Here is a 241440-nt window from a genome sequence, read left to right as displayed (position 1 = left end):
ATGAATCACTTTTCAGAAATGTGGTTTTCAGAAATGTTTTTGGTCCATCTGACATGTCAAAAGTCTAAAAAATCAGTACATTTTTATTTTGATTTTTTGGAGGGACTGAAAATGGAGAAGTTGCACTCTCTAATTTTCAGCAGAAAATGACACCTACTTACTTACGTTGGATGAGTAGATATGAAATTTCAGAAGAATCAGCAAGAAAGAAAAAGGCTTGTTCTCAGAAGTCAGCAAATACAAAATAGAAACCTGATATTTCCGGAGTAGCAGTATTTTCCCAGAGCAGTCCCTTGTGGGCAGAAGTCTTTTAAAAATCTTTACAAATGATGGTAAGAAACAGGAGAATAGAAAACAGCTCTTCTAGAAAAAAATATTGGATAGGGCTATCTATTGTGATCAACTTCCCCTCACCAATTAGATTTCACCTCCTTAATACTTTGCTGCTAATGTCCTTCAAATGTCATCACCTAAAGGATGCTGGAGTTAGTGTAAAAGATGAGCACCAGCTGTGACAATGAAAGCTGAATGAACATTCACAGCATGATATTACAGTTCCCAACTTGCTGCTGCTGCTCCATTGGGTTCTGCCAGCACAGCAGATGGCAGACACTGAACAGTTGTTTCGCCAGTGGAAAATTACTGAGTTTTGAAAGGAGGGTGGTGAGGCTTTTTTTTTTTTTTTAAATGAAAAGAAAAAGCTAATGGTCCAATGCATCACATGTCCATTTGGCTACAAAAACAAATAAAATCTAAGCCCTCTCATTTTAGAAAAAGCACAATTTGTTAAGTATATAATGAAAAAGCTTAGATGAATTTTAAATTCTTGTTTAAAATACCTTTAACAATAAACTTCTGATTTCAACATCAGCTTGACTCAGATAAAGAAATTACTATTTCAGTTCTCCTATTTTTGCCTCCCTTTGAAAACATTTACAATTTTCCATTGAAACTCGGGCATGCTTTGTTTTGATTTTGGAATTTTACATTTGCAAAGAGCACCTAGGACCTGCTCCCGCAGTGGGACTGACTCTACTCCAGTTAATTTAAATGAGACTACTAATTGGAGTGAAGTTAAGCATATGGGCATTTGCAGGATCCAAACCATACAGGAAGCAAGAAAAAATATTTAAGATCACAAATGCACCACAATGAACCATACAGGAGACTGACGAAGTGGGGTTTGCTCATGAAAGCTCATGATTCTCTATATTTTGGTTAGTCTCTAAATTGCCACAGGATCACTCATTGTTTTTAAAGTTACAGAACAACATGGCTACTCCACTGAGATTTCATATAGGAGACGGTCTCTCAAAATCTAAATCATGAAGGTAGATCCTGTTCATATAAATAGGTAGTGTGTGCACATTTACAAAAGAGCACATGTGGTTATGTCTCACACCCAATGTCTCATATTTGAATGAACTAGTTAAAACATATCTTGGGCCTACTCTTGCAGACACTTAAGTGAGTAATTTGACTAATCCCAATAATTTCTATATTATTACTCACGTGCATAAATTACACAATTGTTTGCAGGATCTTGCTTCATATTTAGGCAAACAAACCACAAGCTTTTAGAAAGATGGACTTTTTATCCTGTCTCCTAATCTGAGCCCTGAATTTATTTATTGTATATCTTTAGACTGATGACAAAATACAAAATGCCAGTCTTATTTCTCTAGAAATCTTTAACAGACACTTGAAAGACAATCCAATTAACAGCAAGTAAACCACACCAAAAATGGCATTAGAAATGCACAGTTCTTACCTCTTCCCACAGTTTGTACTTTCCTGAGAGCAGAGATTGTTATATTAATGAAATCTAGATACACGAAAACCTTGCTCATATGTTCATAGCCTCTACAGAACAAAAGTAAATCATTCAACTTAACAAAATATCAAGGAAATTACTTTAGTCACCTTAGAAAGTATAAGCTCATATCCTCAATGTCTTAGCAATTCGCAAGAAACCTTCCAAAAAAAATCAATGTTTTGCCAGTTTTAAAAGCAATCCAAATGACATTTTTCCTTTGTAAGTAGGGGGAAATGCTTCATAAGCAAGTGTAATTGCTGGCTTGGCTTCCACCTCTGCAATGGGATTCAAAGAAACATAACTTTGTTGTTCCTGGCACAGGAATATCAAATTCTTCATGCAGGAGTTTAAGATGTGACAAATTTGATTATTTTTCTAAGTGATTATAACTTTCATACACTAAAGTTCACTTAAACATCATCATCTCTGATAATATTCCTCTTCCTGAGTTCTCTTTGAAGAAAATCCTTTGGGACCTGCTGAAGACTTATTTAGTGCATGGTCTTTTCCTTAAGCTAGTATACATATAGGTTGTTGTACAGAAATGTTACCAAAATAACTAAATTACTGTAATGTAGTCTTAAGAAGCTCTGTTACTCAGGAAATATAGTCAGCACATGTCTTTTAAAATACTGGAAAAAGAAAGAGAGAGACTTTTGCTTTGGACTCCCAGGTAGAAAATGATGGTGGAATGAAGAAAATCTGTATTAAAGAACTGCTTTAATAAAAAATACCAACATATTTTAGATAACTGTATTCATTATGAAGAATAATCTTTCTTATTCTCTTTCAGGACTATCCAACACTGCCCCTATCCACATGTCAGCCCTTGTCTCCTTCCTTAGCACACCACATCTCATTAGCGCCATGTTCTTGCCACACTACTCTGTGAATGTAACAGCATCCATAAACCACAAGGAACCTCTCCCTTTCCCTTACTAAAAATCACTGTTTTCAACCTGTCTTCCGCCTGCATCCATCTACGTGACTTCATGCTCCTAAGATTTTTTAAAAAAATTAAAAACAGAACAAGATTTATGCAAAAAGTAAACAAACCAAATGACACAACTTTGTTAGATCCTGTTCCCTGCTCCTCTGACTAATGTGTCTATTTGGGTTGATCCCATGAAAGTTCATGATACCATCTACATGTTTTGTTATTCTTTAAGGTGCTACTAGTCTATTTGTCATTTAAGCTTTTCCTGTTACAGACTAACTCGGCCACCCCTTTGAAGCGTGTGTCTATTTTAGTTCCTGATCAACTGTTACTCACATGTTGGGGGTTTCTCACAACTCCACAACCCCCAATCCAAAACATACAGAAGCCTCTTCTACAGGTCCATGAGCCACTTGAAGGAGGCTGGCCAGCAGGGAAGAATATTCCAGGCCAGAGAGAGAATATACATTATTACATTCCTGGGGCCATTGAAAATTAGTTAAAAAAATACATCCTCAGGCTGTGACAGCTTTCCTAATGAAACAAAAGACAGAACTATGCAACACTTTAAAGACTAGCAAGATGGTTTATTAGATGATGAACTTTCGTAGGCCAGACCCACTTCCTCAGATCAAATTGTGGAAGAAAATTGGCATGACCATATATACCAAAGGGATACAATAAAAAAAGGGAACACATATAAAATTGACAAATCAGATTTTAGAACAGAAGGAGGGGGAGGGAGGATGAGACTTGCCCCTTTCTCCTCACATGCCAATGTCCCAGGGACAGGCACGATGACTCCAATGGAGCTGCGCTGCAAGGGAGCTTAAGTGAGGAGGCTAGAATTAGCACCAATGGACAGGCTGTCTCTGCAGAGAGCCCTAGCCTGTCAAGAAACCCAAGGAGACAACAATTATAGTGGCAGGTCCATGCCCATTTCCATAATGAAACCACATGACTATGTATGTGTGTGTTGAGAGAGGGAGATCAAAACCCAATGCAGAAGTGCCATCCCTAAGGCTACGTCTACACTGGCCCCTTTTCCGGAAGGGGCATGTAAATTTCACCAGTCGTCGTAGGGAAATCCGCGGGGGATTTAAATATCCCCCGCGGCATTTAAATAAAAATGTCCGCCGCTTTTTTCCGGCTTTTAAAAAAGCCGGAAAAGAGCGTCTAGACTGGCCCCGATCCTCCGGAAAAAGTGCCCTTTTCCGGAGGGTCTTATTCCTACTTTGAAGTGCCCTTCTTTGAAGTAGGAATAAGACCCTCCGGAAAAGGGCACTTTTTCCGGAGGATCGGGGCCAGTCTAGATGCTCTTTTCCGGCTTTTTTAAAAGCCGGAAAAAAGCGGCGGACATTTTTATTTAAATGCCGCGGGGGATATTTAAATCCCCCGCGGATTTCCCTACGACGACTGGTGAAATTTACATGCCCCTTCCGGAAAAGGGGCCAGTGTAGACGTAGCCTAAGAGTTCAAACAAACACCATGAGTCAGAAACCCCTTTAAAAATAGATGAAAAAGAAGAAATCATGGTTTCTGGTCAGGGTTCTAAATTTTGACCTTCCCCTGCTCATCCACAAAGTAGGGGTGGGAATTACAGCTTGAAAATTCAACTGTAGATGAAGGCAAAATGTACATACAGATAAATAGGTCTTGGCTTTCCTATATGCTTGCTCCATAATCTTTCCCATCCTGCCACACACATTTTCTTCCACCCAGCCCTCCAGAACCCTCTTCATTACCTAGCTCCTACCAGCTCTATATATCCTGACAGCTTCAGCACGATATCTACTCCCTTATGTCCAGCTTGCATGGATGGTGCTTCTCCTGGGCTCCTTCATTCATTAACTCTTCAGTGCATTGTGATGGGAATGGGGAGGGAAGCAGTCAGTGCTGTGTCATGCTGCTCCGTGACTGTTCCATACAGAGCACATAGGAACCCCAGAACTGCAGGAGGTTTTCACAGCATAGATTGCACTACTCCCAATACTGCAGGCAGTCTGTGCAGTGTAGATTGCACTGCGTCTTCTAGGTGTGTGTCAAAGAGGCAAACTGCAGGTAGGAAATTTTTGAACTGCTAGTGTTTTCTTGCGAGAACCCACCCAAAATCATTCTGAAATTATATCATTTGAGACAATGCAGAGAGTGTTGATGTGAATGCCAGGGAGATTGCTCCTATAAATATCATAGAATCATAGAATCATAGAATAATAGGACTGGAAGGGACCTCGAGAGGTCATCGAGTCCAGCCCCCCGCCCTCAAGGCAGGATCAAGCTCCGTCTACACCATCCCTGACAGATGTCTATCTAACCTGTTCTTAAATATCTCCAGAGAGGGAGATTCCACCACCTCCCTTGGCAATTTATTCCAATATTTGACCACCCTGACAGTTAGGAATTTTTTCCTAATGTCCAATCTAAACCTCCCCTGCTGCACTTTAAGCCCATTACTCCTTGTCCTGTCCTCAGAAACCAAGAGGAACAAATTTTCTCCTTCCTCCTTGTGACACCCTTTTAGATATTTGAAAACCGCTATCATGTCCCCCCTTAATCTTCTTTTTTCCAAACTAAACAAGCCCAGTTCATGAAGCCTGGCTTCATAGGTCATGTTCTCTAAACCTTTAATCATTCTTGTCGCTCTTCTCTGTACCCTTTCCAATTTCTCCACATCTTTCTTGAAATGTGGCGCCCAGAACTGGACACAGTACTCCAGCTGAGGCCTAACTAGTGCAGAATAGAGCGGCAGAATGACTTCACGAGTTTTGCTTACAACACACCTGTTGATACAACCTAGAATCATAAACTTTAAGGTCCTAACTCCGCAAAGTTGTCTCTCCATATGGTCCCTTAAACCAGCACATAGTCCTTTTAACTTCAGTGCATGACAGATCCCTGAACAGGAACAGTATCTTAGGATATGTCTACACTGCAAAGTTGTGTCACCAAAACTAATATCAATAGGCAAAACTCAACAAATGCAAAGTTGCCACAGTGTTCTGTCATCCCCCCACATACTTTATGAAAATAGGCTTATGAATAAAGATGTTTGATGTGACGTATGTCATGTGACATGTCATTTTAAAAGTTGTAACCTGCTTATCCTATTTGTGTACATGTATCTTTCTTGTATATGGAGTTAGAAATATTAAGTGGGAACCTGGTTTATTAATTCAAGTATTTTAGTAAAAGTCATTAATGATACTTTAGGAACTTAATGGCTTGGTGATCAATTCAATAACCCGTGAATGGTTTGGTTTTTCCTGTAAGAACAAACTGTGGTTGGTTTTACAAAAACAGGTGACTATGCCATCTGATCCTGAACCCATTTTGGATTTGGTACTTTTCCACTCAAGGGCTAGGTCTACATTACAGCTTTTTTTTTTTTTTTTCGGAAAAAGCTACACAGAATGTGCTCCGTGTTGTGTACCTTTTTCTGATTTTGTTTCTATAAGAGGCTTTTCCAAAATTTGGACTGTCTACACTGGGCCAAATTTCAGAAAATCCCCTTCTTTGAGAAGATCCCTTCTTCCTCATGGAATGAGGAAGACAGGGCTTCCGAAGGAGCGCATTTTCACTTCTGCAAAAGAAGCAGAAGAGCAAATGTGTTCCCTGGACATGGTGGTGTTCTTCTGGGATACTGGAGGTATCCTGGAAAACCCTTGCAGTGTAGACGTACCCAAGGTGAGGAAAAAATGTGAACGGAGCACAAAGAATTCCCCCTTGGGCACAAGGGACATGGGGGGGGGGGGGAGGCAAACAATAGGAGGAGTGGCCAGATGCCAGGAGACCAAGATGCCTATTGAAAACATCCAAGACTGATCTTATTCTTGGAGTCATGGTTAGTGCACATGCCTGATTACAATCTTGTGGCCCACTGAGATGAAGAAAAGCCACTCATGCAGCACACTCACTAGCCTTGGTATTAGACTGTAAGCTTCACTGTATTAGACTGTAAGCTTCCAGTGGCCAGATCCTTGTCAAAAGTGTCAATAAAACTCCATGCATTCCTATGGAGCTATAGAAATAATAAATTTGTATTTAACAAAGCTTAAGGCTTAGAGGAACTGCATTATTAGCAAGTTGGTTAGACCCCATAACAACCCCATGAACAGTTGTAGGACTTTTGAAATAAAATGTTCCAAAAATAAAGCATAAATGAAATTTAAAAAAAAGTGAAGATGGGAGCTTCTCAGAATTTGCTAAACAACCTATATATTGCCTTTTAAATTAGGGAAGACATACACTTCTACTTTTGGATTTTGACTATGCTGTTACTAAACATCTCTCAGTTCTTTGGATAGGCTCTCAATAGCACCCTTTTAGTTCACAAAGCTTTTATAGTTGATGGGTACAGCTAGACTCGGGGGGGGGGGGGGGGAGGGGCTCAGGATACCAGAGGGAACACGTTTGCTCTTCTCCTTTTTTTTGCAGAAGAGCAAATGTGTTCTTTCAGAAGCTCCTGTATTCCTTGTCTACAAGGCAGAAGGGCGCTTCCGAAAGAGGGGGTTTCCTCGACATTTGTCCCAGTCTAGACGGGCCAAACATTGGAAAAGCCTCTTCTGACAAAAGAATTAGAAAAAGGTACACAAGATGCAGAGCGCGTTTTGGGTATCTTTTTCCAACAAAAACTTGTAGTCTAGCCGTACCCTCAGTCATGCATGCGCACAGCTCACCTGAAGTTTCTGTAGGTCAAGCCTGGAAAAAGAGTCTAGAAAGATTCATAATAAGATCTGCATAATCTATTATAAGGAGCAGCTTGTTTGGAGTTGAGAAGAGCCAGGGAGGATGCCATTCTCTTCCTTTCACCCAGCTTTGCCCAGATTTCAGAGACACAGTTAGAAACTCATGCAAGCATTCTTCTCAACACTAAGCTTGCAAACATCCTGTTGTTCTTTTTCCTCTTGGCTGGTGTTTTGTGAGATTTACCTTTGTTCTATTTTCCCTCACACCAAGACAATTGACAACATAAATAATATAACTAGACCTTTCATTTTTTAATACACCACAACCACACACTAGAATATATTGATTTTGGCACAATCACTGTCTCCCAAGGAGAAGAAAAAGTGATTACCAGCTAACAGAATAGTTAACAACTTTATGCAGCATCAGACTCACTAATGAAATAGAACTGAGAGGGAAACAATTCTGTTCCATTTCAGATAAATTTTGGACTTAAATCTTCAAATGAAAATCAACTGATTAACTAGCACAGCGTTAAAAAAAGTAATAAGGTCTAAAAAGACAAGCTGAAGATCTTTAAAAAATACGGTTTTGAGTATTATGATCTTCCAAAAAGGTCTTCTGGTTTCCATTTACTGCTACAGATCCTTCCCTACGGGGTTCATTGTCACTGTACCTTTCATGAGACACTGGACTTTGTCCATTAACATTTAATAGTACCATTTATATGGGTCAAAATCTCCTAATTGCTTTCTGAAATTTCATATAGGGCATGCAGTCCTGTAATAATTAATGCCTTAACATGGGAATAGCAGTTCTAAAAAATTAGACACCACAAAGATGTTTACATTAGGATTTTAAAGGGAGGATTGTCCAACCTAGCACTCTGGCTTAGTCTGTAGAAGTCTTGGGTTCATGACCCTGCTCTACTATGGACTTCCTGTTTGACCTTGGGCATCAGTTTCCCATCTGTAAAATGGAATTTAGGATTATTAGTTAGTTGGAGCGTTTCCATCTGCCCTATTAAATACAAATTCCCAATTCTGCAGATACTGTTGCAGGATTTGGACCCTCATTTCCACACTCTACGTATTATAGTGGATCCACATCCAATTGCGCATGCAGACAGGTCATATTAGAAAGTGTAAGAATATGGGGACTATTTAGAAAGCAATTTTTTAATCACATTAATTCTTTGATGTAGTAGAGGCAGATGGAAAACTGGAGCATAAAGATACTTTGAGAGACTCATTTCCTTTACATCCATTCACATGAAAATGAGAGAACTTGTCTTGTGATGGCAACAGCCCAAAACATGGTTTCTTTAGTTGTGAATAAAAGTACTGGGAGTTTATTTCCTGGATTTAGGGAATATGATCCCAGGTTAGAATTTTTGTTAGCAGTCTTCCCAAGTTGACACTTTGATCCTCACCAATTCAGAGGTTGTGTAGCAAAGGGATATAACCATTAAATTTATCATGGATGCTGTCTTACTAGGGTACATTTGAGAGTTAGTTTTTTAGTATGATTGAGAAGGGGAGCTAATGAAGACAGCAAAGATGGCAACTCTTATTTTTTAATGTGTTTGTGGTCCTTCCCACTCCCTTTGTGAAGGGTCTTTAAGGAGCAAGATAAGATATTTTCCTATTTGTTGTAGCACAAATCATTTGAATGAATGAGCTGCTATATACTTATCTTGGCTGATCAGTCCTTCTAATTTTTTCCCCTTGTCTTTTCCTTTTCTTATCCTGTAGATCACCTTCCCTCTCCCCATGATTCTGCTAACCAAAGGCACATGTAAGTCTTGTGAAATTTTTTCCTCTAAAAATCTCCTTATACATAGGGAACATTAAAACATGAAGCTTACTGAGGCTACTTTTTTTTGTTTGGCTCTGTTGCCCAGGAAGCGTAAGAGAGGAATGACAAAACTCATTGCAATTAGACCTACAATAGGCTTTTGTTTTGTTTGTCCAGTGACTTCAACCTCCAGACTCCAATCCTCCAATTAAAGACTCCTGAATCAAAACTGCATTTGGTACCAGGTACAAATAAATATACCGAAATCCAGAGAGACGCTAGTTCAAGGCTGCTTATTTAATTGCTAGTTTTTCTTCAGATTCCTCACCAGCTTCATTCCCTCTCACTGCACCTGACCCAAAGCTCACTGACTTATGCTCAAAGCTGCAAGCTTCTGAAGGACCAGGCTGAGTTCAGTAAGAGCAGAGTTTGGATTTTTCTTCTTTCATGATCCAATTCTTCTATTTCCCCACTCTTGGTCCTATCTGCCCTGTCCCCTCCATTCTACCAGTTCTGTCTCTCCTGCAACCCTTAGATTCCTTCTGCCAGTCTCATTTTCCACGCCTTATCCAGTCCCAATCTCCATCTCTCTGGCTTTTCAGCCCTGTCAGCAAGTGTCCTTGCTCAGCCAGCCCTAGCTTTTCACTCCGGTTCACTGAGAGTTCCAGTCTCTCCCTTTTTCCTGCCGCTCATGCCACTCTGCTTTCCCAGTCACTCTCAGTTTCCCCCAATCACCCTAACACCTTTCCCTCAGACAGCTCCAGTTCCCCTAGCTTCTTGTCCTTTCTATTCATCCTCCCACAACTACTAGTCTCAGTCTCCCTTGCATGGCTTATCAGCCATCTCAGTTTTCCCCATCCCTAATGCTTTGTCTCAGTTTATTGGCCCAGCTGATTCCAGTTCTTCTAGCCAGACCCCAGCTCCTTGTTGGATTGTCTCGTCTTACTCCTGCCCCAGTGCTCCCTACTAGCTGCACCTTTCTTATGCAGATAGTCCCAATCTATCCTGGCAGCTCCTCATATGTATCCTCTATCCCTGCTCCCAGTCCCAGTCACTCTGCTCAGTCAGTATCAGCCTTCCTCCCCTGACAACTAGTCCCAGTCTCCCCTCCCCACCACTCCAGCCCATAAGATTCCTTTTCTCAATATCCTCTGGTTCCCAATTTGCTCCCTCTGGATGGCTTGTGTCCTCACTACATTGCTTGGTAATATTGACAGATCTTCAGCCTGTCTCCTTTAGCCTTGCCAAAGTTAGAAAGGGTGAAGCCATGAACTTGAGATTGAAGTGTTTTATTATCTATATTATATACTTCATGGAGCAGGGCCCAGGTCTTCTGTTTCTTATACAGGGAGATTCAGGACTCATGGTGCTTAACGTATTTACATTTTAGTACATAAATATAGTGTAGTAGATCCCAACTGAAAGTAACAAGTAGAGGATTAACAATAGTGGGAGCTATATGCTTAATTCGTTCTTCTTGGCTTGAGAAAGTTATTTTTTATTTTCTAAGTAAACAGAATTTCCTAGTCATTTCACTACTCCAAACAAAAATTGTACTCTGATTGGCTGACACAGTAAGAATAAAAACCACGAGTAATCCTGTAGCACCTTAAGTTATGTCTATATTGCATGCTTATTTTGAAATAAGCTATTCCGGAATAGTTATTCCAAAATATTTCATTTCAAATAGCACATCTACACTGCAGGGAAGCCTCAAAATTAGTCCGAGGCTTAGTCCTTAATGTAGACATGCTATCTTGATTTAGAGCCCCAGGAGGCACTGAGGAGGAATAACTTAGAATGGCCATGGTGAGGGGCTATTTCAAAATAGCAGCAATAGAGCATCTACACACACCTTATTTCAAAATAGCTATTTCAGAATAGGTGTTATTCCTCACAGAATGAGGTTCACAGATTTCAGAATAAGCCGTCCATTATTTCTAAATAATGGCTATATAGACACTCACATTGTTATTTTGAAATAATGCTAGTTATGTCGAAATAACAGTGCAGTGTAAACACATCCTCAGAGTCTTTACACACACACACACACACACACAGACAGTTTCTCCACTGATATAAAAACACAGTAAATACCTTTCATGAAGCTAGGTCCCAAATAAAGTTTTAGAGAGTGTTTTCCACCTCCTGATAACCCATTAACAGGAACTCTGCCAGTCTGAATTTCAGATAACACTATGCAAAGGTCAGGTGGTATGGAAGGTAACAAAACACCACAGTGGTGAACCGCAAACACATCCAATGGCCTTAGAGAACCTATGCTTTTTTATTGAGCACTAACTGAACATCAGACTTTCAATCTGAGGGTTCAGGCAGGGTTCCAGTCCCTATTCAGAGAACAGCTGGAGCGCAAGGACAGTCCCAGTGGTTAGAGCACAAGTTTGGGCCAGTGCAGACTTGGATTGAATTCCTGTTCCACCACTCACCATGTGTCATTTTGGACAACTTGCTTAGGCCAAGATCTTCAAAGCTATTTGATACCTAACTCAGTGATTTCAATGGCAGCTGTGTGTCTAAATAACTTTGATCATATGGGCCTCCATTCCTTCAGCAGGGGTCAATTTATCACAATAGATGGATTTCTGATCACTCTCCTATCAACTTCACCTCAGCAAGAAGCACAAAGAGAGTTGAGGGTAGAGCATCTCCAGTCAACACACCACAGTGAAGACACTGTGGTAAAAATGTCGACTTTAGCTACATTATTCACGTGTAACTTAGATCACTCTTCTGTGGCATCGTAGACTAGCCCTAAAGGCGAGCTTTAACTATATTGGTTAAAATTGATGCAATAGGCTAACTGGAAACTTATTTCAGTTTTATCAAGGTTTGTTTCAGTTTATTTTAAAAGAGATTATGAATAAGTTTAAACTAAACTGAATTAGGTCCCTCAAACTGAATGAAAAGTGCCTACAGAGGCATCTGTAGCAACTTAAAGTCAGTTAGAAAACTGACAAGCTAAATAGGTGCAACTTGCTCCCAAGGACAAGGCCATAGGAAGAAGATGATTGGAATGTCTCCTTGGTGGAGGGAATTATCAGCTGGAGAAGGCTAAGGGAAGGCATATGACACACCAGAAGTTTGTGTTCAAATTATCACATCACATCACAGATTTATCAAAGAAAAGGAAAGCACATCTTTCTGCACCTTCTGGGCTGTTTGGAATTTCATCTTTGTTTTTCAGTAACAGGACTAAACAAGCCAAAGTCAGTTTTGGCTTGCAAAATATGTTGGAGCAAACATGTACTTTAACCACTCCTATTTTATATATTTATACAAAAACCAGGCAAATAAAGGTGGGTCAGGGATTGATTCTGCAAACCATTACCTAAGTGAGTTGCCCTTGCCCATGTGTATAGCATTGATGGTGCTTTGGTCTAGCTGAATAATTGAAAGCTGCTTGAGATTGCAGATCAAGGTACATTTATAGGTCAAAACATTTGATAAGAAATGTTTCATACACAGACACTAGTACCTGTTCTGGTTCTAGCCCGTCAGCAGATGCCAGGAAGACCCCGATGGTTTCACAAAGAGGCTCAGTTACAGGAAAACCAATTTTTTTTGTTTGAACCCTACACTTTTCCAACTTGAAAGCCTGTGAACAGAATTTGTTAGCCATAAGAGGAAGAGTAACTGATAGTAAGAAAAGGATCAGCTACACCATTGGAATGCTGGTTCTCAAATGTTTCCTCACTAAGGGAAAAACAGGAGATCAGACTAGATGATCTAATGGATCCTTTTGACCTTAAAAAGCTATGAATGCCCATGGCCTCTGGGGAATTAATTTTTTCTGGCCTGGTTTTAGGACAGCAATGCTGGGTGGGAGGGAACAGCCAGGTTCACTATGCTGCAACAGCCTTTGTGAGCCAACGTTCTTGCAACTGAAACGTGGCTGCTAGCTTAAAGCCACCATTTATTCTGCTTAACAGTTTGTAGACTGTTGTGGATTACTAATGGTCCTAGAGCCCTTATCCATTCTCCACTTTTTGTCCTCTGTGGTTCAGACATCTATGTGCACAAAGGGCAAGAAAAAAAAGTCAGCCTTCACTATGGTGCAAAATGTTTTGAAGGCTCGTTGGCCCACTTGAAGCCCTACGTGGGAAGTTGGACAGCTCAGGACTCAGGACTCTTTGGACTTCTACGCTGCTGAAGAGTAGCAAGGGAGGCAGGAGGGAGGGAAGAGCCTGGGCATCCAGTCTGAGCAGTCAGGCAGGTTTCCAGTGGAACCAGAGTGTCGAGTAGGGTTCTGTCACATTTCCTGTCCTGCCCGATTTCCATGGGTATTTCACTAAAATCAGCACATTATGTCAATTTCAACTGCTTGACATTTTCTAATGGAGAAATGATGTATCAGCTTGGATGTAATGTTCATACAGTAGTGAGAGGTTCTTTAGAGTCGTAGTAGCATGCCTACTCAACTGTTTAACATCAGGGAGCAAGCAGCTGCATGGACAATAAAAGGTGGAAGTTTGTTAGTGTGAAAAGTTCAGCAGTTCAGATCTGACAATGCTAGAAGCTGATCTCTTGTTTATTCTCTTGACAATTCATGGCCAACGCCCAGACTACTTGTTGGTTTTGCCTGTTACAGACAAAACCACCTGTTGCTACAGTAAATCAGAATCTGATACTGCAAATGTATCAAATGAATGTGGATAATAAAGATACAAGTTCTGTCCAGGCACAAGAGACTGCATTACATTTCCATGAAGAGCAATCTGAATGGGTGATAAACCACATAACTGTGAGAAATGAAGGCAACACATCAGCTCCAGACACAACAGATAGTGAGTAAGAAAAATGAAGGCAATTTCAGACTTCGCTAGAACAGCTGGTCAGTGTTGCTGAAAGAATCAGTGCTGCCAAATCCCAGTGAGGCACATGGAAGGGTATGGTTAGTGGCTGTAAAAGTAATTGACAGATAAATGCCACATAGGGCTTCTAAGTAAGGGTATGTCTACGCTAGTCCCCTAGATTGATTTCCTCCTGCAATGAGGTTTACCAGCTAATTCGAGTTAGGGCTTTATTTCGGAATCCTGTTTCACTGCTGCGTGTAGATGCGGGCAGTTACTTCGGGCTAGTTAATTTCTAAAATGGCGACTGGCCGGGAACATGCAAATCAAGTGCGGGATATTTAAATCCCACGCTTCATTTTCAATTTCGGTCGCCCTCATTAGCCTCCCTAGATCGATCCAAGGGGTTAGTGTAGACATACCCTAACAGGTAACACCTAATGGATAGGGCAGACCAATATATTTGTCATGCTACGAAAGTGACATTAGGTAAATCTGGCTTGGAAGCAGAAGTAAATAGAATATAACAAGTGGCACAGTTAGGATGCTACAGTGAGACTCAGTAGTTATTTAATAATGGCACATTGTCCCTGCTAGCAGTTTGTTCCCGAGGAGCCCTCCATAAGTCTGTACGCCAAATTCTTTAAATCAACCCAATGCTGTAAATCAACACAGCACGATCAAAATTAATCTAATCCACTGAGAATTTGGCCCATAGACTTTGATTGGACACTGGAAATACAGCTACTGAGCACCATCCCAGCTTAGGCCCCCTAGAAGCAAAGTGGCCTCTCTCAGGAGCTGAATATTAATCATCTCTCTTGTGCACATGCAGTCCTTGCCAGTCTGAGACAATAGCGAGGCCACAATACAGTGGCTGCATTCTACTGATGCATGCCAAAGGAGCCCTCAGTTTCAGTCACATGCATGTTTAGAGAGGACACAGAGTTCAAGTGGCCAGAGGTTGCACAGTGATGCATGATTATGGTCCATGCATCTGAACCAGGTACCTGCTGTGCATTACACCATGTCTAGGGGACATAGCTAGGTTCAGATGACAAGGATGATTAGGTAATAATCCTCTGATGTGCAACATCCCTAATAAGCCAAAAGAAGTCTGTGGTTGTTAACACTGGTGAGTTGCTCACACACATTTCTCAGTTAATCAGTGAGAAGTCTGAAACTTAAGATGTGTCAACACATCCACATGAATGTGATATAGGTGATTAAGCAAAATCTTCCAAGGGGATGACTCATTGTTTATTTTATCACATTATGCTTAATGAGCTTGGATGTGTGCTTCTATCATGAACGAGGGGCCTGTTCTGAGAACACACTTTGAGGCTTTGAGTATCACGGGGCTTTGAGTATCAGGCAGGTATTGTGCTAATCAAGGGAAATGGCAACCAGCAGAGAAGCACAGTACAAAGTTTACCACCACCCAGTAACTACATCACTATGCACTGCTCCCTCATCCCCTTCTCCAATATAGAATTGGAGTCTTCCTGGGGAAGGACCTATGGAATTTGTCCCCTCTAGAAGTCTGCCAGACCCTGGCTGGTCTTAGTTTCAAAGGCTGAAGAAAGGCAAATATTCGTCAGGGATGTCTTTACCAGATGTGTTTAAGATCAGGCGTTGTTACATCTTCCTGCTGTTAGAGTGGATAATAGGATACCTGGGAAAAGGAAGGTCCATATTGTTAGCCATAGCATAGTGCACTAGTAAATTATTACCAATAATAATAATAAATGTAGTAAATGAGAATTAAAAGCCAGGACCTGAATCTAAACTTCAAAATTTAGCAGGAGCTGTTTTGAATTTGAATTTAGCTGCCAAACACCTTCATTGTTTTGATTTAGGGTCAGACCCAAAACAAGGCGGAGCAATTTCTATCATCTGGATCTAGCCCAAGACTACAGAAATGTATGACCAACTGATCTCATACGTTTTCCACCACAATGGGGCTGACATCTCATCAGAATACTCCAGAAGATTCTGGTGTTGTATTCAGACTCAGCTCTGAACCTGAGCTTTGCTTTAGCTTTAAAATGAGTCCATCCCCAGCCTAAACCTAAACAGGAGGCAAACACTCTGTCCTCAGCCCACCTCTGAAAGACAGCTGTCATGAAATAGCCAGCTCTGGTAGAGGTGTCCAGGACAAATATGAACAGAAACAGTCAGTTCAAGATGTATTGCTGCTGATGTCTCAAATGAGGCATCTTCCCTATGGATGAATCACACCTGTCTAGTCAGTGGCAAGTCCATGGCACTGATACACTATTTCCCCATATACTCTAACCTTGCTAACACCTTCAAGATACCATAAATACAGATGCAGTTGGGCCTATGCCATTTATGAAAGCAAGGGAAGCAAAACGTCAGACAAAGATATACCTTATTAGCCTCATCTAAAGCAGATCATTGTGGGACCTAGGTTAATGGTTCTCTACACTCTCTGCCATATGGTCAGCAGCCAGGCAATACCCCTCACCTCCAGCTGTTGTGTAGAAAAGCACAGCAGACAACAGCTTGTGACTTGCTGTTCTATTTCCCCGATTCAGCTGTTTTGAGGCTGACTGAAGCTGTGTCACTGCATGCCATGAAAATATTGCTTGGTTTGACTAAGAGGCAGTCAAAGCTGATCTGCCTATAGTTGACATTGTATACCTACCGATGTGATGGAATCTCTGTGGATGCTCTACTGAGTTCTGTGTCCGCTTACAGGCTGATGCACAGAAATCAATCACACATATGATTACTCTTGTAAGGCAGGGGTGGGCAATAATTTTTGGTGGGGGGACACTCCAAGATTTTGGGAAGTGGTCATGGGCTGCACCTTTCTGTGGAGGAGGCATGGGTTTAGGATGGAGGCTGGGTGCAGAAGACAGTGTGAGCTCTAAGGGGAAATTTGGGTGAAGGAGGGGTTTGTGACCTGGGAGAAGGGAAAAAGGGGGTGTAGACTACAGAGGGTTTGAGTTGTGACCTGGGTCAGGAGATTGGGGTGCAGGGTCTGGAAGCAGAAGATTCTGGCCTGGAGGAGGAGTGTGGGAGAGGTTACAGAGCTTGGGAGGGAGTTGTGACCTGGGGCGGAGGAGTGCAAGGGATTTGGATGGTGACCTGGGGAAGGGATGCAGGAGGGGCAAGGGTCCCAGAGGCAGGCTCTGGCTGGGAGGCATTTACTTAAGTGTCTCCTGCCCAGCATCCCCATGGCAGGATGGGCTCCCTGCCTGCTGCAGTCTCAGATCACTTAGAGCTGCAGGCTATTCCTTCCATGTGGCTCTCAGATCTTGCACTGCCCCATTCCCCAGGCGAATCTTTCAGCACCTATTGGCTGGTTGTTTCCAGCCAATAGGAGCTGAGAGATTGGCTGGGGTCAATTCCTATTTGCTGGTTATTTCTAGCCAATAGGAGCTGAGGATTGGGCAGGGGGTGGGGTGATTACATGAAACCTTTTCCTCCCTCCAGAGCAGAGAGCTGCCAGACTGTCCTTTAAACCCATGGAAGCTGTGTGCCTGAGGGTCCTGGCAGGATGGTCCTCAAGCCAGATCAAGTGGCTTCGCAGGCCGGATCTAGTCCCCAGCCTGTATTTTGCCCAGCCCTGCTATAAGGCCATTCACAGGCCATGACACTTACACCACGTGGACCTCCAGCCACCGGCTATCCAGAACATATAGTCACATAAAACCAATTATGCCACACTGCAACACCAACAAGGTGGAGCCATGATTGTTGCACTATTTTAGCAGCATCACTACTTACCCCTACTGCTCTCTCCACTGAGCTGCCATTGCTGACATTTCTCCTTTCCCGGATGTATTATGATGCACATCCCTTGAAGATATGTCTCAGTGCCGTCTCCATGGTGCACTTGTATTTTAATGTTTGAGCAGGGTAGCCCTGAATGCCTCAATTTTGGCATCATTTTTAACAGCTTCCCTTTTTGAAAGCTGGGAACAGAAGTTAAGCTGCTGGGTCCTTCCTGTCATTGGTGAAAACTACATTTAGGGTATGTCTAGACTACGTGCCTCTGTCGCCAGAGGCATGTAAATTAGACTACCCGACATAGTCAGTGAAGCCGGGATTTAAATATCCCTGGCTTCATTAAAATAAGAATGGCCGCTGCGCTGTGTCGGCTCAGCTGATCGTCGGCACAGCATGTGAGTCAAGAGGCGGATCAGTCAACAAGGGAAGCCTTTGTCAACCACTCCCTTATGCCTCGTGCCCCAAAAGGCATGAACTGAACAAGTAATCATCAAGTGATCCCCCTCCAGTCACCCATTCCAAGTCTCTGATAAACAGGTTATGGGGACACTATTGATACCCATCCTGGCTCATAGCCATTGATGGACCTATCCTCCATGAATTTATCTGGTTCTTTTTTGAACTCTGTTAAAAAGTCTTGGTCTTCATAACATCCTCTGGCAAGGAGTTCCACAGGTTGACTGTTCATTACATGAAGAAACAGCTCCTTTTTTTTGTTTTAACCTGCTAACTATTAATTTCATTTGGTGAGCCCTAGTTTGTGTGTTATGGGAACAAGTAAATAATTTCCTTATTTACTCTTGACACCAGTGATGATTTTATAGACTTCTATCATCTCTCTCCTTAGTCTCCTCTTTTCTAAGCTGAAATGTCCTAGTGTTTTTAATCCCTCCTCATAGAGCAGCCATTCCAAACCTCTAATCATTTTTGTCATCCTTTTCTGCTGACTTGCTGTCTGTAGTCCTGAAAGGTAAAGGACACATTGAAGATTCTAAATAATCTACTCTTCTAAATACATATCACTCTGCTTGGGCACCATTATCCCCTTCCATGAGCCTCCAGGTACTCTATCAGGGCACACACAATGTCAGTTGACACACTGTTATATAATAGGTATGCATAGCAAGTGTTTGCATGGGTTAGGCTTTGGAGATGTGATGTACACTGACTGCCCTAATCTGTCCCGAATGACTCAACGAGACCTTGCCTCATACAGGGTGTGATTATATTGACAATATAACTGCATGTATGGCTTAAGGACAAAGGGCGCAATTGTAACTGTCACAGTGTATATGTTGCAGTTTGAGGCCATAGCATGTGTCCACATGAAAGGACAGTAGTGGCAGTGTAACAGATGTGACACTGCAGCAAGGTGCAGTAGGATAGCAGCACAGACCCTTACCTATGCCTCTGGTGAATGTTTTACATAAGGCCTACTACAAGTAGGATCACAAAAGGCAGGATGGGTGGCTCCAGACTTTCTTATCAGAGCATACCTGCAGATCTCTACTTATAGTAGGTCAGCTTTGTCAGCTAAGCAACGTGCAATATTGTGGATACAGCTATGTACATTTACTGAAAGGAGAGGTCATCTGCTGTCCCTTCATTCCACTTTAAACTGTGACGTTGGCTCCCTGCAACTTATATGGTACATTTCAATTTGGGTACAGGTAGTTAGAGAATGGGTCAGGTATCTTCAAAAGAGCCTTAGACAGGTCAATCAAATCCCACTGAACACCTTAGGTGGAAACTACCTGCACAGTCAATAGGATTGGGGCACCCTCTGCTCGTAAGTTCCTCTGAAGCTCCCAACTTGTGTTGCTATGTTCCTCATCTAGCCTTCAAATGCTTGTTTTGTTGTCTGTGTATGGTATTTTTGTCTATGTACATTAGAAGATTTTTTTAGACTTACAGACATGCCACTCAGAACCTCCAGTAGGTTTGCATCATCAGCCAGGCTGCTTGAAGGAGGTCAGCATTTGCTGCAGGGTAGTGCTTCTTTCTCTCTCCCAAACACTCTTAAAATAGAGTTCCATGAATAGACTCATAGACTTTAAGGTCAAAAGGGACCATTATGATCATCTAGTCTGACCCCCTGCACAGTGCAGGCCACAGAATCTCACCCACCCCTCCCAGAATAATCCTCTCACCTATATCTCAGATATTGAAGCCCTCAAATACTTTGAAGAACCCAAGATGCAGAGAATCCTCTAGCTGTGATCTGTACCCCATGCTGAATAGAAGTCAACCTCAATCACAAAGAGGCTTTGTCTACACTGCAGGCTTCTTGCGCAAGAAGCTTTTTGTGGAAGAGATCTTCTGCAAAAACTTCTTGTGCAAGAGTGTATCCACACAGCAAAAGCGCAGAGGAAAAGTGATGTGCTTTTGTGCAAGAGAGCATCCAGACTGCATGGACGTGCTCTCGCAAGAAAACTCTGATTGCCATTAACAGAATGGCCACCAAGGCTCCTGTGCTTGTTTCAGTAGGCTGTTTTTGCTCAAGAAACCACTGTTGAGTGTCCACACACACCTTTTTGCTCAAAAACTCTAGCGCAAAAAATGAGTTATTCCTTGTAGAAAGAGGAATCAAAAACCCCTCTGTTCTGTCAATTCACTGTAAATTTTCTTGCGCAAAAACATGCTTGATGTGTGGACATTCTGCAAGTTTTTGCACAACAGCTGTTTTTGTGCAAAAACTCTGCAGTGTAGATGTAATCTGTGTTACCACCACAATGTTATATGTATGTACACGCACATCCCAACCCCAAACCCTGTTAGACTGTCCCCCATCGCCTTGCTCTGTAAGCCCACTATATAGGCCTTTTTGCCTTTCCTGGTTCATACACAAGGTTCTAAACTACATCAACCTGCACTCCCACTGCTCTTGCATTGTTGAACTTTAGGCCCACCTGTAACATTCCTAGGAAATGGATTTCCTGTGGCTGACTGCTTTGCTTATTTGTTGCCGCTGTTGGGAATGACTATAGTGCCAAAGAATTCATTCCCTCAGCCTGTTTTCCAGGTGAAATTATCTAAGAGTTTGCAAGTTTGTGCAGCCAGAGACTATGTCCAGAGAACAATGAGCTTTCCTTCTTCCCCTTCTTCCCCTTCTTCCCCCTTTCTTCAAGGACACTTTGAGTCTAGTTCCAACTAATCCAGATGCTGCAGTGACACTGACTTTTCTGCCTTGGTAAAATTATCTAATTTATCTCACTTGGACAAGTTTGATTCCTTGAACTGAAGTGCCTTTGTTCTATTCAAAGAGGAAGACTGTTAGGGTATGTCTAGACTGGCGGGTTTTTCCAGAGGTATTCCAGAAAAACTCTGCCACATCCAGGGAATGCGTTTGCTCTTCCGCTTTTTTGCGGAAGAGCAAACGTGCTCTTTTGGGGAGCCCTGTATACTTTGTTCTACGAGGAATAAGGGCTCCTCCGAAAGAGGAGGCTTTTCCACCATTTAGCCTCGTCTAGAAAAGCCTCCCCTGGAAAAGCAATTGGAAAAAGCTACACAAATTGCAGAGTGCAAATTGCGTAGCTTTTTCTGAAAAACGGCAATAGTGTAGACCTAGCCTTAATGTCCTTTCTTCCACCTCCTATGGGAAGCCTCCTGCCTGCACTGGAACATGGGAACTAGCTAGCTAATGCTCTGTTTCCCCCTTCAACCTTTTGTTTCCAAAAATGAAAACTCGTGGGTCAGATATTCTTCTGAGAGTTACTTTGCCCTAAATCATTAAGCATCTTATGACACATTAACTTTCAGGTGCCCTTTGATGTAAAAATAATAATATCTATGATTTTAAAAGTCATGACTCTTGTGAGTAGGGTTGCTGTACTTGCTTTGTTTCCCACAACTTTGATTTGGCTGACCTTTTATTGATTCCATTGTGCAATGAAGAATCATACTCTCAGATTTCCTTAAAAAAATGGGCAGTGTTTACTTAACACAGAGACAGTAACTATCACAGGGAGTGGTAGAGATCATGACAGCCATTTAGAAGCCAGCATTTTTCCTCCTAGGCAGTTATCACAGAATACTAGAACTGAAAAGGACATTGAGAAATCAAAGCTAGTCCCCTGCACTCACAGCAAGACCAATCATAATCTAGATTATGCCTCAGATATTTATCTAGCATACTCTTAAATATCTCCAATGAGGAAGATTCTACAACCTCCCTAGGCAATTTATTCCTGTGTTTAACCACCCTGACAGTTAGGAAGTTTTTCCTAATGTCCAACCTAAACCTCTCTTGCTGCAATTTAAGCCCACTGCTTCTTGTGCTATCATGAGAAGTTAATACTTTTTCTCCCGCCTCCTTGTTACAACCTTTAGGTCCTTGAAAGTTATTACCACGTCTCCTCTCAGGGCGTGTCTACACTGGGGAGTTATTTTGAAATAAGGTGCTACATTAGCCCTTTTCCAGTATTCTGGAATCTCTCCTGACTTCCATGACTTTTCAAAGATGATAGTTAATGGCTCCAATACCTCCTTAATCAGATCCTTCAGTATTCTAGGATGCATTTCATCGGGCCCTGGTGACTTGAAGATGTCTAACTTTTCTAAGTATGTCTAGACTGAGTTGCTCTTTTGGGATATTGGCAGTATCCTGAAATAGCAACGCCGTGTCTTTAAAAGCGCCCTCTATTTCCCAAAATAGTGGGTACACTATTCTGACATCCCTGTAACCCTCATTCCACAAGGGTTATGGGATTTGTTGGAATAGTGCCTTATTTTGAAATTTGGCGCTGTGTAGATTTGGTGCAGCATCAAATTTCAAAATAAACTCTTTCGATTTAGACTCAGTAATTTATTTCAACAGAATGGTGCTGTCTAGACACACCTTAAGTCATTTTAAACTTGTTCTTTTCCTATTTTAACTTCTGAATCTATCTCCTTTTCTGAAGCATTCACTACTATAGGCCTCCAATCTCCCGCAACCTTCTTGGTGAAAAGAGACATAAAAAAGTCATTAAGCACCTCTGTCATTTCCACATTTTCTGTTATTGTTTTCTCTTTTTTATTAAGAAATGGGCCTACCCCATCCTTGGTCATCTTCTCGCTTCTAATATATTTGTAAAATGTTTTCTTGTTACCCTTTATGTCTCTAGCTAGATTGAGTTTATTTTGTGCCTTCGCCTTTTTAATTTTGCCTCATGCATACTTGTATTTATATTAATCCTTTGTACTAGTTTCCACTTTTTATAGGATTCTTTTGATTTTTTTTATCATTCAGGGTGATCTCTTGAAATCCACTTTATTTTGCTATTCTCCTTTTTACCATTCCTTAGAATCATTTAATGATCACTTTCACCCAAGCTGCCTTCCACTTTCAAATTCTCAATCAGTCCCTCCCAATTTGTTAAAATCAAATCTAGAACAGCCTCTCCCCTAGTAGCTTTCTCCACCCTTGTTTTTACCCCCTTTTAACCTTAGCCAGAGTCTCTCAACAAGTCTGTTTTCTATGCCCATCGGAAGATCAGTCCAAGTATATACATTTTTAATACATAAGGCAACACCTCCTCCCATTTTTCCCTAGCCTATCCTTCTGGAGCAAGCTGTACCCTTCTATATCAATATTCCAGTCATGTGCATTATCCCAAGCCGCTGTGATACCAACTATGTCATAGTTGTGTTTATTTACTGGCATTTCAAGTTCTTCCGGCTTATTCCCCATATTTCTTGCATTTATATACAGACAACTCAGGGACAGATTTGATTTTGTCCCCCAGATCTGCCTTCTCTCCTTTATCTCTGCTATTACAGCCCATGTTCCCCCCAGTTTCTGACCCATCTCCCAGGTTTCCATTTTTTTTAGCTTAGCTGTGGGTTTTGGTCATCTGCAAAACTGTCTCCAGACTTAGCAAGAGGTGTAGACTAGAACATTATTGGCAACAGTGTGGGCAAATGACTTCATCCCTGTACTCTTTCTTCCCCTCCTGTGCTTTGCCTCTGGATAGGCTCTTTGGTATAGAGGCTACCATTTGTTTGCACATTGTCTAGTACAATGGAGCCCTGCTCTCAGCTGGGGCCTCTTGGTATTGCCATAATGTTACTAATGTTAGACAGGTGTAACCTATATCCAGGCACAGCTAGACAAGGAAATGACACCTGATGCTCTAGTGAACCCCTCAGAGAAAAATACTTTTAATACCCCGCAAGCTCCATTGCAAGCAGCTGAGTGTACAGATCTAGGGAACGATGGATGAGATCAACAAGCAAGATGAGCTGGACAGCTCATTCTATGGATCTGATTGATCATGTATTGTGGATTTTAAAAAAAATGTCCCTACCTAACATTTGTCGGAAGAATACTACTCCTGTGGGGCTGAGCTTTGTAGGAAGGGGATCTTTATGGTGTTGCCTGCTCTGCACTGTGCTGCTAGATCCAAAACACACTTAAAGCTGACTACTGAGGAAAAGCCCTGGGCGAGACCCTGCTGCAGGATATAAAACAGGCTGCAGCTGAAGTGCTGCTTCACTCTGGGGCTTTCTTGGCTGCTGTATGTGAAGGTGGCTCAGCTTAGGGTCTGACCTATAACAAGTGTCAATAAGTCTACGTCTACACTGGCCCCTTTTCCGAAAGGGGCATGCTAATTTTAAACTTCGTAATAGGGAAATCCGCGGGGGATTTAAATATCCCCCGCGGGATTTAAATAAAGATGTCCGCCTTTGAAGTAGGAATAAGAGATCCTCCGGAATAGGGCTTTATTCCAGAGGATCGGGCCAGTCTAGACGCTCTTTTTCGGCTTTTCTACAAGCCGGAAAAAAGCGGCGGACATCTTTATTTAAATCCCGCGGGGGATATTTAAATCCCCCGCGGATTTCCCTATTACGAAGTTTAAAATTAGCATGCCCCTTTCGGAAAAGGGGCCAGTGTAGACGTAGCCTTAAGTGTATGAGCAAAAGGATTTAATCCTAACTCGCATAGCTGTAGATAAAATTCTAGGGCTATCAATCAGCATAGGACTCAACTTCCATTACCTCCTCCATTTCAGGAGCTTGAAGCTCTTTTAATGATTAAGCTTCATCACACCCTTGTGCAGTATCTGGGGAATCTACAGATTTTCATCAGTGGCCATTGAAACGTAATACAGGCAGTCCCCGGGTTATGTACAAGATAGGGACTGTAGGTTTGTTCTTAAGTTGAATTTGTACGTAAGTCGGAACTGGCGTCCAGATTCAGCCGCTGCTGAAACTGACCAGCGGCTGACTACAGGAAGCCCGAGGCAGAATTTCTCTGCCCCGGGCTTCCTGGAATCAGCTGCTGATCAGTTTCAACAGCGGCTGAATCTGGACGCCTGGAACAGAGCAGCTGGGGTGCTGCCGGGTAGGTCCCCACAGCGCCGCACGAGGGCGCTGCGGGGACCAACCCAGCAGCACCCCAGCTGCTCTACCCCAAGTGTCTCCAAGTCAGCTGCTGCTGAAACTGATCAGCGGCTGATTCCAGGAAGCGCCCCAGCTTCTCTACCACAGGCATCCACGAGAAAAGCCTGGTCTGCTGGGGGGGGGGGGAGCGCACTAGCTACGACCCCCCCCCCCGAGCAGACCAGGGAGACGCAGGTGGCGGGACCGCCCAGACGCACCGCGGTCCCACTGCCCTGCATCCTCTGCGGCTTTGCAAGGAAGACCAGGGAGACACGGAGACGCTTTTCTCGCCCCGGACGCGGGCGGCAGGACCACAGCGCGTCTGGGTGGTCCTGCCGCCAGTGTCCTCCGGGGCGAGAAAAGCCCCATTCGTAAGTATGGATCCAACATAAGTCGGATCCGCGTAACTCGGGGACTGCCTGTAATAGCCGGCATAGAATACGGTAAAAGTTTTGCATTGCACAGAAATGCTTTATAAGCATTTAGGAAAGGAAGTGAAGCGCACTGTATTATTTGAGGATTTACCTAGACAAAGAAAAAGATTACCTGGTCTGGAATTTAGCCAAGATATCATGAACATCACCCTATTGCTTATGAAAATTACTATGGGGTTTTTAATGGCTGCAAGCAGTCAGTGGCCCCTTTCTGATCTCATTCAATATATGGGCCCTGCAGCAGCAAAGAACTCCATAATGGCATACTGGAGTATGAATCCAACTCAGAATGAGATTTTAAGAATGCCAGCTGCTGAGTCATCCACACCACTTTTTGTAGCACTGACATAGGTAATTCTTGGCAGTCTCCCATTCAATCTCCGCCTCCTTCCAAAACCACCAAACAAACAAGCTCTTTCACCCCCACCACTGTGACTGCCAGCCAGCCCTGCTTCTCTTGTGAAAACCATTGGGATCTTGTCATATCTCAGAATAAAACAAAGTTTTTTCCCCCAAGCATCTGGTAGTACACAAGCACATTTAAGGCATTTTACATTCTCATTTTATGCATCCCACATTGGCCACACTCCAAAACAGTGTAGCAAGTAGATGGACCATTGGAACTGCCATTCTGAAACAGATCAATATAAATGAATCTGCTGCTGGACTTGTTTCCTTAGAAAGCTATCGTCTAAGTAATGATTTCTCGTTGCAACTTACTCATGCAGCAGTATTGCTTTAATAAATCATGCGTCCATCAGGACACTAATAATGGCACCAGTTTCATGCATTGTCAAGGGAGACGCTGTGCTAAACAGGCAGCCAGCTGAGAAAGAACAGAGTTAGTATTGAATCAGTTTCATTATATTCCGAGCAACATGCTAGTGCCAAGATGCTCTTCACCACTTTTAAAATCCATGCAAAATAAGTGCATACTTGCATTATGATCTCTTTACAAATCTCATGATCTGATTAACTTGGCTTAATCAAGAAGTCACTGAGTGACAGTGGCTGCTTCAATTAAGTTTGTTGGGCTGAAAAAGACTTAGTCTGGCTGTAGATTTACTTTCTATTGCACAAACTACAAGCTTCATGAAACAAAATGGAGTAAACTTCCGATAATCCGGCACCTTTAGGACCCAGGGGGTGCCGGATTATCAGATATGCCGGACTATCGGAAGGGGGGGCTATGAGGGGTTTGGGGTGGAGTGGGGGGGATGCGCCCCTCGGCACTGCAGGACCAACCCGGCAGCACCCTAGCTGCTCTGCCCCAGACTTCCCCAAGTCAGCCACTGCTGAAACTGACCAGCAGCTGACTCGGGGAAGCCTGGGGCAAAGCAGCTCCAATTATCCGGTTGCCTGGAGCACTTCCGGGTTCCAGATGGTGCCGGACCATCAGATGCTGGACCACTGGAGTTTTACTGTGTTTATTTCCTGTGTGCCTGATCTACAGCCCATTGAACTAAATTGAGAGCCTTTGCATTGACTTCAATAGGTTTTGGATCAGGCCCTGTGGGCATATTCATTCCCTTCTGCTAGAACATGATGCATCAACCTTCACCTCCTACAGTAGAGATAAAAAACTATAGTAAGGAAGGCAGACAGCTTTGAAGGGAGTTGAGGAGGAAATTCTTCTGCAGCCCATTCTCAGATTATTCTTCCTCATTGCATGATTCCATTTAGAGCACAGTAGTTGAGAGACTGTCAACAAAAGGTTCAGCCATCAATAAGCGATGATATTCTTGCACATTGTGTAACAGATGGTTCTGCTGTTGTAGAGTTCTGACTCTGAAATGAACAATGCTTGGAAAAAAATAGTTTGAAGATCCCAGAATAACATGGGACATTCCATGAAAGCTGAGACTCTGAATGAGATCATATCAGGTTGCCAAAAAGTGGAGAATTTCATAGAACAAGGAAGATGTATCCTTCCTTCTCTCCCTCTTCTTTCTCCTTATTTCTTTTGTTCCTTAAACAATATCAACATCTATTGGTATTAATATGGTTAAATGACTGGAATACACCAGATATTTGTACCACTCCCTTTTGGGAAACTGTCTCCATAACAGTATACATTGATCTATTCGGCTTCAAAACAGGAGGAAAGTTAGTGAGATTACTAACATGGAGAGAATATTTCAGATTCAACAGTGATGGAAATAATATAAAAAGACAATTATTTGAATTCTTTTTTTTCCTTTGTATTAACAGATCAAAGTATGTATTGCTAGTTACATAGTCACTCTGATATCTGGCTAGTTTGCTTGTTCTTCCTGGTCATACCAGGAAACAATTGAAATAGAGGAGTGGGGTTGTAATTGATTAAAGGAGTGATATCTTAGGATAGTGTATTAATTGCACATTGCAATAGCTTCTGGAAATCCTAGTCATGCTCCAGGAACCCACTGCACTAGGCACTGTACAAACAGACAAATCAGACAAGCATGAGCTAGACTTTGTGCTTAAAAACTTATGAACAACTCCCACTGATTTTAATGAAAACTGTAGGCGCCTATCTGGGGGAAGATCTCGTCCTAGGTTAATGTTGTGCAAGCAGTTTGTGGTTTTACACTGCACCTGACCATGAAGAAAGACTTTCTGTATGTCAGAAAAATGGCAGCAATTCAGAAAGGATCACTCAGTTGAGCTGCACAGTGTATTAATCAATGTTTTCATAGTAACTTGATATTCTAGATAAAAGCCATTGCAGACATGCAGAGTGTTCGGGTAACTGTTAGGAACATTTGTAATTTTTAGCAGAACATTTTCTTCCTTTTTTGTTCTTACCTGTTGTACAGTACTCCTAGCTCTCTGCAGCCTCTGTGTCAGTGCTGGATTTATGCACAAGCTAAATAAGCTACAGTTTAAGGCAGGGGTGCAGCACATAAGGCCCCTGGCTTGCCTGGGTCCTGCCATCCTGCCCCTGAGGTTTGGGTCTCCCCCTCAGCATTGGGGAGCCCGTGCTGGCGCTCCAGCCTCCCTGCTGTCCCCACGGGGCTGGAGCACACAAAATCTAGTAGCCTAGGCCCCCAGGATCTGGTGTGTGAGGAGACTGTGGGGAGTGTCTTTCTCCTTCTTAGTTGGGGGCCACATCAATGAGGTTTTTTTTCTTTGCTTCTCACTTGTGCGTAGCTAGGGTTGCCAGGTGTCCGGTATCAGGTACCCAGTCCAGTATTTGCGCCCACTGCCCGGTAACAAAATTCAGACAATACCGGACATGTGCAGTGTCTGGTATTCTCTGATTTTTCTGGCTGGGCACCAGACGGAAGCCGGACATGGGCGGGAGAAGTGGCTGGGACTCCCAGCCACTCCCCCCGCCCCTGCCAGGTTTCTGACGCGACCAGAGGCTCCCAGCGGCGATCGCAGCCCTGCCTCTCAGCTGTGACTCCCAGGCTGGGAGGTGGGGGAGCAATCGCCGCTAGGAGCCTTTGGTAGCGTCAGAAGCCTGGCAGGGACGGGGAGAGTAGCTGGGAGGCGGGGCGTGATCGGGGGCTGGGAGTCTTCAGCTGGTTGCTTCTGGCCTAGGAGTGATGCCTTGGGGAGGAGAAAGAGAAGCCCTGTCCCTGAGCGCTGTTCAAGCAGGGTGTGGAGCCATAGTCCAGGACAGAAGCCCACAAGTGCTTTGTGGTTGTTTAGGCACTTTCCATGGGCTCTCAGCCAAAACTGAATAGGGTGGAATTCCCGCTTCTTTCCACTGGGACACCCAAAGACTTGGCTATGGGGAAGTCACCTTCCTACCCATGGTCGCCCACCCGCCCTGCCATTGTGTTGCCCTGGGGTCTGCCTCTCTGCTTTGCAGAGCAGGCGGCTGCTTTGTAGAGCAGGCTCTGCTGCTAGGGTTGCCAGGTGAACGGTATTCACCTGGACAGTCCGGTATATTCTGCTCCTGTCCGGCAAAAAAATCCTACGATGTCCAGTATTTTCTGAATCTTTCCCCAGCCAGGAGGCGAAAATGCCGGGCACTTGGCAACCCTACAACCACTCTGTGCCCGGCCTCCCCCCTGGATCCCAACACCCCCAGCCCTCTGACCCCAGCTCCCATACTTACCTGATTCCCCAAGGCTGCCGGCACAAAATTGCTGCCAGCTAAAAGACCGAGGGGAAGCAATGCTTTCCCCTGGGTCTTAGTGCTCAACCTCCCTCCTGTTCCCTGCACTCACTCTTAAAAGGGACATGCTGTTTTAATGCTGTGTTATTTTAAATTTTTTTTTGTCTTAATAAGTCCTTGGAGTCCTTTTTTTTTGTTGTTGTTTAACCACTTTGGTCTCCCCTTTTTTTCCCCTTCAACAGAATTTTTTCCTGGGTTTTTTTTTTTTTGGTGGGGGGAGGGGTGTTTGGTATTTTTGTTTCAACCATCTGGCAACCCTATGTGTGGCCCCTGACTGATCTTTTCCCCACCTCTGGTATAAGGCGTCAGAATCTGAGGGGCCTCTAAATACAAATTACTAGTTTTTAGTTGCATCCTCACCTGTGTACCAGTATATATGCAAATACAAAACTTTATTTCTATTTTCATTGTCCTTTCAGTTAGAATAATACACAGTTTTGGAGTATTGCTATATGGCCTCTTAAACTTGACATAGCTTAGGGCCTCAGCATGTTTTAATCTGGCCCTATTTGTGGTTCTTGTGGAGAACAGGGTTGCTCTATTGTTTGCTGACATACTACTGGAATGCCTGTTTTTCAAAAGCAAGTCTCCATGGGTCAGTCTATTCAACTTACCGGAAACTGTAGAAAAACAGCAGAAAAACACTTGGACTTGTATAAGTTACATCTTTAGTAGGGTCACATCAGACTATCAGTCAGAAGCATATTCTCTTATTTTAACTCATGAGAGTCTTCTAGCAGAGTTACCACAGTATCAGAGACCTATGCACCTTTAACATTGTACAAAAGCCCTTCTTTGGTCATCAGACTCGAGTAGGCAGTTCTAATTCTTTGGGGAATGCTCAACGGAGCAAAACAATGTCATCAGACTTCTGTGCCACTTCCCTTCTTGAGGGCTGATTGTTATTGTAAACTACTCTCTTCAGCCTTGCTTTCAATGCAATGGAAAACTGCAGTCTATCACTTTTATAGCACTTTCCTTCTCAAAGTGTTTTACAGCCAAGGCTGAGGTCAGCCACACAGCCACTTTGCAAGGTGAGTCAATGACGTGGTCTATTTCAGAGATAGGAAAACTAATACATAGCACTCACATCATTTGTCCAAGATCACACCTGAAGACCATAGCAGAAACAGGGCTGAGACCCAGTTTTTCCCTACAGTTAGGCCATATACACACTGACGCAGAGTTTAGACTATGGGTGTATGAACAGCACCAAAGTGCTGCCCTGTTACTCCCCCATGTGGGTGCTGCTGGTGCAAACTAAAAGGTTCCTAGTTTGCACTAATGTCGTCCTCTTCAAACAGGATTGCACGTCTGCAAAGTACAGGCTGAACCTCTCTGGTCTGGGACTCTCTTGTTCATCAACATCTGTGATCCGGTAGCTGGACCAGAGAACCCCCGGATCAGAGAGACCTGGCAGCTGGGAGCAGGGACTGGGTGGGAGTCTGGTGTCAGAAGGGCCAAAAGCAAAGAACAGAGCCAGCCCAGTGGCAAGGAGCCCAACCAGAGCTGGGAGCAGAGTCGGTCTGGCAGCCACGGGGGTCAGCAGCTGGGAGTCCAACCAGGCCCGGGAGCAGAGCCTGGGGCTGGTGTTGGGGTTGGTGGCTGTGAAGGGAGCCTTGGAGACAGGGCTGACAGCCAGGATGGGAGTCCAGCTGGGACACTGTCAGCCCCCGGGAAAGCCCAATGGTGACAGTAAAGGGGCTGAAATTGACCTCCCCAGGTCTGGCAAACTCCCTCATTCAGGAGCAGACAGGTCCTGAAGGTGCCAGACCAGAGAGGTCCAACCTGTAGCAACTTACTAGTTTGCACTTGCAGCATCCAGGCAGGGGAGTTTCAGTGCAGCACTTTAGTACACCCAGTCCAAGCTGTGCGGGAGAGTGGACATGCCCTCAGCCATGTAATGTAGCCACAAGACTAACTACCCCCTTATGCCTGTGTCACACCACTAGAGTGGTAGCTGCCCACAGATGACATCACAAAGGACATTTCTCTAGATGGGCCTGTCAGAGCCATTGGAATTCCTTTGCCTGAGTTGGGATGAGGCACATTCCAGAGGAAAAAAACTCTAGTCCAAAGTCCAAATCAAGACCTGTCCTTTCATCAGGGAAACAGGAAATTTTCTTTAACTGGGACACCCAACTGTTTTCCATTTCCCCAATGGGGATACCTATCTCCCTAGGTCTCTGAGGCCTATAGCTTCCCGCTGTGTCCTGTATTTTCCAGATTAACTGCAGCTGCTTCCCTCAAGGGCTGGTATTTCTAGAAGGTGTTGCATGTTGGAGCCTGTTTCTGGGTATTTTGTATATTTATATGACATTACCATATGGTTCCTAAAAATCTGTAATACATATAGTCTCACAATACCTCTGTGAGGTGGGGAAGTACTATTTATCCCTATTTTACAGAAGGGAAGAAGCAAAACTTGCAGTTATAAGAATTAGAAAATTGAGCCTAATCTCCCAAGTCCTAAGCTAGGGTGCATCTACACAACACCCAAAACTTGAAATAGACTTGAAATAAGCTACATATCTTATTTCGAGTTTATTTCAAAATAGCGTATTTCGTCATTTGGTGCTGTCTACACAGCCCCAAATTTCAAAATAAAGCACTATTTCAAGCCATTCCTTACTCCTTGTAAAATGTGGTTTACAGGGATGGCGAAATAGTGCATCTGCTGTATTTCAAAATAGCGGATGGGTTCAAAAGACATGGGGTAGCTATTTCGGGATACTTCTGGTATCCCAAAATAACTCTGCTGTGTAGACATACCCCTAGTGATCTAATCACTGGATTATCTTTCCTCTCATGCTCTGTCATCAGGACAAACTATTAGGCCCGTCCTGTCCTGGCCCAATATGGAATTTGTACATCTCATTTGATTCCTGTTAAGATGTTCTCTGCCAAGTTTTTTAACTTAGATTTTGCACCAGGGCTGCGTAGCACTTCGGACTTCTGGAAGTTTCTGGCAAACCACATGAATAAACTAACTGTCATGTAAGGAGGTCTCTGAAGAGACTATTCCTCTCACTTCCATTTCAGGAGAGTCAGTTTGAGCCCTCAGATCCCCACCATGCACAATAATTCTGCCTGAACTGTCGTGTTAATTTTCAAACCTGCAGCATGCATGACTGACACAAAACAGTATCCTGTTCAAAGAACTGGCTTTCCTGGTTTTACTATTCTTAAATACAACAGTGACCTTTAGACTAAGGCACTCTTGCAACGTACAATTATGGAAGTGAAAAAAAAAAATCTTACAGCCTCTCAGATTGTCCCTTTTTGGTTTTGTATTCTCCAGTCTTGTACAGCTCATAAATTCTCTGACTTGTTCTGATACTGAACAGTCATGTTCTACTCCTTCCTTGAGCCCCACCTGTCAAAGGAGCATTTTGTTTGTGCCTTACATCTGGATTCTTAGTCATCTGCTTTGACAATTACAGTGTATGCAAACATCTGATAGGAGCAGGAATGTAACCAGAGTTTATTTCAGAGGTGCACAAAAATGATTTGTCTTATTCTCTTTTATAACGACTATGTCATTACTTTCACCTGCCTCTTCAGTGGCCTATGGGATAAATAAACAGAGTACCAATGCATCTTTCAGTGGACACCATGAAAATCCCACCATAAATGGCATCTATGAAGACCGAATCATAGAGACCAACATTAGAAGGTGCATAGAGACTGAGTCATCACTAGAAATGGTCTCATCGAGTCATGACAAAGGCACAGTGATAGTCCCCATGGGATAGCTATAACTGTTCATAGAGGACACCAGTCACTTGTTCTGTCAATCAATACTTGTCACCAGTATTAAAAATCTTTTAGCCCCCATAATATAGAATTGCAGTGCTGGGTGTCCCCACTAGACGTTGCTCCAGTATATGTTGGTTCCGCACTGCTTTAAGTCCTCCCATTTCCCGCTCTTCCATCGTGGGAAAAAAAAAAAAAAAGCCCAATCTGTGCAAACAGAAGTCAGCCTCGGGAAAAATTCCCTGCTTTACGTTCTTTCGCTATACGTCCATGGTTTTTTTTATGTATCTTGAACGTATGGCAGGGACGCCCTGGACAGTATGGTGTATTGTGTGTGGCCAGAGAGGGTGGGTGGTTGCTGTGTGGTGCTTCACTTTCCTTTGAAGTATCTAGTCTTAGCCAGTTTCCAAGCCAGGACACTTAAGAGTTCCAGCAGCCCATTTCTGCACAACTTCCTCAGGCAAATCTCTTATTCCATGTTGTGTAGCTCTGGCTGATGTAGGAATGAAGGAGTCAGTCCTTTGCTTTCTGGACACAAACCTCTGTCACCTGTCAGCCATCGCAGTGAGGAGTGCATTATAAGAACCTGACCAAAATAGAATGCTCCCTCCACACGAGTCAGTCACCAAAACTCTGATTTTCCTCTTGTTTACTGAAAATGACTTTACTTTAAAACAGTTTTATCAAGAATTTTTATAGTTTAAATATCAGTACTTCAGCTTCCAGGAGTTGGGAACACATTCTTTATGCATACACTGGGCCAAAGAATCATAGGACTAGAAGGGACCGTGAGAGATCAGATAGTCAAGTTCCCTGCATTCAAGGACTCAAGGCAGGACTAAGTTTTATTGAAACCATCCCTGATAGATGATTATCTAACCTGCTGTCATGGCTCAGTTCCCCAACCTGACACTCAGGCTGTGTCTAGACTGGCAAGTTTTTCCGGAAAATCAGCTGCTTTTCCGGAAAAACTTGCCAGCTGTCTACACTGGCCGCTTGAATTTCCGGAAAAGCACTGACGATCTACTGTAAAATCATCAGTGCTTTTCCGGAAATATTATGCTGCTCCCGTTTGGGCAAAAGTCTTTTTCCGAAAGACTTTTGTGCAAAAGGGCCAGTGTAGACAGCATAGTAGTGTTTTCCGCAAAAAAGCCCCAATCACGAAAATGGCGATTGGGGCTTTTTTGCAGAAAACCGCGTCTAGATTGGCCACGGACGCTTTTCCGCAAAAAGTGCTTTTGCGGAAAAGCATTGTGCCAATCTAGACACGCTTTTCCGAAAATGCTTTTAACGGAAAACTTTTCTGTTAAAAGCATTTCCGGAAAATCATGCCAGTGTAGACGTAGCTTCCGAGTGCAGAGATGGGGAGCCAGTTAATAGAATAAACTCTGTAAAACCTGTCTGTGACTCCGAGACAAACTTGTCCCATCTCACTCTCCCTCAGATCCAAAAAGACAAACACACTGCTCGCTGTTACCACCCGAGTAAAAGAAAATATAAAATAAACCTTTTTCCAGGGAAGAGATCACTTGGGAATCCCCTCCCTTAGGCAAAGCTCTGCCCCAATCTCCATTTTGCTTGGAGTTGGAAAAACAAACAGAAGGAATCCACAGAGAACAATGGGCTCTGCTCCTCCTGGACAATTTAGGCATGTAGGCTTAAGGACACAACAATCAACCAATACTGGTTAATTAAAACAAAAATGAAAACACTTATTATCAAAACAAAACTACTGTTTCAAACATAGTAAATGAGTGGGTGTTAATAAGACATGGAGTGAAATAGACTCAGAGGCAATTCCTGGATTGTAATCCTTCGTTACAAAGAAAAAAAACAATTAACCAGCTCAAACATGATTTCTAACCCCCAAACAAGGAAAACAATAAAACCTGGTGGACTATCTAAACTTTTCCCTAGTTACACATTTCAAGAAGTCCATTTCTGGGAAAGCCTGTCTCCTTCCATCCCTGGAGAAGCTGCTCTAATCTCAAAGGGTATGTCTATACTGCAAAGTTAATTCGAAATAACAGCCGTTATTTCAAATTAACTTTAATAGCGTCTATACATGCAAACCGCTATTTCGAAATTAATTCAAAATAGCGGAGCACTTAATTCAAATTTGGTAAACCTCATTCCACAAGGAGTAACACCAAATTCGAAATAGCTATTTTGAATTAAGTGCTGTGTAGACACTTAATTCGAAATAGGGGGCCTCCAGCCCTTCCCAGGGAGCCCTGGTGGCCACTCTGGGCACAACCAGGAAAACTTACTCTCCTCTCCCCAGCCCCGGAGCCATTAAAGGGGTAGACTCTGGCCACAGTGCCTGTGCCAGCTCCAAGCCTGCCAGCCCAGAGCCAGCAGTGGCCACCGGGATCCCTGACCCAGTGGCCCCAAAACATGAGCCAGCAAGCCACTGGCAGCCAGCCCTCCACTGCTCCCCAGGAACAATCTGCCAGCTCCCAGGAGCCTGACAGGGGCTGGAGAAGGTGGGCACTTTCCTGGTCCAGGGTGGAGATCATGGACCTTATTCAGGTTTGGGGGGGATGCCCCCAACTTCCATGATCTCTGCACTAGATGGAGGAATGTGGCCATCTATGGCAGGATAGCTCCAGCCAGGCCACCAAAGGCCACATGCGAACCCAGGAGCAGGTTTGCATGAAAATCAAGTTGGTCCGGTGAGACCCCCAACCCTGGGCCGTGAGCTTGCCCTCCCCCTTCTTCCCCTTGCTTCCCCCTTCCAGCTCCCTCCTCCCAGGTATTCCCCTCCCCTCTCCCACGCTCTCTCTTCCCCTCTCCCTCCTCCTTTTCCCAGTCTCCCCAGAGGTTCATCCCCCCCCCAGTTTTGTTCAATAAACCCAGTTTCTATTTTTGAACATACGTGTCTTTTATTTGACATCAGGAAGGGGGGCTAGAGAGAGGTAAGTGGAAGGATGTGAGGGAGGAATGAGGCACGAGCCCCTGATGGGGAGTACCGGGGAGGCTCTGAGGGTTTCTCGGGGTGGATGCTCTCCCGCAGGGCCTCCTGGATCCTGACAGCCCCCCGATGGATCCCCCGGATAGCAGCCTGCAGCAAGTGCAGCCAGGCTGATGGCAATGACCCCACAATATGCACCAGCTTGCCCAGGGGCAGCTCTGTCTCCATGTGGCTGAGTTCTGTGGTGTCCCGAGTGCAGGCACTCAGGGCACTCCAAGACAGGAATGCTTTGCTGTCCCTCATCGAGGTAGGCAAGCAAGCGGGGAACCTGAGAACTGTCTGTCTGGGGAGGGAGTAGGGTCCCTTTAAGCACAGAGCTCAGTTAGCCTCAGGCAGCAGCCTCACACACTAAGTCCTAACCTGATACCCTGCTGGTACTGGTTCCGGCCAGCCTCAACTTTGGTTCAGGGTCCACTCAGTGTGGACACGCTATTTCAAAATAGCAAAACACTATTTCGAAATAGGTTTTGTGTGTAGATGCGTTAATGAACTTAATTCGAATTAACTATTAATTAAGTTAATGCAAAATAGCGCTGTAGTGTAGACATACCCAAACAGAGAGTAAGAAAAACCCCTCTCTCGGTTTAAAATTCCTATCTGCATTTTTATTGGCTGAATGCCCTCTTTCTCTCCCTCTGGTGCATCGCCAATTGCTTAACCCTTTCCTTACTCTTCAGTTAAGTCAGACTCCTTAGCAGCTCCTATTTATGACACCTGCTCTTAAAAATTCCACAACCCCCATAAGCAATTTATTCCAGTGCTGAACCACCCTGACAAGAAGTTTTTCTTAACATCCAACCTAAAACACCTTTGCTGCAATTTAATGTCATTGATTCTTATCCAATCACCAAAGATTAAGGAGAACAATTCACTTCCCTCCTCTTTGTACCAACCTTTTCTGTACTTGAAAACTGTTATGTCCCCTCTTAGTCTCTTCTTTAGACTAAACAAACCCAATTTTTTCAGTCTTCCCTCATAAGTCATTTTTTCAAGACCTTTAATAATTTTTATTGCTCGTCTCTGGACTTTCTCCAATTTGTCCACATCTTGCCTTAAATAAAAGAACTAGAACTGGACACAATACTCAAGATGAGGCTTAAACAGAGTGGAAGTATTACTTCTTGTTACTTGCTTATGACACTCCTATTAATACATCCCAGAATTGTTTGCTTTTTTTGTAACAGTGTTACATTGTTGACTCATTTAGCTTGTGGTCCACTATAACCCCAGACTTTTCTGCAGTACTCCTTTCTAGACAGTCATTTCCCGTTTTGTATGTGCAACTGATTGTTCCTCCTAAACCAAGTACTTTGCATTTGTCCTTATTGAATTTCATTTTGTTTACTTCAGACCATGTCTCCCGTTTGTTCTGATCATTTTGAATTTTTATCCCATCCTCCAAAGCACTTGCAACCCCTCTCATCTTGGGATTGTCCACAAACTTAATAAGCGTACTTGCTATGCCATTATCTAATTAATTAATGAAGATATTTAACAGAACTAGAACCAATCCCTGTGGAACCCCACTCATGTCTTTCCAGCTTGACTGTGAACCACTGTTAACGACTCTCTGGGAATGGTTATCCAACAATTATGCACTCCCCTTATATTAGCTTGTCACGGGGCAGACTTACCACCAAGGCGCCTCCGGCTGGATGCTCTGGGAATTAGCTTGTTGACTCATTGGATGCCTCCCTCTAGCTGGTGTCTCCCCGTGTTCTCTCTGCTCTCTAGTCCAGATGCATGTCAGGCATGGCCCTTGGCATCCTCTTCAAAACAGTGTCCACTCCAGTGTCTGAGCCTCCCTTCCGGGGGTGGTTGGTGTTTTTCCTGCTTGCACTCTAGGGTCCTCCCTTCCCCAAGGCACCCTATTCTCCTCCCAGGGAATATCCAGTTCCCCTGTACTCAGTGACCCACTGCCAGTCTTCATCTAGCCCCTACCTCAGGGGCTAACTACAGGCTGAAACGACTACTCATCATGGGCAAAGGGGTATGGACCTGCTGCCTTTGCCTAACCAGGCTGCTTCAGGCCCTCCAACCTGGGAGCTCGCTTAGCCAGAACTTCCCCAGCCTTGACTGCCTGCCTGCCCGCCCTAGCACTGCTCTACCTCCAGGAAGCCTCTTACTTCCCTGGTAGTCAAGTGCCTCCTGCTCTCTGTCCAGAGCAGCAGTCAGTTCTCCCTGTCTGTCCAGGGCTCTGAATACACTGGTGGGTTCCTGCACAAGAATGGCTGTTCTTGCGCAAGAACCCGCAGAGCGTCCACACTGCCCGCCCACTTTTGTGCAAGAAGATGTACAGTAAAGCGTGGGAAGAGAGGGCGTCTTGCGCAAGAGCTACGCTCTTTTCTAACAAGAGCTCTTGCACAAGAGGGCAGTGTGGACATGCGGCAGGGGTTTCTTGCACAAGAAAGCCCTATGGCTAAAATGGCCACCAGAGCTTTCTTGTGCAAGAGAGCGTCCACACAGCCATGGATGCTCTTGCGCAAAAGCACATGGCCGTGTGGCTGTGTTCTTGGACAGGAACACTTGCACAAGATATTCTTGCACAAGAACCCACCAATGTAGACATAGCCCAGGAGTCCTCCTTTATATAGCCCCCAGCTGGGCCCTCATATTGGCAAATACCCTGTCACATAGCTCCATCTAGGTCATATTTCTCTAAGAAGGCTCAGATACTCATTAATCACAAAATATGCTCTGCCAATACTGTAGGAAATGGCTTGTATGCTAAATCAACAGAGAAGCTGGGGTAAGACATGGAAGACTCGGACTCGTTGGACAAGGACACCAGAGCTGACGGGAGACTGGGACAGGATGGTGTGGAGGCTATTTGGGTAGGAAGGCTGGGATATGAGGCTGGGCCTGTTGGAGTGGGGAAAAGGAACCTGAGGGCAATGGGAATGACAAAGGAAACTTGTGGGGGAGATGACTGGAATCTAGTTGTCTGGGGGAGGGGGCAGACTGGGACTGACTGCACAAAAAGATTAGGACCTGAAACTAGTGAGGGACACTGGGAAACAAAGAGCTGGAATGCACTATGGCTGTGTCTACATTGCACGCTTCTTGCGCAAGAACTTGCTGCCTGTCTACACTGCACGCGCCTTCCTGCGCAAGTAAATTTACAGCACAGCGTCAGAAAACAGGGCTTCTTCCGGAAGAGTTATTCCTTTCCCCACAAGGAATAAGCCCTCTTGCACAAGAGCTCTTCCATAAGAGGGCAGTGTAGACAGGCAACATGAATTTCTTCCGCAAGAAGCCCCTATGGTTAAAATGGCCATCAGAGCTTTCTTGCGGAAGAGAGCGTCCACACTGCCATAGACACTCTTGCGCAGAAGCACATGGCAGTGTGGACGTGCTCTTGTGGAAGATTTTTTGCATAAGAACTCTTCCGCAAAACAGTTTGGCTACATCTAGACTGGCATGATTTTCCACAAATGCTTTCCCCTAGGGTGCACGTCACAAGCGCAGCCTCGTCCAGCCTGGTTGTTGCTGCTGGCGCGCGCACCGGGCCGTATAGGGCCCCGCGGCCATGGGGGGAAGGGTGTTGCTGGCCAGCACCCCGGGGATGCGAGTGGGCTGGTGCTGTGAGAGCTGGGTGTGCGGTGCGATGCTGCTTCCTGCCCCTGTAATGGATGCCCCTTACAGCTGCCATCAGGCACCCCCCATCAGTTGGCGCCCTGGGCAGCTGCCCTGCTCGCCCATGCCTCTGTCCAGCTCTGCATAGAGCCTCCAACCAGCAGTCCTGGGAATTAGTTTGTTTGGCTGGCTAGACGCCTCCCTCTAGCTGGTGTCTCCCCATGTTTCTCTTTGGCCATGGTGTCCTCTTCAGAACACCGCCCTCTGGCAGTACCCACTCCAGTTTCCTAGCCCCTTTCCAGGGGTTGGCATTTATCCTGCTTGCACTCCAGGGTCCTCCTTTTCCCAAGTCACCCTGTTCTCCTCCCAAGGAACACCCAGGCTCTCCCCACACTCACGGCTTCTTTTGCGAGAAATAGGCAAATGAGGCAAAGCATGGAATATTGCCGAGCCTCATTTGTATACCTAAGGAGCCACCATTTTTGCAGAACAGGCTCTTGCACCAGAAGGAGCTGTCTACACTGCCCCTTCTTGCGCAAGAAAAACCCTCTTGCACAATGCCGTTAGGGTACGTCTAGACTATATGTCTCTGGCGACAGAGGCATGTAGTTTAGACTACCCGGCATAGGAAAATGAAGCGGTGACTTAAGTAATTGCCGCTTCATTTAAATTTAAATGGCTGCCGCGCTGAGCCGATCAGCTGTTTGTCAGCTCAGCGCGGTAGTCTGGATGCTCTGCGGTCGACATCAAAGGCATTTGTCAACCTCCCAGGTATGCCTCCTGGGACAAATGCCTTTGATGTCAATCGCGGAGTCAAACAGCTGATCAGCTCAGCGCGGCAGCCATTTAAATTTAAATGAAGCGGCAATTATTTAAGTCGCTGCTTCATTTTCCTATGCTGGGTAGCCTAATCTACATGCCTCTGTCACCGGAAACATGTCTAGACGTACCCTTATTCCTGAAAATAATCAGCATAGAGGCATTACTCAAGAGGGGTTTGGTTGCACAAGAAGGAGGAGTGTAGACAGCTCCTTCTGGCACAAGAGCCTCTTCTGCAAAAATGGTGGTTCATTAAGAATGCAAATGAGGCCCAACAATATTCCATGTTTAGCCTCATTTGCATATTTCTCACCCAAGAAGCCACAAGTGTAGACATAGCCCCAATTCCCTTGTACCCACCTTGCCTCAGTGACCTACTGCCAGTCTTCATCTGGCACCTGCCTCAGGGGCAAACTGTAATGGCCACTCATCACTGGCAAAGGGGTATGGACCTGCTGCCCCTACCTACAATGGCTGCCCCTTGCAGCCCCAATAGCATCAGACCTTGCTTCAGGCCCTGCAGCCTAAAAGCTTAGTTAGTCAGAGCTTCCCCTGCCCTGCCCTGCCACCAAGAAGCCTCCTACTTCCCTGGCAGTCAGGTCCCTACTTCTCTCTAGCCAGAGCAGTAGTTGCACCTCCCCTCCTTATATAGCCCCCAGCTGGGCCGTCATTAGTGAGAACTGCCTCAGCTGGGACTTCACTCTCAGCCCTCTCTCAGGGCTGGGGTTTTGCCCTTAAAGGGCCAGTGCAGGGCAAATGCCCTGTTATGTTGTGATAGTGTCAAACTTTTATCCATAAACTTTTCATTTTTACTTCCTCACTAAGGTATAAAATTAGATTGTCTAGTTCCTTTTCCTAGGGTTATTTTTTTCCAATTAACATTTGGAAGCAATATGCAGTCTACCCTTAAGCCCTACATTGTCAAGAATACTGCACATTTTACAAAGCTATATTAGGTTTCCTGAAAATACCTCAAAGCAATCAGGCAAAACTAATACTGTGCCATACGCAAAAACTGCAAAAGATTTTTCAAGTAGTGTAATTATGTCACTTGTTTTAAGAAGTGTGCAGATGATGGATGACTAGAAAACTTCTAATTTCTAGCCTGAATTTGTTCCTTGCCAGTTTATATCCATTTGTCCAGCCTGTCCCAGTTCTGTTAGGCTACGTCTACACTGCACAAGAAGGCTGTGTCTAGACTGGCAAGTTTTTCCGCAAAAGCAGGTGCTTTTGCGGAAAAACTTCCAGCTGTCTACACTGGCTGCTTGAATTTCCGCAATAACACTGACTTCCTACTGTTTGAAATCAGGGCTTCTTGCGGAAATACTATGCTGCTCCCGTTCGGGCAAAAGTCCTTTTGAGCAAAGCTTTTGCGCAAAAGGGCCAGTGTAGACAGCTCAGATTTGTTTTGCGCAAAAAAGCCCCGATCGCGAAAATGATGATCGGGGCTTTTTTGCGCAAAAGCGCGTCTACATTGGCATGGACGCTTTTCTGCAAAAAGTGCAAATACTTTCCCGTAGCTGAGCCGCGCATGCGCCATGCGTCCCGGGGGCGGGCCCGGGCTGCACGCTAGTGGCTGTAGCCGGGCCACGCATGCGCCGTGCGCCCCGGATGTGCTGTGCGCCCCGGGCGCAGGCCTGAGCACCCTAGGGGGGCGGGCCTGCTCCCCACGGGCAGGCCCGCACATGCGCCGTGTTCCCGGGGGCGATGGCACGTGCCCGTGCCCGGGGCGCCAGAATACCTCGGGCCGGCCCTGGCTCTATGGTGGTGAGTCTATCCTGTGACACACAGGTACATCAATAGTACGTTCACATTTGAAATCAGCTTTGAGATTGAGTGGTCGGGAAAGATCCTTTCCAGATTCTTCATCGGGAATTTAGAACAACCTAAGTAGAGACTTAACATGCTGTGGCAGAAAGCTCTGGGAGTTTCAGTAAAGATGATGTACCTCAAAATACGGGAATCCTGGCTGGAGCCAATATTTCAGCAAATAGACGTAGCAGACATGTGAGAAATCTTCACATACCTTACCGACAGCATACCCTTGACTAAGTGTGGGGAAAACAACCTTTCCCCACACCCCAAAAGTGTGTATAGACACTGAATAACCCACATCAACCTGTGTCTGTATTCTATCTGTGAGCAACTCCCTGCATGATAGAGATGTAAAATCCTGTTTAATTGGTTAACTGGCTAAATGTAATAGTTAGCTGGTTAGCCAATGAAAGAGGGGAGTGGCCCCACCCCCACTGCAGGCAGGGGCTGCTCCAGTCCAGCTACTTCTGCCCCTGCATGGGATTGCTGGCTCCCAAGCTGCATGGGGCTGCTGCATGTGGCGGGCTGCTTAACTGGTTATCCATTCCCATCCCCATCCCTGCTCTATAATCTATTACTATTCAGAAAAAGAACAATCTGCATATATGCCAATATCAACCATGACTGAATCAGAGAGCTTACGGCTGTGTCTAGACTGCATTCCTTTTTCGTAAAAGGGATGCAAATTAAACATATCGCAATTGCAAATGAAGCGGGATTTAAATCTCCCCCGCTTCATTAGCATAAAAATGACTGCCACTTTTTTCCGGCTCGGAGCTTTGCAGGAAAAAAAAGTGCCAGTCTAGACGTGGATCTTTCGGAAAATAAAGCTTTTTATTTTAAAATGAGGGATAAGGGATCTTTCAGAAAAGGCTTTATTTTCTGAAAGATCCACGTCTAGACCGGTGCTTTTTTCCGGCAAAGCTCCGAGCCGGAAAAAAAGCGGCAGCCATTTTTATGCTAATGAAGCGGGGCAGATTTAAATCCCCGCTTCATTTGCAATTGTGATACGTCTAATTTGCATCCCTTTTACGAAAAAGGGATGCAGTCTAGACACAGCCTACATGTATTACATGAGGATCATGACCTCTGACCATTCCCTATGGCCTCTTAAGATCCTCTTCTTGTGGAGGTCCTATAAAAAACTGCCCATTTGTAATATTTGGGGGGAGGGGCAGAATCTAACATGACTAATTTGTGCCCTGTGCTTCCAATGTTGGCAGTGAGTTTGTTGGTATACACTTATGTACAACAGAAGCAAGGACTGATACTAGTGATAAATTCATAGAGCATAACAGCAAGTGATACTTCCCCTACATTATCACAATGCTCATCAAAGCCATTTAAATAAAAGTGTTTTCTTTTGTAAACTGCAGTTGTAGTTCTGATTGGGTTTTGGCATGTGCTTTGACTGGGAAAGTGACTTTACAGAAGATAACTTTGCACTAACTAACGTAATCAAAGAACAGTTCTCAGAACAATAAAGCATATAGTTAGACTTAAAACTCACAGCACACATGCCATGTGACTTACTGTGAGGAGAAATCAATTAGACATTATGAGGCACTCAGATACTAGGGTGATGGGGCCACATAAGTACAAGGTAGATGGAAACTTCTCTGTACCATTGCTATCCCTTTCCCTGGTTTTGGCCCCTGGGCAGCAGGTGAAGGCAAGCTGAAGCCAGTCCCCTTCCCCCCAAAATTCCGCCCCTTCCCCCCAGACCATGCCCCTTCAACAAACTCCTCTCCTCCACAAGGCATAGTCCCAGCCTTCTGCAGCCACCGGACTGCTGTGCAGCACAGCCCCAGCCATCCCTGGCACCAGGCTGCCACATGGTGCGGCCCCATCCCCTCCAAGGGGCCTGGACAGTGTAAAGGGAGTTTTTTGAAGGCAATGCCTATCCTTGCCTACATGCCCACCACCCATGTTTTGGCCCCTTCTTTTTATCTATCCCCCTCACATCTCCCTCTTCTCTGAATGTAACTTTGGCTCAGAGGGCTTAGCTGCATTTCTTCAGAGATCCCTACCTTTTGTTTTCAACCTCCTTGCCCCTGCAGAGGGATTTCTGTCTTACATGCTCATCTAACAACTTTTAGATCATGAATTTAATTTCCAACTCTTTTCTCAATCACCCTGCAGGGGAGTGGACAGCCACCTTGGACCCCTAGGCAAGGTGTGGAGGGGAAGAGCAGAAGTGGGAAGAGGCTGTGTGGGGCAGGATGAGGAGAGAACTTGTCCTCCCTCTCCTCCCCCATGGTGCTGTCTGTTTGTAAACAAAATACTGACTGCTTTCCCTGGGGCAGAAGCTGGGACCAGCACCTCTCCTCTGATGCTCTGTCTGGGGCTAAGATAAGTGCCACCAGCAGAGCTCCTGTACAAACTTCGGGGGGGGGGGGGGGGGGAGCCCTCTTCTGCCCCTGAAATGGCACCCCTGCTGTATTTCATAACTTTTGCACATGAAACAACCTTTCTTTAAATGTTGTAGACGTGTCTATTTATACCACCCCAGAAACCCTATACTATATGGCTACGTCTACACTGGCATGATTTTCCAGAAATGCTTTTAATGGAAAAGTTTTCCGTTAAAAGCATTTTCGGAACAGAGCGTCTAGATTGGCACGGACGCTTTTCCGCAAAAGCACTTTTTGCGGAAAAGCGTCCGTGCCAATCTAGATGCGCTTTTCCGCAAAAAAGACCAGATCGCCATTTTCGCGATCGGGGCTTTTTTGCGGAAACCAAAGCTGAGCTGTCTACACTGGCCCTTTTGCGCAAAAGTTTTGCGCAAAAGTACTTTTGCCCGAACGGGAGCAGCATAGTATTTCCGCAAGAACACTGACAATCTTACATGAGATCGTCAGTGCTTTTGCGGAAATTCAAGCGGCCAGTGTAGACAGCTGGCAAGTTTTTCCGGAAAAGCGGCTGATTTTCCGGAAAAACTGGCCAGTCTAGACACAGCCTTTAAGTCTGCTATGATTATTATTGGAGCAAAACTCCCAGGGAATCCAATGGACGTTTTGTCTAAGCAGGGCCTGATGAATCAGGCCTAAAATTACAAATTCAGGTGGGGCAAAACCTTAAAGTCTAATACAGCATCTACTGGATTAGACAGACAGCAAGATGAAATGTACGTGAACAAATTGCTAAAGAACCCCCTGATTAAATGGCACACAGAAATGTCAATCAAGAGATCGGATCACTTGTTAAAATAGGATTTATCTGCAAAGTAGCCTAATTTTTTCTGTTCTGAAATCCTCATGGAAGAATGTCAGCGCCAGCATTCTGCTGTCCTTAACCCATAGAGCTCTAGCATTGCTGACAATAGGAAAGGCTCGTGCTCCTTCTCAGAAGTGATGGATATGCATAGGTGCTTTTGTTTGCTAAGGCTTCTCTCAGTTAAGGCGCCATCCAAAGGACATTTAAATCATAAGAAAAACATTGATGTCAGTGGGCTTTGAATAAATCCCCTAATCACATTTAAGGGTTCTTTAGAAACCTATGTTTTCACTCAAAAAACTATGAAGTGTCCCCCCTGGAATCGCAACCATTTGTTAGCCAAGGAAAAACAAAGAAGATTGCAGCAGAGCAGTATTTATCAGGACAGGCTTAGGACACAGACAGACAGTACCTGGCTGAGGAAGTTCCTTCCCCTTATTTAATCAAAGCTAAATTATCTTGCCCTTCTATCCTTTCAAGTAGATAGAAGAGGAGAGGAAGTAGATGCACACATCTGAACACTGAAATAAAATGGAGATGTTGCCAGGCATAAGGATACAGGAAGATTGTCCTGTGTGGCAAGATCAGAGAAGAAGATTCTTGCAATGAATAGAGGGGTGAGAGTGTATTCAGAAAAGGTGAACAAAAATGATTAGGGGTTTGGAACAGGTCCCATATGGAGAGAAATTAAAAAACTTGGACTTTTCATCTTAGAAAAGAGGAGATTAAGGGGGGGGGATATGATAGAGGTCTATAAAATCATGGCTGGTGTGGAAAAAGTGAATAAGGAAAAGTGATTTACTTATTTCCACAATATAAGAACTAGAGTCACCAAACAAAATTAATGGGCAGCAGGTTTAAAACAAACAAAAGTAAGTTTTTCTTCACTCAGTGCACAGTCAACCTGTGGAACTCCTTGCCAGAGGATGTTGTGAAGTCTAAAACTTTAACAGGGTTCAAAAAAGAGCTAGATAGATTCATGGAGGTTAGGTCCATCAACAGCTATTAGTTAGGATGGGTAGGAATGGTATCCCTAGCTTCTGTTTGTCTGGAAATGGGTGGTAGGAGGGGGATCATGTGATGATTATCTGTTGCGTTCCCTCCCTCTGAGGCATCTGGCATTGGCCACTGTTAGAAGGCAAGATACTGGGCTAGATGGACCTTTGGTCTGACCCAGTATGGCCATTCTCATGGATGAAGAGGATTCCCAGTACAAAGCTTCTTATGGATTTTGGCAATCTAAACATTACTTAAAAAAATCTAACCTAAGGGAATAATTTTGGGCAATTTCCAAGGTGCTTTATTATTACAGGTTGAAACTCCATAATCCAGTCTTCCCTAGGCCAGCAACACCCTGGTCCAACATCATCAGGGTGACCCTGTGGGACCATTCATGGGGAGAAGCTCGTGGGCTGGCACCAGGAGTGTTGCCAGACTAGGAGACTTCTGGGGGGAAAGCGGAGACCTGAGTGGCTGTGGAGTGCCTGGGACAGCAGACCCGCTGGGAGGAATGTGGAGCTCCCCATGCAGCAATGGATCCTCTCAAGTGGCCAACAGGAGTGCAAAGCCCCAGGCAGCAGTGGGCAGACAGGCGGAGAGTGGAGCCCCCAGGTAGTAGCAGGACCACCGCGGGGAGCCCCATGTAGCAGTGGAGCCATGGGGAGGAAAAGCAGAGCCCCCAGGTGGTCAGTGGGAAAGTGAAGCCCCTGCCACAATGACCTCCCTTAGTCTGGCAAATTCCCTGGTTAAGGAAGTTAGCTCCCAAAGGTGCTGGACTATGGAGGTTCATCTTGTACCGCAGGCTACTCCATATGTCGCCCATTGGCCGCATGCGGCCCACAGCCCGTTTGTTTGCAGCCCGCAGAGCAGTTTGGGTTTACGTGGGGCTCAACATGTGGCACACGGGTGGGATCCTTTGGACATGGCCTCCACAACGGTGAGCTGTCTCCCAGGTGGGGTGAGTGTTCAAAGACACAATTGAATGGGCTGGCTGGAACAGACGGGTACAGGGTGTAGGCATTCCTAGCCCCCAGGGAGGAGGTGCCGGGAGCGCTGGGGCATTGTGGGCAGTGCTTAGCCTTGTGGGCAGAGCCTGCCAGTTGCTGACTGGCTCACACTGGCCATGTTTGGGTCTGGTGCCATGGCTTAATTTTTGTATTCGTGCCCATCAATGTGAAAGAAGCTATTATATATATGTTTGCATGTATATACCACCACACTTAAGTTGTGGACCTTGGCATGTGCTATGAGTATCATTGTGGCCCCCGGGGCTTTCCAAGTTGAGCAGCCTTGTTGTACTGCGTATTTATTTATTCATGCTTCCTAGTCCCAGAATATCCAAACCAATAGATGAATAAGCATTGGTAGTACATGAAGCTTGGGGATGATTATTTTAGAAATTCTCCTTTAAAGCATGCCAGAAACTCTTGGGATTGTATTTTCTGACTTTACAAGAGAAAATGGAAATGAACTGTAAAGCTCATAGGAAGTCGAGAAGATGTTAGAGGCATGAAGAAGGTTTTATCTACATCACTGAGGCTAGGTCTACACTACAGAGTTTTGGCGCAAACCCATCCACACCTCAAATAAAACAAAAGAACAGAGGGGCTTTTCCGGTGTAGGTATTCCTCCTTCTATGAGGAATAACTCCTTTTTGCACAAGAGCTTTTGTGCAAAAAGGTGTATGTATGGGGATCAGGGGTATTTTGCACAAAAAGAGGCAATCGAAAAATGCACAGGTGCCTTAGTGGCCATTCTGTAAATAGCAATCAGAGTTTCCTTTGAAGAGAGAGCGTCCATGCAGTGTGGACACGTTCTTGCGCAAGAAGGTTTTGGTGCAAGAAGCCTGCAGTGTAGACAAGATTCCTAACAGGAGAAGGATCAGGGCAAATAATAGCTCAACCGTTTTATCTCCTAGACAGTGACAAATTGTGGACTAGGACCAAAGTCATTTCAGAGTCCTGTAGACATTTTCATAGTTACTTTCACATAATACATTTTACCAGTTAAAAAGCAATTGAGATTCAGACTCAACACAGAATAATACTGTATGTCCTAGTGACTTTCCCACACTCCAGAAATAACAACTCTGCCATAAAAGTGTCACAAGTGTTGACAAAATACAGACTATCCTGTTCTTTTGTTGTTGTTGTTTTTGTCCTTAAATATAACACAATACCATGACCACACTTTGTACTTTAAGGTGACCTGAAAAACCAAGGACAGATTGAATTTGTGCCCTATTTTTTAACATCTTTCTGATTTTTATAGAAGGCCTGGTGGGGTAAATATTTAAAATCTATTGTTTTCTGTCTGCTTTTACTTCAAAAATAACAGCAGCATCTAATCTGGTATTTTGGTTGCTGGTGCAAAGGTGAGCATGATTTTTCTTACCTCCTAAATAATGAAGTTAGGGAACTGATTTTTTAACAAAGACATTTTTCTCCCACATGTTTATGAAGAGTTTAATACTCTTTGCTTTATCTTTACCTTAAACAGCCAGAATAAAACTTTACTTCCTCTCTTAAATAACCAGGTTAATTAATCTGTGGCAGACAGGATGCTAGATTGCAGGAATATTTGAAACCTGATACTCTATCATGTCTCCTGACCAAGGCACTGTTGATTATCTTACCTGGCATTTGCTTTTTTCCCCACATTTTATTTTCACTTCAAGCCTTTTTCAAACTAAATATCATTGAACAAAGGCTGAAAAGTGGTAATATAGGTGAGCCTGGACACCATCATCAACAGTAAGAAGTATCATATTTATTCCTTTAAAGGAACACAACCTTAATTAGGATTTTGTCAGTGCTGTATATTTCTCTGTTATATGTTGTAACTTCCATGTATTTTCACTCTCTCTGTGCCAATGAAGACCTTGATCAGTTTTCTTATGGCCCTATTTAGGGCAAGAGTTTGTCCTTCTTTGTAACTTGACATGTTACTAAAGGTAATAAGTGCTCCTGATATTGCCTGCTGTGAGGTCAGAGTTCAAGTTGTATCTTGGGAGGGGACCAAGTTCTGAGAATACAAATTCTCCTGTATAATAATGGCTGAATATTTCCTGGGCAATTGCACAGAAATGTCGGAAGAAAATAAAAAAGAGACAAGTATAAAAATAAATATACTGAAACTAATACTGCAGAAAGCATCTCTGGATTGGCAATAAATTTAGTTACGCTATAGATTACATTCTGTAATACTGAAAAATCCTTGTAGTCCTATGCAGCTGACAGCTGTCCATGTCTGCCTTTCTGCTCAGTGTATGAACAACCAATACCAAGGGTGTGTGCTTTTGTAATCAGCGAGATTTCTCTTTATAGTCTGTATTGGCTTTGGGAAATTTAAATCTCAAGCCTCGGTTATCACCTACTAAGCCAAAACAAGGTGAGAATTCTGTTTGAGAGTTCACTTATTAATAGGAGAAAAGACATGTTTCTTTGAACAATAGTCTTGTTTGCTTCAGTTAAATTCCTCTCACAAGCAAGCATTGATATTAGACAACATTATCTTGAACTGTCTCCCTTTACTATTACATTATCATCAATTAATCAGGAAATTATAGATTTTCAATTTGCATGTTTGAGGTCAACTTTTGTTAATATGTAATTGAGTGAGAGATACACAGCAGAAGTTCCAAGACTATAGGATGCAGTAATTATTACTGCCCGTTATACTCATGGTATAGTTTATTTAGATATAAGTATTATAGAAAAGTTAATACAGGAGTGTGAATAATGCATAACAAAACAATTAACTGCCCGGAAAGTTCAAGACTCTTCAGATCTAGAGTTTTAGTCCCTCTCAATACAGACACAGGGATTAGACATGAAACGTAGATCATCGTCCATATTTATGTTTGTCGTGGCTCAAATATGGCTCCAAACATCACCAAACTTTGGGATTATTTGGACATGGTGTTTTGGTTTGGGCCCATCTCTAAATCAAGTAGCCAAAATCTTGTAAACAGATTTTCATTTGACATAACTTAAAAATTCACCAAATTATTTTTAATTAAGCACAAAATGTTCAACATTAGAAATGGGCAAATTGATTCAAGTAAAATAAAAACTGACAAAACCCTTCTCTTGGATCAAACCCACACTACTTATTAACAATCTCTGTCTCTCTCTCTGTCTCTCTCTTTCAGAATCAGAAACAAAAACACTGCAAGACAGGACACTTCTGTGCTGTTTCCAACTTGACTGAAACCAAGAGACTTTGGTTCCAAGATTTCCATCCTGACCTCAGATATGCATCCAAAAATTTGTAAACATTTGGATCATTTGTATTATTCCTAAAAGTTTATACTTCAAAGGCCTGGTTCTCCTCACACAGGATATGAGTAACTCTCCTTGACTACAGTGGGAGTTACTCATATATCCTGTGAGGCGAGAAATGGGAGGGAGGAAAAGACTGAAGACAGAGAAAGAGAGGGAAAAGGAGAGAGAGAATTAATACACTATGGATCAGAATCCACGGGTTAATGACACCAGTGGTAATTGGGATTCAATTATTATATCAGCCATGTGCGCAGAACTCAGTTTGAAGTTAGTGACAATTGTGTACTCACCATTGATACAACAGTCAGACCACTCATCGTTTTAAATTATTTGTTATCCTTTAACATGTCACTTTCAATATGAATATAATAAATATATATATTTATATTTATGTTTATATATATATAATATGTATGTGACTTTATATTTATTTACATAGGTGTAAATATAAAAGAGAATTAGGCTATTTCAGGGTAAAACAGAAAAGCAGTGATTGACACCACCCTATACAACACTTTACAAAAAGAGCCTAAGGCTCATTTCTCAAAGTTTAAATAATGAATTGCCCATTGCTTACTGGATTAGGATATTTCCCACGGCATTCAGAAAAAAAAAGAACCTTTAGGCTGCGTCTAGATTGGCATGATTTTCCGGAAATGCTTTTAACGGAAAAGTTTTCCGTTAAAAGCATTTTCGGAACAGAGCGTCTAGATTGGCACAGACGCTTTTCCGCAAGTAGGAAAAGTCAGACAGTAGGAAGTCAGTGCTTTTGCGGATATTAAAGCAGCCAGTGTAGACAGCTGGCAAGTTTTTCCGGAAAAGCGGCTGATTTTCTGGAAAAACTGGCCAGTCTAGAGACAGCCTTAAAGTATGGGATGTATAGCTCCCTGTATTGTAGGAAGGATTTCACTAACTGTCACTGACGTCTGGGGAGTCATCAGGCCTTGCACCGCCATCCACAGTTAGATGTGACACTCAGCCAGCAGATGGAACAGAAGGTTTTAGTCCACAGGATACAGCATAGAACAGACTTATTAGCACGGGAACCAGAAGCAGTCAGTTCAATCCATCTTGGGGAGAGGTGGCTCAGAGCCAAGGCCCCTGTCCCCCATCTCTGCACTCCAAGGCAGAGAGATTAACTCCCATCAGCAGCCCAGTCAGTCCTGCAGCCAACCCTGCCTCTGGCCTTTGGGGCAGAAGGTGTCACGTGGTCATGTGGACACATGGTGCTTCCCAGGCTCAGGTTACAGAAAGCATTTGCCATTATGAATGGCGAGGGAGGGGGGGAAGGCTGTCACACTGAAATGCCCATCACCACCTAACGATTGATGCAGTGCCCATGGAAACTGAGGCACACACATGGGGTTACTACTAGACAGTAGAAATCACATGCAACATAAAGCAAACAGAGCAAAAACAATCCCCACTTCGTCACACTAACCACGCTTGCAGACTCCAGAGTCTGGCACAGGAATTCCCATTTTCTGATTATGTAAATAAACAAACAACCTGTCATAAATATCTTGTGGACACTGACAACAAAGTGGCAGCTGTTGTCAACTCGGTGAGGCACTGGATGTAACAGGTTTCAGCGCACCAGGAAAGAGATGCTGCCAAAAATAAACGCCTGTGCTCCTGATGTGGCTGCCACTTCTTGTGCCCTCAAATGCTGCTGTCTCTGTCTTCTGCTAGGGTAGTCACCCTCACATTTCTCTTCAACAATGTGGCAAAGGGCACCTACCAAGATAAGGAAAAACAATACCAGAGGCAAGTCTGAAGTCAAAGTTCAGGAGTGCTTGGGTCTGGCATTTTGTTTCAGCCTCAGATCTTTGTGCCCACAGCAAAAGCCACTTGCTACATAACACAGGCCAGCTGACACAGAGCTGAAAATAAAGGCCCAGATCCAAAAAAGCCAGATCTAAGAATGTGCATAACTTTAAGCAAATGTAACTACTCATATGCTCAAAATAATGGGCATGCTTTAGTCCTTTGCCATATCAGGGCCTTGAAAAGAATCAGTACCATGTTCAGTGCATAGGATACAATTAGAACTTCTGCATTGGGTTGAGGATGTGTTCTAAAGATATGTGCTCCATAGAGGACAAAGAAAAATTATGTTTTATGTTGAGGAAAAGCTGGACAAAGTGTTCAGCAAGCTGCTTGCGTATGGCTGATTAGAGGGGCTTGGCACCGAGTGTTTGCAGCTGCTTCAGGCCGGCCCTGGAGGGATAGGGAGAATAGGACTATCACACACAAAAAACTGTCCCAAGGCCGAGGGCAGGGCTCTGTTTGACGTGGTCAGTTTTTTGACTTACTATAATTTCATAGCATGTTTCACTTGGCATTCATCCTAGCTGGGACCAAGTGAACATATCCCCGATTGGTATGCCCAGGCCCCTTTCAGCAAAAGGGAGTTAATGAAAAGCAGAAGAAGGGAAAGTGAGAAATTTAAGCAATTTTGCTCTTTGTTCTCCTTCCCCTTTTTCTCAGCCTCCTGACAAAAAAGTCCCCTGACCAAAGTGTGTCCTAATGCATGATTACAAACTCCTGGCTAACATGTTTCTGGTTTTCCACGGAAGACTCCTGCTTTGGGGTACCCTTTGCTCAGCCCTCCCCCCCCACTCGAACAGCTGTTTCCATAATTTCAGGAGATTCAGAGACAGCTGCTTAGCCAGCATCAAGGAAGCTTTGTGCAATGGAAAATGGCCTTAGGGTATGTCTACACTGCAATGAGAGGTTTGACAGCCTGCACGGTGACAAAAAGAGTCCTGGGTTGGCTGGTACAGTCTGCATTGTTGTAGCTTGTTTGCTGTTTTCATTCAAGAAGTTAGCTAGAGGAAAGGAAATTGGAGTATTTCTACACATGCTGCAGTCACATCTCTCATTGCCATGTAGACATTTCCTTAGGAAACTATGGAGCAAAAAGGTGTAGAGGGAACAGCCAAAGCCAGACCCTGCATCAGGAAAGAGCCATAGACTGGAGGAGAACAGGGAAAGCAGATTATAAGGGTAGGAGAAGGTCACTATAGCTCAGCAAAGACAAGTAACAGAAGCTGCTAGTGTGCAGAAGCTTGCGTTGAATGTAGGGATTTTTCAGTTGGAGTCTGTGCAAAACAGAATTAAGCTGGGTGAAAATTGTATATGTGTTTAAAATAAACATCAGTGGGATGTAAAACCAAGGTGTTATGTTGTGTGTGTTAAAAATCTTACAAGGCCTTTCATCCCTCTGACTAAGGATCAGGTGTGAATCCAGGTGTCATGGCCAAAATGCCAGCCTACATGCTCTCCTTCTACCTTCACACTTAAAATTTTTGCTGCAGTTTCAAGGAAATGTCTTTCCCCTTCACGTCTCCTTGTGATTTTCCATGTCCTCCTAGTCTGGACACTTAGCAACACAGATTTCTATGTTTTTATAACAGCGGTAGGGAAGTTTTTTTGGGGTCAGGAGCCTTCTCGTGACTGGGTCTATAAATGAGTTTTCACCCTCTATGGTACCCACTTCCATCCATTATTCATGATGTTACCCAACCCTTTTATGACTCAGTTCTCTAACAAGATCAGCATATAGTCTCCTCACACACCTTCCCCGAGTAACAAAGTCCCATCGGTCACAAGGTCCATTTATATCTGAGACAGTCTTCTATTCCAATTCCAGGTCTTAGGGCCAGCTTGCCTCTCTGGTTTCCAGACCAGTAGGTCTGTTCAGTCCCAGAACTTGTTGCTGTGTTACTGGGCTCTTTCCTACCTCACCTACAACATGACACCCCTACAACATCCATTGATTGACATGGAGGTATGGATACTCAGCATTTCTCAGAATGGCATCTTGGTGTTTAGGGTTAGTTTTTTGACAAGTGTTTTATGCTGTTTTTCTTTAATTGTATCTTACTTATAAGACTATACACTCAACATTGGAAGTGGAAAGAAATAAAAATCTTGGCTCAGAAGCACAGAGGAACATAAGACACCTAAGATGCATTGAAATCCATGAAAATTAGGCACCTAAATACTATGAGGATCTAGGCCTTTGTGGTTAAAAGGAGAATGATGCATACACTTTCTTCCTTAATAACTTGGGGTATGTCTACACTACAGCGCTAATTCGAACTAGCACATCCAGACTTAAAAACTAGTTCGAATTAGTGTTTTGCTAATTCAAACTAGCATGTCCACACTGAGTGGACCCTGAACCAAGGTTAAGGCTGGCCGGAAGCAGTGCCGGCAGGGCATCAGGTTAGGACTTAGAGCGGGGAGCTGCTGTCTCAGGCTAGCCGAGGGCTATGCTTAAAGGGACCCGACCCCCACCCTGGATAGACAGTTCTGGAGAAGGGGGAGAGGAGGCGGGAAAGGGCAGGAGAGAGTGTGGGAGAGGGGAGGGGGAAAACTGGGAGGAGGGAACTGGAAGGGGGAGGCAAGGGAAAGGAGGGGGAGGGGGAACTCAGGAATTGGGGTGGGGGTCTCGCCGGGCCAACCGCCTCCCAGCACGGCGAGGGAGGGGGCCTCGGCGTCCCCGGGGGGATCGGGTGAAGGGTGCGGAGGTTGAAGTGGGGGGTGTGGACATTGAGGAAGAGGGTGTGGGGGTTGAGGAGGAAGAGGTGGGAGGGGGGGCAGGAGTGGAAGGAGGGACAGAAGTTGGGGGGGCAGCAGGCGCAGGACCAGCACGGGGCACCATGCTCTGCAGCAGGGCCTGCAGGTTTGAGTTCAGCCCTCGGACCTCAGCCAGCTGCTCCTGGTGGACCTTGAGGTCTGCCCTAATCCAGGCCTCCACTGTGCGGTACAGGGCTCGCAAGGACCCCAGGTGCTGGTCCCAGTACTCCTGCTCCATGGTGGTGGTCTGGAGTAGGCCGTGGGTGCGGGAGCATGTCCCGGGCAGGGTGGTGTGCCCTGCACAAGCAGCTGGTGCAGCTCTAGAGAAAGAAGTGGTCAGTTCTCCCTGGGGACGCAGCGGATGATGCCCAGCCCTCTCTCCCCCCCCCCCGCGACGTGAGGGCGACCATGCCTTGCACCGTCAGAGCCACTGTGCTTGTACAGAGGCCATGGTCAGGATGTCTGGCTCTCCCCGGGACTGGGAGCTGCCCCAAGACCGCACCCATGTCCCTGTGCCGTGTATAGTGTGGCCGGGGTGGCGGGGGAGATGTCCCCTGCCTCCATGTAGAGGGGACATGTGAAGGGAAAGCATCCTGCTGGGTCCCGCCCCGGGGTCGGGAGCATGTCAGGTCTCTTCACATATGCATGTGCCTATTGGGCCATGGCCCCTGGGTGTCACACAGCTGGAGCCACCTGCCCAAGGGTGGCATGGCACGTGCTCGCACGTGCACAGGTGTCTGCGTGATCCGTGGAAGGCATGGCCCACGCGCGCGGTCTCTGGTCTCCCTCCCGCCTCCCCCCACCCCCGAACTACTTAATTCAAACTACTTACCCGGTACGGTCTCCCTGGATGACCCTGCCGACTCTGGTGCTGGAACTGCTTGCGATGGCTCCTCCGGTGTGCCCGGGTCAGGGCCCTCCGGTCCCGGCTCACTGTCCCCCGGGCTGGCATGGACCGCCCCGCCCCCCCCCCAAGAGTCAGTCAAGGGTGGGGAAGTAGGGACAGGTGGCAGCCCCTGCTGCGGCGCCGCCCCTGGTGGCCCTGGCATACGCCTGCTGCAGCTGCTTTACTTTCAGGTGCACCTGCTCCTGGGTGCGCCTGTGTCCCTTTCGGGCCATGGCAGCCGCTATGCGGCCGTACACAGACGCGTTCCTCCTCCTAGTGCGGAGATCATGGACGTTGGGGGCCTGCCCCAAAACCTCAATGAGGTCCATGACCTCCGCACTAGTCCAGGAGGGTGTGTGTCGTCTATGGCCCCTGGATGGCCCCTGGGTGCTGGGGGACTGGGCAGGGGACGGCTCGCTGGCACTGGCTCCCTGGCTCATCCTGGGGCCACTGGTTCGGGGCACAGACTGCTGGCAGGGCTGTGTCAAGTGCCATCTGGCCACAGTCTACCCCTTTAAGGGCCCGGGGCTGGGGGAGAGGAGTGGAGTTTTCCTGGTTGTGCCCAGAGTGGCCACCAGGGGAACCTGGGAAGGGCTAGCCTCCCACTAGTTCAAATTAAGTGGCTACACAGCCCTTAATTCGAACTAGTTAGTTCGAACTAGGAGTTAGTCCTCGTAGAATGAGGTTTACCTAGTTCGAATTAAGCGCTCCGCTAGTTCGAATTAAGTTCGAACTAGCGGATTGCGTGTGTAGCGCTTATCAAAGTTAATTCGAACTAACGGCTGTTAGTTCAAATTAACTTTGTAGTGTAGACATACCCAAAGTGATGTAAACAAATGTTTTGTTTTATTTTTATTAGCTTTCTTTTAATTGATTTATATTATCTACCATCTGTAAGTAGGTATTTCTGATGGCTTTACACACTGGTTAAACTCTATTAAACAGGTTTTTACATCAAACCCTATGGCTGTGTCTAGACTGGCAAGTTTTTCCGCAAAATCTTCTGCTTTTGCGGAAAAACTTGCCAGCTGTCTACACTGGCTGCTTGAATTTCCACAAAAGCACTGATGATCTCATGTAAGATTGTCAGTGCTTTTGCGGAAATACTATGCTGCTCCTGTTCGGGCAAAAGTCTTTTTCCAAAAAATTTGTGCGCAAGAGGGCCAGTGTAGACAGCAGAGATTTGTTTTCCGCAAAAAGCCCCAATCACGAAAATGGCGATCGGGGCTTTTTTGCAGAAAAGCGCGTCTAGATTGGCCACGGACGCATTTCCGCAAAAAGTGTGACTATAAGGAAGCCTAAGTTGCTGACTCATGTACATTGAGAGAAATAAGAAGATATAGGAGGGAACAACTTACACAGTCCTTAGCATGCTTAGACTTCACAGGGCTTTATTTTTTTACTTATACTGATGTAAATTGTGCTTATACTGATGTTAAATGTGTAAGGAAAATCAAGACCATGGACTTGATTACCCACTTCCAAATTTAGCTGTTGATGTTATATTTAACACCAAAATAATCACTGTAGGTAATATGCAAGAACAAGTGTGGGAAATAAAATGGGGTGAGAATAAACCTCAGACAAAAAAAAGGGATGTTAACAGAATGAGGTTATCTTTTGTAACTCTCTTTGTGACATAAATGTCTGGTCAGCTCAAACATTAACACAAGCTGACCTTTTCAACCCACTAAGCAGAGGGAGGCATGACAGCAATTCCTGTAGCATGACATTTTCACTGGGTGACATAATTCTCTACTAATTTAATGAAAAAACTTATGATGAAACATACATTAAGACAAGTGTTCTAGCCTTTCCAGACACCTCTGAGTCACTCAAGACTAATTTTTCCAATTAAAAACAAATGTAGCGCCCCCTCTCCACCTAGTTACCTTTTTTTAAAGCCAGTCTCCTTTCAGGTTTGGATGGATAGGTCTGGGTTCTTCTGGATCCCGCCACCCACTCAATTTTAATCTTTCTGATTGATGTACTTGGCAGTGCCTCCACCCCCCTTACTCCTTCCTAGCAGGGTCACCAAGGCAGCTTGGGAGGAAAATTCTAGCCCAGGGTAATCCCCAAGTATTTGCCAGATAGTTGGAGACTCCCAGAAAATAGCACAAACATATACACTATAATAAACACAATTACAGGCAGTCCCCGGGTTACGTACAAGATAGGGACTGTAGGTTTGTTCTTAAGTTGAATTTGTATGTAAGTCGGAACTGGTACATATTTTAGGGGAAACTCTAGCCAAACATTTCTCCAGAGCTCAGTTTTATTCTCCCACACCTCACTTCCCTCAGTCCTTTATTCTCAAGCTGAGGTGTCTGCTGAGAAAAGCCGCTCCGCGTCTCCCTGGTCTGCTGTGGGTGGGGTGCTAGCTTCGCGTCTCCCTGGTCTGCTGGGGGGAAACAGCTAGTGCGGGGTTACCTTACCCCGTTTGTAAGTAGGGATCCGATGTAAGTCAGATCCATGTAACCCGGGGACTGCCTGTATATTAAACAAGAGACAATTATAACAGAACAGGGTAAAACACTATTGTTAGGGTCACCAGTGCCCAGCAACTGTGAGGTTAGTGTCCCATGGGTACGCATACTTTGATGGGGCCCTTGATGACTGTTGACCACAAAATCCTTCTCTGCAGTGGTTTAGCAATGGGGCTGACTAGGTCCAGTACAGCCCAAAGGACTCACACATGGGAGAAGGCAGCAAATCCCGCCACAGGTTTAATGTGCAGCAGGTAATAAAATCCCCAAACAAATTCCCTGCCTGACTAACTAAAAATTGGTGCACTCACACACTCCATGAATGACCTCAGGTTGAGAGATGACTCAGTCTCTGCAAAGGGCTGCTCTCTTCTCACAGGGATCCTCTTCAAGCAGGAACCAGGTTGCTCGGTCCCAGGATTTCCCCTCACCGTGAAGGGGTGCAGGGCTCAAGATGCAGACCACACAACTGCACCAAAATTCAAACTATAGCCTCCCAGCCCAGCATTCAGACACACACAGCAGGCAGCAGCCCCGAACTTGCTGCTAGAGCTGAGCTGACCATCTCTCACCCAGGGAGCTGGAGAGCCTATTCAGCCTGGCTGGGGAAGCCTCCCAGCAAACTCCACAACTGGAAATCAACAGGGGAGACATAAACCCAGCGGAGGGATCCTGCCTTCAGGTCCCTAGAGGCTAGTTCTCAGGGGGAACCCTGCCTGCAGGCCTGGGGCTTACTAGCTCCCACACAGCCAGTCCTCCCCTTGCCCTGGCTGGCTCCAGACTCCCCTCAACAATGGTCTCTCCTTCCCCCTGGGAGGGGCATCTCACTCCCCATGGGTTGCCGGGCAGACTCTGGCCCTGGTAGGGAGGGGGAGCCAAGGCAAACTCAGAGTGCCTCTCCCTGAGCTGCCAGCAGACAAGCCCCCAGGAATCCAAATAATCTCCTTGGGGGTTACACAAACAAATCATCATGCTCAGCTTTCTTAAAGCAGTGACAATTAGAAAGGGATTGATTTTTTTTAAAGTATGGTCTTAGACTGTACTTTTTCCCTAGTGGGACCTACCTAAATCATTTTTTTAACCTCCCTTTATTTTCACCGTGTCTGTGATTAGTCAGAGACTGAGATATTTGTAGTGCTAATGTGTTCTTGAAGACTATTTTCCCCTATGTTAAGAATATTATGATTGCTATACGAGGGGACCAGATGACTCTTGGGTTTTGTAATAGAATAGAGAGTCTCCCTTCTAGATAACCAATTGACCAAGGTTAGAACTAACCAAAGGTCATTCTCATCTAATGGATATTTGGAGGTCAGTGTGATATGAATTGATAGTCTCAAGACAGCAGACATATAACAAGTGTCACTGTAAATGTCACCAACTGATTCCCTGCCAGCATGCTCAGCAGAAAAGCCAAGGGATAAATAGACATGTAAAGCTATGAACTGTCCTTGCTCCGCCTAAAGATGACCCCCGTGAATTGAAAGGTCTACTCTAAAGCAATAGCAGCAAAGGAGGGAAGCTTGCACGAGGCCTGGTTGAGCTGTATCTATTTTGTGGATGAAGAAAGGACTTTAGTTTTTGGAGCTGTGTCTACTTAGACAATGCAGAGTAAAGCTCCCTAACTATACCTCTCACCTCACACACATATACCCGACATTCACTCAAGAAACCAAAATCTTTCCTACCACCAGGAAACCAACAGGACCCCATAACAGTCATTCAGATGATGTGTTAGCTAAAAGAGCTATAACTTTGACTTTTAAGACAACCTTTTATGTATATCTACCTAGTTGGAGGCAGGATGGAAAAGAAGTAGGTACTTTATAAAATTATGGTTGGATCTGAGTGCCATCGGTCCAGTGGTGACACTGGTGAGGAGAATTTTGGGTATGATAAACCAGAACAATTGGGCATATCCTTTTGTTTGAGGTACCTATGCTGACAAATCAAACATATTGGAGGACTCCACTAGATACATCTGGCAGAGGACGTGGGAGAAAAGTAAGAGCTCTGAGTCACCTGCTTTTATCATCTAAGGCCCCTTCTTTGTATTTGAAGGAGAGGCTGAGCTTTTAGATGACTGTGCAGCAACAGCTGGAGATGGTGGGTTTATATCCTTGAACTGAAAGGTGAGAACCTCTTACAGAAAGGGAGACAATTCAAATAGATCCTGAAGAGAAAGCTGTAGTTTAGGAAATGAATAACTGACTGAAAGTTGCTTCTGCTGGAGTGTGTGCAGGTTTTTTAAAATTATATTTTAATTTTTGTTTGCTTTGAAAGGGATGGGCATTCTGGATTAGCCAGAAAACAAAACTACCTACGAAGAAGAGAAACTGAGGCAGCAGATGCCTCTCTGCATGTGAGAGGTAAGGTTCCCCATTATACATGCATTGGATCATTAAGACAACAAACAATGGAAGTAAATAAGAATGCAAAAATTACAAAACGTTGCACAATTTATATCAAAAGTTGTAGAATGAAAATTAGAATACCAAGCCATTTGAGGAAAAAAATATTCCAATGTAACTAAGGATTAAGTCATAATATTACAGATAGACAACTGGGAAATATTAAGATTGAATTCTTATGTTATATGACCCACTTTCCCTGTATTTGCAATCTGGACAAGGTTGTGCTTATCCTTATACATTTTTCTAGATTAGGAAAAGACGATGAAGTTAATTGGGAGTTAACTCTTCTAATTTGCATTTTTCTCCTAATCTAGACAATTTATACGACTCTCTCTGTAGGTACTTTTTCCAATTGTTGCTTAACTTGATTAAAAAATTCCTCTTGGCACACATTGGCACAATTTAAGATAGTTTTAGCTGGTTATGTTGTATCTGAGGTGGGAACGTAGTTAACTCTATTGAGGTAACATTAGAAATAGCACCTTTCTGAGTATGGATAAAGGGCTTTTGTAGTTATACATTGGTCTTCTGTTGTTGAGAACATAAAGATGTGATGTTGTATTATGTTAGCCAATTGGAGCTAACACATCCTGGAACACTAGTCAAGACTAAACATATTTTTACTCTGGTAAATGCTAAACTGATTGAATTAAAGCTCAGGGGGAGAAGGAGTGAGAGCAAACCAGCTAACACTATTTAACATCATACTGAGTTAAATCCTAATTCGGACGAGGCAGAGAGAGAATGAGCAAGGTACAAGAAGCCTTCTCCCCACTCTTAAGTGGCCAATGCATAGATGAGATGTACTTGTGGTTTGTGAGTACAGATGAATTTAAGGATTGCACCATAAGGGGATGCCTGTCAAGTGAAACTGGAATATACTAGAGCTCGAAAAGAAAGCTGCACACCCCAGAAGACGTAGCAGCAGGTACGTTGATTTTGAACTCCTGGGAGGCATTCTGACACGCAGGCATGCTTTAAAGTAAAATGCCTTAAAGGTCAATTCAGGATGACAATGAACTTGGACTCAACTCAGGGTTTGGATGAAACCACCTGAAAGTCTATGAAACAACAAAGACTGGGAAAAAAACAATACTAATTCCTGGACTTCAGCGTTTGAGCAATAAACAAAACCTGCCGTAGTGCCCCCCGCAGCCCTCACTTCAGCTGTCGTCAGCTGAAAGGAGAGGTATAACTGTGTTCTGTGTAATGACATTGCATTCTTGCTATCAGAAAAGAGCATAAAGCCTTGTCCCACACGGAAGAGGTCAGAATAATCCAGAAGGAGAGTGAGAACATGGATTGGGTAAGTAACTTTTTCCCTGTGTATAGCAGTTAACTCACCTCTCACATTTTGTCAGCACATCAACGATGTGACATTAAGGCTGAGTTTCAACAGTAAGTGTTGACCATCCTTACCCACACCCTTCTGTCTATGACTGCACCTCTGTGTTTGCAAATCTGGGCCCTCTGCAAACTATTTGCAGAGCCACTGGCTGCATGCAACCCCACTTCACCTACCCAAATCTGTCCCACCTCCTCTGCCATCTCAGCTGGAGGTTTCAGTCCCATGAAGGTATGTGTATATGAGGTAGGAAGAAAATGGATATAGGCCTTATGTTAAACAGGTTAAGGGGCCATCCATGTGATGTGCTCCTGCCACGGATGTGGAAACAAGAGACAGGTCCTGATCCCCAAAGGCTTTGGCTAACATCACAGAGCTTACTCCGCATGAAGCAGCTTTTCTAACATGCCGCGTGACACTCAAGCAAGAGCAGCAAACCTGACACTAGCATGTCAACCCGTCCCTGGCCAGCTGCTGTTCTGGGAGCATTGAGTGACTGAGTTATGGAGCATCTTACCATGTTTTTTGTACAGCAGGACATTGCTTCTGGGGAAGGACAAAGCTGTGTCAGCATGTAGAATAATGTCTGATTATATTATATCTGACAGGGTTGGGAGATATCAAGCAGGAATACACAGACTTACGAAAAGTTGGATAGGGGAGCAGGCTAATATTGCTACTGCCTCATAATAACAAATGACCCCCCCCCCCCCCCGCTGTATGGTAACTGCCCTGTAACTGACAAGAGATGCTCTCTGCCTGAGTCTATAAGAAGCAGCCAAATCTACCCTCCCCACCTGTACCAAGCCTGAGTAGCTGAGCTCTGGAGAGATCTACAGAGGGGAGTAGGAACCTCCCAACAAAGCATTCATGGGATTCTGCTCTGAGGAGCCTATTTGTATGTTAAACTTATAGGCTGTCCCTGCAAGTTTCAGGGTTATTTTCTCCTGGGCAGAGCCAGAAGAAATTGTCCTGAGTAGTCTGATAGGATTCACTTTTCCCTGGATAAGATAGTTGGAACTGAGTTCAGCTTGTCTTGGATGGGAGATTGAGGCTCCCTTGATCAAGCCAGGAGAAATCACATGCACATCTTATTAATATGGTATTTGCTGTTGATTTTCCTGGGTTCTCAGCTGTTGCAGTTTATTATTCTTAAGGTACAAAGAAAAAAATATTATGTTTAGTGATGATTTAACAACCAATCTTTCTTTTGCTTTCAGCTACGGGATATATGGGATTTCCTTACTTCAGCAATAAAGCTAGAGCCTGGGGATCTGATTGAATTTAAGAGACTGGGATACCAACACTGGGGCATCTATGTGGGAAAGGGACAAGTGGTCCACTTCACATTTCCAGGTAAATATGAATAAAAAGATTAATCCTTCCTTAGATTCATCACTTAATCAAAAAATATTTTCATCTGATGACTATTTGTCCCTTGTGTAAAAATGATTTCACCCTGGTTCCCAGTGGGATAGATGTGCTCAGCACATGACCCATCATTTAAAATGTATACCAGTGGTCTCCAACCTTTTTCAGCCCAAGATCACTTTTTGAATTTAAGTCAATCCAGGATCTACCTCAAACTTAAACACCTTTGCCCCACCTGCTTCCCTGAGGCCCTGTCCCTGCCCCAATGCTTCTCTGAGGCCCCTCTCAGCTCATTCTGTGGTAGTAGGGTACAGGGGTAGGGGAAAGGGGGCACTCTAAGGCTATATCTACACTGCAGAGTTTTGCGCAAAAACTGGCAGAGCGTCCACACCTCAAGCGCATTTTTGCACAAGAAAATGTACAGTGAATTGACAGAACAGAGCGTTTTTTAGTATAGGTATGCCTCTTTCTACGAGGAATAAGCCTTTTAGCACAAGAGCTCTAAAATGCCTAACCTGTCATGTCCGGAGTAGTTGTCCTGATGGTAGTTGTGGTCCTGGAGGTGGCTGGCATGTCCCTGCAGCCCCTGGGAGGCAATCAGAGCTTTATGTGAGAGGGCGTCCATGCAGCCTGGATGCTTTCTTGCGCAAAAGCACTTTTGCGGTGTGACTGTGCTCTTGCACAAGACGTTTTTGAGAAAGATCTCTTCCACAAAAATTTTCTTGTGCAAGAAGCCTGCAGTGTAGACGTAGCCTAAAATCTCAGCATCCCCCTCCTCAATCTCCCCCACCCTGCACAGTAAGTAGGAGGCCCCCAGGAGGCAGAGGGCAGAAGAAGCACAGCAGTGAAGACAGGGGCAGCTGAAGTACCAGCACTTGATAGCTTCCTGGCCAAACCAGTCAGGATCCCCCGTCAGTGGCTCCAAGATCTACCAGAAGATCCTGATCTACCGGTTGGTGACTATTGATTTACACTAATTGGACCCTGGGAATTCTCATGAGTGAGATGAAGGCCTGAATGGGTCCCGGAGACTGAATTCTTATTTCACCCAAGTGATGCCGGCTCTAGGCATGTGGCTAAAGGACATTGAGGTTGGTGGGTGGCAAAATAGGGGACGTGTAGGTGTGAAATGGCAATAATTAAAACTGTTATCTCCACTCTTCCTCCTGCCTACAATCCTCTGTTCTTAAATTGTACATACTCTCAGAGCCTTTCTTGGCACATCTCAGAGTCAGAAGAGCCCTAAGCAATTTCTGACACTTAAATCACAAACCAAAAATCACTGATCCCACTGAGCTCTGCTAGCCCTTCTGTGGCTCAGCCAAGACAGCTAAAGATTTGGTGCCCAAAATTAGTACCAAGCAGTTTGGGCCCAGAATTTTGCTCAGTTCAGATTTGGAGCCCAAATCCAGCCTTTTCACCTCTCCTCAAAATTATAGTTCATCATATACTTCATATCTCAATTTTATCTAGATAGAGTACTCATGTGGCCTCCTTTACTGTAGCATCTGAGTACCTTACAATCGCTAATGTATTTGCCCTTCCTGTAAAGTACTAATGCCCCCATTTTACAGCCAGGGAAATGACGCAGAGGCACATATCATGTCTCAAGTAAGCCGAAGGTGTTACATGAAGTCTGGAACAGCAGAGTCTTGCATTCAGGTGTCCCAAATTCCAGGTTAACACCTAATCACTCAACAACCTTTCTTCTCACTTCTAACAGGAGACACTGTAAACTTAGCGTATCTCACTCATGAGTTGCTGTAGTAGGGCCAACCGAGAGAAGAAACACTAAGTATGTCTTTTCTAGATATCACTGTGAGAAGGCTGACATTTTTTTTTGACAAATAGTTTATTTTCTGAAAACAGTTTTGCATCAAACAAAATTATTTACTAATTTGGGTCAAACAGGAAAATAGTTTCACCTTAAAAATATTTTTTTTTAATTTGAAACATTTTGTTTTGTCATTTTCTGAACAAAACATTTTGAGTTGGTTTGTATGTCTAGTTTTTCTAAAATAATGAAAGTAGGGTGAAAATCTACCCAAAGACCCAACAAAATTTAACAAAGGAATCTTAATTTGTGTTTAATAAAACACCCCATTCAAACAAAACATTTTTTCTTTTCTTTTTTCCCTTCAATTTAGCCACTGAATCAGAAACATCACTATTTGCGTGCATCTAGGCAGATATGACACATGCCCTTGTGCAAACTCTCAATCCTTTTTCACCTCTCATGTCTCTTTTTTACTTCTAAGAGTTGGAAGAAGGATTGAATAATGTGCTCCATGGAGAATTCTTCAAAGCCAAAGTGCAAAAGGAACGTCTGAGGGCCATAGCTGGGGCTTCAAGCTATGCTGTAAACAACCAATTAGATAAAAAGCACCCTCCATTACCTCTTCGTCATGTGGTAAAGAGAGCTGAGCACCTGGTGGGGAAAAACATAGACTACAATCTAGTTATGGCTAACTGTGAACATTTTGCCACAATGATGAGATATGGCATTGCTGAATCACAACAGGTAAGTCTGATTCCTTCACTTGATCTCCATTTAGAAGAGATGCCCTAGGAATGATTTGGTTATTGGGCCTATTTTGTATTAGTGAAAGAAACAAGCTTTTCAGCTCCATAGAACTTTTCAGGTGCAACAAAAACAGCAATGCTCTCCAGTTGAGTGTAGGGCTTCACTTTGCTAGGCCAGGGAAACAAAAGATGACTTTGAAACTGAGTGCCATTTATTTCCAAACACTTTCTCTGATCTCATGGGAAATCCCTCCTGTGCTGAGCCTGGAATTAAAAAAATCCTAAACTGGATAAGTTACTGGGCCACTCCAACCTACCTCTGCACCCCCTAAATGGGAAAGAGTACAACCCAAAAAGTGGTCAATTAGATTTGAGTTCACTCTTCACTGTCATCATGAACTTGGCTTCTTGTTTTAGGCAATTTACTTTGAAGTGGATGAAGGTTTTGTGAAGCAGATAAAGAAGTGGCTAGCTGAGATCAATGAGTAGCTTGTGGATTGGTGAGTATGCACAAAGGCATTTAAAGTGGGCACTGACTTCTCAGAGATCAATTGCACTTACATTGATGCAACATCCATCCCATCATAGACAAGTACCAAATATAAATTAGTCACCTATATATCCCTGAATAACTTTCACATGAGTGGAGAAAATGAGCTGCCAACCACATACAAAAGGATAAAACACACACATGAGAAGATCTGAGCCCCTTCCACATTAGTGGTGGATTTGTGAAGGGGGGTATGACGTAATGGGGGTAACTTGCTAGGGCTGTGGGCGACCTCTGCTGTCTGTAGCACGACCCAGCAGGACAGGGGATGAGTCAATATACAAAGGGGGCTCCAAACCTGTCTGACCAGCTACCCCCCAGGGAGAGAAACAAAGGAAGGTGGAAGGCCTGGGGGGCAGGGCTGGAAGAGAGTTAGTTAGTTTCTGTCTGGGAGCAGGGAGGAGACAGCCTAGGGAAGGAGCAGGGGAGGGGGACTGGGATTGTAGGGCCCAGCCACCCCCCATCTCAAAGGGGGGCACTGAGGCCTCTTAGCCGCAGTTCCTGTAACCAGATGACAGATGCTGTGCTGTATCCTGGAGAAGCAATAAACTCCCTCTATTCTACTGGCTGGTGGAGTCTGTTCGTGCCATTTTGGGGGTGCAGGACATGGGAAAACCCCAACACACCATCACAGGGGGAGACAGTCCTTTCTCTCAACACAGATCCCACATAACTAAGGAGTCTATTGACATTAGCCATAGCCTCTTCTCCCATAAAATCTGAGCCCTCCTTCACACTAATGTCAATCAGTCTCCCAATGATGATCACATGTAGGGCCAGATTATCCATTAGGCACTATAGGCACAGTGCCTATGGCCTGCAAAATATGTAGGGTCTAAAAAAAATTAATAATTGACTTGAAAAGAAAATTGCTAAGTCAAACTTAATAATTTGCTATCTTTAGTCAACAAAAAATGTACGGCTGTGTCTAGACTGGCAAGTTTTTCCGCAAAATCACATGATTTTGCGGAAAAACTTGCCAGCTGCCTACACTGGCCGCTTGAATTTCCAGAAAAGCACTGACGATCTCATGTAAGATCATCAGTGCTTTTCCGGAAATACTATGCTGCTCCCGTTTGGGCAAAAGTCTTTTTCCGAAAGACTTTTGCGCAAAAGGGCCAGTGTAAACAGCACAGTAGTGTTTTCCACAAAAAAGCCCAGATCGCAAAAATGGCAATAGGGCTTTTTTGCGGAAAACCGCGTCTAGATTGGCCACAGATGCTTTTTCGCAAAAAGCGCTTTTGCGGAAAGCATCGTGCCAATCTAGACGTGCTTTTCCGAAAATGCTTTTAACAGAAAACTTTTCAGTTAAAAGCATTTTCGGAAAATCATGCCAGTGTAGACATAGCCTACAGGAATAAACATACAATTAACTATTAGGCATATAGGTGATAGGGCATTTCTCCCTTATATATAATCTAATTTAAAGGCATATGATTATGAGAGTGCCTAGTGCCTATGAAGAACTTAGTCCAGCCCTGACCACATGTCCATGAGTGGGTCCAAGATCCCTTTGTACATTACTAAAAAGAGGGAAAGTTTCATCCCACTATCTCCCTCAACATGAGTATTAAGAATAATAATCATCAAATTTGAGGGACTGAAAAAACCTCTTGGATGTATGTTAGATGGTCTTGGGTATTCACTCCACATGCAATGGAAAACTGGATTGCTAGGGGAAAAACTTCTTCTACATGAAGCAGCATTCAGTGACTAGCAATAACTGACTTGAAAAAGCAAGTAAAATTCTAACTAGCAGACTTACCCAGATTTTCCAGGATGCTTCAGAGCAGAGGGTAGGCAGTGTGGGGGGAGGTGCAGGACTCAGGGCAGGGCCTTGAGGGCGTGGAGGAGTGTTACATGTTGTTTGTCTGATAGCGAACCCTATTCTCTGGCCTGTCGACATCCATGTAGTAAATGTATGGAAAAATAATTACTGGGTAATAGCACAATACTTGTTATTCCTTGGAGTAACTGGAGGAGTACAGAAGGCTGGAGGTGGGGGTGGGGGGTGAGGAGAAGTTCAGGGAGGAAGGTCCCTATCCAGCAGGGACCTTTTTTCTCCCCTCAGTCCCCCACTTGGCCGCCAGGGACCTTTTTTAACCCCCTAGGCCTCCCGACTGCAAGGAGCCTTTTTTCTCCTGCCCTCCGGTGCTGCAGCCTAGGGTTGGGAGGTGAGGGGGAGGCAAAAGGGTTTGGAGCAGAGGGGTCACTTGGTGCGCTGTCAGGCAAGATGATAGAGCCCCAGTCCAGCTGTCCACTCCCTTGGTAGTACGACTGTCCCTGGTGGACACTCTGCAAGATAACTCCCTTCTGCAGGCTCGTTGCCCCCAGTGGCCCTTCTCATATCACATCCCTCCAAATAGCAGCCCTTCCCTTTGCATTTAAGGAAAACAGTCCTTTTCCCAGGCCTTCCAGTTGTCCTGGCACAACCAAACCCTGACTAGGAATGTAAAATCCCATTTAATTGGTATTGCTTAACTGGTGTAAACAATTAACGGAGAGGGTAGGCAGAGGTGGAAGGTGGAATGGAAACCCGCTTTCCTACCTATTCTAGTCACAGCACAGCACCTACCTTACCATTGTCATGCTTTTTGTAAGTATTGGATCAAAAAAGAGTTTTAAGAGATGGTGTAGATTTTTATAGGGACCTCCTCCCTGATCATGTGGGACAGCATGGGAGAAAGCACAAAGGTGGCTGCCTGAAAATTTAAAAAGCGAATGATAAAGACTGGTCCTTAGTGGTGCTTTTGATTTAGACTGGTGTACAAGAAAACAAAACCTGTACAGATATAAGCATAAACTCCTATTGAATAGTGAAAGTTATGCATACTCAGTCCTCTGTATAGCCTAAGAAGAGGTACAGACGTCAGCAGTGATAGCTGCCTCACTTTACTAATGTGTCTCACACTTTGGCTTTTCTATTGAGATCAGAGAAGAAGAGTACCACATATTGCATAGTGGTATTATTAAATACACAGAATCGCAGGGCAGGAAGGGACCTTGAGAGGTCATCTAGTCTTCCTGTACCCTACACTCATGGCATAGATATAGCATTATCTGTACCAGTGGTTCTCTATTTTTATGGCCCCGAGCTCAAAGCAAACCTTTCTGTGGACCACCAGTTGCTAATGGAAACTCACCATTAATTACATAATTATGCCCAAGTCATTTTGCTAGTGCTGCAGCTAGAGAGAATGGTTTAATTTAACCGGTAAGAAAATATATTAATTTAAATTATTGAACAGATTAAGTACTTTAACTGTCTCATGTTAGTTTATCATTTTAAATAAAGTAAAATATTAATTTATGTCCAACACAAAGTTCCTATGTTTTCTTTATTTATTGTAAGGGTAGGGTACCTTTTTTGGGTCGCGGCTACTACTGACCCACAGAAAAATCAGTTGGGGACCACACAACACCTCATTGATGTGGCCCCCAACTAAGACAGTTCACTCATCTGGGACAGCGAGGACTGAAATTCAGGGCTTCTCATAGGCCAGATTAAATCTTGTGGAGTTACAGGGTTACTGGATTTTGTGGAGCCCACCCAAGCTCTGGGGTTGGGACAAAATGAGGGGTTCAGTGTGTGGGACAGGGCTGCTAGCAAGAGGGATAAGGGTGCAGGATCTGGGCAGGAGGTAGGGTGTAGAGGGGGTGAAGGTGAAAGGTCTGGATAGGAGGTAGGGTGCAGGAGGTAGGCTGGGAGTAGGGTGTATGGCCAGGGGGAGGGGGCAAGAGCAACGGAAGATGCAGTGTGTGGCCAGGAGGGAGGGTGCAGGATCAAGGGTGAGTGCAGGAGCAAGTTGGGGGTAGGGTGTCTGGCCAGAGGGAAGGGTGCAGGAGCAAGGGAGGGTGCAGGAGTGGGCTGGGTGTAAGTGTCTGGCCAGAGGAGAGAGTGCAGGAGCAGGCTGGGGGTGTGGGATCTCAGTGGGGGAGATAGCGAGGGGGCTAGGGTGTAGGGATCTGGGCATTTACTTGCTTTCATGCCCTGTGCTGGTCCCAGGCAGTGTCTCCTGCTGCTCCCATTGGCCAGATTCTGACCAATGGGAGCAGCAGGGAAAGCCTCCAAGCAGTGCATCTGTGTGTTGCTGTACCCTCCAGCCCAGAGAGGGGGAGCGCTTCTTCCCCATGAGATGGATTGCACAGCAACACTCGGGGCTTTCTCTCCTTTCTTCACCATCCCTCCTCCCCAAGCAGGAAGCTGGCACCGGCGCTCAACCACATGGGGAAGGGATGGTGAGGCTGGAGTGCCAGTGCGGGGGAGCTGAGCTCAATCTGTGGACCACCTGGCAGGCAGCTGCAGACCACTATTGGTCCGTAAATCACAGTTTGAGAACCACTGATCTAGACCATCCTTGACAGGTGTTTGTCTAACCTGCTCTGAAAGATCTCCAATGACAGAGATTTCACAACCTCCTGAGGCAATTTATTCAAGTGGTTAACTACCCCAAAAGTTAGGAAGTTTTTCCTAATGCCCAACCTAAACCACCCTTGCTGCAATTTAATCCCATTGCTTCTTGTCCTATCATCAGAAGTTAAGGAGAACAATTTTTCTCCCTCCTCCTTGTATCAACATTTCTGTATTTGAAAACTGTTATCGTATCCCCTCTCAGTCTTTTCTTTAGACAAAACACACATTTTTTTTTAATCTTCTCTCACAGGTTATTTTTTCTAGACCTTGAATCATTTTTGTTGCTCTTTTTGGACTTTCTCCAATTTTTCCACAACTTTGCTGAAATGTGATACCCTCAACTGGAAACAATACTCCAGCTGAGACCTAATCAGCATAGAGTGGAAGAATTACTTTTTGCATATTGCTCACGACACTCCTGCTAATATAGCCCATGACATTTACTTTTTTACCAATAGTGTGACACTGACTCAGCTTCTGGTCCACCATGATCCCTTATCCATTTCCGCAGTACTCCTTCCTAGGTAGTCATTGCCCATTTTGAATGTGAAACTGATTTTCCTTTCTAAGTGGAGTACTTTACATTTATCCTTATTGAATTTCATCCTGTTTACTGAAACCTACTCATGTCTTAGAGCTCACAAAACAATTCTCATACTAGAAAATTTGACTGCTCACATGGGCTAGGTGGGAAACCAGCAATCCACACTGGATTGTGAAAGCCATGATTTTCCACTACCTATCTCCTGCACTTGTCTTTAGATTGTAAGGGCTGTTGGACCGAGTTGTGTTATATGCTGTCAGTAAGGTCACAAAGTAAAAGCAATCCCAAAGTTCTAACTAGCTGTATTTAGCAGGGATACTTTCACTTGCTTCATTAATGTGTTCTTCTCTTCAAACAGCACACCACTCAGTCCTATGACTACTGAAGGAAATGCATACACGATGCCTTCAGTGCAGAAGCTTCTGAGAATGAAAAAGATGTCTTGAAACGTTGCAAACCTAAACCTCTTTTCTATCCAATGATGTAGAATAAAAGGATTTTCACTGCTAGCGGAGGACATAATCAAAATAAAAACCTCAATAGTTAACTCTAGTCATGAAAACCTCTAACTTCCTGGATAAATCATAAATTCCAATCTGCCTAGATCTAAATGTGTAGTTCTGATGTATCTGTGAGACTCTGTCAGTCATCTGGAGGAGAACTGGTGGCAAACTGAGAGGCTGATCAACCAGAAAGAGACATCAAAGACTATATTCTGTAGCAAAACATATGGGCTGTGTCTAGACCGGCCAGTTTTTCCGGAAAATCTGCCACTTTTCCGGAAAAACTTGCCAGCTGTCTACACTGGCCGCTTGAATTTCTGCAAAAGCACTGACGATCTCATGTAAGATTGTCAGTGTTCTTGCAGAAATACTATGCTGCTCCCATTCGGGCAAAAGTCCTTTTGCGCAAAACTTTTGTGCAAAAGGGCCAGTGTAGACAGCCCAGATTTGTTTTCCGCAAAAAAGCCCCGATTGCAAAAATGGAGATCAGGGCTTTTTTTGCAGAAAAGCGGTCTAGATTGGCACGGACAGTTTTCTGCAAAAAGTGCTTTTGCGGAAAAGCGTCCATGCCAATCTAGACGCTCTGTTTCGAAAATACTTTTAACGGAAAACGTTTCAGTTAAAATCATTTCCTGAAAATAATGCCAGTCTAGACGTAGCCATTAAGAATCATATCTGCTTAGTTCAAACTTTCTATGGAGTGGGCTAATTGTGTTGATTTTGATTTGTTGGACATATTTTAAAGAGATTCATGTAATTAGTTTTGTTCAGTCTTCTTATTGGTCTCACAAGAATGACTCAAAATTGAGAAACATACATAAAAGAACAAAACAATGAAACTGGTTAAAATTACCAGTATAAGGCAAATCTGCCCGAACACTGTTTCCAAAAAAACCCAACCTTAAATTATTTAGAAGTTTGGCATAATGCAAGCCTATGAAAGTGAAAAATCATGTTCTCACTTTCCTTCAAACTTGTGTCCTATCTTCAATTAGATAGTCAATTGTTCACAGCAGGGCTTGTGTCTTCCTACTCCATTTGTGTGTACAACCCCTAGCACTGAGGGGCTTTGGTGCCCATTATGACCTTTGGTCACTACAATCAACATATCCACTCTCCTACAAGCACCTAAAAATACATGCAAATAAACTAGAGCTGGTCAGAAAAACAAAAGCTTTCCTGTGGTAAACTCAGTGGGAAAAATCATTGCTCCCATTCATTTTGAATTTTCATTTTTAATTTAAACAATGTTTCATTTCAAAATATTGATTCAAAATGTCTTTTACTTTGGTTTAAAGTGTCATTTTGGTTTTTAGAAACTGAAAAAAAAATCAGTTTTCCATTTTCAGATTGTGGATAAACAGCCTTTCTCCTTCGTTTTTTCTTCATCTTCGCATACTTTTTTCTTTCTAGAGAAAGGGAGGGGAAAGTACAACTGAAAGTTGAGGGAAACCTGAAAATCCAAAGCCAGAAATGGAAATATTGAGATTTTTGTTTAAAAAACTGAACTAAAACAACATTTTACGTTGAAATGAAATTAACAATGTCGCTACAAAGGGTTGGTCTGAAATGGATCATCACTGATTCTGAGGCTACAGAATTTGGTAATTTTATAAGGTGCAAAGATCACCCATTTGCTGCAAGAAGGTGCCTGGCATTTTCTCCCCTCTAGACCTGCCAGCAGCTGCTTTGGATTCCCCATTGATCCCCATTTAATTGGATTAGTCATATAATTCATATTTTGTACAGTGTCCCATGGAGTCAGGCAGCAAGGAGTTAGGGAGCCAGCTTGTATTGAGGCAGTCTGATGTATAGGTTGAAAAGCTTCCTGGAGATCAGTATGGTGGCCAAGAATTGGGAACCAACTTGGAGAAGCAGGAGGCTGACCTGCTAAAACAGGCTCTGCACTCTTTTGCCCTGGTGGCATACACAGGGAGTAGTTTCTGTACAGGGCAGCTGGGACAACATGGATATGTCGACACAGCAGGGCTAAGGTCAGAATAAGCTACACAATTTCAGCTATGTCAATTACTTAGCTTCAGTTGAAATAACTTATTTTAGCTTTTGGTGCTCTCTATACAGCAGGCAGTCGAAGGAAGAATATTCTTCCTTCAACTCCCTTACTCCTCGTAAAATGAGGGTTGCCATGAGTCAGAGTAAGAAGTCCTCCAGCTCGACATTATTTCGAAATAAAGGCTTGTAGTGTACAGGTGCTCTTAACGCTGCTGTGCTCTCAGATCTTTTTCCCTTGCAGAAGGATGGGTGCAGTTGGCCTCAGTTTTTTTCTTCTTCATGGGGTGTGATTTGACCTGTAGCTCCATTGTTCCTTTTCAATCTCTTTACAAAATGGGAAAACAAATGGATGCTGAATTAAAAATAGGGATAATGAAGATATGAAGGTGAGAAGACAAATTTGGGGATAGTGCTCAGGCTCAGAAACAGCCAGTCCACATCTGTGTACCATACCAACAGTCAGATACTACCTTGTTCTCAACTTTCATGTGTTCAAAAAGGAAATATCTAGCTATTGTGCTGGTGAAGAAAATCTCAAAAGTGCACACTGAAGCCAGGTTTATGCTACACACTTACTTCAGTTTAACTTACAGCACTTAGGGGTATGAAAAATCCATACCCTGAGCATAATTATACTGACCTTAACCTAGACCATATAGACACAACTATGTTGTCAGGAGAAGCTCTCCCACCAACATAGCTACTGCCTCTCACAGAAGTGGAGTAACAATGCCAATAGAAAAAAACAAACAACAAATGGTCCAGTAGCACTTTATAGATTAACAAAACTTGTAGATGGTATCATGAGCTTAAGTGGGCACAGCCCACTTCTTCAGATGAGTTAGTCTATAAAGTGCTATCAGACCATTGTTGTTTTTTTCTGTAACAGACTAACTGAGCTACCCCCTGATGCTCCTATGCCAATAGAAGAGCTCCCACAAGTGTAGCTTCTGAGTGACTCTGAAAAGAGACTGGATAGCTCTGAAAGGTATAAACCATCCCATTTGTTATATTATGATGTAAACTCAGGTGCCCAATGATGAGCATTTAAATGGGAGCTTTGTTAACTATTCTATGCCTCATGCAAGAACAGAGGACAGATTACAAATCTGCACGACTTACTCTGATGACACAGTGGGTCACATTTGGAAAATAGCATAACTTTTTTTCTTCAGTCACCAAAGAGCCAAGCACAAAGATCTAGCAGAGCTCACAGGCATATTCAAAAGCCTTACAAAGGGGAACCTATTTCAAGGCACCAATCAGAGCTCAGAAGACACACAGAGTCATATTTTCAATTAGGGTTGCCAGATACCTTCACAAAAAATCCCGAACAGGCAGGGAGAAATTGGTTGAGGGGGAAAAAAAAGAGGTTGTGCCTTTATATTACCGTGCTCATCACTTTCCCTGCCCTTGCAGATGCCGCTGGCCATCTTTTTAAGGAAAAAAAGGCTTCTGCGCCTTTAAATTACCGTGCTCCTCACTCCCTCCGCCCTCGCAGACGCCGTTGGCCATCTGTCCGAGGAAAGCAGAAAATACCGGACATTTTACATGTCCGGTATTCTCCGAGTTTTTTACCGGATGGAAGGCCAAAATACCAAACTGTCTGGGCGAAAACCAGACACCTGGCAATCCTATTTTCAATATCTGCACAATCTACAGTTAGCATCATCCCATTTTGGTAAATCACATTGAGATTATATTGTAGTAGGAATTTAGAAGAATTACACCATTTCCCCCTTGTTTGACCCTCAGAGTGGTGATTATGTTTTACATGGGAGAAACTGAGACTATGTCTACACTGCAGAGTTTTTGCACAAAACCAGCCTTTTTTTCCACAAAACTCACAAAGCATCCACACCTGAAGCGTGTTTTTGCACAAGAAAATTTAGAGTGAATCGACAGAACAGAGGGGTTTTTGTGGTACAAGTATTGCTCTTTTTATGAGGAATGACTCCTTTGTGCACCAGAGCTCTTGCGTAAAAAGGTGCATGTGGACGGGAAATGGGGGTTTTGCACAAAAACAGCCTATTGAAAGAAGCACAGGTGCCCTGGTGCCCATTCTGTTAATGGCAATCAGAGGTTTCTTGCGAGAGAGCATCCATGCAGTCTGGTTGCCCTCTTGATCAAAAGCGCATCGCTTTTCTGATGCACTTTTGCAGTGTGAATGCTCTCTTGCACAAGAAGTTTTTGCAGAAGATCTCTTCCACAAAAAGCTTCTTGCACAAGAAGCCTGAAGTGTAGATGTAGCCTGAGGGGTTGTGGTAAGCAAGGACATATTTCCTCCCTCAGCGGTTCCTCCCTTCCAAACTTTTCTCCTCTTATCTCACTCTCTCATCCTTTCAGACTCAAAACAATTTAGCTGTGATGGGTAGATTAGCAGGCCTTGGTGTCCTGCTACAATTGTCCCAGGAAAAGAACAGCAGAGAAGCCCCCCATGAAGCCTAGAATGGCTGCAATAGAAGGAGACAATCAGGGTCCAGTAGGGCAATATAAAAGGAGCTGTAGAGCCATAAATGGTTACTACCTTGCTGGAGCTTGAGGAGCATATGGGGTGCTCCTAGCTGATTGGCTACAGGGAACTGCAGTACCATCCAAAGCTCACAGTGCTGGCCACAGTGGGGCAGTAAGGATAGTTCCAGGCTGACTATTGGGCCTGAACTTAGATGAGCCCTGAGATAGGGGTGAAGCTTTGGTGAAGAGTGGGCTGTGGGGAAGTGGCCCAGGGAATTGAAAGCAATATAGTTAAAGGGACATGGTGGTACATGGCTGCTATTCTTAGGGTCCATGGACTGGGACCCAGAGTAGTGGGTGGGCCTGGGTCCCTTCCTTAGAACACTGGGAACTGGCCTACAATTGGACAGTGAGAAACCCCCAGAAGGGGAACTGAACTATTTAGTGTCCAAGTTGGGTAGGGATGTTAGTGAGTAGTTGACTGGATTAGTGTTTACCCCCTTCCATCCTGCAGGATGGACCTGGCTGTGGCACCAAGAAGGCAGGATAAGGGATGTCTCAGTGGGAGGACTGTGGAGTGGGATCTGGAGTGGCCTTAGGGCTAGGTCAATCACCTACAAAGCACAGGGTGGTGGGTTTGAATTCCAGGTCTGCCAGCACCAGGGAGGCTGCTGCAAAGCAGACCCTGTTTGTGGCTAACAGGGGCTACTGGACTCAGTAAGAGCCAACACTGAGCAGTCCCAGCTCACCCTGGTCCAGGATGCTGTGCCTCTGCATTTTAAATGTAGTAAGAGCCTGCTCAGTCCTAGCTCAAGCCGGCTGCTGGAGCTAGCTCTGCAGAGTGGTACTTATCGACTAATTGTGTAGTCAATGAGTACATGCAATTTAACATCCTTAGAGTTGGGGCCAGAGTAAACCAAGAAGGTGAAACCATAGAAGGAAGGAAGCCCTGGGGTTATGACCTGATGTCCGGGCCAGGACTAACCTAAGACTGCAGACGCTCTTGACCAGAAAGGATGCTTGTGAGATAAGTGCCATGTGTTGCAGCCTTCCTGGCTCCAGCAGCACAAATCATTTTAATTCTACCCATCCCAAGACAAACACACATTTATTTTGCTCTACTCAGCAAAAAAGATCAATTGATTCTGGCATCTTTCACTTGAGAAGGAAGATTTTTCACTCCTCCAGCCTTGGAGGAAGTGGTGGGACCACTACCAACAGGTGATCTTCAATATCCCAGTGAGGCAGCAGCAGAAATTTTTTATCTTCCCCACAGTCTGCAGAACAGCAGATGAATGGGTATGAGTTACTGCAGAGTGGTGGCACATGACCATAGTGTGACAGAGCAAGGGAAGAAAGGAGTTCTTCCTGCTATACAGGCTGAGGGCCAGTCGGTCCCACAGTACATATAGCTGTCCTGCTTGGCTGCTCTTCCCAGGAGTCAGGGAGAATGGGGAAAGACAGCCTATCAGTCTGAAACTTCTCCTCAAACCCACAGGTGTTGGGCAGGGATTTGATCTTTTCAGTTCTAGGCTAGGGATGTGAGTCCCAACGGCCCATGCTCAGGTTCTCTGCCCATCTGTATCTCTATCACTAGTTAATTAGCTAAGTACAAAGGGCACAACAGGATGGTTGGGTCCAATGAATAGCTTTATTTAAAACACCAACACAAACAGATGGGACCGCTCAATAACATTGCCAGGTATCCAATATTTGTGCCTTCTGTCCGGTAAAGAAGTTGAGAACATTTTATGTGTCCAGTATTTTCTGCTTTTCCTGGCTTGGCGCCACAATGGACACACAGTGGGTTGGAGGGTGGGGAGTGGCCGTGACTGCATTTCGGGAGCCCAGTGCTTTTTTTTTGGCTCAACAAAATTTTCCCGGTGTGTTTTTTTTGTTTTGGGGGTTTGGTTTTTTTTGCTTGGGGGGGGGGGGGGGTGTCCGGTATTTTTGGTGAAACCATCTGGCAACCCTACTGCTCAACCTGACAAATAAAGCAAAAGAGCCGATTGGCAACACAAAGACAGTGGCATAAAGCTGGACTCCAGAAATACAAATAACATCAGTGTGGGATACACTAGGAAAGGAATTGCTCAACTGTACTCTTGATGACAGAAGACGAGGTAAGAGGATGCCACAGGGTCTGGAGACACTAGGTTGGAGCTCAGGATATCTGGACACCGGTGTGGACCTTTGAGATGGACACTCAGGTAAGCAGAGGATAATCTTCTTTCTTTAAATCTTCTCTTCTTGACTCATTGTCATGAGTGGAGAATGCGATCCAGTGAGGTAAATGTCAGATGAGAGCAAATCTGCTTCAAAGGATCCAGAGGCTTCAATCCTGATGCCGTTACCCTGACCATTGTGGAATTCCCACTACACCAGCAATCATTACTACATGTAGGTGTCTGGGTTGCTCTGCCACTGAGGGACTGTACCAGACACACTCTCTGGCTATTGATCTCCCGTCTTGCAATGACAGGTAAACAACCAGGCTCCTGCATCTAATGGCCTTGTGAGCCAGCAGCCTGCTTCAACTGCCTAAAGGGGTCACAGTAGAGATGCCACTTCAGTGCCTCAGCGTGACAGAAGAAGGGTGAATGACCCTTATAAGTTTTCCTCTTGCTGGGCAGATTAAAGTCAGGTGACTCCACCTTTTTCTCTCTCTTTTCAGGACACTGATCCTCCCTTTTCCTGCTCTTTTCAGGACAGGGAACAAAGTATCAGAGAGGCTGACAACAAGTTCTAAAAAATCAAAATGGTGAACACAAGAGCCCTAGTACAGAGGAGAATTTGACTCTGCATTCTACAGGCAAACCCCAAAGAGTTATCAGTTCTGAGCATAGCAGACCGGCACCTTCACAGGTCAGAGAGACAGAAACTGTTTGGTCCAAGACCACCAAACAGAGATGAGGAGCGGCAGAAGAACATGTTTCAAGGAAGAGGGTGGGAAGCCTTTTAATTTTTTCTGTTCCCAAGCCAGGCAGAGTCTGGACAATACAAAATACGGTCAGTAAATATTCTCTTTTGCAGGTCAATTTGATCATATCCCTTCTGTCTTTCAGTCCATCAATTTTTGTCTCCAGCTATCACTTAAAAATTACTGGCCATCTGTTATAGGGCTCCGTATAAATCTATCTCCCTTGTGCAGAATCCCTTGTTGAGTTCCACCTTGCTTCCTGCCCCTTCAGCAGCTCTTCCAATGTTCCCACTCGTCTGTCTGTCAGCTGCTCAGACAACCACCTCTGTGTTTTTTTCCATTTGACTATTTATGGTTTTATCTTCCTGAATTCTTTGTCATGGCCTCTCCATTTTTAAATCCTACGTAAAATCACTTGGCGGTTGTGCTGCCTGTAATGAGCCTGGTTGATTTAAGAAAATCCCTCTTGCTGTACTCCCTTCTGAACCTCTGCCTACTTCTGTCCAACTTTAAATTGGGACTGTTCAGTGTAAGGACTGGCCTCTTTGCCCATCTGCAATGAACCTAGCACATCACTTGCATAACCACAAACCAATAACAGAACAGTATCTGTTGGATAGAGGAAAACTCTAGCCTTTGTTATTGTAGAAAAGGACAGATGATGCTGTGGTTCTGTGGCATGTAAGTCTCGTGCTCTGCCTTCATTATCAAGATCAAATGATTAATTTGTCCTTTAAGTCAATGGGAAATGCCCTTCTATCGCCACACACATTTGTAAAATGTAAGGTATCCAGATCACTAATAATCAAAGGTCATTTTCATTTAATGAATATTGAGTGGCCTATCTGACATGAATTGGTGGCCTCAGTCCAGGGGATATTTGACCACAAAGCAAAATCACCACAGTAAATTATTCTAAATTGCTGTTTTCCTGCTGAGATTGCTAACCAAGATGCCAAAGGTTAAATGTACATGGAGAATGGCAAAGTATCCCAGTCCCTGTAGAGATATAGTCCCTCCAGGTTAAGGTTAAAAAGTGCTAGCAGAGAAGGAAGATTACATTGCCACTGCTTGTACTGTATCCATGTTGTGGCTAAAGAAGGAACTTGAGTTTTTGGAGCTGTCCGTCTGGAAGCTATTTCAAATTGTAAACTCACTTGCAAATTAATAAGAAAAATAAGACTTGCTATAGGGAACAATGTAAGACACTTAAGAGTTAAATAGCAAGATTCTGTGAAACAGGAAATTAAATTAAATAAATATCATATCCATTGAAAATTACTCTGCATAGGTAATGGACAAGATAATGGACATATGCGGAGTCCATTAAAATTAAACAGTTTTCCACTGCACTTATTCAGATTTATCAATCAATTTTTGGCTTCTCTCCAATGTGGCTTGAAAGGAAATGATTGCCAAAAAAAACTTAAAGAATGTCTGCCAGTCATACTTGGTGTATGTCATTTGTCTGAGCTGCAGAGAATAGTTCATTATCCTCTCCATCTAACTCAGAAGGTGAATGTCTCTTGTCATAAAAAGCTCCACGCTCCTTCTTCCAGTTTCAAAAAACTAAACAAAACTTGATCCCACTGGTGTCGTCTACTAAATGTGCAATGGACATGTAATACCAGAGTGAAGATGTCAGGTTTTACTGTACTCGGCTTGTTCTTGGGCTTCGGCTTCAGCCCATGCAGCAGGATTTGGGCTTTGTTACTATGTGTACATTTCCATGACTTATTGTTTATTGCCCATAATCTGTCCACAATTTTTAATAAAAATACTCATGCCAAAATTGCAGGCTTACTCACGACTAACTTAAAGACATTTAGAAATTCATAAATCATGCCAGTAAAAACCTTGCTTAATAAAGATAAGCAATTGTGAACTGGCAAGTTCACGATTAACTGGTAATTGCCACGCCTCAGCATCACATGTTTTCTACAGAAACTAACTACAGGTACAAGTTCCCTTTATAAGGCAATAGCTGCAAACTGCTTAATTTCAGATTTCTTTTTCTTTAGAAAAAGACAGGTTTTGTTGTGGCTGAGATCAAGTGTAACAGTGATACATACTACAAAATAATCTTTCTTCCTGTGAAAGAAGTGCTTATCCTTTCTATGTACTAAATCCAGTGGGCCAAATTAGCCACATAGGTAATTCTATTGTTATCGTTTTGTATGGCTGAATTTGATACCTTAATGCAATGATTTAGGGCCTAATCCAAAGCCTATTGATGCCATTGGGTTTTTGATGAAGCTAACATTACACCTCACAAGATTAAAAATGACCTATTAAGGAAAATATTGTAATACGAGTAGAAAGAAGAAAGGAGATATTTAAGAACATTGAAGATTATTTAGATTTCACAGTGATTTTGGTACATTACAGTGACCTTTAAATAGAAAGCTGAGTCTACTTTTTTGTTGAGAAACTTAGTTCCTTACTACCAGACCAGATGGCAGGTTGATGTCAGGAGAGTAAAGTCAAAGCCATGGGCAAGCCAATGGCTAACCTTCTGTGTTAGGGAAGCTGTCCCTGGTTAATTCTCAGTGTTTCTCTCAAGTATACTGGCCAATTGAGGACTTCCGATAAAGGAACAGTAGTAGGTGATGGTGGTTCTCTTTTCATCTCATCTTCCACCGATACAAAATGATTTCAGTGGGATCAAGACTGGCTCCTAATTAAATAATTTCTGCCCAGAACAATTCTAAACCTATAAAGGAGAATTATAGTTTGCACTCTTTTGTGCATTGAAATTTTTCAAGAATTTCCATTCTGCTTCCCTATAAACAGAGTTCCCTTTCAGCCAACTTCACTACTGGCTTGATCTAGCAGTCTTTCCAATAACTTCAGTGTTGACAACACTTTCCTTTATGGATAAGGCCCATAAGCAGATCCCAATATACATTCTGTTGTAACACAAAGGATATATCTATGCTTCACACTAAGCCTCAGTCTATGGGATCTGGACCTATGGATTCAGTTTTTCTAGGGCTGTGCATGAGCACTCCCACTAGATTGTAAACCTGGGTCTGATTGCACTGTGGATGGTCATACCTAGTGGTCAGGGCAAGAGTCAGGCCAAGTCAGGTATCAGAGAGTAGGAGTCCAAGACAGGGTAGTGGCAAACTGAGCATCAGGCACTTGGAGGAAGGCAGGGTCTGGTTACCAGGAGGTATGAGTCTGAGACAGGTCAGAGAGAAAACCAGGAGGCCAGGGTCAGTAGATAGGCAAGGTCTAGTTATAGGTCAGTTCTCAGGATGGAAGGGGACTTGGGCTCAGACCTGAGTCAGAGTCTGGGCTTAGTGTGCAGTGTATTCATGTGCTAAAGGAGAGGTTAGTCACCCTCTTCTGTAACTGTTCTTTGTGATAAGTTCCTCTATGGGTGTTCCACTTCAGGTGCACATGTGCTTTTGATAGATTTATTTGGTAGTAGTTCAGCCTGCATGTGTGTTATAAGCCAACTTGTGCCCTCTGCTGAGACTACACAGGGCTGCACAAGCAAATTGCCTTCAGTTTCTTCTCATGACAAAGTTCCACAGAGGAAACTCTGAACCAGAAGGAGACAGTGGTGGAACACCTATAAGGGGACACATCTCAAGGAATTCAAGTTACTGCATAAGCTGCTCAAGTAGTGTCTCTGTGGGTGTCTAGGTGACTTCTGAGCAGTTTCCTCAGCTGGAGGAAGAGTTTCAGAACTGAGCTCAAAACTGAAAACAAGCCTGCATTCCCAAGCACTGCATTTGATCTAGAAAAACAAACCATCATATAGGGTTGGAAAAGGAGTGTAGAAAAGACCAAGTTGTGGCCTTGCAAATCTCAACAATGGGAATATATTTGAGTAGTGACAAAGACACCTCATGGAATGGATTAATAACCTAAAAGGAGGCTGTATATCAACAGCTTCATTCCAAGGAAATAATACAACTAGAAATCCCCCTCAGAAACCTCTGGATGGAGATTATGGAACCTTTGAATTGTTGACAGTTAGAAATGAAAAGTCTAGGAGACTTTCTAAATGATCTAGTTCTGACCAAATAAAAGCCTAATGCCCTCCTGACATTCAGAGTTTGGAATGTCACACACTCCCTGGTCTCAGATGGCTTCTGGAAGAAAACTGGGAGATTGGTGACTTGACGTGAAATGTTAAGTAAATGTGCAAGATGGGGATGCAGTTAAATTTTTGTCTGAAAAACACTGTAAAGAGAGGATTCACCTTTAAAGCTACAATTCCCTGACTCTTGAGGCAGAAAGGATGGCCACCAAGAAAGCCATTTTCATGAATATGAGAAGAGCAGAACAGGTGATTATTGCTTTAAAAGGGGATTTCATAAGACATTTAAATATGACATTAAAAGCCCATGCTCGCGTGGGTTCTCAAATATTCCTCCTCCACTTAATGAATCTCATTGTGAAGAGATAAGCAAAAACTGAGAATCCCTCACATAAGGAAGGAAAGGTTATAATAGCCACCAAATGAACCCTGGTGGAACTCGTAAATAACTGGGACATCTTTAATTCCAGTAGGCAGTCAAAGAAACCAGAAAGTGAAGAATGAATGGATGAAAGATGTCACTGGTCACGCCAGTGGCGAAATCTTCATTTCTGCACTACTGTAGACCTTTTTCTACTGTTTAATTACACCTGCAGTCCCTCTTCAGAACAGGGTGTCTCTATTCACGTTCACCATTGAGTAACGAAGCCTTGAGTTGAAGAATCCCGAGGTTGGGCTGGAGAGGGGGACAGGCATCTTAAAAGGGAAGGCTGGGAATGCACAGAAGATTCATTGCTGGACAAACAGCAAGGTGAATCAAATAAGGGTACCAGGCCTGTTTAGGCCTCTGTGAAACTATTACTATAAGCTTAGATTTATCTTGCTTGGATTTGTTTACCTCTCTCAATATCATGGACATTGGAGGAAATGCATGCAGAAGGCACTTTGGCCAAGGATTAACTAAACAATTTCCCAGTGAATGAAGGTTCAAGACAGCTTCACCCTCGTGTATACAAATTCAAGGTGCTTTTTATGTGTTCCTGGCATGAAGATGGATCTGATGCATAGCCTCTCCTCCAGGCTCCGTGAAATCTCCTTTTACAGGTGTACATTCCTCCCACTCTAGGCAAAGTTACAGAGGTTGTTTATCCTGACTACACACTTATCTGCACCCAGGTATGATCCAGAGACCAGGCAGCAGCTCTTGGAATGTGATCCATAATCACCAGTGCTGATCAATAGACAATAGTCTTCACAGGAGAACTTGTAGACTCTAAGGTCAGACGGGACCATTATGATAATCTAGTCTGACCCTCTGCACAGTGCAGGCCACAGAATCTCACCTACCCCTCTTAGAATAATCCTCTCACCTATGTCTCAGATATTGAAGCCTTCAAATGCTTTGAAGGCCCCAAGATGCAGAGAATCCTCTAGCTGTGATCTGTGCCCCATGCTACAGAGGAAGGCGAAAAACCTTCAGGGCCTCTGCCAATCTACCCTGGAGGAAAATTCCTTCCCGACCCCAAATATGATCTTTAGTGATGCTCAGTGTAGATTGCTACTACTGTTGGCACCTTTATACCTCTGGGTATGGTCAATGCACTGTGGGAATGGCCCTGGAGGATTGTCAGTACCTGTGACCTGCTACACAGTCCTTTTCCCTATCCATTCTGCACTGTAGAATGGGGACAGAGCCATGCCGCAGCAGAAGCAGGTACATACTCATATCCTTCATGTGTGCTAGCTTTCCTGCACTACGCTGTCCTCAGTTTCAGGACTTCATATCTTGACAATGTGGATATGCAGTTCAACACACATGTAACCATGTACAGTCAAAAGTTTCGCTGTCTCCCTAGAGAAACTGGGAGCCCTAGTCACACAGTCAGTACTGATGAAGCACAGAGCCTCAGTTGCCCCTGGATCAGGATGTGAGATTTCCAGTCATCTTATGCTTGAGTGGCTGAGGCTTTATGGATGTGTGAACTCTTTAAAGAAGGAACCCTTTTTTCACAAGTTTTTTCTTCTGTCACCTGAGATCTGTTCCAAGTAGGCTAGAGCAAATGTGAAGATGTTGTGGGAGCACTGTGCTTAGTGAAAGACTAATGTCTGGGGGGGGGGGGGGGGGGGGTCTCCTGGCCTAGATGGAGAAAATGCTCCATCAGTAAGAGCTTACGTTTTATCTTCCATTTCTTCTGAGCTCTGCTTTTAAATGCTGAGCAGGTGATACACTTTTCAGGGACACACATTTTTCCTAAGCAGTGGATACACCGGGAACACGTCACTTGCTGCATTAGTTTCCCATCATGTGAGAACATTTTTGAAGCTTGGAGATCCTGGCATACCCTAGGATGATGGCGATCTCGAAAATAAATTTAAAAAATTAAGGGAAAATGGAATATAAAATAAAACCCTCTACAAAATGATTTTAAGTATAAGAATAACAGACCAAGACTGTGGAATAAGCTGTGAACAGCATAAGCGAATGCATAAGAACATAAGAACGGCCATACTGGGTCAGACCAAAGGTCTGTCTAGCCCAGTATCCTGTCTACTGACAGTGGCCAGCACCAGGTGCCCCAGAGAGGGTGGACCGAAGACAATGATCAAGCAATTTGTCTCCTGCCATCCCCCTCCAGCCTCTGACAAACAGAGGCCAAGGACACCATTTTATCCCCTGGCTAATAGCCTTTTATGGACCTAACCTCCATGAAATTATCTACCTTCTCTTTAAACTCTATTATAGTCCTAACCTTCACAGCCTCCTCTGGCAAGGAGTTCCACAGGTTGACTACACGCTGTGTGAAGAAGAACTTTCTTTTATTAGTTTTAAACCTGCTACCCATTAATTTCATTTGGTGTCCTCTAGTTCTTTTATTATGGGAACTAATAAATAACTTTTCTTTATCAGCCCTCTCCACACTATTCATGATTTTATAGACCTCTATCATATCCCCCCTCAGTCTCCTCTTTTCTAAACTAAAAAGTCCCAGTCACTTTAACCTCTCCTCATATGGGACCCGTTCCAAACCCCTAATCATTTTAGTTGCCCTTTTCTGAACCCTTTGAATGCACTAAGTCAAACTATGGGTTGCGACCCAGTACTGTGTCACAGACTGTCAGGCACTGGTCTCATTGCTGCAGAGTGAGCAGATGCTCAGTGGGGGTGTGAAAGCAGGCTACCTGCCAGTGCTGGCACTGCAAACTGCACAGAGCCACAGAAACGGCTGGCAACAGGATCGGTTCTTAGTGGGAGAGGACTCTGTGCACTGCCCCTGCCCTGAGCACTAGCTCCACTCCTGGGATGGGAACCTGCTGCTGGCTGCTTCTGGGGCACAGCATGGTCTGAGGTGCTGGGAGAGGCAGGAAACCGGCCTTAGCACCCTAGCTGCCCACTGACCAGAAGCTGCTCAAGGTAAGCCCCTCCTGCCACAGCCTTGACCCCCCCCCAAAATGAAGCCCCCACCTACACTATAAAGTTCTCATCCTCAGCCCCACCCCAGAGCCCACACACTAGTCAAATGATGTTGGGTTATGAGCATTAACAATTTTCTTCAACTGGGTCATGAGAAAAAAAAAGTTTGAAAACCACTGCACTAGACACTCCATCACAGGACAAGGCAGTTGAGAAGGGTGGCTCCCTTATACAATATTGTATATCTTTGGTACCGGGCACATGCTAGTGTAGCGTCATGCCATGCATGGGCCAAAAGAGCACTACCTCTGATTAGAGGCATGCAAGGTGCATGTACACCTGAAGAGAAGCACCTTGTGACACTACCTGAGGAAGAATATCAATTTACTGCACAGCAAAGAAGAATATGCTAAAACTGCATTCAGGGACTCTCGCTGCTCCCCAGTGGTATCCACACAAGTAGTTACTGTGCAGCAAGATGATGCACTGTAGATTCAGACTTGGTTTGCCGTGCAGTGTTTTGGCGCACAGATAAAACCTTTGATGTGTGAGGGTAAAATTGTCAAAATCCCAAGCTGCAAATTAAAATGAAATGTGATTTTAACAAACTACATCATTTTATGTTCAAACTCTGTGATCTTGTGATAAATACTAATAGAGTAACTAAGTTAAGTGGTTTTCCTATCCATTGTGATGTTTCCATTCCTATCATTGTACATCATACATACCCTATCCTATATCTCTTTAGGATGAATCACACACACAGAACCATGCAAGATTCAGTCCATGAATAGTTATGTAAATATTTAGCTTTATGTATATATGTGGTCTTAATGAAGTCAAATGTTTGAAGGTGGGATACTTATTCCTCTGCATCTTACATTTTCATATAGCTGCATAGTCTATAATGTGGTGGGTTTTGTAACTGAAGGATTCATGGGTCACCATAACCACCTAACTTGCATGATTTTATATACTGTGTATTAAGAGCCTGACAGTTTATTACTGTTTGAAACAATGCTGAGTGAAAAGGGTGCATTGAAAACAATCTTTGCCAAATACAGTCTGAGAAGCTCTCTCCTTTCAATTCTAGCCTCAGTACACACATACAATGCTTGCTGGGGCGTGAGAAGATGTTTATCTAACTGCAGAATCTTGAAAATGTCCAGATACCAAAATTAATGTGCTTGTTTATTCTATCAATACATGTTTTAAATAATGTTGATGGCAGACCAAAGAAAAATTTAATCTATACCTTTTCAGATACCTGCTGAGAAAAAGTGAGAGAACTTTACACAAAGACGCCTTATCCACTTCTTAGCTATATCAAAAGAGCACAATCATATCACCTTTCCTCAAACTTCTCTACTGGCTTCCCATTCTCTTTAGAATTCAAGTCAAAATTACCCTCATTTTTAAAACCTTATATGTTTTTGTTCCCACAGAACAGAAGAGTTTAATAGATCACCAGCATACTAAGGAGAAAAGGATTTGTCCCTTTCCCTCTCTTCCCATTCCTTTTGCTTTGGCAGCTGCCTCCCCCCAAAATTTTACTAGCATTTCAAGAACCTCCTTCGCTGCAGCGCCTGGCATCCCGGATGATCTTCCTATGTCTCTTCCTCATTATTTTTCAATCTTTTAAAATCTCAGTTAGAAACAAGCCCCCCCTTCTCCTCGGCTGGGTTCTGTCCTTTAGGCTGCAATTCTGGAAAACGCTTAAGCACATGCTGATTTTAAAGATGCTGAAAGAGAAAGTATGTGCTTAAGTACTTTCCTAAATGGGGGCCTGGCTCTAGGAATACCATGTTTCGTCTGTAAGTGTACTGTGTAGGGAAGGATAGTCTCTTAGCTACAAGAGAGGGCCTGGAGCCAGAAATGTTCTCAGCTCTGTTAGATGCAACCACAGTAAAGCTTGCCATACCCTTGTCTCAATTTCTCCATCTATAAAATAGGAACGATAATTTCTTCTATTGTACCTATTTAGGAGTACTTTCATACACACCACTGTAAATCCAAAGTAACTCTTGAGTAATTGAAGGTAGAAGCTGGTACCCTCAGATTTACAGCACCATTACAAATACAAAATGTTATATAAATGTACAAATGTATCATATACATAATTTATCATTAAAAGTATGAAAAAATTGTCATTTCAATAGAATATATGCTATATACTTATTAGACTTGATTACCATATATTTTTCTAACCTTGGTAAGTAATATTTACTCATTAAGTAAATATCAAGTCTGTCAACAGAAGGAAAGTTAATACAGAAAAAGGCATGTTTATATAAACACTATGCTGTGTGAATGTTAACTATAAAGAGAGTCTGTAGAAGCCCAGCCCTGATATAGTGGCAATCTAACAGTTCACAGAAGAGAAAGCCCTTTTATATTTGGAGTTGGAGTGGTCATGCAGATATGCAGCTATAAACAGGATACTGCATTTCTCTCTCACACTAGTGAAATTAAGAAATGAAAAATTCACTAATTTCATACCAAGATGACAGACAATGCAACTCTTCTTGCAAAAGATGCATGTGGAATTGAACGCTATACTAGTTTGTGACACTAGCGCCAAAGAACTGGAAGTTGCTATATGGCTTCTAGGATTCAAATATTCACACAAAAGTGCATGGCCCTCTAATTAAATATTCATTATGAAGCCAACCAGATAGCCAAACTAACACAGCCAAAAATTTCCCAAACATCAGTTCCATAAATAGTCCCAATTTGAAACTGAGTAACTTAAGCAAATTAAACACTAGAAATAAGAATTGGAGTACTAGGAATACTCATTTGTAACATAAACCTAGTATTTTTTATCTCTTTTGATGCTGGAGCAGATCCAAAGAAATTATAGAGATGAGAAGAGCCTATTAATTACCAAGAACATGATCAATAACCCATTGAAGTCAAAGGAAAAAATGTCCATTAAAATTCCATGTTTATAGTGCTTTTTGCCAGTCTAAGTTCAGATACCTGGAGTGATATGTATACATATGCATAAATATAATTTATGTCCCTTTAGGGCACAGTAATGATCTGGAGATGACTGTAACAGAGTCTCTCTTTGTCTGGAGCCCTGAATAGGGACAATCTGTTAGAAGCAGGTGGGTGTATTCCACATGGTTGATCTTCTATAATTACAGGATGCAGATCCTACATGCCATGTTTTCTAAGGGTTTCAGTTAAAACATCAACCTCACTATGACTTTAGCGCGAAATTTCACACTCCATGTTAGACCAGCTCTATGACAAAGAGGCTTCTGTGTGGTTTATGTAAACTTTGACAGCACCCTGAAGTCCTCACTAGGAATTAGATTAATACTTTCACCTATTCCGTTGCTCTACTGATGGGGAAAAATAACTTCTGCTCGAAGACTTCAGTAGGGTAAACACTAAAATCATCATGGCTCCTCCATAACTTCAGTCCTCCTTTCCTCATTCATACTCATTAAGAGCCATGAATCCTGTTCTAGTGCTAATTTACCACTGAGTAATTGTTCCTACTAGTGCTTGGGACACTTATTATTGCAAATAAGTCACCTACCTGAATATCTGTGAATAATATAGCACTGCAAATGCTGAAATGACATGAATTCACTCCATTTTTTCTTGAATCCACCCCACTCTAGTTTGATAATTTGTTTTCCTGACTTTGAATTGCCATTGTGAGACGTTCCTGTCCTCTTAGCATGGAGGTTTGTAGTAAAGAATCGTGAGATTGACAGTAGTCTTTTTTTATTCAACTGATTGCAATTTCTTTACTAGTGGGTGTTATGGATTCTAGGCACACAACACTCCTGATCACTGGAAGTGATTTACATTGTTCTTCACTGGAATATTCCATTAAGTGATGTGTCATCTTTCTTCAAAGAACAATTTGTTCACAGGGCAGTGTTCCTTTTCAAGTACAATATGCAACACTATTTTACCTCTCACTCAACATGGCTTTTTGTTTCTGTTCCCTAACAGTATGTTTCCATTTATTCTGGCTCCTGTGGACAAAGTGAATCTGTTTGCAAGGAGCCAAATGAGATTTCAGATTTTTCTAATACTTTGTGTCCCTGTATGTTTTTGAGTAGGTTAAGGCATTTGGAGGTGATAATAAAGATCTCAGCTAGAATACAGGGCGTTCTCTCAAGACATTGTGAGGAGCAGACACAGACGAACAGACCTAAACTCAAAAACCACAAGCCAAATAAAGAAAACTAACTTTCTGGGTGTTTAAATGTTGGGGCTTTTTTTTTTGGGGGGGGGAAGGGGGCGCTTATCTTTGAAGTGTAGCTTAATTTACTATCAAGCCTCAGCACAGCTGGTACTGGAGTGGTACAAACCATGTGGTTGTAAGATTTCCCTACAACCATCAGAATACGGCAGCTAAAGACAAAAGGTCTCCTAATTTTCAAATACACCTCATTATGGTAGCCTAAAGATGGTTTACAACCTCTATTATTAAAGGCTCAATAAAATTTAAGTGCAATTCTTACTATTCCAATACACTACGGTGATAGGTGCTTTATAAAGTTAGACAATCACCCTCAATGCTTTTTTTGCCTCTGTCTTCGCATTCAAGGTCAGCTCCCAGGCTATCACACTAGGCAACACAGTATGGGAAGGAGGGGGCAGCCTTCAGTGGGAGAAAGAACAGGTTAAGAACTATTTAAAGTTGGACATACACAATCCATAGGGCCAGATTTAATGCATCCGAGGGTACTGAGGGAGTTAGCAGATGTCATTTCAAAGATAATGGCCAATGGCTCTGCAAACGCATGATTGAGGGAGGTCCTAGACAATTGGAAAAAGGCAAATTAGCACCCATATTTTAAAAAGGGAAGGACAATCCAGGAAACTACAGGTAAGTCAGCCTCTCTTCAGTCCCTGGAAAACACAGAGGGGATCCTCAAGGAATCCATTTTGAAGCACTCGGAAGAGTGGAAAGTGACCAGGAATAGTCAACACGGATTCACCAAGGCAAACTCATGCCTGACCAACTGATTGCCTTCTATGATGAGGTAACTGACTGTATAGACATGGGGAAGGTGGTGGACATGACATATCTTGACATTTGATACGGTCTCACACATTATTCTTGCCAGCAAGCTAAAAAGTATGGATTGGATAAATGGACTGTAAGGCAGACAGAAAGCTGGCTGGATTGTTGGGCTCAATGGGTAGCGATCAACTGCTCGATGTCTGGCTGGCGGTCAGTATCAAGTGGAGTGCCCCAAGGGTCATTTCTAGGGCCCATTTTGTTCAACATCTCTATTAATGACCTGGATGAGGGGATGGATTGCATCCTCAGCAAGTTTGCAGATGACACTAAGCTAGGGGGAGAGGTAGATACATTGGAGAACAGGAATACAGTCCAGAGTGACCTAGACATGAGGATTGGGCTAAAAAGAAATCTGATGAGGTTTAACAAGGACAAGGGCAGAGTCCTGTACCTGGGCAGAAGAATCCCAAGCACTGTTACAGGCTGGGAACCGACTGGCTAAGCAGCAGTTTGGCAGAAATAGACCTGGGGATTACAGTGGATGAGAAACTGGATATGAGTCAACGGTATACCCTGGCAGCCAAGAAGGCTAATGGCATATTAGGGTGCATTAGGAGGAGCACTGGAATAGATTACTAAGAGAGATGATAAAAACCTCTAGGGATGGAGATTCTCCAAGTCCTGGCTTTAACAAATCATCCTGGCTGGGATGATTTAGTTGGGGTTGGTTCTACTTTGGGGAAGGGACTGGACTTGATGACCTCCTGAGGTATCTTCCAGCTCTATGATTCTATGAACTTCCAGGTAGCTTCCACTACTTCCTTTCTTCCCCTGAAGGTACCTCGGACATTCAGCTATGGCAACAGATTTCCTGTCTCTACTAACTATGCCATGGCAAGCCCCTAGGCTCATTAGTGCTGCCACTTCTCCCTTTACCCCTAAATTATGAGCTAACTTATTCCTTAAAAACTTACATTTTATTGAGGAGGATGCACTGTACAGACTTAGGCCCTTCTTATTTAGGAAAGCAGTTCCATGTTTACTTTAAGCTCTACCTTGCTCAGAAGATAATCAGTAAATTTGGGAGAGCTAGTTCTAATCCACTTTCTGTAGTACTGAAACACAATGCTATTAAGTATCAGAGGGGTAGCCATGTTAGTCTGGATCTGCAAAAGCAACAAGGAGTCCTGTGGCATCTTATAGACTAACAGATTTATTGGAACATAAGCTTTCGTGGGAAAAGGCCCACTTCGCCAGATGCATCTGACGAAGTGGGTCTTTGCCCATGAAAGCGTATGCTCCAATAAATCTGTAATGCTATTACAGCACTGTTATAACATTACTACTTGGTATATGAATAATCCTGATTTCTCCCCATTCTGTGCTGCAGATCTAGTAACTAAAATCTGATAACAAAAGCTAGGGGGTGCAGGTTGAACGGCTAGGCCACAGTACAGCCCAGGTGAAAATTTGCATTTGGGACTCATGCACATGAGTACATGATGCACAAATCTTTAGAGCCCTGCATGGATACAATATTGGTATTCACATTCACAAAAATGTTTTGTAGATATCTGCAGATATAAAACAAACATCTGCAAATTTGCAGAGGTTTAGATACAAAATCTGAATCCAAATCCATATTTGCAAAAAAGAGCTGCATATGCGGATACCCATAGATATAAAGCAGATATCTGTGATTTTGCAGAACTCTATCAATGCTGAGTAATGGGGTGGAAGCGTGTTTTAGAGGTTGTAACTGAAAAAAATAATCACCTACTTTATGAAGAAAAAAAGGAAGCCTTTTACCAATTTCCTTGCTTTGTTTTATTTGTATTGTATTATCAATAAGTAAATTTTGACATTTTAGTAGAAATATGAAGGTACACATCAAAGGGGCACACAAAACGTGTTCATGGCATTCTTTACACCATCATAAGAGTTAAAGTTCCTCACATGCAGAACATGTTTCTTGAAATAGCTGTTCTGACACCAGTATACACTTTAATATAAAGGTGGCTGGCATATTAATACGCTAGAGTAAGCAGCAAGCATGAAGAAACTTCTATACCAATACAACCTTTCAAACAGGGAAATAAGGAATTCCAGTAGTAGCAACTTCTTAATATTGAAATATGGTAAGCACGAACCTGACATATCTGAAGACAGATGAACTCTGCAGTAACTCATGCAAAGAGAACTTCTGAACAGCTAAAAATATTGAGATTGGGTTTACTTCTGGCAAGTTTACAGCTGACACAGCACAGATACTAGAGCCACTATGCAACTACACATGTTAAAAGTATAGTTAGGGAATCCATTTGAGAGTATGAATTCAGGGGTTGGGCTAGCATTCCATTTAACCCATCTTTAGTCTATCAAACTCCTTTAGCAAGATATTGAGCTTCCAAACTCCTGTAAGACGGGGAAGTTCTTATATGTAAAATGGAGAAAACAAAAGATTAGCTCCAAGGTAAGTGTTCACTAAATTAAGGTACTTCACATGCAGGCATGCAACTTGAGACATAAACATGCTTTTTTAGATTTGGTGAACACAGCTCCCATGACTTCAATTACAATTGGTGTCTGACATCTATTTTTAAAAAAAGAAAAAAGTCAAGCCCTCAAAGTCAGCACCCAAAATTAGTACATATTTGTGAAAGATGAGCTCCAGTGACTTACTAAGAGATACAAGAAGCCATGGCACAGCTGGGATCACAACACAGGCCCAACTTCTACCTGAATAAGACCATGCTTCCTTTCATCTTTGTATCTAAGTATTGCAGGAGTCTCAAAATAGCAAGTGAAGTTTTTCATATAAATGTGATTAAATCCAAAGTTTCAGTTTTAGCAACAAATAGAAGTACTTACCCCTTTGTATAATTAGATTGGGAAAGTCCTCTTTAGAACACCAGACTGTTTGTACAAGGTGTGTTCTATGTCCTGCTCCACTCTTTCTTTTACAGCAAAATGTAATGGGTGTAAGGCTCTTTGAATGCATTGCCACTGGTAGCTTGCCAAAAAACAAGTTCAAATGGTTTCAGATCAACTGAACACAATAGAAGCATAACAGTTCCATGTATATTAGGGAAATTTTTCCCAGTACATACAGATAAACAATTTGAATCAGGAAAATGAGCAGACTATATACACACAAACTTCAAGAGAAGCAAGTCTATCTTCAACAACAAAATGGCCAAAGTAAAATATTTTGGCTGATAAGGAGGAAGGGTGCACTCTGTTAATTATGCCACAAAGTTCAAATATTGATCCAAACACCCCTAAAAGCTCATGGTGTTTAAATCAAACCCACTGTTTGGAGCACTTTTTGTTTTTCAGTATGAAAGAACTCTTATTTCAGGGACTACCCCTTTTCATAGAAGGGCAATATTAGGAAAGAAGATAGTATCAGCTCTTCTATCACTGCCTTTTGTTTTTTCCCCCTCAACTCTTCTGATGCAACTACAACCAGCGGTCCCCACCTCCCACCTCTCATTAGCATCTGCTATTACAGATACGTTGTTTGTCATGAGAAAACTGGCATCTGCAGAAGCAGCCTAAAGTAAAGGGGCAGAGCCAACTCCATATTACCTGCTAGCAGCCTGCAGGGAACTAGCAAGTGCATCAAGAATCACTACGGCTCCACAGACCCATTTGTAAGCCACAAATCTGACAGACACTTGATCCTTCTTCTTAAATATTAACGGGATACAGCTGGCATGAAAACCGCATGTTAGCTTGCAGCCAAAGATAAAATACAGTCAATTAATAAGATTTCCAAAGTGTCACAGCAGAAATGGCAATTTAATACAGCAATGCAGGAGGTGAGCATAGGAACGACCTCAGAATGCACAGCACTTTGTCTTATTTTGTTGTGAGACTTTTACAGGAGATACTTCTTTACTGCAAAGATTTCTATGATCAATCTAGCCTTGGGGTTTAGAGGAAAGGGAGGTTACCAAAATATGCAAAGTATTTTCCCTTATTCCCCAGAAGGAATATATAAATTGACACTGTTCAGATGACAGCCCACCAGATGCACTTCCATGCATAAGAGAAGCTAAACTCATAGTTTTTTTAAATAAGGGGAAAGCATTAAATATGTAGTGTTGGGGCAACATGAACTCCAATTCTTAGTTTATAAATGCTTCTCATACCAAACTTCAGTCTATATATCAAGATTTTTAGGCTTTGACAAGTGACACGCTTTTACCATAATCAGTGCACTCAAAATATTTACACAACATTATGGCTCAATATTACTGTAAGTGTTTTATACAAAACTTTGTTTTAAAAAATATGACTTCATTCACACTCTAATAGTTCACTTTTGCAGCAAAATGCTGCCCCCTGCTGCTATGAATCTGGAACAGTATGGGTGTGAGTACCACTTCTGGTCTTCAGCTGTGATTGAGCAATATCTGCTAGAGCACTCTGTATCTTTTCTAGTAGCATATCCCCACGATAAACCACCTCTTCCAGACGAGCAGCTGCTTCATGGTTCTCTTCCTCTAACCGATACAGACTAGCAGCCTTGAAATACAAAAGAAAAGTTAGGGAATCTTGAATATTGTGTAAGGCAGAGTTTTCTTCAAGAGGGTAGGTAGAGTTGTCCAGGACCATGATGAAACATTAAGATCCCATCTTTAGCTCCTGCATCAGTCATTCTCTGGTGGAGTTCAAGAATACCATTTATCCACTATAAGTTTACCATCTAAAAAATGCACTCCTTGTCTGGAGATTAAATTAATCCACGAAAATAGAAATTTGTGTGTCTAAGATGGTCAATTTTAGATGAGCTCAATTACTGCTTTGTTAAAGAACAGAAATCAGAACTTTTGTCCCTACTCTAAATAGTAGGGTATAAGGCTTTCAAATCTTAGTGTGTGTTTGTACTACATTCCCCAACAAGCTCATCTTTGGAGCTGCACAGCCAGTGCCTCCAGAGGGCCAGGAGACATATACTTGTGGAAGACAACAGGAATTAGAATCCAACAATTATTTAACTGAAAACTGTATGACATGTGACTAGCTAAAAAATGAACATTTATACAATATACTCAGCAATGACCTAGCTATGTGAATAGAAAAGTGAAAAAAGTCAAGCCTTGGAAGAACAAATATTGCAGACCCATATATACATTTAGGGTACTGTCTGAGATGCAGCTATGGGTTACTTGACTAACAGCAGACATGCTGCTGTTGTGAAATTGAACTGTCTAGTCTACCAGCAGGATAAAAGCTTGAGCTGGTCTGATCTCATGTGATCACAGAAACCGAACCAAATCAAGGATGTCATGCTCATCTTCAAAGTCAAAGGATGATCATCATCCTTTAGTATGAATTCATGAAATCACATTTCAGGTCCAGCTTTTTTTTTTTCTAAGTTATGCCTTAGTTAATAAGTTGAGTCTTTTTATATTGCACGTTTAGAACCTCCACTGTTTTTACTGAGGTAAACAGTGGTTTCCTCCATCCTTATATCCCAATAAAACTGACATTTATTTGCAACCCATTTAAGAATGGAAGTAAAGAATAAACAAAAAGCCATATCCAATTGGAAGTGTAATCAGAGGACAATTTGACCAAGATTTAAACATCTCCCCTTGAAGAAAGAGGCCATGGAACTTTCAATGATCACAATCACTAGTAAGTCTTCTGTTGAAAACAGAAATGCAGTGGCCCCTATAAAAAAAAAATCAGGCATAGGCACTGGTGCAAAATCAGACAAGAGGAAAGCATTCTGGTTAGTGGGCCATCAAAACTAGTTTCTGTAGTGCCTTGGTTTTCCCACACAAGTGTTATTAAGATCAGACATGACTCAGCTATGAAACATGACATCATGATCTGTGGTATGTCAGCAGATAAGACTAGGGTAAACTATTCAAGTTATTTGTGTGGACTGTGAAATTACAATGATGCTTACATGGTCTGAGTTTTTAATATAACTAATATGTTTAGTCACTACTATAACTAGAGAGCTAGTAGAATATAACACTTTTGTTCCATATTCTTAAACTATTTGGGGCAGTATCTATTTAGCCCTATTTACACTTCTCCAGTTTAGACATGACTAATCTCTTTAGTAATCTGCAAATATCATGTTTAACTCATCTTCAAGAATTGAAAATACAAACTTTACTCTTCACATCTTCAAATTGCTTCAGTGTAGCATATGGAGTTAGGGGGGGTATCTTTTACACATACTTACACAAAGTAATTTTTAAAATCTCTCTCGGAAGCTAGAACTGAGAAGGTGGTTGCTGCTAAGAAGGACAAGACAGGTAGGACCCAAGCAAGACTTTTAGAAAGAGATGAGCATTGGAGGAAACTATTTTGGGAGATAGGACTGACCTCTGGAGAGACCCTAGTAGGAGGCATGTAGGTCCTTTTGCAAGGAAAAAATTTGGGGCATCAAGCTAGCTCTGCTGACCTGCAGGAAGGTTTTCTTGTGAAGCCAAAAAAGGCAGGGGTGAGGGAAAATGTAACATTTCAGAAATGCTAAAAGTCCTTTTAAAAAATGAGTAGTTCCCCCCAAACTAAGATTACATGCTTTATTCCACTTGCTACTTTAGATATTCAAAGGGGAATAAAAGGGTGCGTATTTTTTCCCCCTGATTTTCAAGTGGTTTAAGATTTTCATGATATTCTTACCTGCAAAGCAGCTGTTGATTCTTCACTAGGTAATGAATCTATTAGAACATCAATATCCTTAGCAGTTCGTGCAATCAATGCTGCAAATAACTGAGCATATTCTATAAAAAAATTAAAAATAGATAAGATTATTAAAGTATCTATTATGATTCAGTTGATGTTTTTAGAGGAGAGATGTGATAAACTTAGTGCACACTGAAGTCACAAATGACTTAGAATTTTACTCCAAATTCCAGAAGATTTACATTGATTTCAAACTCCAGACTAGTCTACAATTTAAAAAAAACTCTTTCCTGTACTGAAGACATGGTAACCTTCCAAATAAAACAAATCTAATACAGGTTAATTGTCAAAGACTGTTTAAACTGAGATTTAGAATCAATCTAACAAATGGCATGGGAATAACAATCTCTTTACAAAATAAGGCAGATACTCTATTCTAGCAGCATAACAAACATTCTAACTGTAATATAGTACATATGCCAGAGCTTCAAAATACTCTAATCTTTCAAAAAAAAATTTAAATTTGGTCACTGTACTAGCTAAAAACCGACAGGAATTAGATTAGATAAACCTAATAAATCTGAAATTTATTAAATGTACACCTACTTAGCAACAGATAAGAGAACTCTTAACATGGCCACTTCATAGATTTATCTTTACAATTCATTTTGCCCCTTTAACTTAAAATGCTTTTACTTTGTTAATTTACAAATTCTCCTAAAAAGTTTAGATCTTTAGTGACAGGAATTTAATTTCACTTCTAAACATGAAAATGTGTAGAGTACTTTCAAAAGGATATTTTAGTTTAAAGTCAATTCTGAATAGAAATGTTTTAAATCATGTTACAAGTAAAACACCAGGTTATTATAGCTAAAAAATTAAGAGCGAGAGCTGTATTTTTTCAATTTACTTTGAACATTTGCCATACTTTTAGTTATATTCCCTATTTCGCTACGTGTCTTTAATATAGCTGTACAGAAAAGAAAATATAAAGATAGGAAACTGACTATAAAACTCAGCAATAGGTATAGTAACCTAGATTTTCAAACTTTACTGTAATTGAAAAAGACAATGTTTACTTAAATATATACTGTACTATCACCAAATATCACCATGGCATAGAAATATTAAAGTTCTACAGCTTGTACCTAATCTTTCAAAGATACTAGTATCTAAATATAAGAAGCTTAGTACAGTAAAACTCCAATGGTCCGGCATCTGATGGTCCGGCACCATCAGGAACCTGGAAGTGCTCCCGGCAGCCGGACCACTGGAGCTGCTCTGCCCCCAGCTTCTCTTATTCAGCCGCTGCTAAACTGACCAGCGGCTGAATCGGGGAAGCCGGGGGCAGAGCAGCTGGAGTGCTGCCGGGTAGGTCCCGTAGCGCTGCCCCTCGGGGCTACGGGACCAACCCAGCAGCACCTCGGCTGTCCCCGATTCAGCCGCTGCTGAAACTGACCAGCGGCTGACTCCAGGAAGCCCTAGGCAGAGCTGCTCTGCCTCGGGCTTCCCGGAGTCAGCCGCTGGTCAGTTTCAGCAGCAGCTGACTTGGGGACACCTGGGACAGAGCACCCCAGCTGCTCTGTCCCAGGCGTCTGGATTCAGACACTGTTGAAACTGACCAGCGGCTGACTCCAGGAAGCTCAGGGCAGATCAGCTCTGCCTTGGGCTTCCTGGAGTCAGCCGCTGATCAGTATCAGCAGCGGCTGACTTGGGGACACCTGGGGCAGAGCAGGAGCGCCCAGGAGCAGCGCTGCGGGACCAACCCGGCAGCACCCCATCTGCTTTGCCCCAGGCATTCCGAAGAGCAGCTGGGGTGCTGCCAGGTTGGTCTCGCAGCGCCAAGGGTCAGCGCTACTGGACCAACCCGGCAGCACTCCAGATGCTCTGCTGCAGGGGTCCCGATTCAGCCACTGCTGAAACTGACCAGCAACGGCTGAATCAGGGACGCCTGGGGCAGAGCCGGACTATCAGAAGGGGGGGGGGGACTATGAGGAGTCTGGGGTGGCACCCCCCGACCCCACCCCAGACCCCTCATAGCCCCCCCTTCCGATAGTCCGGCATATATGATAATCCGGCACCCCCTGAGTCCTAAAGGTGCCGGATTATCGGAAGTTTACTGTAATACCAGTAGGAAAAAAATCTACATGGATGGAAACGAGCAGAATCTGGCAAATCGACACAAGTAAACAAAATGTTCTGTGGTCCACACATAGAATCCTGATGGGTCGCCTGTGGCCCATGGGCTTGCCCGCCATTGTTACAGGGAGACTGATCTGCCAAGAAAACATGGGCTTCTCTAGAATCCAGACTTTAACTCGAACAGTTACAATATGCAGAAATACAACTTGTCTTCTCTAGCGTTTAAGACTGTTAGACCAAGTGAGCTATAATCTAATGCCTTTCAACTTAAAGAAAAAACTTGGGCTCCTGAATCAGCATTTAGCAATTACCAGTTCCCACAATTGGACAGCTATTATTAGAAAGAAAGTGAAGTGAAAGCTCTGCTTTTTTGCATCTTACAGTAGTCACCAATATCAGATGGCAAGCCTGTCCAGGCCACTGTGGAACTATATGAGTTTCCTAGAACTGCAACCAAGCATCATTTGTGCACTGTGCTAGCCTCAGATGAGGTTCCTGAAGTCAGGCCTTCTCTGATATAAGACACGAGTAAAATAAAGGGGACTAAAGAGCCATTTAGGGATATAATATAATGCTTTAACTAGGAAGCCACATTTTAAAAAAATATTCAAAAAATTAGGGCCATCCTGAGCATAAATATTTTCTAAATATCACATATTCATATGACTGAATCTTCTTTCCAGTTTGCTATTTTTTCCACATGAAGTATGATCATACAATTACTTTATCTTTAGAAAAATGGCCAGAATGAGTGTATAAAAATAGAACAGATGTAAAAGGTGTTTGGTAAACTAATCTGGATGCTAACTTCCATAATTACAGACACTAGAGAATGTAGGTATTATTCTAAAAAAATTAAAAGCAAAACCATAGATAGATAGAAAAGCTTTATACTCAAACTAATGCAAAATTTCATAAGACTAGTGAATGCTTGGTTTGGCTTTTAGAAATAAAGTTTCCTTAACACTGACTACGAACCTCCTCCTAACAGTGATTCTTATGTTTGAATTATTAGATCTGTATAAACAAGGCATATGCTTAGCTTTGTCAAAAATATTTCAAATGTCTCAGTCAATTCACTTCTCTGCAGAAGATGTAATTATCCACAACTTGGCCTGAATGACTAAAACTGTAACAAATTGCAAAGTATGTTTCTTATAAGCCTGAAGTTACTTAATTTTCAATTGAAACTACCTATTTTACCAGAGAGTTATCATGTTTAGTTAGTGGACACAAATTAAACTGACCTTCTGTAGGATTAGCTGGCTGATCTTTGTTTATTGCTGTCTGAATGTTACTGAAGGAGGCAGGTGGGCCACATTGCTGCAATACTCCAATGGCATTACAAAACTGATCCGCAAGCTATAAACAAGATAAAAGAGAGTGTAAATCATACTATCATTTTACTCTGTATTTAAACTTTTTGGCCCCATCAACTACTACACAGAATTGAACTTCAGTAAATGGAAATAGTTAACCCACGTCTGTGACGAAGGCCCAAATCTGGTCTTCTGTGCAAGTGGATGCCTCTGACTGCACTGTGAGTCAATGCCAATGCAACTTCACAGAAGGGATATTATATATAGTGTAAGGCTACATCTACACTGGCAGCTTCTTGAGAAAGAACTGTTTTGCGGAAGCGTACTTGTGCAAAAAGTCTTCCACAAGAGCGTGTCTACACTGGCATGTGCGCAAGAGCGTCTATGGCAGTGTGGATGCTCTCTTGCGCAAGAAAGCTCTGATGGCCATTTTAGCCATAGGGGTTTCTTGCTCAAGAAAATCATTTTGCCTGTCTACACTGCCTTCTTGTGGAAGAGCTCTTGTGCAAGAGGGCTTATTCCTCGTGGAGAGAGGACTAACTCTTCCGGAAGAAGCCCTATTTTCTGACGCTAGACTGTAATATACTTGTGGAAGAATGCACATGCAGCGTAGACGCCCAGCAAGTTTCTGCGCAAGAACAGCTGTTCTTGCGCAAGAAGCCGCCAGTATAGACGTAGCCTAACTGAATAGTGGTACAACCACATGAAATCTTAGTGGGTACATGACTATTTGATAGTCCCTGGGGCAGGGCCAGCAGCCAGTGTGCTCCCTGCCCCACTCCCAGGGAGTCCCCTGACATTCCGTACTGCTGACCAACTTAAATGTATCCCCCAAATTAAAAAAAACATCGTAAGAGAACCAAAAAAGGGACACCATGGCTTAACAACCAAGTAAAAGAAGCAGTGAGAGATAAAAAGGCATCCTTTTAAAAGTGGAAGTTAAATCCTAGTTAAGAAAACAGAAAGGCGCATGAACTCTGTCAAATCAAATGTAAAAATATAAGAAGAAAGCCAAAAAGGAGTTTGAAGAACAAACAGCTAGCCAAAAACTCAAAGAGCAATATCAAAAAATGTTTAAGCACATCAGAAGCAGGAAGTTTGCTAAACAACCAGTGTGGCCACTGGACGATCAAGATGCTAAAGGAGCACTCAAAGATGATAAGGTCATTGCGGAGAAACTAAATTAATTCTTTGCTTTGGTCTTCATGGCTGAGGATGATAGAGAGAGTCCCAAACCTGAGTGATTCTTTTTAGGTGGCAAATCTCAAGAACTGTTCCAGATTGAGGTGTCATTAGAGGAGGTTTTGGAACAAACTGATAAATGTATCAGTAACAAGTCAAGGGGACCAGATGACATTCACCCAAGAGCTCTGTAAGAAGTCAAATGTGAAACTGCAGAAATATTAACTGTGGTTTGTAACCTATTCTTTAAATCAGCTTCTGTACCCAATGACTGGAAGATAGCTAATGTGACACCAATATTTAAAAAAGGCTGTAGAGGTAATCCTGGCAATTGCAGACCGAGAAGTCTGATGTCAGTACCAGGCAAATTAGTTGAAACTATAGTAAAGAATAGACTTGTCAGACACACAAATGAATATAACTTGTTGGGAAAAGGTCAACATGGTTTTGGTAAAGGGAAATAATACCTTACTGATCTACTAGAGTTCTTTGCCATGGGTTAAGAGTTAGTTGTCTTGGGAAAAGAAGGAAGGTCCTCTCGTGGAGTGGTAACTGGTTAAAAAACAGGAAACAAAGAGTAGGAAGAAATGGTCAGTTTTTAGACTGGAGAGAGGCAACTAGTGGTGTTCACCAAGGGTCTGTCCTGGGACCAATCCTATTTAACCTACTTATAAATGATCTGGAAAAAGGGGTAAATAGTGAGATGGCAAAATTTGCAGAGGATACTGAAATTTTTCAAGATAGTTAAGAACAATGCAGACCGTGAAGAGCTTCAAAAGGTATATTGGCATTGGAAAAGGGTCACAAAGGGTCACCAAAAATGATTACCGGGGGTGGGGGTTGGAATGGGTGCCATATGAAAAGAGATTAAAAAGACTGTGATTTATCAATTTATAAAATAGGAGAATAAGGGAGACTATGATAGAGGTCTATAAAATCACAAGAGGTATGAAGAAAGTGAATAAGTTATTTACTTCTGACTATAACATAAGAACTAGGGTCACCAAATGAAGTTAATAGGTAGCAGATTTAAAACAAACAAAAGGAAGATTTTCTTCATGCAGCAGTCAACCTGTGGAACTCCTTGCAGGAAGATGTTGTGAAGACCAAGACTTTAACAGAGCTCAAAAAAGAACTAGATAAATTTATGGAGATTAGGTCCATCAATACTTATTAGCCAAAATGGATAACAATGGTATTCCTAACCTCTGGTTGTCAAAGTCTGGAAATGGATGACAGGAGAGGGCTCACTTGATGATTACCTATTTTTGTTCAGGTAAGTGAGCTCATCATGGACATGGGCACCAGCTTCGTCCCCACCTTGCTGTCTCTGACACAGAGGCAGCAAGGGGGAGGATGCGTGTAATCAACAAGATTTAAACGATAAGCATAGGTTCAGTGGTTAATTGTGGAGTGGTCTACATGATGACATCCCTACTTCATAGATCAACTGGCAGGATCAGTGACTAACTAAGATGCTAACATCAGTACACTCAAGTCCAGGACATACATTTGGTTCCTAAATCATAATCTCTGTCGGCTGCTGCAGAGATAAAATGTTTTCGCCCTTTTCCTCAGCCACATGGGCAGACGCTGCCCAGCCTTTTACTGGTGAAATTAAGTGGGGAAATTATTGTAATCAGTGATGGCGGTGGGGGGAGCAGTGTCCTCTCACCAGCACCTACCACCGAGGCAGAGTAGATACATAGATGCATTCCCCACGGCGGCCTCCTTTTAGCCCCATACCAGCCATTCCAAGAGTGAGCCGAGAGACCGACTTGAAGAGCGCACCGAGGCAAAGGGCCTCTGGGAGCGTCTCCCTCAACAAGCGGCCTCGCCACAGGCACAGCCAGCAACAGCGCCCAGCTCCCCCGCTGTGGACGGCGCGCGCTCAGCGTTGGCGCGCGGGCTGGGACAGGTCAGTTCCCGGGCGGCGCGAGCTCAGCGCGGGGCGCTTCTAAAGCGGGGAGCGGATCCCAGCTGAGGGACAGAGCTAGGCGCGAGGCGCGAGACACAAGCCAGCCCGCCCCCTCCCCCTCCGGAGCTTCGGGGGGCGGGGCGCGAGAACAGCCGAGAACGCTTCAAAGCCCAACGGCCTCCCTAACTGTAAATCGGCGCCATTGTCCTCTCCCCCCCCCCCGAGTCCCAGGTTTGTGACCCCGCCCCCGCCTCCAAGCCGCGGGGAGAGGCTCGCGAAGCGGCCCGAGGAGATGCGGGGAGCGACGCCCAGGCCCGCACCAGCTCCCGCCTCACCGAGTTCACCGCGTCCTGAAGCTGCGTGAGCCGATCCGCCATGATGCTCCCCTGCGCTCCCCGCCGCCCGGCTCCCAGCGCCGCCTGCCCATGGGACAGAGCCCGAGCGCGGTGTGTGCGTGGTTCTCTTTCGGGTCCGAAGGGCGGCTCGGGCCCAGGGGACGCCTCGATCGTCGCTCGCCCCCTGCCGACTGGGAGGAGCCGCGGCAGCTGACGGGACGCCCTGCGGAGGGAAAGGCCAAAGGTGGCGTCCACTGGGCAATGCAAAAAATTGTTGTAATTGCTGTCAGTGAGTGCTAGGTGGGGGCGGGGGCTGAGTGTACAGGGCAATGGCCAGCGTCCTGGGACAAACAGGGACAGAAACAAGGGGGGCCCAGGATTGTTTTAAATCCACTCCCCTCCTCCCACTTTATTATTAAACCTTTTTCTTGCCAGATGTTTTTGCAGGTGGGTGGGTCTAGACTGGCAAAAACTTGCCAGCTGTCTACACTGGCCACTTGAATTTGCGCAAGAGCACTGACTTTGTAATGTACAAAATTAGTGCTTCTTGCACAAATACTTTCCCGCTCCCGCTCAGGAAAAAGCCCTTTTGCGCAAGAATACTTGTGCAAGAGGGCCAGTGTAGACAGGAAAGAACTGTTTTGCGGAAAAAAGCCCCGATGGCGAAAATGGCGATTGGGGCTTTCTTGCGCAAAATAACATCTAGACTGACCACGGATGCTTTTGCGCAAAAGCACTTTCTGCACAAAAGCATCCGTGGCAATCTAGACGCGCTTTTGCAGAAATACTTTTAACGGAAAAACTTTTCCGTTAAAAGTATTTCCGCAAAATCATGCCAGTCTAGACGCAGCCAAGGAGTGTGACACAAGCAAGATTCTCAGGTCCTAAGCCTCTCAGTGACAAATGTAATGTTTTGTGATACACCATTTGGCCCACCCCGCTTAAGCAACAGCCCTGAGCTAGGATGGAAGCAGAATGACTATACTAGAATCTCAGCTCTTTTTTCTACTCTCCATACTTCCAGAAAAAAACTGAAAAACATGCCCATGGAATAAGTGAGTTGTGCCTGTGAGGGGAGAGGGTGCAGGGAAAGGCAGTCAGAGGAAGAAGAAGAGGGCATGAGGGAGCACTCCATTTAGCAATCACATTTTCACCTCATGGGTGCTACCACAAGTTGCCTGTGCCCATGTGGTACCCTAATTACTAAGAAAGCACAAGGCAAATAAAAAGCACTAATCATTCATTATTGTTAAAATAATCTCACAATTTTAAAGGCAATCTCTCAATTTTTTGCTGTTGGGATTGGCAAAGCTGCTTGAGTATGTTGTTGAAAGCATAGTTGTGCATGTAGGCATGGAATCTTAGAGCTAGTCAACACTAGAAAGTTAAGGTGGTTTATCCATATGGGTTAGGGTAGTGAAAAATCCACACCCTTGAGCAACATAATTAGGGCATTTAAAGTCCCTCTGTAGCCACAGCTAGGACTACCAAAGCATTTTTTCATCAAACTAGTACTGCTTGTTTGGAAGGTAGATTGCTTTTGTCCATAGGAGAATCCCCATTGGTGTGGGTAGTGTCTACAGTGACACAACTGTTGCATTTTAAGTCTACCCAAGCCCTTAAAAGTTGGGGATGGAAGAGACATATTAGGGCCCAAAAGATTGTCTCCTACTATATAATTACTTTTATATTTAGTTTCAGAGGTCTCATGTACTGTGGTTTCCACCTCTTTCCTTTGGAGATGATTCCACGGCCTATACATTTTACTAAATAAGAAACTGTTTCCAACACTGAGTTTACATTTTAGCTATCTTAATTTCTTCTCAGTACTCCCACTTTTACTCCCTGGCACTATTATAAACAATTCTTTACCAGCCTTGAATTTACAAATATTTGTAGACTGCTGTCACAAATCCTCTTTAATTCAAGCAATATTGCTTCAATATTTTTCTTCATAAATCAATCCTAACAGCTCTCCAATCATTTTCTTCTCTAAACTCCCTTCAAACTATCAATATCTTTCTAGTAATGTGATGCACAACTGCACAGAAAGATTCTAGAGTCACATCAGATCCTTAGAGAGTTTTGATGTACAGCCCAGAACTAGTGACCTTGTTTGTAGAGCCCTGAAAATCTGTAGATATTCACAGCTCATTTGTGTAGATATGGATGTGGATAAAAAAATTGTGTCTAGAACTCTGCAAATCTGTGGCTATCCACTTTTTAACTGTGAGTTTTCACATACACAGATGTCAATGCAGATATCTGCAACTTATTTTTGTGGATACAAGTGCAGATACAAATTTTGTATTCATGCAGGGCTCTCCTTGTTTGCTTCCATGTTACCTTGTCTAACTTGTTTAATTTACAGTCTGTCCTCACTGATGATTATATGCAAAAACATGTAGCAGAAAAAAGTGCTGTACCTTAAAAGCAAAGTTATCATTTCTAACCGAGACTAAGGAGAAATGTTATGTCTAAAAGTAATACTGAAGACCCTACATATATGTGTATTATTAAAATTCCAGGTATGTTACTTAACACTTTTTTTGCATGACTTAATTCTTTTGCAAGAGAAATGTCAAGTTAAAACTAAAACACAAGCCACACTGTTTATCAGTTGTGAGTAAAACGAGATTAAAATCAACTTCTGCAATTCTGAGAACAGATAAATATCAGAAATTTTGAACCAACCAGAAACATTAAGATCTTGCATGGTAAGTTTCAGCCCAGAGTATCCAAACTGCCATTCTGTTTATGGCATACATAGAAAGCATTTCTCAAGAATAGTGTACTGTCGGTAGACTTAATCCTGCCTCACTTAAGGGGACTGGACTATGATTCTATCAGTTCTGAGAAAAGATACTCTAGGAAAAGCAAGCCTATGCTGATGAGATTCTTATTTTACGTCAGTTAACATATAAAAGATGTTATGCAAATCTATAGAATAATCATATTGGATATGACCAAAAATTAATGTAGCACAGTATGCTGTCATCCAAGAATGGCCAATGTTAGATACGCTAGAGACAATAAACAGAACAGGCAATCAAGTAATCTATTCCCTGTCATCCATGCGCAGCTTCTGACAACAGAGGCTAGGGACACCTGGCTAATAGCCATAGATGGAGGTATCCTCCATGAATGTACTGTACCATAATTTCTCATTTAGCACTACAGATGTGTTTCTGAAAATGTTTGTGCTAAGCGAAAACATGCTATGCGGGGTCAATTTTCCCATTAAAAATGATGGAAAAGGTGGGGGTTGCATTTCAGGTGGTGGTGGCAAAGTCAATTTTTTGTTGGTGCTCAGTCATCAACGTCAACATTAGATATCTAGCAACACAAGTCACTGTGGTTTGTTAAAACATAAAGATAAACATGTGAGTGAGTGGAGGAGCACTGTGACCACGTGTATTCATCCGCTCGTGTATTATCACTGTTTTCACCAACTTATACCACCGCGCGAAGTAGTCCCCACTTGATTATTTTCGTGTTATTTCGGGGACGGTCATATTATTCAAAAAATGTTCCCTAAAAAAAATCGTGCTATTGCGAAAACGTGTTAAGCGGGCACGTGTTAAGCAAATAATTACTGTATCTAGTTCTTTTGTAACCCTTTCATAGTTATAGCCTTCACAACAATTCTGGTAAAGAATTCCACAAGCTGATTGTGTGTTGTGTGAAGAAATGCTCCCTTTTGTTTATTTTAAACCTACTGGCTATTAATTTCATTTAGTGACTCATCATTCTTGTGTTATGAGAAGGAGTAAATAACACTTCATTATATACTTTCTCCACACCATTCATGATAGTATAACCCTTTAGTGGTCTCTTTTCCCAGCTGAAAAGTTCCAGTCTTATTAATCTCTTCTCATACAGAAACTGTTCCATACCTCTAATAATTTTTGTTGCCTTTTTCTGAACATTTTCCAATTCTAATATATCTTTTCTGAGATGGGACAACCACATCTGCATGCAATATTCAATATGTATTTATATAGAGGCAATAAGAATTTTTGGCCGATTATCTATCCCTTTCTTAATGTTTCCCAATATTCTATTCATTTTTTTGACTGCTGCTGCACATTGAGTGGATGTTTTCAGAGAACCACTCACAATGACTCAAAATTTCACTCTTAAGTGGTAACAGCTAATTTAGACCCTGTCATTTTATATGTATAATTGGGATTATGATTTCCAGTGTGAATTACTTTGCATTAATCAGTATCGAATTTGATTTATCATTTTGTTGCCCTAGCACGTAGAATTTGGCTAACAATCTCATGAGCAGAGACAAATCACAATAAACCGCCATCCCTCCTGACAAAGATTTCAATCTCCCAAACACTTATGTAGGACCTGTCTGTACAAGAAAGTTGCATGCCTAAGGTGTGAATTTAAACTGTTACAGTGCAAACCTCTGTGTGATTTCAGTTTGAGTGGTTTTTTGGTTTCGGTTAGCTTGGGTTGATTGGGAACCAGTTTACATTAAGCCAAAGCAAGACACTCTTAAGCTAAAACAAAACTATCTCCCCAGGTATTTGTACTGGTTTTGTTATAATAGTACACCCACTCAGAGGTGCTGGAACTAGGAGTTCTGCTGCACTCCCTGGCTTGAAGAAGTTACCATTATAGATGGGGTTTACAGTTTGGTTCAATGGCTCTCAGCATCTCTGCTCCCAACCTCCAAACACTATGGATGAGGCCCACCAAAAATCATGAGCTTGGTTTAAAAATTACTAAAATGTAATAACAATACATGTGGTGATCTTTTAATTGCTCGTCCGTTTCCTGAGCTTTTAGCGTGTACCTGAGCCACGTTTTTGGACTTTTCTCCACAACCAAGAGGGCTAGAAACATTTATTTTGAGATGACGTCTGAAAGTCTCACACCACAACCCGCCTCTAGGATCTGGTGCTTCAAGAAAAACAGTCATTTCAAAACCCAATCATTTAATAACTGGTGCAACTTTCTTAAGCGGGGAAAGGGTTAGATGAGAACCTTGGCAAAGCGGCTGCTAAGACGCGTGTCCAGAGCCTAGCAGCCTGATCTCAACTGGCCTCCAGGACTCCTGCAAGGCCGATCAATAATATTTACAACAGCCAGGCATTTCCGAGTCAATAACAGACGTCCGCGCTGAGGGATATAAACATCTGCTAGGGCCAACATTTCCCTCCAGGCAAACCCTAGGGAGGCTCGCTAATCACTGACAAGCAGCTGCACACGCACACAAGACGGGGGCTCGTCCCACTAGTTCTGGCTGATTCGTGTTTGTTCCTTGCACAAGGCCTGGCGGCGCGCGCACACTAGGGGCCCTTCAGGTGCACTGCCAAGCAGCCCTGGCTCCTGCAGCGCTCCCTGCCACCCCCCCTCCTCCCGGCCTCGCCCCTCTCCCGCCCCGCGCTCCTCGTGCACGCAAGCTAGCAGCGCGGCGCAGCGGGCTCGCTGCCGGAAGTGGGGGCGCTCGCGGCCTCCCCGCGGGTTAGAAATGGAGGCGAGCGGAGGCGCGGCCGGCTCCGGCCGGCGTTAGGGCGCGCGGGGGCTGCGATGAGGGGCTCGCCCGGCTCAGAGCCGCCCGCGCCGCGCAGGTAGCGTCTCGCGAGCTTGTGCGGCTCCTTCCCCCGCCCCAGCCCGGGCGCGGCGGGGGGGGTTTTCCAGGCGCAATGTGGCTCCCGCGCTTCCTCCCCGGCACCTTGCTGATCTTGGGGCTCGTGGGCGGGCGTGGAGCCCTGGTCGCCTCCAGCACGGGTAAGCTAAAAAGGGGGGCGGGAAAGGAAATAAAGGCCCCTTCTGGCCTGGGATGGGGGGATAATCCCCCCCCGGACAGACCTCCCTAGTGCCCTGAGGTGGCAGGTGGGCCCCGCTTTCACAGCTGCGCGGTCGGAGGGAGCGCGACTGGCTTTACCAACAGATGGCTGGCAGCTGCTTCTTTGCGTTCTTGTTTTGCAAGTGCGTTTGCCAAGGGGATCTTCGTGAGCAAGTGGGGACCTCGGGATTGTCACCCCACGCATATAATAATAGCCGGGGGTCATCTCTCAGGCTGCAAAGATGATCCTGGATCACAGCTGCTAGCGGCTTCCTTCAGCATGAAAATAAGGGGTGGCCTGGAATAGTTTGTCAAGATTCCCAGTAATTTCTCTGCCTGGGGTAGCCATGTTCCCTTGTGGGATCTTTATTTATTTGCAAAGAACATTTGAATAGTTGTCAGTGCACCCTAGAATGCTTTCTACACCGTGGGGAATTGGCATGGGTTGTTGGGTTGGTCCCCAAAATCAGGTGACTTGCATAAGGAGTGAAATGATCGTGAACACTGTAGTTTTAAAGGAGCATGTCATGTGTTTCATGGATCAGGGCTCAGTCATATGTTTTGGCAACAGTGAGGCTTTTTTCCTGCTGTGAACAAGCATTTCATTATGATCCAGAGAATCTTAATAGAAAGCAGCGTGTGTTGCATGTAAGCAACAGAAATGTACTTAGAGGGTATAACTCCATTGAATGGTAGAACAAAAATGGTTAACAAAAATAAGCCAAACACTACTGGCATGCCCCTTCTTTGAAATATGTGCTGTTTCAAATTCAAACTGTTGGATTGTGCTGCTCAAGGAAGGTTGGATGAGGAAGATTGTGCTGCACAAGGAAGGTTGAATATCAACAGAGGTTGATATACAAGATATCTCTGAAATATTTTGAAGTTCTGGTTATAACAAAATACTTTGTGGCTGTATTAATTTTGCCATCATTATCCTTCTTTCCCCTAGCTTTTAAACTGAATGACAGTCTAGATACTCTGGACTGAAACTTCTCATGTGAGAGCGAGATCTTAATGCAGAAATGTTTTTTGTTTGATTCCTAATTTCTGATAATACATATCTATCTGTGTTAAGAAGTGCAGAAATTGATTTGATCTCATGTTGCTGACAACTAGTGAACAGTGTGGCTCATGTTTTAGTTTTAACTTGACATTTCTCTTTCAGAATAATTAAAGTGTTAAGGAACATACATGGAATTTTAGTACTACAAATACCATGGTTAATTCAATCACTCTTCTGCTCAGTGTGTCATGTTGAGTTAATAGGCAGTAGAGTCTCAGAGAAACTGATTAGTCTCGTAGATCTGTTTTTTAAGCTTGCAAAGTGTTGTCTCTTTAATGACCCAAGAAACAGACGTAACTACTAAGTAAATTGTTATAGAGCCTGGTTCTTGAATCTGATGATTCCAAAATAGTTCATCAGTGCAATGTAGTTATATGGACATAAATTAGTAGTGTTTTAGATCAAGCCTCAGTATTTCCATGCAGACATGGCCAACTTGATTGAATGTTGGCCTTGTCTCTGAATTTTTTCTTTAGCTTGTCTCTTACAGCAGCTAACACATGGGACTATGGTCCTGAAAGTGATGATTTCAAGCCTTGTTCCATTTTTGTACTGAAAGATCAACTCCAGTTCACCCAGATGCAAAATGGATATTTGTCTGTGGGATTAGGGATAGTCAAAGGCAGTCTGATGCGACATTGGCCACATCTCTCCCTTGTGTATTGTTGGTTGTGAAACTGACTTGTCTTCACCACATCAGTTCAGTAGCTTGGGGGAACTTGGATTCTTACAACTTTGCTTTAAATTTAATATCTTTTAGTAAAGCATAGAAAATATTTGGCCACAAGGTACTTCTAGCTCTTGTCATGTGTAATAGGATTTTTAGGCCAACATTTAAAAAATGTTACCAATTTGCTAATTTAGTACTCAGCTTGAGAGAGCATGGGTCTTTTTTTCTTTCCCTTGGAGACACTGAACTGAAGTCAATTGAGGGTGTGGGTGCTCAGTGCTTCTGAAAATCAAAGCATCTAAAATTAGTGAGCACTTATTAAGACCTGAGCTAAAATATATTGAATCCTCATGTTTGTACTGCAGAATGCTGGCAATGACTTCCCTTTTCATCTTAAAGAGTCCAGGGGAAGAAGTCAGTTTTCTTACTTTTTATGGTTGTGTGTTTTTGGTTTCCGCAGTACACTTAAGTGGGGAAACAGCCAAAGTGATACTGAACTAACCCACTTCCCCTTGGAGGATGCTAGGCTACTGTTGCAAGGCAGAGCTAAATTTTTCTAAAGCTGGTCAAAAAACCTCCTTGCAGGAGGAATAACAGATATTTCGAATTAAAGCCCTAAATCGAACTACTGGGTCCCTGCCGCGTGTAGACGTGGGCAGTTAGTCCGGACATGTAAATTTCAAAAATGGCGACCGGACGGGAAGATGCAAAGCAAGCGCGGGATATTTAAATCCCAGGCTTGATTTGCAACTTCGAATGCCTACATTAGCCTCCCTAGTTCAAACTAGGGGGCTAGTGTAGACATACCCTAAAATATGTTTAATAACTATGACCAAACCCTTAAAGTATATCTGAAGTATGAATTAATTACCTTTAGAATATCCAGTGGTGGTCCATGTACTTTGTATTAACAATAGATTTTTTTTTTTTGAGTTCGGACGAAGTGACTGGGTTTTCTTTGCTCTCTTTCTAACTATTCTTTTGAAAGGTAGACTGGTGTGTGAGAAGTGAGGTGGGTCTGATCTGTGTCCTTGCCAGTACCTTACAGAATGTGTGAGGCTATCTAATTTCTAATCCTATCTCTTGTAATTTCTGCTGTAGTTTTAATGCTGCACAGCAGTACTATTGAGTGAATAACACCAAGTACTCAGCTTGGTGACTCAGCTTGAATAGAGTGGTAAGAAAGTGCAAAGCAGTGACAAGGGATCATTGAGTTTTATTTTTTAATATAGAGTGTTTAGATTCAAAAGCCACCAGAAAAATACAACATTGTATGGACACTAAAACAAGGTATTGCTCAAAACTTGGTATAGGTGACTTGATACTATCCTATTTCACAGAGATTCTTTTTCTTCAAACGGAAGAACAAAGTTGTCTTTGCCTGGCATCTAATGGCACAGCACTACAACAGTCCTCTTTGTAGTGCAGAAAAGGTAACAATGCCTTTGTAACAAAGTGAAAGCCTTCTATTGTGTTGGTAGCACTTTATAGACTAACAAAACATATAGCTAGTATCATGAGCTTTCGTGGGCACAGCTCGCTTCTTCAGTCTATAAAGTGCTACCAGACCATTTGTTGTTGTTTTTCTGTAACAGGCTAACTCTGCTACCCCCTGAAGCTTCTATTGTGCTGTCATCTCATTTCAGGGACACAGTTAAGAGACCTAGCACAGGTGGGACGCGATTCCCTTTCCAGGGTCTGCTATAGCTGCAGTATATTTGGGGACTTGTCAGTGACCCTTCCCTATGCTGTTGTTCCTGTACACACAAAATGCCACCATGTAAAAGGGCCTGCTAGACAATCTTAAATGTCACAAGTGACTTCACAAGTAAGAGTAAAGGGAGGAACTACAGAGAAGTGTTTGGGTTTCCCCATCTCTTTTCTTAGCTGAGTTCATTTGATTCTGCTGTGAATTTGGTTCCTTGATTCTGAGAGAACTTGTTTGTCACAATAATTCTATATCATAGAAATAAATCAAGGTGATTATTGTCTGCTTGCAAAATTGGACAATAATGTGACGAAGAAAACTTGGTTCAGGGGAGTAGTCTGGTAGTCAAATGCAAGTTTGGGGCAATACCTTGTTTTAGTGTACAATTGGAATTCACGAATTGTGAGAATTTGAATGTAGCCCAGAGGGCTCTGTGGGCTACAATACCAAGGATAACAGACTGCCAAGAACAGAGCATGCCAAGGACAAAGGTTTATCCAACAAAGGTATGTGATGCTTGCCAATGAGCAAGTTCATGAGAGGTTGACATGAGCAGGACTGTTTTGTCATTTGAGTTGACCCTTGAGTCCGTGTCAATGTTCGCTGATGCTCGTGACATGAGACTTAGCCTTGGTAAGCGTAAGCTAAAGAACCAGCTGCAGATAGAAGCGTCAACTAGACATACTTAACAAGACATCTCCTGTAAAGTCATTGATGGTTCCACTCTTTTCAGTGGCTCGCTGGCAGCAAGTGATATTCAAGGACTTGGTGTCCAATTTCTGAGTCTGCACTGAACACAAGCTAGCTGCAGGTGATGTACACCTTGTCTTAGAAAAGTGCAAAGACCTCCGCGCTAAGGGTGCGTCTAGACTACATTCCTCTTTTGAAAGAGGAATGTAAATGAAGGAAATCTAAAATGCAAATGAAGCGCAGATTTACAAATCTCATGCTTCATTTGCATAATCGTGTCTGCTTTTTCAAATTAAAAAAAAATAGTCTAGACCCGGTTCTTTCGGGGAAAAAAACCCTTTTTCGAAAGAACTCTTATTCCTGAAAAAATGAGGTTTACTGGGTTCGTTCGAAAAAGGGTTTTTTCCCTAAAGAACCGCGTCTAGACACCTTTTTTCAAAAAAATCTTTTTTGAAAAAGCAATAGGACGCGATTATGCAAATGAAGCGTGAGATTTGAAAATCTGGGCTTCATTTGCATTTTCGATTTCCTTCATTTACATTCCTCTTTTGAAAGAGGAATGTAGTCTAGACTCATCCCCAGAGTATCACAAGACTTAACAGTGCTACAGAAGCAAGCAGGAAGCATCCGCTGAGTGTGAGTACATAGCTACTGCCACAGAAAGCTGGTTTTACCTTAGCTGGAAATAAACAGTTGATTGACATAATTTATACAGAATTCATTCAACACAAAAATATTGACTAAGAGCACCCATTAAAGCACAAACTAGGGGGCATTGCAGGTAGAGGCCACACATCCCCTGAAGTGAAGATGTGGTGATCAAGAGAGAAGATATGGCCACATAAGCAGTCAGCCACCTCATACAGCAGATGGGGATGGTTGTGAAAGAGATTCCAGTGGTAATATCAGTATTACCTGATAACACTGATGTATTTGTCTTACTCTTGCATCATTACCTTGAACAGGGTATATCCATAATCATTGAAGAACCCTCAGCTCGAGCTGTAATAAACATTCATGCTATGGCAGCACAGTACTAGAACATTGTGCCTAGACTATTCGCTATCCTTGCACCCTCTGGCAGTGATGCAGTAGCATTCTGTTCTGGCCTTAGCCAGGGTACTGTGCTGAAGATTCTGTGAGCTGGTGATTCCTTCTTTCTGCTGGTTGACATCAGTGCAATGATGCCTAATGTCATTGAGTTGACAAACTGTGCCATGGTGTCAGAAGCATGGGAAGAATAATGTGCAGTGAAAATTGGCAGAGGTAGCATGTCAACGCCACAGCTCAGGTCCCTACCAGCACCAACTGAAGCTGTTATAAAAAATGAGCACATCTTCAAGCACGAGTGTGGGAAAAGTGTGTTGGATCTAGATGCACCATCACTTAATTCACTGCAGTGTTTGGTTAAAACATTACTATAATTTAAACAGATATATATTTTGAAAGATTTTTTCACATTAAAAAGAGAGGTCACTCTGTGAACTGCAAATTAAGATTTGTGCTGTACCTCTACTTTCTGCTTCATATACTTGTGTTATTCATATACATGTCAATGATTGATATTGCAAATGTACATTAAATGTTTGTAATTGGTACTCTTATGCCTTGATTTTTATATGCCCCAAATCTTGTGCAAACATTTGTTGATTATGGGTAGGTGTTGGGTGGGATGGTGTGTCAATAATTGTAAATGCTCAGCAATGATAGTCATCAGGCAGACTCTTAATATGTATAGTCTTGAGATGCAAAATTTATAAAAAGCTTTGTATGGAGTAAAGCAATGCTGACCAACAGTGGTAATGAGTATCAGTGTTCCAGGGCTGTTAAGCATTCTGCAGAAATGCAAGGTCCTTGCTTTGCCCTCCAAAAAAGTGAATATCACAGGCCATGATCCTACACTGAGCTTGACACAGGTGACTTCCTGCACCATCAGACCAGGAGGAGGGCTGAAACTAACATCCTGCAAAGAAAGGATGGGAGAAAGGGATAGAATTCAAAGTGATGAAGGCTTTGTCTGCGCTTAAGTGTGGCCAAGGCACAAGAGCTGGAAGAGAGCTCTCCGATCATCACTCTATGTAAGCCACCTCTACGAGGGGAGTAGCTAACAGTTCTGGGAGCATAGCTTCCGTGCTGTAGCCTGGTTCACACTAGCACTTGATAGCACTGTTAAAAAAACAAAAAAAAAACCCACTCCCCCTAAGCCAGAAAGTTAACAGTGCTGTAACTTGCCAGGCTTAGCTGAAGCAGTGGGTGTTGAGATGCACTTAATTAGTTCTGTGACTTTCTTGTTCTACATGAATGACGTTGTGCTCTGATCATAATGAATATCCAGTAAGAAAACACTAAGTAACACTTGTTGAATGCTGTTGCTTTTACTTATATTTTGCTGTTTAATTCCAGTTCCCTCTTTAAACAAAATTTCTTTTAGCTCTGGGTCAACAATTCAAATCCAGCCTGGTTTGGTAGCGATCAAAAGTCATTGCCATCTGGCTGTGTGTTAACCTTCTTGGAGGGGTGCAAAAACTGGAATAGACCTGCAGACTGAATTTAGCTAATGTCCCGTAAAGGTAATCATTCAGTTTGAGTTTCCTGATCCTACTTTTTGCTAAGTGACAAAGGTATGGCCTTGGAAGATCTGGGTTCTATTTCAGGCTCTGCCACTGACCTACTTTGTGAATTTGGGCAGCTTACTTCTGTTTTCCCCTCCCACTCTAAGCTCTCAATGACAGGAATTGTGTGTGTGGCTCCAGTGTAATGGGGCCTTAATCTGGGCCCTGTAAGTACTACTATGGTACCTTCATTCAATACAGGGAAGCCTGCACCAAGCTAGTGAAGTGGTGGTACAGGCTATGTACTGATCTTTGGGTGGAGGACTTTGCTCCCCTGGCTGTCAATATGACACTTTGCGCCAGTACTGAGCTTACTTGAAATTGTAAAAATTATGTGTTAAACTGCACATGGCGTGTGTGTGTGTGTGTTTTAATGCTTCTACACACCCTGACACGTAACTGAGAACTTGTGATGTAGTGGTGAGGGGCTCCTAAGTAGGTTGTTTGCTTTCCATTCATCATGTATTGGCATAAGCAGTAATGCTGTACAAGCAGAATACATGCCTTGGGATTACAGAATAACTAGAGACTTTTAATAGGATGATGTTGACTTGGTTGTCATCTTCCTGGGGCAGCAAAAATGCTTTATTACCAGCCTTGTTTGTCTTCTATTCCTGTGTACTGCATTGCTTGTGTATAAAACTTTAGATTTCAATTACAGTTCCCAGAATCATGGGGTAGGTGGGTAGGGATGGCTTAGGAAAAAATATTTCAGATAGCATTACACATCACAACTTAATTTAAACTGCTGCCCTGTAAATTAGCTTGTCAGGTAGGATGTCTGCTGCTGATGTCTTGTGATCGAATCGAGGTAGTGTCTCCACATGTTGAAACTGGAATGCATGTTAATAAAGAGATTGTTCTTCTCATTAGCGTAGATAATGTGGAAGTCTGTGGGTGTGTACAGAAGGGAGAACCTTGATTTTTGTTCTCTATTCCACTGTAAAGGGCTCAGATGATGTGTTGGGTGAGCAGTGCATCCTTTGGAAACATCCTGCCTCTATCTGGAAGATCTTGCCCACGAAGTTTGGGGAAGAATGATACTTTTTTTCTCATCTCCATTCCTTCAGATTGTTTGTTGGCCATGGCATGTTTTCACATGAGTTATTTTTTTTCTCTTTTACAAAGAGACCATTTTCTGCTCCTGATTGGAGGTTAAGGACTTTAGGACATTAGTAAAGAGTCTCTTTTGGAAAGTGCCCATGATTGAAGAGGAGTATGAATAGCAATGTTACAGTAACTCTAAGAGTCAGGAATCTTACAACTTGTTATAATTGAATGGGTAGTGTCAAAGTCAGACAGGACTCACAGATTTGTCATACAAGGTTCAAACCCCTTGCTTTATACAGTCAAAAGAAAGCCAAAATTAACAGGATTAAAAGGGGGGGCAAAACTTCACATAATTACTGTGAGGCTACTCAAGTATTCTTCATTTCCACATCAAGCACACAAGCAATCTCCTGTCCAATTGCTTGGTTATCTCAATTGTTTTCTCCCTAACACCTAATGTTCCTTTTCCTATTAACTCTGGCTAGCACTTTGTAATCTGCATTCCTACAAACAACATTAACATACTTTTCTTCTTCCTGTTCAGAGACACAGTATTCCTTCAACTTATTCAATTATTACAGCATAATTCATCTTTCTCTTATAGTATAATTCTTTCTACTTTCACAGTAGGAAATATCTTTTCTCTAGCATCTCTGTCTTGGGTCTCCTAAAATTTTAATAAATGATGCATTTCGTTTGTAGGTGTTACCTTTGGCTATTTTCTGACTTCTGTATAAACAAGTTGATGAGGTTTAGATGGAAAGACAGATCTTGACACTGCAGAACAAACGCCATCTTTTTTGGGCCTTTCAGCGTAGGCATGGAGACTGAACACCCTCTCAGCTTGCTTAATGAGAGCCAAGATTAGTAGACCCATGGAACCCTTGTTACCAATGCTTAATTTGTAATAAAAGGGGCTGGAGCTCAAGTAATTTATTTACATTAATAACTAATGTGCCAAACTCAGAGGGGCTGGGGCGAGGGGGAGGTTTGAACTGCCAAGTTTAGAGATGCCAGGACTCTGCCCTGGCAAAAATTAAGTACAGATTATTCCTGTAATTTGGGGCTAAGAGATGTTGGCTCGGCAGTGGGGGAAAAGCTTTCACTAACCACAGCGTGTCTGTACTGTGTGTAGACAAGAGTTACATTTCCATAACTTTCCATGTCTTTTGTATAAATTTAGTGCCTGGGAAAAATTCCTCTTTGATTCTAGCTGTTGAAACTGCTCTATTCTAGAGGGAAGTTTTTTTTGTTAAAAAGCCAAAGACAAGAATCCATTTTTTTTTTCTTTTTGGAGTATGACATAAGTTCACTTTGACTAAGAGATCAGGCTACTGCTTTAATTGTGGAATTCTTTGCTATGTTCTGTATTGTGTCTTTATAAATGATCTCTCTTAAATCTATATCTCTCTCACTATATATAAAAGCTTTTCCTGCCTTGCAACAGAATGACATCAGCTTACTTGAAAGGGGAGTCTGTGTCTTGCTTACTTGCATTTCAACCAGAACCAACTACAAAACTGAGATCTGTCTGTAGATGGGTTTGTAACATGTATGTGAGCAATAGACCAATTAACAATTTTTCTATACAGCTTAGTTTGTTCGCACTTCTATATAATCAGTACAAAATTAAAAGACTCTTTGGCTGCGAAAGCGGCCGGGGGGGGGGGGGGGGGGGGGAGTTGGTGAGCGTAGCAAGAATGGGGCACAACCCGTGTGTGTGTGTGTGTGTGTGTGTGTAAGTATAACATTATAGAGGAGTCTGTATATCTGCAAGTCTGTTAATGCCTCCTAAATGGTAACAGCTAGGATCACCACACTTGTTCAGCTTCCTCTTATCCTAACTTAAGGTGAGGGTTTGATTGTGGCAGGAAAACAGGATTTGCCTGGAATTTGATTGATTTTCACAACATGGAAGGGAGACGGTTCATCAGAGGGACCCAATACTGTACAGTCACCACTGGTGGCAGCCAGTGCAGGTGATAGCTGTAATGCAGAGAGACTACAGGGGGCAGCTGCACCAGGAAGGGAGTGGCCAGCAGGGGATGTAACTTGCTATTTTGCCAGTCACAAGTCCAGTTAAGTGGCCCCCAATTCTAAAACCTTCCCCCTCCTGGCCCGTGGCCCCAGTGTTGGACCAGGGGAAGTCCTGGCACCTCCATGGTTTTCCCTCGCCTCCCCCAAGCACTGGAGCCAAGCAATGCAGCCCTATCACCCCTCCCCCAGACCCCAACACCGCTAGGCCATCCAGAGTACCCCTGCTTCTGTCTCCCCAGGTGAGCTCAGGGAGCGCCACAGGGCTGTCCTGTGTGACCCCCCTCTCAGCTCTGGCCTCCAGGGAGCATGGGCAGGAGGCCTCTACCTTCCAGATCTGTGCAACACCAGCTAAGTCTTGTAGATGTATTTATAAGAACGTAACGGCCATACTGGGTCAGACCAAAGGTCCATTTAGCTCAGTAGCGTGTCTTCTGACAGTGGCTAATGCCAGATGCCCCAAAGGCAGTGAACAGAACAGGTAATCATCATGTGATCCTTCTTTTGTCATCCATTGCCAACCTGACAACCAGGGGCTAGGGACACCATTCCTATCCATTCTGGCTAATAAGTATTGATGGAACTAACCTCCATGAATTTATCTAATTTGTTTTTTTTGAGCCCTGTTAAAGTCTTTGTCTTCACAACATCTTCTGGCAAGGAGTTCCACAGGTTGCATGCTGTGTGAAGAAAAACTTCCTTTTGTTTTTCATAACTGCTACCTATTAATTTCATTTGGTGACCCCCTAGATCAGTGGTTGCCAACCTATTTACACCCAAGATCACTTTTTAAATGACAGACCAAGCCAAGATCTACCGCCCCATCCCTTCCTTGAAGCCCCGCCCTCTCTATTCTCCTCCTCCCCATCACTTGCTATCCCCAATCCTTATACTGCTGCTTTTTAAAAAAAAATCTTCTGTATGAAGAGGTTTTTCCAATATTTGGCCTGTCTAGACTGGACCAAATGTCAGGAAACCTCCCCCCCCCCCCCCCCCCCCGCGGCGCAGGGAAACCCCGCGCGCACCTGCCCCGGGGACAACTCACGCCTCCTGCGCCGGTGCAGGGAAATCACCGTGCTCCTCTTCCGGAGCCAGGGCCAGTCATTAGGTACAGAAGCTGATTTAAAGGATAGGTTACAAACCTCAGCTAATAGTTCCACAATTTCATATTTGAGTTCTTTCAGAACTCTTGGGTGAATGTCATCCTGTCCTGGTGACTTGTTACTGGTAAGTTTATCACTTTCTCCAAAACCACCTCTAATGATGCCTCAATCTGGCACAATTCCTCAGATGTGTTGCCTATAAAGAATGCCTCAGGTTTAGGAATCTTCTTATCCTTTTCAGCCATGAAGACTGAATCAGAGCATTCATTCAGTGTCTCTGCAATAAGCTTATTGTCTTTGTGTGCTCCTTTAGCATCTCCATCATCCAGTGGCCTCACTGATTGTTTAGGAGGCTTCCTGCTTCTGATGGACTTAAAACACATTTTGCTCTTACTTGTTGAGTTCTTGGCTGGCTGTTCTTCTAACTCCTTTTGGCTTTCTCAAATGAGCTCTCTTGTTTCTGAATGTCTGACATGGCATGCCTCTAGAGGGTGCACGGAGGGGAAGCCTAATGTCTGACGAAAGATTAGCTTGCCTGCTTTTAAGTTAATCAGGTGGCGCTTATGTGCCCTGTGTGGCGTATTAGTTCTCCAGAATTTGTAAAAAAATCTCCTATGAAATCAGTTGGTACCCAAGAAGGTGCTAAGTATCTGAATGTGAACAGAGGGTAGCTGTGCCTGTGTTGTCTTCCTGAATCTGAGGACAGCTTGAAATAATGGTTGCAAAGACACCTCTCTACCCTATTAACTTCATTGACGAGGTGTTGATACTAAAGCCTGATTGACTCTAAATATCACCAATGACTCTTCCATTGCTGATAAGGCAGAAGGGGCTGGAAATTGTTGTGTGGAAAGAACTGAGGAAGGGAGACATTCAAAAGAAACTGGCAGAGAAAGAACAGAAATAACAGGGATCTTAAAAGTGAGTTTATTTCCCAGTGAATGATGCTGAATGCAGAATGAAGGTATTACAAAACAAAAGCTCAAGTTTTGAGTTATAGTTCTGCCTTTGCTTTTTGTATAAATGTCTCCTTGCCATAAATGGGAATGATCCCTATGGATTGAGGGAAATATGGAGCACAAAATCTGGAGTTCTGGCCCAGGAAAAATAATTAGTACTGGACATCAGACTTCTCTGAATGTGTTTGAAACTAAGTCTAAAAGAACTGCTCTTGGTGTGCTGACCTTGTTTTTGCTGGATGAATCATTCAGGTGTAAGTTTTTCTGCAGCCTTGAGCTGGCTCCAAATCAGAGAAGCAGAATCATTTAACAAACTTCAATGATGTACTGTATAAGGGCTAGTCTACACAGGAATGATTCTGAAATAACTCCCAAGTGTATGCACTCTTCTTCTGGATTAAGCTAAACTGGAAAAAATCACTGTTTCATAAGGGCTGGTCTACACTGAAAAGTTATATTTCTATAAGTATGTCTCAGGGTTGTGAAATTCACACCAGAGGAAGTAGTTAAACCATCTAATCCACAGACCATGCTAGATTGATGAAAGAATTCTCACATGGTCACACCGATTAACTAATGTTCAGGTGTTATGAAAAACCAGTAGGTGTTATGAAGTAGTGTGAGAGCAGAAACTTTAAGTTTTCCGAATACTGAGCAGTTACTTGAAACAGTGTGAGATTTGTTGTTACCTATGAATTATGGTAAGCCTGGGGGGAGGCGCACACAAGTCAGAAGCAAAAAACCCCCCCACCAAAAACCAGCTCTCTGCATGTGCTAGCTATGTAGAGCTGCCTCTCTTCTCCTCTGTTCCCTCTCCTCCCCCCCCCCCCATTTGCTGCTTCCCACAGAGGCATCAGCATAGGGGGAGGCTACCCTATGGAATGCTAGCACAGCCTCTGTCCACAGGGAGCTCAGGCCCCCTGCAGACAAGGGCTGCTGCTGCCCCTTGCTGCTGCCTCTGTATGAGAGGCAGCAGTGCAAAGTGGTAGGGGTCTCCTCAGGAGTGGGGCTGGGAGCATTGTTGACTAATTGTGTAACTGCTAAGATTTGATACAGTTATGCTGCTATTAAATGAATCAATATCTAACATCCCTAACCTGGATTCTACCTGTTATGTCTAAACACTATATTGTGAGAGCAGTGCACTGAGTAGTCAGTTATACCAGTAGACAAGGGTAAGTGGCATTCAGCAGCATGTCTGCTAACTCAACTCCTATTTATTCCATACTCAATGTTGTTTGCTCTTCTTTATAGTCATGGCCAGTACTACCACCTAACTCGGGTTCTCAAACAGGACCCCTGTCTAAGTTGCTTGCGACTGCCCCCCCACACTTTGAGAAATGCGGACCTAACTCCATTCTTCACAGCATAAGGTTTCTATTGAGGATAGCCCCTCTGATGCACGCTTCCTGAGAGTCCCTGGGTTAAATTTGCATTAGGGCTTTCTTCTGCAGAAACAACTATTTTTTTTTTTTATGATGGTGTAAGGTTTACTGGTGGTGGTGTTGAATTTTTTTAACACCAAATTCTGCTTTGTTTCCAGATGACCAATTTTTGCACCTTGTAAGTCTTTACATTTGTTACATCTGTCTATTTCCTCCTCTCCCTTTAAAGATACCAACATAACTTTTTTGATTGTTGAATATTTATTTAATGCAGGTCTTCTTGAACTCTCTTTGGGCAAGTTCAGAAATGTGCTACTTAACAAGACCATCCAAGTGGAAGCTGTAATAAGGAATATTGCAAGCACTGCGTCTGTCATTATTTTTCAAGTACATTCCCACCAAAAAAATATAACCATCTCTTTTAATAAGGTATGTGTGAAGTTGGAATCCAAGTATCTCAGTTGTGTTCGCATTATCTAGTGGTACTCAACCTTGGAAGAGGACAATTAGAAAATTGCTTTGTTGTAAGAATAATTTTGTGTCTGGAGGCGAGGGAGGAATGAAACTCTGCACCAAGAGTATATTGTTAATATTGGAGCTCCCAAACGTTAGAACTCAGGCCTTGTCTACATTGGCATGTTTGTCACCAAAAGGCAGTTTTTGTGACAAAACAGCGAGAGTGTTTACACTGCAATGTGACTTTTGTCGGGGAAAAACACCCAGATATGGTGACAAAAATATTCCAGCCCTGAGAGAGAATTTTTTCTTTCCCTTCCCTCTATTGCTGATAAAGAGCCAGTGTTGGACACTGCTGTTTGTTTTGTCGAGCAAACTGGCTATCCGACAGTACCTACCCTGATGGCTGTGCTCAGTGTTTTGTGATCTCTGGTGCCCTTTTGGCATGCTCCTCTCTCCTTTCAAAGCTCTGACAGCTGAGTGAGCTGCTCGATTTGGGGAACAAAGAACAAATCATTGGAATGCTCTGGTTCTGCCTTGGTAGGAACACAGCAGCAGTGCAGGGGGAGAGTTGAAAGAGACTGCTGTGCTGCTTTGACATTCCTCAGCACAGAGAGCTCTACAGAGCTACAAGGAAATCCGAAGAAGCGCAGGGATCAGCTCTGTCTTCCCACAGCATTGCACTGTGGGATGCCCTCTCACATTGCATTGCTTTATCTGTCGAATGGGTGCTAGCAATGTAGCCATGAAATGTTGATAATGGGAGGCAGAAAAGCTGGTTTGACTGCAGTTTTCACTTCTGGCTACTTGAATGTTGACAGCACTTTCATCGCCAAACTTTTCCAGTGTAGACGTAGCTTAAGACTTTCTCATGTCTACTCAATACTCTTGTAGTTTTAGGTGTCTAAAAGGGTGTCACAGGGAGGAGGGGGGAAAATTGTTCTCCTTGGCCTCTGATGATAGGACAAGAAGCAATGGACTTAAACTGCAGCAAGAGAGGGTTAGATTGGAAAAACTACCGTATTTTCCGGCGTATAAGACGACTTTTTATGCTAAAAAACATCCCCCAAAAATCGGGGGTCATCTTATACGCCGGGGCTTTTCTCGCCCCGGAGGACACAGACTGCGGGACCTCGCGGTCCCGCCGCCCGTGTACTCTGGGGCGAGAAAAGCTGCTCCGCATCTCCCTGGTCTGCAGACCAGGAAGCCGCGGAGCAAAGCCGCGGAGGGGCTCCGGCAGCAGGGCAGCCCAGGCGCGCCTGGGATGCCCCGCTACCCGAGCCCCTCCGCGGCTTTGCGGGGCAGCCCAGGCGCCGCTTCGGCTTTGCTCCCAGTGCCCCTGGTCTGCTGGGGACCGTCTCCAGCAGACCAGGGACACCGGGAGCAAAGCCGGGGAGGCGGAGGGGCGCTGGGGCGCTGCCGGTTGGCCTCTTAAGGGGGGGGTAGTCTTATACAGCGAGTAGAAGACGAAAACCTATCTTTTAACTAGAAAATTAGGGGGTCGTCTTATACGCCCAGTCGCCTTATACGCCGGAAAATACGGTAACCTAACTGTCAGGGTGGTCAAACACTGGAATAAATTGCCTAGGGAGGTTATGGAATTTCTGTCACTGGAGATATTTAAGAGCAGGTTAGACAGACACGTCTCAGGGATGATCTAGACAGTGCTTGGTTCTGCCCTGAGGGCAGGGGACTGGACTCTATGATCTATCGAGGTCCCATCCAGTTCTAGTGTTCTAAGATTCTCTCTCAAAAAAGCTCTGTTTTCTCTATATTGGGATTCTGAATGAAGGAGCAATTGGTGCAAACTGCTCTGAAGCTTTTATTGTGGTTCTGTCAAATGACCTTTGAAACATGCTGCAACATCTCCTATGTGGCCTATGACTGACCTTATTCCCCACTTAGTGCTTTCCAGTGGAAAACAAACATTTGACTATTGCAATTCAGGTTTATCAATGTGGATATTATAGGGCTCTTCGTAAAATGTTCTATGTGGTTTTGTTCCCCAAGTTGCCTCTTCCGGATTAATTTTTGTTAGGATGTGGGATGGGGGGGCGGGGAGCTCTTAAAAGCTCACATCCATCCTCCATATTTCTTTGACAAACATTACTTTTTTTCCTCTTTCTAATGAAGCATAAGCATTTTTGCTGCTGAACTCTAGCTTCAGTTCAGCAACAGTAACATTGGACAGTGTAATCTAAAGGGCAGATACTCTGCTGCAGTGAGAATATAACTGGTTAGCGGCACAAAATGTACAGAGATTAACTGAAGGTACTTTCATGTGACTAACTCCATTCTCCTAAGCAAAACTTTCACGGGTATTTCAGAAAGACTCACTCCTAGGGTACCTGGGACAAAATTAGGCAAATTGTGATTGATAGTGATGATGGCTGTGCAAGTTTGTTCTTGTAATTCTTTAAGCCCCCCCCTCCTTTTTTCTTGAATATTCAATAAGGTTGAACCTCTCTAGTCTGACACCCTCAGTATTTGACCAGACCGGAGAATTTGCTGAACCACAGGAGGTCAATATTGTCCAGCAGCATTACCAACGCTTCCACTGCTTACTGGGCTCTTAGAAGACATTTAAGGTTAAATTAGAGCTAAATAACTGCCCAGAACACTGGGAACCAGGACTGGTGGCTGTAAACACGCTTTGAGACCCTGGGAAACTTGGCTGCACTCAGGATAAATGCACATCCAGCTAACTAAAACCATACTGGACCATGGGATGTTGCTGGACCAGAGTGCTGGACTAGAGTTGTTCAACCTGTAGTGCATGCTGCATAAGGCATTGCTTTTTGTGTAGTCCTAAAGAAAGCAACCTCTTAAAGGCAACAGAATGATAAATGTAAATAAGAAATGCAACATAGGGACTTAAAAGACAGAGAGAGTTACTTCAAACTAATCACTTCACTGTCCTTTTTTGAGCACAAACAAAATGGCATTGCCTCTTAAATGACAATAAAATTAAAAAGCCTGTGGCTGGCTGACTTGTCTGCAGTATGCAATGATATCTGGCAATGGGATACGTGCCCCAGATAACGTGTGCTTTCAGGAATGAGCTTCATGTGTGTGTGTCACTGTGCAAAAATCTACTGCTGTGCTGAAGATGTTTGATTTTATCTGTTTGTTTTCAGAATCTCTTTGCAAACAGCTCAGGAACTGGAGTAGATGAAGGGTTAGTTTCCATCCTTCGGCCTCAGCAGAATGTGTGCACATGGTACCTGCAGTCTCTGGATGCCAGCCAAGTGTTAGGCACAGCTGTTTCTTTTGCTTATACTGAGAGAGGTAACTCTTCCCCCCCCCCCATTTTGGTATGGAGTTAAGATCCTTTCTCTAGAAGGCCATATTTGTTGCCCAGTGCTATGCATAGCTTGCATTAAACACACCAGAAGCCCTGACACTTACTGGGAATGGATGCCAAATTTGGGCTCAGCATTTAAGCAACTCATTATATTGAGAACTCATTATATTAAAACAATTGCTGTTTTGGAGCTGGCTGTACAGGCTTTGCTAATCTAAAGCCCGAATCCTGTGCCAACACTTATCATCATGTTTAAATATAGTCAGAGTTTCACTGAAGTCCCTTTGACTTGCATGTGTATACCTGCAGGATCAGGACCTTGGATTTCAAGATCTTTAGATTGTCTGTTGGTTCATATCAAATGGGGCCTTAGTTTTTGTTGCATTTATTAACAGTAGCTTCTTTCCATTGTGCTGCTGAGAATTCTGCATGAAGGAGAAAGATTTGCTATATCAAATGGTCTTACTTTGTGTTTTTAGATCCTATCCCTGGAGGCTGCAATCTGGAATTTAACTTGGAAGTTGATCCCAATATTTATTTAGAGTATAACTTAATTGACACACGCATCAAATTTGCTCCTGCAAACTTGGGATATGCCAGGTGTGTGTAACTTAACAAATAGCTTTCCTTGTATTGCATTCGTGAGGTGCTGGAAATACTTCATAAACTATATTATTTTGCTGGAAAGGTTGCTTCTCTCTCTTGGCAAGAGAATGCTGCTTCTAGCAAAAGAAGTAGATGGTGAGTGACTGACGATGTGTATTCTTAAAATAAGTTAACTTTGTGAGGGGGAGAAGAAATGGGGTGAAGAGAATACACATAGCTTGTAAGAGAGACTATACTACTAGTCAAAATTTCTGATATGTTTACCCTAGTGAGCAGTAGACAGTTATTGGGACAATGATTCTTCATGGAAAACGTCTGTTCTAGAAACCATTTTATACTACTGTTTGGTTTTGTTTTTTTTCTTCATTCTATTACCATGATAGCAGGACCCTTGTCTGACAGGCTTACCTAATCTTACTGCTTAGGACTGCATGTTATAATCTTCTGCATAGTGTAATGCATCCTGATAGATGGCTGTGAGCCGAGGGTGGGGAAGAATATAAGGCCAGATGGAATTTGTGCCTTAGTCAAATCAGAAACTCTTTCTGAGGAAGGGCTTTTCTAAAGCTCTGTGGTGTTGGATGGATTCTATTTTAGCTCTGTTTCTTCATTTTAACCTACTCCTGGGGGGGAAAAAATGTGAATTCTCTCCTAATGTCTGCCTGGCTGTTGTGACAGATGTTCCAAATGGTCATTTAAATTATATTTCCTTGCAAGGGTTATGTGAAGCATTCGCTATGAGGGCAAGGTCTGTTCTATGTGCTGTGGAAATGCACAGTAAAACATAATCTCTTTCCCAGAAGATTTTACAACCTACATTATAGTTCGGAGACGGATTCAAATCCTAACTCTCAGCCTGAACTTACTTAAAAGTGCTAAATTCTGAAGCCTAGCCTTGAATCTGGATGTTGAAATACTGGTGTTCAAATCTCAAGTTCTGCTTCTGACAATTCTTGATACATACCTAAGACCAGGATTCTTGGCCTGGGGATGCGGCTACTATAAACTTTTGTTTGTCTAATTCCAGAGGTGCCAACCCTCCCTCGTGTGATTCAGATACGGGCCAGAACTCTAGATGGCGACTACGCTATGACATCTATCAGTATTTCTTACCAGAGAATGATCTCTCAGAAACTGTACTCCTGAGCCACCTGCGAAAGATGTCTGAGGTGCAGAGCATCAGAGCCAATGGCATTCGAGTAAGCTTGGCAAACATTTGGATTAAAAACAGTTTGTTTGACATTAATTCTAGTTTCTCAGAAAAAAGTGTGGAGGGGAAGGAGGTGAAACAAATAGCTGCAGTATTGACTCCCCAGGAAGCTATAGAATCATAGAATCATAGAATAATAGGTAGGTAAGTTCCTTCTGGGTTCTGTTCGTTGTCCCGACACCACTGGTATTGACGTTTACTTGTGGGTGTGACATGTGAAATGGGTATCTTGTAAAACTACTTGCTGTTAGACATTGCTATGCATATGTTTTGCCCTCAGAGTTATGATCTAGGGATGTAAGTGACTAGTTGACTATCCGAAAAGCATTTTGCTTATTGGATAGTCAACTAGAGATTCAGCTAGTCATTTTGCCCCTACTCCACTCCCTGCTGTCTCTATCGGAGAGAGGCAGCAAGCCAGGGACCAGGATCCAGTGCTGGGGGAAGCTGGCTTAAACACTGGTTCCCCCCAGCACCGTCTTTATGGTGAGAAGGGGTAGGAACGCAGCAGGGAACTGGCTGTGCTTCCGCCTTTGAAATGTAGCAAGAGCAGGAGTCTTTCTACAGTTCAAAAGCTAAGCACTGCTGGGAGCACAGGGCCAGTGGGGGACTCAAAATTTGAAAATGATACCAAACTGCTCAAGATTAAGACCATAGCAGACAGTGAAGAGCTTCAAAAAGATCTCACCAAACTAAGTGATTGGGCAACAAAATGTCAAATGAATTTTAATGTTGATAAATGTAAAGTAATGCACACTGGAAAAAATATTCCCAACTATACATACAATATGATGGAGGACTAATTTAGCTACAACTACTCAAGAAGGAGATCCTGGAGTCATTGTGGATAATTCTCTGAAAACATCCATTCAGTGTGCAGCAGCAGTCAAAAAACAAATAGAATGTTAGGAATCATTAAAAAAGGGATAGAGAATAAGACAGAAGATATCTTCTTGCCTCTATATAAAACTATGGTACGCCCACATCTTGAATACTGTGTACAGATGTGGTCTCCTCATCTCAAAAAAGCTATATTGGCATTGGGAAAGGTTCAGAAAAGGGCAACAAAAATAATTAGGGGCTTAGAATGGATCTCATAGGAGGAGAGATTAAAAAGACTTGGACTCTTCAGCTAAGAAAAGAGGAGACTAAGGGGAGATATGATAGAGGTCTATAAAATCATGACTGGCATGGAACAAGTGAATAAGGAAAAGTTATTTACTTATTCCCACAATATAAGAACTAGGGATCACTAATTGAAATTAATAGGCAGCAGATTTAAAACAAACAAAAGGAAATTTGTCTTGACTCAGTGCACAGTCAACCTCTGGAACTCCTTGCCAGAGGATGCGGTGAAGGCTAGGACTTTAACAGGGTTCAAAAAAGAGCTAGCTAGATTCATGGAGGTTAGATCCATCAATGGCTATTAGCAAGGATGGGTAGGAATGGTGTCCGTAGCCTTTGTTTGTCGGGATACGGATGACGAGAGAGATCATGTGCGGATTACCTGTTGTGTTCCCTCCCTCTGGGGCATCTGGTATTGGCCACTGTCATCAGACAGGATACTGGGCTTGATGGATTATTGGCCTGACCCAATATGGCCGTTCTTATGTTCTTATCCCATTTAGTTAACTCTGCCTCTAGATATTTAAATATTGTTCCAGAGTAAATACCTGACCTGATTAATCTTGCAACTTGATTAGCTAGGCTTGCCAAGACTTTCTGCTTGAATGGCATATGCCCTAGGCATGATGCAATGGAGGAAAAGGGCAGATCCCTTTTGTAAGATGAGTGTATTCATCAATGGTGACAAATTTTGTTTTTTCAGCTGGTTTCCTTAACAACTGAGGAAAAGACCAATGTACACTTCTCTTCACTCCCTGGACAAGGGGTGATCTATAATGTCATTGTGTGGGATCCACTTTGGAATACCTCTGCTGCATATGTGCCTGTTCATACATATGCCTGTAGCCTCACTGACCTGGTGGAGAATTGTTCCTCTCTTGGTAAGTCCAGAATACCGGTGGGTTTTTTTGTTTTTTGTTTTTTAAATACACACTCTTGCTTTCATGGTGAGTTGATCTACGTAACATGCTCAGATCTGGGCTTGGGTTTCTGCATTTGTCAGCAGCTTTGGAGAAAATTAAACGCAAAGCAAGAAGCTGCCAATTTCATAGCATTTGAAAGCATGAAAAGTGATTCTGTGGTAGGGTTAGCTTCTTTCAGTGACACCATATCTTACTTGCCAAATTCATAAGTGCAGGTAGAGCAGCTACACTTTAATTGGCTACCTAAGCTGTGTTTTTAATTTCGTGTCCTACCGGTAAGAAGAATGTGGCAAATAAACGTATTGGTTAATGAATATGGCATGTGGATGCCAATAGGATCCAGCTCCTTCTAATATCAAGGTTAAAATGTCAGTGCGAAAGGAAATAAAGAGTGTGAAGTGTATTTATCAGCAAGCTGTTGAAATATGACTGAATGCAGGGAGTAAACCTCTTGAGTAAGCAGGTGACATTTTTTTTACATAACTGTCGTTCTGACCTTAACTGCACAAGTGAGTGCTGGCAGCCGAAAAGCATAGCTCCCTATTCACTGCTTCCTGGCAGCTCATGAAATTGCTTACAAAGTGAATGGGAGGAATGGGAGACAGCTGTGAGGGATGGAAGGAAAGCTGTCATTCTGATGCTTATAGCATGTCATGCTAGCCTTATACAGTAAACTTCCGATAATCCGGCACCTTTAGGACCCAGGGGGTGCCGGATTATCAGATATGCTGGACTATCAGAAGGGGGGGCTATGAGGGGTCTGGAGTGGGGTGGGAAGGGATGCCACCTCAGACCCCTCATAGCCCCCCCCTTACGATAGTCTGGCTCTGCCCCAGGCATCCCTGATTCAGCCACTGCTGGTCAGTTTCAGCAGCAGCTGAATCGGGGATGCCTGCAATAGAGCAGCTGGGGTGCTGCAGGGTTGGTCCCGTAGCGCCAAAGGACGGAGCTGCAGGACCAATCCAGCAGCACTCCAGCTGCTCTTGGGGACGCCTGGGACAGAGCAGCGGGGGTACTGCCCGGTTGGTCCCGTAGCGCCAAAGGACGGTGCTGCGGGACCAACCCGGCAGCACCCCAGCTGCTCTGCCCCAGGCGTCTGGATTCAGCCTGCTGGTGAAACTGACGCTGCTGGTCAGTTTCAGCAGCGGCTGAATCCCGACGCCTGGGGCAAAGCAGCTGGGGTGCTGCCCGGTTGGTCCCGTAGCGCCGCCCCTTGATGCTGCGGGACCAACCCGGCAGCACCCCAGCTGCTCTGCCCCAGAGGTCCCCAATTCAGCCGCTGCTGAAACAGATCAGCGGCTGATTCCAGGAAGCCCGGGGCAGAGCTGATCTGCCCCGGGCTTCCTGGAATCAGCTGCTGATCTGTTTCAGCAGCGGCTGAATTGGGGACCTCTGGGGCAGAGCAGCTGGGGTCCTGCTGGGGTGGTCCTGCAGCGCTGTCCTTTGGTGCTGCGGGACCAACCCGGCAGCACTCCAGCTGCTCTGCCCCAGGTGTCCCCAGACCAACCCGGCAGCACCCCAGCTGCTCTGCTCCCGGCTTCCCCTATTCAGCTGCTGGTCAGTTTCAGCAGCAGCTGAATGGGGGAAGCCTGTCCGGCTGCCCCAGCACTTCCGGGTTCCTGATGGTGCCGGACCATCAGGAGTTCCGGAGCATTGGATGCCGGACTAATGGAGTTTTACTGTATATGGCTGGTGGGGGTAAATGACTGTTTGAGGGACATAATAGTGGAGAATTTGGCCCATGAAAATGAGTTGCAGCAGAGAAATACTCTTCTAAAACTGTATATTTTGACTTAAGCAATGGTATTTAAACTATTTGACAAAAGCATTCTGCAGTCTGTGGGAAAGAGCTTTAGATGGGATAATCTTCTTAACATGTCCAGAGAATCAAACTCTAGTTTCCCTTTTCCAGTTGTTATAACATCAGTAAGAACAAGTCATTTGTCTTGTAACGGAACATTTGAGGAAACTCAAATTCATGAGGATAGTTAGAGGGAGCAGGGTCTCTTCTGCAAGTTGGTTTAATGGAGAATGAGGTATCAAATAAATGACTCTTGGGACTTTGCTCTGGCCTACACTATGAAATTATATTGGTATAACTACATTGCTCGGGGATGTAGAAAATCCACACTTGTGAGCAATGGAGTTATATTGACTGAGCTTCTGAGTACGGGGTTGATAGGTAAAGCCCTGCAAATCTGCAGATATCTGCTTTATGTCCTCAGGTATCCACATATCATTTTTGCAGATACCAATGTTGTATCTAGAACCCTGCAAATTTGCAGATATCCAGTTTATATATGTGGGTATCCACATCTGTGGATGTGGATATCCCCAGCTCATTTCTGCAGATGCAAATACAAATTTTGTATCTGCTCAGGGTTCTATTGACAGTAAAGCTTCTCCTATCAAGATAGCTACTGTTTCTGGGGAAATTCTCTTATCAGTGCAAGGAGCGTCTTCACTAAGCGCTGCAATGGTGCAACAGCAGCACTAAGTGTAGCTAGTCCGTCAGACTTTTAAATTGTTGAATAGTGCTGTTTCCTATGTCATAGCACTATGGCTCTTTGTCAGTGAGGGTTGTGACTTGCCATCTCAAAGCTGTGGTTAAGGGTTGGTAGAATGTTGTAACTGAAATATAATTGATAACTCGTACCACTGTAATTTTACTTACATCATATGTTTAAATGACATGTGACTTGATTGGCCATCTTAAACTTTTGCTTCAGGCTCTGCTGTTAAGAGCCTCATTCCTGCACTGATGCTGGAATTGGAGATATAATTGGAATTTCTCAATAGTTCCAAACCCTTTTCTATTAAAGAAGATGCTCCTTTAGCTCAAGCAGTACTTGTGGCCATGACTTGTTACCTTCTCTACAACTGTGTCTGCATAAGCATGCCCAACTTTATTTTTTTTCTTTCTTTATAGGAAGACTCTCCACCAAAATATTCTTCACCATTTTTGCTGTTCTTGGTCTCTTTATTTGCTTCTTTGGGCACAGGTTCTGGAAAACAGGTACTGTGGAATGTAGGGGCAGAGGTGTTCCTGTCTTTGTTTTGAATTTAATAGAGCTTCCTGGCTGTAAATTGAACAAACCATAATCTGCATACCCCTCACTTTTGAGCCCACATGTATTTATCTCCTATTTAATGAGGTTTGCTGTAAATGTTACAGGAGGATACTCACTGTTGTAAATCATTTAATTTTATAATGGGCTGAAAATTTTGTATCTGCAGTTGATGAGAAACTGGCTATAGATGTCACAGAACAGGAAACTAATATTAGCTGGAGGGGGAAGGGCAGTCTTACTGTAGGCTGGCTCTGAGTTTTGAAGAAGTGAGCTAACTTCATTTACCAGTGTCGGATGTTTGTGTGGGTCTGTGTTTTGTTTTTTTACTTTGGGCAAACTACTTTTATAACAAACATCTCAGTACCTGGAGAAGAGAGGTCTTTAACTGTACACAAAAGCAGGCTTAGAATTGAAAATTGTCAGAACTTGCATACCACACTACATTTTTGCCTTTTTTTATTTTAGATTTGTTCTACATGGGCTTCATTGTCACAGGATTCTTTTCCTTTATATTATTTACTAGAATAACCTCTGTTAGCTATGATGGTAAGTAAAGACAAATTTTTTTGGGGGGGGGGGAGAGGAGGGGAGCATGAGAGAGTGCATGGTTGGAGTCAATGGCAATGTTCCATTGAAATCAGTTGGGATGGGTATCATGGCCCTTCGTTAGGGCCAACAAGTTTCTGTAATGATTAACATGTGACTCTGCCATTTTTAACAATCACTAGCCTGGCAGTAGAAATTGTCCAAATAGTATCTAAAAGCCTAACTGCTAAAGTATCTAAAGTACCAGATGATGAGCCAGCAGTTACATTTGAGTTGGGGTGAACTGTAGGATGGCAGACATTAAATTGTTTGGATTGGGATACTAGAGGAAGGCTATTACTTTGGAAAGCAGTCCATTTGCATTGTGCCTCTTCCTCCACTGCCATTGCAATAAGAAAGGGTGGCCTTCTGGTTGAAGCACTAGCCTAGGATTCTTAATGCAATGACACTACCAAGTCCCGAGTCTCATCCTGATTCTGGTATTCTGATCAGTGCTGGGAAGCATTTCAACTAAAGACTAGTTTATAGCCTAGTGTACTGGCTGAAATGCAGTGTTAATGGTTTCATTATCCATTGGGTTTGCCCAGATAAAAGTAGAATTGACTGTATATGATCAAAGGAGCATTGCATATCACCTCAATCACTGTGATCTTTTAGAACCTTGCCAAAACTGGGTTTTAAAGGAATTTGGCATTGTGGAGATGCTTTTCTTACCCTTTCTCCCTCCCCCACCAAACCCCTTCCCATTCTTTTTTTTTTTCAGTTTGTCTGATTTTGACAGCAGTAGCTGGACTTGTTGGAGGGCTTCTCTTGGTTGCTTCTTGGTGGAGATTTGGCTTTGTCCTTTTCTGTATGTTGATTGTTGGACTTGTGCTGGGATTCTTCTTCTCATCAGTGATCTTCTTCACTCCATTAGGTATGTCTTTTAGCATTTTCCGCTAGTCTGACTAGGTCTTCAGAGACTGTACTGCTACGTTGTCACCAAACTGCTGGGATTAGGGGGGGTAGTAGCTTCTGATGTTTTGTTACCGCTACAGCGTTAGAGACTGGGCCTCTGGGGAGGATGCCACTTGTTGGCTGATCTGTGGAAGGCTGGGAGCATTATGTTGCACTTTTCTGCTGCACGTTTAAAGTGACAAGTGCTGTAGCATACAGACAAAATGTAGTTTATAAAATGAGCTTTTAAAAAGCCAAATCCCCTGATATGTGGCAGGCCACAAAAAACTCTGTATTGGGACCATCCCTAGTGTACTTGCTTTTTCAGAAATCTAACATAATACCAACATTATTCCCCATGCTTGTATATACATACTTGCTTCTCCCGTCCCCCAGTAGGTTACACCCATAGAGAACCTGCAATCCTGTAACTTGGGGAAGAGACTTTGCTTGAAGATGTTCTGAGAGCTGCTCCTTGCTTGGTGGCATGTTGGAGATGAACATACAAACAAAAAGCCTTGTGCACAGTGCTGCCTTGGAGGGAGGAGTTTTACTCCTAATTGTACCGATGTGCTCTTCAGTGTCTGGTGTGACTTCACAAATAGATGCAGCTGCTGTTCCTCTAGTACCCCTTAATTACAACACTACTTCAAAGCCTGATTTACAGCTAGGCTACTGAACTGAAGTACTTCTGGAAAAGTAGTGTCAACCCAAGCTACTTCCTTCTCTCTGATTTTTATATCTCCAGAGATGGCATTCATCTTGCAGTGCCATGGCAGTACTGAACTCAGAACCGGTCCCTTGTTTTTCCTCTTTGTCCAGCAAACATAAACCCTCAAGCCAAAAACGACATGGGGAGAAGGGACAGTTCCAAGCTGTAGGTTTTCAGTTTGGACCGTGAAGTGTAGGAAAGAGTTCACTAGTGCATGACTTAGACACTGATCCTGCAATAATCTCGGTATGTGCACCCCTATTGAAGTCAGTGGTGTTCTTCACTGGTGCGGGGATCTGCCCACACAGAGCTTGTGGCCTTTGGATTATAAGCTCATCCAGTCAGTAAGGCAGTTGGAATCTTTTCAATTTTTTCTAAAGCTCTTTTGACATCTCAGGTTTTAACATGACTTTCTTTTTTTTGGGGGGGGGGGAGGGGGAGGGGGGCAATTTTTTTATCAACATTTTCACTTCTCCGTTAGTTTTACTGTGTACTCCTATGGTACAGTTGTTTGTTAAATCCAGCAGTGTAGCCACTGGCTATTGCAATAGACTGCAAGTGATGAAAGTGGTGATTTTGTATAACACAATGAACAGAAATAGAAAGCAAGAAATTCAGTGGTTGATCTGTTCTGCTGCCCATATGTAACTATACAATCTCTCCCCACAATACTCTCTATGCATTTATTCCCAGAAGTCCCTATATATTGAGATGATACTCTAGTCCAGGGGTGGGCAAAATGGCCTCTGCGGGCCGGATCCAGCCCACCAAGTGGGGGCAAAGCAGAGAAAGTTTCATATGCTTCCCAGGCCAATTAGGGGCTGGGGGCAGGGGAGCTGTGTGAAGCTTCCTTCACCCTGCCCCAGCCCTGCGAGTAGCTCGCGGCACTTGAGTGCCACGTGCTCCTCGCAGGGTGGGAGGAGGCTTTGCACGCTCCCCTGCCCCCAGGCCCTGATTGGCCTTAGGGTGGGGGAGCTTGACATGCCTCTTCCAGGTCATGGGTGCCTAGTGGGAATGGGGGGCAAGGGAGCTCACCCACACCCAGACCAATGATTGTCTGGGGGTAGGGTAGCGCTGCCCCTTTTGGCATGGCCCAGGGCTACTTCAAAAATTTTTGAAGTGGCCCCTGGACAAAAATTATTGCCCCTCCCTGCTCTAGTCTTAAAGTAGTATCAATTGTTATTCTTTACTTTGCAAAATCAACTCCATTTACACATGAAGTCTCACTAGTGGCTGAATCACAACGTAGTGTCTCTTCACAGGAGACTACAAGGTTTTCCATGATGATGCTGTGTTTTGGGTGACCTTTTCTTGCATAGCATTGATGGTGCCAGTAGTCTTTGTTGGCTGTCCAAGAATTGTAAGTATTTGCCCTACCTGGCTTCACTCTCTACAACAGTTGAAAACAACAGAGTGGGTAGACGAAGAGGTTTGCTTAGGGTGGAATCAAAGAGCCTTGTGCAGCTCTCCAAAGAGTTCCCTGAAACCTTTAGCACCTGCCCCCTCACTTGTGTTAAACACATTATTTATGGCACATTGTGTTTGTGTTGGGACCCTGTTGTGCTACATACATTATAGGCACACACAAAACTATCTTGAGGAGACTAAGAATATGCTACCCTCGTTGCAGTCAGAGGTGTCACTGCAGTGCAGCACCGCAGCATCACCTCAAAATTAGCTTTGATTCAATGAGCTCAGACAGTAGCAGTGACATGATGGCTAGCATAGGCCTGCCATTAGACTGCACACCTCGGATCCTGGGTGGTTTTTTAAAGCTCAAGATGCCATGGCTTTATAGCTGATCCAGTCAACTTAATAACAAATGCGGGTGTGTGTACAAGCTGCCACAAGCGTTTGAGACAAGCAAAGATGAGAAATGCAGGAGGGAAGACAAGGTAAATAAGACCTCTCCCTATGCTGTCTGTATGGATGCTTCTTTGGTGGCCACTGAAAAATCTGACCTTTCTGTCTTTGTTAGCTGAACATATTGGCCTGTGGCATAGTTGGCTCTTACTCGGTGGTCTTGGCTATTGCTTGTTACCTGTACACAAGCCTTGCTTACATCACATTGGACGTACTCAGGAGGATTCTGAATGACGACTTCAGGCAAGCTTACACTAATGTGCCCTTCCAAACAAATGGTGAGTATCTGGGTTCTGTCTCTTCCCAAGCCACTAAGTATCCTTTTGGATCAAAATGATTCTAAAACTCTTACTGAGAAGCTACTTCTGGAGCAGTAGCCTTCCATTCTGGTACTTCCATGGCCTTTGCCTTGTGGGCAGGCCTATGCTTTGCCATGCTGTCAGAGGACACTGTTCTCTCTCTCTCCTTTGCTCTTGTGGGATTTTTTGAGGCTTTTCTGTGAACTTAAATTGCTGGGTGAGGAGGTGGGTTTTGCAACTTTAGAGCAGCTCCAGGTTACTTGGCAAGGATAGGCCGAAGAACATGGTTTATAGATGCAATTAAAGGCTCTGGGTTTCTGTAAGATACCAACTTCCAATCTGATTGCAAGAGAAGTTAGTTTTTACCAAATGTGAATCCTGGATTCTGCTAATGTTACGGTATCCGTGTAATGATTAAGAACTGTTCTGGGAAACCCTCTCCGCAAATGCTAATCTTCAGAGGCCCTCAACACACTTCTTAAAAACTGTAATCATCCCAGCACGCCGGAGACACGTTGTTTTCCTCCTCCCTCCCCTCCCATTTATAGATGTAGAAACAGAGTGTAAGTGAGTTGCCCAGAGTCCTACAAGAAGTAGCGAGGCAAAGTTGGACTTTTAAGTTTGACTCAATCCCCTGTTTTAACTAGAAGATTACTCTTCCTCTCTACAAACATACTGGCTGCGTCTAGACTGCATCCCTTTTCCGTAAAAGGGATGCAAATTAGACACATCGCAATTGCAAATGAAGCGGGGATTTAAATATCCCCAGCTTCATTTGCATAAACAATGGCTGCCACTTTTTTTTCGGCTCAGAGCTTTGCCGGAAAAAAGCGCCAGTCTAGATGCGTATCTTTCGGAAAATAAAGCCTTTTCTGAAAGATCCCTTATTCCTCTTAAAATAAGGGGTCTTTCAGAAAAAGCTTTATTTTCCGAAAGATCCGCGTCTAGACTGGCGCTTTTTTCCGGCAAAGCTCCGAGCCGGGAAAAAGCGGCAGCCATGTTTATGCAAATGAAGCAGGGGGGATTTAAATCCCCGCTTCATTTGCAATTGCGATGTGTCTAATTTGCATCCCTTTTACGGAAAAGGGATGCAATCTAGACACAGCCACTGTGTTTGTAGTACACACCAAGACTTGTATTTTTTCATTCCTCTGACAGCTTGCTCCAAGCATGTTAGTATGCAAATCAGCATCTTAATCTGAGCCTGATATTTCCAGCAATGTTGCTTGGGGGGAGAGGGAGGGGGAGAGAGGGGGAGAGAGAGAAAAAAAATATATCCCTTCATTCTGATTCTAGTTCAATGAATGGCTTCCTATTTCCTTGTAGATTTAATCATCTTGGCAGTATGGGGGATGCTGGCAGTCTGTGGAATAACAGTGCAGCTTCGCCGAGAGAGACGTGAGATACCCTTCCCACCGCACCCTTATCGTATCTGGAAGCGAGAAAGGGAGCGTAGGATTACTAACATCCTGGATCCTAGCCACCACATCCCTCCTCTAAGAGAAAGGATCCATAACAAACTATCGCAGATCAAGGAGTTCTTCCGAAAAGAGCAGCCAGCTGGGGAAAGAACTCCATTACTTCTCTAACTGACCAAATGGTGCATGTTAAAAGCTACTGAAAAGGGCTCTAAGCATCTAAACTGAGATGGCGATGTCCAGGGTCTATCTAGCAGTGCTGACTTGGTGTCCTAGTTACCTAACCCTGCTTAACAAAAGTAAGGTGTGCATTGGTTATGGAAGACAACCCTTTATTAAGCCAATACACTAAATGTTGTCTTACGCTTTCTCAATGGCCCACTTATCCTGCTGTACCATGCAAACTTCTTGTTCCTGCAGAGACCTTGCACTAAGGGTGGAGTATATTTGAGTGCAATAACTAAGGTGTTTCTCCTTGTGAGTCTTGTTGGGTTTGTTGCAAATGCTTGGTTATGTGAAGGCCTAAAAACAAGTCTGAGATGGTAACTTGTGATTTTAAATATGTGCAATGTTCACACACTTTCCTTGAATCTTGTAATGGACTTTGAAGAGACCACCTTGATTCGCACCAGACATGAGCATCCTATAGTAATTGTACAAGGGAAGAAATACTAAAGACACACAAGATATTGAAGTATCTTCACTGCAGTGTCTTCACAACTGTTAAATCTTCAATACTGGTACAAAACCTGCAAATATGAACACAGGAACAGTTTCTAATGGGTATATTACTGAACCGTGACAAACTGTACTAAGTACCTTGTGTTTTAATTGCACTGGATTAATATTTATATTTTTTTGTGGGGGTTCAGAAACTGGACTCTGCCTCAGAGGTAGAATAAGAAGGCTCTTTTTCACCCTCCATTTTAAGCTATCTGTGAGGTGGGATGAGGTAATTTTGGTACCAAGCTGTTTGTGTGGTCTCCGCTTGGAGAATGGCCCCAGTCCTCCAAGAAGCAGTGAGGCAAAGCTGGAGTTGTAAGTTTGACAGATGATGGCTTGCTGATAGTCCCCTCCCTTGCTTTAATTGCCCTAATGACCTCTTTTTGTTTCAGCTATGGTACTTTGTAAATAGCTTTCATTCCTGATGATTGATATTGGCTCTTCATAGAAGGATAACCTCAAATTTAGCACTTCTCTATTTAAATGCAGATTTTTTGAGCTTGCTCAGAACACTAACTCTGCCTCTTAATCAGTGCTTTCTTCCCCACTCCCCTTTTGAGTTGAACATAGAAAACCCATTCTGCAGGTAAAGTACATATCTGAAGCCTTTGGGGTTGACAATACCTACACTTCTTCTACACTCCAGTTAGCACACGGTGTGAAAGGAGTTATAAGACCACCTAGTGTCTTTCTTCTTTTAATCACTGCTGGAGAAGTGAACAAGAGTGGCTTAGAATGGATCACTCAATAATACCACCAAGTCAAACTTTCCTCCAGCTCCTCCTCGCTGGCCTCTAAACACAATCTTCCCCTTGCATCTGAATGTGATGGTCTGTCACATTCTACAGTGACAGTTATAAAGGCCATACCTTCCAAGCCTGGATCTAGTTTATGCAGGCAGTTTTACCTTCCTCCTCCCTCATCACCCCCACTTGTATTCCTCTGACTCCTAGGCAGCAAATAGTATTGACCTCTCTTGCTTTGTTGTAATGCTCTTCGACTTTGTATAAGAACAGCAACTAACATAGTAAAATACTAAACTTAGCAGTGCAACTTGATGGCTAAAACCTGAAATTCTATAAACATGGGACATCACCTTGAATTACAAAGTAGAAAAAAGAATCAAGTTTTTAAAAATTGCTTTTGAAAGCTGCAAAATGTCTGGTGGCAAGAGTGGAACATGACCTCTTCAAGAAGCATTGCTTTGAAATCTTGGTACTTCAGATCATTTTAATATTAAGCTAATTTAAAAATGTTCATTATGGAGTGAAAATTAGGAAGGATGTGGTATAGTTTACAGTCTCTTCAAAGGCTGTTTCATCTTAAATCAATCATTCATTTGGGAGCTAGAAAGCAAGTGCCAGATTACAGCATAGCTCAAATGAAATCAATAGAACTATATTGACATACACCAATTGAAGATAGGGTGGTGAACATGCCAGCTTTCATGTGTTTCAAGGGAAACCTGTTTCTCATCAGCTACTGGATTGATGCTCTCTGACTACCTTTTATAGCACTGATGATACTGAGTAACTTTGCCACATCTGCTGGTCAAAGTAGCAAACACTTAACTTAGATATGAAACTACTTACACATGTTTATTTTGTTTTTATAATTGCCATGATTAACGTTGTGAAAGAGGAACAAATTTAACTCATTTTCTATCTTTTATAATAAAGTTTTTTTTAAAAGAGTATATGGAACTGAAGTCTGCTTTTGTAGAGGGTTTCATCATTTTTGGTACATGCATAGTCAAAACCACTTTCAACCAATGTGTGGAAACACCTTCTGTCTGTTATGTAGGTCTCTTGTGAAGACTTTCATAAGATGAGTATGAAGGTTTCATTTTATCTTTTTGTATAGTAACATCTTGAGTTGCCATCTGAGATCTGGGTGTGTCTGTGTTCAAAGGAGAAAGGAAACTGCAAACCATATTTTATACATTGAGGAAGCTGAGCCAGAGCATTTTGCCTAAGGTAATTCAGGAAAACACTGGCAGGAATGGGAATGAAACTGATCTCAGCAGGCAACAGCTATGTCTCTTGATTTTCAAACCAGACTTTTTCTAAGGCTTTCCCATGTGTCCTGACACTGTCAACGTAATGAAACACTGAAGCAGTAACACTTATGTAGTAAATTACAAACTCCACATTCACTTGGCTATGACAGAACTTTTCGCATCAGGGACTTTAGAACTATTTCCTCCCTCAAACAAAGGTTGCTTCTGTGTCTGACTCTTTCTGTGGCATGCCGGTGTTGTGCCTCCCTTAATCAAACAGACTAATTTTGGGTGAGAGAAAATTGATCATATAAGCCAAACAGCAAGGGTCAAATTTTCCGGGGAGTGTGCTGTTTGTCAATTAATGTGAGATGGTCACTGTAATGCATATCAGTTTGTAAAAGCACTCTAAAAGCTGTGTCAGCCAGCAGGAATTTTAGTGACTGATGGGGATGGTTGTATTCAGGAGCCTGTGACAGGAATTGTTCTAGAATCTGTTTACAGAAGAATCTTTTCTGCTTTTAGAGCTGCTGAGCTAATGCTGAAAGCATGAGCAGAATGCAATAGCAAGCGTGTACATTCAACCTGAAACAAAATTTCAGACGTAAACTAGCCTATTTGTTAAATGGGTAAATGACAGGTTTCAGAATTATTTCATGCACTGTTTTTAAAAAAAAAATCTATCTCCACTCTTCTCCCTCCTCACCTCCCTTGCAGCTGTCAGTGCCTTCAGTTTCACATTCCTACCTCTAGTGCATTTAGGCATTGTCAATATAAAAATCTACAATATAGCAAATACAATGTGGCTACAGCATGAGATGAAATTTCAGACTTCAGGCTACTGTACTGACCAACTCCACATTTAGTTCAACAGAACCCTAAAGTTCTTAAACAGCTAGGCTATGCCTACACTGCAGGCTTTTTGCACAAGAACAGTTGTTCTTGTGCAAAAACTTGCAGGGTGTCTACACTGCACGCGCATTTTTGTGCAAGTAAATTTACAGTAAAGCGTCAGAACAGAGGGCTTCTTGCGCAAGAGTTATTCCTCTCCCCATGAGGAATGAGCCCTCTTGTGCAAGAGGGCAGTATGGACGGGCAACATGGGTTTCTTGTGCAAGAGTGTCCACACTGCCATGGATGCTCTTGCACAAAAGCAAATGGCAGTGTGGAACTGCTCTTGCATAAGACCTTTTGCGCAAGAACTTTTCCGCAAAATAGTTCTTGGGCAAGAAGCCTGCAATGTAGATGTAGCCCTGAGTTTTAAAACCAACTCAGTAAGGGGCATGGTTATCTTGTCCCACTAAAACCGGGGACACCAACTAATGGAGCGGGCTCTGCCAGTAGATCTTAAGAGTCTCTTACAGGTGATCCTGGCTGGTTTGTTGGGGGAGGTTATCAAGTGCCAGCACTTGAGCTGCCCCCTCTGCCTTGGTGTTGCCCACTGCTTACTGTGCAGAGAGGGGAGGAAGATACCAGAGGGCTGCTTATATCAGGCTGTCTCCCATTCCCCACCCCTGTAACCCATCTCCACAGAAAGGGGGACATGACCAGGTTTGGGATGGTGTGAGCTGGCTGGCAAGCTGCTCCTATTTCTTTGTGCTCAGCATACTTCAAAGAGCAATGCAAATCTGTCGAACACACACTTTTTCATGTGTACCACAACACATGCTAGTGCTGCTGTTACTACTTTTACTCCTTTCAAAGTGTGTTCTTTGTTTTCTACTGAAGCTGCACATTACCTTTATAGAAATGTAGCCGTGTTAGTCTGGTGTAGCTGAAACAAAATACAGGACTATGTAGTGTTATAAAGTGCTACATAGTCCTGTATTACCTTTATAGTGGTGCAGAAAACAATTCTCTCATCTTTTCTGTGTGTGTTCATAATATATGCCAGGAGTCTGCTGGAATTAAGGTTGAACTCCTGGAGACTCCTGCAGATAAATTGGGAGATTAGCTGCTAACAGTCTGGCAGTGCAGTACAGCCAAAGCAGACCCTCCCTCTTCCCTCCCCATTCTAACCCTGTGCTGCTGCTGGAAACAGCTGGTGAATATCTGTAGCTCCTAGACCTGGAAGGGCAGGGGATCTGCACATGCTGACCTTACCACCAAGCACCACCTCCACAGCTCTCATTGGTTGGGAACAGGGAATTCTGGCCAATGGGAGGTGTGGAGACAGTGCCTGCAGACAGGAGCAGTTGCATGCTACAAGGGCCATACTGGCTGCTTTTGGGAGTGGTACAGGGCTGGGATGGTGGTGAACTTGTCTTAGCCCCACCATGCCACTGCTTGGGCACAGCGGCAGTATCCAGTCACAGCCTGCACCCTAAGCCCTAGCCCTGAACCCCCTTCTTACACTCCAACTCTTCACCCTGAATCCCTTCCTGTACTCCAGAGTCAGCCCAGAGCCTCTCCTGCACTCCCAACCCCCTCAGCCCAGAGCCTCCCTACTCCAACCTGTGAAGGTGAAGTGAGGATGGGGGATGCAGTGATAAAGGTAGGGCCTCAGAGAAGGTGCGGGGAGGGACAGGGCAAGGGAGTCTGGGTTTGAAGAGGATCTGAGCTGGCACTTAATTCAAAAAGTGATTGTGTGCTTATAAAGGGTTAGAGGCCATTGCACTAATAACATAAAAAGGTGAGCTCAAGTTACCTGCCAGATTTTAGTCTTCTGATTATGTTCCACAGCTGTAATACTGAGAGCCTGTGGCCATCAGTCAAAGCTTGAACAATGCTAATCTTGTCAAATTGAGGCCCTGCCTGTCAACTGGTACATTCGTAGACAAGCTCAGCCAGCTGCTGCCTTTCTAATGTGCTGATGGGTACTCAGCCCCTGCCTCCACTCACCCCATCCCTGGGCATGCCCTACCTTCACCTCCTGTACAGCTGACTTGTGGCAGGCAGGAATTGGGGAGAGGGAGAAGAGGCGGAAAAGCTGCTGGCCTGTGATCTCAGGTCTGGGAACCCAGCCTGACTAACTCCCCTTGCCCAGTATAGGATGTAGAGCCCCAGTGTGTGGGGGATTAGTTTAACACCATAATCACCAACCAGTAGATTGGGATCTACTGGTAGATCTTGGAGCCTGTGACAGGTGATCCTGGCTGGTTTGGCCAAGAGGCTATCAAGTGCCAGCACTTCAGCTGCCCTCCCCCCCACTCAAGTGCATCTCTTCCCCTTTGTGCCTGCTCCCCAGGCCTCCTGCTTGCTGTGCAGAGCAGGGGGCACTGATGTGCTTACAGAACAGAGGGTGGACACAACAGGACTTGAGATGGAGTTTGCTCATTGCTTTTGAGAGTGGTGCAATGCCAGAGCAGGGGTGAGCCTGCCTTAGCCCCACTGCACCACCACCCAGGGGCTACCTGAAATAAGCAGTGTCCAGCTGGAGCCAGCTGTGAACTCCTGCCCCAGCCCTAGATCCCCTCCTGCACACCCTGCCCCAGCCCTGAACCCAAACTTCCTTATAGAGCCTTCACCCTGAACCCCATCCTGTACCAGGCTCAGCTCAGAGCCCATCTCACATGCCAAATCCATTAGCCCAAGTCCAGAGCCTACATCCCAACCTTCTGCCCCTGCCTGATGAAAGGGAAGGAGAATGGGGGAGAGTGAGCAGGGGCGTGGAGATGGGGCAAGGGTATTTGGGTTTTAGGTAGCTCATGGATTGCACTTAAATTTAAAAAAGTGATCTCATGCTTAGAAAGGTTGGAGACCACGTGTCTAAGTGCTGGACAGACTTGACCATTGACAAAGAAAGGGATTTAGGTAGTGACCTTTAATTATGTGACCTCATGACCTGGGTTAGTGTCATTCATAGCTGCAGTAGTCACATAGTTAGAAAGCCTCAATTAGTAGCTAAGCGTTGCAGTAAGTCTTGCTGTTGACAGTAGTGAGTTAATCCATTCAGCCCCAGCACCAACATAACTATCATTGATAAAAAGGACTGACCACTGACAAAAGAAGATGCAAAGAAGCCACACTACTTGTTACAAAGGATAAATAACTGAATTCTTCTCTAGCCTTGAATAGATGCAGTACTGTAATGGTGCTTACGCACCTTAAAGGCCATTCTACTCTTGGTTTCTGCAGTATCTCTTCACATTCAACCTTCAGCTACAGGAGGGCAAATGAAGCCTACTACTTCCTACTGGGACCTAGTCTTTAAACTGTCCATGACCTATCTAGAAACACTCATTTCCACCCAGCCTTTTATATTGATTCAACTTTCCCAGTTCTTGAGTTGCCTGTCAATTTAAAATACTGTACCCCAATCTGAATGCAGTACTATACATCTTAATAGGGCAAGGAGAGCAAAATACTCACTAGTTGAACGCTATTGTTATTTCTGTGATTCACTTCACCAGGTCCTCTTACAGCTGCAGCTGTTTCTTTCCAACATTACTGCTCCCTATAGGAATTAGTTATCTTTTAGATTAATAGCTGTAAACAAACATCTCATGGTTTGTTTGTTTTTTAATTTTGAAAAAAACCAAGATATTCACTCTCACATCCTGGTCAAATTCCAATTAATTCATTAGTATTTTAACTAACTTGTTTTCTCCTCTCATTTCAGTTAACTATTCCCACATCCTATCTTTGGTGTCTACACTGCACCCCTTTTCCGGAAAAGGGATGCAGATTAGACCAGTCGGAATTGCAAATCCGCAGGAGATTTAAATATCCCCCGCGGCATTTGCATTTACATGGCTGCCACTGTTTTCCGGCTTGGGGATAAGCCAGAGAAAAGCACCAGTCTAGACGCGATTCTCCGGAAAATAAGCCCTACTTTCAAGTAGGAATAAGAAATCCTCCGGAAAAGGGCTTATTTTCCAGAGAATCGCATTTAGACTGGCGCTTTTCTCCGGCTTATCCCCAAGCCAGAAAAAAGCGGCAGCCATGTAAATGCAAATGCCGCGGGGGATATTTAAATCACCCGCGGATTTGAAATTCCGACTGGTCTAATCTGCATCCCTTTTCCGGAAAAGGGGTGCAGTGTAGACACAGCCCATGAGTTTGTAAAAATGTCCTGCATTTAAATAGTAGTTGATGAATGAGTTCTCTATCTTTCAGAACAAAACAGCTTGGGATCCAACTTTCCTGCGTACTAAAAGCTACATAAACGTGTACTAAGAACATTGCAGCTATAAATTTCAATAATAAGCTAAGTTTAATTGCAGGTTTGACTTGACACTTTATATGCCAGGCTTTTTTTTTTTATTTTTTTATTTTTTTTAAAATCTTGCAACACACTAACAAACTACTGGACACATCACCTATCTTTAACCCAGCAACTTGGACTATATCCCATTTGGTATAAAGATAGTTTACATTTAATTCTTGAAGTGTACTCAGTTTAAGAGTAATTACCCAACTTTATTATGTGTGAGAGTTAATCTTCATAAAAGCAGCAGCCTGAATGCCGATGTATATTTTTTTAAACTCTGAAGGGAAAAAATAGATTAAAAAAAACCCTTTTGTAAAGTGTTCTGTATTAGCAAACTGCTGTAATATTTGTTTTAAAAGATGTATGACGGCTTATGAAAGTGACGAGGCAATTACTTGTCCAAACTGATGAGATTCTACAGAGACTAAGTGCATTTGACTTAAAAATTGTAATTCCTTGTCACTCCATAAAAAATATGCCCCTTAAAATTTGAAGGAAGTTCAGTGAAAGACATACCACCACTAATTAAGCATCTTTTCTATACATAAAATACTAAGCACACTATACTTCTTGAATGGTATATTTTGCTATTGTTACTTGAATCATAAAACCATCTACATTTTCAATCATCTTTATTCATAAAATAAATGTACTGTACAGTACACATTCCCAGCCATCAACTGACATCAGGCATCTGCTTTACAAAAATAGCGGGTATGTTATGGAAAGTAGTCACTCCACACAATGTGAAATGTCTTTAAAACCCTAAAATTGACTTTGTTTGGGGATAGATGGGGAGAAACATCCGTACAGGTAGGTGAAGACTAGGAATAGATAAATTAAAATCACATTTAGTATTTACAAAGATAAGCACTAATCAAGCATTGTTTTGTAATAGAGCAACCTTAAGGAATTGCCACAGACTAACTGCTTTCTATTATACAAGACAGGAAATTATATTTTTAAAAAGATGCATTCAAGATAAATTTTAAGTTGTCTTTGGACACTAGTCAGTAACGGCAAAAGGGAAATTGCTATTTTCTTATAGCTCTTATGGAAATGAAATCTTTCTAATGCTGACACAGCAAAGAGGTGTTCTAGGACATGCAGGTTTTCTTAAGTTCCTAAACAAAACATGATAAGATGCTGATCTTGTAATCACTCAAAACAGAACTAATAATCTTTTCAGTAATTTTATGACCTTAATTGTAAAGCAAAATTTGAGTTTTGAGAACTTGGTAGAGTTTTGCCCTCCTCATTACAGTGCCTTTTACCACTTGTGAGCAGTTCTGTCATTACAAACGATTAACCTGCATATTTACAATATTCATCAAGCAAGCTCATACAGATTATCACATATGAAAAATCTTAACTGTAAAAGCTTCCAAGGAGGGGAAGTGTTGTTGTAAATTAGTGGGAATAGCATTACTGTACCAATGGTTCAATCAACTTTATAAACCAAGTTTTTCCATAGGCTGATAATTCAGTCTTAGACATTTATACCACCCTTGGTTTTAGCTTGCAAGGGCTCTAATGAGGGTTTTTTTTTTAAATTGAAAAGCTATGAATATGGTTTACATTTATGAATTATCAAATGACGCTTGAGTAGCAGTCTAACAACAAAGGTTCTTTGAATCCTATGTGAAAAGTTTGAGCTGCAAAAGTATTCAGATTTGGCTAGTGCTCGTGAGTGTAATGTTTTGCTGAAAGCTTTTACTATACATATTTGAATTTTTTTTCCCACATGCCAGACAAAAGATATGCAAAAGGAGCAACACATCAACTGAGGGTTTTCCCATTCCTATTCAGGGAAGCAATTTGTCGAATTTACAAGACAAAAGGTAAGGGTTAAAATTATCTCCTCAGCTTTTCACTTCACACCTGCAGCAACTCCTATAACTTTTAATGTTACTGAATCTGTTTTTAAATTGTCAGTATCTGTGATGAACTTTAATAGAAGTATTTAGTATTGCACACACACATGAGCAGAAGATACTATGACTGCCTAGAGAAAGTACCTTTACTGCTGACAACAGTATTAGGAATAACAAGATTTGTCATCTTAAAATTAGCTATTTCCTAATTGCTCTACCAAATGTACGTGAATATATTTTGAACAGGATTCTTCATGAGGTCTGTTTACACTGACTTCAACCATGTTGTTTACACGTGTCCTTTTCATGATCAGTAGTTTATATAGATTCTCTGTATGTGACTGTTTAGCTTATAATTTGTTTTGACCAGATTAACAACAAATTCATGTCCTATTCCACAACTGCATTGAGAAGCAGTTTACTACAAGAGTTAGGTCTATGGCAATTAACTATATTGTACACTGTCTAAAGCATTAAACTGAAGTCCAATTTAAAATACATGGGCTTTCTGGTGCCCTATTCATTAACCAATGCTTGACAAGCGAACCCTGATATTTTGAACTGTTAAATGTGCAAGAGTTGGTTGACTTCACAGAATCTTCAGCTCTTCCTCAGGCTCAGATCACTGCTTGTTACTAGTGCTGACAGAGATGTACTCTCAGATATATCATCTTTCTTGAGATTCAGGAATGATTCTCTGGTGATCTGAAGAATTTCCCTCAAGCCTTTGTTTTCTTGCTATAAACATGCCAAAAGAGAGAGAAAGATACTTAAAGACCATTCCAGGTGGAAATCAGGACGAAGAAAGAAAATTAGATCTGTCTTGGAAGAAAAGTGTTTGGGATGGGAGAGGAAGAAAGCAGTCTTACATTAACCTGTGATTAGAGAGAGGGGGAGTATTTAGGAGTTCTATTTTTTTGTTGTGCTGAACAGATTTTCAGCATAAAGAAAAGTGTTCAAAGGAAGAAGATAGCTTAAGTTTAAACTTAGGTTTAAAAAGACTTTTTCTTCCCCCTCACGTTAATGGGAAAACTCATAGAAAACATTCCTCTGCAGCAAAGCATTTTGCCAGGCCATAATCAGAAAGCAGCTCTGCCTGCCCTAAACATTCAGAAATATGCCAACATTTAAAAAGAAGTTTAAGATACACATGCAGATGGGTTTGAAGGTTATTTGCATTCTGAAGCTTCAGGATACACTCCTATCACATCTTTAAGCTTTTGTCTACAACTATGAGGACTAAAACCTTAGTAGTTTAAAAATGAAACTTTAAACTCTTCAGGAATTTCTCTAGGAGGTGGAACTTTACATAAGACCAAAAAAAGAAAAGAAAAAAAAGTCACACGCAAAAGTTGGTAACAGCAAACAGACTAGCCTTACTGTCTAAACAGTATAATGCAAACAGCAGCATAAAAATTAATTAGATCACGCTAATTCAGTATCAGAGTAAACTTTTGATAGTTTTGTCATGAGACGAAGGGTATGTCTAGATTGTGGGTTTTTTCTGGAATACCCCAGAAAAACTCCGCCAAGTCCAGGGAATGCGTTTGCTTTTCTACTTTTTTTTGTGGAAGAGCAAACATGCTCTTTCGGGGAGCCCTGTATACCTCGTTCTACGAGGAATAAGGGCTCCTCCAAAAGAGGAGACTTTCCTGCCATTTGGGCCCGTGTAGAGGGGACCAAATGGCGGAAAAGCATCTTCTGGAAAAGCAATCGGAAAAAGCTACGCAAATTGCAGAGTGCAATTTGTATAGCTTTTTCCGAAAAAAAGGTATAGTGTAAACCTAGCCAAAGTTGGTTCAGGTGGCACTAATTTGATTGGAAGAACAGGACCAGAAAGTTTACATAGCACAGAAGTTGAAACTAAAAACCAAAATGGAAAGCTTCCTCCATCATGCAGGACTAAAATGGCACTAAATAGAAAAGATGAAGCGTTCACCTTCAAAATTACTACTTTGCATATTTCATGGTTAGAGGTGATAAATGTTGAAAACAGTTGTTAGAATAGTTCATAGAGATCTTTATTTCAGCAAAATATCATTGCATTTTGTAATGGGCACAGAGAAGCACCAATGGTAAAGGCTTTCTCTAGTCTGGGCATTGTTGCAGACAATGTAGCATCTAATGAAATTAGAAGTCACAGTAGACAACTGGAGCCAGGGAAGTATTTGGACAAGTGTTAAACAATTTAGTGAATGCCTAGGATTGACCTAAGGGGAATACCCCTCTTTATGCTCTGGATCCCTTGGTGTGCATTAAGCTGCTGAAGCCTGAGTGAGTTCAGTTACTGCTGTAATCTCAATGTATTTATCTTCTAACAGGCACCCACTCTCAATATGAAACCACTATGCAGCCACCTAGCCCTTCTTAGCTCAGCACTGACGCTCCTCCTTCAACTCATTCCTTTGCCCAGAATGCCACCCAAAAGATGTGAAGCTTCCCATTTACAGTGCAGCAGTTGTGATACACAAATACACTTTATACCTTTATATTCTCTCATACTTAATTCTGTAAAGCACAGGAAAAAATGAACATAGAAGACACCCTAAGCACAATCTCTCAGTATCTTAAGCTTTCTATTGGAAATGGTTAAAGAATAATCCATCCCCTTGTCAGGCATGCTGTCAGAAAACAAGTGAGCTCTTCCCCATCAAGAGCAGAAGACAGCCTCCAAGCAGAGACCAGCCTCTATTCTTTTAAAACTTCAGCACTGATCAGGTGACAGTCATGTCAGCTTCCCTACATGAGCACACACTCCTGTCAGGTGACTGTTGCCAGAGTCACTTCACACCTGCTAAATTCTAACGCAGTTCTTCAGGGCAGGGACCAATCTCCTATCTAGAGTGACTAGATTTCCCATGATTGGGCACCTGAGACAATTACTCTCGTTTTGCCACAAGCCTTTGGAATTTGCAACCCTACATGGAGGCAGACAGACTACAGAGGAAGCTAAAGGCTGCAAGGTGCAACTATTTTCAACAGAACACAAACTTAGGCTTCATAATCTCACACAATTCGTAAACTGAACTGGCACATTCACAGTGGTTGAGTAGTACAACTAAAAATACATAAAGGCAGGAAAGAAAATGTCGCATTAGAGGCTAAATCCACTGATATAAAAACTGAGCAGGATCTCAAAGCACTCAAATCTGAGCATAATATGTAGCTCAATTCTCACAATACTATTTCAGCAAGTCTGCTCTTTAACCCCTTGCTGCTGTTGCCCTGACAACTAGAAGGTGATAGGGGAGATAAGCCAAGCAAAATAAATGTTTAGTGCCAAAGAGGGAAGTAGATTTAAAAAATTCTAACAGGTGGTCAAATAAAAAGTCAACTTGAAATTTGAGCAAGCGAGCATTTCAAAACTAGAAAAGTTCCTCTGCTTTGAAAATCCACACTAATTAAAAAGCAGCAGCACTGGCTTCAGTACATTTAGCAATTGGGAGAGGGGAAGAGAAAACCTGGTTTCTGCCTTAGCTTCTTTCATTTCATACTTACTTCTAGCTCAAAGATACGCTCCTGCTCTTTGCAACCGCGCTGCTCATCAATTTCAATGGCTCTTCTCATTACTGCTGCCATTTCTGTAATTTGGTCCATATGCACTTGTAGCTCCTAAACCATACATGAAATTGAAAGCTTTAGCAATATATCCTTTCCTGCATTAATACAAGTGAGCATTAAATGCATTTTAACTGCAGTGCCAATTATCAAAAGTTTGAATTTATAGTGATTTATATCTAGCAGTAAATTAAGCCGCACAACTTTCCAACACTATCTGATATTATTGTGACAGTTTATCCAATAAACCTAATCATTGCCTGAGTAACTTTCTGAAGACTTAAGTCACCTTTAGTCTCATGCTTGCAGAAATTAGGATTAATCTTGCTACCATAGCACCAAAACTGACCATATAATCTCTACAGGAGTGGTGATTTTTTTTGCTCTCCTACTGAAAGGACTGTCAGGGAGAACTAGGGATGTTAAATTTTGATTATCAACTAATTGATGGATTTACCATCGATTAGTTGATAAGTGGGGGAGCAGCAGCAGGGTTAATCCCCAGCCCTGGGAGCTAACTCTGCTGTGGCTCTGCTTTTTAGATATATTAAGAGCCTGCCATCTCTGAATACATTAAAAAGGTGGAAGTGCAGCCGGACTGAGGCGCCTGGTGTGAGCCAGGAATCAGCTGTCCCAGCTCACGTTGGGTCCCCCCACCGCTGCACTTCTGATTTTTGAATGAATTAAAAGCTGTCATGCTCTTAATATATCTAAAAAGCAGAGGCACAGCATCTTTGATTGGGCATGAGGCAGGAATCAGTTGATTACTGGCTTGCACCTGGTCCCCGCTACCCCCCTGCCTCCTCAACCCCTGGCACTGATAGAGGCAGTGGGGTGTGGGGGAGAGGAGGAGCAGCAGCAACTAGTCAAGGGACTAGTCAACTATCCAATAAGCTTTTGCTTTTCAGATAGTGGGCTAGTCGCTTACATCCTTAGGATGAATATCTACTAACTCCACTGTTCAAAGAGTAATCCGTATTCTATTTTTTTTTGTGGGGTGGTCCAGACAACTTAGTTTTTTGGTAGGTGTCCTTAAACTATGTTTGGACTTTAATCAATTTCTGTTACCTTGACTGTCCACTAAAGCACACATCAGATCTTTGGTCAAATTTTTGTTTTCGTATCACAGTAAGCGACAATTTCAGTATTCGTCTTTCCTTATTCACATCACTATTTTCTTCCTTAAAGTTACCAATGATCTTCAGATAGAGGGAAAAACTTAATAAAAATATATTATACACACACTACACCTTTCTACAAAATTATAAGCAGCCATTACTAGTATCTACCTACTGAGTTGAACAAAGTTAGGTTAATTATTTGTTTTGTCTCATATAAAGTGTGGCAAAAGATAATCAAAGTGCAATATTGAATATCTAGCAAGTCCGATTGAAGTTAGCATTTCTAGAATTGACATTGCATAGAGCCCCTACATTGCAACAGTGGACATGGAATAATTAATTCACAAAGACAGAACTAAAAATTGGAATTACGCACTCTCTTTTCTTTCAGTATTTCTGCTGGTGGTTCTACTTTGCTACCCATTTTTCTATAATATCCTTTAATGGCTCTTCATCCTCCCTATACCACTTCAGGGTTCTGTTTTAAATTTATTCTATAAACTCTTTTGGTAACGTCAGCTGCTCCCATTGTTCAATGGTCTCCTCTATGGTAATAATTACAGATCTACAATACACCTAAGCCACTCTCCCCTGAAACCAGTAACCGATATCAGAAAAGTTAAGTAGCCCCACACATTTTATCCACCCCTGAAATACAGTATTTTACACCATTAACCCTATGTATTTTAGAAAGTATTTATTAAAATAAAAGACAATGAGGAAGAATGTAATTACTGAAGTTGGAATTTGCCAGAACTTTAAGATTAACATCTCATGCTTAGTGACGAGGATTAGGCTTTAATCACTTGTAAAATAGCAGTCCTGATCACACCTCATCTGGTAGATTCATCTCCCCCAACCATGTTAGAGAACAGATTCTACACCAAGCCAGAGAAAAGCAGGTCATCCATATTAACCATTTCCTGCATCTATTGATTTTGATTTAGATATTCCATTTAAATCATAGAATCCTAGGACTGGAAGACACCTCGAGAGGTCATTGAGTCCAGTCCCCCTGCCCTCATGGCAGGACTCAATACTGTCTAGACCATCCCGGATAGACATTTATCTAACCTATTTTTAAATATCTCCAGAGATGGAGATTCCACAACCTTCCTGGGCAATTTTTTCCAGTGTTTAACCACCATGACAGTTAGGAACTTTTTCCTAATGTCAAACCTAAACCTGCCTTGCTGCAGTTTAAGCCCACAGCTTCTTGTTCTATCCTCAGAGGCCAGGAAGAACAATTTTTCCTCCCTCCTCCTCGTGACACTCTTTTAGATACCTGAAAACTACTATCATGTCCCCTCTCAATCTTCTCTTTTCCAAACTAAACAAGCCCAATTCTTTCAGTCTTCCTTCATAGTCATGTTCTTTAGACCTTTAATCATTCTTGTTGCTCTTCTCTGGACCTTCTCCAATTCTCCATATCTTTCTTGAAATGTGGTGCCCAGAACTGGGCACAATACTCCAACTGAGGCCTAATCAGCGCAGAGTAGAGCAGAAGAATGACTTCTTGTGTTTTGCTCACAACACACTTGTTAATGCATCCTAGAATCATGTTTTTTTTTTTTTTTAAACAGCGTCACACTGTGGACTCATTTAGCTTGTGGTCCACTATAACCCTAGATCCCTTTCTGCTGTACTCCTTCCTAGACAGTCGCTTCCCATTCTGTATGCGTGAAACTAATTGTTCCTTCCAAAGTGGAGCACTTTACATTTGTCCGTATTAAACTTCATCCTGTTTACCTCAGACCATTTCTCCAATTTGTCCAGATCATTTTAAATTACGACCCTATCCTCCAAAGCAGTTGCAACCCCTCCCAGGTTGGTATTATCTGCAAACTTAATAAGAGTACTCTCTAAGCCTATATCTAAATAGTTGATGAGGATATTGAACAGAACCGGTCCCAAAACAGACCCCTGTGGAACACCACTTGTTATACCTTTCCAGCAGGATTGTGAACCATTAATAACTACCTCTGAAAATGGTTATCCAGCCAGTTATGCACCCACCTTACAGTAGCCCCATCTAAGTTGTATTTGCCTAGTTTACTGATAAGAATATCATGCAAGACCATATCAAACACCTTACTAAAGTCGAGGTATACCACATCCACTGCTTCTCCCTTATCCACAAGGCTCATTATTATATCTAAGAAAGCTATCATTTTGGTTTGACATGATTTGTTCTTTACAAATCCATGCTGGCTCTTACCTATCACCTTACTATCTTGAAAGTGTTTGCAGATCATTTCCTTAATTACTTGCTCCATTATTTTTCCTGCACAGAAGTTAAACTGACTGGTCTGTAGTTTCCTGGGTTGTTCTTATTTCCCTTTTTACAGATGGGCACTATATTTGCTCTTTTCCAATCTTCTGGAATCTTTCCTGTCGTCCATGATTTTCCAAAGATGATCGCTAAAGGCTCAGATACCTCCTCTCTCAGCTCCTCGAGTATTCTAGCATGCATTTCATCAGGCCCTGGTGTCTTGCAGGCATCTAACTTTTCTAAGTGATTTTTAACTTGTTCTTTTTTTATTTTATCTTCTAAACCTACCCCCTTTCCCACTGGCATTCACTAAGTTAGGCATTCCTTCATCAGACTTTTCAGTGAAGACCGAAACAAAGAAATCATTAAGCATATCTGCTATTTCCAAGTTTCTCCCTCCTCACTGAGCAATGGGTCTACCCTATCCTTGGTCTTCCTCTTGCTTCTAATATATTTATAGAATGTCTTCTTGTTTCCCTTTATACCTGTAGCTCGTTTTGTGCCTTTGCCTCTCTAATCTTGCCCCTGCATTCCTGTATTGTTTGCCTATATTCATCCTTTGTAATTTGTCCTAGTTTCCATTTTTTATATGACTATTTTTAGATCATGCAAGATCTCCTGGTTAAGCCTGGTTCTGCTTTTATTCTACTGACCTAAAATATTCCTGAATGATTTTTGTATAGCTGATAGTTTTGAATGCTGAATGTTAGTGAAGGTCAAACTATTCCCCAAAAGAAAAAGATTCCTGTAATATCCGTCATCATGTTCATATTAAAATCAGAAGCGTTTTTTAGAACATGTGTTAAGAGATTTGGAATTTTTTAGTAACAACCATAATATTCTAATGCTTACTATTTTGAAAAAGGTAAATCTAAAGATCTGAAAACACCACCTTTTAAAAATGTATATTCTGATTTGCTAGCTACCTCCTTTCCAGTCCATAATTAAGTGCTTAATGGACACACCAGGAGGTACTAATGAGGAAAAATCTCTGATTTAGAGTAATTCAAGTTTACATCCATTTTAACATTGTAAAGTATTACAAAAAAGGTAAAGGGTGTGCAGTTACTATTGTCTGAGTTACAATATTGCTGTTTAAAGTACTTGGCTGTTTTAAAGTTACCAGATGGCACTAATCCATAGCAAGGATCAAGTGCCTGCAAAAATAAAAAAAAATTAATTGTCAAAACAGTCTTTAGGATGTTTACAATTAAACTGTTCATAGCAGGAAATTGCATGACAAGTTTAAATTCAGAACATATTTCTACATGATTTAGACCAGTTTTTACTATTTAATACCATTCACATATTTTTCTGGTATGTATAGCACCAGCATAAATGTTTTCAAATTTCTGTCTAAAAAGCGCCAGTTACAGAAAACTTAGAAAATTTCAGTAGACTAGTGCCAAAAATTGTCACTTTGTAGAACAGTAATGAACTGCTAAAGCAAGATAAATTCCTTGGACACCAAATTTGGAGTACAGGCAGTCCCCGGGTTACGTACAAGATAGGGACTGTAGGTTTGTTCTTAAGTTGAATTTGTATGTAAGTCGGAACTGGTACATATTGTAGGGGAAACTCTAGCCAAACATTTATCCAGAGCTCAGTTTTATTCTCCCACACCTCACTTCCCTCAGTCCTTTATTCTCAAGCTGAGGTGTCTGCTGAGAAAAGCTGCTCCGCGTCTCCCTGGTCTGCTGGGGGGCGTGCTAGCTTCGCGTCTCCGTGGTCTGCTGGGGGAAAGCAGCTAGTGCGGGGCTGCCTCACCCCATTTGTAAGTAGGGATCCGATGTAAGTCGGATCCATGTAACCCGGGGACTGCTTGTATAGTCTTAATGCGCATAAGAAATAGAAGCTTTTAGACTGCACTTCAAGATTACACAACATAACTGACTGTATAAAACTAGCGGGAAGTGCAAGTGGTGAAATTCCAGGCATACTGACTCATTAGTATCTCTCCAACAGACATGCTAAATCGATTTAATTGGACCAAAAAGTTCAAGGTGGTCTTGAAATCTCTCTACTAAAACATACTCTTCATGTAAATCAGAGGGAGATACAGTGAGAGTTTTGTTATCCAGCTCCATACCAAAAGGACAGCTCTGCACGGTAGGGCTACGTCTAGACTAGCATGATTTTGCAGAAATACTTTTAATGGAAAAGTTTTTCTGTTAAAAGTATTTCTGCAAAAGAGCGTCTAGATTGGCAAGGATGCTTTTGCGCAAAAGCATCTGTGCTAATCTAGACGCGCTTTTGCGAAAGAAAGCTCCGATGGCCATTTTAGCCATCAGGCTTTCTTGCGCAAAAAATTAAGGTGCCTGTCTATACTGGCCCTCTTGTGCAAGAGGGCTTATCCCTGAGCGGGAGGAAGCGTGAAAGTATTTGCGCAAGAAGCACTGATTTTGTACATTACAAAGTCAGTGCTCTTGCGCAAATTCAAGTTGCCAGTGTAGACAGCTAGCAAATTTTTGCCAGTCTAGATGCACCCTAGCATTCCTAATCTTCATAAGAAGTCTAGTTTATAGTCTGTTTGAAGTGGGTCTGGCAGGCTCCTTACCCAGCTCTGCATGACTCTCTGAAAGCAGTGACATTTCTGTGTTCCTTCTAGGCGGTGGAATGGCCACAAAGGGTTCAGGTGGCATGGGCTCTGGGAAGGAGCTTAGTGGAGGAAGGGTCTTGGGGAAGGAGGCTGGGGTAAAGGCAGTGTTTTACCTGCAGCATAACTAGGTGGCTCCTTCCACTGTCTCCCCCCCGCAGGCATATCTAGAATCCCCAAACCTGGCCTACACCCTCATCTCTTGCCCCCAATCTCCCTCCTGCACACAAACTCCCTCCCTTTAGTTAACTGGAATTTTTCCGCTTACTGGCACCCCTAATTCCCCAACATCAGAGGTGGACAAAAGTGTGATGGGAAGCCACTCCAAGAATTTGGTAAATGGTCAAAGGTCACATTCTTCCATTATATTAATGGAGGAGGTGCAGGGATCTGGGAGGAAGTTTGGGTGGAAGAGACTGTGACCAGGGGAGCAGACGGGGGTGCATGGTCTATGACCTGGAGAGTGTGACCTGGGGTAGAAGTGCAGGGGTATTGGTTGTGACCTGGGACAGGGGTGCTGGGTCTGGGAGCGGGGGAGAGGGTAGGGGTATAGGAGAGGACTCTGGCATGGGGAAGGGGTGTAGGAGAAGAGAGTGCTGAGTCTGGGAGGAGAGTTGTGACCTGAGAAAGGGTCAGGAGGGGATATTCTAATCTGGGAAGGTGCAGGGGTACAAAAGATTTGGGTTACATAGGGTAGGAGTGTATGGTGGGGACAGAGGGTTGGGGGAGGGAATGGGGTGCCAGAGGCAGGCTTTGGCTAGGAGACCTTGCCTGGCCAGCTCCCAGCCAGCAGGTTCCTTAGCCAGGGTCCCTGCCTTCCATGCCCTTATATGTGCTCGGAGCAGCTGCAGGGTCCATATTTGCTACTGTGAACTGAACGCTATGAGCCATGGGGATATGGGGCACACACTGCCTGTCCTGCTAACAGGCAGCTGCTATTGGCTGGAAATGGGACACTGGGAGCTACTGGGGCAGGGACAATACGAGAAGCTTCTTGTCCCCTCCTGTGCTCTCAGCATTAAGGGACGCACATATGCTCCCGCAGCCAGCTTTACTGCATGCCAAGGAGGAGTGGGACAGGCAGGGAGTTGGCTGGCCCATGGACCATATTTTGTCCAGCCCTGCCCAACATGCTGGATTAAACAAAAAAAACCTCCACACACAACTGTCACTATATTGTTTTCTTGCTTAGGACTTAAACACAATAATGCTTCATCTTTATATCTTCTAGAAGCATATACTAACTTTATAGTACTTGCATTTCTTTAATTTATCAATGTCCTTTCTATTTGAAATTTTTGTCTATGAAGCTACTTCTGGTACCTAACAATGCTTTTTATTCTATTATTTGTATGTAAAATCTATTTCTAAAGCTCTTCTAATGCAATAGTGCACAGTAACCATTACAGTACTTTCCATTAATTAAAAGTTTATTGTACCATGTTACAAAGGTACAATTTAAATACATATCAATTACTTTTAAAAGATGAATTCAACATTCACACTTTCTGACAAAAGCTTATTACAGGCGAAGAACCAAAATAACATCGGTCCGCCTGATTAGGAGCTGAATACTTTCATTTGTATTGATTTATATATCTCCCACTGATAGCAAGTTAGAAAAACATTGGCTCTTAGTAATCCTTTACTCTTCTCTGATCATCAAGCAGCTCACCTAATATGGACAGCTTCCAGTTCCACTCAGACATCCTACAATGTACTGGTTACTCCATACCATCTCTGATTAGTGCTAAAACAGGAAGTCTGCCAGAAGGGATGGGAGAAGAGAAGAAAGATAAGCCTGGTTTTTCAATATTCAGAAGGTTCTCTCAAAACTACTTTAATACCTTCAGAAAAGCGACTGAATATTGAACAAACAAGGTTTACCTTATTGACCCAGCACTGATCACAGAGCCATTAAAGTCACCAGTGCATGCTGGAACACTGAGCTAATTTAAATTACTGGAGACTGACAGCCAAAAGTCCAATATGGCATAGCTGCTTCTCCCCTTCCCCAAAAGTCTACAAGAGAATTATAGAAATGTTGTAGTGAAATGCTCTTTGAATGCATGAACACAAATATTTAGTAAAGTTGATTGGTTAGCCTGAACAAGCTGCCTGTCGATGTTTAAGTAGGCTATTCTATAAAAATTAGGGAACCGATAATATACGGGCAGTCCCCGAGTTACGCGGATCCGACTTATGTCGGATCCGCAGTTACGAACGGGGATTTTCTCGCCCTGGACGACGGGAGCAGCAGGACGCCTGGTCCCGCCGCCCACGTCCTCCAGGGCGAGAAAAGCTGCTCTGCGTCTCCCTGGTCTGCTGGGGAGTGGGGAGTGGGGAGTGGGGAGGGGAGGAGCCTGCAGACCAGGGAGATGCGGAGCAAAGTGCCGGAGGACCCGGGCGGGACCGCGGCGCTTCCAGATCAGCCCGGGTCCTCCGCCACTTTGCTCCGCGTCTCCCTGGTCTGCTGGGGGGGGGGGGACGCAGCTAGTGCGCCCCCGCCTCCCCAGCAGACCAGGGAGACATGCAGCAAAGCCCCGGGCCTGTGGTAGAGCAGGTGGGGCGCTGCCGGTTGGTCCCGCAGCACCTCTCCTTGGCGCTACTGGACCAACCCAGCAGCACCCCAGCTGCTCTGCCCCAGGAGTCCTGATTCAGCCGCTGCTGATCTGTTTCAGCAGCGGCTGAATCAGGACACCTGGGGCAGAGCAGCTGGGGTGCTGCCGGGTTGGTCCAGTAGCGCCGAGGAGCGGCGGCGCTACTGGACCAACCCAGCAGAACCCCAGCTGCTCTGCCCCAGGCGTCCCCAAGTCAGCCGCTGCTGAAACTGACCAGCGGCTGACTACAGGAAACCCCTGCCCCGAGCTTCCTGGAATCAGCCACTGATCAGTTTCAGCAGCAGCTGACTTGGGGATGCCTGGGGTTCTTAAGTTGAATCTATATGTAAGTCGGAACTGGCGTCCAGATTCAGCCGCTGTTGAAACCGATCAGTTTCAGCAGTGGCTGAATCTGGATGCCAGTTCCAACTTACATACAGATTCAACTTAAGAACAAACCTACAGTCCCTATCTTGTACGTAACCTGGGGACTGCCTGTACTTTCTAATGTAAAAATTCATTTGTTCAATTATCTTACATTTAAACATGAGTAAGTTTTTTAAAGAGACTTATTACCTTGGAATGTTGCTCTTTTAACTTCGTAATTATACCTGGATCATCCTTTTTGCTGGCCATAAGCAGCCTGAACATCTGCTCTCTGTATTTGCTCATTATGAGTTCCAAAGCAGACTGATGTTCTTCAAGAGATGTACGTAGTTCTAACAAAAATAATTTAAGAATTGTTTCAAGACATGCATGCAAAAATTATTCATTTGCAAAAAACAAATAAAAGCTCTTAGATACCACCAAATAAAGTCTGCATAGTGCTTTTACGGAGTTCTCCCACAGCCAGAACCAGGCCCTATGGAGCCCCCTTTATTGCTGTCCCATCCCTTTTTAAACGGGAGTAAAGTGGCCATAGAAAAGGGTGAGGATCTCACTCCTACTTCTTCACTTAAAACACCCAGTGCAGAGTTTATCTGGAAGTTGGGCTACTGTTTTAACCTGTAACTCTGCAGCATTTGTCTGAATTTAAACATAAGCAAAATTTTGTTTTCTGATGCAATATTTTGTGATTCTTCAGTATATAGTACCAGCAGTTCATTTTCAAAAAGCTAAGCTTCTCTGTACCAAAGGCTCAAAGGGATTAAAATTGTATTTTGTAAGCTGGGCTGACCTTTGAGTTGGTGCTCTACAAAAAAAGAGTATGAGAGATGAGACTAGTGAATATGAGTGTTCCCTTGTTTAGAGTACCCCAAAACTATTGAGATGTTTAATTAGATTTTTTTTTTAAATAGAAGAGTCCCCTGTACATAAATTATTTTCTTGGCAACTTCAAGATATACCCACAAATATATATATATTATAGTAGCAGTTAATGTTATTTATTCTGTGACTTGACTAAGAGCTTTAAGACCTATAGAAAAATGCCAGCAAAACTATAATTTAGCAAAACTATAATTTAAAAATATCTCAAAGGAAGAGAATGCATGAATTTTTTTAATTCACCATTGTAATAAAATCTCCATATGCACTGGTTTTGTAGATATCTGACTGATTATACTAGAAGAATTTAAGATAAAAACAAAATTCTTAGGATAAGACCCTAAGTCCATTGAAGTCAATGACAAAACTCCCATTGATTTTAATGGAGCAGGATCAGATCCTAAAACAAAATATTAAGCCTCACCTTTATTTTCCTGTTGCAGTTCTCTAATCTGTCTGTTTTCCTGTTGGATACCCATTACTAAGGTAGATCGAGGCCGATGTCTTGCTACCTCATTGAGTTCTTGAATTTCTTCTTGGTACTAATTGTAGAATTAAACAGATTAAAAAAAACAATTGTGTAAATGAGGCCAAGTAGCTGCATTAGTCCTTACTAGTTTCAAAGTTGGAATCTGACCAATATTAAATAGCTCTTACGATACACTGTTATTAATCAGCAAGTAATTAGAGATCATTAACAAAAGCTAGTTTGTAATAATATTCTTATGCCTGGAGGTTTTGCTGACCATTATAATCCTCCTGAGATGCAACATTTACTTCACGACTTTAAATAAAAGGTGACTTTTTTTTTAAAACATGACTGAGATTGACAGGATGGATACTAAGGTGGATACTACAGAAGCTATTACCCACACTTAGCAAAACAGATTCTAATAATATTCACTGGTTAAATTAACAGCAGAAAGGAAATTGTTTACCCACTTAAAATAATCTGTACAGGCTACTTTGTCATGGAAGAAAATATAAAGATGAGAATTCTCATGCAAAAGTAAACAGGAGATTGTGTTGCTCTTCTATGAAGAATAATATTTTTGCTTACTCCTGCATGTCTGAGCTAACAGGTTTTTTAATTTTATAAAGACTTAGATAAGGACACTGAAAGTGCTGTAATAAATCATAAAACCCAATCCTACAGATGCATGACTATTCTTAACTTTAAGCATGTACCGGTTTGTAGGATGGGATCATAGTAATCAACAAGTAATTTATTTGTAGGTCTGAGACAAGAGACTTAATGTCAGAGTTCATCTCAATCCCCATGAGATAGTAGGTATTGTATATTAAACCTATAATGCACTACTACATCAGTGTTTCCCAAATGGTGCTCCGCAGAACCCTGAGGTTCCACAAAGTGTGAAAGTAAGGGTTCCGTGAGAACCCGAACACTCCCCCGCCCACTGAAGAGACAGAGAGGAACCTGGCGCGAAAAGACACTGGCTCCTCCTCTGGTTCCCTGCTGGGCTTTCAGACACCTCCCCTGCCCCGCTGCCACTCTGCCTTTACCAAGGGACCTAGCAGCAGCAACAACTGCTGGTCCCACTTCTCCCGATCAACCCAAAATTCCTCTCCCCCCGTCCACCGCTGCCACTCTGCTTTTACAAAGCGACCAGGTGGTGCTGCTGCTACTAGGTCCCTTTGTAAAAGCAGAGCAGCAGTGGGAGATGGGGGAGAGGAATCTTGGGTTGATCGGGAGAAGCAGGACCAGCAGCTGTTGCTAGGCCCCTTTGTAAAGGCAGAATGTGTGTGGAGTGTACTATCACATGGCATGTTGTGTAACACCAGAAATCCATTACTCACTATGAAGGAGCAGAAATCCCTATACACACTGTGAGGACGTGTGGCTCGTCTCTGACTTTAAGAATAAGTTAATATCAAAATTCCCCATGGATCATTGCTTAAAAGAAGGAACTTTAAAGAAAAAAGTGAGTACTTCAAACTCCCATATTTTTATTGAAACCGGCAAGGAAAATACTGAGGAAGTTCAAGTTAATTATGAAAAATTACAGCCAACTAATAAACGCAGGTATTTGTCATTTGGATTCACAAGCAATGGAAATGAAGATGCTCCCGGTGCCCAGGGTGTACTGTGCAACAAAATATTATCTAATAGTTGTTCAGTACCTGCTAAATTGAGAAGACATTTTGAAACAAAATTCAGAATACAGAGATAAAGACATTTGTTTTTGTTTTTTTAGCAGAAGCTTGAATCTCTTGAAAAAAGAAAACTGTCAAAAACTGCCAAATCTGATTATGAAAATGCAACAGAGGAGTCTTACAAATTTAGCTATTGTATATCGCTCGCCAAAGAAGCACACACTATTGGGGAAATCACTCATAAAACAATGTACAAAAGATATTGTAATGTGTATGTTGGATCAGGTGTCTTGTCAAAAAGTTGAGCCTGTGCTGCTATCAAACAGTACTGTCACATGTCGTATTCATGATCTTGCTGCTGACATCGAGAAGGAGCTTATTTTTCGGCTGCATTTATGTGATGCATATGCATTACAATTAGATGAGTCCACTGACATTGCAGGTCTTGCAGTTTTGCTTGTATTTGTCAGTTATGATTTTAATAGTTCTACTGAAGAAGACTTACTTTTATGTGAATTTTTGCAAACCAATACAACTGGTGAGAATATATTCAACTGTATCAATAACTTTTCGAAAACACATGAAATAAGCTTGGAAAACTATATTGGTGTGTGCAGTGATGGTGCCAACGCAATGGTAGGAACAGTGGCTCATGTTGTAACACAAATAAAATATATAGCACCAAACTGCACCAGCAGTCATTGCATTCTTCACAGATACGCTCTAGTAGTGAAGAATATTTCTCCCTCTTAAAAATGTGTTGGACGAAGCAGTACAGATTATTAATTATATAAAAACTCGACCATTACAATCAAGACTGTTCAAAATTGTGTGATGATATGGGGAGTCAGCACACAGCCCTGCTTTTACATACAGAAGTAGGCGGCTATCGCGAGGCAAAGTGCTGGTTAGATTATGAGTTACATCATGAGCTCTCTGCATATTTGATGGATCACAAATTCCAACTGTCTGATCGTTTAACAAACTTTTTGTGTTTATCAAGAGTTGCGTATCTTGCAGACATCTTTACAAAACTAAATGAAGTAAATCTGTCGCTGCAAGGAAAGACTATATATTTTAAATGCGAAAGATAAAATTGTCATTGTCACGGAAGCTACAGTTTTGGATCTCGTTTGTAGGACAAAATAATTTGGATTGTTTACCAACCCTGAATGATTTCTTTGAAGAAAATGAATGCAAACTTGATGAAGATATTTTCAGCGACATTGCAGATCATCCCCGCGATTTATTCACAAACATCATTAAGTATTTTCCAACCATAAATGACAACAATAACTGGATTCGAAATCCATTAAGTTTAACAGAAAAGCCAGTCAGTTTTTCTACATAAGATTATGAAAAGCTAATGAAAATTGCTTCAGACAGCCAATTAATACAAAAATTTAAAGAAGTTTCTCTGATTACATTTTGGGGTGACTCATGTCAAAATCAAGAATATTCATCTTTATCAAGACGTGCAATTCGTCAGTCGTTACCCTTCGCCAGCACATACTTGTGCGAAACTGGGCTCTCGAACTATCCAGCAACAAAAATGAAATACAGAAATTGACTGAATGCTGCGCCAGATATGCGAATCCAATTTTCTAATATTAAACCAAATATAAAAAGAATTTGCCAAGAAAAGAAAAACCACTCTTCGCATTGAAAACTGTCAATATAATTCATATTATTTTTTAGCTTTATTTTTGTACACATTTAATGTGATTTTTGTGTTAAAATATGTTGAATTAAAATGAATGGTGATCTCATGACCGTATTTAGCATCTTCTTACTACTAATTGTGGTGTAAGCCCGGTCTGTGTTTGGGTCGCGGGGGTTTGGGGTCCCCCCCGCAACAAACTTTTTCCCTGGCGGTAGGGGTTCCTTGAAATTTTTCTGAGTTTAAAAGGGTTCTGTGGTCAAATAAAATTGGGAAACACTGCACTACATTGTAGTAGTCAAGGTTAACTAAACCAGTTTGAAACAGTGATGTTTCAAGTGTTTTCAAAGTGTCTTTTTAAGTGAGTAAGCAAAATAGGAAAACAAACCTGCTTCATTGCTTCCACCCGCTTGTTGAGAGCTGTAGTCTGTTCAATAAGAGCTTCTGCTGCGTTGTCATGTTCTCTTAGTCGTTCCACTAGTGCTTTAGCATCAGCTAGGGCTCTCTCAATCGTACAACTCATTTCTTTAAACAAACAAACAAACAAACAAAGTTATTTTCAAGACTAAGAACTGTTTATCATACAGCTACATCACTATCATGTCATACCTCAATCAAATGTGTTTTAATTAACTCAGATGCAATCAAATAACATTATTTCCCTCATCCCCAAATAAGGAGAAACATCCTCATTCTGCAGGAACTACTTTCTCCTTGGGAACAAGAAAAACTGCATTCTGCAGGGAATCTGAGGCCCCCCACTTCCTTCACCCATCTCTGAGCTCCAAACTCAAGGTCATGCTCATGCACCACAGCAAAGCTTCCTTTCAGCTCTTGGGTATTACAAAAAAAAGTCACATTAACTGAAGTTAAAGATACCTATTAATAGCCATCAAAAATACAGGGATAGCACTTTCTCCTGTTAGCTGCAATAATCGGCTTTAAGTGTAATTCCTAGCAATCTTAATAATGGAATACTATGTTCAAAGGTCATCCAGAGAGTTCTCTTCTTGTAAACTTAAACAACAAATAGTATGGTTGTACTTTAAAGACTAACAAAACATGTAGATGGTATCATGAGCTTTCATGGGCAAAGCCCACTTCTCACTCTTTTTGTAAGACAGGACAGAGATGTTATCTATTCTGAAAGTGGAATAGCCAGAATTTAATATGGATTGTGAAGGGAAACTAGTCTAGAGCATGAAGGGAAATGTGATGCTGGCACCTTCATTTTGTGTTATTCTTGCGGCTTGTTCCTTCAGAAGAATGTTACAGAAATCAATATTTTTGTGACAGTGGTGTGATTTTTGCATAGCTTCTTTATGAAGTGAATATGAAAAGAGGAAAATAAAAATATGTAAATTTGGTTACTAAAGAGATGGTGGTGTTTAAGCTTAAAAAAATTATTTTAAAGGTCCCAGCAATATATTAGAGAAGGTGAACATCTAGAATTCATGCTGAAAGGTTAGGAATAAATACTTGTGTCAAAATATGGATACTTAACAGTACAAAGCAACACAGAAATTTAGGACACAAAATGAATATTTGAAACTCAATTAAACCTTCATGCTCTATTTTACTACCACTGTAACCTAGGGATATAAAATCCCATTTAGTTGTTTAAAAGGTTAAACACATTTACCCAATGGCTGTGTCTAGACTGGCCAGTTTTTCCAGAAAATCAGCTGTTTTTCTGGAAAAACTTGCCAGCTGTCTACACTGGCCGCTTGAATTTCCGCAAAAGCACTGACTTCCTACCGCAAGAAGCTCTGATTTCTTACAGAAATACTATTCTGCTCCCATTCAGGCAAAAGTCCCTTTTGCGCAAAGCTTTTGCGCAAAAGGGCCAGTGTACACAGCTCAGATTTGTTTTCCGCAAAAAAGCCCTGATCGCGAAAATGGCGATCGGGGCTTTTTTGCGGAAAAGCGTGTCTAGATTGGCACGGACGCTTTTCCGCAAAAAGTGCTTTTGCAGAAAAGCGTCCATGCCAATCTAGACGCTCTGTTCCGAAAATGCTTTTAACGGAAAATTTTTCCGTTAAAAGCATTTCCGGAAAATCATTCCAATCTAGACGCAGCCAATGTGTGTGTGGGATTGCAGGCAAGCACCAGCTCCCTCCTGCTCTCCCCCACCCTATGCTGCTTCTGTATCAGAGGCAGAAGCACAGAGGGCAGGTGGCTCTGCAGGAAATGGTATGCATGGGGAGTAGGTTTGAATGTTGCCTGCTCCTCCCCTCAGTCGCCTATTAGGGATGTGAATGACTAGTCAAAGCAGTAGCGCAGCATGGAGCCTGGGGTCTGCTGCTTTGAAATGCCCATGTGCAGCCTGGAGCCAGCTGGGAGACCCAGCTGACCTGAGGCTCCCTGTGCACTGCTGCTTTGAGATATTGCAGGGAGCATAGGGCCAGCGGGGAATTGCTTGCATCCCCCCCACTGTCCCCATGCTCCACGCAGCACTTTTGCCTTTGAAGTGTAGCAACAGCCCTGGAGCTGTTGCTACACTTTAAATGGCTGATTGAATAGTTGATAAGGGTGCCTCCACCTTTAATCTAAATTTTACTTCCCTACTCTCTATCAGAGGCAGCAGCACAAGAGTGGGAAGCTCAATGGGAGCCAGTGCTTGTGGGGAGCCACGCTGTCTCCACTGGCACATACCAGCTCTCATCTGCCCCAACACAGAGGCAACAGTGCAAGTGTATGTGCGGGGGCAGTAGGCATGGTGGGAGCAGGGACAGACAGCTGGGGGAGGGGGAGAGTGGAGGCAGGGGTGCATGTAACCATGAAAGTTAACTGAGCTCAGCCTTATCCATTTACCATGTACATGGATACATGTTAACATCCCTACTCAGAGTTAGCAGAGACCAAAATCAGCAGCTCTGACAGCCCAGCAACACATGGTTGCTTATTACCACTTCCTGCCTTTAATGAATGGCTTTGAAGCTTATCCAACTCTGTTGCATTCAAAACATTAACTCCGTCCACACATACCATCTTGCCATACTTTTCTCCGTGTCTGCTAAAAAGCCTCCCTATAAGGCGTTTAATTTCTCTCCCCGTTGTTAACCAGCACTCGAGCAAAAATGCAAAGGCACGTTTTGGAAGACACCGCGTGCAAGCTCATTTCAAACCTTCGTAGGTTCAAAAAACATCCTTCCGCGTCTGACAGCAAAACATTTAAGCGCTGTGGCCAGATGAGCGCGCGTGGTTGGGAGCCTGGCCGCGAGGAGCTCGGGCCCCCCAGCCAAGCCGAGGGTGCGGGGCGGGAACAGGGCTGCTTGGGGAAGGCGGGCTGCCCGGACTCACGTCGGCCGGACCAGCGGCTCCAGCTGCCACAGGCGCGTCTCTCCCCCCCCGGGCAGCTCCGGGGCTGGCGGGACAGACGCTGTTATCTCGCGAGATCGGGGGCTGAACCCGCGGGGGTCCCACACGCTCGCGGGGCACGTCACACGTGCCGAACACGACGCCCCCTCCCCTGCACCCCCAACCGCTGTCCCGGCCCCCCTGCCTGCAGCCCGCCCCGGCGCCAGCGGGGTGCCCCACTCACTCATATCCGGTGGCTCCCGCAGCACCCCGGCGCCGGGAGGGGACGAAGGGCCCCCAGGCCGCTTCAAACAAGGGCGAATTCGGGGGGCAGCGCGAGGCCGGGGGGAGGCGCCATGGGAGGGGAGTGAGCCCCTCCACTACTAGCCGCCGGTAAGAAAACAGAGGTGGGAGAGACTAGATATCGCGAGACTACCCTCTCCATGTTTATTTCCCAGACCTCGCGAGACTTGCTGGACTCCGAGGCTTGCGAGGAAGCTCCCTTGCCAAATACCGCGAGACTGTCAATTTCTCTTGACCGTTGGGAAGTCCCGCAAGAGGCTTTATGGACGGTGGGTTTCCAAAGTCTCGCGATATCATGGTGGTTAGGGTCGCGAGGCAGGGACGCTGAGGGTGAATGACCCGCGGTGGGATTAGACCCGGGGTGGCCGCAGCAATAGCAGCGGCCGGTCTGTGGGCTCCTGCCTTACGCGGCCGCTTCGGAGTGTCCGAGCCTGTGGGGCGAGCGGGGCCCGGCTGTGGGGCAGCAGGAGGGAGATAACGGGCACCAAACCGTCGCGCTCCCCTCCCCTCCCGGTGTAACGCCCAGTGCGCCTGCGCGCTCCCAGGCTGAGCCCGGGCGGCGCTTTTCCGGCAGAGGATCCGGCGAAAGGAAGAAGACGCCTCCCCCCGGTGTGTGTCGCTGCAGCCGGGCCCGCCGGGGACCGATCCCACTGGCTTTTGCGGCTCCCTCGGCTAATGCCGGGCCCAAGCCTCCGTCGCACGGGGCTGGCCTGGATCGAGGCCTGTCTGTGCGCGGTTGTAGACGGCTGGTAGCTCCAGGCTAGTCGCCGCCGAGATCAGCTGCTCTGCTTGCTAGTGTGAATGGGCGGCTGAGAGAGGTAATCCGCGCGTGAAAGTGGAGCAGGGTGCTCTAGGACCCTGTACGCACTAGGCCGAAAAACCTGCTTCTAGTTGTGTTTGCAGGGGTGTAGTTGTGTTGGTCCCAGGTTGTTAGAGACAACGTGGCTCAGTTAGTATCTTTAATGGGACCTATTTCTGTTGGTGAGCAAGACGAACTTCAAACTTCAGTTCTCGAAGAGGTGCGCTATGTAAACTCAAATGCTTGTCACTTTCGTCAACAGAAGCTGAGCTGACAAAAGATACTAGTTAAGCCACCTGCCATTCTAAAGTTTTACACAAACATATGAATGACTTTAATACTAGAAACTAGACTCTATTGTTAATCTGTGAATGAAAACTTTTACAGCAAAGCTCTAAAAATTAGAAGGGAAGAGGATTGGAGGGAATAATTGGAGTGTGACATGTTTATGGGGTGGGACTAACTGTTGTAAAATGGATGGTGGATTGGCAAACTGCTGGGCTTGGTTTGCTAAAATACAAAAACTTCTATAAAGTGGGGAATACATCTTATAATTCTGTTCTATATAACTTTGGACAGTTCCTGTTTTTAATTCATAAGTGTTTAGTTCACTACATGGTTGCCTGATTTTCATTATAAGTGTGGTACATGTGAATGCTGGAGGTTAGTGTTGTGGCTAACAAATAGTGATTATTAAATTGCCACCAAACATTATGGTTTGAATTTTTTTCAATCTGTGTACTGAGAGTCAAAGGAAATAGTAAGAAATAAGTGATTCAGTGGACTGAAGTTACGAAAACACATAGTGGTTAAAACAATGTTTACAATTTATTGTAAGTAGAAAGATATGTGCTTCTCGTAAAAATGCAGAAAATGAGTTTCTTCTAGATCTTCAAGATCAAATGTGCTATTGCGTGCGTGCGCACACATGCGCGCACACACTCTCTCTCTTCCAATAGAAAAACAGAACATGACAACGTGGATGGTTCTGAAAAATGCCATTTTCAACACTGAGCCCATCATGGCATTTCACCAGGTCTTTAATATTGCCTAAACTCTGGGGATACAGAGAGGCTGTGAAAACTGTCCATTACTTAACTGGCATGACTTACTCCCAAAATACAGAGATCATAGGGTGGCTGTAGAGTATGAAAAGCATGGCTGATGGAACATAAGCTTGAGTGCCTTCTCTTCTGGCACTTAAAAGTCAAACATCTTGATTTTTACCTTAAATCTTTGTTTACGAAGAAGGTTGTATCACATCCAAATCATGCGACAACAGCGGTAGTAAAAATTACAGACGGTTGTGTGGGTTGAACCTCCCAAATCCGAGACTCTCTGGTCCCGCAACATCCCTTGTCCATCAAGGCCACAGACATTGGTGGACCAAACAGCCTTGGTAGAATGCAGGGTCTGCAGAGCCCCACCTGGGCCAGCATTGGCTAGGCAGGGGTACCCCGGTGTTGGGGGGCCAGGCAGCATTAGCGAGCCTCTGCTCTAGCTAGGGAACCCCTTGGGTTAGTGGGTCAGGTGGCCAGAGAGCCTCTGGCAGCGGGGCTGTTGGTGGCCAGGTGGCCCTGGTTGGGGAACCCTGCTGGTGGCAGTGTGGCCACACAATGGCCTTGAAGTCCCAGACAGGAAACCCCGGTAGCTGAGCCAGGCAGCAGTCAGGGAGTGCCGGCCCCAGCAGGGAAAACCCAGGTGGCAGTGGAGCTAGTGGTTTGTATAGAGCTGCTCGCTATAGGACTGTGCTACTTAGAGATAATTTAGTACAAATCAAAACTGCTACTGGTAGCATAATCCTCCAGGGAGCAGCTCTGTACAAACTGACGGCCCTGGCCAGGGAACCCCTGGAAACCCGCAGCGGGGCTGGTGGCAGCCAGGTGGCTGGGGGCTAGCGGATTCCGAGGAACTCCCAGAGGTAGTGGGGCAAGTAGTGGCTCAATGTGGCTGGTGGTGGCGGCCCTGGCTGGGGAGCCCCTGGCAGCAGCAGGGCTGGCAGCCTCGACCGGGCCAGTATTAGCAAGGTAACAGGAGGGTGGGCCCCAGCCTCGGGAGCCATAGGGAGAGGAGCCAGGAGCAGAGGAGCATTGACCTCTGCAGGTCCAGCAAACTCCTTTGTCTGGAATGGCTCAGATCCCAAGGGTGCTGGACCAGGGAGGTCCAACCTGTACAGTTAAAAATAAACAAAACTCTGAATTCGAAGACCTCTTCACCTATCTTGTTGGCATTAATCAAGAAAACTTTTAGTTCATTCGGAATGATTCATAATAGGAGATTCTGAAAAAATCTATCAAAGGGCATATATAAGCACTTGGTAGTCTTAATTCGGTTATAATCTGGTTAATTCTTCCTGTTGATCAAGGAAACAATATTTTGATGCTTTACATTTTTGAAAGGCTGCTGTTAATGTAATCTCTAATTTCAGATAATGAGTTTAAAATAATTTAAGTTCATATTATTTGAAAAACGTTCCCTAAAATACAATCGTGCTATTGCGAAAACATATTAAGCGGGCATGTGTTCAAAAGTTGATATAGCTAGCATAATTTAGCATAACTTCTTGTGTGAAAATCGTGTACTAAGCAAGCTAAATTTGGTTGACAGAATTTGCTTTGCTAGGTGTGCTTTCAAAATTACACAGAGCTCTTCAGGTCATTGCAAAGAACTGGGTTGGCTGCTAAAAATTGCTGACTGCTCTGTAATTAGTTATTTTCAGAAATAATATTTTAAGTTAAATTTCTAAATATACAAGTAAAGAAGCTGTTCACTAATTTAATTTTTCTTCTGTGAGTAAGAACTGCAAAAAAGTAATACTTATTTATTATTTGCTTTCTTTATCCCATTCATGTCAGTTTTCTTCCCTTTCTGGAGAAAATAGTTTCTTCCTAGGTATGGATTGTGTATTATTTTTTAGTTCAAAAGGATTTTCTTTTTAAGTACCAAATAAGTAAGGCGAACTATCAGTGCAAATAGGTATTTATGGTGGTAGTATTTGTGCATCTGTAATAAAAATCATACCAAGTGTAGCTGTCTAATAAAGTCGATTTTTGTAGTACAAATTTAAATAAAATAACACTAAAAACCTTCAAAGGTTTGAAGTTCATATAATAGTTTTCTCTTGCTGCGTTTTAAGTTTTTGTCTAATTTCAGGATTTATTTATTTCAGGAAGAAAATGAAAATTTTCTCTGAGTCCCATAAAACTGTTTTTGTTGTGGATCACTGTCCTTATATGGCAGAATCATGTAGACAACATGTTGAGTTTGATATGTTAGTAAAGAACCGGACCCAAGGAATCATACCTCTGGCACCCATCTCAAAATCTCTGTGGACTTGTTCAGTGGAATCATCTATGGAATACTGTAGAATAATGTATGATATATTTCCTTTCAAAAAATTGGTAAGTGTTTGTAAAAGTACTGCTTATTGTGGAGATTGTCTCATTTTAATGGGTGCTTCTTTAAAATTATTTTTGGATGCTGTCAGATTGAAAAGCAGGTGACTCAAATTAAAAACACTGGAAATTTTTAAAAATAAAAAAAATGATCATTTAAGCTGTTGTTACTCCTTTAACTCAGTGGAACAATGAAAATAGTTTCATTTTAGTTTATGGGCACTTTCACTTTCTGGTTATCTGCTTTATTTTATTGGTTTGGTTGCAAACCCTGTGGGTAAGTGTTTAAACATATATCAAGTATAATACAAATAATATTTATTATTATTTAAAATAAATGTAAACATAATGAAATCATTTCTTTTGATCTCAGGTTTTACAAAACCGTAATTTTATATAATTCAGATTTTGACTTGGATTTAACTTGTAAAATTTGATGAAAAAATAAGAGAAACAAAATACTTTTATTTATAGGCAGCATTTTCCCTTAGGCTACGTCTAGACAGCAGGGCTATTTTGGGATACTGGGAATATCCCGAAATAGCAGTTCCACATCTTTAAACGCACCCGTTATTTCGAAATAACGGGTACACTTTTCTGGCATCTCTGTAACCCTCATTTCACAAGGGTTAAGGGACTTGTCAGAATAGCGCTTTATTTTGAAATTACCTCAAAATAAGCCATGTTGTTTGCTTAGTGTAAATTGAGTAGCTTATTTGGAAGTAAGGGTGCTGTGTAGACCTATCCTTAGAGAAGAAACATACTTGACTCTTTTATTTAGTCATGCACATAATAATTCACAAATGTGCCTGAGTATGGGGTTTTAATCAGTGGAGTAACGGCAAAAGCAAGGAAGAGTAATAGAATAATTACCCTCATTCTCATATCTGACTCTGTTGCTGAAATTACAGTAAAATATTCTGCCTCTAGTTCTATAGTTTATATGAAGGATTAGTGGTTTGAGGCTTTAACCCTGCATTCCATAATGCTTGTTTTCCACTTTTGTGTAGAGAGGAAAATGCAGTCTTGCTGAAAGATTGATAATGTGTTACGATCCATTTATCTTGCTATAAAGTGTTTAGTTTTCATTGAGTCTTTTCAAATAATACAAAGAACATAAAACACAGAACTGGATCAGGCCTCTTTGTTCTCACAAATTCATTTACAGTAAAACTCCAATAGTTTGACATCCAATTGTACGGCACTCCCGATAATCCGGCATCAAAATGTCAAGAGCCTAGTGAGTGAGCTTCGTCAAAAAACGAGTCACAAAGCAGCAGCGGCAGCAGCTGAACCGAGCGGAACCGGACGGGACCAAGTCAGTCTGCCGGTGGCAATGTGTGACGCTGGTCAGTTAGTGCTTGTGCTACAATAAAAAGGGTTAAAACACTTTATGTACAGTATATAGCCGAGAATCTGGCACCACCTAGGTCCCAAAGGTTCTGGATTATCGGAAGTCTACTGTATTTGATTTTGGAGTTAAACTGTTACATTTTTGGACAAAACTAAGATGCTTGTAGTGCATCACTTCAGTCTGTTTTTCTTTTGGCAGGCATTAGGGACCTCTCTACCCCTTTAAGACACAACAATTTACTTCTGTGATTTCTGATTTCTTTTCTTCTTTAATCTGGAAATTAAATCTTAAGGGTGCTTGCTGATGCATGCTTGGCATCATGTTCAGCTGCCATAATTCACTATGTCCAGCTTGACTCTAATTTTGTGCCTTATCTTAGTAGTATATTTAACCGATTGTTAGACTTTTTTTGTAGTTGCCCACACTTTAACACTGTGATTTTCATTTCTGTGCCAATGAGAAAAGGAACTATGAATAGCAAATCAAGGATACTTTGAAAACATAAATAGAAAGATGATTTTTTTATCATAACCTGAGCAGTGTGTATTTGCAAGAAAAATAAATTTAAAGTAAAGTTATAAACATATACATTTAAATGGAAAGATTTGCCAATTAAAATGGAAAGATTTGCCAGACTGCAGTTTTTTATTTTTTGTAGAGTAAGCATTGTTTCTTACTTTAATTGTGAAGTATTAATTATAGAATGGCAGATTTGTCATTCGGACTATGTCACTGTTCTGTTTTTGTAATAAGGTGGCTATACTCTTTTCAGTCCTAAATGTGTTGAATTCTTTTATAGCTCTCTGTAATCTCAGTTAAATGAAGTGACAGTTCTGCTATTAAATTGTAATTTCTCCAAGGTCCCAATTCAGCAAAGCATTTAGGCATGTATGTAAGGCCAATGATGGAAATTATAGTGAAGTCAATGGAACTTAAGTACTTGCTTAAATGTTTTATGAGTCTTCAGTGCAAATGTTCATACTCCTAAAGTTATCTAATCTATCTTCATCTCACTAGGTATTATTTACTTCAGTGACCTCCTTAGCAGATTCCACTTGCTGATTATGTGCTGTGTTTAATTAAATAAGGGAAAACATACATCTGTGCTCAGTAATAACTATTGCTAATGAAAATCTAACTGAAATACTAAGGGGATTGCTTCGTTTTTTTCTCCTGTTCGTCTTGCAGTGGTAACTGCAGTGTTAAGTCTAAATCAGCTCTTTGTTTATACTCTACTTACTAACATGTAAGATATGAAGACCGTGTCAATAATGAAATTGTAAAAAGATGTATCTATAAATGAACATTTTTCTTTCTCTTCACACCATTTCTAAATGTTTGATCTCTGCTTAAAATAAAAAGGATATGTTAAAGTCTGGATTTAGCGCAAAAGTTAGTTGTATGTAAAAATGAAATAAGGTTTGAGTGACCTATAAAAATAATACTATGGTAGTCTAGCCTTTTATAGGTAGAGCCCTGCAAATTTGTGTATACCTGTTTTAAATGTGCAGATATACCTGTTTTATACCTTTTTATATCTGTTTTTGCAACTCACAGCTTGGATGCAGATTTTGTATCTGTACAGGGCTCTAGTGACTGTCCCACAGAAATCAGGGTAACGTTGCAATAGACAGGATTGCTCTGGGCCCAGTAGCAGAAGATGTGAGGGGCTAGGCAGTAGGTGGGTGGAGGAGGTGGGACTGGAGGTCTGACTGCAGCGCACACTCATCCAAATGAAGTGACTGTTACCCAGCCCTCAGATTCCCACTTAGCTCTTTGCAGCCCACTGATGTAGAAAGCTATGTGTAGGAAAAGCCTGCTAAGGTTTCTGGGGGTTGTAGTGCCCAGCTTGCTTAGACAGAGGAAGTAAACGACAACTCCCAGAAGGAAATATGGCTATGTCTCCCGGGCAGTGAGTCAAGCGCTATTTTGAAAGAGGTGTTATACTTTAAACTAATGTGCAGCAACAGTGGGGGCCGTGAGGAAAGTAGCTGTTGCCTCTGACTGTCCTGTCCAGGTCTGCGTGTCTTAGAGCTCCTGTGGCTGCATAGCGATGTCAGAGCCCCCTACTGAGAGGATGGCATTGCACACAAAAGGCCAGGATTGTAGACCCTCTGCCCGGAGTGGGAGAAGGAGGTGCAGTGAGGGCAGAGCTGGATGGTGGGGCAGGATGTCTTGGGGGCAAAGTGGAGGGCAGTTGGGGTACAGCCCTGTGCCACTGGTGCGTGGTGACCTGTGGAGTTGTTGTTAGAGCCCTGCCAATCCACAGATTACCTCACATACAGGTATCCTTGGCCCATTTTTGCATGTTGTATGTAGATACAAACTTTGTATCCGTGCAAGGCTTCATTTCTGAATATGTGGGAATTATGGTATAAGAAGAATACATTACTGTAACCTTTAAAATATGTGTTGTAACCTTTTAGGTGAATTTTATTGTAAGTGATTCTGGAGCTCACATCTTAAATTCTTGGACCCAAGAAGACCAAAACTTGCAAGAGGTATGACTAGTATTTTATGCTTCTATTTATTTTGTGAAGCTAGCTTAAATTAATTATAGTGAAATAATTTGTTTTCTTAGTATATTCAGTAGGTAACATTTTATAATGGTATGATATACCAGTGTTTTAGTTTTTTATCTTATATATTTTGCCGGAGAATAATAATTGGACAGTGTTAATTGATTCATTTGTTTGAAGGAAGACTCTGGATTTGGAAAAGTTTTTGTTCCTCGGAGAACAAAGGCTTTATGTGTGTGCAGTTCAGTTACTTTTTGTCTAAAGATGATGGTTTAAATAGAGATCAACTTTTAACTTTCTGTGTAAATTTTAATTTGCATATTCTTACAATGCTAGATGAAACTAGTTCCTCTTTTAGACTCAAATTTATTTTTCTTTTATTATTCATCTTTTAAAATCACTATAATGTAATTATAAGTAAGTAATTTAAAGACAAAACTAAAAGGTATTTCATCATAGATCTGACTGCTCTGTAATGCCTTCTGCAAGGCCAGGAATGGTATTGTAGGTACTCCCTTGTATTAGTCTATAATAGTGGCTCTCAACCAGGATGTGTGCCCCTAGGATACTTGAGGATTCAAGGGGGGGGTGCATCAACTCTTCCAGATATTTTCAAGTTTTATAACCGGGTATTTAATAAGCACTAGCATAGTCTGTCTATATGAAATTTTAGTTTGACTTGTTTATATTGCTCTGTATATCATAGACTGAAATATAAGTACAATATTTATATTCCAATTGATTTATTTTATAATTGTATGGTAGAAATGAGAAAATAGGCAATTTTTCAGTAATAGTGTGCTGTGACACTTTCTTGTAAGTCTGATTTTGTAAGCAAGTATTTTTATAGTGAGTTGAAATTTGGGGGTACGCAAGAGAAATTAGATTTTTGCAAGGGACACAGTACTCTGGAAAGGTTGAGACACGTGGTCTATAACAGTGGTGGGCATTGCAACCTGCAGCACATGGGCTACATGCCACCCATTAGGATTCCACCTGCAGCCTGTGCAATCCCTATTTTCCCCCTTCCTCCTCACACCTCTCGTGCACGAGGACACTGGAGCTCCATTATTTGCTACTCCTACTCCTTGCCCTCCCAGTAATTTTTGGAATGCCATAAATCCACTGATTCACACTTGTCCCTGTTCCTTCCCCTCCCTCCCACAGCTTGAATGCTGCAAATTAGCTGTTTGCGGAGTCGGAAGTGTGAGGCTCCTGTGCGTGAGAGACGTGGGGGAGGGAGACAGACACGGTGTGTGGGCTGCAGGTGGAACAGCTTGCCCATCACTGGCAATCATGCGGCCCAGTGAGATGAAGGACCACTAATGCAGCCCACTCACTAATTTTGGTTGCCCATAGCTGTGGTCTAGAAGTTTTGCTTGGGGTAGGAAGGTCTATTTGTTGGGCTGCCCAGGAATCAGGGCATTTGGTAGCCTGCCTCAGAGTGGGTGGTCCCAGAGCTCCTTGGAAGCCTAGAAACCCAAAGGATCATTTTTCATTTGGGAATGTCACCAAAATATTCCCCTAACATGCACTAATATGAGCATGTTAGTGTTTGTCAGCCGAAATGGTCAGGGCAGTGTGTGCGTGTGTGTTATACCCAAAGTCTCGTTGCAGTGGGCAGCCTAGGAGGAAAAATAGTTTAACGTCTGTGACTTTACTGCTAGGACCGGGGTCCCGTCGCAGAGGGCAGCCAACAGGCTCTCAGATGCCCCGGTGTGTGTGCGCGCTATACGCCTGAGACTTCAACTGCTGAGACCAAGGTCCCTTGCAGCGGGCAACCTGGAGGAGGTTGACGGGCGCCCCAATAAGTTTACAGGGAGAGCTTATAACAGCTCAGATTTTGTCTGCTAGGATACAGAAATCCCTTCGCAGCGGGCAGCCTGGAGAGGCTGAGAGGTGCCCCAACGGATCTGTCCCCTGGAAGCGACGCTATCCAAAATGCCCAAGCTCTCTCTATATCTATCCCTATTGACCGGCTGAAGTTCTTTTGTTTTGTGTTCGGTTCGGGTACAGCAGCACGGGTTCAAGTCAGAAGCTTGACACTCACTGGCTTATTTATAGGAGAAAGAGAAAATAAAATAAAGAAACTTGGTTCAGTGTATATATATATTTTATAAGTGAATGAGGGCACCCCACTTATTCCCAAAGTTTATAGCTAAATCACCTTACCAAAGGCAGTTTACAATAGAAATGAAGCAGTTTGCCTTAAACTATAATAAAGTAACTAAACTTATAACAGAGTGACAATTAAAGTGTACACATAAAGGAAACACATTGCAGGTACAATTCTCACCCCTGTGTTCCAGACTTGGCGTGGCCAGCGTCTTTCTCTCAATCCCTCGGGATGAAGTAGGGCGAGGTTGGGCGTCCCACGGACCTCGGGAGACAATCAATACCTGCCAGCAGGTGTAGGTGATTGGAGCTCAAATGGAGTGGGATACTAAACCCCTCTTTATACCCCTTTGGTCACGTGGGCTTCTTCCTGGTCTCAAGTGGCCAATTAGGAAAAATGGCTTTGAACGCCAAGTTTCCCACGAAGGGTGCAAAGCATAATTCACACCTGGGAAGATGCAGACAGTGGGCACCTCTGGTATGTGATGGGCGAAGATTCCTCTCCTGAGACAGTGCAGGCGTGTCAATTACTGATACTAGCCATCAGGGCGACGGGAGGCCTCCCAGTTGTCAGCTAGCCCATTTACTGTCTAGTTTCTGTTTATGGTAGAGTCAGGGACAGGCACCATACCTGTGTTCCCAGGGCATCAAAGGCTGACTGCCTTTCTCTTGCTCTCTGGGGGGGGGAAAACAAGATGGAGTTCGTGTCTGGCTACAGTGTTTCCAAAGCAAAATAAAACAAATGCCCAGTTGCATGATAAATTTTGAGATTTTCAATGTTTGTCCTAGTTTGGGTCAAAAAAATTCATTTTTGGCCTGCTTTAATTTTAATGTCTGAAGTAAACTATCAAAGGCTGTTTCTGATGGTAAAATTAGGCAACTAGTCATAATTAAGGATGTTAAGCGGGTAATTGACTAAATTTATCAGGTAGTCAACTACTCCAGTAGTTGCTTACATCCCTCGTCATAATCAAACTGTCAAGAATATCCTCATTAGGAACTACATCATAAGCTTCATTTGGATGAGCCTCTTTTTATATTATATTAATGATATGTAATTAATTATATTAATGATATGTAAGTATAGAGTCAGAGGGAATGAACAGAACAGGGCAATTGGAAGTGATCCATCCCCTGTTACCCAGTCCCAGGTTTTGGAAGTTGGTGGGTTAGGGACACTCAGAACATGGGATTGAGTCACTGACTGTCTTAGCTAATTAACTAAGATCTTACCAAATTCATTGTCTATTTTCATAAATCTAATGGTGATATTTTTAAAATCTTGAATGTCATATATTTAAATCTTAAGTTTCACAGTGTTATAACGAAGCATGAATATGTATTTTAAGGCAACAAAATATAAACATGTAAATCCCTTAAGTCAACATTTATCAGAGCTAAGTGGCTGGAAAGTGGTGGTTGACAGCCCAACTTTAAAGACAGTGCAAATGGCCACCAAATCCAGCCCGCAGCCAGCTCACCAGCATGCTTATTACAGAGCAGGAGCAGATGCTCTGAACATCAGGCTGCTAATTGCTATGGAGTCTGGGCAGGGAGGAGAAACTTGACACGTTGTTCCCACCCCCTAGCAAAATCCCTCAGCTCCATTGGTCAGTTTCAGGCCAACAGGAGCTGAGAAATTTTGCTGAAGGCAGGGGCAGTGAATGAAGCCTCCTCGCTCTCCCCCTCCCCACTTCCTTCCTCCCAGTGCTGGAGCAGAGCCACATGGAGCAGCACACAGGCAGGGAGGGAGCCTGTCTTAGGTTCCTGCAGAACTGCTGGCTGGGAGCCAAGGCAGCTCCTCCCAGCCAGGGCCTGCCTCTAGCATGCCATCCCTTTCTTTCCCCACAACTACCTGCCTTGGGCCACTACCCAAATCCTCTGTATCCCTTCTCCCCACCTCCTCCAGGTCACAACTCTTTCCCAGACCAGCATCCCCTCCTGCACCCATAGCCCCCTACTTCATTCAAACTCCCTCTGAGACCCCAAACTCCCTCCTGTACTCTAGTTCTGTATCCCAAGTTCCCTTCTACACCCCACCAGCTGTCCCAGACCCTGCACCCTCTCCACAGAAGTACAGCCTTTGACCACTTACAGAATCTTGGATTGACCCCTCCCCCATTAAAAATTGTTGCCCATCTCTGGCCAAGATCTTAATTTCACAACAAAACTTTTTTTTCCTTTTAAACCAGTTAATGGCAGCTCTAGCAGCTGTTGGACCACCTAATCCTCGTGCAGACCCAGAATGTTGCAGCATACTGCACGGTTTGGTTGCAGCAGTAGAAACACTCTGCAAAATCACAGAATACCAGCATGAGGCCCGAACCATGCTAATGGAAAATGCAGAACGTGTTGGAAACAGAGGAAGAATAATCTGCATTACAAATGCCAAAAGGTGTGTACAGGATTATACAACATTTCTTTTGGAAATGTATTTTTCTATAAATAGGCTAAAGCCTTTGTCTTCTGATTTTTATTTATTTATTTTTGTTGGGTGGTGTAGTTCAATACAGGCAGTCCCCGACTTACATGGATCCGACTTACGTCGGATCCCTAGATACGAACAGGGTGAGGTAACTCCCGCACATGCGCAGCAGCATTCCCGGGGCTCGCTCACCTGGGTCCTAGGATCCTCCTCCTCCTCAGGCCGGCTCCGACTGGGGTCCTGCAGAGCTGCCGGGCAGAGGAAAAGTGCCTCCCCACGCCCGCTGCCCCCCCCCCCCCCCGCCAGCAACAGGCTGCCCCCTCCCCTGAGCAACAGGCTGCGGAACAGACAAAAGCAGCCTCTCTGCCCCTCCTCCCCTCTATACATGCCTGGCTCCCGGAGCGCAGCAGCGTCCCGGGGCTCACTCACCTGGGTCCTAGAATCCACCTCCTCCTCCTCTTCGGCCGGCTCCAACTGGCCTCTGCCTGCAGCAGCTGGCCACAGGGACAGGGATCCCGCAGAGCTGCCGGGCAGAGGAAAAGTGCCTCCCCACGCCCGCTGCCCCCCCCCCCCGCGGCCTCGCATCCTGCACGCCTCCCCCCTCCCCCCTGCCAGCAACAGGCTGCCCCCTCCCCTGAGCAACAGGCTGCCGAACAGCAGACAAAAGCAGCCTCTCCGCCCCTCCTCCCCCTATACATGCTGGGCTCCCTGGGCAAACAAAGACTCCACCAAAACAAACAAAGTGCTGGCCTCATTGTGTTAGCAAAAAAAGGACCCTCCTCCTAGAACCCTGGGTGGTGTGTGGAAATAAAGCTATTAGCTCAAAGCATGGTGCAGAGCTGTTTGGTATTTGATGAGATACTCCTTTAGTCCTGAGTTTGTCACAGGGACAGAAATAGATGTGAAATCTTCTGAACAGGGGAACAGACAGCAAAACAAACATTAGAGGGGAGTTAACCTTTCCCTATGCTATCCAAAACTAAAAAAAAATGTTTGGCTAGAGTTTCCCCTACAATATGTACCAGTTCCGACTTACATACAAATTCAACTTAAGAACAAACCTACAGTCCCTATCTTGTACGTAACCCGGGGACTGCCTGTATTTTTATTTGGATGTATAATACCTTTAATAGTTACTCTTTTGGATACTTTGCAGACAGCTTCTCTCCTAAGCAGAAGGAACTGGTGAGGAGCGGGGACCCAGAAAGTCACCGGCCACATGATCCTCCCACACCCAGGCCAGGGAAGGGCCGGGACAACCCCGCTCTGAACTCAGGATCCCGCCTCTCCTGCCTCTTCCCCCAAAGTTGGTGGACTGGCCCTTTCCCCGCGCTGCCGGACAATGGTGGGGGAAATGGAGCAATGTGGCCCCAGCTTGTTTTGCACCTCCGATCATGTTACTCTTCTTCCCGCCAGTGAGTGCAGGGGCAGTTCTCTCTCCCCTCACTGCCCCCCGAGTGACATGGCTTAAGCAGCAGAATGAGCTGGGGCTGCTTACTTTGCTTCTCCTGCTACTGCCAGTGAGTGCAGGAGGGCTGGACTCCTGCTGCAGGCACGAGGTTTCCCCCAACCCCACTAGTCCTCCCGCCAGCTGCTGACTGGTCCTTTACCTCTCCCACCCACAGTATTGGGGTATGTGTAGATGAGACCTCTGACTCATTCTATGCCTTTTTGCTTACAGACACATCAGTCCACAGATGCGTACAAATTTGCAGATTGTGGCTTATTGTAGGGATGTTAGATATTGTATAATTGCATAGTTGTGTAACCACAGAAAATATTATCAGTTGCACAACTATTCTGTAGTCCGCAGAGGCAGCAGCCTGTGCTCTCCAGCTCCACACTCAGGGAGCTCCCTGCCACCCCATGCTGCTGCCGCCTCCCTATCACAGGCGGCAGCGCAGGGTGGCAGGCAGGAGCCGGTCCGGGAGACCATTTAAAAACCAGCTTACCTCACGGACTGGCTGCCTACTGTCCCATGTTGCTGATGCAAAGGCAGCAGCACAGGGTGACAGCTGCTCCTGTCTGTGGGAGGTCCAACAGAGGCTGCTTTGTGGCGGTCTCCCCTGCCCTTCCCTCGCTGCTGCTTTTGATAGAGGCAGGAGCACAGGGGAAGAAGGCAGCACTGCAGAGCTGGTGCTGCAGGCAACTGGCTTTTAAGCCAGCTCTCCCCAGCGCAGGCTCCTACCTGCCCCCCTTCACTCCCTCTATAGGAGGCAGCGAGGGTAATCAGGTGGGTCAATGGGAGCCTAAACATGCGGGTAACTGGCTTGAAAGCCCTCACCATCCGGGCCACTGCATCAGAAGCAGCAGCAGGGGTGGGGTGGGGCAGGTGGATCTGGTGCCTTGTGGGAAGCCTGCCTAAAGCCAGCTCCTCATGGGCACCAGCTCTCCTGATAAAGAGGCAGCAAGTGGGGAGGGGGTGCATGTAGTTGATAGGATTAACTGATTAGCCTAGTCTTATTGGTTAATTGTTTGACTATATGCTAACATCCCTAGCTTAGTGTATAAAATTTGTAATTGTGTTCAATTGTACTTGCATCTAGGTGAAAAGATAAGGTTTTGTGTATTTAATAAAAATTTTACTTTGACTTTTTTAAATACAGGCAGTCCCCAGGTTACGTACAAGATAGGGACTGTAGGTTTGTACTTAAGTTGAATTTGTACGTAAGTCGGAACTGGCGTCCAGATTCAGCCGCTGCTGAAACTGACCAGCGGCTGACTACAGGAAGCCTGAGGCAGAGTTTCTCTGTCCCGGGCTTCCTGGAATCAGCCGCTGATCAGTTTCAACAGCAGCTGAATCTGGACGCCTGGGACAGAGCAGCTGGGGCGCTGCCGGGTAGGTCCCCACAGTGGTGCACCTCGGCGCTGCAGGGACCAACCTGGCAGCACCCCAGCTGCTCTATCCCAGGTGTCCCCAAGTCAGCTGCTGCTGAAACTGATCAGCGGCTGATTCCAGGAAGCCCGGGGCAGAACAACTCTGCCTCGGGCTTCCTGTAGTCAGCCGCTGGTGAGTTTCAGCAGCGGCTGACTTGGGGACGCTTGGGGCAGAGCAGCTGGGGTGCTGCTGGGTTGGTCCAGTAGCACAGCTCCTAGGCGCTACTGGACCAACCCAGCAGCACCCCAGCTGCTCTGCCCCAGGCGTCCTGATTCAGCTGCTGCTGAAACTGACCAGCAGCGGCTGACTTGGGGACGCCTGGGGCAGAGCAGCTGGGGTGCTGCCGGGTTGGTCCAGTAGCGCCGAGGAGCGGCGCTGCGGGACCAACTGGCAGCGCCCCAGCTGCTCTACCACAGGCGTCCGCGAGAAAAGCCTGGTCTGCTGGGGGGGGTGCACTAGCTGCGCCCACCTTCTCCCCCCCCCCCAGCAGACCATGGAGACGCGGGCGGCGGGACCGAGACGCGCTGCGGTGCCGCCGCTCGGGTCCTCTGCGGCTTTGCTCCGCATCTCCCTGGTCTGCTGGGGGAGGGGCCCCCAGCAGGCTAGGGAGACGCGGAGCAAAGCCGCAGAGGACTCGGGCGGCAGGACCGCCCAGACGCGCCGCGGTCCCGCCCGGGTCCTCCGCGGCTTTGCTCTGCGTCTCCCTGGTCAGCTGGGGGCCCCGCGGCGGCACTCCCCGGGGGCCCTGGTCAGCTGGGGGCTCCCGGGCAGCGGGACTGCGGCGCTTCTGGGCGGTCTGCGTCTCCCTGGTCTGCTGGGGGGGGGGGGGGGGGCCAGCAGACCAGGGAGACGCAGAGCAAAGCCGCGGAGGACCCAAGCGGCGGGACCTGCCGCCCGCATCCTCCGCGCCTTTGCTCCGCATCTCCCTGGTCTGCTGGGGGGCCTCCTCCCCAGCAGACCAGGGAGACGCGGAGCAGCTTTTCTTGCCCCGGAGGACGCGGGCGGCGAGACCGCATCGCGACTGGGCGGTCCCGCCACCCGCATCCTCCGGGGCGAGAAAAGCCCCGTTCGTAAGTACGGATCCGACGTAAGTCAGATCCGCGTAACTCGGGGCCTGCCTGTATTGCAAAACAAAACTTGGTTATGCTTCATGCCAAAACAGTGAGAACAATGTTAGTGAAACATACATAGCCACAAAAGTTTTTCGAAATCCTCTTGACCTGTAAAAGGAATAAGCCTTTTACTAACGTCATTTTTTCTCTCTTTCTAAGGAAACAAACATTTTTTTCTTTTTTCTTTTAGTGACAGTCATGTTCGAATGCTTGAAGACTGTGTCCAAGAAACTATTCATGAGCATAACAAGCTTGCCGCTAATTCAGATCAGTAAGTGTTCAATCCATAAGCACAGGTTTTTTTCTTACATGTGCCAGCTTTGGTGTGCCTTTTAATAATTATTGAACTATATGATGCTGTTTATTTGCAAACTTATCTGGATGGGCTATTTGAACATTTAACAGCAGTGTTGTCTTCAAGTTGTCATTGTCGAGTCTCAAGTCACTACAGTTCAAGTCTCAAGTCAGGTGTCAAGTCCTTAAAGTCACTTTCGAGTCAAGTCCCAAGTTGAGTCTCAAGTCTTAATTTTAAAAATGTCAAGTCACTTTTGTACAAAACATCAATATCGGCATTTCCGGACAATTTTTTCACCAAGTTGATTTAACAAAATTAGCAAGTCTTAAGTCGAGTCTCAAGTCACAAACAATGAACCCGAGTCGAGTCTCAAGCCAAGTCACCTAGGACTTAAGTCGGACTTGAGTTCAAGTTGTGGGACTCAAGTCAACAACTGTTTAACAGAGATGGGAAACTATATGAGGAAGATACTGGAACACAATCCTGTAATCTGAGATCTTGAGCATAACCATTATGTTTTCTGATACCAGAGCTCTGCATAAGGCAGTGCTTCTTTAGAGTGGTATCTCTTAAAGACAAGTCCCTATCTCACTGAAGGTCGATGACCTGACGGCTACTCTCAACCTGGTTTAGCCAGCCTGTCGAAGCTGTTGCCCGGGGTGTGGCCGCTGCACATGCTACAGCTACTAGGAGCCACAGGTGAGAGTTGAGTGACAAGTGGGGACCAAAGGTGGACGAGCTGCCCTAAAAGGACACGACATGCCCGTACATCAGAGGTGCTACCCCTCCCTGACCACCCCATACACCCCACCGCTCATCTCATCGAGCGGATGAGACCTACTAGAATAGGACCAATGGTCATGAAGGTGGTTTCTGCAAGCGATGTGGTACGCTAAGAGCATGGCAAGACATGAAAGATGCCCTGGTCAATCACTGCGCCCAGTCCATCTCCAACCGTCTTGACATTAGTCCTGCCATTGGAGCAAGATGGAATCTGGGAAGAGAGAGTGAGGCTGACTATGCGCACCTCTCCCTCACTTTAATCCAATTCACGCGCAAGTCTTGACATCTCGACATCCTCTAATTCCAATAAACCTTAAAGTCCTGTGGCGACGGGCGAGCGACGAAGCAGCAGGTGTGGATACACTGGGAGCTGTAGCCGCGGACCTGCATACAGGCGGCTCAGGTCTAATGGTCGTCGTCTTGCTGGCTGAAGCAACAGCTGGATTCGGCGTCTACCTGAGTGACTGAGCAGCCCTCTTTAGGATTGTACTGCTCACCTCCATAGTAAGAGGAAGGGGCTAGAAAAGGTGCCCTAAACATTGTTTGCTTCATAGAACCCTGGCCAGCTTACCGCGGCTGGAGGGGATCCCATCTCATGCGGTCGAACAATAAAATTTCAAACAAAATGCAAGATGACACCACTCACTATTGGCACATGGAACGTACGCACGCTTCAAGACAACCCTTCAGCAGATCGACCAGTAAGAAGAACAGCCCTGGTCGCCAGAGAGCTCACAAGATTTAACATCGATATTGCGGCCCTGTGTGAAACTCGTCTAGCAAATGAAGGTCAGCTCATGGAAACAGGAGGTGGTTACACATTCTTCTGGCGTGGACGCAGCAGTGACGAACGTCGTGAATCTGGAGTTGGCTTTGCGGTTAAGAATCATCTTGTCCGCAAACTTGCCAGTCTTCCCAAGGGCGTGAATGACCGACTCATGACACTGCATCTTCCACTACCGAGAGGAAAGCAAGCCACACTGATCAGCGCTTACGCGCCCACAATGACGAATCCGGATGAAGTAAAGGACAAGTTTTATGAAGATCTTGATGCCCTACTCTCATCCGTGAAGCGCACTGACAGGCTGATTCTACTTGGCGATTTCAACGCGAGAGTAGGATCTGATCACACTGCCTGGGATGGCGTCATTGGAAAAAATGGAATCGGTAAATGTAACAGCAATGGCCTACTATTACTGAAGACATGTGCGGCTCATGATTTGATCATCACCAATACCATCTTCCGCCTGCCCGCTCGCAAAAAGACGTCCTGGATGCACCCACGCTCTAAGCACTGGCATCTCATTGATTATGTCATTGTGCGGAGGAAAGACAGACAGGATGTAAGGGTGACCAAGGCCATGCCGAGTACTGACTGTTGGACTGACCACAGACTTATCATCTCCAAATTAAGCTTTCACATCAAGCCACAGAGACGTCCGCAGGGAAACAAAGCTGTGATGAAAAAGATCAATGTCAGTAGACTGAGGAACCCCAACACAGCAGCTTTACTAGCAGAAGATCTTGGCAACCAACTTTTAGAGCTGCAATTAGAGGAAAATGCTGAGAAGGACTGGGAACGCTTCCGGGATATTGTGCACTCTTCTGCACTAAAGGTTCTTGGACCCTCACACAGGAAACAGCAGGACTGGTTTGATGAAAACGATGAAGAGATCAAGGCCATACTTGCTGAAAAGCATCGCCGTCACTGTGCTCATCAGAATGACCCATCGTCAACAGCTAAGAAAAATGCCTTCAACAACATTCGCAGGATCGTACAGAGCAAGCTTCGCAAGATGCAGGACTCCTGGTTGAGTGCCAAAGCAGATGAAATCCAGAAGTTTTCTGATAGAAACGATGCCAAACGGTTCTACGAAGCCCTTAGATCCTTGTATGGACCTCAGCCCTCAGGGAGTTCCCCTCTACTGGACTCAGATGGTGCAACTCTCATTACTGAGAAGGCTCTGATTTTACAGCGTTGGGCTGAGCACTTCCAATCCGTACTGAACTGCCCATCTTCCATCAATAACGAGGCAATTGATAGAATGCCCCAGGCGGATATCAACCACAGCCTGGATGTCTCACCATCAGAGACTGAAACCTTATAGGCCATTAGCCAGCTGTCCAGTGGCAAGGCCCCAGGATCTGATGCGATCCCAGCGGAAGTCTTTAAGGGTGGTGGTGCAGTGCTTGTTGACAAACTCACTCAGCTGTTCCAGTCCTTCTGGAATCAAGGATCTATTCCTCAGGAACTGAAAGACGTGTCCATCGTACACCTCTACAAGAGGAAAGGAAATCGACAAGCTTGCGATAATCATAGAGGAATATCACTGCTTTCCATCGCAGGTAAGATCCTTGCACGAGTGTTGCTGAATCGTCTGATTGACCACCTGGAACAGGGTTTATTACCCGAGACACAGTGCGGTTTCCACAAAGAGCGTGGCACGGTGGATATGATCTTCGCAGCCCGACAGCTCCAAGAGAAGTGTCAAGAGCAGAATCGTGAACTGTACATCATCTTCGTGGATCTCACCAAGGCTTTTGACACTGTCAGTCGCGAAGGTCTGTGGAGCATCATGTCGAAGTTTGGGTACCCTGACATATTCATCTTGATGGTACGTCAGTTCCATGACGGCATGACGGCTCGTGTTCTGGATGATGGAGAAGCTGCAGAGGCCTTTCCCGTCACAAACGGCGTCAAGCAAGGGTGTGTGCTGGCACCGACCCTGTTCAGCATAATGTTTTCAGCCATGCTGTCAGACGCCTTTCAGAACAGTTCCTTGGGAATCAGACTGAGATACAGGACCGATGGGAAACTGTTTAACCTGCGAAGACTCCAGGCTGTCACCAAGATAAAGGAGACTGTGCTACGAGATCTCCTCTTTGCTGATGACTGCGCCCTGAATGCTGGATCAGAGCAGGAAATGCAAGCCAGCATTGACAAATTTGCAGCAGCATGTGACAACTTCGGCCTTCTCATCAACACAAAGAAAACCGAAGTGATGCACCAGCCAGCTCCGAAAGCTCAACATCAAGTGCCCACCATCACAGTGAAGGGACAAAAGCTGCAAGCAGTGGACCAATTTACATATCTTGGCAGCACCCTCTCCCGCACAGTGACAATTGACATCGAGGTCAACTGCAGAGTCGCCAAGGCAAACTCTGCATTCGGCAGACTGCTGACCAAAGTGTGGGACCGCCGTGGAATAAGCCTTGCTACAAAGCTTAAAGTCTATCGAGCAGTAGTGTTAACTACCCTGATGTATGCCAGTGAGACTTGGACTGTATATAGGAGGCACGCTAGGCAACTGAACCACTTCCACACGATTTGCCTCCGCAGACTTCTGAGGATCCGGTGGCAGGATAAGGTGCCAGACACAGAAGTCCTTTCTAGAGCAGGTCTGCCGTCAGTTTACACCCTGCTGATGAAAGCTCAGACACGCTGGGCAGGCCATGTTGCAAGGATGCCAGATCATCGCATCCCTAAACAGCTCTTCTATGGTGAGCTGTTTCAAGGGAAGCGATCGCACGGGGGACAAAAGAAGCGATACAAAGATACGCTTAAAGCCTCTCTCAAGTCCCTGGATATTGACACCACCTCCTGGGAGACCCTGGCACAAGACCGATCAACATGGCACACGCTGATCTACCAAGGCTGTCAAACATCTGAAGCCAGAAGGACAACCATAGCACAAGAGAAGCGAGCACTCCGTAAAGCCAGAGTTGCAAAAGCTGCAACAGTGGTGCCCACACATGTCTGCCCGACATGTGGCAGAACATTCCGTGCCCGTATCGGCCTTATCAGCCATTTGCGGACACACCATGGACAGTCCATAACCCGTTAGATGTCAAGGTCCTCTTCGAATACGATGGACGAACAACAACAACAATCTCTTAAAGCAGTGAGGTAGGGCAAGGAAGATAATTTAGCCTAGCTGTAGAAAACATCTCTGTAACTACTGTATCTGAAGAACTTCTGATGCTGCTGATGATTAAATCTTTGATCAATGTATATAGCTGGCAGACCGTGTTCTCTGGCCCCTCTCGCAGGGAGCCCCCTGCCACCTTACAAGTTTTATGTGCTTGTTACGTTAGCTTGCAAAAACTTCTGTGGTTAGAAATTGCTTTTAGTTTTTTCAAATAGGTTTTTTGGGCGGGGGGGTGGGAAAGCTGGTATCTTTGTCAAAATTTGAGAAACAAATTGAAAAAAGAATGTTGTGTGTTCAGGAAATCAAGCTTGTTTTGCATGGAAAAAAGCTGGCATGTATTGTGTGGAACATAGCTGCATTGCTGACCTACTAAATAAAATATTTGATTTCTAAGCCTCATGCAGATCCAGAAGTGTGAATTGGTATTAATCCACACCTATCCAGTTGGTGAAGATAGCCTTGTTTCAGATCGCCTTAAAAAAGAGGTAAGGAGCTTAAATTGCTTTTAAAAAAAAAGATACCGCAAGTGTTACAAACTAACTTAGGGCAGATCTACACTTAAAACCTTGCGTCGCCACAGCTGCACCACTTTAGTGCTTAAATGGAGATCTCCTATGCTGACAGGAGAGAGTTCTGTTACTTCCTGAGAGGCAACAGCTGTTTTGACTGGAGAAGTTCTCTACATAGTGCTCTCTACATGAGGGTTAAGGCTGGTATAACTGTTGTTCAGGATGTGTATTTTTTTTAACACCTTTTGAGTGACATAGTTACATTGACATATGTTTGTAATGTATTCCTGGCTCTGGTAGACAAACACATGTTGAAAATGTATTAGTAATGTTTTGAGTATCTTGTCTCTGAGGGTACATCTACACAGCAACATTATTTTGAAATAACTAGCATTATTTCAAAATAACTTAGTCCGTGTCTATACAGCAGGCAGTTATTTAAAAATGTAAAAATACTGTCAAGCTGGAGAACTTCTTACTCCAACTCCTGTAACCCCCATTGTACGAGGAGTAAGGGAAGTTGGAGGAAGAGTGCTCTATTTTGAAATAAGTGCTGTGTAGACACTCCCAATTTGGAAATCAGCTATGCAATTGACATAGCTCAATTTGCATATATTATTTAGAGTTAAGCCCAGCTTTGTAGATGCACCCTGAGGAACTATCTGTAAAGGAGAAGGCATAAGTGGCAACTTTTGAAAAAGGTGACCTAGAAATGTTATTGCTGTGTTCTGTGTGTTTTTCCTTCTGCAGTTGACATGGAGTTACGATAGCCATTTTTTCAGCCTGCTTGAGGGTTGTTTTGTTGTTGTTGTTTTTGCTAACTGACGACTTCGTAGTAAAGCCATTCAACCTTGCCGATTTTGCAGATTAAATTTTTTAGTGACCTCTTGAAAGAACCGTTAGTTTTAATTTTGGAGGATTAGAGCATAATTGAAAAACAAGACTTTTGTGTAATGGTGTGGCTGATGTCATTGGGATCTTCTGTCTCCACGGAAGAACGCACTGCTGGCCCCGAGGAACCTCTACTTCCTCTCACAAATTTTTGTTGCTGGGTTTGATAGCCTGCCAAAGCATGAATATTATTAAACATTTTAAACTTTGTAAATGGACTTGTATCTTTTTAATTAAATGTCCGTGGAAAGAATATGTGCTTCCAACGGGGTAATTTTGCAAGCATGCTTGCAGTATCAGCAGTTGATAAAATCCTTTAGTACCTATTCACATACCAATAAAAGAAAGAAATTGTGTTATAAATAATATTGTGACAGTCAGTTAAAATTATTCTGTACATTGTTATTTTCATATTACTTATTTACAATGCATGCAGTTGGGAAATCTAAATATTTGTAGTGACTAGATCAGAAACCACACATGCACCAAATGGCATATGCCATTGTTCTCTGCTGTTTTCAGTCCTGCTCTGATTTAATAATTATAAGACTGTAACTGAGGCAAATGCATATTTTTTAAAGAAACCTTTCTGATATGATAGTGCCGTTATGTGCATTATCAAATGCGCATAGAATTATTTTTAAACTGTCACTCTGAACATGAAATAAATCCAACTCTGTATCTCTTGTAGGAATAAAAATAAATATAATAGTTAAGCTCCCACAGAATTTCACAATGCTTTACAAACTTCATATACCCCATGTATAGTGTAGTAAGTATTTATGCAGTAAGTGTGGAATGCAGAAAGTATTCTTGATCGTTCACCGTATCCTGAAGTTCCCGTCTGTAATACAGTCCTCTAGGCAAGGAAAATTAGACATGACTTCCTAGCAATTCTTTATATCAACTCATGACTCATAGCATTTACCTCTTCAGAAGTCTCTGTGAAACACATATGTGAGTTAGGCAGATAAGACTACTGTCCCCACTTTACAGACTGGGAAATGGAGATAGACTTACCTCGGGCCCTATGACAGATCTGAGATTAGGACCCAGAAGTTCTTGGATTGCAGTTCCATGCACTGAGGTGGCCTCTTGTTGGCTGGAAAGAGTCACAATTTAACAAGTCTCTGGTGTTCAGCATGTTTGTCTAAGTCAGTTATGATGACTTAACCAAGATCATCATAGCACTAAGATGACTTTACAAATGTTTATATCCTTTTTCCTTCTTAGAAACCATAACGCATGGCATTTTCTGTTGAACTTGGCGATGCATATCTTTTTAAGCTTAAGATTTTGAGTGATTTGTATGTTATTTGATCTCAGTAAACACTGATACTATACAGTCTATGTCCATTTTTTTAAGCTTTCTCCTGTCTTAACCAGCGAAGTACATAGTGTCCGTGCTGGACGGCATCTGGCTACAAAACTGAATGTTTTAGTACAGCAACACTTTGATCTGGCTTCAACCACAATAACTAATATCCCGATGAAGGTAAGATAGTATCTATATTTTTATGGTTAAGTAGCTGCATCACTTTTAAATTGTTTTGAAAAATTAATATTTATTTTAATTGAATTTTTACATTGTTTTTCTCTCCATATCATATTTTCTGTTTTTTTTATTAGCCCACATTCAATGTCTGTGACCAGGTTAGTACATTTTAAGAAGGAAAAAAAGAAGGATCACAGAACAAAATGCTGTATTGCTATGTCAGCAATTCAATTAGGCAAATACAAGTGCTATTTGAGTCCACTTCATATTATTTTATATAAGTATAATCTTGTTTGCTTCAAATTACTTTGTCTGTGATTCTTTTGTCTCTTAAAATTACATTCATTAGATATTTTTGACCTTTGTGCATTTTAGTGGCTTAGTGAGTCTTTTTTCCTCTGTTTCATTTTCATGCCCAACCAACATAAAGGTGTTTGTAACTAATAGTTTCTGACCAAGAATAATGGTTTTTCAACTGGTGTGGAGCTGCTTAACCAAGAGGCGGAGAGGAAAATTGTGTGTCTAGTAATGGAAGATATTAAATAATTTTTCCCCCTAGAAGTTATCTACGTGCCTTCATCTCATTTATTTTTAATTAATTTGCATTGCCAGTGGGATGACAGTTACTGTAATTAAATATTCTAATTGGCTTTTAGTAAGTAGGAACCCCCGAGCTTCAATTACATTTTGCTGCCAGACTGAGAGCACTGCCATCAAAAGGGAGGAGAGTTTTTATTAGCAAAACTAAAGAATGCACAAAAGAAAAAATAAGTGTCAACATTATTACTCAGTGCTCACTTCTTTAAAATGAATAAATAATGGTAGTGTATGGATGTGAGTTAGTGTCAGTTTACTTACTTGAGTTTTTGATAATTTTCAGCTTTCACATGAATGACAGTATAAACGTAATTTTTTTATTTTAGTTTCACAAATACCTTATTTGTAACTTATTGCCCTGTGTGCTACTGGTATGCCTCTTTCTCCAGTCTTTGTCTTTTTTGGGGGGAATAGAATATGTTTGGTTCCCTGGCATACTATTTACTCAAAATAAATCCCCCAAGATTACTATTCTGTTTTTGCTAATTTACTGTTTATGGTGTTTGCTGATCTGCTGCGTCTGTTTAAAGATGCTATGTCCTTCTTTTAATACATAACCAGTCTTTAATTTCATGCCTGCAGTTTGAATAGCTTCTTTTTCTCAACTGCAGGAACATGTGGTTACTTTTGTTATTTCAGATGAAAAAGAAGTTCTCCAAAGATAAAATTGATTCTGCCAACAGACTGTGGTAGAGAGAATTACCAGGTGCTGGTTAGGAAACTATAACAGTTTCCTAATCTGTTTCTTTTAACTGTGTGTAAGACAATACTAGGTATCTTTTTAATGCTGCAGAAGAAAAGGAAAGGGGGGGAAAACTAGAATTTGTCTGTGTTATTTATCTGTGTTTTATACATCTTTATGGCATAAATAATGCATATTTATGCCATTTATATAAATAGAAATACCATATATTTAAAGAAAAACAGGCTATTGCATCTTTAAATAGATCAGAAAGCAAACAGATCCCTTAACGTTGCAATCCCTTGTTGTCTGATTCACATGGAATTTTTTTTTTTCTGAAAGGTAAAATGTAGAATATCGTTCTCCATTTTAAAAAATAAAAACAAAATGTAATTGGTTTCTTTTTTATTTCCTTTTTATTTAAAGGAAGAACAACATGCTAACACATCTGCCAATTATGATGTTGAACTTCTTCATCACAAAGATGCACACGTAGACTTTCTAAAAAGTGGTAAGTAGGAAAAAATGTAAAAATGTAAGTAATAATCTAAGAATTGAAAATGTCTATAATAAAATACTTTTATAAAACTGTTTATGATCATTCAAAAAGCTCAGGATCTGGGCTTTAAATTAATGCAGACTTTAAGTTTATTTACTAAGGACATAAGATTTAACTAATTAAAGACAGATTTTTTTTTATTGTAATTTTTCTTTGCAAATTTTTGAGGTATAATGTAAAATGAATTGGTCCTGGAATATTTGGTTTAACTGATTTATTTTTTTAAAAGAGAAGACATAATGAAGACAAGGATAACCTATATAAACATCAAACTAAATGAAACATGCAGTTAGAATGTGTGTGTTTTGATTGCACCAGAGGGATGTCAGTTGTCACATGGATGTAAGAATGCCAGTTCATGAATTAAGAGACCGGATGCTTGAACAAAAATTCAGGAATATTTGAGCAAGAGGGAGGATTTCATATCAGAGTGGTTGTCATTTATTTAAAATGTAACTGACAGAGACTAACCAGTATCAAAAGGAGAAAAATCTAAAATAATGGGTGAGAGCAAAGAGTTCTTTTTTTGCCTAGTTGCATGGGTTAATTTACTGCAAAGTGTTTGATTAGTGTCTCAAACTAAAGACTTAGAACTGACAAAAGCAATTTTATAAAACCATAGACAAGTTATACATGTTGAGAGCTGAAAGGTGACCTGTTACATATAAATCTTCGTGTGAGTGAAAAAAGTTTAAAATGACTTTCATATTTTGAGTTTGAGAGATTTTCTATTCCTTCCAACAAAATTGTGGATAACCATTACTGTCCATTTCTGCGCCATTTTGTTTTCACGTTATATATGACCCTTTGACCTCACAGGTTTGTGGGCACAATCTCTTCATTACACAACAATATAGCCAAACCTTACGAAATCTACTGTCCCCTTTCTGAACACTGTTGTTGTTGTTGTTTGTTGTTAAAATAAATATTTAAACAATTATTCAGGATTTCAACTTTCTTACTGAATTTAGAAAAATTGTTCAGCATATTTTCATGCTGCAAAATAAATGTACTGCTTAGGACAGATTTTTGAAAGACTCCAGTTGTTGCTGTGTCTTTGAAACATAAATTAAATGTAGTATAAAATTGACTGTACTTTTGTTTGTATTAAAGATACGTTTATTAATGTTACCGTGACAAACTCTGATTCATGGATCCCCCAAAAACTAGCTAACTAAATACATTCCCAGCCCCATAAGCTTATAGGTGTTGCATAGAATATTGAAATCGTATACAGGAGGTAACATTTCAGAAGTGCTTAACTGACTTAGGCATTGAAGTTCCACTTTCTAAAACAACTTAAACCACCAGTCATTTATATAGTTTCAAAAATTTTACCCACAACTAGTTGTAAAATGTATCTGAATTATTAAGGTCAGGTAGCCCTACAACAGCCTTTCTTCATTGCAGTGGCAGCATCAAATATTATGAACTAGATCCATTTCTGGGCTAGTGACAAATCTGTTTGTGTTTTCCAGAATGCTTTTCTGACTTTTAGGATTTCAGGGAATTACTTGATCTGGAAGTATCTTTCATGTACCACTTTTCAGGTTTGCAAGTAGAATGTAGTTGTATAGTACACGGCATGGATCTGTAACAGGCCAAGTTCTCTTTGACTTTGTAGGAAGTATTCTCCATCCAGGTAGCTGTATGTCAATGTCTAAATGATAATGGTAGTCAGCTCTTTCACTCACAGACTCACAGATTTGTTTCCATAAATTTAAGACAATCAGATGAGCATATGAAAGTATCATAATCTCTGATGTACATCTGGGTATGCTAGATTAAAATTCCTGTAGCTGACAACTGGTAAGTTCAATGTATTAGACTGAACTCTTAAAATTGAGGTAGATCATTTGAGAACTGAACCATATTCTCCTACAGTTTTTTCTTCGTACAGTATGATCTTTAGCTTTTGGCTTCATCTCTTACAATCCTCTAATAAAATTTAGTCTAACTCCATTGCATTTTAGAAACAAGTTTAGTATGAACAGCTTTGCCACATAGAATACTTGTTGTCTAAAAACATGGTATGGGTGTCCAAGCTCTAATTTAATGCACAAATATTGTAAGGCCACAGTTGGGTTAACTTTTTATAGATACAAACTTCCACCTTTAAAATATTGAAAAATATGAAGTAGATATCCTACCCTTCGTCACGTAGAACCATCTGGCCTAGGAATAAATGGGTGGGGTACTTGGAAAATATTTTTTTGGTTTGTTTTTGATGTTTTAGAAAGAGAGATTGAATTACCATAGGTTATTATGAAGGATAAATTACCCAATTATCTTTTACATTTTCTCAAATACTTTTGAGAGTGATGTTTGATCAAAAAATGTTAGGCAGTTTTATCTTTAATTGAAGCAGTGAGGGAAGAGAGATTTGATAGAATGTACAAAAATTAAGGTAGATGTTCACAATTTAAGTTTAAGATTCTATCACTGTTATTTTTAGTACAAGTCAGGGACAGCTTATGGACAATAAACAAAAAATACCTTGGCACAAGGGGACAGACTAATAAAACAGTTCCAGGAGCTTACATCTCTTTTCAAAATAAAGTTCAGATTCAAGTAAGACATTTTGTATATAAACACTCTCTCTCCAAATGATAGAATGGATTGTGTAGCCTCATCCTATATCTATATAAGGGTTATAATGACTAGATTTTTTGCATTCTGTAATGTAATAAACTGAAGGCTACTGACTAATTTGTAATGGTGCATTTTCTCTAACTTGCTGTTGCAGGTGATAATCATTTGGGTGCAAATAGCAGAGAGGGTACATTTAAAGAAACTGTAACATTAAAATGGTGTACACCACGAACAAACAGTGTTGGTAGGTACTGTATTTTCTGTAAAAATATTTGCGAAACACCTTCTGTCTTGTACTAGGTTTCTCCCCCCTCCCCTCCAAAAGGAATCCAAACCTCAAAAATATTACTCCTGAGTGATTGCACTACTGCCCCTCTCCTTTTTGTTTCCTATACTTCTGTCTATTGCCACAGGTTGCTTCATTGGCCTATAAATAGGCTGCAACCTCTATTGCCACTATATGGGTGAAGTCAGTATTTTGTTATATTGAATGCTCATGATGCTGGCTAATCAGCGACTTATTTATATAGGAAAGAAGGAAAAGCAGGATTTTTTTTTCTTTCTACACTAGGGATGTTAGATAGCGTGTAATTGAATAATTATGTTACTACATTACATTTTAGCAGTTACATAACTATTTGATAGTCTCCGGGTGAGGCTGACAATCAGTGTGCCTCCAGCCACACTTTCGAGGGTCCCCCTGCAACCGTATACAGTTGCCGCTCTATCAGGTAACAGCGCGGGGTGGCACACATTAGCCAGTCTACAAGAGGAGCCAGTTTAAAAACCAACTCTCCACACAGACTGGCTGCCTGCTGCCCTGCACTGCTGCCTCTGCTACAGAGGCAGCAGTGCAGGGTGGCAGCAGCCCCTGTCAGCAGGGGGCCTGAAGCAACAATGCACAAAGGGTCAGGTGGCACACCAGGACTGGGGGGAACTGGCTTTTAAACCAGCTCCCCCCATCACTGGCTATTGCCTTCCCTTCCTCCTCTCCCCCACTGCCTCTGTGGGTGGCAGCAAGTGGGGGGGAGGCAGGTCCATCGAGCCACCATACTTGTTGGCTCCTGCCTGCCCCCCCTCACCCTCCGCGCTGCTGCCTCTCTATCAGAGGCAGCAGCGGGGTAGGCAGATCTGGTGCTCATGGGAAATTGGCTTTTAACTGACTCCTCTTGGGCACCGGCTCCTGCCTCCCCCATTTGCTGCCTCTTATACAGGGGCAGCAAGTGGGGGGGGCGGAGTAGATGGGATTAACTGATAATTTTAGGCTTAACACTTAATTGTGTAGTTGTCTACATGCTGACATCCCTACTCTACCAAGCAAACATTTTGTTGCTGGCTAAAAGTGTTCAGTAATTTTCTGGTCAGATAATGTATTTTCCCCTACATTACTTTTCTGTGGTTTGCATCATCAGTTTGTAACTATATTCTAATTCTCGAGTAAGATTGCTCTGCAAGGATTTTTTCCATTCCTCTTTCAAAGAAATTTCACAAACAAATCACTTCAGCTAATTTAGGTATTTTGTAAGAGAGTAGTTTCAGGACCTCTTTGTAGTGTGTTCTATTATATTTTAGTAACTAAGCTATAAATCTTTCTACATTTTTATTTTTCAGAATTGCATTATTGCACTGGTGCATACAGAATCTCACCTGTAGATGTAAATAGCCGACCTTCTTCCTGCCTTACAAACTTTCTTCTCAACGGTAAATTGTTATCTTAGCTAAACATTGTAAAAATCATTCATATTGCAAATAAAATATTAATCTTTCTAAAAAAGTGTGCAGGTATATCCATATTGTACAAAATGTTAACCAGTTAGTCACGTTATTTTACAGAAGTCATACTAACACATGATCTGAGTAAAGAACAATAATACAGAAGCAAGATGGTGCAGGAAACATCTAGATATTGACTGACAATAATATTTGAAGGCAAATGGAATAAAAATTACAATTTAAGTTTAAGACTAGAAATAGGGGAGAAGAGATGGGAAAGAGAGGAATCCTGATTGTTTTTTCTGAAACCCAGCAGAGGTTCTGTGTTTAGTAATATACATGAAGTTTAATATTGCATCTGTTGTTGAATTACACTATAGCTGATTAATAATACAGATTTAACCTCCCTAATCTGGGACTGTCTGATCCGGCAACGTCATGATCTGGGGGAGGACTGCGGATGTTGCTAAACCAAAGAGCTTTGGAGGCTGGGAATGGGAGACAGCTTGAGCGCCCTGACTGGGCCAGCAGAGTCTGGGGAGCCCCAGCCCTGGCCAGGGAACACTAGCAGCGGCAGGGCAGTCAGGCAGCCCTGGACATGGTCAGGAAACCCCCTGCTGCAGCAGGGCTGCAAGTGCCTCAGGGAAGTCCAGCCATGTTTGGGAAACCCTCATGGCCGCGGGACTGGCAGCACTCTGGGGAGCCCAGGGGCCGGCGTCAGGGTAGGGAGCCACGCAGCCCAGAGAGAATCTGGGTGTGGGCAGCTAACAGAAGAGCATTGACCCTCCCCTGGTCTGGTAAACTCCCTGGTTCAGAACAGCTAGATCCCAAGGATGCCGGAACAGAGAAGTCCAATCTGTTGTGTGTCTGATGATGATGCTTAATTGTGTTGAGTATTATTACATTTCTGTTCTGAAAGAACCAAGTGTTCTTCCATCAAACTGGAAAATAGGGTTTCTTACTCTCATCAGTTCAGTGGAAGTTGGTCTAAAACTAGCAAATAATCTGAAGAGATTCGAAAACAGGATAAGAATGTCTCAGTGTGTTCTTCTTTCCCTCACTGTCTTATTCAAGAAACTAAAAGTCTCTTCTCGTCTACTCACCATTGAAACTTTTTTTGACTTTCATTTTAAATTTAATCCAGTTTTGAGCGAAGGTACATATGACAGGATGTATCATTGCTAAAAGATGGGCATCTGTCAGCAATCAGAGCTGACTCCAGGAAAGCTGAACACTGTCCTTGCTGCTCACAGTTGAGCCAAATAAGTGATTGTATGACTTGCTATGTTTATTTGTATATACTCGGATGCATTTTATCTGCTTGAAACTGACATAATTATCATTGAGGTCAACAAAGGATTTGCTTAGTCTAATGATAAATTTGACTGTTACCATAACACTACTAAATACCTTCTTTTGAGAGAGAAGGTTTTCTGATACATAGTCTTAATGTCAAGAAAATAAGCCATTTTTTACTTTTGTGACCATGAAATGGCATCCCTTGAAACCAAGAATCTTGAGAGCCTATTGCTCAAATGATTCTCACAAGATATTTTGGGTTTTTTTTTTAAACTATATATTTACCATGCCTTTAGTCTTCAGCAGTGGTTCCTAGACTGCAGGTTGGGGTACCAGTGCTGGCATCTCACTGACGAGGGGATGGAGAGAGCCCCGAGCCTCACTGCACGATCTTGTTTGTGAGAAATAAGCTCTCCCCTTCCCCTGGCTGGGGAACAACAGCGTGCGGGTGCGCTGCCTGGAGGCTTTCCCCATTTCTCCCATTGGCTGGGTTCTGTTTCCCCTCCGCCTCCCTGGCTGAGATCCAGCATCCCTCCCATACCTGCACCCTCAGCCCTGGGCAGACACCTTATCCCCCGCCCGCCCCTGCACACACCCTTGCTCCTGCACCCTCCGTCCTGGCCACACACTGCACCTTGCCTTGCTCTTGCCCGCTTCCCTGACCAGACACCCTACTCCCAGCCTGCTCTTACACCCTATCTCCCACCTAGACTTTGCACCCTCATCCCCTCCTGCACTCCACCTCCTGCCCAGATCCTGCACCCCCCATCTCTCTTGCTGATAGCCCTGTCCCGCACACCGAACCCACCATTTCTGTCCCTAGCCTGAGAGGAGGGGGTAGGACCCACAAACCTAACCCTTTAACCCGAGAGGAGTGAATCTGGCCTGTCAGAAGCTCTGAACCTCAGTCCTCCCTGTCTCTTTCCCTCTCCCTCTTACTCCCCCAGTAGGGCTGGAGCACCAGAGGAGTGAAGAGTTTTAGTTTGGGGCCATGTCAATGAAGGTTGTTTTTTTTTTGGCAGGGTGTGGTTTTTTTTTTTATTTCTGTGGGTTAGTGGCTTATGATCCAAAAAGGTTCCCCACTCCTACAATAAATAAAGAAAACATATGAGACCCTTTTCTGTTGGATATAAAATAATATTATTTCAGGGAGTCAGACTAGATGATCATAATGGTCCCTTCTGACCTTAAAGTCTATGAGTAATATTAGCTTATCAAACTTCATTTTAAATAAACATGAGAAAGTTAAAGTGCTTAATCTGTTGAATAATTTAAATTAATATTTCCTTTCTTACTGGTTAAATTAAACTGTTCGCCCTAGCTACAGCACTAGCAAAATGGCTCGGACATAATTATGTAATTTAATGATGGTTTTCCATTAGATACTTGTGGTCCATGGAAAGGTTTGTATTGAGCAAGGCGGTCATGGGCCAAAAAGTTGGAGAACCACAGGTTTTCAGTGAAAACAAGTTATGTGTTTGGATCACTATTTGATTGACAAAGATATATTGTGAGTTGTTGAAAATAATGAGCAGGCCACATAAAATGTAAACTTTCTTTACTTTTTAGAAATATTTGTCTCCATAAGAATATTTTCTGAATTGTCAACAGATAAGCTGACAAGTGATTAATCATATTGTTCATACAATTTATTTAAATATTTTAAAATGTCTTTGTCCATAAAAGCTTATGCCCAATACATCTGTTAATCTTTAAGGTGCCATAGGACTCCTTATTTTTTAAATATTTTCACATGTTTTTCTATATTTTCAGATATATTAATTTCAATTATAAGACAATACAAGGATACAGCACTAACTTTATATTTATTTTGATTGCAAATACTTGCACTGTAAAAACCAGAATTTTTCATTTTCTCTGTTACGAATACTGTAGTGCAATCTCTTTATCATGAAAGTCGAACTTACAGAGGTAGAATTATGTACAGAAAACAACTGCATTCAAAATCAAAACAGTGTAAAATTGTGGTGTCCACAAGTCCATTCAGTCCTACATTTTGGTTCAGCCAACTACTTAGACAAAACCATTTGGTTTACATTTTCAGGAGATAATGTTGACCGCTTCTTGTTTACAATGTTACCTGAAAGTGAGAACAGGTGTTTATAGGGCACTCTTGTAGGTGGCATAAATATGGTCATACTGGATTAGACCAAAGGTCTGTCTAGCCCAGTATCCTGTCTTCCAAGAGTGGCCAATGCCAGATGCCCCAGAGGGAGTGAACAGAACAGGTCATCATCAAGTGATGCATTCCTGACCACCAGTCCATACTGATGACAAATTCTGCTTGATAGTGGTTCAAACAATGCAGACCAACACCTGTTCATTTTCATCATCTGAGTTGGATGCCAACAACAGAAGGCTGACTTTCCTTTTTGGTGGCTTGGGTTCCAAAATTCCTGCATTGTAGTGTTGCTCTTCTTAGACTTCTGAAAGGCTTAGAACCTCATCCCTCAGATTTTGGAAGGTACTTCATATTCATGTGTTGAGTGCTGTAGCTATGTTTAGCAATATCATATTGGTGCCTTTGTGTGTTGTTAAATCTGCTGTGAAAGTGTTCTTAAAACAAATGTGCTGGGTCATCATCTGCTATAACATGAAATATATTGTAGAATTCAGGTATAACAGAGCAACAGACATACAGTTCTTGCCTAAGAAGTTCAGTCACAAATTAATTTAATACATTGATTTTTTTTTTAACAAGTGTCATCGTCATTGAAGTATGTCCTCTGGAATAATGGCCAAAACATGAAGGGGGCATATGAATATTTAGGAACGCTGGCTACAAAAGTGCCATGTGAACACCTGTTCTCATTTTCAGGTGACATTGTAAATAAGAAGTAGGGATGTGAACGTGTACTTGTGTACACAGTTAAATGAGACTGGGCTGATTGGTTAACCCTCATGGTTACAGGCAGCAACACCCTCCCCAGCTGCTGACTCTGTGAGAGAGGCAGGAGCTGCCTGTCTCCTTCCCCCCCTGCACTGTTGCCTCCCACAGAGGCAGCAGCAGCATGGAGGGGAGGAACAGATGGGAGCCTGTGCTTGAGAGCACAGGCTACCACCTCCCTCACCCATGTGTAAACTTTTAACCGCTGAAAATTTCAGCAGTTACATTTACAAAAAGAAGTGCATTTTAACATCCCTACTAAGAAGTGGGAAGCATTACCTCCCATGAATGTAAGCAAACTTATTAGTCTAAGGAATTACCTGAACAAGAAGTGGGACTGAGTGGATTTTCAGGCTCTAAGATTTTACAATGGTTTGTTTTTAAGTGCATTTATGTAACAAAGAAGAAATCTACATTTGTAAGCTGCATTTTCACGATAAATATATTGCACTACAGTACTTGTATGAAGTGAACTGAAAAACTATTGTTTTTGCAGTGCAAATATTTGTAATAAAATAATAGTGAGCATTGTGAACTTTATATTCTATGTTGTAATTGAAATAATATATTTAAAAGGGTAGAAAAACATTCCAAAACTATTTAAATTTCAATTTATATTCTATTTTTTTTAAAAGCGCAATTAAAACTGTGATTAATCTTTTTATATCTCATTTGATTTTTTTTGAATTAATCATGTGAGTTAAATGCAATAAACAGCCCTAGTAAACAGAGTACATAGTTTGTCTTTTCAATCTGTAATGTAAGAAGAGTCCTATAATAACCTATTTAAAGGCAGGAATTAAAGTTTCACAGGAAACAGTTGTAGTTTGAGTTTAGTAAGAGACTATCATTTGTTTAACCCTCCTAAGGGTTGAGTGACTCGGTGATTAAATATAAACCTGTAGAATATCTTTAAATGTAAGTTGCTGTATTCAGTAGGTAATCAAACTGATTTCAATTTTAATAGGCCGTTCTGTTTTATTGGAACAACCTCGCAAGTCTGGCTCTAAAGTGATTAGTCACATGCTTAGTAGCCACGGAGGAGAGATTTTCCTTCATGTATTGAGCAGTTCTCGGTCAATTTTAGAAGATCCACCTTCAATTAGTGAAGGATGTGGTGGGAGAGTCACAGACTACAGGATTACAGTAAGATACTATTTTATGTTTTTAGTATTACTCAACAATTCATCAAAATTCAGGGATGATGGTTGAAACACAATTTCCTACAAAACAGAATTTCTGAGTTACTTATCATATTAGAAAATGGTACACCTGAATAAACTATTTCTTCATTCTGCTATTAATAGCATTTATTCTCTCACTCATGCATGCACGTGACAACCACTTTATAGGAACTTCCTAACTCTAGCCCATGTCTGTAGGCAATATGAACTTTCTGAAATGTTCTCATTGGTTACAGTTTTAAAATATTGTTTATCTTGACAAAAGAGGTAAGCTGCATCCAGTCCTCTCTCAGAAGGATAATTGTCACAATGGGCGTCTTTGTGAATAGCAGGGCTGAACAAATAAAAAGGGGCTGGAGCTTATTGACTCAGGTGTGGGGGATGCACTCTAAGGAAAGCCATTTTATTGTTTTTAATTGATACCCTCTGCATTCAGTGCACATTAGCAAAAAGTGGCCTATAATTCCTTATTTTGTTTACATATGTTAAGTTTTTATTACTAAGCCAAAGCAATCCATTTCCTCCCATGTCCTACAGTTTTGTGAATCTACGGTTTCATGAAGTTAAGATTGACAAATACCTTCCTTAAATGCTTTCTGTATGTTAGCGAGATTAAGGACTAGTCAGTCGACTAGTCCATTTTCCTGCCTCCCGCTCCCCTCCCCCACCCTTGCTGCCTCTATCAGATAGAGACAGCAAAGGAGGGTAAAAAGGGGTTACTTCAAAGCAGCAGTGCCACACAGATGATCCCGGGATCAGCTGTGCTGTGCTGCCCTGCATGGAGCCCAGGGTCAGCTGGGGACTCCAGCTGATCCTGGGTTCCACTGAAATGCGGTGTGGAGCCCAGGATCAACTGGGGAATCCCCAGTTGACCCCTGGGCTCTCTGGGGCATTTCAAATTGGCAGTGCAGCATGGAGCCTGGGGTTCATGCTGCACTTCCACTTTGAAATGCAAAAGAGCCCCCACTGGGGACTCTTGTACATTTCAAAGGAGGAATGCGGAACTCTGCGTGCAGCCCAGCGCCAGCGGGAAGTCCCACTGATTCTGGGATGCATGCGGGTGCCAACTTTGAAATGTACAAGAGCCACAGCGGGGGCTCTTTTGCATTTCAAAGGAGAAATGCAGAAGTGCCTATCAAGTAGTCGATGAAAATTCTGTCGACTACTCGACAAGTAAAATACCCGATAGTTAACATCCCTTCCGTAAGTATCCAAAGTAGAATTGCTTGTGAGATTATTGAATGTAAACATTTAGTTTTTAGGGTTATATTCCTTTTCCTTTCTGCATTATTCATAAGGGAGGCAATGATGTTTGACCCATTCAGTGAAAATTATTTTGTTAGAGAAGTTCCTAATTTTATCTTGTTTGGTTATCATTAGGATTTTGGTGAATTTATGAGGGAAAACAGATTAACTCCTTTTCTAGACTCCAGATATAAGATCGATGGAAGTCTTGAGATTCCTTTGGAACGTGCAAAAGATCAGTTAGAGAAACATACTCGTTACTGGCCTATGATTATTTCACAAACCACCATCTTCAACATGCAAGCTGTAAGTGATCATGGATCTGTAATTTCCTTTTCTTTTTCTGTTCTGGAATAAGATTTTATTTTAAACTGTACTTGTGGAAGAACTAATATCATAAAAACTGCATAGCTGATCGCGTGCTATAAAAGAATAAACAAAACCAAATCAGAATAAAGTTTTAGCTTTCACTTTTGTTTAAGTACTTTGTGTGTATTTTACAACTATAACTTTGTATCCAAACGGCTGCACGCAAAGCTGTTAGTTTAAGAGGGAGACGTCATGTACGGATGCAAGGTGGGGACACTTCAGAATGTAGGTTAAAGGATTTTTGTCTTTTAATGTCAAGCTCTGGTAATGCTTCTAAATGCAGATTTTGGTTTGTTTTGTTTTGTCTTGAAGGTAGTGCCGTTAGCCAGTGTTATTGTGAAGGAAGCTCTGACGGATGAGGATGTGCTGAATTGTCAGAAAACAGTGTACAACTTAGTAGATATGGAGAGGAAAAATGATCCACTGCCCATTTCAACAGTTGGTACCAGGGGAAAGGGTCCAAAAAGGTTTTAACATTTATTGATTTTTGTTGTGCTTTTGCAAAAAGTATGTCACATCTGCGTACATTCCAGGCGAAACTTGTATTTTTAAGGTGAACAATCAGAGGTAATATAGAGTGCGCTAAACTATATATATAGGCAAAACAAATGTTGAATATAGTTTGGCTGCATCATTAGAGCTATAATCCTATTCCTCTGGTTTTATGTTGAAAGAAAAACTCAATTGTATTTGGGAACAACAGATTCAATTATATCTTTATTGTATTTAAGACTTTTTTTTTTTTTTTTTTAAGAAAAACGTAACCATGCAGGGAAACACCATCTTGACCTTAATGTGGGTTAGAACAAAGAAATGCAGGTCACCACTGGAATCGTGGAAATTAGAGACTTCCCAGGCTATTGTATGTTTAACATATTTTTAATATTTGATTATCTGAAAAGTAGCCATACCATTGTCCAAACATTTTATATAAGAGATGAAACTTCCCTACAGCAAATTTGGAATTCTCTAATATCCCATCTGTTGGAATAGTGATCTGCATTTCTTGTACAGCAATCTAATCCATAGGGAGACTGTTGCATGAGCATGAACAAAAAGTTATCTACGAAAGATACTTAAACTATTCAGTTCTGTAGTGTTATGATGATTATTGTTTTGTCTTCAAATTTTGTCTTCGAGAAACACTAAACATTTGAATCTGGCAGTGAACAGATGTATTTTATTGAAAGAGGTTTCTTTTTGCCTTGAGTTGGTTAGCTCAGGTGACTTTAATAGATTTTGACAATGTTTCTACAATAGTTGTGACCCCAGGAAATTGATGATTGTGACTCAAGAGGAGATTTGGGGTTTTTAGGTTTGTTCAGGTTTGTTGGAAGCAACTGACCATGTTCACATATTATGTGGCTCTGTTGATTCCAAGAATGAAACAATACAAGGTGATCAGAAATATGGCTGTGAACAGGTAACTTCTACCTGGTAAGCATCACCCATTAGGGTTAACTGGTACCTGGGAGTAGCCCTGCCTGGCCCCCGTGTGGGGCTAGGAGAGGCCCCTCCCCCCCACCCCAGCCTGCTCACCTGAGCTGGTGCCCCCTCCCCCCTTCAGCCGCAGACAGGGACTTCTCCAGCCAGGCTGGAACAGCCCCTGCCTACAGTAGGGGGAGGGGAGAGAGGCACTCCAGCCTGCCCATGGTGGGCGGAGGGAGTACCCCCCTTAATCGGTAAATTGGTTAAAAACTGTGTTTAACCAGTTAACCAATTAAACAGGATTTTACATCCCTAATCAGAACTCTGGTAAAAATGGAGTTAGAGAAAGTCTACTTGACTGAGACTTTTTTGAAAATGTAGGCACAGTGCACTAGACTGTAACTGTTTTGAACCTTGATTATTTAATATATAAAATAAATTACTTTTACAACCGAGAGAGAGAGAGAACATGTGTATGTGTGTGTAAATATGTGAAGATTTTGTTTTATGCCTGTGAATAGAGATGAACAATACCGAATTATGTGGAATGAATTGGAAACCCTTGTTCGAGCACATATAAATAACTCTGATAAACACCAGCGAGTCTTGGAGTGTCTACTGGCTTGCAGAAGCAAACCTCCTGAAGAAGAGGAGCGCAAGAAGCGAGGGAGGAAAAGAGAAGAAAAAGAAGACAAGTCAGAGAAATCAGGGAAAGATTATGAACTGGAAAAACCCTGGCAGGAATCAGAGAGGTGAATTTTCTGAATGAATATATGCTTTCACATACTGGTGGGAAATGTGGAATATGGAGCACATTCTAGCACTACACTTTTTAAAAGTTTAAGCGGTTTAACTAACATGGATTTTAGCTTGTTTGTAAAGGGCACATATGGAAAGCACTTAAAGGTAAACTCTTAAGTATCAAAAGCCCAATTCTCTGATGTTAAAATAAGCTTCCCAAATCTGAAATTTAGTTTTGTGCTTTATATTAAGGTACACTTAAGCAGTTTATGATGGGCTTAATAAATTGTTTTAATAAGTGCTTAATCCATTATTATAATGGCCAAAATAACAGGGTGTAAGTTGATTACTTTCTTCTGTTTAGGTGTATGCTTATTTGTAACATACTACATCTGTTATTAATAACTTTTTATAAACAAACCCTAATATGAAGTGTCACTGAAAACCATAGAGAAATAAATTTCATTTATCCTGAACTCTGGCTGATTGACTAACTGTTTAGGCATCCTTATACAAACATAGATGTTCCAGTTTCTCTGCACTTAATTTTGTGTAGATAAGCATCAAGGTTTATTGACTACGGGCCTACTTTCCATGCCTTAAGAAACACAAAGTTGTCCTGTTAGCTGGTATGATGATCATGATCACAAACGATCAGCTGACATTCTGTTTAGTCTTGAATTTTCTCTTATTTGTCCTTTCTAACTCAAGAAGTTATTAAGTTGAGACTCAGAAAAAATGGCTAATCGGCTCTAAATTCAACTTGTATGTGCTCTTCTGTGTGTACACATGGCATCTAGGAAAGATAGATGTTTACCTGCAGTGTTACCAACGTGCTGATGATATTTAGATCCATCTGTGCATGTGGTCAAGGCCAATAGAATGATTCCTTTTCTACTATGAGACAAAGGTAGGGAGACAGATGGTAGCAAATTAGTTCAGGCTCAAACCCAGAGTCAGCAGTAGAGTTAGCAACAATTTCACTTGTAAATCTCTAGCACGGCCAGTTATCACAGTAATGTGTGGAATATAAATATTGATAATTGAAATTAGATTGAGTTTCAGGTTAATCACACTTCATTTTGGCCTGCCTCCAAGAAAATATTTAGCCAATGCCTTCTCTCATTATTTCCATCTCTCTTATGACTTACAAACAAAACAATTGTTATACTAGGACTGATGTTATATAGATAACCTTGACGTGCATTATAAATGAGAAATGTGGTGTTGGTGCTTTCTGATGTCTCACCTTTTTTCTCCTACCCTGCTCTTTTAAGATTAAAAGGTGTATTGGATCGTGAGAGAGAAGAACTGGCAGAAGCTGAAGTTATAAAAGATTCTCCTGATTCTCCTGAACCACCCAACAAAAAGCCTCTTATTACAATAGATGAAATACCTCCAGTGGAAAAAACAAAAGGTACACCAAAATGATAGCAAAAGGGTTTAGAAAAATAGTAAATTAAGTAAAACTGGTGTGAATTGCAAGATCTCTTTTGCAGTTGTCACAACAGTTCATATTTGCTTGCATAAGGTAAAGGTACATCTCTTGAACATACTGTGTGTAGATTTAATTGTTCCGTGCTAAAGGGAGTGGTGGCTAAGTTATTATACACAAAGCACGGGAGAGGGGGAATCAAACAGAGTCTTACTAGGAGTTGAACAATTTTGGTCCAGGTGGAGAAATTAACTCTAAAGTCAAAGGTGCAGGGAACTGATATTTATGATACAAAGCCTCTGTTTTGAGTTACATTGGATTGCTGCATAGCAAGGGCCAGTCTGTGATAGTTTTACATGCGGTTAATACTTTACTTTGTATGTGGTCCCACTGATTTCTGTGGAATTACGTCTGGAATAAGGAACTTCTCACTGTGAATAAGGATCACAGTCTAGTCCTAGACGAGGTTCTAAATTTGTTGAGTTCAAAATTCACTTCCTTGTATAGAGATGTCACTAATGTAGGTTAATTAGTCTAGAGTTAGACAGAAAGAATGAGATTTAGTAGTGGACGTCTAAGAGTTACCTACAGAAGAATTGACTCTTGGAGAAACTTGAAGAATTATATTTAGTTTAATTAGAGATATTCTCTAACTTTTGTGTGATATAATACACCTGTGGTCTGCAGATCAAGGAGTCTGCAGACTATGTCTAAAAGGGACTGCAAAAGGTGGACTATGACATAAAGTTTCAGATCCCAGAACAGGGATTCTGTTGTTCTGATCAGTCCAAAGTATTTGAATACCCCCACCTACAGGTCAAAACCTGAAAGTAGTATTGTTACAATAGAAGTTTAGTACTCTTTCTCTTGCTGCAACAAATGCCATGCTGAGCACCTACAACATTTATACAACATAATTTTTCAAACTAAGACTTCTGTGATAGGGATCTGCAGACCATTGGTTGAATTTCCAAAAGGATCTTCCCCTCTGTTTAAAATTTTTTAGGGATCCTACTCTGTTTTGGGGGTGTGACTGGGATGGGGTTTGCCTCCTGAGGATCCATTTACCAGTCTGCCCAGGCACAAAGCCTGGCCCAGCTTCATGTCCATAGAGTAGTGGATTCCATTTTTGTCAAATGTATTGAAATGATAAAATAAACTATACAGAACTAACACTGAGGAAAGGTAACCTCATAACCTTATACCTTCTAATAGGGGTGTTATGTAGTGGTTAATAAGCTAATTGAGTAGTCGATGGAAGTTCCGTCGACTAATCAATTAGTCAATAAGGGAGTTAGCTCCTGGGTGTGAGATGTGCAGGGACTGAGCAATCCTGGTTTGCACCAGCTCTGGGACTGTTGTGGCTCTGCTTTTTACATGTAGTAAGAGCCACAGCAGGGGACCCGCAGCGGGACTGCTGAGTTCTGGTTTGTGCCAGGTCTCCCACTGTGCTTCTGCTTCCCTGCCTCCCAGAGATGGTGCTGGGGGGAAATCGGCTTTTGAACTGGCTCCCCGCAGCAATGGCTCTTGCTTCCCCCGCCTTGCTGCGTCTGAAATAGAGGCAGCGAGGTCGGGGGGAAGCAAGTAGTTGAATAGTAACTAGACTACCCAATAAGCCTAGGTTTATCAGGTGGTCGACTACTTGACTAGTTACTTAGATCCCTAGTTTCTAAACCTTGCACCTGTTTGCAGCTGTTGTATTCATCTAACCGACAGTATAAGTGTTTTGGGGCAGGGACCATATCTTATGTGCTATGCTAGTGCTGTATACACAGTATAATTTTTTTGTAAATTTGAGAATTCATTAAGCAAATCACCTTGATTCTGTTTCAAATCTAATCCTAGGGCCAATGTCCTTGCTGTCTTTGTGGAGCAATAGAATTAATACAGCCAACTCCAGGAAACACCAAGAATTTATTGGACGTCTGAACTCTGTCAACAATAAAGCTGAGCTGTATCAACATCTTAAAGAGGAAAATGGGTTTGTATTGCTGAGTACATAATTATATTTTACAACAGCCAATGTGCTATATATAGGAATAAATTAATCATTATAGTAATCTATTAAGATTCCTTATCTCTAGCATTAATTAAAATTTAGATTTGTTTTTTAAAACCAATAAATTTAATTATCTCCATTTTCATTCATTTGCCTCTACTTCATTGCAATCCTTCCCCTAACTGAACAGGACTGAATGCCATCCTGTTGTCTTGAGGGCTTGCTCCTTTCCTTCTATCCTAATGACTGTCTACACAGTATAATCCTCTTTATGCTTAAAGGGAGCCGAATGGGAAATGAGGTAAAGACTCGAACTTGGATCCTTTATGTGCCAGTCTAGCGTCCAAGACCACACCTTGTATAAAAACACATAAACCAAATATGGCAGAGAGAAAAGCATTGCATCCTATACAATGCATTAAAGGAACAAAAAATCCCCTGTCTCCCCACAAGTCCAGCTTCAATCAAATAATTGTTAGAATGGAAGTGATCAACCACTTGATCAAAAGAATAAAAATAAAGGGAAAAATATATGGCAGTCAAGTGACTAAAAAAATTAATTGTGTGATTAAGCAATGATAAAATACCATTTAATTATTGGTGGATGTTTGCTACATTTTCAAATGTATTGATTTCAGTTACAACACAAAATAAAAATTGTACAGTGCTCACTTTAGATTTATTTTTTATTACACTGTGTAAAAAAACAAGAGTATTAGATGAATTGAAGAATATTAGTGCTATAGTGCAATCTCTTTGTCGTAAAAGTTGAATTTGCATATATGGTATTATGTGCAAAATATAACTACATTCAAAAGAAAGTAAAACTTTAGAGTCTGCACGTCGACTCAGTCCCACTTCTTGTTCAACCAATCACTCAGACAAGTTCATTTACATTTATGGGAGATACTGCTGCCTGCTTCATATTTACAGTGTCACCTAAAAGGTGAGAACAGGCACTGTTGTAGCTGGTGTCACACGCTATTTACTTTACTTATCAGCTGTGGTAAAAACTCATCTGTCCCTTCCTGCTTCACCCACCATTTCAGAGGATATGAGTCCATGGTGATGATGGGTTCTGCTTGATAACAGTCCAAAGCAGTTCAGAGTTAGGCACTTCATTTTCATCATGAGAGTCAGATGCCATTAGAAGAATGTTGCTTGGAGAAAGGGGGTGGAGGAATTGTGTTTGGGTTCTGTAGTTTTCACATCAGTGTATGGCTCTTTTAAGAGTTCTGAAATCATGCTCCATGTTTCATCGCTCACATATTCTGGAAAGCACTTCAGATTCTTAAACCTTGGGTCAGAGAACTGTAGCTATCTTCAGAAATCTGACACTGGTACCTTTGTTTTGTCTGCAGTGAAAATGCTCTTAAATTGATTAACATGTGCTGGGTTGTCATCTGAGATTGCCATAACAAAAATGTATGGCAGAATGGTAGTAAAACAGAACAGGAGACTTCTGCAGTTTTCCTCCAAAGAGTTCAGTTGAATTTAATTAACGCATTATTTTTAAATGAGCATTATCAACGTGTCCTCTGGAATGGTGGCCAAAGCATGAAGGGGCATCCAAATGTTTAGCATCTTTGGCACAAAAATAACTTGCAATGCCTGCTACAACAGTGCCATGCGAACACCTGTTCTCACTTTCAGATGGTATTGTAAATAAAAGTGGGTAGCATTATCTACTGCAAATGTAAACAAACTTGTTTGTCTTAGCGATTGACTGAACCAAGCAGTATGACTTATAGACGCTAAGATTTACATGTGTTTTTTGTTTTTGAATGTGTAAATTGCTTTTTTACGACAGATTACTCGACAGTACTTATGAGGTGAACTGAAAAATACTAGTTCTTTGGTTTATCTTTTATTTATCAAACTCTGGTTACTTTTTGTATCAAACTATAATTATTGTTTGCAAATTTTTTTTAGTAAATATCTTGGGTAAACTGCGATTATTCAACAACCTTAGAAAAAAAGTTAAATACTATTAAGGATTTGACAGAAATAGATACAGCTGTAGAGAAGAGGACCATCCACAGTCAGACACGAGTCAGTGGTTTTGTCTTGTCTTTGTTAACGACTTCTACAGTCAATGTCAGTCTTAACTGTGATTTTATATGTGCAGCTTACTGCTCATTTACCCCAGCTGTAAATGGAAAGTAGCTTGAAAACAAACTTGCCAATGGCTTAATGATTACTGCATAAATAAATCTCTGGAAAGATAGTATAGGGATTCTATACAAGTACAAAGAAATTTTTATATAAAATCAGATACTTGCCTTTTATTTTTAATAATGTGAGTGCATTACAAATAAACTATATGTGCTATAACTGACCAGTTCTCTTGTCTTATTTTTCTATTTCAGAATGGAAACAACAGAAAATGGAAAAGCCAGCCGACAATAATTTTTTTTTTTAAAGAACGAAGCTTAGCCCTGTTTCATAAATATTTTATGCTGGATTTGATATCAGCACATTTCAATAAGATTGTATAGGTCTGTTGTTTTGGTTTTACATTTTTCTGATTTTATCCTTTTTCTATTAAATGTTAAATTTGCATATTACATGCAGTGAATTGTGTGCAAATGGGATCTGACCTGATGTATTGTATCATATTTTAGGATGAAAGGATGTTTCTCTTACTACACACACAAGAAAACCTGTTAAATGATGGAATCTGTTTTTTAAGTCTGTTTAATATTAAAAAGCACAATATTCAAGCATTTTTTAAAAACTTGAGCCTTTTTCTGTTGTATTGATACATTTTAGCTCTAGATGCAACTTTTCAAGAGGTCATGGTTTAGGAGAAGAGAAATATACAAATATCTGTTGAATTCAGACTCTTAATCTGGAATTCCTTTGTTCAGAGCATGTTGTTCCAGAACAACAGTTGGGAGGTGAGGTAAAGAATGGTTTAAAACCTTCACAAAAGTATAAATGATTGGGGTGAGAGCATGAACTTTTTTTAAAAGATTAATTATTAATTCAATCAAGAGAAACACCCAGTTTGAAAACAAAGTTTTTCTAGTTACTATTTGTGCCAGAACTAACAAAACAAAGATCCTCACCTTTAGCTGGTAATGGGCTGGTACAGAGAACAGGGCCTGAACCCATTAATTACTTTCCATGCAGCAGAGTTAATCCATCTTCTCCTGGATTGACTTCCTTTTGCTTGATGGCAGCTGGAAGAAAAAACTGACTTGGATATTCTACAGTGCAAGATGTTGTCCTGTGCTCTTACATTAGGAAGAAGGGTAGCTGGTGCATAGGCTTTTGTTCTGAAAAAGTTAGTGTGTCACATAGCTAAGTTTCTTTAACTGAGCAAAGTATGAAGGCCATAAATGATGATGATGGCTGGATCAGAACACAAATATCATGTGAGTACTCCTTACTTACATTTGTAACTGCTGTCCACTTAGTGGCATAGAACATAGAAGCACAATATTGAGCTTCAAAGTGATTGTTATGTAATGTAATTACTGAGTAAATACATAGTTCTTTCCTGATATATGATGATTACTTTGTCGCCTGGTGTAATTATTAACAGATCCTATAGGTTACTTAAATAAAGAGTACTTGCATGATATTTTGTCTGTCATATTTTATATTTATGTGGAGATTGCTAAGGTTCTCAAAACTTGGTGCCACACCAATGGAATCCAGTGACCTCTGGGAGAAGAAAACAATCATTGCGCAGCACTTCATAACAGCTGGAAGAGGGAAAATGTTGACTAAAGACTCTGGGGAAAAATCTTACATTTATAAATGAGGCGTACAGATACTGAAAGTTCTCAAAGCAGACAGGACTGTTTTTTTTTTTTTTTTTTTTTTTTTTTTTTTTTTTTTTTTTTTTTTTTTTTAAATAAGGTTTGATCCTAAAGATTTCTGTAAAGCAGAGTTTCCCAACCTATGGGTCAGGACCCAAATATGGATCACCATTACATTTCAAGAGTCACCAGGTGTCTCCACAGGTGACTCTTAAGGAGCCATTTACACGTTTTTTGAATGGCCCAAGATCTCCCAAGTCTTCTTGATTCGTCAAAATGGGTTCTCATCTGGAAAAGGTTGGGAACCGCTGTTGTAAAGACTCGCTTCTTTTGAGAGTACTACAGAATCTTTAATGGCCACTGATACTCAAGTCCTTTGTTTCCACCTTTTATATGAAACACAGTATGTCCTGTAACACAGTATCTCCTAGCACCATGTTGAGGCAGTGGTTCAGTGCTGATGCAGAAACAAAAGTGCTGCCTAGAGCCTTGCAGCCTGACAGGACCAAATTACAAATATCAAGTTCAGATCCAAAGACAACCTGACTCTGTCACAATTGGGTTGAGTTGTCTGATCATCTCCCACTGGGCTGCTGCTACCTCACTCCTCTCTGTGTTGTGATGAGTGAGTGTGCCAGCAAGTCACAGCACCTCTCACTCCACAGTGCACACACAAAAGTGAGGCAGCCAGCAGGAGCAAGGCACATAGGCCCCTGTGCCACCAAACCCTTGGCAGGGGACCATCGGAGACAGAGTGCAGCCTTGGGATGTAGGGAGCAGGAAGCTTCCACCATGCCAAGTCCCAAGGATGAAGTTACAGCATTAACTTAAAAGTTTGGGAGCTATGTCAGTCACATCTTAAAGTGATTTCACATGAATTTGGGTTGGCTGTGGGCTAGTTGAGTTCAAGATTAAAATAGGGCCAAAGCAGACCTGATGCCATCCTCAGTTCTTGCAGCACCTAAAATTTTATGGCAGCTTCTCATCTTAAAACTTATTCAGCCTCAGACAGCTACCTGATGTGAACTTCCTGCTGTCTATACTGAAGACTTGGAATCTGGATGTTAAGTGTTTAAATTAAGGCTGTAAAATCCCATTTAATCGGTTAACCAGCAAAATGTAATGTTTAACCAATTAAAGGGGAGGTGAACAGCCCTCCAATCCAGCTATAGTAGGCCAGCGGGGGAACCCCCCCCCCTGCCTGTGGCACACCTGGCTGGACCTTTGTGGTCCCGTGGGGCTGGAGAAGCCCCCTGCCCACAGCGGACAGGGAGATGCTTCAGCCCCCATGGATTAACTGGAACCAGTAAGCATTACCCATTACAGGTGATGCTTACCTGTTAATCATTCAGATCCCTACTTCAATGTGAACATTAAGCATTAGTTACTTCTGTTTTGTAACAGAAACACCAAGCAGAAGTGCTTATCCTTTGTATCTGGGCATTCTCTATCTCCACTCCTGATGTTCTATAAATATTAGACTGCAAACCTAAAATATTCACGTGAATATTTAATCATAAGAAGAGAAATCCTGCATGTTCCATTAAAAACATAAACAACCTAAATAGCTACACATGATTCAGTAAAAATACTTTGCTCTTCTAGAAGACCTTCCTCAAAGTCTTTTACAAACCAATGAGCCCTGATTCTCTAAGGCACTTGAGCATATGTGTATTATTAATGATGTAAGCAATCTTTTTGAAGTAAATAAGGTGTTTGATACACTTCAAAGTGAGGCATATGCTTACATTTACTCCTGAGTTGGGGCCATGATGATTTCATTTTAAGTTTCACAACAATCCTGTGAAGTGAGCTTGTTAAATGTATTGTATGTTATATATTAATTATCTTTCTTCTTGCCTTCTGATGCATACTCAACCCCACCCTTCCCCTGCAATAGCATCTTTAAAGACTCATGGCCCCTCTCTGGAGGGATTTAATAAACTTGTATAAGGTGGACTTTTAGGGTCAAGATAGTCAAACAAGTGGACACTAAAACAGCTGGATCTTTTCGTAGAGCTGAACAAACAGCTAAGACAGCATTTTGGGCTTATCAGAAATTGAAAGTTTGGGTGACTTTCTGTCCAACCTTACCACATTTAACATGTTTTAATCTTTCAACGATGGCGCATTAATTTAAAAAAATACTAGTTTTATGCACAATGCTATATTTGATTGCTGGCAGCATGATTGAAGCTGTGCAAAAATAGATGCATCTATTGTAGTAGCACCCACAGGCCCCCATCAGGATTTTGTGCCAGATGCAGTACAAATGTGCAGGTGCATAGTCCTGGCTCTGAAGATCTTACAATCTAATTCGAAACAAGATGTGAGAGTACTGAATATGAGACAGATCAGGCATGAGGGGTAATAAGTTCCTGTGGCTGAGTAGGCTTGTTATGGACTTGACCCTGCTCCACTGAAGTCAATGGCAAAATTCCCATTCACTACAGTGGTGCAAGTTCAGGTACAGGTTGCTCAAAATCAAATATTTCCAAATCTTGTTCAGCCTACCAAACAAGAGGACCAGATCCTCAGCTGGTGCACTCTGGCATACCTCTCTTAATTTCAGTGGAACTATTCTTATTTACATCAACTGGAAACCTGGTAACCAATTGGTTGGCTTCTTGTAGGTATGTCAGCAATGGTCCTGAGGAAGAAGCTTGTGGATAGATGCAACACTATTCTACTGAACTAGTGCCCTCAGTTCATTCAGCAAATCATCCTTGATTCTAAACCAGGCTATTGCAGCCACGTTCACAATGATTCAAACTGCCATTGTGAAAAAAACACCGGTACGTATAGGGTGATACTGTCAACAATTTCAATGTTTTTTGTCCACAGTAGCGCTGTTCTAATAGTCTTCAATATAAATTAATGATACATTATTGTTTGTCTTTGGAAGTTATGTCTGGAAGTGCATTTTCCAAGAGCTTTCCACAATATATAAGCCGGTGGAAAAAGAAGGGACATTTATATGTACAGGTTGATCCTCTCTAGTCCAGCACCCTGGGGACCTGACTGGTGCTGAACCAGAGAATTTTCTAAACCACAATAAGTCAATATTGTGTAACAATATTACCAATGCTTTACGGGGCTCAATCAGGGATAAACTAGTAGCTGAGAACACTGAGAGTCTGGACTGGTGGCTGTTAAGCAAACTTTATGGGACCATAGGAAACTTGGTCACACCCAGGATAACTAAACTCATGCTGCACCCCAGATGTTGCTGGACTAGAGAGCTTCAACCTGTAGTGCCTCTTGGCGGGGGGGGGGACCAAGTCAGTCTGGGTAAATTCCATTAGCTGAAAAGCCGGTTTTGTTTATCCATGTTTTATAGCTCTATCAAGATTGTTCTTTTCATTCCATTTTTGTGTGTGTATGTTCTAAGTGCAAAATATCATTACTTTTATAAGAGTGCAGCATCAGCAGAGAACAAATAGCTATCCTACAAGGATTTACTTTGTAGCTGTTGGTATATTTAAAGGATAGACCCATCTTTTTCAACATTATAACACCCGTGGGTTGCCTTTATTTCTTTAACGTGATGCAACATTGCAGCAGAGTGCATTTCATGGATGCATCTTTCCTATAATGCTCTTTCATGTGATCCTGTGGAATTGCAAAAAGCATAAAATGGAAGGAGATGCTAATTTGAAGGAGAATTTCTACAAATCTACAGAAGTATGTGAATTAATGAACAATTTAGATATCTTATATGTTAGGTTACAAAACTGGTGTGCTTCCAGTTTGTTGCAAATACACCTTACATCGACATTCTTTCTATTATGGCATCTTTGAATATTCTGTGGCACTGGAACCTCCAGTTTCCTGAGCTGGTATGGTCTACAGTCAAGAAAGTAAGTCTGTGCAGTTTTTCATTTACATGTTTGCCCTGTGATCTTGCTTTAAAAATGCTGCTTTGTTTTTGTAGTTAGGCAGTCTGCATTGCTCTAGATCAGTGGTTCCCAACGCGGTGCCCATGGGCACCATGGCGCCCGCCAGGGCATTTGTGTGCGCCCGCCGACAACCTGAGCCGGCCCTGCCCCCGGCGCGCGGCGCACTGGAGGCCCAGGTGCACGATGTGCACCGGCGCCTGGTGCACGGGCGGCCCCAGCCCCGGGGCACATGCGGGCGTGCAGCGCCGGTGCCGGCCCCAGGCGCGCGGCTCGGGCGGCGGCGCCGGCCCCAGCCCTGGGACACATGCCGGCGCCGGGTGTAAGGGCATCCCCGCCCTGGCGTGCCCCAGTACGCGTGGCTCCGCCCCCCGGGCGCCCAGGAGCCTCTAAAGCTTGGGGACCACTGCTCTAGATGATGAAATGGAGTGAGAGTGTGAGTGTGTTTAATAAGTTTAAATATCCAGAGTCTACAGGAGTGACTCATACCCAAGTCTGAGATGAGTAACTGACAGGTGACATTTTCAAAACCAGCTAAGTCCCATTTTCAAAAATAACTTAAATATCCAGGGGCTTCATCCTACTGACTCATTGAGACTTAGGTCTGGATTTTCAAAGGTATTTAGGTTCCTAAATTCCAGGATCTGGGCCAAAGTCACTTAGGTGATTTGGAAAACGTACCAAGAGGGAATAGAAGTGCTATTTTGACCTGAAGAGGTCATTAAAATTAAGACATATAACCACTGCCTAAGTTGTATTAGTACTTGCCTCTTTTCAATTCATCTATATCAATCCGTTGCTATAAAACAAACCCCTAACCTTTTTGGTTTGTAACTTAAATCGGGGTTTTTTTTGGCATCTTGCACCAGTTGCATCTGACGAAGTGGGTCTTTGCCCACGAAAGCTTATGCTCCTACACTTCAGTTAGTCTATAAGGTGCCACAGGACTCCTCATCGCTTTTGCAGATTCAGACTAACACGGCTACCCCTCTGATACTTGCACCAATTGTTAATTCCAAAATTCTGTATTGTGACACCACCTTATAATTTGCAGGGTTTTAATACCTTTTTTCAAATTTAAAACAGAATACAACATTAAGAATCGTATTGTTCTGTGCATTTTCTTCCTAATAGACAAATATACCTCTTTTGAGACCGATTCTTAGTGTAATCTTGATTTAGGGTAATCTCTTCTGTGAATATTGCCTTGGTCACTTTGGCTAGTAATATCTGCTTCATAAAGAGGTGGGAGTTGATATCTGGGAGGCTGGAAAGGTGGTAAAGACTGGGGCAGTCTTACACTGGGCCTGCAAGTATGCTGTTGGGAAGAAGGTAGCACGGGTATCCATAACTGTGGTGACGAGGGTGAAACTTCCCGTTGAAGAACAGGTGCTTTGCGGGGTTTCAGCATGCCCATTTCCAGGTCACCATAGCCTGGTGGTCTGCCATGAAAAGTCATGGACTGTGATTCAAGAATCTTGTGATATTTATAGCAACGGTGGGCAACAATTATCAGAGTCATCACAATGGTTGCACATAAGCTAATTAGCAAGGCATTTTTAATCCGGCAATTGTTCTCTTCATTATATGTAGGGAAGGTACTGTTCAGAATCAAGGATCCATTAAATGGCTCTGGAGTGGGCAAGCAGATTCCTTCATGTGAAACATTCTCAACAATGTAAATTTTGTATTCTGGCAACATTGCCTCAGCAAAGTGTGGGCTGACATTCCCATCAGGTACTCTAAGTTTTTTCAGCACTTCCTGGATTTTGTCTCTTGAGCACAGACTCTGGGATCTGTTGGTGCTTGTACACAGAGACCTGTTGTACCACGAAATTACAGTGGACCCAGGTCTGAGGGCAGTCAGTGTGATGCTCTTAAGACTGCTAGATTTTAAATATTTAGAAAGCTTGTCAAGGAATAAACCAACCTTTTCTCTCTCTCTCAGGAAAGAGTGGTAACTATTTTTTGTTCTTATAGTATAAATGTGGCATGGGACACTGATGGGCCTCAAAAGTTCAATGGTGAGAGGTTCCCAAGCAGTCAGACCCCCTGAATCAGTGGCAGATAGTACAAACTCCTGAGGTGAATATTGAAAATCAATATTGAGTGGATAGCCAGACATGGTTTGAAGAGATGCATTAAACTGAAGCCAGCTTTCTGGCCCTGAGGGAGAGCCATCGACTGGGTTTATTCGAAGGGTCAACTGAGTTGTGTTGCCATCTTCCTGATCATAAAATGTGTCAGCGGGTACTGAAAAATCGAACTTGCATCCAATGGTTGCTGTTATCAATTTAATGGAGTTAACAACTTCAGGGGAAGTATTTGTTTGACCTACAAAGGATGAAGAAATGGAGACGGAAAGTTACAAGAAACAAACAGCTGGCTCACAGAAAACAATAATAAAGAAACCTTTACACCTTTGGCAACTAACCAGTTTTTCATAGATTTTTATCTGGGTTAAGTATGTTCTGCCCCTTCTCCATTGCATCCCCTGCTCCTTCCTTTCTCGATCACCACAAATTACTCTTTCTTCTGTAATAGGTAACTTCTACCACAAGCAAAATATGCTGGAGGAGATATATTGCATCTATGCTGAAGATACCCTTCATTCACTTCTCTCTTACCTGCTTCATTAGGAAACTATAGCATTGCACTTGTGTTTCTATAATAATCATAACTATTACCTTCTCCTTAACTGGGAGAATCACTTAATCTTACATAGCAAGGTATGATTCAACTTTAAATACTCTTTAGATAAAGATTGGCTCACATTGTTGCCTTGTCTACCCTGCAGGGTTTTTGTGCAAGAAGCCTTTTGTGGAAGAGTTCTTGTGCAAAAGTGCATCCAGACCTCAAAGCGATGTGCTTTTGCACAAGAGAATGTCCCCACTGCATGGACATGCTTGTGTAAGAAAGCTCTGATGGCCATTCGCAGAATGGCCATCAGAGCACCTGTGCTTTTTCCCGTGCTTTTTCCCATAGGGGTTTCTTGTGCAAAAACCCTTCCGAAGCGTCCACACTTGCCTTCTTGAGCAAGAGCTGTAGCGCAAAAAGGAATTATTCCTCTGAGGAGAGGAATAGCTCTACCGGCAAAACCCCTCTGTTCTGTCGATTTTTCTTGTGCAAAAATGCACTTGAAGTGTGGACGCTCTGCCGGTTTTTGCACAAAAACAACACTCATAGCCTGTGAGTGTTTCAGAAAGTGATATTGCTTTAATGAGAGTCAGAGAGCCTTCATTTTGCTTTAGTTTGGGTATTCTGGGACAGATGTACCCAATCTTAACCCCAGATTGAGCTACTTTTCTGAGTCTCCTCTAATTGCTTCTTATTGGTTTCAAGTTTGTTTTTTTTGTCTACATCTTTGAGTTTTTTATGCTAGTGTCAGTAGTTCTTTAGACCATTTAAATTGGAAGAAAGCTATTTCATATTTTAATCTGCATTAGATTGGGTGGCTATACATGCTTTTAAAATGACTGTATAACTACCACCTTGCAGGGCCATTTGAGTTCTACTTCTTGGATATTGTAGTGGAAATGCAGAAGACGATTGTGATATCGAGGCAATTAGGTGGTGTACAACAATCGTTACTTTTATACCTGCATCTCCCTTCAGGCTTGGATGCTCTACGAAGCCTTTATGCTGTTTCCTTCTCACTATTTTCTTCGTCTTAAGGAGTTAACTGCTTGCTTAAGCTGGTACAGCTTAGGAACGCACTGTTTACTTTTAACAGGCTCTACGACCCATTTCAAGGCTATCCACCTGGTCCAAGAAGAAGGGAATGTCTGGGAAGATCACATAGCTATCTATGTTGAATGTTTACTGCCTGCTAAAGCTAATTATTTGGCCTGGGAAAATAGTCGATGTATTAGCAATTTTGCCAGGTTCTCAAAACAATTGGTGTGAGTAATATAGATCCGATAGTATATAAGTGCCAAGGATATTCCTAACATTGGAACCTCGGCGTAGACCGAAGCTGCGGGAGGTGCTATGTACTGGCCACTGGGGTCTGTCCGCTGTCCTCCTTCAGGGGGTTCCCGAAAGCAGAAGGGACGTATGCATTGCATTGCATTTCGAGGTTTGCTTAGGCTTAATAAATATTGTACTTTTTTAGTAAGCATTGTATCCTATCCTAAGACTTTCTTAATAAGCATTGTACTTTACTCTGATATTAAGTGTTGTACTTTACCTTGATATTTGCTTAGTAAAATCTTTAAAACTTCACCCAATTTGTGTGCTTATTGCCTCCGAATCCTTCAAGGAAAGAACCATTGCCCCTTGGCAACACAGATATGTGTCCTTTTATTGTTCTTTTTTTTTGTCATTAGCATATGAACCACCAGTGACTGGCAGCTTTGACTAAGGAACTTCTCAAAGAAACCTGGGGCTACCTCACTTGACAGATGTTTTAACTTTAGTTTGTATTAACACCTGAAATTTTGTCAGTAGTGTACTTCAGCCAGTGTGTATGTATTGTATTTTTAAAACCACATCTATTATAAAATGTAGCTACACTTAGGGTGTAACATTTATATAGATAAATATAAAGAAATTTGTACATTGGTGTACAATGCACATATAAACTGTTACTTTCTTCTAATCAGTATTGCTACCTGACTACTACAATAAAATGTGTTTTTGTACAAAAGGTTTCATAGGGTATTGCTGCAATATACTTTGCATTGTAACCTATAAAAGGGATCATTTCCAATATCAGGCCCCATTTCTGCAATTATTTTATTCCCATGGTTTCCAGTGCAATTTTGTTTGATCTTTAAGACTTTTGCCTCTATGATGCAACCAGTTTTGGCTGTTCTCACATGTTGCTGCTTAAGACAGACTTAATTTAAATGCACTTACGTGACTAGAGTATTGTATGCAGGTCAAAGCAATAGCTGTGGTGGGGTGTCTAGGGACATATTTTAGGTGGGATTCTTTTGATTTTGGCACTTTCATGCCTACGGTTAGGCATGAAAAAAATCAACGAGCTATGAGTAGAAAGGTCATGAGGTATTTCCATATGGTGCTGACGAACAGGAGAAGGGAAGAGGAGGTAGAAAGCAGTGTAGAGCTCCAGAGGGTCCTTTGTGCATTTAGATGGCCAGTTTTTGGCGGCAGCAACTGTGTCTCACTGTATGTATGGGACTGAGCACAAAGGAACCCTGATCTCCAAACTATAGTAAAACAAGTAAATAAGGGCGGCGGGACAAGATTTTGAATTGAAGCATGAAGAACTAGGAAGGAGCCTTCTAACTGAGTCCTGGAAAATCCAGGGAGACCGAGAGATCATAGAATCATAGAATACTAGGAATGGAAGGGACCTCGAGAGATCATCGAGTCCAGTCCCCCGCCCTTATGGCAGGACCAAATAATGTCTAGATCACCTCTGATAGACATTTATATAACCTATTCTTAAATATCTCCAGAGATGGGGATTCCACAACCTCCCTGGGCAATTTATTCCAGTGTTTGACCACCCTGACAGTTAGGAACTTTTTTCTAATGTCCAACCTAAACCTCCCCTGCTGCAGTTTAAGCCCATTGCTTCTTGTTCTATCCTCAGAGGCCAAGATGAACAAGTTTTCTCCCTCCTCCTTATGACACCCTTTTAGATACCTGAAAACGGCTATCATGTCCCCCTTCAGTCTTCTCTTTTCTAAACTAAACAAACCCAGTTCTTTCAGCCTTCCTTCATAGGTCATGTTCTCTAGACCTTTAATCATTCTTGTTGCTCTTCTCTGGACCCTCTCCAATTTCTCCACATCTTTCTTGAAATGCGGTGCCCAGAACTGGACACAATACTCCAAGGCTGTGTCTACATTGGCGCGATCTTGCGCAAAAGCGGACGCTTTTATGCAAAAACATTCTGCCTGTTTACACTGGTGGGGAGTTCTTGTGCAAGAACACTGACGTTCTAATGTATGAAATCAGTGCTTCTTGCGCAAGAACTATGATGCTCCCGCTGAAGAATAAGCTCTCTTGCGCAACTGTTCTTGCGCAAGAGGCCAGTGTAGACAGTCAACATGAATTTCTTGCACAAGAAAGCCCGATAGTTAAAATGGCCATCAGAGATCTTACAAGATTAGAAAAATATATTCTAACTTCTGAATATAGTGGAGGAGCCACTCTGCATTTGAGAAACACTGAAGTTTGTTATGCTTGTGCTTTCCAAAGTAATTGTATTACTAGAGTCCTGCGTGGATACAAACTTTGTATCCCCATCTGTATTCACAAAACTGAACTGAAGATATCTGCATTGACATCTGGAAACATGGATACCCATGGGTATAAAGTGAATATCTGCAAATGTGCAGTGCTCAATGTATTACCTGGAGTTATGTCGTGAAGCACCTGTGACACAGAAAACAGAAGATGAACCCATGCAACTTCTGTAGATTGCAGTGCTTCATATGTGGGGATTGGCAAAGTGCTTGTATCTTGGTAGACCAGTGAAGAGGGCATCTGTACCAGCTCTGTGAAAAAGAAATGATTAATATTTATTACAGTGTTAGAGAAGAGAGAGTCTAGTCTTTTGTTTTGATTTGCTCCAATGTTACTAATGCTGAGGGGTTAACCATGTGATTACCAAAAAGAGAAAATCTAGTGGAGGGGAAAAATGAGTGAATGAGGTAGGAGCCATAGAATACTAGAATATGAATTTCCTCATTTGAGTGGCTTCTACCTTATTCTGCCATTGATTCACTGTGTGATCTTTGTCAAGTTATTTAATCTCTTCATCTTGATTTCCCATTCTTAAAATGGGGATAATGCCAGGTGACAACAGTAGTATTAAGTTAATACATTAATTTTTGTAAAGCATGTTGAATGTGTAAATCCATACACGTGAGACATTAACTTTATTATGCAGTGAGTTGATGTTAAAGATCACTTGGGTATCAAGTTGAACCTGAGAATAGCCAAATGTCAAATGGGAAGGGAGTAATGAAATATTTTCTTGACTCTATAGCACATGCCCTCCCCACCTCTTCTTGTAGACACTGCTGACTGAACCGTGCACTGGAATGACTGTCATTATTGGATTAAAAAGATACTTTGGAAAAGCACCAAATGGCATGTCCTTTCAAATATGGGGAGATCTTCCTAAGGTTGGGTTCTCTCCTCCACCTGTAGCCTTTGATAAATGACTGAACATTGAGAATCTCAATAATTAAAACAAAAGAAAGTTAAGCATTTTGATTGTCAAAATATTTCTATATTTTAGAGTGAATTGGGTACTTGTCAGTCTGGCCATTTTCAGCATACTGCCCCATAACCACACTTCACAAAAATGATTTTGTAAAGTGTGGTTATGGGGCAGTATGCTGAAAATGGCCAGACTGACAAGTACCCAATTCACTCTAAAATATAGAAATATTTTGACAATCAAAATGCTTAACTTTCTTTTTCTAGTATTTAAGATCTGCTACAATTATTGTTTATAGTTTGGTTTTTTTGCAGGGACACTATTATCCACAAAGTAAGCGGCATGAGCAGTAATAGTGCAAGCTTCTGGCTTCAGAAAGGTACCACCTCTAGGATTAAAGGATATACTTGAGTCTTTGAGTCCATTCTATTGCTACCCCCTCTCCTACATTGCTAAGGTTAATATTTTGATGATGGATGTGAGCTCATGTCTGCTAGAATCAAGCAAAGAATCCACCAACCTCCTACACATTAGTCAGCATTTCAATAAATACCATGAATGACAAGCCACAAACCTAAAACATACCTTGTCCATTGTGCAGATGAGAAGCAGCATTAAACATAGTCCTCATAGATGTTTCTGCAGTGTAGGATGGGATGTTTGACACTTTAATTGGCTCCAGGGTAAACACTGTGGTGTTTGGCAAAATTATTCTGGTTACAAGAGATCTGTCTGGATTTAAAACCTTTGTGCCACTAGGTAAAATGCTTGGAAAATGATTGTATGTTCTGAGTTTGCTCCTGTCATAAGAATCAAATATCTTCATTGGTCTGGACAGCTCAGAGCTTTGAAAGCCAGCAAAATCTGTAGGCAGAGAAAGCAGTGGAGCGTTATTAGGGTAGGACTGAGCTGTCAGGCTTGTTTCTTGAGCTGTTCCAGCATCACTGGGGAAAGTGCTACTTAAAATAGAAGAATCCAATATTGAGGTAACAGAGCTTGGGTTGGATGTTCTATCCCAAATCGCTGTACCTATGTGGATTATAGAAGAATCGGAGATTTCTTCTTCAGTAAATGGAAGTCTGTCTGTCTGTGGGATACTCATAAAAGACTTAGACATATATTCAAAGCCATTAAATACCTCTTGACTCAAATGACTACTTCCTGACAAAAGTAGAAACATATCATCAATGGAAGGTGTAAAATCAAATAATGCCAGGTGTAGTGAAGTAGATGTGGGTGTTGAAGGCAACTTTTCTGGAGAGGTGGTTGTACTAGATGGCATTCCATATTCAGGAAAATGGTCATAATCAGAGATGCTGTCCTTTGGATGGCTATAAACTGATGTCAATATTTCTTCTAGAAAACATGTTTGAAGTGCCGAGCTAGGAGACACTTCTGGCCAGATCAGAGGCCATTCATAACGTGTTTCTGTCATTAAAGTGTAAATGGGTCTTGAAAACTGACCTTTACCAGTTGCCTCGGTGATGTCAAAAGAAAGGACTGATAGAAAATGGTGCTGCAGTGGCTCTGATTTACTAGACTGTAAGAATGGATCCAACTCTAGTTTGTGAGATTGTGGTTGCTCTAATAAGAGTGGCATACTAGAAACAGTATTTTGCAGTCCCTTAAATTCTATTGAAAGAGAGGTTGCTGTACTTATCAAAGAGGGTGAAAGTTCAGGAAAAGCAAAAGCAGAGCGCTCTTGAAAAATAGTACTAGACATTGCTCTTTTACTTGGAAAATTCCATGATGGGTCTATTTCTAAGGCTCCTGAACTCTGTTGGCTTGTTTCAAAATGTGGAATAAGATCATTGTAATTGGTGATAGCTGTGCTCAGTTCATGGAAAAATAACCAACTCTGCATAGAGGAGACCACAGTCTCTGTGTGTAGGTAAAATAATGACTTTGGTGGCAAAGTAGTGAAGACCTCTTCTTCAGTTGGTTTTGCAATAATTTCAGTCACTTTCAGTGTTGGTGTTGGTGTAAACATTAACTGTCTGGGTTGTCTTCCTGAATGTTGTCTTTCAAATCCTTCTCTTTTAATTATTCTCCAGCCTGCAATTTCATATCCTAAGAGCTGTGAGAGACGGTGTGAATCAACATTGTGTCTTAGAACTTGAACTAGTTCTGAGAGCATTGCAAAAATTCCACATCCAACAGGCCAATAGAGCCCTATATAATGGCTTTCTAGGAAGTTGATGTGACTAGTATCTTCAGCCAATACTGTTAGGTTCCACCTGCTTCTGTGTACCAAACCCTGATATGGATTTAGGGCCAATGAAGTGGGATCCAGATGGAGATATTCTGCCATGGTGCACACCAGGTATAGGCGTTCCTGAACATCCAGCGATTCAGCTGCCGCGTGGATGATGATCTCAGCAGAGGTGACAGAACCCGTCCTTGTACACCTTTCAGAACTGATACTGAAAGTAAAGAAATGTAGACGGTAAAACCCTTCTATCAGACGGCTTTTGATGTGAAAATTCCTGTTTGAATTTAGGCTATGTCCCTTGACACACATCACTGACATGTGTAACTCTCCCCCTTTTAGCTAAATTCCTTCTTATCTGGATAAATTTCAGGTCCCCAGTCTATCCAAGTAGTATTAGAATGTAATTACAGTTGTTTAGATTTAGCTTCATGATCCCCTATCCTGATCTCACAATATACAGTTTCAGACATGCTTGTCTTTTTTTTTTTTTTCTGGGTCAGAACAGAAACTGGCTCCTTTTGTGGTGTGTCAACTGTCTGGTACTTATTCAGTTACTGAGGGGGGTTCTATTTGTTTCCAAATATATTTGCTCTTTACTTAGCATCTGCCTGTTGTCTGTTGGGAAATGAAAATCTGAAAAGTGTTTCTTCTCTTGCGCCTCTTAGTTTTCCCCTCCCCCATGTTCATTTTATTACTTTCCTCACCCCATATCTCTCTATATATTAAAAAAAAAAAACTTTTCCTGAGGGACGACAGAGTGACGTCATCACATCGCTCTGAGTACCACAGCCCCTCCCTCTGCCCTCAGCCACCCTACTTCCTCCTTCCCTCCCCTGGTACGCTGGCAGGCCGGAGTCATGTGGCCTCCTTCCTCCCCCTTGAAGGTAAATCTGACCCTGTGTCTGCCTCCTTCCATTGAACATGCATTCCCTCACCCTTTTCTTCACTTCACTTTTCCTTAATAAATAAATCCTACAGCTGGTGGATGCATCCATATTTTTTGGTGGTTTTGGCCAAATGCATTTGTTAAGTTGCCAAAATTAAAGATACTTACATATTACCCTTGGGCATGTGACTCAAACCTTTCATCTTTTCTGGGATCAAAATGCTCTCCTGAACAAGAAGAGTGAAATTTACATTAGCTGTTGGTGTTTTCTGAATGCATACATCTCCGTAGGCAGCTACATTCAGGTGGTATTCTCCACTCTTCTCGTTCACTGGCAGTCCTTGCAGTGTAGTTGTATTAGGATTATACTCCAACCATTTTGGCAATTCTGCACCACTGGCCAAAGTAAACTGTTCAATAATGGGACAAAGGATAAACTGAGTTTGAGGAGTAGCACATGGACATCACTCTTATAACTGAAAAATATATATCAAGAGTTCTATGAAGAAAAGACTAAGCTATAACAGAACCAGCTGCAGCTATCCTTAAAGATAGCTGGAAGCTATCAATAATTCATTTAATTTCATGGCAATTTTTTTTGTCTTGTTTTGCAAGATTTTATTAAGGCTAAGTTGCAATAAAACATCAGTGTTCTACATCATACATTACTTATTCAGGGCCAGTTTAATATTCAAGGAAAAATGGCTAAAGATTCTGCATTTTTGACTGGGGCACTCTCCTGTAAATACACTAAAAAGGGTAAAATTGTATAGACTAACAAAATATGTAGATGGTATCACGAGCTTTCATGGGCACAACCCACTTCTTCACTGAACTCCGGTCATCTGAAGAAGTGGGCTGTGCTCATGAAAGCTCATGATACCATCTACATGTGTTGTTTTTTAAGTGTATCCTGTACAGACTAACAACAAATGGTCTGGTAGCACTTTATAGACTTACTCGACTATCTCCTGAAGCTACTAAAAAGGGTGATCGCATTTCTAAAGACCTGTCCTCGTCTTGGCCCATCTCTTGTGTACATTCTTGGTGTTTTTCCATTACAAGGACCATCCATATTTTACTAAACTACAGTTCCACTGGAGGAGGAGTCACTTTTTTCTCCCAATAGTGTGTAATACCAAGTCTTGCACCTAACAAAAGTTAAGTTTTATCTTTCTGTCTAATGTAGACATTGTATTAAACCATTAAATGAGCAGGTCAGAGGATTTCTGGAAACACTGACATTGTTACAAAAAAAAATGTTGAGACTGCAGTCAGCAGCCATGTTTAACGCTAAAGACTGTTTAGTGCAGGGGTGGCCAACCAGTTAGACGCTAAGAGCCAAAATAGCTGTGGATAGTAGTGCAAAGAGCTATCCACCCCTCCCCCAGAGCCAGGCACCCCCAGCTCTCCTCTGCTCCAACCCAATGCACTCACTCTACCTCCCCCCCCAGAGCCTGGCACCCCCAGCTCCCACCCAATGCCCTCCCCCTCCTCCAGAGCCAGGCAATTCAGCCCCCTCCTCCCCACTCTAGCCCAATGTCCCACCCCTCTGCCAGAGCCAGGCAGCCTGAAACTTTTATTCTTTTAGTTACACCCTGGATCTCACCAGAGCTGCGGCCGCAGCCACATACTTCTCCATCCAGGCATTGGGGCATGTGCTCAGAGCAGCCATGAACAGTCCAGGTATGTGGCTCTGAATGAAAATCGAGCCCCCTCTCTGAATCCAGGACATTTTTTGTGTTTTTAAAAAGCCGGAAAAATGAGGACACGGACGTATGGTAACCCTAAGAGCCTCATTTCTCTGAGCAAAGAGCCGCAGGTGGCTTGAGAGCCACAGATTGGCCACCCCTGGTTTAGTGCCTAAAAAATATTTGGGTGTTTCTTTAATATACAATTAATGTAAGCAATATAATTGTTATGCTGAAATCCAAGTTACAGGAGGTCAGGTTTTAAAATAGTCTTATTAAAAATCCCACTCCCCGCAGGTTCTCCAGAGCGGTATTGTAATTAACTAGCAATTATTGCAAAAATCGAGAGTAAATACCTACCTTAATAATGTATTATACAGAGTAGTATATTTAACTCAGTATTACCTTGTAGTGGGTTATCTTTCCCTGAAAGGCAAATGGTGGTACTGAGTAGTAAAATACTTTCCCCATCATGGCTGTTGTGTCTGGGATGCCTTGAAGTACTTGGATCTCCACACATGTGTTATTTGAGTCCTTGGCAACCACAGCAGGCATGAATCCTGAGAAAGATACCAGTGCAAGAAGCAGTAGTGTTGGTAAAACTTGTCTCTCCAGGGACAGATGGGACTCAGAGACAAGAAACTTGTCCTCAGTACCAGTGTGTATTCTCAAGGCATCCATAGTGTGGTGTGTGTGTGTGTGTGCTAATCAGAGGCTGCAGCTTCATTGCATTGCAGAGCTGTAGGATGAAAAAAACCCGCACGTTTACAGTCAGTCAGCTGCATGTGTGAAAACAGAGAGATTTAAAGCTTCCTAAGACTTAAACTGTGTTAGTTAGAACCGACTTGTTGAATTCTAGGTGAGCATTAAACTAAAATGATTAGCTTACAGACGTCAAGCTACCTTGAAAAAGCCACAATACTCACAGTTACTGCTCAGCTCAGCTCAAAAGTCTTTCCTGAAAAACACCATAAAACACAAACAGCCTCTTATGCTTTTTAACATGGTTGCCTTTAGAGAGCGATGCTCCCATTTCTGCCTCTGTCATGAGAGAAGACCACCTGGTCTCTAGGAGATGAAATACTAGACTAGGGCCTCATGAGGGGGGCCTTCAACATATGGCTTAGAGAAGTGCCTCTGGAAACTGAGCAGTAACCTGATCTGGCAGGCTTTTTTTTATTGTAACGGGGAAAGGCATTATCATAGGGCCAGAGGCAGTTCAAGGGTTAATATGTCATTTCAGTTTCATCCCCAATGCCACCCCACTGAGGTTACTGGAGTAGCAGTGAACATGAATTAGATCCATTATGTTTTTAGGTATCTTTTTAACATTGGGGGTAAAGTATTATAAGTACCAGTATAAAATAGTTCCTGCTGATGTAGATTATGTGGCTAATGCGACGAGGAGTCCTGTGGCACCTTATAGATTAACAGATTTATTGGAGCATAAGCTTTTGTGGGCAAAGACCCACTTCATCAGATGCAGTGGGTCTTTGCCCACGAAAGCTTATGCTCCAATAAATCTGTTAGTCTATAAGGATATGTCTACACTGCATTCCTCTTTCGAGAGAGGAATGCAAATGCAGAGGAACGAAATTGCAAATGAAGCACGGATTTGAATTTCCTGCGCATCATTGCGTCAGGGCGTTATTTTGAAATATCCTATTTCAAAAAAAGAAACGCAGTCTAGACGCGGTTATTTCGAAAGGAACCCCTTCTTTCGAAATTACCCTTACTCCCTATAAAATGAGGAAGTCTAGCTCCTCTGTCAAACAGTGCTGCTCCCCAATTGGCACTGACAAAATCGGACATGCCATAGCCCCCAGCGCTTACGGGCACCTTGGCACTGAGTGAACATTTTGGCTTCCATCAGTCAGAAACAAAGCACACTCCAGCACCAGAGCCAAAGAAAGTTTCGCGTAATACACATCATATACCGTACTGAGCACCACAGCCCCATGCACTGTCTCTGCTGGTGTTGAGTGCCCTTTCACCACCACATTCTCCAAGAATCTATTAAATGAGTCCGCACTGACAGTCTTTGGAACCTAGTTTTTATTCAGCCACACCATCGTCACCAGGCACTGACCAGGAGAGCAAGTTCTCACAGCATTCCTCCCCAACAGGCTCAGTGATTTCATGGCATTCCACTCAGCACTGAGCAGCTCATCAGCCATCACCATTTCTATGGTTTAATCAGCCTTGGCTTTATCCACCTTAGCAGTTCCTACCCCAATGGCCACCTTGGGAGCCATGGAACCAGTACCGCCCCTATTCCTCCCACCATCATAATTCACCCGAGACATCAGTATCCACACCAGCACATACGGTAATGCACTCTCCACCCACCACTACACACTCCTCACCATCTCCTCCTCCACACACCTTCAGTAACAACCCAAGCTGAGGCAGTGGATGAAGATGACGATTTACCTCACTCTGACTTGCACAGTTCCCCAGTCCTCTTCTCCAGACAAAACTGTCTTCCCCTAGTCTTCCTTTCCACCAGCTTACAATCTGAAGCAATTTCAGGACTTATTCAAGCGTGTAGCTCAATCTCAGGACATTGTACTGCAGGAGGTACAGGAAAAACAACACAAACTGCTCAAGATACTCCAACCAGAGACATCCTCTAAGCTAGTGTTACCAATCAATGAGGCAATTATGGAACCATCTGAGGCACGCTGGCAAACACCAGCCTCTGTCCCTCCTCCTAACCGCAGAGCAGATAGGAAATATTTTGTCCCAGCCAAGGGGTTGGATTTTCTGTCTTCACAGTCCCATTGAATTAATTGGTCGCAGACTCTGTCCATCACAGGCCCAGACAGCCTCAGTTCAAGGCCATGTCTCATGAGAAGGAGGACAGGCAGTTTGACAGGAAAGTCTCCTGCCACTCTCCAGTTTAGAATATCAAATTACACTGCTCTCCTGCCTAACTATGACCATGCCAACTACACTAGATTACAGGAGCTCCTGCAAGATTTCCCTGAGCAAAAAAAGCCTCAGCTCCAGTCCACAATAAGAGGGCCAATCAATAGCAAAAACAGGCCTTCATACATCTATGGATGTCACCACTGTGCATCTTTCTCTTTTATTGATAAAGGGAGTAGATCCTTACCTTTCTCTGTATAAGCGGGTAAGATGGATTTATTGGGGGGTTTGGTCCTCTTTGCATGCTGTGTTCCTGGGATCTGAGCCCTCCCAGAACTGAGCTGGTTCAGCATTTGTGTTGCTCTGCAGGGGAGCAGTATCCCCAAATTTATGCCCCAGCAGGACAGGGTGGTGGGGAACCCCCAGGAGGCAGGAAGGCAGGCATCAGTGGCTTGATCAGCACACCAGGAGAGCACCCCAAGGGGATTTCTGTGAGTCATCCTGCCACAGTGAATGTGTGTAAAAGATGTTGTACTGCTCAGGTGAATCATATTAAAAACATGGAGACAGCCACCATTCTTGAAACGTGTTTACAACAGTCTATTAATGCCATTTTCTCCCTGGTGTGGATGAGACCTTTAGACGGAACGTGGACAGAAACATTGGTTTAGATCCTATCTGGGCTGATTTGGTCTTTCATCCTCCTGAGACTTCTGGTAAGTTAAGTGGTTTATTATGTGGATCTTTATTCTTGTGAATGGAGTCTCACAAACCGAGAAGCCGTCCTTCTTCACAAAGTTTCTTGAATGTGGCCAGCGGGGCTTTAATGTGGCTACTATAGCCTCCTGGGCAGAGATGGAGGAGTGGAAGAGTAGTGGTCCTTCCTTAAAATGCCCAGAGACTACAGGGGAGGGATTCAGTTCCTCCATGTTTTCAGCAGTAGGATTGCAGGGATGGGGCTTCCCTGGTTCAGCCAGAGACTCCACTGGTGGGTCTGAGCCTCCCGGCACCCTTACCCTGGCTAAGCAGGATTGCCAACTTTCTAACTGCTTAGAACAGAATACTCTTGCCACGCCCCTATCACACTCCTTCTCTAAGGCCACACCCCCGCTCCCTCCAGCCCTCCCTCCAATACTTTCTGTCCCGCACCCTGACTCAGTTTCACTGGGGCCGGGGGGTCGGAAAGGAGTGAGGGCTCGGGGGAGGAGGTGGGCTGGAGATGAGAGGGTTGAGATGCATCAGGGGGCTCTAGGCTGGGCCCAAGGTGTTTGGAGTGCAGGAGCAGGCTCAAGGCTGGGTTCTTGATGGTTAACAACCTCTGTAGGCCCTGGGCAGGGCATGTGTGGGGTAGCTCTGTGCTCCTGGAAGGAGCAGGGCCAGGCACAGCCAGATCTCAAAGCCACTCAGATCATGGTGTGCCCACCCCGCATTCGAGAGCTATGCAGAAGACCTGGTGTGGCACTCCAGTAGCAATTTAAAGGGCCCGGGGCTCCAGTCACTGCCACAGTAGCAGCGGTGCAGTCAGGAGTCCTGGGCCCCTTGGAATCAATGAGCTTTGGGGCAATTGCCCTCTTCGCCTCCCTTGTTGGCAGGCCTCACTGGGACAAGGGGTGGGAGTAGAGGGAGAGCCCCCAGCTAGGGGTGTGGCTCAGGGCTGGTGCAGCGCATGAGGGGTTGAGGTATGGGAGGGGGCTCAGGGCTGGTACCCGGCCTTGGGGTGCAGCAGGGGTTGTGGGTTGTGGGTGCTGGAAGGGAGTTTGGGTGCAGAAGAGGGTTCTGACCAGATGCAGGGAGTTCAGAGTGTGGTCTCTGGCCAAGTGGCACCTACCTCAGTTGGCTCCCTGGTAACCCTACCTCTAAGTCATGGGGCTAAGGGCATGTCCTTAACAGGCTCCCCCACCTTCAGCACGGGGGCTCTGGTGGCAGCTTCTGTGCTTGAGTCCCCCTAATGTTAACTGCTGCAGTGGGTGGTGGGCCTTCCGGCTTCAGGGCCCCCTCTAGCTCCAGCTCTGACTCTGGGCTTCACCCCAGGGTGGGAGGGCTTCAGCAGGGCCAGCCTTACTCCATGTCATGCCATGAGGCAAGGAGGGTGAACCTGGGGTATCAGGCCATGGAAGAGGCAGTGTGGGATGGAGTGGGTGCTGGTGGGCAGGAGAGGCAGCAGGACCTCGAGGTGAAGGGGGCAGTGGGAGCCAGGGGCATCTAATACAACTGTATATTATTTTATTATGAGTCTGCCCAAAAAAAGCCCCACCCTGCATCAATAAATTACATTGGTTTGGATATGTATTTGTGCATATTTATTTTATTTAAAATAAGGAAAGTCTTTAGGAAGACTTGTCAGAGTGTCCAATGGTCGGACTCTGAGCCTGCCAAAAATTTTGTTGTGAGTACCCAAGCCGGTGGCACATTTCATGAGAGCACTGATGTGCCTTGCTGTCTTCGCCAACATGTTATGGGTTTGCATTGGGCTTTGTATTAATTACCAGCCTTCCTGCCACCCTCCACTCTTATAGGTGCCTGTAGTTTAGCAATGGAAATTCTCTGGGGGTCATTTGAAAGCTACCATATAAATATAAATTAATATTAATTCATCAGTATGGCCACAGAATCTTGTGACATGGAAATGGATGCCCAGCCGCTGGAGTCCCCAATTTGTTCTGTTTGTTATAGGTGGTGTGCTGCACAGCAAAGAAATATTGAATTACCCTGTTACTTAGCTGCATGTGGCTCAGTGAACATACTTACAGCTATGCAGAGGCGTGGCGAGGGTGTTATGCCCCCAGGGGCAAAGGAAAAATTTGCGCCCTCCCCCCCCCCGGCCGCCATGTGGCACGGCCCGAACCTGGTGCACAGCTGAGGGGAACTTGTACTGCATCTTCCCCCACCCCCTACAGTTTGGGGCCGGGCTCCCGCAAGCACTAACCCGCTGGCAGGAGCAGATATAGGGCAGGGCGAACGGGGCAGCCGCCCCGGGCCCCGTGCTTCAAAAAGCCCCGCGCATGCGCCGTGGCAAAGAGGAGGCCCCGGGGAATTACGCTGCCCGGGGCCCTGCAAAACTGTCATCTGCCCCTGCCCGCCGGTGGAGATGGGGGAGGGCTGGGCTTGGAGCAGGGTCGGGCTCAGAGCAGAGAGGCAGGGAGGAGGCTCCAGCTGCCGGTGGCAGGCGGAGTAGGAGCACGTGAGCTGAAGGGATAACGGGGGAAGCAGAATGGGATTAAATTGTAGCCTCCCTAGCATGGTGCCCAGGGGCAACTGACCTACGCCATTGCCCCCCCTCCTGCAAGATCTATCATCTTATGCATGTGCAAGATCTGTGAGAGCCGTCCCATGAATCTGCAGTTAGTGTCTGTGGCGCCGGCTTCTGGGTGGTATCTCAGTGCTTCCACATTCACCTCCAAAGAGGGGGCTTCCCAAGCAGGCCTTGCTGCTGACCCCCAAAGCATCCACCCCCAAAGGTCCAGTCTCCTTTCAATGTGCCCACTTCCCAGGGCTCATTGATCT

At 43.0% G+C, this 241440-nt stretch overlaps 6 protein-coding genes across 16 annotated transcripts; 3 read left to right on the top strand and 3 right to left on the bottom strand.

The window, feature by feature from the left end:
- The first annotated feature begins 62526 nt into the window (after positions 1-62526).
- LOC112546538 (phospholipase A and acyltransferase 2-like) lies at positions 62527-73241 on the top strand. Its single transcript, XM_025187030.2, has 5 exons — positions 62527-62833; positions 64093-64228; positions 66502-66764; positions 67184-67266; positions 72633-73241. The coding sequence occupies exons 1-4, from the start codon at positions 62825-62827 to the stop codon at positions 67253-67255; spliced, it is 480 nt and encodes a 159-aa protein (XP_025042815.2). The 5' UTR covers positions 62527-62824; the 3' UTR covers positions 67256-67266; positions 72633-73241.
- A 21131-nt stretch (positions 73242-94372) lies between these two features.
- On the bottom strand, positions 94373-106349 carry MED21 (mediator complex subunit 21). Of its 2 annotated transcripts, none has more exons than XM_075898936.1 (4): positions 106123-106349; positions 102616-102730; positions 99224-99324; positions 94373-97102 (listed from the first exon to the last, which is right to left on the bottom strand). In XM_075898936.1, the coding sequence occupies exons 1-4, from the start codon at positions 106162-106164 to the stop codon at positions 96926-96928; spliced, it is 435 nt and encodes a 144-aa protein (XP_075755051.1). In that variant the 5' UTR covers positions 106165-106349; the 3' UTR covers positions 94373-96925. The 2 variants fall into 2 exon arrangements, with proteins under 2 accessions (XP_075755051.1, XP_025042823.1); XM_025187038.2 differs by lacking the exon at positions 106123-106349 and adding an exon at positions 105555-105977.
- Positions 106350-111535: 5186 nt separating this feature from the next.
- Positions 111536-144096, top strand: TM7SF3 (transmembrane 7 superfamily member 3). Its single transcript, XM_006127681.4, has 12 exons — positions 111536-111873; positions 125483-125637; positions 128802-128952; positions 129448-129568; positions 130602-130773; positions 132613-132790; positions 135762-135848; positions 136369-136449; positions 137213-137365; positions 139360-139457; positions 140076-140238; positions 141586-144096. Exons 1-12 carry the CDS (start codon positions 111789-111791, stop codon positions 141846-141848), a joined length of 1707 nt encoding a protein of 568 aa, XP_006127743.1. The 5' UTR covers positions 111536-111788; the 3' UTR covers positions 141849-144096.
- FGFR1OP2 (FGFR1 oncogene partner 2) lies at positions 141993-172511 on the bottom strand. 7 transcript variants are annotated; one of them, XM_014575769.3, is made up of 6 exons: positions 172158-172355; positions 169002-169138; positions 165263-165380; positions 164146-164291; positions 154924-155037; positions 141993-142426 (listed from the first exon to the last, which is right to left on the bottom strand). In XM_014575769.3, exons 1-6 carry the CDS (start codon positions 172159-172161, stop codon positions 142409-142411), a joined length of 537 nt encoding a protein of 178 aa, XP_014431255.1. In that variant the 5' UTR covers positions 172162-172355; the 3' UTR covers positions 141993-142408. The 7 variants fall into 7 exon arrangements, with proteins under 7 accessions (XP_014431255.1, XP_014431257.1, XP_025042822.1 ...); XM_014575771.3 differs by having other exon boundaries at positions 164149-164291; positions 172158-172350; XM_025187037.2 differs by lacking the exons at positions 141993-142426; positions 172158-172355 and adding exons at positions 150167-152163; positions 172374-172511.
- On the top strand, positions 172354-219055 carry INTS13 (integrator complex subunit 13). Of its 4 annotated transcripts, none has more exons than XM_006127680.4 (17): positions 172354-172485; positions 176185-176416; positions 180191-180265; positions 184591-184793; positions 189004-189084; positions 194215-194305; positions 196587-196715; positions 198421-198505; positions 201300-201389; positions 202757-202846; positions 208033-208211; positions 209630-209800; positions 210176-210330; positions 211813-212043; positions 213310-213449; positions 215313-215448; positions 217836-219055. In XM_006127680.4, exons 2-17 carry the CDS (start codon positions 176192-176194, stop codon positions 217873-217875), a joined length of 2121 nt encoding a protein of 706 aa, XP_006127742.1. In that variant the 5' UTR covers positions 172354-172485; positions 176185-176191; the 3' UTR covers positions 217876-219055. The 4 variants fall into 4 exon arrangements, with proteins under 4 accessions (XP_006127742.1, XP_006127741.1, XP_006127739.1 ...); XM_006127679.4 differs by lacking the exon at positions 172354-172485 and adding an exon at positions 172553-172825; XM_006127677.4 differs by lacking the exon at positions 172354-172485 and adding an exon at positions 172553-173034.
- Positions 219056-222614: 3559 nt separating this feature from the next.
- LOC102452653 (uncharacterized) lies at positions 222615-236255 on the bottom strand. Its single transcript, XM_075898864.1, has 6 exons — positions 235992-236255; positions 235471-235804; positions 233543-233784; positions 230862-232699; positions 229462-229605; positions 222615-225466 (listed from the first exon to the last, which is right to left on the bottom strand). The coding sequence occupies exons 2-6, from the start codon at positions 235744-235746 to the stop codon at positions 224295-224297; spliced, it is 3672 nt and encodes a 1223-aa protein (XP_075754979.1). The 5' UTR covers positions 235747-235804; positions 235992-236255; the 3' UTR covers positions 222615-224294.
- Between the last annotated feature and the right edge of the window lie 5185 nt (positions 236256-241440).

The sequence above is a fragment of the Pelodiscus sinensis genome, chromosome 1 (assembly GCF_049634645.1).
Source record: "Pelodiscus sinensis isolate JC-2024 chromosome 1, ASM4963464v1, whole genome shotgun sequence".
In the NCBI taxonomy this organism is placed as follows: Eukaryota; Metazoa; Chordata; order Testudines; family Trionychidae; genus Pelodiscus; species Pelodiscus sinensis.
Note: the sequence above shows the minus strand (reverse complement) of the source record. Positions and strands in the feature narration are given on the sequence as shown.

Coding starts and splice junctions, on each gene's coding strand:
- LOC112546538 (XM_025187030.2), top strand. Junction 64,229..66,501: donor GGTCCACTTCACATTTCCAG/GTAAATATGAAT, acceptor TTTACTTCTAAG/AGTTGGAAGAAGGATTGAAT. Junction 66,765..67,183: donor GCATTGCTGAATCACAACAG/GTAAGTCTGATT, acceptor TTCTTGTTTTAG/GCAATTTACTTTGAAGTGGA.
- MED21 (XM_075898936.1), bottom strand. CDS start 106,164: ATGGCGGATCGGCTCACGCAGCTTCAGGACGCGGTGAACTCG. Junction 102,731..106,122: donor TTCAGGACGCGGTGAACTCG/GTGAGGCGGGAG, acceptor TCTTGTTTATAG/CTTGCGGATCAGTTTTGTAA. Junction 99,325..102,615: donor GCCAGCTAATCCTACAGAAG/GTCAGTTTAATT, acceptor ATTTTTTTATAG/AATATGCTCAGTTATTTGCA.
- TM7SF3 (XM_006127681.4), top strand. CDS start 111,789: ATGTGGCTCCCGCGCTTCCTCCCCGGCACCTTGCTGATCTTGGGGCTC. Junction 137,366..139,359: donor GATCTTCTTCACTCCATTAG/GTATGTCTTTTA, acceptor GTCTCTTCACAG/GAGACTACAAGGTTTTCCAT. Junction 140,239..141,585: donor TGTGCCCTTCCAAACAAATG/GTGAGTATCTGG, acceptor ATTTCCTTGTAG/ATTTAATCATCTTGGCAGTA.
- FGFR1OP2 (XM_006127682.4), bottom strand. Junction 155,038..164,145: donor AAGAGCAACATTCCAAGGTA/ATAAGTCTCTTT, acceptor TGTATGGTTTAG/GAGCTACAAGTGCATATGGA. Junction 152,164..154,923: donor AGCGTATCTTTGAGCTAGAA/GTAAGTATGAAA, acceptor GCATGTTTATAG/CAAGAAAACAAAGGCTTGAG.
- INTS13 (XM_006127680.4), top strand. CDS start 176,192: ATGAAAATTTTCTCTGAGTCCCATAAAACTGTTTTTGTTGTGGATCAC. Junction 180,266..184,590: donor AAGACCAAAACTTGCAAGAG/GTATGACTAGTA, acceptor CTTTTAAACCAG/TTAATGGCAGCTCTAGCAGC. Junction 212,044..213,309: donor CCCTGGCAGGAATCAGAGAG/GTGAATTTTCTG, acceptor TGCTCTTTTAAG/ATTAAAAGGTGTATTGGATC.
- LOC102452653 (XM_075898864.1), bottom strand. CDS start 235,746: ATGGATGCCTTGAGAATACACACTGGTACTGAGGACAAGTTTCTTGTC. Junction 232,700..233,542: donor CACATGCCCAAGGGTAATAT/GTAAGTATCTTT, acceptor CTTTACTTTCAG/TATCAGTTCTGAAAGGTGTA. Junction 225,467..229,461: donor GCTTCACGACATAACTCCAG/GTAATACATTGA, acceptor CATCCTTTGTAG/GTCAAACAAATACTTCCCCT.